Source organism: Bos mutus, chromosome 18 (genome assembly GCF_027580195.1).
Source record: "Bos mutus isolate GX-2022 chromosome 18, NWIPB_WYAK_1.1, whole genome shotgun sequence".
Classification (NCBI taxonomy): domain Eukaryota; kingdom Metazoa; phylum Chordata; class Mammalia; order Artiodactyla; family Bovidae; genus Bos; species Bos mutus.
In genome coordinates this window covers 11,506,945-11,783,016 of record NC_091634.1, presented here as the reverse complement: position 1 = coordinate 11,783,016, position 276,072 = coordinate 11,506,945, and the positions used below count along the sequence as shown (strand labels likewise).

The window sequence follows — 276,072 nt, the reverse complement described above, 5'->3', positions numbered from 1 at the left end:
TGCATACCCTTGCACTAGTCCCTGGCCTGCATGCACATTTAATCTTGCAGGTTTTTCTCATCTCAGAGATGAGATAGTGCAACCCAGGAGCCAGCTTGGGTCCTAGCTCTGTGACAAACAGCTGTGTGATGATTCGAAAATCTGTTCCCTCCCTCTGGACCTTGGCTTCCCCTCCAACAGTCCCCCCTGCCTGTGAGCCCTCAGTCAGATTCCTGAAGCACACGGAATTCGGCTTGGTCCTACCAAACGCTGGAGCAAGTATTTCTGCACTGGGCAGATTTCAGATTCATTCACGTTCTGAGGGGCTCTGGGCTTGGCTGGGCTTGGACACAGGGGGAGCTTATGCTGGGACATAAGCCAGCCAGCCAAGCCTGGCTGGGAGAGGGAAGGGGCTCAGAGAAACACCGCCCATTGTGTGTTTGCTGTGAACCTTGCCACAGTCCCGCCAATGCAGGATTCGTTAGCCCCACCTTTTGCAGTTGTAAGCGAATGTCAACTCATGTGAAGCATGTTCACTGTAAAAAAGTAGAAAATGCAGATACTCAAAGAGATGAAAGAAACCCCATCATGATCATCTAGTTACATGAAAAAAAAGTTTTTTGATGCCTATCTTTCTAGATAGCTTTTTCTCAAACGGGAGTATGTCTACGAGTTTACCCAAAGATGGCTCAGCCCTAAAGAATCTGCCTGCAATGCAGGAGACACAGGAGTCTCAGGTTCTATCCCTGGGTTAGGAAGATCCCCTGGAGAAGGGAGTGGCTACCCACTGCAGTATTCTTGCCTGGAGAATCCCCATGGACAGAGGAGCCTGGCGGGCTGCAGTCCATATGGGTCTCAAAGAGTCAGGTATGACAAGGCACGAGCACAGTTTCACCCAAAGAATAAATTAAGATTCAGAAACCTGGAACCAAATTCAGAATGTTGACTTCTGGGAATTCCCTGGCGGTCCAGTTGGTAGGACTCTGTGCCATCACTGCTGGGGCCCAGGAATAGGGCCCAGGTTCGAGCCCTGGTCAGGGAACTAAGATCCCGCAAGCTGTGTGGTACAGCCAAAAAAAAAAAAGAATTCTGACTTCTGCTCTAAACCTTTTTCTTTAGGATAAAAAAAGTGTGTGTGTGTCTTTCATAAAAAGGAAACCATCACCTACATACCAGTTTATAATCTGTCTTTTATTCCTTTCTAACAATGGATTATGAACGTCGCTCCCTTGTCAATGAATTTATTTCAAGCATATTTTCTACAACTCTGCAGCCCTCCTTTATCAGGCTGCTACACCATCACGTATTGTCCCAGTCCCCAGTCGTCAGGTATCTAGGTTGTCTCCTGGCATTTCCTGTTATAATTATCACCAGTTTGCAGAACAGGACGTTGAGATTCAGAGAAGTCCCTCCCATGTGTGAGAAGCTAAGGTACGAACCAAGAGGACCTGGGGGTGGCTTGGGCACTGGGGACAGTTCCCAGCCTCAGTCAGGACGAGCCTGAGGGGCCCTGACCAGAGGGAGAGACTTGCGTAGAAGCCCCCACATACGGGACTTCCCTGGTGGTCCAGTTGCCAGTGGTTAGGAATCCACCTTCCGATGTGGGGGACATGGGTTCAGTCCCTGGTTGGGGAACTATGATCCCACATACCACAGAGCAGCTAAGCCTGCATGCCGCAGTGAAGACCCAGCACAGCCAAGGGTAAATAAATTAATTTTTTTTTTTTTTTAAAAAGAAGCCCCCGCAGAGAAGACCCATGACTTATCAGAGGGGTGGCGGGTGGGGTTGCCTGAGGAGGAGACCGCCCTCTCTTAGGCCCCCAGACTCGGCACGCTGCCCATCCAGCTTCCCCTAGCCCTCTCCCTGCTTTCCTCCCTGAGCCCACTCACCGCCTGCTCCATCCTTGCCAGCTTATCAATAGGTTAAGTGGTCAGGTCAGCGATATTGACCATTTGATTAGGACCTTGTCAGATCAATCCCTGGCTCATCTCACGGGCCTCCTCACTGGCCCACACCCCCGCCCTGCTGCTGTGCTGGGAGCAAGTGGCTGCGGAAGGCTCCCCCTGCCCCCACGTGGCACCCCAGAACCTGGAGCCCTCAGGCATGTTCAGAGAAGCTGAGAGCCAGCCCTGGCCTCCCGGCCTCATGTCCTCGTCCTGCCAGGTCAGGAGCTCCCAGTGTGTCTCCAAGTCCCCTGCCCTGCCCGCCCCACCCCTGCCTCCTGGGCCTGTGCCGAGCCTCTCCTGGTCCCCATCCAGGCGCTGGGTTCCTGTACCCCTATTTGTACGCACCCTCTTGCTTGTAGTCATTGGATCTTGCTTGCCCTGTGTCCTTCTCCCCTCAGAGACTGGTCAGACTGAGCTACCCACCCCCACTCTTGACTGTGTGACCCCGGGCAAGTGGCTTCACCTTTCTGAGTCTCCATTTCCTCATCTGTATCGTGAGAATGGTACTCACCAAACAGTTGAGACTGCAAGATCACACCCGCAGAGCAGCTAACCACACCTGACACGTAGCTAGCACCCAGGAAATCCCGGCTGCTCTCACTCAGGGCCACTCTGCTGGACTAATCCGAGCTGATGTGTTTGTGGGGGACAGTGGTTCCACCGCATGTTCCTCAGCGAAAACGTATGTGGGCAGTCTTCTGTGCAGCCAGTGGACACTGTCATCCTCACTTGTCTAAGCTCAGGGTCATACTGTGGCCTGGGCAGTGCTGGGGACCCCCAGAGAAGCCAGACCCCAACCTGCCTGCAGGAGAGTCATCCTGGCTTCAAGGAATGCTGAGGGGACTTCCTTTCCTTCTCCTGTGAACATCAGACAGTTCCTTCCCTTGTCTGTGTTGCAGCTATAAGGAACAGAAACTCTGGAGTCAGAGAAGTCAGGGTTCTAGTCCTGGCTCCTTAAATTCCTCTGCCAGGTCACTACAGGCCACTTGCTTTCCCTCTCTGTTCCTCAGAGTTCCCGTCTGTGAAATGGGGAGAAGGCATCTTCTACACAGCTACCATTCCTATCTTCCAGGCTCAGGGCCCTGCTGGGAATATGGCTGCAGTTGCACAGGGTTGCCTGCCTCTCCCGAGGGGAGAGGCTGTTTACTTGGGAGAGGGGTGTGTCAGGCAGGGGAATGGGGGGTGCAGGGCCCAGAGAAATGCCACGAGGAGGAGAATTGGAGGCAGACAGGCCGGGGCGGTCCTGCCTGTGGGCATCGCCGTTGAGGGTGGCAGAGGGCAGAGACCGGGTGGGGAGAGGGGCACTGCTGGAGGGAAGTCCCAACTAGGGGCGCTGCCTTGAGGGAAGACCCCAGCCCGAAGGCGCCGTCTGACTCTGGGCCCCTGAGAGACCCGGGGAATCCCCCTCCCGCCCCGCCATCACTTACACCAATATTGACGGTTAATGCCGTGTCGCCGCCGTGTTCAACACTCAGCGCGGCTAATTGTTTTGACTGGGAATCGGCAAGGCGATTAAACGCCATCGATTTTGCCCTGCGCGCTGCATCGATTTTTAAATTTCCTATTGATCCTGGCCCTAAATCTCCTTAACCAAGACCTCACGGTGGAGATGACAGCCTCTGATTAGCTCTGGGGGCGGGGGCGGGGGTGGGGAGCAGACCCTGAGTCGGGGGAGAAACCCCAGCCCCTCCCTCCCCACAGGGACGGAGGGTCCTGGTCCCCTCTGCCCCGGAAAATGGGGGCCCAGACAGAGAGGGGGGAGGAGTTGGTTAGACCCCTTGTTCCTTTGACCCCCCCTTTATTCATTCCTATTTGGGCTTTCTGGTCTCTCTGCTTGTGTCTCCCTCCACTCCTCACCTCTGAATGTCTGGGTCTCCCCAACTCTTTCTCTTCTAACCAGCCATCTATCCATCTATCTCAGTTCATCTTTTTCTCTTTCTCTTTTCTCCGTCTGATCTCCAGTCCTGCCTTCACCAATCCCTTGTGTCCTTGGCTGGTCCTGGGCCTCAGTTTCCCCATCTGTACTGGCAGACTTGCCATGAGATAGCCAAGCACCTGCCAGACATCCAGGCCCGTGGCCATCCTTCCCATTCCCCTGAAGTTCCCCCTCTGGAGACACGCAGGTGTCAGGTGGATGTGAGCCTTCTGGCTCTGTGACCCCCCCCCCTACCCAGAGCTCTCCCTCTCTGAGCCCCAGCTTCTGAAATTGCCCACTGTCCACTCATGGGGACCCGCCTGGGAGGAAGGTCTCCCTGAAACCCTGTCTCCTTCCCCCGTCCTACAGTCCCTGCCCCTTCTCTGACTGCCCGCGACAAGAGTGGTCTTTGTACACATTCAGGCAGCTTTTTCAAGACCACGTTCCCAGAAGGCAGGAAACGTGGGTTTCAGTAGGAGGCACGTAGGCCTGACCTTGATAACCAGCTCCGCCCCTTGCCAAGCTATACAGGACACTGGGAAAGTCATCTGCTCACAGCCTCGCCTGCCCATCTGTAAAGTGGGGATGACACCAGCCGTCGCTTTGCCTTCCTGTGGGTCTGCGGAGAGGCTCAGCCAACACTCCGTGGAGAGGGTCTCCCCATTTCTCGTCGACCTCTCTATTCTCCTGTCTCTTACACAGCAAGCAGCGGGACTTTACCTGAAGACAGACTGCATTGTCTCCTGGCTGTTTGGACTGGGTCCTGCCGGCTACAGCCCCAGTCATCTTTCCCAGCCCTCTCACTGAAGCCTGGGGGATCGAAGGCTTGACATTGTCTTTCCTCCCACCCGGTCCCTCCACCTGGCTAAAGTGGGTTTGTTTGCCAGGCTTGGCTCGGAGGCCACATCCCCCCTGAGTCTTCCCTGACCTCTTCTAGGATTCCCCCTGCATCCTCTGCTTACACCGGTGTGTGGGCATTGGCTTTTTTTTTTCAAATTAGGGTATAATTGCTTTGGCTTCCCTGATGGCTCAGTGGTAAAGAACTTGCCTGCCAATGCAGGAGACGCAGGAGTTGTGAGTTCCATCCCTGGGTCGGGAAGATCCCCTGGAGGAGGAAATGGCAACCACCTCCAGTATTCTTGCCTGAGAAATCCCAGGGACAGAGGAGCCTGGTGGGCTACAGTCCAAAGGTTCGCAAGGAATTGGACACTAAAGTTGGACACTGAGCTACTAAACAACAGTTGTTGCTTTACAATTGTGTTAGTTTCTGCTGCACAGCAAAGTGAATCGGCTATATACATACATATATCCCCTCCCTCTTGGACGTCCCCCCGCATCCCACCCATCTAGGTCATCACAGAGCCCTGAGCTGAGCTCCCCGCGCTACACAGCAGCTTCCCACTAGCTGCTTTTGCATAGCAGCGTACACACGTCAGTCCGGGTCTCCCGGTTCATCCCACCCTTCTCCGTGTCCCTATGTCTGCATTCATTCCCTATGTCTACGTCTCTGTTCCTACCCTGAAGATAGGTTCATCTGTACCGTTTTTCTAGATTCCACGTACGTGTGTTAATATACGATATTTATTTTTCTCTTTCTGACTTCCATCTCTGGCATCAGCTGTTCATTTGGTCTCCCTAGCTCACCTTCAGGCCCCCAGTAGACAGGGCAACGACCTGGTTTGGTCCATCTCTGCATCTCCCACACTTGATCCAGAGCCCAGCTCAGACGAGCCTCAGTATCTGCTGCTTGTTGTTTGTTGTTTAGTTGCTCAGTCATGTCCGACTCTTTGCAACCCCATGGACTGTAGCCCGCCAGGCTCCTCTGTCCATGGGATTTTTTTTTCCCAGGCAAGAATACCGGTGTGGGTTGCCATTTCCTTCTCTAGGGGATCTTCCCAACCCAGGGATTGTATCCGGGTCTCCTGCCTGACAGGTGGATTCTTTACCACTTAGCTACCTGGGAAGCCCATCTGCTGATTAACCACATGAATAAATGAGTGAACAAATATACCAGTCAGAAGCATCATTGTGGCTTTTATTTTCATCTCCCCACAGCACATAGGCATCTGATAATGAGTAACCCTTTCACATTCCTCATTTGTCTCTCCCTGCAGTTGTTGGGCTTTTTTATATATATATTTATTTACTATTTATTTTTGGCTGTGCTGGTCTTCGTTGCTGCTCGGGCTTTTCTTCAGTTGCAGTGAGCAAGGACTATTCTCTAGTTGGGTGCGTGGACTTCTCATTTCAGTGGCTCTCCTGTTGTAGAGCACGGGCTCTGGGGCGCAAGGGCTTCAGTAGCTGCAGACTTAATATTTGTGGCACATGGGCTTAGTTGCCCCACAGCAAGTGCGATCTTCCCGGACCAGGAAAAGAACCCATACCTCCTACACTAGGGGGTGGATTCTGTACCACGGAGCCACCAGGGAAGCTGCCCAGAGTCCTTTGAGACACATAGTTGGTCAATTAGTTACTCCCTCTCGCCATCCATCCATTCACTCAAATCATCCATCATGTCCTTCCTGAGTATCCCACGTTTGCCAGGCCCTCTGTCAAGGGCTGAAGGTGTAAGACAGAGTCCTTGCCCGTTAAGGAAGCTCCAGTCTGATGGAAAATACAGATGTTCAACAAGGGAAGGCATCAGAATGCCCATTCATGAGCTGGGGTCTCTGAGGCTCAGAACCCGGAAATGCAGGTAGCCAGTGGCTGTCAGGACCTGAGTCTACCGTCACCGACTTGTGACTCCCGATGGTGTGACAAGAGCAGGGTCCCTCTGCCTCAGGAGGGCCCCCTCCTGCTCGAGGCGGTGATGCCTCTCAAATTCCCCAGCATGCTGACTTCCTTCTCCTCTCTCTCTAGGTTCTCTACTGGACCGGGTTGGTGGCCTGAATGTATTAGCTTCGCTGCTTCTGCCCAAGAGGTAAGGGCTGCGGCTCCCCAAGCTCTGCTAATCGTGGAGTCTTGTCTCCTCTTGGAAGCCCTGGCTTTCCCATCCTTGTCCCCGGCCCATCCCCAGGGTGCTACCCTTCCTCTTCCTGCCTCCGTGCTCCACGTGGTCAGTCTGAGTGATGTGCGTTTTCATCCTCTGTGCATCCTGTGGCTTCCTGGCCAAACCTGTGGTTCTGGACATTGGTGACGGTGGGAATTTCAGCTGATGAGAGTAGGGGCTCAGGAGGAGAGGTGGGGGTAGCTTGGTGGCTCAGATCACAGCTTGGGGTCAGGCCCTCCTGTGTTGGAATCTCTTTTCTGCTCCTTCTTAACTGCAAGTGGCTTGGGACAGTCAGAGCCTCATCTGTAAAGGGGTGTAGTAACAGAATCCATCGGACATGCTGTCCTGAGGACGGAAGCCTAGGAAGGCCATTCAGGTTCCAGTTCTGGAGCCAGGGAGCACTTGCCCTGCCGGCGGCCAGCTGTGCGAGCCTCAGTTTCCCTGTCTTTCAAAAGAGGGTGATAACAGCACCCCCCTCCCCCACCCCACACACACATGAGGAAGTGAAGACAAAAGAAGTTAACTCGATGAAAGGAGGTTTCAGGAAGCAGGGACTTGAGATATGGCTGGAAGCTTCCCTGGACAAGTTGGGGTTTGTGAGGCACCTCCTTGGATACCACTGAGACCCTGAGCTGGAAGCAGGGGTTCTCCAGCCACTCAGCTTGCAGGAAGCAGAGGCTCTGGGCATCAGCTCTGGGGTTTGTTCCACCAGCTTGGTGAGGCCTCAGCAGTGTGCGTCTGGGGAGGGGTAGGGACAGGGCCTCTGAATTGGAACCCGCCCAGTGCTGCACCAACCAGAGCAGTTTAACTTACGCATCTCGGGACCCCAGGGAGGCCTCTGCTTGCTCTCATTGGCTTCTTGCTCTTGGGGGGTGGGGCGGGGTCACAGCCTGACTTTAAGAAACAGAGAAAGTTGTAGCCTAGGGTTGGTGATCTGGTGTGGTAGGACTGTACCAGACTGGAAAATGCATTGGCAGAAGTTGGGGTGCTGTTTTTCAGCCTCACTGACTGTCCCTCCGTAGAAACATGCCCCCCATTTGTCAGCTTTTTGGATTTCTCAAGAGAAGCCAGAAGTCCAGACTGTTATGTGAAATCTCTCAATTTTTAAATATTGGTAACTCTCCACAATTTCAAAAATCTCCTTGTGGTTCGAACCACATGTTTCAGGCAACCTTTGGTCCATGGATTTCCAGTTTCGCAACATTTAGTATAGACTTTCTCCCAGGAAAACGCATCCGTACATCTACTCAATTGTGCTCTAACCTCAGGATGCTCACAGACCCCCCAAAGCGCATCTATGGGCCCCATTCTAGCTGGTAAGGGATGTAGGAGTCTAAACTACTTTCTCCAAGAATCAGAAGTGTAGCTTTCCCAGGAACTGCTGTGTCTTCTGCTGCTCTTGATGTTGAAAAGAAGGTCAAGGAGCTTCCAGGCTGCAGAATTCATCTGGGGGCTAGAGGCTGGCTTTGAGGAATGCCCGGAAGTTGGGCTAAAGTAACAGAGATGTTTAAAAAGAATTATGTGTCAGAGTTGGTGGAGGTTATAGTCAGGGCTATGATTCTAGGTCTTTGTGTTCAAATAGATGTTTGTTAAATAGTCAAGGTTTTACGGACAGACACATGACAGATTGGATAACACATGCCAGAGAGCTGTTATAGTCTAATGGGGAAACTGATATTTATCTGGGGCCACCTCTATGCCAGAGCCTGTTCTGGGCACTGACTGCCACCCTGTGAAGTGGATGTGAGTCACCTGTTGTAAAAGAAGGAAACTGAGCCAAAGACAAGAGATGCCTCTGGCCTCAGGTCACCTAAGGTTACCATGGTAACCGTGATAGAGTCTGAATGTCTACCTGAGCTTGACGCTCTCATTCTTCCATTTCACCAACACCCACCCCAGGTTTGGAATCTCCTCGAGGCGGCCAGTCTTTGTGCTTTGGGGATGAATTTGATTTGTGGGATGGGGTGCAGAGGCGGATACCTGAAGTCTTACTTGGAACCAACTCTGATCAATTTGGGGCTTCCCTGGTGGCTCAGATGGTAAAAAATCTGCCTTCAATGCCTGGGTTCAGTCCCTGGATCAGGAAGATTCCCTGGAGAAGGGAATGGCTACTCACTCCAGTATTCTTGCCTGGAGAATCCCATAGACAGAGGAGTCTGGCAGGCTACAGTCCATGTGGTCCCAGAGTCAGACACGACTGAGTGACTAATACTTTCACTTTTCACTTTTCTGATCAATTTAGCAGTGCTGATACTAGTAACGGATGATACTGTGACTGCTTGTCGGTGTTTTGACAGAAACTAGACACAATTATACAGTAGAGATGTTTTTGCTGATGGAGTCTGTAAACTAAAGCAGACTTAAAGGCTGTTGCCAAATTACCTGAGTGGTTTGAAGATAAGTTCAACCCCCCAGAAAGATGTTTGAAGGGAGCCACACCCTTTTAAGTCTATAATTTTGTTATAAAACAATTACAGCAAATGGCGTTCCCATCCCCCATTGTTTCTTGGGAGGTGACTAGTTCCCCAAAGGTGTCCAGAGGCCTCCTCAACGCCCCAGAAGGAACTGGAGTGCCGGGTCAGCCTCTGGCGCCCACGTAGCTCCCCCTCCTTCACTCCCTCTGGCCCTTCCTCTGGCTTGCCTCCTGTCCCAGCCCAGGGCCTTGGCTCCACTCTTGGTTGGGCTCACCTTTCCACCGTTCCATCTAGGGCTCCCCGAACCCCCTGGCCTGGCCAGGCCCCCCACCTTGTTCTTCCTTCTTGCCCATTGTCCCTGCATCTGATCATATATTCTGTGTAGTGTTTCCCCCCCTTAAACTTCACGGAGGGGACAAGAGAGATGTCTCTACTTATCCAACACGTCCACACCCAGCCCTTAGCATAGTGTAAGTGTTCAGTTAAGTATTCATTGAGGGGACTTCCCTGGTGGTCCAGCAGTTACATTCCATGCTTCCACTGCAGGGGGCATGAGTGCAATCCTTGGTCCGTAACTAAGATCCTGCATGCCTCATGGTGTGGCCAAAAAAAAAGGTATTTTTTGAATGAATAAATGAGTGAGCACATAGACATTTAAACCCACATCCATCCATTTATTCCTTCAGCCACCATCTCCTGGGGGTTCTTGTGTGCTGAGCCTTGTGCTGTGATCAGGTGACGATGCAGAGGGGAAGCAGCCCCGTGTGGCCTCTGGGGGGCTTCCTGGCTGGTGTGCAGAGGGGTGGAGATAGGCCCAAATGCTACTAACCTGAACCTGGGGCTCAGGGAGGGGCTGGACCCCGAAAGAAGGAGGAGTCTTTGGCAGGAGGAGGTGGGAAGGCGTCTTCTGAGGGTCTTGGAAGACAAAGGGGATGTTACAGCCCAGGTTGGAGGTGGTCACTCATGGAGACCGTGATTGCTGGCTTGACTTGAGTCCCTGTGGACGTCTGAGGCAGGAGCAGGGCTGTGGCCCTGCCTTGTCTCCCTCTCTCCTGTCCTTCCATCCTTCCACAAAAAGACACGATGGCCTTCGGTGTGGACCCAGGCCCTGGGGGCCCAGAGATGACTGTGGCCCAAGCGCCAGGGCCCACCTGGAGTGCCCGTACATCCCACAGGAGCCCAGAGTGCCCTGGAAGCTGGAGCTTAGCAGTGGGTGAAAGGCTTCTGGTGCTGGTCTGGTGGGGTGATGGGACGGAACCCAGGACTGCATCAGGAGGAAGACGTTGAGCTGCTTGGTGGGCAGGTCCTCTCTGGAGGGGGCGGGTGTGGCCTGGGACACTCCGGGATCAGAAATGCCAGCCTGTGTGGCCGCGCAGGTGTTCTGAGAGCCGAGGAACCAAAAAGTGGGGCCAGGAACTTGCTCTGATCCCTCAGGCCCGGCTAGCACCCAGGGAGGGGGCTCTGGCTCCAGGAATGGGGTGTGTGCTGTTGCAGATGTGGCCTGGGGGTTGGGGGCTGGGCCGGGCTGGAGCTTCTCGGCCCTGGCTGCCTGGATGCTACTACTTGGTCAGCCCCCGGCTGGTGTACAGGGCGCAGCTGGTCTGTGCTGGTGCAGGCAGGCAGGCCGGGCCATGGGTGATGGCACTCCTTGTCAAGTGTAGAGTTGGGTTCCCTGGGGGGCTGCTGTTTGTCACTGTGGGGTGCTGTGAAGCAGCAAGAGGTCCCTTTGGTGCCTCTGCCGTCCCTGGGTGGGTGGAGACGGCCGTCACCCACCCAGGACTGGGAGTATCTCAGGTGGGGCCTTACAGATGTGGAGGAGGTGAGAGTGGCTGGCCCTCTTAGCAGTTTCAGGGACCAATGAGTGCCTGGCATCCCTGACAGTCCCAGGGCAAACAGAAGCTGGAGTGCCTGCCATCCAGCAAGCGTGGAGCCCCTGGGGCTGAGGGCACACACCTGACCCTGATTGCACACCGAGGGAACCAGTGAGGGCGCGGTGGCAGCAGACGGGCCACAGCGTCTGAGCCCAGATGCTGCCGTGAGCGCCTGCCCCCACCGGGGCACCGTCCTGCTCCCGCTGCTCCATGGCCTCTGCTTGTCTCCGAGTTCCCTTCTCTCCTCTTCCTTGCCCTGGGGCTCCACCTCCGTCTTCCTCTTCTTTTTTCCTTGTCTTGGTCACCTTCAATGTCTGGTCTCTCCATCCCACCCTGGTGGTCTCCTTTTCCTTTGAGCCTGGATTGGCTTCCAGTCTTGAGTGCAGGGTGCGTGTGGGTCCCTGTATAGCTTTCTGTCTGCAGCGAGAACCACGGCGGGGATGTGGACCTGCTGCAGGTGGGGAGAGGGGCCAAGAAGAGAGAAGGAGAAAAGGTACATGAAGGAGAAGCAAGACAGGAGGGGCACCCCCAACTCCAGGACAGCTTCTGAGGCCCCTGAAGGGCCAGCAGCCCTCCTCCTCCTCCCCTTGGGGCACGTGTGGACAGGAGGGCAGGCAGGGGGGTCTTCTGAGAAAGGGGGGTCCAGGCATATGCCAGAGAAGAGTGGGAGAGAGAGACTCGGGGAGACTCAGAGTATACCCCACGACAGAGAAAGGCCTGGAGAGAAGGGGCAGTGAAGAGCAGGTAAAGAGCCACGGAAACAGCAGGAAAGTCAGCTGGACAGAAAGAAAGCTGAGCGTGCGCTGCTGAGGCTGCCAGGCTCGAGGGGAGGGGGCAGCAAGAAAGATGGGGCCTCGGGCCGCGGGAGAAGGTAGCAGAGCCGTGGGGCAGGAGGGACACGCTTCATGCCCACCCCCTGCTAGCCTGCTGAGCCCCAGGTGAAAGGTACCCACCTGAGGACCCTGTGTGCGTGAGGGCATAGTGGCCAGGAGCGGGCAGGCGGGATGTGCCGCCGCTACCGGCTCTGTGGTGCTGAGCCCAGTCCGCCCCATGCCCTCCCTGTCCATTCAGCCTGTCCCCTCCCCAGCTCCTCCATCCCTGGGGTTTTGGTTCTGTTGTGTTCTGGCCCACATGGAGCCCAGAGGGCCGTGACCACGGAGAGTGCTGGGGCACCGAGAACTTCTGACCTGGGGGAGGGGGAGAGGCGTGTGTGTGTGTGTGTGTGAGAGAGAGAGAGAGAGAGAGAGAGAGAGACAGAGAGCTGGAGTCACTCTGGGCTTGGCCCCCCTGGGCTCAGCTCCAGCTGTCTGTCGGTCGGTCTGTCTCTCCTGCGCGTCACCTGCCCCCACCTCTAGCTGCGTGTGTCTCTGGAGCCCCTCTCACCAGCCGTCTCTCACTCGCTGTCTCCCCTGCCTGTCCCTCTCTGTCTTCTCTCTCTGTCCCGGCCTCGTCTCGGGCTCTCACTGGCGTTCCGGTCACCTCTGGTTGGCTCCCGTTCCCCCGTCTCTGTCTCCCTGCTCTCTGGCTCTCTGCGTCCTCCTTGTGCCTCCGTCCCTGGCTCTTCAGTTCTGCTGTGCTCTGGCCCTCTTGTCTCTCTCTCCTGTCTCCCCACTCTCTGTTTCGGTGTGTCCCTCCATTGGGCCCTCCCGTCTGCCCTTCTCCTGCTCTTTCTCCCTGCTTTTGCCTCCCGTGTCTGCGTCTGTCTCTCCTGGTCCCTTTCATGTCCTGTCTCTCCCCGTCTGTCTCTCATGCGCTGTGGATCTCTCTCGTCCCTCATCTCTGCGGGCCTCTGGCCGTCCATCCCTGCCTCTGTGTGTCTCTCACTCCCCCTCCCTTCCCCCTTTTTTTTCTGTCTCTAACACCCACACTCACATCTACCTCAGGAGTAATTGCTTTTGTCTGGGTTGGACTGGACTTGTGGTGGGGGGAGGGTGGGGGGAGCGGTGGTGCTGGGGGGGTTGGGAGGGACGGAGGTCGCTTGGTGGAGTTGAGGTGGCCTCCGCCAGAGCAGGGGGTGCTGAGGGGCAGAGGTCCAGTCACCCAAGGGGGCTGGGGGAGGGGGCCCTGGGCCCATGCTGGCAGGGGTCTGGGGCTTCTGACAGGGAGGGGAAGAAGGCAGACAGGTCCTCACGTTCAGATTTGGAGACAATGTAGTGGCAAAACAGGCTAGCCAGCGTCACAGTGGCAGTCTCGGCCTCGAGCCCTCCCCCGTTCAGATACCCACACTTCCCCCACCCCGAAACGCCATCGTGTGCCTCGAGTCACCGTGATACACATGAAGACACACCCAGAGCCTCCAGCCCACTCGTGGAAACACACGCGGCCATTGGCACGCAGGGACACGCCAAGTCACGTAGACACACAGGAAGCACACTGGGTCTCTGACACTCACTTTTAAGCCGCCAACACGCCAGAGACAAACACATCTACAGCCACCCCCGACACAGGCACAGAATCCACACACACATGGACACATGGGGACTCAGGTTCTGGTTCCCAGACGCTCACAGAACCATCCACGCCCAGACATACTCAGCAGGGGCTGGAGCACACACACCAACTCCCACGGGTTTCCTAGAACCCAGGAACATGAAGGCACCACGTTACTGGGCCCCAGGGGTCACTGAGATGCCCCTGGGCACACACCCACACTTCCGGTGGGGACAGGCAGATCCGCATACACACACTTACATATTCGGGGACACCCAGGTGGAGGGGACTCTGGCGGAAGCACACGCGCACAGAGCCACCGCGTCCCCTGGGACACACCCACTGCCTCGTGGTCGCACGGGGTGACTCAGTGGCTGAGACACGCGGGGACACACAGTCCTGGAGCCCCAGCACCGAGCCATAGGACTCACAGACTCGCCTCTCCAGGCGTGCCGGGGATGCACGCACGCCCTACACACATGGCCGCTCGGCCGCTGCAGCCTCCCCTGGAATCCCCTGTCAGATGCCTCACAAGCCCTCCCCCGCACCCCACGGTGCAGGCCAGGTCTTGGGGAGAAGCCAAAGTGGAGCTGCCCACAGAGGCCCCAGGAGGGAGCAGCCAGGACTCTGTGGGTGGGCACCAGGCTGCCCGGGGGCAGCCCCACTGTTCTTGGCATCCACTCACCCAAGCTTACCCCAGCACCCCCCACCCCATGGGCTCCGGACAGTGCCTCCCCAGCCTCCGGTGCCCGCTGCCCACCTCCCAGAGGTCCATCCCTCTTGTACTTTCAGAGGGTTCCATCTCCCTGAACCACTCCCAATTGAGCAGGGACCTGCTTTATCCCAGGAGCTCTGTCCCTCCATCTCTTCCAGCCCCCTGACCTGCCAGTGGGACCCCCATCCCCACCTGCTGCCCTGCCCACCCCCATACTCACCCCCTCTCCTGGCTGTCCAGGCTCTCCCCCTCCCGCTGTAGGGGGCTGGCACCAGGTGGGGGGCCTGGCCCCTCAGAGGCGTGGGTAAGGGGTCCATGGGGGTGGGGGGTCTGGGCGCGGCTCTGGGAAAGGGAAGCAAGGCAAGCGGGGGAGAGAGAGAGAGGCAGAGGCAGGCAGGCAGCCAGCCGGCTTTATATCCCTGCCGTATTGATCTACCATGTCACAGACCCGGTCGATAGCCAGCCGAGAAGGAGAGGGAGAGAAGGGAGGGGAGGTTTGGGGGAGGGCAGTGGGACCCCTATAGTCCTCGGCCCATCTTGGCCCTTCCTGGCAGGCTGCAGGGGGTCTGTTCCAGCTGCCCCCTCCCCAAAAGGGGCCGGTTGTGTCCTCCCCGTCTCCCTCTTGAGTGCGGCCCTCTTTCCCTGAAAGCCGCCTTGGTAGAAGACTTTCAGCACAGGAGATGGGCACATTTCTTTCTGTCTCTGGCGGCTCTCAGTCTCTCTCATGGGCACAGGGAATGGGGGTTTGGGAATGGGGAGCTCTGTGTTGTTCACTGTCTCAGCTCCCCTTGGCCCTGGGTCGGGCTGGGCAGGTGGGAGGCCCAGTGACAGGGTGGGCTTAGGACAAGGATGGGCGGGACTACAGATCTTCCTTCTTTGCTGTGTGACCTTGGGCACGCCAGAGAACCTCTCTGAACACCCTTTTCTGAAGCCATCTTTAGCACAGGAGGGTGCTAAAACCCTCCCACCTTTAGTACAGGGGGCTCCATCCTCATTGGTTTTCTGCCCTTTTTGACTTGAAGGTCCACCTCGAAGCTGTACTAGGCCAGCGCTAGAGACAGACGGTGTTTAGAATGTCTTTCTCCTGGTCCCCCCACCCCAGCGGCCTGAGAGGAGAAAACAGCCTCTTGCTCACCTCAGCCTCCTCTTCCCTCTGAAGAAACTGCTTCCACCTGCCCCCCACCCCATCTAGGTTTCCCCTGACAGGGCGGGAAGGGAGGGGTGTCTCCCTAGACAGGAAGCGGAGAAGAGTGGGGGCTCCATCTAACGGGACAGCGCTGAGAACCCTGGGCTGTGCCTCCCTTCCGGATCCAGCCCTGCCTCTGTCTCCTTTCCCGGCCTCAGTTTCCCCCCCAGCCCCAAGCTGGCTCTGGGATCCACAGGGGTTGGTGCTGCGGGGAGGCAGGGCCACCCGGAGAGTGAGACCAAGGCCGGAGGGGCGCCTGCCGCCCCGCCCTCCGCCAGGAGGGCCTGGGTCCCAGGTGCGGCCCCCTAGCCTCCAGCTCCCCGGGGCTCTGGCTCTTTGTCTGTCCAGACCCTCCTCCCCTCCCAGCCCAGCCTCCCGGAGAGGTTGAGGAATCACCTTAGCCTTGACCCGAGGGGGAGGGCAGTGGAGGGGCAGGCAGGCCCCACCCCGCCTCCTGCCCACGGCCATCCCCACAGCCTCCTTCCTGCTTCCCCGAGTTCCAGGCTGCCGCCCCCCCAAGCGACAGGCCGCTGCTCCCTTTGTTAGGGAGGGGGAGGGGAGAGAGCTGAGCTGAGGGGACGTGGCTTGACCCTCGACCTCTCCCCTTCCCTCCTCCCATCAGGGTCCCCAGGGGCTCAGAGCCCCCTTGACGGACAGTTCTGACCATCAGCCAAATGGCTCTGGGAGTGAGCAGGGAGCCAGGTAGGGGGGAGGGGAGGAAGGCCTGGCTTGGGCCCTGAGCCCCCCAGAGGGGGGTGTCATGTCATGGGTTGGGGGGAGGCCCTTAGGACGAGGGGCAGGGGACGACGGGCACCCATATCTTGAGGGGAGCCTGATTTGACTAAGGGCTGTGGAAGCAAAGCGAGGCTCAGCCCAGAGACAGCAGCTCTGGACACCCTATGGGTAGGGGCCTAGCCGGGCAGATGCCCCCACCCCACCCCCACCTGGCCTGGGGCTTTGGGAGTGCAGCAAGGTTTTTTTTAAAAAAAAAATTAAAAGAAAAAAAAATAACAGGAGCAAGAGAAGCTGGGGGAAAAAATATATAAGAAAAAATATAATAAGAACTAAGCGGTGGCTGCAGGAGAGAGAAAGGGCAGGAGGCGGGGAGGGGGGCGCAGGGGGGAGGGCGGCTCGGGCCCTGGTCGCTGCGGAGGCCCGGCCGCCGGCCTCCGCGCCGAGCCCTCCGCGTCCCCCTGCCGGCCCCCTCCAGCCCCGATCGATCCAGTTTCTTGGCAATAAAGCATTTTTATTGTCAGCTGCCCTGAATGCCAAATGTGAGCCTGGTCCTGCTCCCCCCTCAACCCGCTTCCTCGCCACCCCTCCCCCAGCCCTCCTCCACCCCCTCTCCTGCCGGCCCCCACCGCAGAATCCGCCTAGTCCATCACCGCGACCCCCTCCTCTTCCTCCTGGTCCATGTCAGCCGCAGTTCTGTACATGCTCAATAATCCACCAAGCCCCCCCCCAGCTTGGCTGCTGGGCACCCCTCCCTGACCCCAAACCCAAAGGGGAGCGGAAAGGTGGGCTCCGGTGGAGTGGCCTGGGGGGCACAGAACGGACAGGAGGCTGTCGGGGCAGGCAGGCGGGAGCTTGTGGCCACAGGTTGAGGGAGCCGCAGGCAGAGGGAACAGGTGGGGGGCGCAGGCCCAGCCCCTCTGGCTCCTGCCCCTGTCTCATGGTCCCCCCAGGGTCAGCTCTGCTCCCTCCACACTGAACCCGGGCGGCCTGGTCCATCCGGCCCCTGCCGCTGTGGGCAGGGAGACAGGCTGGAGTTGGACACCCCTCGCACACACGGCCGCCTCAGCCCCTTCAGGTTCTGGGGACAACGGCACACACCCCACAGGACCACAGTGTGAGGGCCAGAGGAGCAGGTGTCGGTGAAGCAGTTTGCAGAAGGCCCCGGCGGCCCCACCGCAGCCGCCCTTCCTCCTGCTCTCCGTTCTTTGTCCCTCTCTCCACTTCCCCCATCTCTGTCTCTGTCTCTGCATCTCTCTGTCTCTGACTCTCTTTTCTGCCGCCTCTCGCCCCGGGGATATAAGCACACACACCTTCTCTGTTCTCCCCATCCACTCCGGCGGCTCCTCTCCGCATCCCTCTTATTCTGCCCGGCTCCCTGCTTTTGCCTTTCTCGTCCCACCCGACCCCTGCATCCCCCTCTCATTTCAGTCTCTCTTGGGCTACCTCCCCTCCCACGGCTGAGAAAATAAACAGAGGCCCAGGTCCTGGAGAGCCAGCAGAAGACGAGGGCAACAGGGCTCAGCCCTCTCTCTTTCTCTTTGCGTGGAGGCTGGCCCTGTCTACACAGGCTGGCCCTGTCTACACCTGCAGAGATGGAACTGGAGAACCCGGTTCTCCAGAGATGGGCTGCAGAGACGGCCTGTGTTCCAGCCACTTGCCTGCTCTGAACCTCGGTTTGCCCCTGAAAAACGCTGCTCAGAGGGCACTTATGGCCCCTCCCGTGGAAAACCCGTGCTGCAAAGGCCTGGAGTTCTCTGGGGAGGGCGCAGGGTGGGGGACCGAATCCTTCAACTCGGGGACATGGTCACCCCTCCACACAGGTGCCCCCAGACGGCATCTCAAGGCTGCAGGCCTGCTCTCTCCTTTCTCCTGGCAGCCGGGGATGGCGAGCTGAAGAGAACCCGGGTGCCAGGCTTTCCACTCTTGGTCTGGGCAGGGGGGTCGACTGCACCAGGGTGGCGCTTTAGGGAGCAGTGCAGGGCGTGACCTCAGCCCACCTCCCCTGTCAACTCTGGTGGTCAGGGGCTGCCTCACTTGTCCCCAGATCCGGGTCTTCCCACGGAAGGGTTCCGGAGATCTGTGTGGAGCCAGTGAGGAGGTGAGGAAGGACCTGCCCCATGTATAGACCAGAGGAGAGAGGGAGGGAGGGAGGGGAGATGGCCGGGAGGCGGAGCAGAGCGGGGGCCAGGGCTGCGGGTGGGGGGAAGGAGCAAAGGGGTTCAGACACCTGCAGGTTGAATCCAGGGGAAGGCGGGGGACTCTGGGGAGGAGGAAGACTCCAAGACAACACCCAGTCTCCTTGCCAAGCCGCCACCCTCCACTGAGCACTCGGTGCCCCGTCCTTCATCACATCCCTACGTTAGGGCATTCCCCCTCGCCCCCGACCCCGGGGTCTCGCAGCGACCCCGTTTGCCAAGGGGAGGAAGGAGCTCGCTGTCAGTCCCTCTGGCACGTGGCACCAGGCAGTGTGGTGTAAAGGGTGAAGTATGCGCACGTGCACCTCCTCACACGTCATGTGCTTACTTATGCCTGAAACACTTCTTACTTTTCACTGTGATGAGTTATTTGGTATTATCTTCAGATGCTAGTTTTCCGACTAGTAAAGAACCTCCCTAACAGGAGAGAGGAAGATCCCTGTGAGGGAGGCTGGGCCCCCCTGGCCTGGACCCTGAGATGGAAATGAGGCTTACAGGTGACTGCGGTGTGAAGGCCTGGAAAACCTGGAAGGAGTTGGGGGAGGTCTAGGGGGTGGAGGGTGGAGAGGGGCAGATCGAAAGGCTCTCTCCACCATTTCCTGGTTCCCGCCTCCACAGCCAGCGCAGACTTGGGAGTCCGGTTCCAGATGCCCCTCCTTTGAGAGGACCTTTCTGGTGATCTTGTCCCCACCGGCCTCTCATCATTTCCCAAATCTGCCCCCAGACTTTGCTCACGCGGTCCCCTCACGTGGAAGGCAACCAGGTAACAGCTGCTCATGGACCACGTACTGTGTGCTACACACCTGGGCTTCAGGCTCTTGCCGGATCCCCATCAGATGGTGGGGCATGACCATTATTCCCATTTTGCAGATGGGGACACCGAGGCTCAGGGAAGGGAAGTGGCTCCATCCAAGATCACCAGCCAGTGAGTGGCAGAGCCAGGACTGCCATTCAGACCCTCTGCATTGGTCCAATCCCACAAATGTTGGTTAAGAACTCACTGCAAGGACCTCCCTGCCCCAGTGGTTAGGATTTCATGCTTCCACGGCAGGGGCCATTGGTTCAATCCCTGGTCAGGGAACTAAGGTTCCACGTTCCCACATGCCCTGCAGTCCAGGCAAAAGAAGAAAAAAAAAACAAACACTGTGAGGGGGTCAGGTTTTGTTGGACATGCGTGGTAAACGTAACGACCTTGATGTGAGGGGCTCAAGTCCCAGCTCTGCCATGGACTTGCTGTGACACCGTGGGAAGGTGGTTTCTCCTCTCTGAACTTGGATTTCCTCCTCTGGGTTGGAGCCACCATCTCGTAGGAGCCAGAGAACGAGGAGCTGTAAAATGCCTGGCAGATAAGGTTACTTGACAAATGGCCATGCCCTCCTCTCTTGTTCTTCTCCGATCGTGGCCCATCCTCTAGGTTCCAGCTCTTTCAAGCTTTTATATTTGAAGGGTATTTTCCCAGGTGGCTCAGTGATAAAGAATCCGCCTGCCAAGCAGGAGACGTGGGTTTGATCCCTGGTTTGGGAAGATTCCCTGGAGAAGGAAATGGCAACCTACTCCAGTATTCTTGCCTGGGAAATCCCACAGACAGAGGAGTCTGGCGGGCCATAGTCCATGGGGTTGCAAAAGAGCCGGACACGACTTAGAGACTAAATAGCAACCACATCTCATGCCCAGTCTTGTCTCTTTTTTTTCCCCGAAACACTGTCAATATTTTTTGTCTCTTGGAATCCTCACCACTACCGTCTAAGGGAGGCATTATATATATTTGTATACACACATATATATATACACACAAAAGGTATATATAACTTTTCTTTTTGGCTACACTGCACAGCATGTGGGGGTCTTAGTTTCCTGACCAGGGACTGAGCCCTTGCGTCCTGTAGTAGAAGGACGGAGTCTTAACCGCTAAACTGCCAGGGAAGTCCTGAGAGGCATTATTGCATTGATTTGACAGAAGGAGAAACTGAGGCTCAGAAGACTCAAGTCTTCTGCCTCAGGTCCTCGTCCCCATAAAAGACTCATTTGTCTGAGCACTTGCTCTGTGCCAGGCCCTTGGAGATAAAGAAGTGAACAAAACTGGCACAGCTGACGTCCATAGAGTCGACAAACCAAGAGAGGAGGCAGATCTTTAACTGTAAATATTGGTTAAGTGCAAAATCAGAAATTGTGATGAAGTCCCCCTAAAGGAGAGACAGAATAGGGAGCCCACATGGAGAGGGCAGGACGTTTAAGCTGAGCCTTGAAAGATGAATAGGATTTAACCAGGCAGAGCGCATTCGAGGAAGAGAGACCAGCACATGCAAAGGGCCTGGGGTCGGAAAGAGCTTGGTTTGAGGAGCACAGAGGAGGTGGTGAGGCTTAGAGCAGGACAGGAGAAGGGGAGAGTGGTGGGGGGAGAGGGGAGAGTGGTCGGCAGAGGTCAGATCACACAGGACTCCAGGCTGAACGAAGGGGCTTGTTTTCTGGTTTAGGTTTTCGTTTTTGTTTTGGCCGCCACGCATGGCTTGCAGGATCATAGTTCTCTGACCAGGGACTGAACTCGTGTCCTTGACAGTGAAAGCGCAGAGGCCTAACCCCTGGACCACCAGAGGATTCCTGGATTAAGGTGTTCGGGGTTTATTTCCCAAAGGAGAGAGGTTTCTGAAAAGCCTGACGCAAGGGGGCAACCCGGCCTGATTAAATTTCAGAAAGACCCTTTCTGGGTACAAGGGGGCAGATGAGACTATCAGGGTCCGGCGTGGACGCCCAGAGACCAGCAAGAAGGAGGCTGCTGACGTCACCAGGGCCAGAGATGGTGGCAGCCCAGGCAAGTGTAGCAATGGGGAGAACCTTTGAAACTGTGCCGATGGCAAGGCTCAGAGAAGTGGGGTTGCTGACCCAAGGTTACACAGCTGGTTGGGCAGAGCGAGGGTCTGACCCAGCACACACCTGAGATTTCCTCTCACCAGACAGGCGAGAGGCTGCTTTCCTCTGGGGAAGCCTCTCAGAGGCAGAGTGTATCCATTTGATGTTCTCCACACACACCTCAAAGTGCCTGGTGTCTTGGGCACTGATGGGGAGTCCAAGGTTAGAAAGAGGTCATCCATGGAAGTGAGTGAGAGGGCTTCCCTGGGGAGACTCCAGGAAGGAGGTGAGCAGGGAGTGAGCAGGTCTGAAGAAGTGTGAGCCTGGAGAATGGACCAGGGCCCAGAGACATGGTTCATTGTGCAGCCCAGACTTGCTGTGGCTCAAGGTGGGTCACCAGCGTGACAACTTTTAGGAAATGGTTCATATTGGCAAGAGCCCCCCCGGGCCAGGGATGGGAGGCATGTAGCTGTCTCAGGCGGCCAACCCAGGCCAAACCCAGTGTTTCCTGCCACACTAAAGGGAAGAGCCAGCAAGGGTCTGGGGAAGAAGGGGAATCCACCTGCCTGGATGCTGTTCCTGGTTCCATGTGGGGGACCCCAGGCACATGATTCAACCTGGCAGAGCATCAGTTCTTTCATCTGTAAAATGGGCATGGTGACAATGGTTTCTCCTTGGAGAGCATGGAGGAGATTCAATGAGAAGATGCATGGAAAGTGTTTCTAACGTAGTTCAGGGTTTCACCTTGAATCGTCTAAAACAGAACTCTTGATTCCCTGTCCCTGAGCTCTTCTAGGAGCTGTCCTCCACCTCAGTAAATGGTTGTTTTGTGTGTGTGTGTGCTCAGTCACTTCAGTTATGTCCAGCTCTTTGCGACCCCAAGGACTGTAGCCTGCCAGGCTTTTCTATCCATTGGGATTCTCCAGGCAAGAATACTGGAGTGGATTGCCATGCCCTTCTGCAGGGGATCTTCCCAACCAAGGGATCAAACTTGTGTCTCTCCGTCTTCTTATTGGCAGGCGAATTCTTTACCACTAGCACCACCTGGGAAGCCAGTAAACCGGTAAATGATTATCACAAAAAAAACCCTTCTCCCAAAAAAATAAAAAATTAAAAAAAAATAAAAATAAAAACCCTTCTCCCAAGATCCTTCGCTTCCTTTCAAGTGTCCAGAGCTCGAAGTTTGCTTCCGTGATGGCAGGGAGTATGTCTCATAGGGTCTGAGTCAACCTGATTCCATCGAGTTAAAATGTTTGTGGAGCAGGGCCCTCTGCAGATGCTGCCCAGAGACCACAGTTCTGGAAGAGGCACAGAGAGGTTGAGTGGTTTGCATGGAGTCACACAGCAAGGACTCAGCAGGCTCCACAGTCTGAGAGGGGCCAGGCCACTTCTCATTTTTGAGCCTCCTAGGATGCTGAGAATGAAAGAAAGCCAAAAAGGAGTTACAGGCTGGGCTCCAAGCAACAACAACAACGAAGTGCCACACTAACTGATATTTACAAGGTCAGTACAGGATTTATTAGAACAAAATTCAGCGCGTCCTACGGCTCATGTGGTTTGGCAGTGGCATCCAACTATAAAATCAAAAATGCACATCTCGGTTAATGAGGCCCTTCGTGAATATAATACCTCGGCCAGGTGACACCCCCGCCCCCGCCCCCAATGCCTCCCTGAACTCTGCAGCTGGGACCTGACCACTTGTTACATGACTTCAAAGTTGACACCTTTTCCATCATCCTCAGTTGCTTTTGCAGAGATACAGGAGGCCTAGGACCTCCCGGATTTTCGAGGGGAGAAGTATGCACACAGGCAGCGTGCCTGGTGGTAAGGAGAGCCAGGCTGTGGGATTGACCTGCAGGCTACGGTCCACCTCAGGGTGTGCCTCTGAAAATCGGGGGGTAATAACAGCACCTGCTTTATTGGATCGCTGGGAAGATGCCAAGACAGGATGTACAGAGCCCGGGGCCTCCTGGAGCAGGCGCCTCGGGTAGCTGCTCTTATAACTTACGATAATCGTGGGACCCTGAAGGGGTGGGATGGGTGGGGGGAGACAAGGGCACCGGGAGGTTTGAGAATACTCAGGGGTGTGGCCAAGGCTGATTACCCCAGTGTCCTCAGCTCTTTCGAGCTTCCCTGGTGGCTTAGTAAAGAATCTGCGAATCTGCCCACAATGCGGGAGACCCAGGTTCGATCCCTGGGTCGAGAAGATCCCCTAGAGAAGGAAATGACAATCCACTTTGGTATCCTTGCCTGGTAAATCCCATGGACGGAGGAGCCTGGCAGGCTACAGTCCGTGGGATCACAAAGAGTCGGACACGACTGAGCAACTAAACCACCAACCAACTCTCTCTCTATCTTTTTAAAATATTTTTTTATTTGGCTGCACCAGGTCTTCGTTGTGGCATGCGGGATCTTTGATCTTTGTTGTAGCATGCAGAACTTTTAGTTGTGACATGCAGACTTCTTAGTTGTGGCATGTGGGATCTAGTTCCCTGACCAGGGATCGAACTTGGGTCCCCTGCATTGGGAACTGAGTCATAGTCACTGGACGACTAGGGAAGTCCCTCTGTGTCCCCAGTTCTTGGCACAGGGTCTGGCACAGTGGGCCGGCCATCCATGACGGTGTAGGATTGAATTGTCTTGAAGAAACTTTGGCTAGGTTGAACTAGGGGGTGGGAGCGCCAGGGAGGAGGGGGGAGCTTATGGGAGGGCATGGCCTTTGGTTTCTTCTCCCCCTCCTTGTGAGGCCATGCGGGCGCTCCTGTGAGCTTCCTGTTGCGTGGTGCCCCTTAATTCCTGCAGCAAACAGATCCTCCTCGCTGGCAGGTACAAGGGACACAGCAGTGCACACGTCAGACACGAGTCAGTGTGACTTGTCACAGTTCTAATCTGTATGGTGAGTGGTGGCTTTACGTGAACACATAATAATGTGTCCACATAATTTATTAAATATAAATTAAATAAACAAGCAAATAAAGAATAGAAGAGGGCTCTGCCCATCCCAGTGATGGGAGAAAGCCATGAACCATGGGTTGTGATTAATGCCATTTTGTGCACCTGAGGCCCTTTTATATAGGAGGGTGAAACTGAACAGAGCAGACCTGCTCCCTGTCCTCCCAGCGTGAACATTCAAGTGGGCGGAGATGGATGATGAACAAGCACGTGAACACACAGAAACTCGAATGTCAGTGACAAGTGCTGGAAGAAAACGGTAGCCAGTGAAAGATGGAGAGTGATGAGGAGGGGAAAGGCTGTGTGGGTTGGGATGATCCCAAAGACTTCTCTGTGGAGAGGATGTGTCAGTGGACTCCTGGAACAAGTGAGGGCGTGCTCCACCGCCATACCTGGGCAAAGACGGCACCAGCCGGCAGGGAGAGAGAGCAAAGGTCCTGAGGCACATGGGAGCTTCAGCCTGGAGGACGTGAGCGAATGGCGAGGGGCAACAGGTGTGTGCACGAGCGTGCTCAGTCTCTTTGGTTGTATCTGACTCCTTGCAACCCCATGGACTGTAGCCCACCAGGCTCTGTTCCATGGGATTCTCCAGGCAAGAATACTGGAGTGGTTTGCCATGCCCTCCTTCAGGGGATCTTCGAAACCCAAGAATTGAACCCACGTCTCTTAAGTCCTTTGCATTGGCAGGCAGGTTTTTTACCACTAGCGCCACCCGGGAAGGCCTGGGGAGCAATGGAAGGTGATGTGTTAGAGGCGAGCAGGAGCCGGGTCGCAGAGTGGCCAATTAGGATATCGGGTCTGGAAGCTGTCTTCGTTGGCCAGCCTCCCTGAGGCTTCCCAGGCTTTGGACTTTAGTACCCTGGACAGCAGCCTTGGCCCCTTGGAGCTCTAGCAGCCTAGGGTGCACGCTACCCAATCTGGCCTTTTATTAACATCTGCTTCTGGGCAGTGAACTGGGGGTGCAGAGCAGATGATACCAAAATGAGTGGGAATTGGCCCTGCCTGCAGGAAGCACGCGTATGTGAGAGAGTTATCCATGCACAGTTGAGTCCATCTTTATCAAGTGGACGTCTGTGGGGTCGCCACCAAGGTTTGTATACAGGAGGCAGCCAGAGCCCAGGATCCGCCCCCGCCCTGTCCCTCCCTCCCTGCTGAAGGTGACCACTTTCCTCATTGTGGGGGATATCAGCCCTTTGTTTCACTTTGTAGTTTGCTACCTATAGCTCATAGTCTAATGTTAATTCAAAAATGAATGCAATCTCATTATAAAAACCAAAACCATAACAGAAAAGGTTAAAACCTCATTTGAGGGACTTACCTGGTGGTCCAGTGGTTAAGACTTCACCTTCCAATGCAGGGGACGGGGGTTCCATCCCTGGTTGGGGATCTAAAATCCCACATGCCTTGTGGCCAAAAAAAAAAACCCCAAAACATAAAACAGAAGCAATATTGTAACAAATTCAGTAAAAACTTTGAAAATGTTCTATATAAAAAAAAAATCTTTAAAAAATCCCATTTGAGTCCATTCTGCTTTCCCAGGGGGCTTCCCAGGTTGCTCAGTGGTAAAGAACCCATCTTCCAACACAGGAGACACAAAAGATGTGGGTTCAGTCCCTGGGTCAGGAAGATCCCCTGGAAGAGGAAATGGCAACCCACTCCAGTATTCTTGCCTGGAGAATCCCATGGACACAAGCACCTGGGGGCTGCGGTTCACAGGGCTGTAAAGAGTCAGACACGACTGAGCCTGCACACACACGGGGACACACTCGTGTGCTTTCCCACTGCTGGTCCACTCACCAGAGGTAGTTGTAATTAGCTGATTAGTTACCCTTTGGGCCTTTTCTCTGCATTTGTCAATACCTGCACACCCAAAGAAAATACATAGAGGTTTTGGTATGTGATTTATATCAGTAATGTTAAGTTGTGTCAATCATTCTGCACCTTGCCTTTGCATTCATTCATTGCCTTTGCATTTGAGTCTTGGAGAACTTTCTGTGTCCTATTCATAGATCAGTTCCATCATCTCTCATGATTACATACTGTTCCTGAGTATGAATATGCCACGCTTTATTTAGCCACTGTCCTATGGTGGCATTCTATGTTATTTCTGATTTTCTCTATTTCAAACTTTGGTGTGATAAACACTGAACTTTCTGAACTCCTTGTGCATGGTAATCAGTATTATATTTAAGATTAACGATAACAAGTCCTACTATATAGCACAAGGAACCGTTAAAAACAAAAGAAAAAAGATGAATGAAGTTCCTGTCAGCCCACGTTTCATGTGTGCTCAGTCTTGTCTGACTCTGCTGTCCCACGGACTGTAACCTGCCACGCTCCTCTGTCCATGGGATTTCCCAGGTAAGAATACTGGAGTGGTTTACCATTTCCTTCTCCAGGGGATCTTCCTGACCCAGGGATCCGAACTTGGGTCTCGTGCATCTCCTGCTTTGACAGGTGAATTCTTTACCACTGATCAGCCCATGTTACTGCCCCCTTTTCAAAGATGAGAACCCTCAGAGGCTCAGAGAGGTGAAATCACATGCCCAGGGTCATACAGCAAGTGAATGGAAAGACCAGTTTCCAGGCTCTCAAATGTTTGACTCCCAGATCAGTGCTTGCATGCTAAGTTGCTTCAGTCGTGTCCAACTCTTTGCGACCCCATGGACTGTAACCCGCCAGGCTCCTCTGTCCCTGAGATTCTCCAGGCAAGAATGCTGGAGTGGGTTGCCATTTCCTAATCTACATCTCTGTGTCTCCTGCACTGGCAGCTGGGTTCTTTACCACTAGCGCCACCTGGGAAGCGCTAGTGCTCACATCCAGCTCTACAAAGTGTCACAGTCTACGGGGCAGGTGTCCTCATTCAACGGGGCTTATCTGCAGACCAGTGCTGGACTCCATTCTACAAAAATGAATGAAACCCCACCCTGCCCTCCAGCCCTGCCTGTGAGGGCAGCCTCATTGGGAAGTAATTTCAATGCAGTACGATTAGTGCCAAGCCCAGGATGCCTGAACTGTGGGAAGACTGAGGCCATCACTATTAAGCAGGCCTCCCGTGGAGTCAGAGACAGCTTCCAGAGAGGAGAGATTTGAGCTGAGGCTGTAGAGGCCAGTAGAATTTGCCCAGCGAACACAGGAAGTTCAGAGGATGGGTACATAGGGAACCCCAAGTTGCTGAACCCAGAGGAAGAAGGTGAGCTCTGAAGGCAATTTGCCCATGGAGATTGGCAGAGGCCCATGTCCACTTGAGCTTGGAAAGCCAGCCCTGGATTTCATTCTGTGGGCTCTGGGAGCCTGGAAGAATCCATTCATTCAACAAATAGCATCTAAGCCCATGGTGTGTCCCTTTCAGAAGGGAATACCGCAGAAAACAAGACAAAAAAAACCACCTGCTTTCAGAGAGCTTACATTTCATAGGGGGAAACAGTAAGGCAAGGTGACAGCGCCTGAGCTGCAGACAGCACTACAAAGAGAACACTGGCCACTGGCTCAAGGGGCATGAGCCCGAGCAGACGCCGGCCGACAGTGACGGACAGGGAAGCCTGGCGTGCTGCAGTCCATGGGGTCGCAGAGTCGGACACGACTTAGCAACTGAGCAATAGCTGGAGTGGAGAGTGGCTGAGGGAGGGCTTCTGGGAGGAGGCGGCCTTTGAGCTAAGTCCTGAAGGGTCAGAGGAAAGGGAAGAGATGGGGAACAGCATTCTAGGGGAGGGGTCGGCAAGGTCAGAGGCCCCAGGTGGGGACAGACTTGGCTTTCTCTGGTGTGGCAGGCACACAGTGCTCTCGTTAGGAGAAGTGAAGTCCCGCGGGTGCCTGGAGGCCATCCATGGTGAGCAGGCTGGGCTTTCCTGGAGACAGCAGCAGGGTTACTGGAGGGCTTCTGGACTACTACGAGGGCCCTTGCATTTCAGCCTTTGGACAGCTCCCTGGGCTGGGAGGAAGGAAAGCGCCATCAGCCTGCAGAGTCAGTGCTGGTGCTGGTGCTGGTGAGCGGGAAGTCTGGGCTGGAGCAGAGTCTGCAGCCTAGGGGTAGGCAGGGGCTCCTGTGCCCAGGGCAGAGCCTCCTCAGGGGAGGCCCAGGGCCCGGCACCTGCCTGTTTCGATGTCCTGGTGGGTCTGTTCTGGGACAGCCTACAGCCTGGGACATGTACAAGCCCAAGTAAGGAGCCGCAAGCCCAGGACAGCAGTCTTGGCGTGGGCTTTGGGGTCAGAGAGACTCAGGGTCCACCCAGGCCAGCTGTGTGAACGTGGCTGCTAATGGAGCCATCAGTCCATCTTGCCTCTTCCTGTCCCTTTCAAGCCACAGAATGTTAACAGCTTGAAGAAGTCTTAGAATGCTCCTCCAGCCCACCTCCCACTTTTAGGTGGGGAAATGGAGGCCCGGAGATTGTGGGGGGCTGGCCCTGTGCCACCAGATGGCCAAGTTCAGAATGGGGAGCTGTTGGTCTTCTGACTTTTATCTTCTTTGGGCCATGATGCTTCCTAATTTCTTTTTGTGTGTGGTGAATTCCTGGGATTTCTGGTGGGTCTGGGAAACTGGTGGTAGGCAGGAGCTGCATGAGGAGTGTTTGTGACAATGTGAATTTATTCAGCATCTGCTGCCTTCCTGGTCCATAGACCTTGCTGACCTCCCCCCAACCCCCAATCCCCGGCACTGACGTAAGCATCTTCCCCAAATCTGCTCCCCTTTCCAGTGTCCATCAGTGATGGCCTGAGCACCCACCCATCCACCCTGCTCAGCTGCCTGCTTGCAAATCCACCAAAGTCCTCAAGACTCTCACTCAAACTCATACTCTCATCTGCATCCTCATGGCCACATTCTCTGCTGTTGTCTAGACCACTGTCCCAGCCTCTCCTCTGGTCATCTCCAGCTTCTACCCACCAGCCTGCTCTCACACCAGTCCCCAGTGGACCTCTCTTATACAGACTCTTCCTGCTCAGAATCTTTCCACCTACAACATCAAATCCAACCTCAAGTCTATGTCTTGGGATTCATCTTTGACTAGCATTTATTGGATACTTTCTGAGTCACTTGTGGAATATCAGAAAACTCCCATCAAATCCAGTCTCCCCCTTGGACTGTGAGCTCCCTGAGGGCAGATTTCAGATCCAGTTCTCTTCTAAGTCCTCAGCACCCAGCTCACAGCTTGGCTGTAAGGGACACGCAGGAAAAGCTTGGGGGCTTCCCAGGTGGCACAGCGGTAAAGAATCTACCTGCCAATGCTTGAGACATGGGTTCCATTCCTGGGTCAGGAAGATCCCCTGGAGAAGGAAATGGCAACCCACTCCAGTAATCTTGCCTGGAAAATTTCATGGACAGAGGAACCTGGAGGGTTATAGTCCATGGGGTCGCAAAAAGACTTGGACATGACTTAGCAATTAAATACATTAAACAAATATCACTGATTATACTGCAGGTAAATGGTCTCAGCCTGGGGTTGGTAAACTATGGCCCACAGGCCAGATCTGACTTACTGTCTGTTTTTGTGCAGCTCTGAATGCAAGGCTGAGAATGAAGGAGGTGTGTAAACAGGAAACGAAGGCTTGAGCCCAGAAGTCAGGAAGAGGTGGACAGGCAGTGCCCGGGGTGAGGGGGCAGGCGGGGTTTGATTCCAGAGTATCGGGGGCCTTACTGGGAGGATTGCATGACCCTGCAGCAGGACCAGCCAGACATACTTCAGTCTATGTGTCTGTCTGCCACCCCTCATTCTGCTTTCCTCTGTGTCTGGGTCCCTAAGTCAGCTTTCCCTGACCGTCCCCCCCACCGACCCGCCTCACCATGCAGAGGCGGACCTCCTTGGGCTCTGCTGAAGGCAGAACGCTGAGATGCAAAGGAAGGTTAATATCGATGAATCTCAGACCCGAGCTCACCTTCTGGCTCGGCTGTCAACTCATAGGCAACCCGGTCTCCTTGTCTCCTGCCAGCCTGGGTCCCTCTCTGAGCTCCTACATGCTACAGCCCCAGAGATGAGGCAGCACTTAAAGGAAACCCTGCTCGGGTCCCCATGCAGAGCAGGGACATGACTGGGGGTCCCCATGCGGAGCAGGGACATGGGCGGGGGCTGAGCGAAGAGGTCGCCAGACACAGCGGGATGCAGAAAGAGGCTGGGGAGCCAAGCCACAGAGAGGGTCCCCCGGGGCAGCTGAGAAGAAGAGGCCATGGTTGGGGCCCCTGAGGGGTGAAGAATCTCGCTCTGCTGTCCCCGGTGGGCTGGCTGCTCCCCCCACCACTCCCCGCCGGGCCCCCAGGGGACCTCGCTCTAATAATGTATTTGATCGACTCGCCGGCCGCGTACAAGCGATTATTGTCTTGTCGGGAGTCAAACGTATCGATCCAGTGAGAAATATGAGCGGAGCAATGGGGCCCGCGTGTCAGTTACCAGCCCCGCTGGCCCTGGGGAGCCCCCTACGTCTCCTTTAATTACCGCTCAGCCCTGAGCCCAGCCTGGTCTCCCCTGCGCCGCCTCCCTCCCAGGATCCCTGCACCCCCAGTGGCCCCCGCTGCTCCCCAGCTCCCAGGCCCTACCTGCCTGGCTCAACTTGGCCTGAGGCCTCGTCTCCAGCTAAACGGCCACCATCTCCCGTGCCTGGGCGTCCCCGTTCCTGGCTGCCAGGCCCTGCCCACCCAGTGTGCCCCTAACTCAGCCCCTCTGTCCTCTCCTGGGCAGGTGGAAGTCTCAGGCCCATCCTTCTTCAAGATGCCTCGACTCCAGCTCAGGGACTCAATTCTGGTCTGCCAGAGGTGATAATAGTGGAGTCAGCTTGAGAGGCAAGACGGGTGGGGTGATTTCACCCACCACAGGTAGGGGGGCCACGAAAGGCTGTCCCCAGCTCCACCTCTCAGCCGCAGGCCTGGGAGGGCAGCACCGGAAACAGAGGGTGCATCTCTCCCTTCTCTAAGTTACCACCGGGAGCTCCCTCCTGACAAGGATGCTGTTGACTGTGGAGCATGGGGCGGGGGGGTTTTGGTGGGGTTTTGCTCCCTCTATAAAGTCCTTATTATCCTTATTTCCAAGTCTTCCAAAACATAAATCCTAAATAAAAGAGTTTAGTGGGCAAATGCAGCTTCAAGACAAGGCTCCAGTGCCATCATCCACCAGATACCTGACCCTCCCATATAGAAATCCTGCCATCTGAGAGAGAGAGAGGCAAAGAGGTGGGCCCCGGAGGCAGGAGGTCTGAGGTGAAGCCAGCGGATGCTGCAGGGTCTCCGAATCTGCTCAGAGGAATGGCTTTCACAATACGGAATGTTATGAGTGTAGTTGGTGGGGCCACTGTCCCCTCTGTGCAGATGTAAGGACCACCATCATTCTCATGGTGTGGGCCTGCCTGCCTGGGCGTGCCTGGGCTGCACAGGGCCTGTGTACAGGCAGAAAGGCACTCTTGAAGGCACTCACACTAACCTGCGTGAGTGTGCATGGGTGTGAACGTGGGCACACATGGCCGGGAAGTATGCCTGGGTATACTTGTACAGCCGTGCCCGTGTGCCCGCATGACAGAGCAGAGGGTTCTGGGCACACGCGAGTAGTGTTAGTTGTTGTCAGGGCCTGGGCACCAAGGAGTGTTTCCATGTGTCTGGATGTGCACACGTGTGTGTGAAGTTCTGGGGTCCCTGTGTAAAAACACTTGAGCGTGTGTATAGGAGTCCAGCCGTCGTGTGCGCGCGCGTGCTCTGGGGGTCAGCCAGCGTAGGGTAGGGGCGCAGCGAGTCCTGCAGGGCCCGGAGCGAGCAGGTGGGCTGTTTGGAGGCACCAGGCGGCCCAGCAGCCTCGGACCGCGCGCGGGGAGACGGAAGAGGGCAGCGGGCTCGGCCGCGCCTTTGTCTGCGCCGCCGCGCGCGGGGAGTCCTGCGCCTTTGTGTGACCCTCGCAGGTGTGCGCGCGGGGGCGGGCGGGGGAAGGGGAGGGGCGGAGGGCGGGGCGCCTCCTCCGCAGCCGGCCCCGCCCTCTGGCCCCATTGGCTGAGCGCTGCCGCCCTCTGGCGGCCACGGAGGGAAGCGTTGGGCCGCGAGCGCCGCAGCGCGAAGGGCTAGCCCGTGGCCCTGGGACCCGGTACTTCCCTCCACCCCAGCCACCTCCGGCGCCGGCTTTGCCCTCTGGCGGACCTCCTGCCGCTCCAGGGCAAGGCCCGGCCCTACCACTGCCCATGGGTGCCTCTTCTCCCAGTGGTGGCCGCGGACGCCTCACCTGTGGGAAGAGGCGCGGCTGGGTTCCCCGTTGGCCACAGTCTGCGGAAGCCTCCTCCTGCCCTGCTTCTTGGCTTCAACGCTTCTTGCCTCTGAGCCCTTAGACAGGCCACCTCACTTCTCTGGTCCTCAGTCTTTGTCTGTAAAATGGGGGCAGATAGCACCTTCAGAGATGATGCCTGTCAGGTGTGACAGGCAGGGCCTAGCCTTGGGAAAGGCCCGCCCCAAACTCCTAGCCAGTGTTTTAGTGTCGTGTTCTGGGTCCACCTTCTCTCCCAGACCCACAAGCCCTGCTCCAGATGTGCCGGCCGGGTGGAGGCGGCGGAGGGCAGGGCGCACCTCCTGGGGGTACAGCTGCAGAGTCAGCTCTTCCAGCCTCCCTGCGCGCTACCTCCCCCCACCCCCACTTCCCCAACACACACACACACACAACATGATTTGGGGTCCGCTGCCGGCTGGGGTGGGCCTTCGGGCACGGGTATTTTCCCTTCCGAAGGGGGCGGACCCTGTGGTTTCCTCCCTGGGTGACTTCCGGCAGCGAGAGCTTGGCCCCCAGAGAGGGCGGGGAGATGACACAGTTGTTCCCCCAGCCCTGCGGGGCGGGCAGCATGGTTCACTCCAGCATGGGGGCTCCAGGTAAGGGGCCGGGGCGCACAGGCAGCACCCTGGGGTTCGTTCTGGCTCGGCCTGCCCTTTCTCTCTGGCTGCTCCTCTGCTCTCTGACTCTGTGCCTCAGCAGCTGCCCCTCTCCCCATCCTGCGTCCCCACCCCCAGCTCCTCTTTCCCCTCCCCTTTCGCATCAGCCCTGGGGGGCTTCAGCCCTCTTCTCTTCCCCTGCCGCTCCCTGTCCTGAGGGGTCCGGGGGAGGAGGATGGAGCCAGGTGTTAGTCTCCTGCTCTCATACATAGGACCGGCGGGTGGGCGACGTGCGTGATCCTGGGAGAGGACTGCCTGGGGGCTGGACCTCTGTGAACGTGCGTGTGAACAGTGGTTCTGCGTTTTCTATATATGACTGTCAGGTGTGCGTGTGCGAGGGGCTGTGTGTGCGGCACTGTGGGATAGCCTTGGCAAGGCTCTCTTGATTCACTTCCTCACTTCGTTCACCTCCGATGTCCCCTTCTTGGGTGGCCTCCCCTGCTTTCCCCATCTAAACGGGCAGCCAGTCCCGTCACTCTGGGGCCCCTCACCCTGTTCTGTCTTTTCTTCATGGTACTCATCACCCCTGAAAATTTATGATACGTTTGTGTGTTTATGAACCACCTCGCTCACCAAGTGTCAGCGGACTGAGCGAACATTGTCCGCCAAGGGCTGTACAAAGTGACTTGTACATGTTGACTCACTTGGCATAACGTGTCCATCTCTGCATAATGATGCTCTAGGCGGTGCGGATGGAAGAGTTAAGTGAGGTAATACAGTAATAGTGGGGCCTGGACCATGGCCAGTGTCCATACTTCAAGGGTGTTTTGTTTGTGGCCCTATAGTTCTGACCGTGGGGATGTGTCCCATTTGTGGGTGTCTGTGGGACTGAATCTTGGTTTGGCCTGCGTCTGTGTGCATCAGCTTTTGCGGGTGTCCTGTGATCCATCATCAACACGTATTTACGGAGCAGTTCTGTGCTGGATGTTGGAAATACTACTGAAGAAGGCAGTTCTGGGTCTGTCTTCCTGGAGTGCCTGGTTCAGGAACGGAGACAAACCTGTCACCAGATAAGGGAGGAAGCACAGGCAGACGGGTGAGAGCTGGGATGCAGGAGGCACAGGGCACTGGGCAAGCCCAGAAGACTTGCCCAATTCGGCTAATGGGGCATCAGAAAGGACTTCCTGGAGGAGGGCATGTCTGGTCTGAGATGAAGGATGAGTGGGTATGAGTAGGCAAGGGAGGCAAGGGGGGGCTGAGGTAGAAGGAAGGTTACTTGCAGGATGCTGTGTGATGTGATGATTTACTGAAGTGACTGTATGTGCAACTATGGATGTGTGTGCGTGTGCGCACATGTTCACATGTGTGCACAGCGCAGACACAGCGACCCAGGGTATCCGCACAGGATAACGTGTGCATACTGTCTCTTCCCTGTCTGGGGCAGTGGTGGCTTTATCAGGTGCTGGGTTAGCCCCTTTATTTGGCATTTCTCAGAGAATCGCCCAGCCTGCAAGGCCTGCCTGGGCGCCCCAGCCTGGACGTGAATTAACACATGTGTGGTCTTGAGCAGGTCATGCCTCCTGCTCGGTCTCGGGCTCCACATCTCTGGACTGGATTCTGGGTTGCACCCTGGCCATCTCCCAGGAGGAGGGGACTCTGGGAGTGTGAGTAGGTGCACGTGTGTTTGTGTGTCTGAGTGACCTGTGTGTGTGTACACATCTCTGTATGTCTGTCTAGTGACTGTGTGTATGTATACATTTGAGTCTGCCTTTATGTCTGAGTGACTCTGGGTGTATGTGTGTGTGCATATCTTGTGTGAGTACATCTTTGTCTATATGAGTGACTCGGATGTGTGTGTATATGCACATCTGCATCTATCTGTGCACAGCTTGTGTATGTACATCTTGGTGTGTCTATCTCAATGACCTGGGTGTGAGTGTGTACCTGTCTCTGTCACGCTGTGTGTGTGTACATCTGGTGTGTGTCTGAGTGACCTGGGTGTGTATGTGTGTATGCACGTCTGTGTCTATCTGTGCCTCTGTCTGTGAATGACTCTGGGATGTGCGTGTGTGTGTGTGTACTTCTCTGTGTGTCTGAGTGACTCTGGGTGTGTGAGTGTGTAGCTGTTTGTATGTGTGAGTGACTGTGTGTGTGAGTGTGTAGCTGTTTGTATGTGTGAGTGACTCTGTGTGTGTGTGTGTGTGTGTGTGTAGCTGTCTGTGAGTGACTCTGGGTGTGTGTATGTGTGTGTGTACTTCTCTGTGTGTCTGAATGACTCTGGGTGTGTGAGTGTGTAGCTGTCTGTGTGTCTGAATGAGTCTGAGTGAGTGTGCACAGCTTGTGTATGTACATCTTGGTGTGTCTATCTCAATGACCTGGGTGTGAGTGTGTACCTGTCTCTGTCACGCTATGTGTGTGTGTACATCTGGTGTGTGTCTATCTGAGTGACCTGGGTGTGTATGTTTGTATGCACGTCTGTGTCTATCTGTGCCTCTGTCTGTGAGTGACTCTGGGATGTGCGTGTGTACGTGTCTGGGGGTGACTCGGTGTGCAAGTGTGTGTACAGGCAGGTGTGCCCACACGCGTCTGGGCGTGCGTTTTGCATATCTGCTGGTGTCGTTGTGTCTGGGCTTGCGTCTTCATCTGCACACATTCCCGTCTGGGATCCGCGCACCTGTCCCCTGTGCGTTTGCATGGGGCTCGGTCCGTGTCGGGGCCCCGCCTGGCTGAGGCTGTGGTGTGTACGCTCCGTGGCAGCTCCTGTCAGCACAGCTGCGGGGCCACCGCTCTTGTTGTGTCTGCATCCTCCTCCCTAACACCCAGGAGTGTTCGCTCCCTGGAGGCCGCCCCAGGGACAGCTGTGGGGTGTGGGTGTGAAACGCTGCTCCTGGGGAGGCCGGGCTGGGCCAGTGGGCGCGCAGAGGTTCCCGGCAGCGCCCACCCGGCCCACAGGGGCTCCCAGGCCCCAGCCTTGCTTGTGGGCTTTGGAGGCCGGGGACCCAAGGGACAGGCCAAGCGGGGCTGGGAGGGGTGAGGGGCAGCCCTTGGGCCCTCTATATTTAGCCCCGTTTTCGGTAAGTGCTAACGAGAAGCTGGCCCAAGTCTGCTAAAACCGGCTGGGGGAACTGCAGAGGAGAAGTGAAAGTCCGGGGAGGGAGGGGGGGCGGAGGGGACCCAGGGCCCCAGGCCTGGGGCAGTCGGGCAGAGCCCAGGGGCGGGGCAGCCCTGGGCGGGTCTGACCCGCGGCGGTGAGACCCAGGGGCCCCGCTGGGTCCTACAGGGCTTTTTCCTGCCCATTCCTCTGAAAAGTCGCATGCTGCCTGTGATGGGAGGAGGGAGGGGTGACCCTAAGCAGCCACCCAGACTTTCTGTGCAGATGAATGAGGCTTTGAGGGGGCACTTCTGAAGGTGGGGGGGGGGACGTTAGAGCCAATTAGAGTCACCTGGAAGGAGGCTTGAAAAAATTAGGACACTTAGGTTTCACCTTGTGCCATAACACTATGCCAGAGTGTTATGGGGTGGCATTGGGCATGAGTCTTTGTCTAGAGTTGAGAGAGAGAGGGAACGAGAGAGCCTGCAGGATGGGGTCTCAGCGAGCCTCTTGCCAGGGTCACCATACCCTGAGTCCCCATGAAGACATCACTGAAGCTTTGGGTTCATGGTGGAAATGGAGTCCCCCAGTTCATCCCTGGTGGGGATGGTTTGATGAGACCCTCCTCTTGGGTTGGGCTCGATGAAGGAAGAGGAGAGGGGAGGGCAGAGGCCTGGGAATGGGCCGCTCTGGCCATTCTGCTGTCGCCCAGCCGATGCTGCAGGGGTGTGTGGGCTGTGTGGGAGCTGGAGGCGGGGGCAGGATTGGGGAAACAGTGGTAGAGAGTTCCCCTCAGACCATGTTTGCCTCTACAGCCACCGTTCCTCCAGAGGGGAGGTGACCTTAAAGGGTTAAGGTCAGGTGGGAGCCCCTGGGGGCCTGGGGCTGAGGGTCGAAGGTCAGGTAACCACAGAGAGAGGATCCTTTCCTGCATTCGTTCATTCCAAAGACAGAGTCCCAGACTGTGCAGTGGTGACTCCAGTCTGGGCCCTAAGGAGCCCACGGTCTAGAGTAGGGGTCACTGCCCAGGCAGTCAGGGTGTGTTGGGGCAAAGGGAGCCCAGACGAGAGAGGCACTGACCACCTGGGCAGTCCAGGAAGACCTCACAGAGGAGGTGATGTGGAGCTGGAGCCTTAAAGAGGAGCAGGAGTTTGCTAGTCAAGAAGGAAGGGGTCATCCCAGGTGGGAGGGGAGCAGAGGCAAAGGCCTGGAGGGGAGGGAGCAGGGCGGCCCTGCTCATCCCACCCACGCAGCCTGTTGAGGACCCCAGATGAGTCAGCCCTGCCCCGAGGGCTTCCTAGCCTGATGGGGGAGACATTCTGGGGCCCAGATGGCTGCAGCCCTTAGGACAGTGATGGGTAGGTGGTGCCAGGGTGGAGGGAAGAGGGCAGAGACCCCCCACCTGAAGTCATCACGGTGGTGACTTCAAGGAGGACGGAGCCTGTGCTGGGTCCTGAAGGATAAGTAGGAGGTTGCCAGGCAGACAGAGTGGGAAACAGCGTTCCAGGCCGAGGGACCAGCCCATGCCAAGGCTCTTTACGTGACAGAGAGAGAGCAGGACAGAGGCAGGAACAAGTAAGAGACAGAGGGAGCCGCAGAGAGGCACAGATGTTTATAACCTGGGCTTCCAAGCTGGGTGACGCCGGGGACCCAGCAGTGAGTCAGCCCAGGCCTGTCCTCTGATCAGTGGGGAAGGACAAGGGCACAGGTGACCACAGCCCTGCAGGCTCGGGGCTGGATTGGTGAGGAGAGGCTACCTTAGTTGGCTAGGGCTGCCACAGCAAAGTACCCCCAGACAGGATGGCTTACACGATAGAAATTATTTTTCTTAAAATTCTGGAGGCTGGAAGTCCAAGGTCAAGCTGTCAGCGGGGTTAGTTTCTTCCGAGGCCTCCCCGCTTGGCTTGGGGTGGCCGTCGGCTCCCTGGGTCCTCACCTGGTCTTCCCTCTGTGCCTGTCCGTGTCCCAGTCTTCTCGTCTTTTTAGGGACACCAGTCGACCTGGATCAGGGCCTAGCCTGAGGCCCTGATCTGTACGTGGGGCCTGATCTCATTTTGGCTTCATTACCTCTGTAAAGATCCTGTTTCCAAAGACGGTCACAGTCTGAGTTACTGGGGGTTAGGAATCCAAGAGAGGAATGTCGAGGGGTACAGCTCAGCACACAGCAGAGGCTGAGGATGAGCACGGGCCCTCTGGGGTGGAGGTGGGGCCCGAGGCCGCCCCGGTCCGTGAGCAGGAGGGGCATTCACTGGCGAGGTGGGGAGGAAAGAACCTGTACAGCCTGGAACCCTGCCCCCTGCCCCTCGTCAAGCAGAGGGCGATGCCAGCATGACTGAAGAGAAAGGTGCATGAGTGCTAAGAGATGGGCAGCGGAGGGTGACGAGGGTCACACCCTGATGGCCAAGATGGGAGCCTGGGCTTTTCTTAGGAGACGAGGAACCGTGGAAGGGGTCCCGGCTGGGGAAGGGGCTCCTGGTGGCAGCATGGTCACTGGCTGGAAGGAGGGGCTGCGGAGGTGGCCGGGGCATGGCTTTCCAGAATGCTGGCAGGGATGTAGGGCCACTCTCGGGTTTGTGGTTGCCTGAAGCAGAGCCAAGGGCTAAGAGATTTATGTGCTTGGCTTTAAAATGTCATTTATTCTTTATCTGGCTGTGCTGGGGCTTCGTCCCTGCACAGGTTTTCCCTAGTTTCGGTGAGCAGGGGCCGCTCTCCAGTTGCCATGTGCGGCTTCCCGTTGCCGTGGCCTCCCTTGTGGTGGAGTGCGGGCCCTAGGGGCCTCGGGCCTCGGTAGTTAGGGCTCCCAGGATCTAGAGCACAGGCTCCGTAGTTGTGGCACACGGGCTCAGCTGCCCCGCGGCATGTGGAATCTTCCCGGACCAGGGACTGAACTTGTGTCTCCTGCAGGTGACAAGAGGATTATTGGCAGGTGGATTCTTTACCACTGAGCCACCAAGGAAGCCGAGTCTGGGAATTTTAGAGCCAGGATCAGGCAGGACTCCTGCTTCTTGATGCCCCAGGGTCAGGAGGCGGGGGTACTCCTTCCTCGGCTCCCTTTGTGACCTCCTGGGTCTCGGGGTCCTTAACCACTCAATGCTCCTTCCCCAGTGGCTGGCAACAGGGCCTGAACTCCGGGAGCATCTGGGCACCTGCTCCCCACCCCCACCTCATAAGCTTATGCCTTAGTAGGACTATGTGCTGGCTTATTCTTAGCTTGTTCTATTTCTTTTTTGTGTATGAAAACATACATATAGTAAAATGCTCAGGTTTTAACTGTACAGTTTGATGAATTTTACATATGTACAGAACCGCCCCCCCCACCGCCAAACCACCAAACAGATCGCCTCCCAGGACATTTCTAACCCTCTGAAGGCTTCTTCACACCCTTTCCAGGTCAGCACCCCTCAAAAGGTGTCCACTAATCTGACCTTAATCACCTGAGGTCGTCCTGCCTGTTTCTGAGTTTCCCTTAATTGGGGTCCTGCTGTCTGTCCACTTCTGTTGTCTCATGTCTTTCCCTTGGCAGCAGGTTTGCGAGATTCAGTGTGTGTGATGCAGGAGCTGATTCTTTTCTGGGCTGTGGAGCATTTCGCTGTCCAGACATACCAGTGTGTTAACTCATCCCCGGTTAACGGGCCCCGGAGCCGTTTCCAGTGGCGGGGGAGGGGGGCGGTTAGAAAAGGGCTGCTTCCCGGAACACATGTGCCCGGGGCGGTGGTGGGCTGGACGCTGCGTCCTCTGGGGTGGATGCCAGGAGAGGATGTGCTGGGAAGCGGCACCTCTAACTTTCCTGGACTGTGCTTGGATGGGTTTACAGCCCCGTCAGCAGTGTGCGCCCTGGCTTTTTCCCCTTTTTCCCCTCTGTTGGCGCCCGGCCTTCGTTGCTGCGCGGGCTGCTCCCTAGTTGCGGTGCACAGGCTTCTCTGCTTGCGGAGCGCGGGCTCGAGAGCCCAGGCGTCAGTAGTTGTGGTGCCTGGGCTTAGTTGCTCCGAGGCATGTGGGATCTTCCTGGATCAGGGATCAAACCCGTGTCCCCTGCACTGGCAGGCGGATTCTTTACCACTGAGCCACAAGGGAAGCCCTGAGCTGGTTTTTTAATCAGGAGTTTCAAATCAGAGTGGCATTCCTTGTCAAGTGACCCTCAGTTGCAAAATATCTGGACTTCTTTTTCAGTTGCAGAGGCTCTTTCAGGTCTCTTTTCTAGCTGGCCTGCTTTAACTGTCTTGGACACGGAGCATGTTAGCGTTGGATGGCTCCTTTGATAGAACCGGGTCTTGGTGGGGATTTGGAGTGAGTTGTGAAATGTTAGGATCAGAGTCAGGGTCGGGAGTAAGGTCTGAGGCCGAGCTGGGAGTCGAGGTCAGATGAAGGACTCGGGCCGTCTGGACAAGGGCTGGGGATCAGCGCGGGTAAGAAAATTGCAAATGCGTCGGTCAGAAACCCAGACTAGGAGTCTAGGACCAGGAAGGGCTGGGTTTGAATGGCTCTCAGGGTGATCCTGGGTTGGAGTCACTGTGGAAATGAGGTGGAGGGGATTAGAACGGGTTCATCAGACCGTAGCGATACTGATTAGAAGCAGGAGCCCCGGAGTCACGAGGACCCCAGTCCAACCTGGGTGCCTCTGCTGTCTCATGGGGCTCTTGGGGAGGTGCCATCTGCCTGGAACCTCAGTTTTCTCCCCTGTAAAATGGGGGTAATATTGGCACCAGCTGCCAACGTGAGCTCTGAGTCATATCTCGCACTGTGCTGGTAGCACTCACCTTCCCGTGACCAGAATCGGAGCGTTGTGAGCATGGGGTTGTTTCCCTTGCTCCGGGTCCCCTGTTTGCCACCTCCTTCCATTTCCTGGGCCTGCGGGACTGTAGGGTGGGATGGGGTTGGTAGGGTGGGGGCTCCAGGTTGGATTAAGGGCTGCAGTCCCAGGTAAGGCTGTAGTCTAGCGTTAGGTCTGAGGACAAGGTCAGGGCAGAAGCGGATGGGGTTGGAGTTGGAGTCACAGAGATGAGAACGGGGCCGCCCAGCCTGAAAGGGAGGCGGAGGGGGGAGTGGACGGGAAAGTGGTGGGCCGGGGAGGGGGCCTGGGGCGCTGAATCACACCCAGAGATCTGAGGACTCGCTCCTGGGGGATGCTGCCGTCCCTCACACCTCCCAGGCCCTACTCAGAGTGGAAAACACGCCTCACCGAAACCTGGTGGGGCAGGACGGGCGCCTGGGCGGCCGCTGTGAGGAGGCCCAAGGCTGACTCGCTCCTTCAGAGCATCACCAGCCTCCCCCAAACCTGGGCGGCCAGAGCCGCGCCAGGACCAAGGGCCAACCTCACCTCCCGCCCTGCCCCAGGTCTCTCGGGGGGTTGGAGGTGACCCTCCCTGTGCCACCTTCCGAGGGACCAAGAGGCTTCTCTCCTGTCCTACCGGTGGAGGGCAGGGGCCTGGAGCAGAGGGCATGTCTCCAGGAAAGAGACACTTGCAAGGTGGCAGGGGGCGTGGGGGTATGGGGGAAAGGCTGGGTGGTGCTGGGGGAGCGGCCCCAGAGCCCTACTGGCTTCCGCACCCTCACCTCACTGGCATCCCTCCTTTGTCCTCAGAAATAAGAATGTCTAAGCCCCTGGAGGCCGAGAAGCAAGGTCTGGACTCCCCGTCAGAGCACCCAGGTAAGTGGGGAACGGGGCAGGGAGGGCAGAGGTCACCACGGGCATAGGGCAGGGGTGCTCGGGGGTTTTAGGGTCAGGGGCTAGTGACAGCTCACCCCTCGTCCCTCTCTTTGCAGACACTGAAAGAAATGGACCAGACACTAACCATCAGGTCAGGAGGCAGGGGATGGGTATCGGGGAGAGGGGCAGAAGAGAGCAGAGCAGAGCTCTGTGGGACAGGGCCAGGGCATCAGAAGTTGCTTCATCTCACTGTTCCCATCGCCCACCCCCACTTGCTCTTTGCAGAACCCCCAGAATAAGACCTCCCCGTTCTCGGTGTCCCCGACTGGCCCCAGCACCAAGGTAAGCCCCGGTCAGAGCAGCCAGGGTGACCGCTCAGGTATGACATTTGATGGAGGGTCCCGGATGCCTGCTGTGGGCCCAGGGCCTGGCACCTTGGTGACAGGACTCCTCCCGCCCCTTCTCACCCTCAGGCTCCCGCCCCAGGCCTGTGACTCACCAGGGCTCCTTCCCCTTCCCTGGGGGGGTGGGGGTGGCCAGGGAAATCCCCCCCAGAGCCCCAGTGCGATGAACAACAGGAAGCTGAGGGCCCCGCCCCCATCCCAACTTCCCTGACTGAACAGGGGCCCGCCCCACCCCCACCCCCCCAAAGCACACACTCGGGGCCAGGCCAGGAGTGGGAGCAGGTGGGGGCGGGCAGGTCCAGTGAGGATGCTGCAGGAGAGGACAGCGGGCAGGCCGGAAGGGGCCAGATGGAGCGCATCCAGACGGGCCCTGCTGCAGGGCACAGCTGGGCTTCAGCGGGTATCTGGTGCCCGGGTCTCCACCCTCCAGTCTGGTGGGGGTGGCTGGCCAATCCAGAGGCCTGAAGATGGCGCAGGGGCAGAGGGGGCCCGGGCAGGACTCCTGACCCTGACCCGTGGTGGCCGGAGGCCGGGGTAGGGGGCCAGGAGGTGCTCTGAGACCATGGGAAAGTCACCCTCCCACTCTGGGCTCCTCAGTCTTCTCCAGCCTGGGAGTGGGGGCGGGCAGATTAGATGACCCCTTGACAGGTGTCCCGTTCAGAGTGCGTGGACATGACCCCGAGGAGAAGGCCCCTGACTCTGACCAGCTTCACTCTGATCTCAAGCTGGGCTCTGGCCTCTGCCCTCAGAGCCAAGAGCATCCATTGCCCCCCTCCCCGCCCCCAGCCCCACCCCCGCCCCCAAATCTTTGCCGCCCGTCCTGCCCCCCAGCAGCCCTGCTTCTCCCCTAGGACACCAGTGGGGCCCAGGGCAGCAAAGGTCCCGCTCCCTTCCCCACCAGGCCTCTGTCCACGTCTGGTCTGCGCTCCCTGCCCTTGCTGCCCCATCCCACCGCCTCTCTTCTGGGTCAGTCTTTCCCTCAGGGCAGTCCTTCATGGGCTTCCATCAGGATGTCAGACAGATGCACACACCACCCTGTATAATTATTTACATCACAATTTTGTTAAATTGGTTCAATTTAAAAAATTTTATTATGGAAAATGTGAAACAGATACAAAAGTAGAAGGAAGACCATAGCGAAAACAAACCTCCAGGTACCTGTCACTCAGCTTCAACAATAATCAGTTCATGAACTGGCTTGCTTTCTCAACAGCTAAAATAAAACTTTTTTTTTTAATGGAAATTTTATGAATGGAAAACCAGAATCACTTGCCATGGAAATAAAGACAATGATTATTAAAATTACCCAGAGACTCTTGCCTGTTGTAGGGTCTAAGCCTGAGACCAGTTCTCTATTTGTTAGAAGGGAAGGGGAGCCAGGGTTGGAAGGTATTAGAGACATCCTTGCACCTAATGAAGACTTTTCTTAAAAGACCCAGAGAGAAGGAAAGAGCCCCGAGAAGCCTCAGACTCTCACCATGACACACAGTGTTAGTTTTTTAAAAACCTTTCATTAAAATATGACACACACTTAGATCCTTGGCATACAACTCTGGATTTTCACAAATTGAACACCTGTGTCGTCAGCATCAGATCGAAAAACAGAACACGACCAGACTTCCAGAAGGCCCATGATTTCCCCAGGAGGGCGGCCATGGCCCTGACCTCTAGTTCCACTGTTTCACACTGCATCCCCACACCCCTCAGACTTTCTGACCCTTGGATCCCACCCCCTGGGGCGTGCCACTCACTCTCTGTTATTTGCCCTTTCCCGGGCCTCTGTCTGTGAGTCTCAGTCTGTGTTGCAAACGCCATGCTCGCTCCTGCCAAGTTGCTGTGTTGCCTTGCACAAGTCGTTTTCCCTCTATGGACCTCCTTTTGCAAGATGTTGGGATAGTGGGCTGAAGGATGATGCTTAACATTCCCCTCTGGGCCCGAGAGTGGGACCCATCAAGCCGCACACCACACCCCCACCCCATGTGTCTTTTACCAACAGACCTCTCAGGCCAGCCCACCATTGTCTGGCTTTTTGTTCAGGAGGGGAAGAAGGCAGGGACCTAGGGACCACTGTAAGCTGGTCTGTCGTACGTGGTGGATGCAGATGCACCTGTATACTCCACGGAGAGATGAGGAGGGGCTCAGCAGACTTGGGTGGAAGCTGACAAAAGACCTGAGCCACATCTGGCCTGCGGACACCTTATGCTGACCTTGCTGCGTTTCTGCCTTAGATTTTTACTGGCAGGGAGCAGAGTGGGGGCTGGTCAGGCCCCCTTCAGGCAGGCGGGCACGCTCTTTCCAGCCCACTCCGTCCACACCTGCCCAAATCACCCATTTGCGCCATCAGCCTGTTTCCTTCGGCTTTGACTTCATGACCCATATTCTAAGGCGGTGATTTTTCTTTAATACCTTAAGACCCTTTGTTCCAACAAAATGTTGTTCCACTGGACAGACAAGAGATGTACTTTGGGCTGAAGCGGATGAGGGATGTGGTACCCAGAATCCTCGGGTCCCCCAGGCATCATTTCCCATTTGGCACATGGGGAACTGACCCCCAAGAGGGTAAAAGCACTCTCCGAAGGCGACCCTCTTGTGTCGGGAGTTTGGGTGCAGAGGGTGTGTTAACCTTTCTGACCAATGTGGAAACTGAGGCTAAACTGAGCGGCTAGCCGGCCCCTGCAGACCTTGCCTTCGCCCCCCAGTCTGCTCCTTCGCGTGCGAGCGCGGGGCTGGCGTAGCCACACACGTGCCCTCTCTTTGGTTCGCAGGTGGGCATTCTCTCTGGCCTCCACTTAACATTCTGGGGTCCCGGACCCTGCCTCTCTCCCCCCCAGATCAAGGCTGAAGACCCCAGCGGCGACTCAGCCCCAGCAGCACCCCCGCCCCCGCAGCCGGCTCAGCCACACCTGCCCCAGGCCCAACTCATGTTGACTGGCAGCCAGCTAGCCGGGGTAAGTACCGGGGCACAGGGACGGGGACGGTGCGGGGGCGGGGGGGAACACGCCAGCCGCCTTCCGTCTGTTACAGGACCCACGGTGGCCTGGGGTACCCCTCCAGTCCCACGGCCACTCTGTCCGCGCCTGCCTCTTCTGCCCGGTAACCCGCTTGGCTCGAGGCGCTAACTAACCCATCTCTGCCTTCTCCGCTCCTCCCACGCTCCTCCTGCGGCCCCGCTCCGGCCCCGCCCCCACCCCCCGCAGCTCACGGCGCTGATGCCGGCTCAGCAGCAGCTCCTCCTGCAGCAAGCGCAGGCCCAGCTCCTGGCCGCCGCCGTGCAGCAGTCCAGCGCCGTCGCCGCCGCCGCCGCCTCCACCTCCTCTTCTTCTTCCTCCTCCTCCTCCTCCGCCTCCTCCTCGACCTCGCAGGCCCCAGCCTCCTCCTCCTCCGGGGGAGGCGACCTGCCACCACCACAGTCTGCCAGCCAGCCCCCGGGGACCCCACAGCTTACCCTGTCCCAGCCCATCCAGCTCACAGCACAGGTAAGGGCGGCCCCCGGGGGAGCACACTCCCCCAGCCGAGGACCCGAGACAGTGCAGGAGGCTGGCTGGTCCCGGGGTACCATTTACCATTCTGACCACCAGCCACCAGCCACCGGCCGGGCAGTCCCCTGGCAACCCTAGGAAGCCTTGGGACACGCCGCCACCCATCACTGGGGGACTAGAGCGAGGCTCGGAGGGAGCACATCCTCCAGGTGAAGGGAGCACCTGACTCCCCAATTTCTGTGCACCTCGCTGCGGGGGCCCAGCCACCTGGGAGGCTGACATGTCATCCTCAGTTTAGAGCAGAGGAAACCGGGGGTCACCTCAGTGGGCAGGACCTGTGTGTGGGCCCCGAATGAAAGAGTGAGAATTAGAATCAGTGTCCCCACATCATGTCCCCTGGCTCATCCAGTGAGACCCTCTTTCAGAAAGAGGCCCATGACCTATGGGTCAGGAAATGCCACGTTCTCTCTCTCCCCATTCTACAGACTTCCGGTCTACTTGGAATCATGCATATGAGGGGCCATATTAGCTTCTAGGCCTGCCACAACAAAGTATCACAAATGGGGTGGCTTAAAACAACCAAAATGCATCATGTTAGACCAGAAGTCCAAAATCAAGGTGTCAGCAGAGCTGGGCTCTCTGTGAAGGCTCTCGGGGGAATCCCTCTTTGCTTCTTCCAGCTTCTGGTAGTGTGGGAAATCACTGGCTTTCTCATAGATGGATGAATCCAATCTCTGCCCCTCTCATCTCATGGCCATCTTCTCTGTGCATATCGGTCTCTGTCTCCACATTTCCCCTCCTTGTAAAAGGACAGCAGTCATTGAATTAGGGCCCACCCTAATGACCTCGTTTTAACTTGATCATATCTGCAAAGACCTCGTTTCCAGACCAGGTCATAGTTACAGGCACCAGGGGTTAGAATTCCCACCATATCTTTTTAGGGAACACAATCCAACCATGGCAGTGGCCAATTCAACTATTGGCAGTGGCCCACAGACTTCCCATAAGGATCCCTGACAGGAGCTGAGCAGAAGCTGGGCAGGCCTCCTCTTCTGACAGGCTGCTCTCTCCGGCGCACCCCTTCCTTCCACACCTGCCCATGTCACCCATCTGTGCTGTTCACCTGGTTTCCATATAGCATTTGAGTCTGTGACCGGTGTTGCAGGACAGCGAAGGGCCTAGGAAGCCTTAGGACAAGGGACCCTGTTGAACTCCACACAGCCCTGAGTTTCTCACAGAGACTGTTCCTAGGACCCTCCTCTTTCCCCGCCCCTTCCCTAGGAATCCCCTGGCGGCCTGTGCTGTCTGCACCAGGGAGCTGTCCAGCGCCTGCGAGGCTGTTCCCTTGGCAGCCATTAGCCTCTGATGGACCGGCTCCACTGCTGGCCAGCACTCTCATTTGGGGCTTAACACTGAGCGCATCTCTGCCTTCTTAGCGCTTCCTGCCACGAGGTCTGGTTCCTCAGCAACACAGAGCAATCTGGCCTCGTTGCTCTATAGTGACTTTCCCAAACAGAGCCTCCCGATGCCTGGCTCGCCACTGTTGCCCCATGTAGTCTGTTGGACGCGGCCTTGGTACCAGGCACTATGCTAACGTGACCACCTGAATCCAGAGACCCTCATCATGCCTGAGGCTCCAGGAGAGTGAAGTGACTTCGCCTGCCTCAGGTCATACCGTGAGCTCAAGGGGCATTGCCAGCCCAGGAGGAGTCCAGAGCTGTAACCACATGATCTGGGGCTTCTGCCCCTCTCTGGCACCCCTCCCTCCCTGGCCACCAGAGACCCCTGCGATTTGCCTCGCAGCACACACCTCTCTTCACTAGGCAGTGCTGAGGCTCAGGGCTCCTCACTAGGCTCCTCCAATCTCTGTCCTCTTTTCTACCTGGAGGTCAGCCCCCTGTTTTTATCTGGTCAGCTCCTCCTCTTCCTTTAAGTCCCAGCCCAGGAGTCTGTGCCTCCAGGAAGTCTTCCATGACTTCTCTTTCTCTCGCTGGTTTGATTTTCTGCTTTCTGATCACCAGAGGCTGTGTGAAAATAGGCCCTCGAAAATCTCTGTTGAAGGAACACAGACTACAGGGAGGGTGGAGGGACAGGGCAGCCCAGTGCAGACCCAACCAGGCCATCAGCCCCAGGAGCAGCAGACGCTCCTGTTCAGCCAGCGCCTCCAGGCTCCCCACAGACCCCGGGAACAGCAGGCTGACCCTCTGCCGCCCACTGTCCTGCCCGCACCCTGACTCTCCAGGCCGCCTCCTGCCCAGCCCTCTCCTCTCGCTCTGCCTGCCCCAGCTTCCCCCAGCTCTGATCTTCATCTGTCCCCTGTGAGTGCCAAGCTAGGCTGAGGTGGTTTCCTGGGAGTTCCGTCACCCCATGATCTCACTTCCCCAGCAGATAAATGTTTATCCCGGGCAGCCCAGGACCAGGGAAACGAGCTGCCTGTGCTCAGGCCACGGTGGGCACCACGTCCTCCAGTGCTCACTGCTCTGCTGCAGTCACTGCCGGCCTGGCCCTGGCTTGACTCTCTTCCCAGCCTGTGTCTTGTATATGCCGGGTCTATTTAACTTCTCGCGCCTGCTCAGCTCCGTCCCTCCCTCACTTCACAGATATGTCCCTCTGTTGAGCCCTGGCAAGAAGCGGGCATGACTCACACAGAGCCTTGTCCCTGGAGGGGCTCCCAGTCTCATAGGGAAACAGACACACCAATAAGCCACCAAGAAATGTTTGAGAAGTTCTAAGAAAGTTAGAGGGCTTCCCAGGTGGCACTAGTGGTAAAGAACCCGCCTGCCAGTGCAGGAGACCTAAGAGACGCGGGTTCAATCCCTGGGTCGTCAAGACCCCATAGAGGAGGGCATGGCAACCCACTTCAGTATTCTTGCCTGGAGAATCCCATGGACAGAGGAGCCTTGTGGGCTACGGTCCATAGGGTCGCACAGAGTTGGACACAACTGAAGTGACTTAGCACACATGCAGGCAAGAAAGTCAAAAGCATTCATAGTCCTATCACTTTGAAATTGTACATAAAGTACAAAGAGAAAGTCCAACTTCTGTCCCTGTAATGCCAGCTTCCAAAGAGTAACGTCGGTCAGCTTGGCAGGAACCTTCCTTGCATTTTCCTATCTTGAACAGATGAAGAGGTGATTATAATACCATTTTATCACTGACTCTTTTTTTTGCTGCACCGCATGTGTTGTGGAATCTCAGTTCCCTGACCAGGCATTGAACCCGAGTGCTTGGCGGTGAAAGCAGAGTCCTAACCACAGGGCCACCACAGAACTCCCTCTAATTTTTACACTCTGTGCGGCCAGCACTGGGCACGGTGCCTTCTACCAAGGTGGCTTCACAGATATTTACTGAATCAATGAGAGATGTTTTGCTGCAGCTTTTCAATCAAGGGTAGGGAAGACATCTCTCCAGGGGAGTCATTCAGAATGTCTGGGGTAGGAGAGGCATTGATTGAACATTTATATTCACTGCTCAAACATCATTTTGTCTCTGGAGAGCCCGGGGAGTTGGGGGGATGTCCCCATTCCATCTTACAGCCTCAGCAAATAGAGCTCGAGAAGATCTTTAGGCAGGCAGGACCTAGTGAAGAAAGGTGACTGGGAGAAACCTGCTGGGAGTGGTGGCGACAGAGGAAAAGGAGAGCGGCGTGTCTGAGGGAGTCAGGGCAGGCTTCCCGGAGAGAGTGACATCCACACCGAGGAGGGACAGGCGGGAGTTTGCCAGGTGGATGAGTGGAGAAGGCGTTCCAGGCATGGGAATGGCAAATGCAAAGAGAGAGAGCAGGGCAGGCTTAGGGAGGCAGTGGGTGGGCACGAAGAAAGGATGAGGTGGGAGGAAGTGTCAGTGCGGCCACAGCCCCTGCTCTAGGCAGTTAAAGAGTAAGAGGGAGTATTTGGCTCAGGCCACTGAAAAGGCCCAGCCTAGAACATCAGACCTGGCCCCAGGGATCTGTCTTCCTTTTCATTCTGGGACGGGCACAGTGGATACCAGCACTTCTAGCCTTGCAGCCACCGTGCCCAGCGACATAAAACACACCCACTGCCAAGAGTCATTGTCTCCTGACCCCTGAGAAGGTGGGCTCCTGGAGAAGGGAATGGCAACCCACTCCAGTATTGTTGCCTGGAGAATCTCATGGACAGAGAAGCCTGGCGGGCTACAGGATCACAAAGAGTCCAACGCAACTTGGTGACTAACAGCAGCACGGGATATTATATGCAACTGGCATGTAGGTGTTTTTCCTCCCTGTTGACTGGTGCTCTGTCCACGGTGTTCTGCCCCAGTTGCTGCTCCACGTGGCAGGGTCAGCCTCTGGGGGATGGGGGTATACATAGAAGATCTTGTGCTAGAGACAGCCACCTCTGTCCACCTGCAACCCCAACCTTTAGAGCTTCCCCCAGTGGAGGGGACTGGAAGAATCATAGTCATTTATTCATTCAACTAACACTTACTGAGCACCTCGTGTGTGTCAGGCTGTCATTCGTGGCCCCGAGGGGACAGCTGGGAACAAGGCAGAGGGGGCTGCCCTTGAGGGCGTTATTATGTACTAGTGGAGAGACAGATGGTAAACGAGTCAACAAACCAGCCAAACGACGGTTTTAGCATAAGTGTGATGAAGAGAATGAAACAGGGTGCTGCCCTAGAGGGAGAAAGCCACTTTTTTTTTTTAAGGCAGCGCTGCACAACATGCTGGGTTGGGGATCGAACCCTTATTTATTTATTTTAACACCAAAAGCATTTTGTATCGGGGTATGGCCGGTTAACAATGTTGTGATGGTTTCAGGTGGACAGCGAAGGGACTCAGCCGCACACACACATGCATCCATTCTTCCCCACACTGCGGGAGGAAGTCACTTTCAATGGGTAGTCAGGAAAAGTTTCACTGACAAGGTGGCCTTTGTTCTCTCACCAGTCAAGGCCTGACTGAGTCAGGCATGAAGGCAGTGGGAGAGCTTGGGAAAGGGCAACAGCAGGTTCAAGGGTCCTGAGGCAGAAACCACCCTGACTTGTTCAGGGCACAGAGGACGGTGCAGTGTGTGAAACAGAGTGAGTGGGGGGCAGGTGGGAGGTGAGGAGCCGTGGCAGAGGCCGGAAGGACTGGCTTTTGCAGCGTCTCGTAGGCAAGATCAAGGAGTTGGGAAGCTGTGCTGGGTATGATGGGAGGCAGTGGGGGGTGCTAACCAGGTTAGGAGTGTGCCCCAACTGACCCTTTACAAAGCTCCTTCCAACTGCTGTGGGTAGAATGGACTAGAAGCAAGGAGCCGAGTGGGAAGCCCTCGTGGGCATCCCTGAAGGCGATGAGGGTGGAGGTGGGGTCCAGCATGCTATTTTGTATGGATCCTGTAGGTCAAGGGTGACTCCTGGGACTCTGGCTTCAGCGACTGGGTGGTGGCGAGGTGGTTTCCTGAGCTGGGGAAGGCAGGGGAGGAACAGGGTGTTTTGGAGGGCGGGGCTGAGGAACCAGGAGTTTCACTTTGGACATGGTAGGGTTCAGAGAGTCTGTTAATCACCCAAAAGTAGAGACAGCAAATAGGCAGATGGATATTGGAGGCTGAAGCTCGGTGGAAGGTCTGGGCAGGAGCTGAAAGTTGTCAGTTTGCAGGAAGAGGAGGGACCCATGGGGCTCCTGCCCTCGAGAGCTCATGGGGTGACATGAGGCGGGTGATGGGAGGGTGCAGTGCCAGCGAATGCTTGTGTTGGGGCAGTATGTTCTGGTTTTCGAGATGCTTTGAGAATAATAATATTACTCAGGCCTCAAAACAACCCAGTGAAGAGTTAGACATTATTACTCTTGTTTTATAGATGAAAGAGCAATCCAGGTGGTGCTAGTGGTAAAGAACCGACCTGCCAGTGCAGGAGACGTAAGAGACACGAGTTCGATCCCTGAGTCAGAAAGATTCCCTGGAGAAGGAAATGGCAACCCACTCCAGTATTCTTACCTGAAGAATCCCGTGGACAGAGGAGCCTGGTGGGCTACAGTCCATAGGGTCTCAAAGAGTCAGATACGACTGAAGTGACTTAGCATGTATGTACACACAGGTGAAAACCTGAGGCTCCAAGAGAAATGACTCAGTAAAAATGACTGCTGTTTAAGGAGAACCCCTTGAGTGAATCAGGGATCAGGTTAAATGTTCTACATGCATTGTCTCATTTAATTCTTTAACAGCCCCATGAGATAAGAATTACTGAGGTGTCATTTGAAGAAATTGAGGCTTAAAGAGGGTAAAGAACTGCCCGTGGTCTCAGGTGTGTAAAGGACAGTCAGGTGTCTGGCTAGCTCCAGAGCCCAGGTATTCCAGGACACCATGTATTGTTACCCTAGTCAGTACAGCCCAGAGATAGAGCTGGCTTACCCCCAAGTCACTCAGAAATTCGCTGGTGGTGCAGTGGTTAAGGGGCTTTCCTGGTTGCTCAGTGGTAAAAGAATCTTCCTGCCAATGTAGGAGATACAGGTTCGATCCCTGGGTTGGGAAGATCCCCTGGAGAAGGAAATGGCAACCCACTCTAGTATTCTTGCCAGGAAAATTCCATGGACAGAGGAACCTTGGGGTCTCAGAGTTGGACATGACTGAGCCGCTGTGCATGGACACACACCAGTGATTAGGACTATGTGCTCTCACTGCCAAGGGCCCCGAGTTTGAACCCTGGCTGGAGAACTAACATCCCACAAGCTGTGAAGTGTGCCCCCACCCTAAAAAAGGGGGAAGCAGGCACAACATCCAAGACTCAAATCGCCACGGTTCTCAGATGAAAGGGCCCTTGCACGCCCAGGTGACCTTCCCACCCGTTGTGGGAACTCCCTCCATACTGTTCTGAGCAGGTGGGGGTGCATTGTCACCCAGGTGGCCCCAGGATGGATGCTTCCTGCCCCCCAAGTGGTCCCTTCCACTGCTGGGCTTTCGCACAGTCACTGCAGTGTACTCCACACGGTTCCCAGCCCCCGTCCCTTCCTGTCCTCTGCACTCTGGACCTCACTTCAGGCTCTTCATGCCCTGGCAGCACAGTGTCCAGAACAGGTCTTAATTTGCCCTATCAGGGAGGGCAAGCCAGTGTAGACGTGCGCACTGACACCTTCCCCTTGGGGTGGCTGTCGGTGTGTGTGGAGGCCAGTCTTGGGGGGCAGGGAAGTCGGCCTGTGCGGTGGAGTGAGGCGCTGCACCTGCTGGGCTCGGCCTGGTGCCTCTAGTTCCTTCTCAAGGCTGCCTCCTCCCCACCAGGTGGAACCGGCCCAGTGGGCGATTACATTGCAGTTCACCCATAGGTCATATAACCGCCCTGTCTCAGTCTTCTTGCCCCCAGTCTGCTGCCAAGATCCTACCAGTGGCAAAACCTAGCTGGTTGGCACCCAGACACCATCAGTCCTAAGATTTATCCTATGCATTCTCTGAAAATTCGTGTATCACCTGTACCGCCCTGCTCTGGGGCAGGGGAGTGATCAGATAACAGCGATGAGCAAGAATGTGACCCTTTCCTTCTCAGCTTTGATAGGCTGTACTAGCCCTCTGGTTTTTCTCGAAGGTTAGGGACAGAGCAGATGATCCACTAATATCCCAGCGAGGGTCCAGCAGACATGCCTCCGCTTACTCTAACTTTTCCACGGCCTGTTTCGGTTCTAACACGTCCTTAAGTGGCTTCAGATGGCGAGCCGGTTCAGATGGCGCTAGGTTGTGGAGAAATGGCGCCCCCTACTGGCTAACCCTTGGTCTTGCGGCAGCTCACTGCTCTTCCCAGAATCTCCTCTCTCGTTCTTTTTTCCCATATATTGATGTATGTATGTATGTATTTCTTTGGCTGTGCCAGGTCTTAATTGCAGCGGGCAGGATCTTTAGTTGCCTCATGTGAACTCCCTGGTCAGGGAACGAAGATCCCAAAAGCTGTGTGACAGCTAAAATAAATAAATCCGATGGAAAGTTGTGGAGGCTTTATTTTTTTGTTTGTTTTGGCTGCCACGCAGCTTGCAAGTTCTTCGGTCCTGACCAGGGATCGAACCCAGGCCCCAGCAGTGAAAGCGCAGAAATCTGACCACCAGATTGCCAGGGAATTCCCTCTATTAATATTTAAGAACAAGAACCTGGGTTCCACAGACCATCCCAACAGGGGTCTGTGGATGGAATTCAAGGGTGAGAGTCCATGAACTTGGATTGGGAAAAAATTTATGTCTCGGTTTTCACTATCCTCTCACTGAAAATGCTTCCGGTGTGCATAAAGGCAGCGGAGCACAGTAGTATTGGGAGGGCTTGGACTTTGTCACCTATAGAATGCACAGATATTTCTATATTCTATTACAGTTGTTGCAGATCTTTTAAAATATAATTTTCAATCCTTGTTTTGAAATTACAGTAGTCATTCAACTTGTTGCTTGCTCCTATTTAATGGGTTAACAAAGAAGCCCATTGATTACTGTTTATCACAGTCAAAAATATATTTGATGATTGTATTTTAATATAAGTGATTTGCTTTGAAGTTCTATATATTTTACGTTGCACATTTTTTTTATTCTGAGAAGGGGGGTAGGTTTTGGCAGATGTTGAAGCTTCAAAGCACAAAAGTGTGTAGAAAAGAAGTTGGTAGGGGCTTCGCTGGCAGCCTAGTGGGTAGGACTCTGCGCTTCCATTGCAGGGGTCATCAGTTCCATCCCTGGTCGGGGAATTAAGAACCTGCAAGCTGTGACACTCGGCCAAAAAAAAGATACGACAAAATTTTTGGTAGGACTTATGGATAGACTGGATGGATAAAGGAGGGAGAAATCAGAGCTGATCCCCCAGTTTGTGGTCTGAGTAATGGTGGGTGGGGGACTGGTTAAGGTTCTCATACAAGTCCTCACTGTGAGACCCACGCAAATTGCGATGCATTTCCCCATCTTTTCCCTCTCCCTGCTGATTCAGAAAGAAATCTGCAGACCTCTTTTTCAGCCTTCTGGAGATAAAGGGGGATTTCTCCTGAGAGTCACACTCCCAGAGAGATAGGAGTTAGCAAATATTTTTATTCTTATTCTTATTTATTTATTTTAATCAATAAGCTGAGAGTTATACGAAATCAGAACAGTACTACTAACAAGATTATTTCTGGCCTTACTTTGTGGATTCAATTCCGTGGGCACTTAACGGGGGCTTTCCAGGCTCTCCTAAGGGTGAGGTGTTGCTTAGTTGCTCAGTCATGTCCAACTCTTTGGGAGCCCATGGACTGTAGTCCGCCAGGTTCCTCTGTCCCAGGGATTTCCCAGGCAAGAATACTGGAGTAGGTTGCCATTTCCTTCTCCAGCAGATCTTCCTGAACCAGGGATCGAATCCAGGTCTCCTACATTCCAGGCGGATTCTTTACTGCTGAGCCACCGGGCCTTTTAAGGAAAAGAGGACAGGGAGTTCTCTGGTGTCCCAGTGTCTAGGATTCCAGGCTTTCACTTCCTTGAGCCTGGGTTTGTTCCCTGGTTGGGGAACTGAGATCCCATGAGCCACATAGCGTGTCCAAAACAATAATAAATAAATATAAAATGAAAACTACTGAAAAGTACACGGATCGTAAGTATACAGCTCAGTGAGACTCACAAACCGAGTACACCCATTTAACAGGCACCCAGATCAAGAAACTGAATATGGCCAGGCCTCTAGAAGCCCTTAAGGATCGCTTTTGGTCTGTGAAAGTGTTAGTGGCTCAGTTGTGTTCAACTCTTTGCGATCCCATGGACTGTAGCCTGTCAGGCTCCTCTGTCCATCAGATTCTCCAGGCAAGAATACTGGAGTTGGGTGCTATTCCCTTCTCCAGGGGATCTGCCTGACCCAGGGATCGAACCTGGGTCTCCTGCACTGCAGGCAGATTCTATATGCTCTGAGCCACGCATGCAATTAGAACTTAAAAATCCAGGTATAGCCAAGGTTGGTTCCTCCTGAGGGCTGGAGAAAAGGATCTGTTCCAGGCCTCTCTGCTTGGCTTGCAGATGACCGCCTTCTCCCTGCATCTCTTCATGTCATCTTCCCTCTATCCATGTTTGTCTCTGTCTGCAAATTTCCCCAGATTATATGGATACTGTCATATTGGATCAGTACCCACCCTAATGACCTCACATTAACGTGATCATCTGCAAAGACTCTATTTCCAAATAACATCACCCTCTGGGGTTCTGGGGAGGTTAGGATTCCAACCTATCTTTTTTTCAGGGGGTAAGGGGGGAATGACACAGTTCAACTCATAACAATGCCAAAGGGTTTTCCTAAGTGATTATGCCAATTTAATCAGCCACTTGTTCAGTCGCTAGGTTGTGTCCAGCTCTTTGCAACTCCATGGACTACATGCAGCACGCCAGGCTTCCCTGTCCTTCTCTATCTCCTGGAGCTTGCTCAAACTCCTGTCTACTGAGTTGGTGATGCCATCCAACCAATCCAACTATCTCATCCTCTGTTGACCCCCCTTCTCCTCGTGCCTTCACACTTTCCCAGCATCAGGGTCTTTTCTAATGAGTCAACTCTTCACATCAGGTGGCCAAAGCTTCAGCTTCAGCACCAGTCCTTCCAATGAATATTCAGGGTTGATTTCCTTTAGAATTGATTGGTTTGATCTCCTTGGAGTCCAAGGGACTCTCAAGAGTCTGGTCACTAAGGGCTGGAGTATTTTAAAGCTAATTCCAGACATGATATCATATGCTCTGGGAGTGTTTTAAAAGGAAGGAAGACTCGGTCTGATTTACATTTTTAAGCAATTCTATCTGTTCTGTGGGAATATAAGACAAGGCAAATATCCTATCAAGAAAGAAAAGGTAAATAGTGAGCTCTCCTGTGATGACACATGTAGGATGCTCAGGCATCCCGGGTGCCCTCAGCTCAGGGATGTGTCCAGCGACCCGCGCTCTGTCCTTGATGAATGGTGCCAGCCTGCCCTGTGGAGCACCACTTGGGGTTTGGGGGATGCTGAGGGAGGAACTGGGCCAGGACTCAGGCTGTCTTTCTGTCCGCCCTCCTCCCTGCCAGGACATCCAGCAGCTCCTCCAGCTCCAGCAGCTGGTGCTTGTGCCAGGCCACCACCTCCAGCCACCTGCTCAGTTCCTGCTGCCGCAGGCCCAGCAGAGTCAGCCAGGTAAGACCCCCTACCCTGGATGGCCTCCCCCGATGCCTCCACATGACTCCCGCTGCCCCCCTCACCCCGTGTGGTCCCTCTTGTGTCCTCAGGCCTGCTACCGACGCCAAATCTATTCCAGCTACCTCAGCAAACCCAGGGAGCTCTTCTGACCTCCCAGCCCCGGGCAGGGCTGCCCACACAGGTAAGCGGTCTACTGAGTACTTCAGGGTGTGGGTGAAAGGTGTGAAGTTGGAGGAGTGAGGGTCTGCTTCCCATTTGGCCCACTCGAAGCCACAGGGGCCAAGATGGGGGTCAGGAGCCGCAGGGCCCAGCACTGTTCTGCCACTGATTTGCTGTGGGACCCTAGGCGAGCTGCTGTCTCTGCCTGAGTTGGTTTGCTCCTCCACAGAATGAGGGAAGTCAGCCAGACCAGTGGCTCTTAACCCTTGCAGGCACATGGGTTCCTTGGAGAATCTGATGGAAGATTTGAGTCTGACCTCCCACTGCCCCCAAAAGGCACAAGTGCACAAAACAAAATTTCAGGGGTTCACAAGCCTTTAGATCACAAATGCTTCAGATCTCCTCCAGCACTCCAAATAGGGTAGGTGGGGGATTCCCTGAGGAAGGTGTCTGTTGGTTCATGTCCCCTTTCCAGACGAGAGACTGCAAACGGTGGCCCACACTCACTGAAAAATTGAGTTAGTTGTCAACAAGATTCCCAGATTCCCAGCTTCTTTTGACAAAGCAGAAGCTGTGAGCTCTCCAGGCTGTCTTGTCCCCATGGCCTTTCTTTTTGCTGCCTGCGTTCTAAACTTTGATCATGCGTGCGTGCTTAGTTGCTCCCGCCATGTCTGACTCTGTGCGACGCTATGAACTATAGCCTGCCAGGCTCCTCCATCCATGGGTTCTCCAGGCAAGAATACTGGAGTAGACTGCCATGCCCTCCTCCAGGGGATCTTCCCCACCCAGGGATAGAACTCTCTTCGTCTCCTGTGTCTTCTGCATCACAGGCAGATTCTTTGATGCTGAGCCACCCGGGAAGCCCCCAGCTTTGATAATACTTTCATAATTACAATTTCAAAGTTTCTTCCTACCTATTTTTCATAACAGCCCTTTCAAAAAATATATAAACTATTTCAGAAAATCTGAAAAGTTTAAATGCTAATACAGGGCTTGGCTACAATACTAGAATGCAAAATGCTCAGAAAATCAAGTTGGTTTTGTAATGTGGGGACCGGAAGTCATTTGGCTGCAAAACCTGTCTTAACCTGAATTGAGGCAGTGTGTGACTTCTTTATCCCTCTTGTGTGATGTTCACCCTTAACTGACAGCTGTTGATATGCCTGAATATAGGATAATGCCTTGACCCTAATTAGAGGAGAGTTTACATTATCTGTGATATATGCCCCATGCAGGCTTTCTAAAACCTGAAAAATTTCTGAATTCTAAAACACATCTGGCCCTGAGGTTTTTGGATAATGCATCAAGGGCTTGTGTATCCAACATCCCTGCACCCATCACCTGTTTAGATGTTTCATTTTCAGGGAAATGAAGCATTCCAGAGAGAACTGCTGCTTCCCTGTAAATTTCCCTAGTATCCCTCCCTATTTTGTTTTTTTAAAATTTTACTTTATTTTCAGCCTAGTCATTTTTAACCTGATTCTCCCAACAACCCCGTGAGGTAGGTAGAGTAGCCATGATTGTTCCCATTCCGCGGAGGGAGAAACTGAGGCCCAGGGAGATTAAGAAATTTCCCTGAATCCCCAGCAACTGGATAGCAGAGCCAGTCCTTGATTTCCTGCCTGAAAGGAGGCTAAAACCGTGAACCCCCGTGGAAAGAGCCTTTGGTGGAAGGAGGTGGCTGCTCCTTATGGGAGTCTGCAGGCCAGGAGGGAATGTGCAGAGAATTTTGGGCAGTGAGAGCGCCCTTGTGGGGCAGCAGAGGTCAGCTTGATTAGCCATGAGTGGGGAGGAGCCACCTGGGGGCGGGTGGAGGGGAGTCTGCAGGGAGAGTCTGGATGGCAGGGAGGGAGGGAGGGGGACCGAGCAGCCAAGGTTGAGCCCCATCCTGGTCCTCGGGCCTGCATCCCACCCACCTGCCCACCCCACCAGGCCGTGACCCGCCCCACGCTGCCCGATCCGCACCTCTCACACCCGCAGCCCCCCAAATGCTTGGAGCCACCATCCCATCCCGAGGAGCCCAGTGATCTGGAGGAGCTGGAGCAGTTCGCTCGCACCTTCAAGCAACGCCGCATCAAGCTGGGTTTCACACAGGTCTGAGGCCGCCCGCCAGGACAGGCGGTGGGCGTGGGGTGACAGGGCGGCGGGACCCTCTGGTGGCGGGAGGGGTGGGGCCTCGTTATCTGGTGGGCGGGGTAGAGGGTGTGGCCAGATGGTGGGCAGGGTGAGGGGCGGGGAGCATAGGCGTCTAGTAGGCGGGGTGAAGGGGGTAGAATCATCTAATGGGCGGGGTTGGGGCGGGGTTAGATGCTGGGCGGGGCTGAGCCTTCTGCCCAGCCCTGACCACGGTCCCTTCTCCGCCCCACCGGCCCAGGGTGACGTGGGCCTGGCCATGGGCAAGCTCTATGGCAACGACTTCAGCCAGACGACCATTTCCCGCTTCGAGGCCCTCAACCTGAGCTTCAAGAACATGTGCAAACTCAAGCCCCTCCTGGAGAAGTGGCTCAATGACGCAGGTGGGACTTGGGCTGGGGTTCCCGCACGGGCGGCGGGCCGGGGGAGGCGCCCTCTCACGCCCCCATCTCCTCCCGGACACAGAGACTATGTCTGTGGACTCAAGCCTGCCCAGCCCCAACCAGCTGAGCAGCCCCAGCCTGGGTTTCGATGGGCTCCCCGGCCGGAGACGCAAGAAGAGGACCAGCATCGAGACAAACGTCCGCTTCGCCTTAGAGAAGAGTTTTCTAGCGGTGAGGTCCCACCCCGGGGCGGCCCCGAGGGCTGGCGGGAGGGTGCGCCCGGGGCTGACGAGCCCTCTGTCCGCAGAACCAGAAGCCTACCTCAGAGGAGATCCTGCTGATCGCAGAGCAGCTGCACATGGAGAAGGAAGTAATCCGCGTCTGGTTCTGCAACCGGCGCCAGAAGGAGAAACGCATCAACCCCTGCAGCGCGGCCCCCATGCTGCCCAGCCCGGGCAAGCCGGCCAGCTACAGCCCCCACCTGGTACCAAGAGCCCCGCGCGGGGAGGAGGGGTCTCCAAGCTCAGGCACACCCTCACCCCTTGGCTGGCACCTCGTGTGAAGCACAACCTACCTGGTTGTCCACAGTGTTCCTAGAATGGGTGGAGGCAGGGAGAGCCACCCTTGGGGACAGGCTGTCACATGGGTGGAGCAGAGTCACACAGCACACACTGTTCTGACGGAGATCCAGGCACCACCGGCGCACACTGGCGTGGCCACACACACAACTGCCCCAAGGTGCAGCCACACGGGGATGACCCAAGGGGAGCTGCTGGAAGACAGCACCTTCTCTCCTCTCTCCCCAGGTCACACCACAAGGGGGCGCCGGGACCCTGCCGTTGTCCCAAGCTTCCAGCAGTCTGAGCACAACAGGTCAGAGCGGGCAGTGGGCAGTGACAGGGTGCTGGGAGAACGCAGGCCAGGCTCGAGCCTGAGGTCCTCAAGGCCACGGTGTCTCAGGGCATTTATGGGCCTCGAGACTGATCCTGGAGGTGGGGGATGGGGAAGAGGACAGACTCACCCCTACCTGCCAGAGCAGCTCAGGCTTCATCTGCTCCATAATTTCATATGAGAAAAGCAGGAGGCTGATAAAGGTGATGTGTCTGGATTCTGTTTCTGGCATTTATAAACTGTGAACTCCAGAAGTAACTTTACCTCTCTGAGTCTCAGGTATAAAATGATTGTGAATGTATCATATATACCGAAGCTACATCCATGAATATAGACATACAAAAGTGTGTATGCACATATGCACATACACACTTTTGTACCCAAAGCCCTCCTTTGTTCCTTCCTGGGGCGCGTGCGTACTAAGTTGCTTCAGTCGTGTCCAACTCTGTGTGACCTCATGGACTGTAGCCCGCCAGGTTCCTCTGTCCATGGGATTTCCCAGGCAAGAATACTGGAGTGGGTTGCCCTGCCCTCCTCCAAGGGATCTTCCCGACCCAGAGAACGAACCGGCATCTCTTAGGTCTCCTGCATTGGCAGGTGGGTTCCTCACCGCTAGCGCCACCTGGGAAGCCCCCTTCCTGGGGGTAGGGCATGTTTAACACCATATATAAAAATAATATAAAAACAAACACCAAATTGCCCCCCCTCAGGTTAAGAAATAGTAAGTGGAAGTTTGTAAAGTAGTAAGGGTGTGCCTGGTTCTAGGTCTAAACTCTTTATAATGAGTGTTGACTTCACACCCATTTTATTAGACTCTGTTATCTTCCCCATTTTCCAGATGAGGGAACTGAAGGCCAGAGAGGTGAAGGTACTCACCCAAGGGCACAGCTGCGATGTTACAAAGCTGGGAATTGTTGTCCCGGGTGTCTGACCTGAGTCTGCGCTCTGCGCTCTCAGCCTCAGCTGCAACCCCCTTCCTGGCCCCTAGAGGGAGCCATAGGGGTCTGTCCTCTGGGCACCCCTGGTTCTTTGTACAAAGGGGCCCAGAGGTGAGATTCAGGGCTGGATAAGCAGGGTGTGAGCGCACTCTGGGCTCAGGGCAGAGGCCCAGTGGGTGGCTGCCGCTTGTGATGGGATTACTGTCATTGCGGCAGAGGCTGTGGGACAAAAGGGCAGGAGGCCTAAATGTGTTCTGACTGAGGAGAGGTTGAGGACTGGGCAGGCATCGACCTCGGTGGAGGACGAGTGAAAGCTGAAGTCTCCATCTCTTTGTCTCTCTCTGGCAGTTACTACCTTATCCTCAGCTGTGGGGACACTCCACCCCAGCCGGACAGCTGGAGGGGGTGGGGCCGGGGGCGGGGCCGCGCCCCCCCTCAATTCCATCCCCTCTGTCACCCCCCCACCCCCGGCCACCACCAACAGCACAAATCCCAGCCCTCAAGGCAGCCACTCGGCCATCGGTTTGTCGGGCCTGAGCCCCAGCACGGGGTAAGTGGGCAGCAGCAGGTAGGAGGCTGTGGGGGAGAAGCAGGGTCGCTGCTGCTTCCAGGGTGGGGAGCTGCGCCCCTGGTCCTGCGGGAGGGTCTCTGCCCCGCTAACGCCTCTGCTTTGCCTCTTGCAGAAGCACAATGGTGGGGTTGAGCTCCGGGCTGAGTCCAGCCCTCATGAGCAACAACCCTTTGGCCACTATCCAAGGTGCGTGCTGCCTTAGGTCACTCCCACTGTCACCAGCCCTGTCCCCCGGGGCCTGGAGCCCCCCTTTGCTGCTCCAGCCATGCCATCCTGCCCTCGCTCACTGCATCGCTCATCTCTTCATACCCATCTCACCTCTGGGGAAGGTGTGAGGGGTGCTGACGGGGTCCGTGGGTCAGATGGGAGGACAGAGGGCACCGCGGGCCGGATGCTGGAAGGCCAGCTCAGCCTCTCTCTCTCCCTCCCAGCCCTGGCCTCTGGTGGAACCCTGCCCCTTACCAGCCTTGACAGCAGCGGGAACCTGGTGCTGGGGGCGGCTGGCGCAGCCCCAGGGAGCCCGGGCCTGGTGACCTCACCACTCTTCTTGAACCACGCTGGGCTGCCCCTGCTCAGCGCCCCGCCTGGCGTGGGCCTGGTCTCAGCAGCCGCTGCAGCCGTGGCGGCCTCCATCTCCAGCAAGTCTCCTGGCCTCTCCTCGTCCTCCTCCTCGTCCTCCTCCTCGTCCTCCTCTACCTGCAGTGAGACGGCAGCACAGACCCCTGGAGGCCCAGGGGGACCCGAGGTAGGGTCCAAGCCCGAGTGAGGGCCCGCCATGCCTCCCCTCCGACTCCTCAGACCCCCCGCCCCCGGCTCCACCCCCCGCCTGGGAAGCAGGTGAGGAGGCCGGCGGTGGGGGCACCGAGGGTCCTCGGAGCAGGAGTGACAAGGGAGGAAAGACCAAAAAATAAAAAACAAAAGACCAACCAACAAACCAAAAAGAAAAAAAAAAAGAAATCAACCAACAGAAAAAAGAAAACCAAAAATAATCACAAAGAAACCAGCTGCCCCAAAGGAACCAGAGGTGAAAAACAAACATTCAAACAAAAAACAAACAAAAAATTCCTCACCAAACCGAACAAACCAAATACCAGTCTGGAGCCAGACCTCAACGTGCTCACCCTCACTGCTATGACACCAAATAAGCACCCAGCCAGGGGCAGAGCGGCCTCAGTAGGGCGGACCTTACACGACCCCTGGCTGTAGGGCCAGGGCTCCCCCCTGGGGGGGGCGGTGGCCAGAAAAGGAAGAAGAGAATGTGCCAGCCTCCCAGCCTGTACCCCCGGCCCTGGGCCAGCCAAGACAGGGCACGGCCTGCGGTGGGGGGTGGGGGGGTGGGCTCAGAACCACCCACCAAATACTCTTTTCCAGAAGGTGAAAGAGAAAGGGCGTGAACAAACTTACACCAAATATTCAGTAGCTTCATCCAAAGGATGTACAGAATTTTTAGCGTTGTGCTTGACAGAATGTGTCCCTGTCATGTGTCCCCCCTTCCCCGGGACTCCCACTTTAACCTCCTCCCTCCCCCACCCAGGGGAGAGTTCCAGGCAAGGCCTGGGATGACTTTTCAGCCCTTTTACCTCCCCCGCCCTTTCCCTTTGAAGGGTGGGCTGGGCCATTTTGCCAAGCTCTAGCTCTCACATGTTCCCCCTACCCCACCCCACCCTGCCCACCCGTCACCCTCCTCAGTTCTGGAACCTCCCACTATCCCTGGTCCAAGGGAAGGAGGAAGTTTCAGGCAAGAGAGGAGAAGGTGAGGGCGTAGAAGTTGTCTTTTTTTCCATCCTCGTCTGTCAGTTTCCCTTAAAGAAAAAAAAAAATTCATATTCCAGTGCCTATCCGTGGGATCCTTCACGTTCTTTGACATTTTTGACCAGAAACCAAAAAGAGAACTCACCTCGCTCTTCCCCGCCCTGTGCCCCTCTGATCCTGGCAGATGCCTCTCCCTCCCCTCTCCACCCCACACGCACACACGCACGCACACACCCCAGTGGTGGGGTTCCTCCAGATGGCGTCCCCATCAGGGTCGGTGTGGCAGGGACAGTGCCATGGCCCGTGGTCCCCATCCGAGTGGGCGCTGTGGTGACCACCACTCCCATGAGACCTCCCTCGAGTCTTGGCTGGACCCCATGTTTGCCCAGCCCCGGACGCATCTCTACGGAAGAGGAGAGACGCTGCTGGGAGCCACGTTGCCCTCCTGCTACTGGGGAGGCCAACAAAGTTTTGAACCAAAAAAAAAAAACAAACCAAACAATAAATTAAAACTAGGAAAAAAGAAAGAATTTATAGATATATATATATTTAAGGGAAAGAAGACGAGGACTCTTCAACGAATAAGAAGGAGCCGCGAGGTGGAGCCAGGCCCCTGCACCACTGGTCCAGGCCTTTGGTCCCCGAGGCGGATGGAAGGATGGATGCTTCTTTCTCTTCACAAATACCTCATGGACGTCGTCTTCGGGAAAGCTGGAGGGGCGGCTGGGGCCGGGCCTGTCCCTCAGCCAGGGCGGATGGAAGCGGGTGGGCAGGGCTGAGAGAGGGTGTCAGGGACGGGGGTGAAGAGCCCCAAGCTCCCCGCCCCCCCCCAATCAACTGAAGAAGCTTTAAAAAAACAAAACAGGAAAAAAGAAATGAGAAAGCAAAAAAGAATGGACGAAGGAAAACTAACAAACTTTCAGGTGGTTTGATTCCTCCTCTTGAGTTCTTCTGTTCTCTTCGGTCTGTCGTCTCCCCCCTCTCCTCCTTTCTCTCGGCTGTCCCTCCCTCTTCCTCTCCTCCTCTCTCACCTCTCTCCATCTCCTTGTTTCTCTGTGTCACTCCTCAAACCAAAGTGTTGCTGTGAAGGACGCGAGCCATTGAAATCAGAGTGGCCCCCGCCCCTGGCTGGGCAGGCGCAGAGGGAGGGGAGAGCCCCAGGAGACTGGCGGGGCTGCCGGACACTCCCAGGAGAGGCAGACGGAGCCTCGGATGCCACCCTGGGCCCCGAGGCCTCAGCATTCTCACTTTCTTTGTTGTCTCCCTTCTCCCACCTGGGAAATGAAACTTTCAGGCTGGGCCACGGAGGCAGCAGAGACTCGGCTGTTTCAGGGGTCTCGGGGTGCCTTGTCTGGGAAGTGGTGGAGCGGTTGCCCCTCCCACCCTGGCACCGATGGGGCCTGGCATGCCGTCGACCCATCCTCGCCAGAATGTAAGCATCTCCGCTGAACCGACTCCCCGCCCTTACCCTACTTCTGATTTTGTCCGTTTTTATTTCCTGAAGAGAAAGGACTGGCTAGCGGGCCTGGGCCCTAGCCCAAGGGTTGAGACGGGGCCAAGGGCTCCTGAACGGATAGGAAGGACGTTTGAGCAGAGCCAAGTGAAAGGAATTGCAACCAAAAACCCCTCCGAGAAGACAGGCAGCATGGAAGGCATGGTGGAGATGACTCAATAAACTATGATTCTAGACCAAAAAATAGAAAAAAAAAAAAAAAAAGAAAAAGGAAAAAAAAAGGGGAAAAAAAAAAAAAGGAAAGAAAATCCAGGACTCACCACCACCCACTTCATCCTGCTTCCTCCCCATCAAGTCCTGCCTCCCAGACTGCTCCTTCACCCCAGTAGGAAGCAGGCAGAGAGGAGAGGAGGAAGCAGGGGGCAGGGATGGGCCGATGCCCTGACACTGGTGGAGGGACCCCCATGCAGCCAGGGTGGTGGGGACCCTCCCCATCCAACCCCCATTATCTGGGAAAAAAAAAAAAAACAAGAGAAAAAGAAAATTCCTGGGAGGGGGAAAAAATAACCAAATCCCAAGCTTTAACTACAGCTGTGAAACCAAATATTGGGAAGGGGGTGGGAGGGAGGGAGGGGCAAGTGTGCCCCAGGTCTCCCCCCTGGGCCCCCTCCCCCCGAGGACTCGAGATAAGGCACCAAATACCTCATAGAACTTTAATGTTAAAAAATGGAAACCAAATATCGTTGGCTGGGGGCCAGCCAGGGCAAGGGGCTGGGGGGGCTGAGGGAGCCAGGGTTAGGAAGGTGATGGGGGAATTCATGCCCCCCACCTCCCTCTGCCCCTTCCACTCCAGCCACCCCCGTCTCGACTCCGGGAAACAAAACTATCTCATCGTTTTTATTTTGTGGTCTGTACAGAGCCTGTGTCCGTGTGTCTGTGTGTGAGTGAGAGAGTTGGGGGGCTGGGGAACTTTATGTGGGGTTGGGGAAGGAGAGCCCAGGCCAGGTTCTGGGCTAGGGGAGATGTCTGAGATGGGGGGCCAGGGGCCTGGGCTAGGAAGAAGGATGAGTGGACTGGAGAAAGTGGGAGCCCTCTGAATTTCTCCTCCCCAACCTGACCTCCTTACTCAAGGGAGGGACAGAGACTGGGTCTACCTAACAGTGGGCCTTTTAATTGTGCCAAAAAAAAAAGAAAAAAAAACTTGCCAGTAACTAAAACACCTCTCTCTGGCCTCTCCTGGGAGGGCGGGGGCTGGGAGTGGGAGGAAAGACTGGGGGAGGAGGGGAGGCAGGGTCAGTGGCGCTGAAGAACCAAGGCTCTGTATGACCTGGGGCTACGACCAGGAGGAGGGTTAAGGCTCTGAGTTTCCTGCAGGTCTCCTCCCTGGGAAGGCCAAGAGAGGCTCTCCAAGCCCTGCACCCTGGGAAGATGGGGTAAGGGACTAGCCATGTGGTGAGGGCACCTCTTGACCTGGCTAGATCTCGCCCCCCCCACCCCCACCCAAACCCCAGGGTGCCTCTCTCCCTTTAGCCCAGGGTAGGGAGAACTGAGTGAGAGAGAGAGTGAAACAGACTGAGCAAGACTGAGACACGCGGGCCCCCACTGGCCTCTGAGTGGGAAAGGCAAGTGCGAGAGACAAAGGCCTCCAAGAGAAAAAAGAAACAAACCAAAGATTTAACCATTAAAAAAAAAAAAACCCACAGACAACTCCGCTACCTTTTTATACGTTGGAAAAAAAAGTGAAAAAAATTAAAAAATAAAAATAAAAAAAAAATACACAAAAACTCCAAGCCGCAGTTCCTTCATGCGGTTTGAACTTTGACCTCAGCAGTCTCCAAAGCAAGATGACGATGAGAAAGGGGAACAAAACAAAGAAAAAATAATGTATATTTTTAAGTATTTGTCCTTGAGATGTTAGCTCCTTGTTAAACAAACACAAAAAGGAGAGAAAAATCCAGAGAGAAGCGTTGCTGGGACGGAGACAACTATTTACTATGTCTGTGACCCCTCCCCTCTGCCTCCCCTTCCTCTCCTTTCCTCTGTCCCCGCTGTCCCTCCCCCGACCTGTCCCCCCAAGCCCAGGGGCTCAGTATTTATTTATTTATATGATTGCAGGGTGACTGGGGGCCTCTCTCAGCAACTTGTGGAGAGGCCCTTTGGATCATGGTAGGGTGGGGAGCGGGCGAGGAGCCTGGAGAAAAGCAGGAGCCTGCTCTGTGGTCAGTCCCTGTCTGCCGGCTCCCTTCTGGCTTCTCGTGTCACTGCTGCCACCCTCACCTCCCAAATCCAAGGCTATTTCACGAGGGCAAGGTGACCACCCACCTTGTGAAGATGAAACTGGTTCAGCCCTTTCTGGGGTGGGTGTCTCTCCCCTTTGAAAGACCAGGTTCGAATGGAGAGGGGAAGAGTGGCTAGTAGTGGGCAAGGGAGACCGAGGAGTCTCACCCAGGCAGACACGGAGCAGGCCCTGGAGGAGGTCTGCCTCTCCTCCGTCCTCACCAAGTTAGCCCCCCTTTCAGTTCTGTTGGTCCCACGTAGCCCCTCCCCTTCCACCCTGGACCCCCCTCCCTGTCTCTTCTCGTGGTAGCGGGTTAGCGTTTCAGTGTTCTTAACTCCAATCTGCTTGTTCATTGTACAATGTGCTTCTTTTAAGGCCCCATTTTTGTAACTTGAGTGTGTCATTCATCTGAACAACATCAAAAAATAAAAAATGAAAAACTGTACAGAGAGAAACACTGCCTGCTCTCCTTGGTCTCCTATCTTGGGAAAGGTGGTGGGGAAGTCAGGGTGTGGGGTGGGCGTGTGTGTGCCTGGGAGGGGAAGGCTTTACTTCTGTTGAATGTTCAGAAGTAAGGCCTGAGCAACTTTTTTTTCACCAATTAAAAAAACAAGTCTAGAATCTTAGAATGAATTCAAATTCCTGAATTTAAATCTCATTTCTTGGAGAAGGAAATGGCAACCCACTCCAGTATTCTTGCCTGGAAAATCCCATGGATGGAGGAGCCTGGTAGGCTACAGTCCATGGGGTCGCGAAGAATCGGACACGACTGAGTGAATTCACTCACTCAATTATCTTTCAATAAACTAAGCTTTTAAAAAAAAAAAATCTCATTTCTGGGGACCTCCCTTGCAATCCAGTGGTTAAGACTCCGTGTTTCGACTGCAGGATGCTTGGGTTCGATCCCTCATTGGGGAACTAAGATCCCATATGCCCGTGTGACACAAAAAGAAATAAATCTCTTATGCCATTTTATAGATATGTGACCTTCAGTGTGTGAGCTTCAATGTCGGCGTCTATTACACGGGGACAATATGTAGCCTGTGGTGGTGGTAAGGATTCAAGATGATCTCCAGCAGACAGATGTCGATAAATGAGTACTATGAGCAAATCAGGAAGCCAGAGAGCAGTTCCCTACTTCCATCCACAGAGGACTTAAGAGACCATTTAAAAAGAGTTGACTTTGAAGTTGTCTGGTGATACAAGATACACATCTGACTTCTTTTTCAGAATGACATCAGTGCGCTCAAATTTCCGTGCTTGTCATTCGGCAGGAACGACTTGTTTCACACACCAGACCATGGGCTGATCCCTAAGATCTCACCGCTGAAAATCATCAGTGGGTCATCTCACTGTCGTCAGGTCTTCCTGTCATCACTCTACCCTCTGATGTATGCCTGACACAGAGGTGCTGGGATTCTGCAAAATTCAATAGCGAGGGATAGGGGAACAGGAGAAAGGAAAAGAGTAGGAGAGGGTTTGATCATTTTGAAAGAGAGAAAGTATTAACACTTTGGGAATTCCCTGATGGTCCAGTGGTTAGGACTCTGTGCTCCCACTGCAGGGAGGCACAGGTCCCATCCCTGGTAAGGGAACTAGAATCCCACAGATAACATGGTGCAGCCAAAAAATTAAGAATTACCAGCACTGCATTGTTTTGGCAAGACAGAAAAGTGCTTCTCCAACTCTCAAGCCAAGTCAGTAGGGATGGGAGAGTGGCATGTTGGGCTGGAAAACAGGTCTTTTGTTCCAGTCCTCTGCCTGTAGGGGGATGCAGTCAGAGCCATATAGACCCGAACGGACTCAGTCTCCCAGGCCAGTCTGTGACAGTCAGAGATGGCACATGCAAGAGCACTCCAGAGCTGAACTTGGTGGCATCCACTTGCAGCCCCGTAAATGTGCTCAACTGTTCCAAGCAGCGCCCTGCACAGCCACACTTGGCCTCACACACCCTGAAGAACGTGTTGTCACTGGAGGACCACCATTCCATTCCCTTGAGTGCTCCGCTGAAGCAGCTTCTCTATCTGAAAAATCGCTTGGCAACGCAAGGTTCTTTGTGGGGTCAAGTCACCACCACCAAAATTGCTGTGTTCAAAATGCAGATTCCTCGGTCTCAAGACAAGCTGCTGGATCCAAATCTCTGGGGAAATTCCCAAACATAAAGTTCAAGAGCCTTTGCCTGTCCAACTCAAACTCCAGCATCCAACAAGGGTTTGATTAGTGCATCTTCTTTAGGACCATGGTCCAACTGAAGACTCTGGAAGTTTCAGTGGGGTGGACAATGATTCTTGTTCATAAACACGTTTGTGCACATAAACTTTTCTCAAGGGAGTCTTGAAAAGTTCTCACTAGGAGGCTCTAGAAAGGAACCACAATAGAGGTGACCCCTGCCCCTGGCACTGTCATAGAGCTTGCTTCTCTGCTGAAAGCATCTTTATTGTGGAGTCAACCAGAACCCTCAGGGTTTTTCCCTCCATTCCTGTCCCTTGATTCAGCCTGATTTTTATCTGGTTTTGCAAAGAGAAATCCTCTAACTGTTCTATTTATTTGACATGACTTTCTCGATGTTACAGCTCTTCTTAAAAGCAAGCAGTTTGAGAATGAATCTTTACTTGTGGATTAAGGGGCTCTGGAATGCTCAGCTAAGATGGTTCTAGCCCTTTCTGTAGGGTATGAGGTTACTAAAAGATGGAACCCACGATCAACACGCTCTGGTCAAAAACCACGGCTTAACAGATAAGTGCTGTTCTTCATTAGGAGCTTTCAAGATATCAAAGGGTTGAGAGCTTTACCTTTTTAAACAATGAAGCCTAAGCCTAAGCCCCAGTGCCCACAGAGGGCTACAGGATTGCTAACGGGAGTCAATCAAGAGCAATGGAGAGGCTGAGGGGGCAACTCTTAGGCCTCCCTTTCCACTGGTCTCAATGCAAAGAGCTCCCTTTACCTCTCATTCCCTAGGGTTCCAGTAAGAATCCTAACAAAAAGACTGGGGTAACCCTGTGGCGGGGTGTGGGGGGGGGGCAGGGGGCTGTTAGAGACAAAGACTAGCATAGAAGCCAGGCACTTCCAGTCACACAGTCACCATCTCTTCTCCACCGCCCTCCCCCTCAAGGATGTAGAAGACAGCAGAATGTAGAGGGAAGCACACAGGGGATTAAGTCAAATGAAACTACGCTGAAATTCAAGCTCTGCCCTGTGCGGGTTGAATGACCTTGGGTAAGTCTCCTCACTACTTTTGACTTCAGATTCCTTTCCTACAAAATGTTCTTGTCACAGGACCAGGGTGAAGATTCCAAAAATGTAGGCAAACACTTGAGACAAATTAGGCATTCAAATATCAGCCAGCCACCCCAACCACCTCTCCCGCCACAACAAGCAACTGTTGGCTAACTCCAGGTGGGTGTCAGAGCACCTTCCTACCCCCAGAAACTGTTCATCTTCTGCAGCCCCACAGCTGGATCTTGTCCCAGAAGCCACCTCCTCCACTGCCCCGGAGATCATACCTTTCCGAGACGTGCATTTGCCCTCAGGGGTCCATGATGAGAACACCAGATGGCCTTGGAGGAGACCGCTCACATCAGGCCAGAGCAGGGGCAACACGGTAGTAAGAACAACCTGAAGACTTTCCTAAAGGTTCCTGCCCCCAAGCAGAAACAGCTTCAAGTTTTTCCATGGGGCTTTGGGGACCTCTAGTGGTCAGAGAACCACACTGCCCCGACCTATGACCAGAGGGAAGTCACTGCTCAGAGAGCCCACGGACTCCAAATCCTCCTCTTAGGTTCTGGGTTCCCGTTTACTGAGCTCCACCGCTTGCCAGGCTCTGCTCTAGGCACTGGGGATGCAGCCATGACAAGTCAGACCCAAGAACCTGGGGGCTCACAGTTAGTTAACAAGTTCCACCATCCCACACAGTCAGGCCAGACAAAAGCACGTCCATGTCCAAGTCAGTCTTTATTGACTGTTTTACCTTGGGGCCACCAGTGCTAACAGGTGTGGGGGGGCCCAGCTTTATTCATGTCATGTCAAGGACCCTACAGCACCCCCCTCAGAAGACAATAAATCCAGTTACAGAACTTACATGGCAGTTGGGAGCAGTGGAAAGGGGCACAGTATGTACAGAGACCTAAGGGGGCGGTGGAGGTTCTTCAGCAACCGGGCCTGGTAGTGCTGAAGAGGGAAACGAGCTGCAGTCAGCCACTGATCTGGACCCCCTCGGCCTCAGCCAGAGGGTAGATCTCAATGGCCTCCACCAGGGGCAGAGCCTCCACTGCAGTCTCCATCACAGCCAGGCCCACGGCGGCTTCGGCCTCTGCCAGCTGCTGCCGCACAGCTGCCTGGTGCTGCTGCTGGTGGGTCTTGCGGTGCTTCCACAGGTTGGAGAAGGAGCGGTAGCTCTTGCCACAGTCGGGGCACGAGTAGGGCCGTTCGCCCGTGTGGATGCGGCGATGTTCTGCCAAGCGCATGGAGATGGCAAAGGCCTTACCACACACTTCACAGGCAAACGGCCGCTCACCGGTGTGCAGGCGGCGGTGGTCCTTCAGGTGGGTACTCTGACGAAAGGCCTTGCCACAGTCAGGGCACGGGTACGGCCGCTCGCCGGTGTGGATGCGCCGGTGCACCTGCAGCGACGTCTCCGTGCTGAACAGCTTCTTACACTCGCTGCACTCCAGGCCGCGACGTCGGGCGGGGGCCGCAGGGGCAGCGGGGGCCGCGCTCCCGAGGGTTGTCGGGGAGGCGATGGGTGTGCGCGCAGCCCGCGGGGCCCGAGGGGCCGGGGGCTCCTTAGCCAGGACCTCCCCTGGCCCAGCCGCCGCGTGAGCGGCCTCGTGCGCCTGCAGCCGAGCGGCTGAGCCCACTTTCTTGCCACACGTGCCGCACTCGAAGCGCCGCGGGGCCTGGGCGGCTGCAGCTGCACAACGGTGCTCCCGCAGCCGCAGCGAGGAGGGGAAGGCAGCGCCACAGGACGAGCAGCGGTGGGGCTGGCGCCCGGCGTGGGCCACCAGCTGGTGCACCTCCAGCAGCCGGCGCAGCAGGAAGGAGCGGGGGCACTCGCGACACTTGTAGGGGTACTCGCCCGTGTGGTGGTAGCGGTGCATGAGCAGGCGGTAGGGCCGGTGAAAGCGCACCCCGCACTCCTGGCAGCGGTACGGGAAGTGCTGGGCATGCACCAGACGGTGCTGCCTCAGCGTGGAGCTCTGGGTGAAGGCCTTGCCGCAGTCCCCGCAGCGGTAGGGCCGCTCTCCTGTGTGTGTGAGGCGGTGGCGGGCCAGGTTGGCGGGCGAGTTGAAGGGCTTGGAGCAGTCCGGGCAGGGGAAGGGCCGCTCGCCCGTGTGCGTGCGCAGGTGGTTACGCACGTGCGACTTCTTCTTGAACATCTTGCCACAGATGCTGCACTTATGGCGCCGTTCCAGCCGGTGCACAAAACGCTGGTGCCGGGTCAGCTGCAGCGCCTTGCCAAACTCGCGACTGCAGAGGAGGCAGCGGTAGGTGCCTGGGGCGGCAGGCTCGGCAGAGCTCTCCTCGGCCACGGGGGGCTCCGGGGCCTCTGGCTCTCCAGTCTCTGCTGGGGCTGGCTCAGGAAAGCCAAGGACGGGCTCCTCCGGGGGGACTGGTGTTGTGGGCAGAGGGACACCCCCAACCCCGTGGGTACGCCGGTGATAAAGGAATTTGGTGAGGTTGACAAAGGTCTTTCCACACGGACACGAATGCAGAGGATTGGGGGTGTGGGCTCGCCGGTGGGCCAGGAGGAGGGCCTCCGTGCCAAAGGCCAGGCCACAGTCCACGCATAGGAAATGAGACTCACTGCTGTGATCTCCAAGGTGCTGGTCCAGACTGGATGGGCTGGGGAAGACACGACTGCACAGGGGGCACTTGAAGACACCCTCCCGGTGACTCCGCAGGTGCTGCTGTAGCTGGTGAGGTGAGAGAAAGAGCTGGTCACAGGCTGAGCAAAAGAGCTCCTGGGTGGCTGCCCCGCCTGGCTCTCCGCTGTTGTTCCTCCGTGCCCTGCGCCCCCGGCGATCGCGCCCGAGGGCTTCCCCGTTGCGCAGCTCATAACTGTGGTCAGAGGAGGGCACGGGCTCAGGCTGAGACACAGGCACCTCCACCGGCGCTGGGGTCAGAGTCTCCTGCTGCAAGACGGGCTCCTCAGACTCTGGGGCGGGAGCAGGGAAGTGGGTGGCCTGATGCTCCAGGAAGTCGGCTGGCAGCTGGAAGAGCTGAGAGCACTCCGAACACTTGTAGAGGAGCAGCTCCACCTCGGTCACCACCTCAGTGGTGGTGGCAGCGGCAGACGGGACAGCTGCCCCTTCCCCGCCCTCTTCTGCTTTGCGGTACGAGTGCTCCACAGCCACGCGGGTCTGGCCCACGGGGGACCCCACGACAACTGGGGACCCCAGGACAACTGGAGTCGGAGGCTTGGTGGGAGTGGCCCGGAGGTGCGTCTGCCGGTGGTTCAGCCAGAGCTCCTGGCTGGCAAAGAGAGCCTTGCAATCCACACACTCATAGTGGATGGTACTGGAGCTCAGGGCAGGCGCCTTGGGTGGTGGCTCAGCTGGCACTGCCTCCTGGGGTGCCATCATCTTCAGGTGCAGCTCCTGGTGCTCCAGGAGCTGGCTGGGTGACATGAGCAGCTGCCCACACTCCAAGCACTGGTACTGGCTCTCCTGGACGAGGGTCTGATAGAGGCCGGTGCCAGAAGCTGCCTCTGCAGCCACAGTGACTCCGGGGTCAGCCACACCCACCAGCTCAAAGTGCTGCTGGGGCACATGGGAGTTCTGATGCATGAGCACCTCCTCCAGGGATCCATAGAGCTGGTTGCACTCAGAGCAGACATAGCGGTGCTCAATGTACAGGACCGTTTCCTCTGACTCTTCAGTCATGACGGTGGCAACACCCTGGGCTGGGAGATGTGGGGACAAATCATATCTAAGTCACTGATTCTTCAGGCCTTCCCAGAGACAGTTCTTTCCCTTTATCATTGCTCTACCAAAACCCTAGATCAATTTCCCCCTCTAACTTTTTGCTTCCATATTTCTACCTGCACCCCACTCCCTTCCTCTCCTGAACACACAAGAACACCAAGCACAAAACCTTTCCCCCAGTCCCTTCCCAGTCAATCTACCCAAATCTCATCTCTGAATCTTAAATTCCCACCACCAGATCCTTGCAACCTGTTGACTCTCTCATCCTCCTGCCCCACAGCTGGCCCAAGGCGCCAACCTACCACACAGGAACCTCTTCAGTCAATACTTCCTCTACTGACTCCTTACCAACACACTACCCATCCCTACCCCAGATGCCCAGGAGAGTCCTCACAGGCTTGGACCACCCATTTCTCACAGCTCGCTCCTCCTCTGCTTCCACCCCCAGGGTCTCTCTCTCTCTTCACACCCCAACCACTCAAACTGTCCCAATGCCCGACCGCTTTCAGCACCTTTTCATGGTTCAACCTCCCTCCTCTGCACATAGCCCATCACCCACTAACCTTCTCCCTTTGGTGCCCAGGTTCCTCACATCAATAAACTTTTCTCACATTGGCCTAACCCATCTCCACACCCAGACTTTGCCCACCTTAACCACTTTCCCACGATTCCCAGGTCCCTCTGTTCAAATTACTTAACTCCCTCTACACACTAAGGCCCTTTCCCACAATCCTAATAGCCTACGCAGAACTTCTAGACTCATCGTCACAAAAGACAGCCAGAACTTTCTTCACACTTAGACCCCTCCCACCACCCTAACGCATGTCTCCAGAGCACCCAGACACTCTTCCCATTAATCCTCTACCTCTTCTGTGCACTGAGACCTCATCCACAATTCTAAGTCCCTCTGGGGTACCCAGCCCCCTCTTCGTACTGACTTAAGCCCCACTTCTTCATAGACAACCACCCTGGACAATTGAGGGATTCCCAGAACCTCTCTCCACATATTCTTCTTCGCAAAAAAGACCATTCCCATCCTAACTTATTCTTGGGATACCCAGATCCTTCTTTAAAAAAGACCCACCCTCACCCTAATCCATTCCAGGGACAGACCTCGGCACCACCCCCCCCTCCGCCCGGCCCACACACACACACACATTACTAATCTAACCTTTTCTTCCTTGCAGAAAGACCCAACCCCACCCTAACCCACTCCAGGGATGCTCAGATCCCCTCTTGATACCCAAATTCCTCTTTTCTGCAAAAAGATCCCACACATAATCTATCCAATCCAAGAATATCCAGACTACCCCTCATAATGGCTTAGATTCCTTTCCCACATACTCCTCCCACTGTCCAAACCTCATTAAGAATACCTAAACCCTGCATCAGCACCCTAACCCTGACAGCCAGCCAGATCCTCCTTCCTAACAACCCAAGCCCGTCTCATCAGCCTATTATCCCTGGGGCTACCCAGACCCCCTGTCCCACCCTAGACACACAGATCGCTCTCATCACCCTAAAATCCTCAAGGGACCCCCAATTCCTACTCTTCACCTTGACCTAATTCCTGGTACTTTCCAAAAAGACTACTTCTCAAGTTATTCGATAAACACGAAGACCACAGTTTCATATAACATAAAACTTCTTTACACAGAGACCCATTCTCAGGTCTCTCAACCCATTCCAAGAGTGCCCAACGCTCCCTGCTCGCTCTCCCTCCCCACATACTTTGGTTTAACTCTTCACATTAATGTAACTCATCCTCATCCTTCACACTGGGACCTCCACCTCGCCCTAAGATACCAGGCATATCCATTTCCTGGTATCTTTTCACACTGAAGACCTAACTCATGAGCTTAACTCTCCAGGCATAACTAGATTTTCGCTTTACGTCAACTTAACCACCTCCGTTCTCACGGCCGGAACCCCTCCCCGGGTACCCAGCTGTCCTCTAACCGTCCAGCCTTCGTCCTGGGTTGTCCCACAGCCAAGCCCCTAGCCGCGTACTCCCTGGAGCCTTAGAGACCCTCCCGGGGACACTCGAACGCCTCCCTTCCCACCCAAGTACCCGATAGCGCCCAGCCCGAGCCCCGTCCCTCCTCAATCAGCCCTTCCCACGACTCTCGCCCCCTTCCGACCCGCCGCCCCGGCCCGGTCTCCCGCGCACCCCGCGGGCCGTTGGTACCGCTCCGCCCCACCTCCCGGCGCGCGCCCCCCCCTCCGGTCCTCAGTGCGCAGGCGAGGTGGCGAGAGAAGGCCGCACCGGCAGGGTGGGGAGCCCGGCCGGCCCTTCACACGCCAGCTCGCACGTACCCGCCTCCGCCGTCTCGCACGCCCCGGGGCCAGACTCGGACCCGGGCCGCAGCTCCCCTTGCGCGGCAACCCTAGCGCTGTGCCCTCTCTAGCTCCCGCCGTCACCTCTCGCCTGCTCCGCAGCCTCGCTCTCGCCCCCGATCGCCCGCAGCAACGCCCCTCCCACCTTCCTCCTTGGCCGCCGCGCGGATGGCCGAGTGCGCCCAATCATCGTCCGTCTGGCCTCTGCCGTTGGGCCAATCGACGCTCACGTCTCCGAGCCCTGGACCAATAGTATCGGGCGTTGGGCTCCCTCCGCAGCACCCAACCAATCCTCCAGCGACGTTTTCTCACTGGCCCGCCTCCGACTGATAGGGCCCGCCTCCTTACGCCCTCTGAAGGATGTTCCTCCTCCACCTCCTCCTCGACCCCTCTTGACGGCTCGAGAAGGGAGGACGGCGCGATGACGTCAGGCGGCGGAGCGACGTTTCTGGCGCCATCTTGGGGCCGCTGGGCGGGAGGTGGGTCGTTCTCCAAGGGGAAAGTAGGGGAAATTGAGGCACAAACACCAGGAGGGCGGCGGAGGTGGGGGTGCTGAAGCTTAGGAATCCCTGAAGAGCGAAGGGAGAGAGCGAAGCTCTGGTCAGCGGGAAGGGAAGGAGAAAAAGGGGAAATCAGGGCTCTAGACTTTGTTAGAGAAGAATAAAGGCAGAAAGAAAGAAGGGAAGAAAAACCGAGGGACCCTTGAGGGAAGGGGGAGGAAGAAATGTTGGAGGAAAAGCACGGATAGGGAATCTGAGCGAGCAAGGAAGATCTGAAGGGTAAGGGAGGAAATGGAAGTTGGAAGGAGAAACAGTAAAATCCAGGAGGGGCATTTGTTTGGTTTCCTATCGTGAATATTTAATAAGCGGCTGCAATATGCCAAGTCAAGGTTAATCTTTGTAGGGATAGAGAAGGAACAGGAAAAGTCTGTGCCCTCCTGGATTTTAATTTCTGAGAATATAAAAGTATCAGGTTCAGGGCTTCCCTGGTGGCTCAACCAGTGGTTAAGAATCGCCTACCAGTGCAGGAGGCACCCGTTGCATTCCTGATCTGAGAATGTCCCACATGCATCGGGTCAGGTAGGCCAGAGGACAACTACAGAGCCTGTGTTCTGCCCCAAGGGAAGCTAACACAAAGAGACACCTGTGTACTGCAAATAGAGAGTAGCCCCTGCTCCCTACAACTAGAGAAAGCCCACATATAGTAAAGCCAAGTGCAGCCAAAAATAAATACTGTAAGAAAATAAAAGATCAGGGTACACAAGTAGCTGTAGACAGCCAGTGACAGTAGTTGTAAAGAAAATAAAGCAGGGGGACGGAGGACATGGACTGATCTTGGGTGGCAGGGGGGCCTCTTTCTGAGGTCACTGAGGGATGACAGGAAGGAGCCAGGAAGGAAACTGCTGTCGGGGTGGGGAAGGTACCCAGATGGATCCTCATTTTTCCCCAGACTCCTTTCAACTCAGGCTCTGGTCCAGGAGAATTTCAAAGTAAACCAAGTCCAGGACAGTGATGTTCCTGCCTTCATTATCAAGGCTTTCAGAGCCAGGAGAGAGGAGATGGCAGTGGGAATCTCCTGGGCCCCCTTCTCTCCCTGCCATGATACCCCTAGGCTTCCTCTAGCCCAGGCCAGAGGTCTGAATTCCTACCTTTTGGGAAATCTGGCCCCTACTCCACCTCCCATACTGAAGAGTCACTAAGGTCTCAGGCCAGGCCAGCTAGCTCTGGCAATTCCATTTGAAGAAACAAGATGTGTAGGGGGTTGCTGCTGCTGCTGCTGCTGCTAAGTCACTTCAGTCGTGTCGGACTCTGTGTGACTCCAGAGACGGCAGCCCACCAGGCTTCCCCGTCCCTGGGATTCTCCAGGCAAGAACACTGGAGTGGGTTGCCATTTCCTTCTCCAATGCATGAAAGTGAAAAGTGAAAGTCAAGTCGCTCAGTCGTGTCCGACTCTCAGCAGACTCTCAGGTGCCATTGCCTTCTCCGTGTGTAGAGGGTAGATGACCTGAAAGACAACCAGGGTGAGAACCTGAAGGTGGTGACCCTGTAGTGTCTGGACTGTATTCCACTTTCTTCTAGGGTGCTCTTTTTCCAGGCTGATGGCTCAGAAGCTCAGGAAGGCTGGAATCCCCATATGTTTGAGGAGCTCTGGACTACTCACATCCCCTTATGGATGGCCCTCAGGGCCTTGGAAGCAAGTTGCCTCCCACCCAGCACTGCAGTTGCCAGAGCTGCTCTACTCCCCAAGGACAGGAGGGGACCTGCAAGAGATTCTATTGTTCTAATTGCTTCCCCTCCCTCCATTGCTAAATGTCCACCAACAGATGAACGGATAAAGAAGATGGGGTATATATACATAATGGAATACTACTCAGCCATAAAAAAATGAAATAATGTCAGTTTGCAGCAATATGTATGGAATTAGAGTTTATCATAGTAAGTCAACTAAGAGGAAGACAAATTCCATATGATATAACTTATACATAGAATCTAAAACATGACACAACAGAAGATATCCATGAAGCAAACAGGCTCACAGATACGGAGAACAGACCTGTGGTTGCCAAGAATGTGGGGTGGGAGAATGAAATATTGGGAGCCTGGAATTAGCAGATAAAAACCATTAATATAGGATGGATAAGCAACAAGGACCTACTGTATAGCACAGGGAATTCCATTCAATATCCTGTGATAAACCATAATGGAAAAGAATATGAGGGGACTTCTCTGGTGGTCCAGTAGTTAAGAATCTGCCTTCCAATGCAGGGCATGCAGGTTCAATCCCTGGTCAGGGAGTTAAGATCCCACACACCTTGGGGCATCTAAGCCCATGCACCACAACTATAGAGTCCATACGCTGCAAACGAAAGATCCTGCATGCTGCAACTAAAACCCAACATAGCCAGATATATAATAATAAATACTAAGAATGTTAAAGCATATATATGTGTATCTGAATCACTTTGCTGTACAGCAAAAATTAACAACATTGTAAATCAACTATAATAAAAATTTTAAAAAATTTTAAAAAAGTTGTGTAAGAGTTATTTTTATTAGGATCTCAAGTGCTTCCTTTTTAAAACAATTTATTTTGGCTGTGCAGCATGCAGGACCTTAGTTTCCAACCTAGGGATAGAACTCATACCCCATGCATTGGAAGCGTTGAGTCTTAACCACTAGACCACCAGGGAAGTCCCTATGTCTCATCATTAGGAAGAGACACAACCAGGATACTAACACAGGAGTGCACTCCAAGATCTACACTCTTAGGTCCCACTCAGGTGGGACATCCAGAGCCTCATACCAAATGGATGCATGCAGTGCATGCGTGCTAAGTCACTTCAGTTGTGTCTGACTCTGCCACCCTATGGAGACGGCTCTCAATGGCCTAGTTTGAGCGCGTCCCCATCTCTGAACTGATCCCTGTGGCCAGGACGATGTGGTTCTTTGATCCTGAGTCAGGAATCAATCAGTTCTGGGAACCATGTGGTTCCCTGAGGGAAAGTTCAAGTTCTGCCATGGGGATGGGCACTGGGCAGGTAAAAACAAGACTCTGCCCGCCTCCCAGCCTGGAGATACATGCATGTATAAGGAGAAAGAAAAGGGAAGAAAGAGAGCCAGTAAATGCAACAGAGGAACAGTATTTGGGGTGTAGAACATAGAGGGAACTTTCGCTGTGGATTCAGGGTAGAAGGGATGTTGGATGAACCCTAGATGGTTATTGTTTAGTCATTAAGTCATATCGGACTCTTTTGTGATCCTATGGACTGTAGCCCACCAGGCTCCTCTGTCCATGTGATTTCCCAGGCAAGATACTGGAGTGGGTTGCCATGCACCTCCTCCAGGGGATCTTCCCGAACCAGGAATCGAACCAATGTCTCTTACATCTCCTGAATTGGCAGGAGAGTTCTTTACCACTAGCACCATCTGGGAAGTCCGGATGAATGCATTATTGCTTTCAGGGTGAAAGCACCAGGGGCAGGAACCAGATAACCTAGAAGCTAGACTCAGCCTTTGGGGTTCCATGCTCTTGGGCAGATTCTCACTCTTCAGCGGCCTCCTTTCCCCACTTGAAAACGGAAGGGTCCAGCTTGACTTATCTTTTTGCTTATACCTTCAGCTTGGAATTCCCAGTTTATCTGGATTGACTAGGTCGCTTCACTTCAGATGATGCAGGAGTAAGCTGAGGCCTGCATCAGTTTTTCTGGAGGTGGTGGCACGGGACTAGGGCATCTGGGACAGGATCAGCTTAGAGAGAATATCATTCTATGCTGGGGTCCCTGCATAAGCAATGGCCTGGAGGCCACTGTAAATCTGGGCTTTCAGACCTAGCTGGAGCTGAGAGTGGGTGTTGGGGGTTCCTTAAATCACGTGAGGAGGGGTATGCAAAGTCAGAGGTCCTTCAGGGTCAAATATATGTGGCAGATGTATGTTGGGGCCACCCCACATGCCAGCTGCAGAGGGACTTCTGTGCCAGGCCGATGTGAGAGTTGCCACGTGCCGACTGTGTGCCTTCTCGCGAGGCATGCAGTCACGTGTGCTGGGGGCTGCACGTGAGTGAGTGCATTAGTGTCTCCTCCCCATCACGAGCATTGGGGGTGGTGGTGAGTCACGGACTCAGCCTTCAGCACCAACTGTCATGTTCCTTCCCCCCAAATTTCACCCCCCACCCAGCCGTGCACCACCCACCCCCACTCCTGCTTCTCTCTGCCATACCCCTGCCCTGCTCAGCTCTCTCCCAGAGGGAGGGGGTCTCCCACTTCTGTGGGCTCTGCCCTCCAGCTCCCTGACCTTTCCCACTGCCTCTATGCTCTGGTGGGTGACTCTCCTCCCCACCCACTCAGGTCCCCAGGATTTCTCTGCTTCATGGAGAATTCCCCTACTCACCACCCATCCCTGCCTCTCCTTGGGGGCTATTCCTGTTTCTAGGGGCTACTCCCTCTTTCCCCCAGGCCCGCTGTGCCTGCCTCAGCGGGTCTTTTGGGTCCTCATTCTGCCTTTCTGGATTTTCTGGCCCCTGTGGGCCTCCCTCCAGGTCCATGACCCGCTCCCCCTTTCCCTGGCCCTCCTCCCAGTCTCCGTGATGTGCGCCCTTGTTCCAGTTTCTGTGGGCCTCTTCTCCCGTCACCCCAGACCACTCCCCATGTCTTCTGTGCCCGAGGGCCTCAGTCCACCAGCTTCCCTCTGTCCCCCTCTTCACGAGGGGCTCTCTGGGTCCACCAGCTGTCCTTGCCTCCGAGGTCCTTAGTTTGTCTCTGTGGTCTGCTCCCTTGTCTCGATGGCCCTTTCTTTGCGCTGGGCTTCTTCCTGTCCTTGTCCTTGTGGGCTTTGTGGACCCTGGTCCACCTCTGTGGCTCTTGATGGCTGTCTTGCCGTTTCTCTGCATTTTTCTTCATCTCCGTAGCCCTCTCCCCCAGCTGCATGGCCTTCTCCCCAGGTCTCCCTGTCTCTCAGTCTCTGTCTCCTGTGGGCGCCTGTGCCCAAGGGCTGCCCGGGCAGGGCGGTGGCATGGTGTGGTGGAGGAGGTGGCCCGAGGGGTGGGCCCTCTGTCCAATGCAGCGCCTTGCCCTCATCAGCATTCTCCTCGCGGGGGCCCCCCAGCCGGACCAACGGGCTCCCCCTCCCCCGACTCCCCTCCCTCCGATCTCTCCCTCTCTCTCCGTCTTCCTCTCTCTCTATCTCCGCCTGCCTCCCTCCCTTCCTCCTGCCCGCTCTCCTCCCTGTCTCCCTCCCTCTCTCCCTCCTCTCTCCCCCCGCCCCCCTGCGCTCCAGGACCCAGCGCGGGCGGCAGGCGGGCAGGCAGGCGGCGGCCTCGGAGGGGAGAAGAAGTGGCGGCGGCGGCGGCGGCGGCGGCGGGGAGGGAGGCCCAGCTGGGAGCCCGGAGCCGGCGGCTGCTCCTCGCAAGGGACCAGGAGTCCGTGGCCAGGCCCTCCCGCCGAGGCCCTGCGCTGGGCGCCCCGGGACACCCCACCCTCCTCCGCCTTCCTCTTCCACCTGCTCCTCTCCATCCTCCCCTCCCTCCTCTTCTCCATCTCTCCACCTCTCCGGCCCGGCTCGTCGGCGGCGGCTCTTCTCGGGGTCTCCCAACACCCCCTCCACCCCGGCCCCGCCACTCGTCCGCCTCTCCCCGCCCCCAGCATGCCTTCCCGGCGCGGGCTGAGGGCTTGAGGACTCCAGGCCCCAGCCTCCTCATCCAGGGCCGGCCCGGGCTCCAGGGGGGAGGGGGGAAGGGGTGGCCCCCTCCCCCCCCAGCCAGCCCTCCCCTCCCCCACCTCTCCTGATGGCCGGCTTCCCTGTCGCCACCCAGGCCTCGCCCCCCGTGGCCCCCCCAGGCCGGCCCGGCTAGGGGAGGGGGCGGGGGCCCTTGCCTGGGCCGGCTTCCCCCTCCCCCGGCTCTGCCTGTGCCCCCTCCCTTGCGTTTTCACCTTCCTGCCTCCTTCCCCTCTCCTCTCTCCCCTTCCCTCCTCCATTTTCTCCTTTCCCCTTCCTCCCCTCCCTGCCCGCCCTCTTCTCTTCCACCTGTCCTTCCTCCTTGCCCCCCCGGGGAGCCCCCTGTTTGGGATTAGTTGGGGGCCACCGCAAGAGGCGGGGGAGGGGGCCCTGTGGACTGCCCTCTCCCCCCGCCCCAGCCACGCCGCCCAGCGCCGGAGCATCTCCCCCTTGTCGATCCGATCCTCGGGCCTCGAGGGAGCCCAGCCCTCCGTCCCACCAGGATCCGTGAGTGTCTGCAGGGTGCGGGTTGGGCCTGGGCCTGGAAGGCTGGGCTCACTGCCGGCGGCTGGTGGGGGGCCCACATCCCCTTGATCCCCCCGACCGGCAGACACCCTCCCCCACCAAGGGCCTGCCCTGCACTCTCCATCTCCCCACCTCCTTTCCCCTAGCCTCTCCTTACCCCTTCTTCTCATTGCCCAGCTCAGCCGTGCCCCTCAGCCCCCCAGCTGCTGGGCTCCTGAGGGGCTGATTTGGCTTTGACTCGCGGCCTCACTCCGCCTCCGGGACTCCTGGCTGGTCTCCGCCCCTGCTAGCTCCAGCCTCTGTCCGCGGTGGCCGGCTGTGCTCTCTCACTCTGCTCCCGTCTCTCTCTCCTTTCCCCTGAACCTCATCCTCTCCACCTACCGTGGGCCCCATCCCAGCTGGTCTCTGTCTCCTGGAAGTGTCTTTTCTCCGTTTTTGAATCTCCCATTTCATGTGTCTGTTGGACCTCTCTCTGACTCTGTCCAACTTCTTTCTCTTTGCGGTGAGCCCAGCCTTTTCTTGGTGTGTCTCTATGGACCTCCCGGTCTCCCTCCCCTCCCTCCCGTCTCTCAAAACTCTCCTGTCTCCTCTCTGTCTGGGAGGATCCTCTGCCTGGTCTCACCCTCTCTCCACTGCCCTCTGTCCACTGTTCACTTTGCCGGGGCCTCTGCTCACCTGTCTGCCTCTGTCTCCACCTCTGGGCTTGGAGGCCATCTTCCTTCTCTTACTTTCTGCTTTCTTCCCCCAGATCCACTCCTCATCCTGTCTCCTCCATCCCTCACTCCTTAGCCCCTGCCCTGCTTTGCGGTCCACTTTGTCTCTTCCGTGATGATCTCCCAGGCCCCCTATTCTCTCTTCCCCTTCTGAGTCCTCCCCTTGCCTTGGGGCTTGCAGTCTCTAGGGTTGACCTGCTTCCAGGATGCTCCTCTGTGCAGATGGATGGATGTGTCGGTGCTTGTCCCCTGCCTGTGCCCCTCCAGGTCACTCACTCTTCTTCCCTCCCTCCGTTTCCCTCCTTGACTCTCCTTTCTCCTCTCTCCATGTTGGGGAGTCTGTCTCTCAATCTTGTGTCTGTCTCTCCCGCTTGGTCTTTCCTCTTCTCTAGAGAAGCTGTGTGGCTCATAGACCTTTTCTCTCCATCTCTCTCTTTCCGACTAGCCCTCCTTGTCAGAGTTTGGTGATTTCTCTCCTCCCCTCTGTTCCTGTACCTGTTCATCTTTTTTCTCTATCCCTCACCCCATTTGCCCTCTCTCCTTTGCTATATTTCTCACTTGCCCACTTGTCTGTCTTCCTCTCCTGGCAGGGCCCATTCCGCTCACTCAGCTGCTGTGTTTCCATCTTTATCTGGCTCTGCTTAAGTCTCTGGGCCTGATTCCCTGCCCTCCTCTCTCTCTGCGCTCTCCCTCTTGTCTCTGTCCCCTTTGGTGTCTCACTTCTAGGTGATGTCTGTGTGTCCTTCTCCCTCATTGAGCCCCACTCACTTCCCTTTGGTTTGTCTGTCTTTCTGTCTGTGCCTCTTTGTCCATCTGCTGCCCCAGCCAAGTCCCTTGACTGTCTCTTTCAGCTCCCACCGGTGTCTGCCACCTGCGGGTCCCTGCCCTTCTGGCCCCTGTCTCTTTCTTGGTCTTTATGTTTCTAGTCTCCTCCCTGATTTGTCCCCAGAAGCCCCTGGAGCTCAGGATGACCCCTCACTCGCACCACTCTCCTAGCCCCGCCCTGCACACCCCTGTCCCTGTGAGTTCTTCTGGGTTCGCCCTGCCTCTTTCGGTTCTGCACCCTTGACAGGCCTTCACCTTCGATGCAGATTACAGTCCAGAGGCCCCAGGTGGTCCAGCAGGCCCTCCTACCCCCAGCCTGTCTTTCCCAGAGGTCCTGAGAGAGAGGGACCTGTTCAAGGTCACCTGGGAGGTGGCGGCAGAGCAGGGACCCAGGGAGTCTCTGGCGGCCCTGGCCTAGGTTTTTCTGGCTACAAGGGATGATGTGAAGTGTTGCCGTGTGCTTCTGCCTCCTCCATCGGTGGGTCTCATTCTGCCATCTCCCCAGCCTAAAATCCAAGTGTCCCTTCCCATGGGGCCCGGCCCTTGACCAGGGGAGCCATGCAATTGGCCAGACTCATCCCTGCCCAGTGGTCCCCCTACAGAAGGCAAGGGCACTGGAGCAATTGTGGGAAGCAGAGACTCACTGGCTCCCACTAGTCTTCAGCTCCCTAGAGCAGGGGGGTGCCATAGTTTGGCACGCGATTCAGCAGATAGTGCCCACCGCCCCCCCTGCTTTATTCACTCCTTCCATCCAGCTTACTGGTGGCATCTCGAGTAGATTTGTGTCTTCTCTCCATTCTGTGTCCCTCCTGTGTCTTTTTTGTGTGTGTCACACTGCTTGGCATGTGGAATCTTAGTTCCCCTACCAGGGAGTGAACCTGCGCCCCTTACACTGGGAGCCTGGAGTCCTAACCACTGGACCACCAGGGAAGTCCCCTCCTGTGTCTTGATTTCCCTCTCTTCTACCTGCCCACTCTCTTCCTCTCCCTGCCCTGCCTGTTCTCACTCTGTCTCCATGTCTCCCTGTTTTCTGTCTTCTCCTTCTTTTTCCTAGTCCTGTCCTCTTCTTCCTACAACTCTCCTTCTCTGTTTCTCCCCATTACGAGAGAAATGTTTCTCTCCATTGTTTCTCCCAATTCTCTTGTCTTCGCATCATCTTTCTGTTCCCTTATATCTTGGCCTATTTTCCCTTTTTCCTTTCTTGAGTTTCTTCATATCTCTGCCACCCCCAGCCTCTCTTCTTTCTCTCTGTCTGTTTTTGTCTTTCTCCCTCATTACTCTTTTTTTTTCCCCTTTTTTCTTTTTTAGCCCCTTAGGTGCCTTGGATCTTCCCATCTGTCTCCATCTGTGTGTCTCCATGTGTCTTTCTCTTCCCAAGTTTCTTAACTCCCGGATACTTTCCCCTCCAGACCCCGGATGTCCAGGCTCCTCTCCCCGTGGGATTGTGGGAACCAGGGACGTCAGGAAGGTGGCAAGTGAGGCCTGGGATGGGGTTGCCTAGCAACCACTGCATCCTCTCCAGCCGGTTTCTGTTGCCTAGTAACGGCTGCCTGCCCAGAGACAGGGGCGGAACTGGGTGGGGGGTGGCACTTCCTGGTTTCCTATTGGGGTGGAGATAGTCCCTGGAATCTGCTCTTACCTGAGATCCTCTTCATATCTCCCTCCCATTTGGGTAGCTGTGAACATCCTCCATCAGTGCTTCTCCCCCTTGGTGCTGGGGTGCTGTGAGCCTCGGCCCCCACCACTGCTAGTCTCCGGAGTCTTGGCGCCCCCAGCGATGGCTTCAGTACTGTCAGCTCTAATGAGGGCAGGGCCCTTCGGAGCTCAGCAACTGCGTCCCAGGCTCTGTGGTCACCACCCCATCCGGCAGTCCACAGAGGGGCTCAGAAGCCCCTGTTTTGGCAATCTCCCCGTGGGCGGGGGGGTCTCCCTGCAGGTGGCGAGTGGGGGCCGCGGCAGCTGCGTCCCCATGAGGAGGGGAGGAAGATGCCGGCTGAGCTGCTGCTGCTGCTGATTGTCGCCTTCGCCAGCCCCAGCCGCCAGGTGCTCTCATCACTGCGCATGGGTGAGGCCCTGAAGCCCCCCTCCATCCTGCCTCCCCACAGACCCTCCCACTGGGCACTGGGGCTCTTCTCTGATCATGCCGGTCCCTCAGGAACCCAGGGATCCGGGCCGCAGTCTGGCAGCCCCTGCCCAGCTTCTTCCTCCCCCTGAGCCTAGGAGTCAGCATCCCAGGTCTCTCCAGGCTCAGATGCAGGCGTCTGGACCCCTTCACCCCACCTCCAGCCCTACCTCAGAGCCAAGGAGTCCAGGAGCCCAGCCCCTCCTCCCTCAGGACCCAAGAGTATGGTCCCCAACTCTTGTGTTGCCTCAGCTGCCATCCTGGACGACCAGACCGTGTGTGGCCGCGGCGAACGTCTGGCCCTGGCCCTGGCCCGGGAGCAGATCAACGGGATCATCGAGGTCCCAGCCAAGGCCCGCGTGGAAGTGGACATCTTTGAGCTGCAGCGGGACAGCCAGTACGAGACCACGGACACCAGTGAGCAGGGCCACGGGGGGGCGGGGGTGAGGCAGGCCGGGCTGCTGCCTCCATCCCTCCCTCAGCCTGCCCTATTCTGGGTGCTGCCCTGGAGGACCCGAGGGCCTCATTTGAAAGACAAGCTTCATGACTGGCTGGGGATGCTTAGCCCCCAGAGCTAAGTAACGAGGGGCCCAGGCAGTGGGGCTGGAGGCCTCAGGGGCAGGGACAGCAAAGGTGTTCTGGAGAAGACTAACCTGAAGCTGAGCTCTGAAACATGAGCAGGATCTAGAAAGAGAGGCATTGCTCAAGATCCAGCCTGTGAAACACAACCAGCCCTCTAATAGGGGTTCATGAGTCTATTGAGTTCTCACAGAGTGAGTGAATATCCCTTGAACAGACGTGCTGGGACACAGACTAGTGGACCTTCAAACGAGTTTTAGATTTCTTCCCTGCAGACCTTATCAGAACCTTTATTTTGTTGACGTTTGTTTCAGATCTTTGAAGGGCCAAATGGGCTCCAGTGACTCCTGGACTTTTTTGGCTGGAGTAGCACAGAACACAAATTGAGAGACTGGGTTGGAGGGTGTGGAGGCAGATGGTGTTCCAGGCATGTGCCTGTAGTCTGGAGCTGGGGCAGAGGGGAGGACTGAGTGTTTGGAGGCAAGGAACATGATGTGGGGTTGCACTCAGCCTGACCACCTGGGCTCAGTACCTGTTTGCAGGGATCGTGAGAGACTAGAGTATAGCTGGGTGATGGGAGGTGAGGCTGGGCAGGTTGACAGGTCAGCTCGAGGAGGCTGAAAGATGCCATCTTCACCTGCAGGCAGCGGGGAGTCATTGATGGGTTTGGAGCAGGGAGCTGGTGAAAGTAGAACTTGGAGGCTAGACTTGGGTGGCTGATGAGGAGGCTGGTGACTGCCTGAGTTGACAGCCCTGAGATAGGACAGGGGAGGAGGAGTTGAAGAGAGGGAGAAAGATGTGAGAAAATCTGAGGACAAAAAAGAGACAGGACTTGGTGACTTGACCATTAGGAGAAAGATCAAAGCTGAGGATCATTTCCAGGGATGTGGTGTGTGTGAATGATCACCCCGGCCCCCTCACCAACACGGAAGGCGTACAGGGAGTACATTTGGAGGAAAATGAGATGTTTAGTTACGATGCTCTTTGTTGGGTGGCAGAAACCCAACTCAGGCTGACTTAAGAAAAACAACTTATCAGGCCATGTCACTAGAGGCCCTGATGCTGGGAAAGATTTTAGGCAAAAGGAGAATGGGGCAGCAGAGGATGAGATGGTCGGATAGCATCACCAACTCAATGGGCATGAATCTGAGCAAACCTCCTGGAGATAGTGGAGGACAAGGGAGCCTGGCATGGTGCAGTCCATGGGGTTGCAAAGAGTCAGACATGACTTGGTGACTGAACAACAGCAAAATAACCTAAAGATTAATTTGGGGCTTGCTTGGATCCAGGTACTCGAATGATATCCCTGGATTGTTTCTGGCATGGCTTAATACAGATACTCAAGTGGTGTTCCAGGGAGCTCTGTGTCTTCATCTCTGGGCCCTACTTTCCTCTCAGTTGGTTTTGTTTTCAGGAGTGCCCTCCCCAGCTGGTGTCAGGATGGCCACAACAGGTCAAAACTTTACATCTCTCCAGTTTAGCAAAGCCAGGGATAATTTTAGCAGGGGACCTGGGGAAGGCTCTCAATGGCCTAGTTTGAGCCCGTCCCCATCTCTGAACCGATCCCTGTGGCCAGGACGATGTGGTTCTTTGATCCTGGGTCAGGAATCAATCAGTTCTGGGAACCATGTGGTTCCCTGAGGGAAAGTTCAAGTTCTGCCATGAGGATGGGCACTGGGCAGGTGAAAACAAGACTCTGCCCGCCTCCCAGCCTAGAGACGCACACGTGTATAAGAAGAAAGAAAAGGGGAGAAAGAGCCAGTAAATGCAACAGAGGAACGGTGTTTGGGGTGTAGAACATAGAGGGAACCCTGGCTGTTGCCACCATGTGCTGCAGCCCACCAGCGTCCTCTCCATGGGATTCTCCAGGCAAGAATACTAGAGCAGGTTACCATTTCCTCCTCCAGGGGATCTTCCTGACCCGGGGCTGCAACGTGCCTCTCCTGTGTCTCCTGCATTGGCAGGTGGATTCTTTTACCACTGAGTCACCTGGGAAGCCCCATACCCTAGGTTTTATGTGGTTAAAAAGGTTGAGAAAGACAAAGGCTGAGAAACCAGACACTGGATTTGCAGCCAGAAGGAGGTCTTTGGTGTCTCCTCTTCCCCTCTTTGTTTCTCTCTTGCTCTGACCTGGCTCTCTGTTGCCGTGTCTCCCTGTCCACCTCTGTCTCGTGGCCCCTCTGTTTTTCCCCCAGCGATGGCCAGGTCAGGGATCGGGCCTCCGGGTGCCTGGCACGGGGAGGAGGATCAGGCAGCCCTGTGTGGAGTGTGGGGTTCTCTCCTGGGCCAGGGAAGGGTCCCCAAGGGTGGGGACAGAGAGGAGGAAGCAGGCGCCTGAATCTGCGATCTCCTCCTGCCCCTCACAGTGTGTCAGATCCTGCCCAAGGGGGTTGTGTCTGTCCTGGGACCCTCCTCCAGCCCCGCGTCTGCCTCCACGGTGAGCCATATCTGTGGAGAGAAGGAGGTGAGAGGCGAGCCTGGGGGGTGGGAGGGCGGGTCCCTGGAGGCTGAGGGCCGGGGAAGGGGAGCAGGATGGGAGCACAAGCTCTTCTCTCTTTAGATCCCCCACATCAAGGTGGGTCCCGAGGAGACGCCCCGCCTTCAGTACCTCCGCTTCGCGTCCGTCAGCTTGTACCCCAGTAACGAGGACGTCAGCCTGGCCGTCTCCCGGATCCTCAAGTCCTTCAACTACCCCTCGGCCAGCCTCATCTGCGCCAAGGCCGAGTGTGAGGGAGAACGGGTTTTTTTTTTATCTCATTTTCACTTATTTGATTTTGTTGGCCACACCTTGCAGCTTGAGGGATCTTAGTTCCCCGACCAGGGGTCAAACCTAGGCCCTTGGCGGTGAGAATGCAGAGCCCTAGCCACTGGACTGCCAGGGAATTCCGAGGGAGGAGGATGGGAGGCTTTGTTTTCTGTTTCCCCAAACTCCTCTTCCCAAGAGATCTAGTCTCTCACAGTCATTGGTGCCCCTGGTTGTAAGGTCTGGGGGAGTCAGACACAGTCTCTCCTTCTCCCCGCATCCCTTTCCCTTTAGGAACCCAGATCTCTGGTTCTGTAGAGCTTCTCATTCCCCCACCCCCAAGGAGACCATTTAATGTGCAGATCATCACTAGGCATGGCTCAGAGCAGGGCCCTGTAGGTCCCAGCGTGTCTTCAGTGAGTAGTGCTAGGCTGGGTCCCTGACTTCCAGGAGCTCCGGGGCCACTGGGTCGCACAGTGGTCGAGCGGTTGTGATTCAGTGATGCGAGCTCTCAGGAGTTGAGCGGGTGGTGATCCTACCCTGGTCTGAGAGCCTCAGAGGCCGCCTCCCAGAGAAAGTGACCTCTGTGCTGGACCTGAAGGGTGGGGATGAGTTGAGGTGGGAGAGGAGGGAAGGCGTGGGTACTGAGTAGAAAGCAAGGCAGAGGCAAGACCCAGAGAGGCTCAAAGATGCCCCCTGTGTGGAAGTAATGAAGCAGGACCCAGAGATGGGGCTCTGTTGCTCCGGGCCTGTGTTTTATCCTGAAGGTGATGTGCTAAATCACTCAGTCGTGTCTGACTCTTGTGACCCCGTGGACTGTAGCCCGCCAGACTCCTCTGTCCATGGGATTTCCCAGGCAAAAATACTGGAGTGGGTTGCCATTTCCTCCTCCAGGAGATCTTCCCCACCCAGGGATGGAACACAGATGTGTCTCCTGTGTCTTCTGCATTGCAGGTGGATTCTTTACCCGTTGAGACATCAGGGAAGCCCAGTGATGGAGGGTGGGGAAAGGACCTGCGCTAGGCAGGGGAGTGTGTCACAAGAAGAGCTCTCTGGGCCCTTTGGCTGCAGTGTAGAGAGCAGACTTGGAGAGTGACAGGAGACGTGGCAGGGAGAGCCCCCAGAGGTGGGGAGGGATGGTCTTGGTTAGAGCTCAGGTGGTGGCTCCTCAGGTGGATCTGAGGAGCATCGTGAGGAAGGCCAGAGGGGTCATGGACGGTGACCAGGTCCTGCCCGAGGAGGAAGGGATGGTCAGTTCTGGGGTACGCAGTGGGTTTGAGGTGTCCTTGAGACAGTCAAGTGGGGACGTCTATGGGGCTGGTGGGCCTGTGGGTGTGCAGCTGGAGAGAGAGAGGACCACGCTCAGTCACCTCCAGGAAGAAGTCCCCTTTCGTAAGGTATTTCCTGCACTTGGCGTGGTCCAGACATTCTTCTTGGTCTTAGGTATCAGGCTGTGCGTGAGCCAGGCCAGGGGTCCCTGCCCTTGTTAGAGCTAATGAGAGGAGCCAGGTGGTAAACATAGAGAAGATGTGGTCCAGTCAGCAGTGTTGAGTCCTGTGGACAGGAACTTCCCTGGCAGTCCAGTGGTTAAGACTCGACTTTCCAATACAGGGGCTGTGGGTTTGATCCCTGGTTGGGGAACTGGGATCCCATGTTGCACAACACAGCCAAAAAAAAAAAGTATATATATATGTGTATGTTTGTGTGTGTGTGTGTATGTATATCTATATCTATATCTATCTATCTATATATATATATAAAGTTCTGTGGATAAATAGAGGAAGATGACAGGAACTTGGAGAGCTGGGGCAGTGGATGGTATTTGAAATGGGCTGGTGGGCTTGGGCCTTGTTGAGGAGGTGACATTTGAGTAGAGATCTGAAGGTGGTGAGGGAGGGAGCTGAGTGGGGATCTGGAGAAGAGTGTTCCAGGCAGAAGGGACAGCAAACGCCGAGGCCACTGGGGGTGTGTGTGTGTGTGTGAACGAGGAGGCTAGCATGGCTGAGAGTGAGTGAGAGGAGCTGAGGTCAGGGAGATGAGGCGCGTGGGCAGATGGAGTGGGGCCTTGGGGGCGGTGAGGACTTTGGCCTTCACTCTGAACAAATGAGAAGGCGTCGGAGGGTTTGGAACAGACAGGGACATGCCTGCTTACAGCAGTTCTGGCTGCTGCCCGGGGAACAGGCTCTCCTGGGGGTGCGGGGCGGGTGCGGCAGTTGTAACAGGCAGGAGATGGCAGCGGCCTGGGCCAGGGCGGTGATGGTGGCTCAGTGCCACGGGGTATGCTTTGAAACTCGAGCCTGGGTGGATTGGGCGCTGATGTGAGACGGAGAGGAAGCCAGGCTGCCATCAAAGGTTTTGGCCTGAGCGCCTGGCCGGCTGGAGTTTGTGCACTGACCCCGAGAGACTGCCGGTTTGGCGAGAAGAGAAGATTGTGGCTCCACACGTGCAAAGTGTGCGTGCCTGTGACGCAGCCCATTGGGGGCAGAAAGGTGGCAGAAGACGGGTGTGTGGAGGTCAGGGGAGGTCCTGGCCCAGCGCCCCAAGAGAGCCAGCTGCGCTCTGGACAGCTGCCCCGCGTCCTCTCCCCAGCTACCCTGTGTTAGGGAGGAGGGAGCAGCCGCTCCCATCCGGGCACACGGAGGGGCTCTAACTCAGGGCCTCTTCCCTCCCTCAGGCCTGCTGCGATTGGAGGAGCTGGTGCGTGGCTTCCTCATCTCCAAGGAGACGCTGTCTGTGAGGATGCTGGATGACAGCCGGGACCCCACGCCCCTGCTCAAGGAGATCCGTGACGACAAAGTGTCCACCATCATCATCGACGCCAACGCATCCATCTCCCACCTCATTCTCCGTAAGGTGGGTCCCTCCCTGCCCCGTCTCTGATGCCCTGCAGGGTCAGGAGCAGAAACGTGGGGTGACAGAGCAAGTCAGCCGAGGCCCTCAGTGGTCGCGGGGCGGTCCGGAGCCCCGCTCCCCACGTGCAAGCACTAACCAGGAAGTTCTGTCTCTTCCCGCTTGCACCCCTGGTTGGATCCTGGACAGTTGCCTCCCCTTTTTGAGAATACGTCCTACCTCAGTGGGTTGCCCGAGGGTTAATGAGGGAATGGTGGGGAAGCACCCGGATGGCCCCTGGCCCAGGGTGGATGTTGGCATACTGGGAGTGCCCTGTGGTCTTTACTGAGTGCTCGTCCTGGTCTGTGTTGGGGTGTTTGCGTGTCTTCTTTAATTTGGCTCTTGGGAATTAGCTGGTGGTCCAGTGGTTAAGGTTCCACACTCTCACCGTAGGGAACATGGGTTCGATCCCTGGTCGGAGAATTAGTATTCCACAAGCTGCACGGCTCAGCCAAAAAAAAAAATTATATAGGCTTCCCAGGTGGCACTAGTGGTAAAGAACCCCCCTGGCAATGCAGGAGATGTAAGAAATGCGGGTTTAATCCCTGGGTCAGGAAGATCCCCTGGAGGAGGGCATGGCAACCCAGTCTAGGATTCTTGCCTGGAGAATCCCATGAACAGAGGAGCCTGATGGGCTACAGTCCATGGGGTCACAAGGAGATGAACATGACTGAAGGGACTTAGCGTAGCACAGCATATATATGTATTTGGCTCTCATCCCACCCTGCAGGGCAAGTATGACAGCATTTTGTGAATGAAGAAGCAGGCGTTCGGGGGCAGAGGTAGACTGGCTCAAGGCCACCCAGGACGGGCCGGCCCCAGGACCTTCCCCTCCCACCCCAGGGCCCTCCAAGTTCCACCCACCAGTGACCCACGTTCATTAATCATTCATTGTTCCCTGCTCTTAATTTTCCTGATAATCTAATCTGTATTATTTATTTTTCTCCAGCTTTTAAAAAATTAAAACCATATGTCATTGCTGAGTGTAGCTTCTAGGAAAGAAGTGTGACAGCATCCATGGGGCTCTTGAGGCAGGCGTCTGAGAGAAAAGATTTTGGGTTCTCAAGGCAGGCAGGGCAGGCCTGGGCCGGGGTCCCAGCCCCTCCTGTGTGAGCCGGGTGACCAGTGATCACCTTCCTCTCTGGCCCGCACGTTCCTGTCCTGGAAGGGGCTGTAACCACGCGCTAACAGCTCCGGCCACGCAGGAAATGCGGGCTGATGCCATTTCCTGTTCTAATGATCAGAGCGGGACAGAACTGGGCACTGCTGGCCTGAGATGTCTTCCAACTTTGTTGTCCTTGAGGACTGTGAGAAAGGGGGCTCACAACGTGAATCTTGAAAGTTATTTATTTATTTTCTAAAATTTTTTCTTTTTTGGCCATGCTGCGAGGCAGGTGGGCTCCTAGATTCCCTATTGAACCTGTGCCCCCTGCAGTGGAAGCGCAGAGTCCTGACCACGGGACCTCCAGGGAATTCCCCCAAATCTTGAGATTTAAATGGGCATCTTTTCATGGCAAAGTGCTTTTAAAGATGGCAAGGCGTAGTCTTTCCGACCTGTGACCAGGCTGAGCCCTACACGTTAGCAGCCCCACACTTGGCTTTGGGGCAACCTGGGGGTTAAAGTTAAGGTTACCTATCCTGCCTCCACCCTTTTTCCCTGTCTCTCTCTGTGCCTGGGTGTCTCTTACTGTTTCCCACGGGGTGTCTCTCAGCTTCTTCCCATTTCTGCCTCCTCTGTTCTCCAGGCCTCAGAGCTGGGAATGACCTCAGCATTTTACAAGTACATCCTCACCACCATGGTGCGTACCACCTGCAGCCCCTACCCGCCTCTGCCCCAGGCGGGCCCGCCCCAGCCTCACGCCCTCTTCTCGGTCCCAGGACTTCCCTATCCTGCACTTGGACGGGGTCGTGGAGGACTCCTCCAACATCCTGGGCTTCTCCATGTTCAACACCTCGCACCCCTTCTATCCTGAGTTCGTGCGCAGCCTCAACATGTCCTGGAGGGAGAACTGTGAAGCCAGCACCTACCCCGGCCCTGCGGTGAGCTCGCGCCCTCCTCCCAGCACACAGACACTCATGGGGCCCCTTCAGGCTTTGGCCGATCGTGCTCAGAACCCCCAGTAGCCCTCTTGCTTTCTGAGTTCATCCAGGAGGCCTCACGGTGCAGCCCCGGGGTTAAGTCTGGCCCATTTCTTCCTCTCCACTGGCTCCAGCCACACCTCCAGGTGCCCCAGCACACGCACACCCCAGGGCCTTTGCACTTGCTCTTCCTGCTGCTCTGCATGCACATCCCCAGGGAGCTAGCAATTCGCTCCCTCATCACCAAGTTACTGCTTAAATGCCCCCCTATTTTAAAAATGGCCAACTACCCGCTATTTGCAATGTGAGAGACCCGGGTTCCATCTCTGGGTCGGGAAGATCCCCTGGAGAAGGAAATGGCAACCCACTCCAGTATTCTTGCCTGGAGAATCCCATGGACAGAAGAGCCTGGAGGGCTACAGTCCATGGGGTCACAGAGAGTCGGACACGACTGAGTGACTAACACACACCCACTGTTTAGCCCCCTTCCCTGCTGGGTTCTTCTCCATAGCACCTGTCTTTGCTTGTCTAATCACCCCGTGGCTTGCTGTATGTTGTGCTTAGATGTATTTATAGGGATTTAGGTTGTAAGTTCCATGAGGGCAGGGGTTTCTGTCTGTTTTGTTCATTATTGTATCCCCACACCTAAAACCAGCTGGCTCAGGGTAGATGTCCGAAAACGTGTGTTGAATAAATGCAGACATACAAAAGATGCATACTTAACGTGTATTTGTTCACAGACATCTAGTCAGACACCAGGGTACCGAGAAGACACACCTTTGTGCCCAGAAACTTAAACAGACACCGAGCCACGCGTTCAGATGTGTGCGTGCAGAGCCCTCACGCACATACATGGACAGACACGCATCCGTCCGCACCCTGCACCTACCAACACCACACGGCTACTCAGGCTGTCACACCCAGCTCGCTGAGACACGTTCTCCCAGGACACGCCCCGAATTCACGGACACAGCCCAGCGGCCTGTGTGTGTCGAGCCCTCACTGGGTGCCAGGCGCTGTTTTGAGTTCTTTGCATGTGTTCTCCCCCTGGAACCCCACATAAGCACTCAGAGGCAGAGTTAACTGTTACCTTTACTTTTACCAGGGAGGAAGTGGAGATTTGGGGAGGGGTGTGGACTCAGCTCTCTGCAGGAAATATTAGTAGCAGAGCCAGGCCTCTAGCTCAGAGTCGCCTGCCACCCAGCGCCGGGCTCATAACCCTCATGATGCTCTCCTGTTTCCTGCACATGGCGCCCCTCCCCCAATGGATAGACAAATATGCATGTTTGTCCAGCCCCGCCCACATAAGTGTGTCCCTGGGCACACTCAGACAGGGGCTCTGGCTGTCTCCCTTCGCCTCCTCCATGACCCCATGTCAGCCACACAGACGCATGGATTCCTGTGCCCACGAACCTCCCCGCTATGGGGGTGACAGCTGGCCGTCCAAGCAAACCCTCTTGGATGTGCTCTTCCCAAGACTCATGCCACACAGGACAAGCCGCCCTGATGACGGGAGAAACCCTTCCTCGCTCCTGACCTCATGATTTTACATTCCTGGAGAGAGCAATGTCTGAGGGCTTGGGGGTAAACACCACGGAGCTTCGGGCCTCCCTTGGCTGAACTCCGTCTTTCCCACCCGTTCCCCGTCTCTGCCCCCCACCCCACCGTCCACCCCCCAGCTGTCGGCTGCCCTGATGTTTGACGCCGTGCATGTGGTGGTGAGTGCCGTCCGGGAGCTGAACCGCAGCCAGGAGATCGGTGTGAAGCCGCTGGCCTGTACGTCGGCCAACATTTGGCCCCACGGGACCAGCCTCATGAACTACCTGCGCATGGTGAGCCGGGAGCGGGGCGGGCCGAGGGGGCGCGGCAGCCTGCCTCGGGCGCGGGGGCACTCACTGTGTCCCCCCGCGCCCCGCTCCCTGTGCCTCCGACCCCGCGCCCCGCCTCCGTGCTCCCTCTGGCCCCGCCTTCCTCCGTCTGTGCTGTTCTCTCCCCGTTTCTCTGTCCCGCCTCCTCTCCGTTCCCCTGTGGTCCTTCCTGGTCCCTCTCCCTCTCTCTCTCATTGTCGTCTCCTCCCTCTGGGCCCCTGCCACCCCTCCCTCTGCCCTCCTCCCGCCCTGCTAGGTAGAGTATGACGGGCTGACCGGGCGGGTTGAGTTCAACAGCAAAGGGCAGAGGACCAACTACACGCTGCGCATCTTGGAGAAGTCTCGGCAGGGCCACCGGGAGGTGAGCTTCCCCAGGGTGAGGCCGGGGGGCCTTGATGGGGTTGGGGGGCAAGGGTAGGGCAGGGCCCGAGGGCTGAGGCATCTTCTGGTGGGGTGGTGCCCGTGCTGACAGCACCCTCTCTGCCTCAGATTGGGGTGTGGTACTCTAACCGGACGCTGGCCATGAACGCCACCACCCTGGACATCAACCTGTCGCAGACGCTGGCCAACAAGACGCTGGTGGTTACGACCATCCTGGTGAGTGGCCCTCGTGGGGGTGGGCCGTGGATGCAGCGGCCTCTGCTGAGCGGTGCCCCTGCCTGGTCCTAGTGAGGAGGCGGGATGCATTGCCAGGGCTGGCCCAGCACCCGGAACAGGGGAGATGTCACCCGGGCACCCAACGACCCCTGATTGTGGACAAGATGTCACAGACTCTGACGTTAGAGCACAGACTCTGACGTTAGAGCCAGGTCCAGCCCCGGGAGCTGCCAGCCTGCCAATGCCTGGCAGAGACGGGAACCGCTGTCAGCATGAGCATTCCACTGGCACCGCAGGCAGGGGCCTCGCACAGTGCCCGGCCCAGGGTGGGCCCCCGTGAATCACCATCGCGGGAAAGGTCATTTTGTCACATTTGCCCTCCAAGCCTATTGACACACACCAGCTTACTTAATATCCATCTTGAAGAGGCTCAGAGAGGTGAAGCGACTGGGCCAGGTCACACAGCAAGTGTAAGGCATGGCCGAGATGGATGCCACGTCTCTGCATCTCCGCAGCTTGGGTCTTAAGCACTGTGCTCTAAAGGCCAGTCCTCCCCTTCCTGAGCCCTGGCACGATCATGGTCCTGTGGCCCCTGGGGTGCCAGTCCTACGTTTCGCCAGGTCGGAGACCAAGGAGCCGTTGTGTGTCAGCGAGGATTTATGAACCTGCTTTTACATCAGGCAGCGTGCTAGGCCCTGGCAGGCATCACTCTTTAAACCTCTCAGCTGCTCGGTGAGGTCTGTCCTGTCTTTCTCCTTTTGATGGTCAGGTAGCAGTTTACAAGCTGGGTCCTGGCTGGAGCTGAGGGACATACTTGCAACCCCTGCCCTGTCCCCTGAACCCTCTGCCTCCTGCCAGGAGGTCGGGGAGGGGAGATGCTCAGGACCTGGGGAGCAGGAAGGTGCCCCGAGCCGCTGGGCTTCGGAGCAGCCGGGTCCCTGGCCGGGTGGTATCTGTTGTCTGGGGGAACCCCCTGGTCACTGTGAGCTGGGCTGGCCGATAGCTGTGGACGCTGAGCTTGGGAGGATTACACAGGTTCCGCAGGATGGCAGAGGCCCCTAAAGCAGTGTGTTGCACGCTGAGCCATTCCCTTGGTCCCTGGGGAACTCCTGACCTAGTGTGGGCCTCGCCTCCCTCTGGAGAAGGGCCAGCGAGCCTGCTGGGGAGGGACAGATGGCCTGTAGACGGGAAACCAGACGCTTCCTAACAGCCTCACCGAGGGGCCCTGAGGGCCAGGCCAGGCTGACTGGGAGAAGGAGCACCTCCTTGCACACATGGAGGTGGAGTGCACCCCAGAGGCTTCCTGGGGTTCTGGGTAGGGAGCAGGGGCAGACCTCAGGGCGGGGATGTCAGGAGAGCACAGCCATGACCTGGGGGACTTCCAGCCTCTTCCCGCACTTGTCTCCCCTTTTCCCCAGGGCCCCTGAGCCCGTGTTGCCCTCCTCCTAACCTTCATTTTTCTTGTGATGGAGTCATTTATTTGCTCATTCATTCTACAAATATTTACTGAAGCTGCACCAGATCTGATACAAATCCCAGAGTATCACCGGGATGAGTCACAGGTGGTCTCGTGGTCTCTCTGTCCTCCAGTGGCCCCGGGGAGGGGATCCCAGTCTGATGAAGGAGGCGGACCTGGACACAATCATTCCAAGCCAGGGTTATAAGGGGGCCCCACAGAAAGGAGGGGCTGCCTGAACTTTTAAAAGCCTGAGGAAGGAAGGCTTCACAGAGGAGGTGGCATTAGATGGGGCTTTAGAAGCTGTGTAGGAGTTGGGTGCACAGAGGAGGGGGCCTGGCCTCCCAGGCAGGAGGAACTCCCAGGAGGAGGGGCCTCAGGAAGTGTTTGCCAGGTTGAATGTGGAAGCAGCAGCCTCAGTGTGCCTCTCTGTTCATGAACTTTCTCAGACTCATGTTTCTGGGCAGGGCCTGTGCCAGGCACTTGGCAACACAGATGTGAGTCAGCCTGGGCACCGGCGGGAGGGGCACGAAGTTGTTAGGACCTGTCTTATTTCCCGCTCTGGTCCCCAGGGCTTGGGATGGTGCCTGGCACCCAGCGAACATGGAGGAGCAGTGAACACTGTGACAGGTGGGGAGGGGCCTCTGAAGAGCTTAGTCATGCTCATTCTGTACCTTGGAGGGGTTGCCCTGGTGGCTCAGCAGTCAAGAATCCGCCTGTAATGCAGGAGATGCAGGTTTGATCCCTGGGTTGGGAAGATCCCCTTGAGGAGGGCACAGCAACCCACTCCAGGATTCTTGCTTGGAGAATCCCATGGACAGAGGAGCCTGGCAGTCTACAAAGAGTCCAGCGTGACTGAAGTGGCTGGCATGTACCTTGGAGACTGTTAAACCGGAAGGGATGGGGCCAGATCTGGATGTTTGGAAAAGCTGGGCCCTGAGGGAGACTGCAGGAGAGAGATGCTCCAGGTCAGATGGGAGGATGAGGCTTGAGCTGGGCTGGGGGTGTGGGGAGGGAGGGACCTGATGTGGGGTGCTGATGGGCTGGCCTGAGGGAAGGAGCAGGAGGAGGTCCTCGATGGCGTGGAGGCTGGGGTTATCCCCAGGGTGGGGTCCACATGTCTGGAGCTGAGAGATCAGGCTGGTGCCAAGATTGAAGGAGGTCCCACAGGGAAGCTGTGGGTGTGGGACAGGTCCCAGGGGATGATGCCATGCTGGGCCATCCCAGAGAGTTTACTCCTTTCCTGGCATTCCTTTTCATTAAGGCATGACATCTTATCTTGCTCTTTGGTTTTCTGGGATCAGACAGACCTCACTTGCATTCCTGACTTCACCTGGACCTTAGTGTCCGACTCTCTAGGTTCCATACTTTATCTGTAAATGGGTCTAATAGTCCCACCTTGAAAGGCTGTGGGAGGATTGCATGAGATCAGAGGACCCCCTGGCAATGTCCTGCTGGCAAAACATGCTGAGCACATGGGAATCCCTTTTTTCTCTTTTTTCTGACCTGGTATCCTCAATAAGAATAGCAACTGAGACTTCCCTGGCAGTTCCGTGGTTACGACTCCAGACTTCCATTGCAGGAGGCATGGGTTCAATCCCTAGTGAGGGAACTAAGATCCCAGCACAAACAAGCCACATGGCATGGCTCCCCCACAAAAGAGTAGCAATCATCATGCCCAGCGTCTTTGAGCTGTGTGCCGAGTCCTTTGCTGGTGTTACTCAGTGTTCATGGCAGTCCTGAGGCTGGTACCATGGTGACTCCCAATTTTCAAACAAAAATAAGGCACAGGAGGGTTAGGGGACATGAGTGGCCCAACTGGAAGATGGCAGGGCCCACGTGTCTCTACCTTGAACCACAACACGTCAATTTCTGCTTCTTTCCAAGCCTTCACTTCCATTCTAGACCTGGCCCAGCTGTCTGTACACTTGGTCACCAGGTGGGTCTCTTCTCTCTGTTCTCAGCTTCCTCCTGTAAAATGAGGGAATTAAAATATTCATGACAGAGTGAAGGGTGGTGGACTAGATCAAGGTTCTTTAAACTGAGCTCCAGGAAGTCATGGATATGGAGTTGGGTCCTGGCTTCATGAAAGGGTCGAGGCAAGCAGCTTGTGAAGAATTTTCCAGAACCCATCCTACTTTAACATTTTTGGTTTTAGTTTCAAGGGATTTTTTTTTTTTCCCTAGCAGTGTAACATGCATACAGAAACTTTCACGAATCATGAGTGTACTGATCACTGAATTTTCGGTAACTGAGCACACTTGTGGGACCAGCCGTCCACATGCCCCTTCAGGTCTCTTAACTCCTGCCACGGTCTCAACTTTTATCACCACAGAGTAGATTTGCCTGCTTTGAACTTCACGTAAATGGCATCATATTCTGTATTCTCTCTTGTGCATACATTTGTGAGATTCACCAACTTTGTTGCAAATGGTTTAGTCTCATTGTGGTCCAGTCGCAAAGTCACGTCCGACTCATTGCGACCCCATCAACTGTAGCCCGCCAGGCTCCTCTGTCCATGGGATTCTCCAGGCAAGAATACTGGAGTGGGTTGCCATTTCCTTCTCCAGGGGATCTTCCTGGACCAGGGATTGAGCAATGTCTCCCGCTTGGCAGGCAGATTCTTTACCGCTGAACCACCAGGGAAGCCTTTAGTGTTGTTACCTGTTGTGTTACATGAACGAACCTCGATTTATTTACCCACCAAATTGACGGGTGTTGGAGCTGTTTCTAGTTCTTTTGCTGTCGTGAATAGTCTTGCTGTGGATACTCTGCCACATGCCCTTTGGTGAACGGATACACAATTCTGTCAAGTGTATAGGCAAGAGAAGAATCGCTGGGGTTTTCAGCTTCTACAGATACTAACAAAGCATCTTCCTAAGCCATGGTACCCATCTCCATTCCCACCCATGGTGTATGAAGGAGGATTCCAGTCGCTACTCACTTCTGCTGGTGCTGAGTGCAGAAAGCCGCCGACCCTATTGTGATTTTCATGTACGTTTCCTTAATGGTCAGGGAAGTTGACCACTTTTCACTTATTGCCTACCTGGAATCTCCTTTTGGGAGGTCCCTGCTCAAAGCTTTCTGTATATTCAGAAATTTGGGATATCTGACCTTTTTATTGATTTGTAATATATTTGTGTATTCTGGATATAAGTTCTTTGTCGGAATATGCATTGCAGAGATCTTCTCCCACTTTGTGACTTTCCTTTTCACTCTCGGAGGTTTGTTTTTTCTTTTTTTCCAGCCGCACTTGTGTGGCTTTTGGAATCTTAGTTCCCTGACCAGAGATCAAACCCGGGCCCTTGGCAGTGAAAGCGTGGAGTCCTAACCACTCAACCACCAGGGAATTCCCCTCAGTGGTATCTTTTGAGGAAAAGATTTTTAATTTTCCTAAAGTCCATTTTCCCCCCTTTCTGCTTAATGCTTTTAGAATTTAACAATTCTTGGGACTTCCCTGGTGGTCCAGTGGTTAAGACCCTGCATTTCCACTGTAGGGGGCATGGGTTTGATTGGTGGTTGGGGAACTAAGATCTAACATGTGGTAAGGCATGGACAAAAAAAAAAAAAAAGAATTCTCTGCCTACCCCAAAATCATAAACATACTATTTTCCTGTATGTTTCTTTGTAATAATTTTGTCTTTTACATTTAGATCTACAGTCCACCTAGAATTGCTTTTTATGTATCATGTGAGGAGGAGTGGTCAGAATACTTTCTTCCCATATGGATGTTTTATTGAAAGGCATCATTTATCAAAATGTTCATTCTTTCTCTTTTCGCTACAGTCTTACTCTTGTCATAAATCATGCATGCTTGCATGCTAAGTTGCTTCAGTTGTGTCTGACTCTGTGTGACCCTATGGATTGTAACCCGCCAGGCTCCTCTGTCCATGAGATTCTCCAGGCAAGAATAGGGGAGTGGGTTGCCATGCCCTCCTCCAGGGCATCTTCCCAACCCGGGGATTGAACCCACGACTCTTATGTCTCCTGCATTGGCAGGCAGGTTACCACTAGCGCCACCTAAATCAAGTATACATTTACCTGTGGATGTACAGATTCTTCATTCTACTGTCTGTCTGTCTGTCTTTGCTCTACTACCACATTGTCTTAAAACACCACGGCTTTAAGTTGTGTTAAAGCTATGGTAAACCCTTCAGTTCTCATATTCTACTTTAGGATTGCTTTGGTTCTTTTGATCTTTTGCATTTTCATATACATTTACATATCATCTTTAAGATGTTTTAAATATTTTAAAATTAAAAATGTTAAACTGGGGGCGGGACAGAAGTAATTAAATAGAATTAAATAGCATTCAATTTAATTCTCCATTAAATTGAATTCAAGGCTTGCAGGGTGGGTAAGGAGTGAAAAAGATCTGTCTCTTTCCCTCTCCAGTCCCCCATTTTTTCCCCATCCTCCCAGAAATATCTGAGCATATACAAGCACATCCCCACTCTTGCCTTCACAAAGAAGAGCATATTGTACACGTTGTTCTGTAGCTTGTTTTTTTCCTCAATATATCTTATAGAACTTGTTATTTCAGTAGTTGCCTGGGATTCTTTGATGACATCAATAATCTTTTTAACCTGTTCCAAATTAGGCTGTTTCAGTCTTTGTTCCCGCTACGAGTGGCGCTGCCGTGACTCCCCTCAACCTGCATTCTTGTGCGCAGGTGCATAGCCACTCGGATGAATTCTTAGAATCAGACTTAGCAACATCCCACTGTCTGCAATGCTGGGTTTTCTGCAGAAGATTCTTTTTTGAAGGAGTCTGAAAACCTTGGATTAGAGGCTCCTTCAGGCCCCCAGCTCTGATGGTCTGGGACTGCAGGTTGAACGCTAGATCACTGTTTTCCGACCTTGAGTTCTGTTCCCAGGCCTCAGCCCTTATTTTTGGCTCTGTCAGTTCCCACCCTGATCCTGAGGCTTTGAACCCAAATCTACAGCCCAGATGCCTCAGTCTTGAATTGGGAGAGCGGCCTGATGGAAGGAATGAGGGCTCTGGCGAGTACAGCAATGGGTTTCAAATCCAGCCTCTGCTCCATCTCCCCTTCCCACTGCCCTGCTTCGGCTGTGTGACCTTGGGCAAGGCACTTGACTTCCTCCTCTGTATGTCAAGAGGTCTGTACCAGAGCCTTCCAGCTCCAACACTGGCTTGTCTAGAGAATTCCTAATTTCTGATTCTCTGGCTTTGATACCTGGCCTTCCCTTCCCTCACCCCCATCTCTGTATCTGGCTACTCACAGATATGCCCTCTGATTCTGTCCACTTGAGTTCAGTCTGGCGCAGAGCTTAAGAGCAGAGCTGTGGACTCAGCCTGACTTGTCCATCTCAACCACTTACTACTTCACTTCTAGGGACCTGTGTCCTCATCTCTCAAATAGAGGTAATAATACCGACCTCCTACGCTGACAGGATAGCTGTCATACAGCAAGCCCACAAGAAATGCTAGCTGCCGCTGCTATTATTAGCATCATCTCATCCCTACTCTCAGTTCCACAAGTTTGGATTTAGAAATGTGGCTTTGGAGAGAGAGAAAAGTACTGACTTCCCTCTGCCCCATCTCCCCTCAGCTCAGGGGCTTTGCTGGGGTCCAGGAATCCAGTCTGCAGTATCTTATAGGTACCTTCTAGTACCTATCAGGCTTCCCTGGTGGTTCAGATGGTAAAGAGTCCACCTGCAATGCAGAAGACCCAGGTTCGATCCCTGGGTAGGGAAGATTCCCTGGAAAAGGGAATGGCTACCCACTCCAGTATTCTTGCCTGGAGAATCCCATGGAGAGAGGAGCCTGGTGGGCTACAGGCCTTGGGGTCAAGAAGAGTCAGACATGACTGAGCGACTAACACCATAGTACCTACCACTGTATAACAAACTGCCCCCAAACCTGGAGGCTTCCAACAATAATGATTATTTCTCATGATGCTATGGGTCAACTGAACAGTTTTGTTTTGTTTTTCTAATGTGGCCGCAGCATGCAGCTTGTGGGATATTAGTTCCCCGACCAGGAATTGAGCCAACACCCTCGGTGGTGAAAACACAGAATCCTAAGCACTTGACCCCCAGGGGAGTCCCTAAAACTGATGTATTGATTTACTTAATTATTTTTGACTGCATCTTGACGCTTGTGGCATTTTTGTTCCCCAACCAGGGATCGAACCCAGACCCTTGGCAGGGAGAGTGCAGAGCCCTAACCACTGGACCACCAGGGAATTCCCTGAGCAGTTCTGCTGCGTTCACTGCGGTTGTGTGCAGCTGGTGTCTAGGCTGGGCTGTTGGCCAGCATACCTCGGTCCATTCAACCTTACTCATCCTTCAGCAGGCTGGCCCAGGCTTCCTTACGCTGAGGTCCCAAGAGGTCTGCCTGAGGACCCAGGCGCTGAAAGTCACACAGCGCTACTTCCACCACACTCCGTTGGCCAAAGCAAGTCTTGAGGCCAGCTCAGACCCAAGAAGTGAGGAAATCCACTCTACCTCTTGATGGGAGGAGCTGCAAAATACTGTGCGTCTACCCCAGAGCTCAGTAATTCTGTATTGAATGAGAGGCAGCAGGATGACCTCTGTGAACCTCAGTTTTTTTTTTTTAATTAATTCATTCATTCATTTTTGGCTGTGCTGTGCCTTCATTGCTGCACACACATGGGCTTTCTCTAGCTGCAGCAAGCCGGGGCTGCTCTCTGGTTGCAGTGCACAGGCTTCTCATTGTGGCGGCTTTTCTTGTTACAGAGCATGGCTCTAGAGTGCGGGCTCAGCAGTTGCAGAGCACAGGCTTAGTTGCCCCAGGGCATGTGGGATCTTCCTGGACCAGGGATCGAACCCTACACCACTGCATTGGCAGGTGGATTCCTGACCATTACACCACCAGGGAAGTCCAAGCCCTAGTTTCCACATATGTAAAGTGAGTCTAAGAATACCACCCATGTGAGGTCGCTGTGAGGAAATAAAGTGATAAGATCCAAAGAACACACTCAGTGCAGGAGCTGGTACTCAGCAGGTGTTCAGTCCATATGGTAACCATTGTGGATATTATTGGCCCAGGTTCTTCTGGCTGCTTCCTAAGTCATAACACCTTTTATTCCTAAGTCCAAGGGGACACTGTACAACCATTTAGACAATAACTGCACAGATAAATTTCCCTTTTGTTACCATCATCTTCCTATACCTCATCTTAGTAACACTTGGAATATTCTCTCTGCTTTTGTCTCATTTGGCACAATAAAAGTCAGTAAAGTCTGCTCAAACCCCTCAGAAATAAGCATCAGCGTAGCAAAACGGCTGTAGGCCAGAGGCTGCAAAGTGTTAGGTGTTTGTTTAGCCTGCAAAGCACTAAAAAAAAGATGGTATTAGAATTTGAGTTCTTGCTAACCTTTATAATCAGGAGATTTTACGAAACAACCTGGGTTTCCAGATTCTCTTAACATTGGACCATCTGGCATCTCAGGCCTGCTACTCTCATGACAGCGTTGGGCTGGAGCTAAATCCTGGTGGGGCAGATCCTCTTGGATCCCTTGGTGGCTCATGAAGTCAGTTGAGTGGGTTGCTATCGATTGTGTAGGAAAATGAGACAGAGCAGGACAGAAAATACCAGGATATTCTGCCACAGTTGTAAGAAGGACTGCTTTGTGGAACTAAGTGTAGTGACGCACACGCAGCTGCAGTCACACAGGCATATGTGTGTGACTTGGATTACAAGTAATACATCTCAAGGGGCTTACCATGTGGTACTAGTGGCAAAGAACCTAGGGGACGCAAGAAACATGGGTTCCATCCCTGGGTCGGGACGATACCCAGAGGAGGGCATGGCAACCCACTCCAGTATTCTTGCCTGGAGAATCCCATGAACAGAGGAGCCTGGTGGGCTACAATCCATGAGGTCGCAATGACTGAGCACCCATGCATGCCGTGCAGACTGATTCACTCGGGTTACCTACCTTGCTCATAGCCATTTGAGCTTTTTTTTTTTTTTATTTGGCTGCGCTGCTTGGCTCGTGGAATCTTATTTTCCTGACCAGAGATTGAACCCAGGGCTATAGCAGTGAAGGTGCGGAGTCCTAACCACCAGACTGCAAGGGAAGTTCCCATTTGAACTTGAGATAAGTGAATGTTAACTTGGCTGGTGGAGATCAAACCAGCTCCCTGGGATCTGCTAGGGGCTGGCAGGTTCCCTGTGCTTTTTCCTTGGCTCTGAGTATTTATGTTTTTTAGTAGTTATTGATATTTTTTTGAGGTATAGTTGATCTACAGTGTTGTTAGTTTCAGGTCTATAATATGGTGATCACCTCTTACACACACACACATATATATTCTTTTTTTCAGCTTCTTCTCCCTTACAGGTTATTACAAAATATGAGTATAGTTCCCTGGGCTGCACAGTAGGTCCTTGTTGATTATCGATTTGTGGTGCTGGAGAAGACTCTTCAGAGTCCCTTGGACTGCAAGGAAATCAAATCAGTCAATCCTAAAGGAAATCAACCCTGAATATTTATTGGACGGACTGATGCTGAAGCTGAAACTCCAATACTTGGGTCACCTGATGGGAAGGGCTGACTCACTGGAAAAGACCCTGCCTGCCCTGATGCTGGGAAAGACTGAAGGCCAAAGGAGAAGGGGGCGACAGAGGATGAGACGGTTGGATGGCATTACCGACTCAGTAACACTGAGTTTGAGCAAACTCCAGGAGACGGTGAAGGACATAGGAGCCTGGAGTACTACAGTCCATGGGGTGGCAAAGAGTTGGACACCACTTAGCGACTAAACAACAATATGTTAATCCCAACCTCCTAATTTATCCCTCCTCTCCCAACCCTGCCCTGGCTCTGAGCATTAGTAAACAGGGGCTGTAGGTAGGCCAGGACTCCGTCACCCCTGCTCTGCGAGCAGGTTCCGGAGCTAGCTGCTGGCGTGGACTCTGGGCCCCAGACTCCCCTCGATGCTCCGTCTCTGACCCCACCCCCTCTTCTCGCCTGCTTCCCCAGGAGAACCCGTACGTCATGCGCCGGCCCAACTTCCAGGCTCTGTCCGGGAACGAGCGCTTCGAGGGCTTCTGCGTGGACATGCTGCGGGAGCTGGCCGAGCTGCTGCGCTTCCGGTACCGCCTGCGCCTGGTGGAGGACGGGCTGTACGGGGCGCCCGAGCCCAATGGCTCCTGGACAGGCATGGTGGGCGAGCTCATCAACCGGGTACGGCGGGGCTGGGGCTGCGGAAGGGGCGAGGGCCGGGTGAGGAGGGAGGGAGGGCAGCCAGTGGGGCCTCAGGGCCAGCCTGGCATGTACACTAGGCACCAGCCCATGGTGTGCTGTGCCCCTGTGGCTGGTGAGCACCACGGAGCCAGCACAGACGGGAAGAGGACAGTGCATCACTTCCGGTGTCAAAGGCCATGCACATCACTTCTTGTGTCTGGCTTCCAGATGCTTCCTTCTTGCCGCCTCGGCTTTGTCTTTGCTCAAAGCTCAGAAGGCAAAGAATCTACCCGCGATGTGGGAGTTCCCCTGGAGAAGGGAATGGCTATCCACTCCAATATTCTTGCCTGGAAAATCCCATGGACAGAGGCTACAGTCCATGGGGTTGCAAAGAGTCGGACATGATTGAGCGACTAACAAAGACTTGAGTGAATGAAGGAGACGAGGAGTCGGAACTGGAGGGACTGGACAACTGGAGGAGGTGGAGAAAGCTTCCTGTGGGAGGCGAAGCTAGGAGGGGCAGCCAGGGAGTGCACCTCAGGTGTGCTGTGCCCCGGCACTTGCCAGCAGGTGGACTTCGAGGTTGCCCACTGCTCTCGCAAGTCCACTCTTCCCGTAGATGTGTATTGAATGTCTAGTGTGTGCCTGGAGAAGGCAATGGCACCCCACTCCAGTACTCTTGCCTGGAAAATCCCATGGACGGAGGAGCCTGGTAGGCTGCAGTCCATAGGAGTCAGACACGAGAGCGACTTCCCTTTCACTTTTCACTTTCATGCACTGGAGAAGAAAATGGCAACCCAATCCAGTATTCTTGTCTGGAGAATCCCAGGGGAGGGGGCAGCCTGATGGGCTGCCCTCTATGGGGTCGCACAGACTCGGACATGACTGAAGCGACTTAGCAGCAGCAGCAGCAGTGTGTGCCTTGCACCTTGCTAGGCCTAGGGTATAGTGATGAGCCTAGGGGACCTGGACCCTGCTTCCAAGAGCTCAGGGCCCCATTGAGATGTAGAAAAACAAATGACCACAAGACAGAACCTTCCGGACTTCGAGGGGGGAAACTCAGAGGAGGGACCTAGAGGCTCCTGACCCAGCCGGGGATCCAGGGAGGGCTTCCTGGAAGAGGTGACACCCCAGCAGATTCCCAAAGAGTGTGAAATAGTCAGCTGGGTGAAGTGGGGTTTGGGAGGAGGAGAACTTATGTGAAGGAGAAGAAATGGCATTTACAAACAGCTGGGTGGGGTGTGTGTAAGAGAGAGGGGGATGTATCAGGGGAGCAGCTGGGCCCTGAGTGTGGGCAGGATGTGAGGGTAGGTGAGGAGGGGAGAGGAAAGGCAGGTGGGAGGTGGTAGGCGAGGGTGCAGTGCAAAGAGTATTTTGGAGTCAGGCCCACCCTGGTATGAGTGCTGTGGTGAGTCATTTCTCTCCTCCCAGCCTCAGTTTCCCCTTCCTAGATGGGGGCTAATGATAGCTGACAGGTCTGTAATGAGGGTTACAGACACACCACACGTGTTGCTGGTCATATGTAGTGCCTGAGTTCCTCTTTGTTTCTGGTTGCCCTGCAAGGCTTGAAAGATCTTGGTTCCTCAACCAGGGATTGAACCCAGGGCCCCAGCAGTGAAGGTGTGGATTCCTAATCACTGAACCACCAGGGAACTACTGGAACCACCCTGTAGTTCCTTTTCCTTCCAGACACTAGAAGCTGCATGGGCAAATGCCCAGAAAAGACAAACAGGCCCCTGGCTTAGGGCATGCCCGGGGCAGGTGTGTGGAGCAGGGACCTTTGGCCATAAACAGTCAAGGTGGCCTTGACATTGGACTTGGCAGAGGGCATTGGAGACTGTCACTTTCCTGTCTCTCTCATCCAGAATTCACTGCATGTGAGCCCCTGAATATCACCAGGGTAAACTCAAAAAGGCCACTTCGCTTGACAAGGACGTTGATCCCTTAGGGCACTGATTTTCAAAAGTTGTTTTGACTGCAGAACCTTTTTTCCAGTTGAAAGGGCCCTCAGAACCCTGGACAAAACAGCTGCTCTGGTGGAGAAGGAGGTGGGAGTGTCCCCAGGGGTCCTGGTGACTCAGTCTTCCCCCCGACCCCGGCCAATTCCAACTGGCAGGCCTGAGGCACTGTTCTGCAGGCACCAGCTGGTTGAAAGCTTCAGCCCTGGGTGGGTTTAAGAGTCTGAAGCCAGGACCTGAGGAGCCCAGAGGCAGAAGCTGGTGCCTTAATGCCCACCTCACTGGCAGCCTTACCTGCGACCTCATCGCCATAGCCTGGTCCCCAGTCATGTAAAGTCAGAACTTTGTGTTCATCGGGGCCCCCAGAAATAAGATTCCAGGAGAGTAACAACCACCTCCTCCCCAACCAAAGTCACCGTCAACTGGACCCCTGTCCATTCATCAAGGAAGAAGTCCTATTTATAAATGTATGACCTTGGGCAAGAGTTTAACTCCCTGTGCCTTAGAACTTGGTGTGAAGGTGCCTGGGGTGAGGATTGGGAACTTTGCTGGTTGGTGGCTGCTAATTAGAAAAGTTTATGCTCCTGGGTCCTGGGTCTTGTCTGAATCTCTGCAGAGCATTTGTTGTGTGACATTGGGCAAGTTATTTAACCTCCCTGTAAAACTGAAGAAATAACAGATGCTGACACATAGGGTCGTTGAGAGTGTAAAATGAGTTAATCTGTGTAGGGGCTTGGAACAGGGCCCTGCAAGTAGTGGGTGCTGTGTGCCTGAACTCTCTTTCTGTCGTTGTTAATGTTATTCCTGCCAGCATGGACATCCATTCATGCATTCATCTGCCCTCCAGCCAGCTAGCATTTACTGAGTGCCTGCTGTATACCAGTAGGAAAAATCCCCTGATGCTGGCAAAGATTGAAGGCAAAAGGAAAAGAGGGCGGCAGAGGATGAGATGCTTAGATAGCATCATTGACTCTATGGACGTGAACTTGAGTGGGAGATAGTGGGGGACAGGGAAGCCTGGTGGGCTGGAGTCCATGGGGTCGCAAAGAGTCGGACACGACTTAGCAACTGTATACCAGATGCTGTGGTACACCCTGGGGATTCAGTGGCCTGGGTTTGCTCTTAGGGTTAAAGACTTTGGTCCTCAGCTGGCGGCCCATGGGATGCACCCCCTGCACACAAAGGGTTGAGCTGGCTCAAATGAGGAGACAGTCGTGGGGTGGGGAGTGGCAGGGGCTGCCAGAGGGTCTGTAGGGATGGAAGGGGAGGCTGGAGAGGGCCTGGACTTGGTGACTGCCTGGGGTGAGGGACGGAGGAGAGAGGACGTGAGCGCGCCTCCTGTTTCTGATTTGGGCAACTGGGCACCAGCGATGACATTTAGGGGAAGAACACTGGAGGAGGAGCAGGCTGACTGCAAAGGATGGGCATGGTTTGGCCTCGCCGAGGCTCATCTGCCTGCTGTGGAAGGCCAGGCACACTGAGCTTCACACAGACACTCCCCACTGTTTTCCCGACGGTGGCAGCTGACGTTAGTGAACTTCACGCCACGTGCCAGAACTTTGCAAGTGTCACTTACTTCTGACAATCCTTCCTGGACCAGACGATCACTGCTTTCCTGCCAAAGTGAGATCAGGGGCTCAGCAGTGAAGGGACCAGCCCCCAGCACGCAAGGCTGCAGATGGGTGTGTCTGACCCGAGGCCTTTGCAGACACTCGGCAGGTCCTTAGGAAGCCTGGAGTGGTCAGGGTGATGCTCACGCCGTGCCAGGCCCTTGTCCGAACTTTATGAACTTAACACAACTCCTTGACTCCTCACGGCCATCCCTTTGAGGATGGCCTGGTGTTAGCTCAGATTTCTGTAATGGACAGAGTGAGGCACTCAGATACCATGTCCAGGGCACATGGCTGGTAACAGGCAGAGCCAGGGCTGGCATCCCGGCAGGCTGGCCCAGACCTGATGACTGACTTCCAGAGGGAAAACAGCCCGGGGCACCAGCAGCCCCCCAACCACCCCAGGGCCAGGTGCAGGGCTCAGACGCCAGGCTCCAATTATGGTCCATTTATTTCACCCAGTGGCCACTGCTGGAATTGGCTTTATCCCTGCTGTCACTGCCGCGCTGTGAACTCAGCCCCGCCCCTCTCACCCGCCTCCTCTGGGCCTCCCATCTCTCTCCATTCCAGTTTGTCCTCTAGATTCGGACACGACTGAGTGAGTAACACACTTTAGTTGTCACCTCCCCAGGCCTGCAGGCTAAACTCTGTGCACTTTGGTCTGGCACTTAAGAGATCAGGAAGCGAATTTCCAGGTGAAAATCAGCAGGCAGGAGGTGTGTGGGGGCGCCCTTAGAAACCTGCCTTGTGAGGTGGTGTGCAGGAAAGAACCCATCTGCCAATGCAGGAGATGCAGGAGACCCAGGTTCCATCCCTGGGTGGGGAAGATCCCTTGAAGGAAGGCATGGCAACCCACTCCAGTATTCTTGCCTGGAGAGTCGCATGGACAGAGGAGCCTGGTGGGCTACAGTCCATGGGGTCGCAAAGAGTCAGACGTGACTGAAGTGACTTAGCATGAGGGAGGGGAGGAGCAGGCTTGGGCAGAGAGGGAGGAGTTGAGCTGTGAGGCAGTCGTGACCATCCTGCGGGCAGCTCTGGAGCTGGGGTGGCCATTAAAGATGTCCCCCTGAGGGAAGGGGCCAGGCTTTTATGCCCCCCACCAACAAATCATTGGAGAGGGGCTGTCCTCAGGGGACGTCAAGGGGCTTCTTCCACCTACAGAGCAAACAGCCACCAAAACCTGGGCCCGTGAGTGTCCCGTCCTGAAGAAGGGTCCAGGCGGCCACCGCGGTGTCCACAGCTGTGAGCTGGTCAGACGCCAGATGGAGCCGGCCTCAGGTTGGAAGTGTTCCCACGTGATCTCTGACAAGCCACTTCACCTCTCTGATCTCAGTTTCCCCTCTTGAAATGGGAATGATGTTCCCTCTGTCACAGATTTGCAGGGAGTGGGCAAGAGGGGATTCAAGGCCCCAGGACAGAGCCTGGGTCACTGGGGTCTTGCAGGTACGGAATTTGGGTGTGTTTGTTTTTTGTTTTCCTTTTTGACCTCGCTACGTGGCTTGAGGATCCTAGTTCCTCAGACAGGGATGGAACCCGGGCCTCGTGAGTGAAAACACTTGATTCCCAACCACTGGACCACCGGGAATTCCTTCTTTTTTTCTCTCTTTTTGGATTGTATTTTTATTGTGTTGTGCAGCCACGGGAAGGTTTTAAGCAGGGAAGGTGCCATGATCTAATTTCTTTATTCTTTTTTTATTGAGGTGAAGTTCATATAAAAGTAACCATTTTAAAGCATACAATTCAGTGGCATTTAGTATATTCACAATATTGTATAACCATTGCCTCTCTCTAGTTTTAAGACATTTTCATGAGCCCCAAAGAAAACCCAAACCCAACAGCAGTCACTGCCATTTGCCCCTTTCCCCAACACCTGGCAATTACCACTCTGCTCTCTGTCTCCATGATTTACTTATTCTAGACATTTTGTATAAATGGAACCAGCCAATATGTGGCCTTTTGAGTCTGGCTTCTTTCACACAGCACAGTGTGCTTGAGGTTCATCCACATTATAGCGTGATGAGTACTGCCTTCCTTTTTAAAAAAGTATTATTATTATTCTGGAGGAGGGCATGGCAACCCACTCCAGTATTCTTGCCTGGAAAATCCCATGGACGGAGGAGCCTGGCTGGCTACAGTCCATGGGGTCACAAAGAGTCTGACACCACTGAGCTACTGAGCGCACGTGCGCACGCGCACACACACACACACACACACACGTTATTACTATTATTATTATTATTAGGCTACCCCGTGCAGCACGTGGGATCTTAGTTCCCTGACCAGGGATGCAACCTGCACCCCCTGCATTGCAAGTGTGGAGTCTTAACTGCTGCACCACCAGGGAAGTCCCCTGCCTTCCTTTTTGAGGCTGAATAATATTCCATTACATGGATATAGGGCCTTGATTTAATTTCAAAAACATGTAAAAATGATTACTCTGGGCAGGGCTTCCCTGCTGTCACTAGTGGTAAAGAACCCACCTGCTGATGCAGGAGACAAAAAAGATGCAGGTTCAATCCCTGGATCAGGAATATCCCCTGGAGGAGGGCATGGCAACCCATTTCAGTATTCCTGCCTGGAGAATCCCCTGGACAGAGGAACCTGGCAGGCTACAGTCCACAGGGTGGCAAAGAATCGGACGTGACTGAATGACTGAGCGTGCATGCAGTGGTGGCTGAGAAATAACCGTAGTGGTCCAAGAGTAGAGACAGGATGGTCCATTTCAGAGGTTGTTGGAAGGTGTGGAAGAGGGAAGATGCTGCCTGGTGCTGGGGTGGTAGCTATGTCAGGTGTACCACCAGGTAGGGTGTGTGCCAGAGGCCAAGAGGAGTCAAGTAACTGCAGGGTTTGGCTAAACAGCTGGGCAAAACCGGTAAAGCCAGTTTCCATGGTGGGGAGGATACAGGGAGTGGGGAGGATGAGAGTTATCTCTGGGCGTGGATCATTGGAGATACCTACTTGAAATTCGAGTGGAGACAAAAGGATTTCCTTGTGCGACTGGGCATGAATTATTTAACTCATCCCCTATTGATGGATATTTGGATGGTTTCCAGTTTTTGCAGGCATAGACAATGCTACCACCAACTGGGCCTGTGGATTGGTGGGGGTGTTCCTGAGGGATAAATTCCAAGCAGTGGAAGCATTGGGTCAAAGGGTATGAATATTTTTTAAGTACATACTGCCAAATGGCCCTTCAAAAAGGTTCCACCAATTTATATTCCCACTCAAAGTGCACGAGAATGTCAAATTTCCCACACTCTTGCCAACAATGGGTATTATCAATCTTTTAAAAAAATCTTTGCCAACCCGAAAGGCTAAAAATAATCTTAGCGTTTTAACCTAAACACAATGTCACGCGGCTGCACATTAACCCCCATGTGGATGTACTGTAATTTATTGAAACGCTTTTTAGTTGTTTCCAGGTATTTTTATCCGTCTGTTTGTGCTGTTATAAACAACCACAAGCAAACATCTTCATGCAGAAAAGCTTAACCTGCATTGTAGCTGACTAGAATTGACTCTCAGTAGAATTACCAGGTGAAAGAGGAAAACCCTTTGTATGGCTTTTGTTATATATTGTGGAACTGCTTTCTGGAAAGACTGTACCAGGTTCTTCTTTCTTTTCTTTTTTTTTTCCACCTGTGCCACATGGCATAAAATGTCTTAGTTCCCTGCGTGCACGCATGGTCAGTCACTAAGTTGTGTCTGACTCTTTGCGACTCCATGGACTGTAGCCCACCAGGCTCCTTTGTCCCTAGGATTTCCCTGGCAAGAATACTGGAGTGGGTTGCCATTTCCTTCTCCAGTGGACCAGGGATGGAACCCGAATCTCCTGCATTGGCAGGCAGGTTCTTTACCACTGAGCCACTTGGAAAGCCCCTTAATACCCTGACCAGGGATCAAACCCATGACTCTTGCGGTGCAAGCTCGAAGTCTGAAACACTGGACCACCAAGGAAATCCCTTCTTTTCTCTTTTTTCAAGCCCAGTTTCTTTTAACACCAGCTTTGTCTCAGCACTGAGGAATTGATGGGTTTTTAGATTTTCAGACAACCTCCTATCATTTTCATAGATGGCAAGGCATTTTGGGTTTTCCTGCTTTTACTGGTGGACCACCATAAGGGTTCTGTGGCTGTGTGATCGATGCAGTCTGAGCCCAGGTTCCACTCAGGAGGGGCCCGATGGATCTGTGGACTCCCTCTGTGTTTCCCCAGGTCTGGGTTGTATAATTGGGACATCCGTATATGGCAGCTGGCAGAATCCCACGTTGGTTTTCTGACCCGTGGAGTCAGGATCATTGTTGTAGAAAGTGCCAGTGGAAGCCCCCAGAACGCCCCACATTTCCCAGGATGGAAATCCAAAAGCAATTCTACTGCCTTTGGAGGAACTGCAGATTAGTGCCGCCATTAATGGCTCAAAAGAAGCTGGGGTGGTGATCTCATCTTTGTTCCACTGACCTGTGTGGGGATTCCCCTAGCAGTCCAGTGGCTAAGACTGTGCTTCCAATGCAGGGGGCTTGGGTTTGATCCCTGGTCAGGGAACTAAGATCCTGCATGCCACAAGGCACAGCCAAAAAAACAAATAGACAAAAAACGACTGACCTGTTTGGCTTGTGTGGAAGGCAGATGGATCTTGGAGAATGACTGTGGATTACTGTAAATGCAATCAGGTGGTGATTGCAATTGCAGTTGCTGGCCCAAATGAAGTGTCTTTACTGGAGCACGTCAGCACAGCCCTTGGCAGCTGTTGTGAGCTACTGACTGACCTGGCAAATGCTTTTGTCTCCATACCACTTTCCAAGGACCACCAGAAGCCAGGAGTACAAACCTTGAGTCTTGCTGAAGGCTGACATCAACTCTCTTGCTTCTCGCCATCACCTAGACCACTGAGATACAGTGTTGCCCTTGTCCATCACACTGGAAACATTCTGCTGATCCGATCTTAAGAGGAGGAAACAGCATTTAGTAAGGAGGTTGGCAGTAAACCCACTGCTGATATCAGTCAGTTATGGTCCAATCTGGAGACAAAACACCAGTTACTTGAACAGAATCATGTTACTCAGTTGTGTCTGACTCTTTGCAACCCTACGGACTGCAGCACGCCAGGCTCCTCTGTCCTCCACTATCTCCCACAGTTTATTCAAAGTCATGTCCATTGAGTCGGTGATGCTATCTAACCATCTCATCCTCTCCCGCCCTCTTCTCCTTTTGCCTTCAGTCTTTCCCAGCATCAGGGTCTTCTCTAATGAGTTGTCTCTTCGCATCAGGTGGCCAAAGGTATTGGCGCTTCAGCTTCAGTCCTTCCAATAAATACTCGGAGTTGGTTTCCTTTAAGATTGACTAGTTTGATCTCCTTGCAGAATCATATCAGCTATTTTTGTATGTTTGTTTTTATTTTATTTTTGGTCGCAGTGTGCATGCAGGATCTTAGTTCCCTGACCAGGGTTGGACCTGTGCCCCCTGCAGTGGAAGCTCTGAGTGCTGAAACTGTGCACCTCTGATGAACCCATGTGTGAGGATTCAAAGCCAACCAAAACACAGATTGGGACTTGAACCCACGGTCCTTTTTATTTTATTTTTTAATATTTATGTATTTGGCTGCGTCGGGTCTTAGCTGTGGCTTGAAGCATCTTCACTGCATCATATGGGATCTTTTGGTGCAGCACGCGGACTCTCTAGTTGCGGTGCACTGGCTCCAGAGCTGGCAGGCAGGCTCAGTGTTGCAGCACATGGGCATCGTTGCTCTGCAGCTTGTAGAATCTCAGCTCCCCGACCAGGGATCGAACCTGAGTTCTCTGCACTGCAAGGTGGATTCGTAACCACTGGACCACCAGGAAATTTCTGAATCAACTGTCTCTTAATTAGAATCACTCACCTGGTGTCCAAACTTGGGTTCTTTGAGTCTCAGCACAGAAGGAATTCAGGGAGAGGCAAAGTGATAGGCAAGAAGTAGAATTACTAATATTCCACTTGCTTGTGTGGGATGCAAGTGGGCAGGTGCGGGGGCTGTGTCCCAAAAACTACATTTTGGGCTTAACTGGTAGCTCAGAAGGGAAAGAATCTGCCTGCAATGCAGGAGACCTAGGTTTGATCCCTGGGTTGGGAAGATTCCCTGGAAGGGGAAATGGCTACCCACTCCAGTATTTTTGGCTGGGAAATCCCATGGACAGAGGAACCTGGTGGGCTACAGTCTATGGGGTTACAAAGGGGACACAACTGAGCAACTTATACCCTTATAAGTTGACTGAACACTAACACTTATAATCAACGGAAAGTGGAGAAGGGGGGAAAGGACCGCCTTCTTCCTCTTTCTTCCAGTTGATGTCAGGCTTACATCACTAGCTTCTTTAGAGTGTTTGACCCTATGAGGTCAAACTAGGACTGTCACAGAGCTTATTGAAATCAGCAGAATGGTGGTAACATGTCCTAAAATATGTTGAATCATCTCAGTTTCCATGTAACGACAGTCTCTTGCTTTGAAATGTTAACCTTTCCCTTAAATCTGTCCTTAATCCTAAGGATCATTATTTTGCTGATCTCGACCAGCACAATGCAAGCTTCATTTTTTTTTTTTCTTTCACTTAATGACCTGGGGCATATCGCATGCTTTTACTCATGGCTTTGTAGTTAAGCAAACCTGCTGCATCCCAGGATGTTGTAATAGCTTTCTTGAGTGACCCTTACCTTAGAGTAGAGCTTCCCTGGTGGCTCAGATGGTAAAGAGGCTGCCTGCAGTGCAGGAGACCTGGGTTTGATCCCTGGGATGGGAAGATCACCTGGAGAAGGAAATGGCAACCCACTCCAGTGTTCTTGCCTGGAAAACACCATGGACAGAGGAGCCTTGTGGGCTACAGTCCATGGGATCACAAAGAGTTGGGCATGACTAAGCGATTTCACTTTCGCTTTACCTTAGAATGGTCTCTTGAAGTTCCCTAGGTTTTCCTGTCTGTCTACAATCCCCTACTGGGACTTCTACAGCCATCTATGTAACTATCTATTTTTATCCCTATCAGTTTTTAAAATTTTATTTTAAAATATTTCTTTATTTGGCCGTATCCGGTCCTAGTTAGAACGTGTGATATCTTCACTGAATCTTGTGGGATCCTTCCTTGTGGTGCCTGGACTTTCTCATTGTTAGGTGCGGGCTTAGTTGCCCCAAGGTATGTGGGATCTTAGTTCCTCGACAAGGGATCGAACCCACGTCCCCTGCATTGCAGGGTGGATTTTTAACCCCTGGGGCCATCAGGGAAGTCCCATCCATATCAGTCTTAACCACTGGACCACCAGGGATTTTTCCTCCTATCAGCTATTGGAATAGAGAGAATTTAATATAGCTATTTGTTGCGCTTCCCTGGTAGTCCAGTGGTTAAGAATCCGCCTGCCAAAGCAGGGGACATGGATTCGATCCCTGTTCTGGGAAGATCCTATGTGCTGTGAAGCAACCGAGCTTGTGCCACAACTACTGAGCCCCTGCTCTGGAGCCTGTGAGCCACAACTAGAGAGGTGCCCTGGCTTGCCACAACTACAGAAAGTCCTTGTGCAGCAACAAAGACCCAGCATAACCAAAAATAGACAAATCTCTTCTAAAAAGAATTGTTAGCTTGGGAAATCCCTGGCAGTCCAGCGGTTAAGACTCTGCTTTCTCTGCTCAGTGTCCGGGCAGATCCTGCAGGCTTCACAGTGTAGCCAAAAAAAAAAAAAGAATTGTTAACTAGATGTAAAGTTGTTAGAGGGCTTTCCTGTTGTCTCAGTGGGAAAGAATCCACCTGCCAATGCAGAGACGGGGATTCTATCCCTGGGTTGGGAAGATCCCCTGGAGAAGGGAATGGCAACCCACTCCGGTATTCCTGCCTGGAGAATCCCACGAACAAAGGAGCCTGGCAGGCTACAGTCCATGGGGCTGCAAAAAAGTTGGGACACAATTTAGCAACAAAATGAAAATTGTGAACTTGCTAACCAAAAGAGTAAAAAGGAAACTAAGGGATCCTGAGGGTAGCAGCTGCAGGAAGCACCCACCACCCTGAGGGCTAAGGGGAAAGGAGAAGAAGTTAGAAAGACTGAAACTTAGAAACTCGAGAGAGGCCCAGTAGAGCTGAGACTCAGACCTTTGAGGCAGAGATGCTGTTGGTCTGGTTTTGCGGATGTTTGGTGGGACTTTGGATTTGAGCAGCAACTTACCCCTGGGTCTCACTGCGTGTGCTGCTTCCGTCCTTTTACCAAACAATTTGTAAGACTTTTCATTTTGAGGGAGGCTCAGAGTACAAAGACTGCAGCAGGTGCTGGCTTCATGTAATCTGACCTGACTGACGCCCGGACCTGATGACCCGGCAGATCCAGGGATGTGCAGAGTGCTGGTGGCAAATAGGGATCAGGCAGCAGGAGGTCACTCACTGCAGACCGCGAGGGCTTTGAAGCAAATCAGGCTCTTTTCTGTAGATACTATTTTTTTCAGTTTGAGAAACTGCTCATTACTGGGCCCCCATAGAGATCGAACACCTCCCCATGGATAGTGACCATGTGACCTGAGGACTCGTGTGATCTGAGTATTGTCATCGGTGCTCCAGTCAGGGTCCTACCGGGAAACAGGTCACTCCAAATATCTGAATGAAGAGAAGTATTCACTAGGAATGAAGTTGCTAACTAGGTGACTGGGAGGGTAAAAGTTGAAGTCCGAGGCCAACTTTTTCTGCAAGGGGCCGGATGTAAATAGTCCCGGCTTCCAGGTCATCCTGTCGCTACTCAACTCTTTTGTCTGGAAAGCAGTTGCAGACGATAGCTAAACGAGTGAGGCTGGCTGGGTTCCAGTAAGACTTCATTTACAAAATTGGGCAGATGCACTAGACCTGGCCGTGGTTCACACACCCTTGCTCTCAGGCACGGAGGTAGCAAGTCAGGAAGCCCCTCTGTCTCAAGTTCCGAAGGAACAGAGAGGAGCTGACGCTGTTGGAAACTGAGGAAGGGCTCTTTGAGGCTCGTTCTGCAAGCGCTTGTTGTCCTTCTTAGTCGCGAAGTCATGTCAGACTTTTTTGTGACCCCATGGACTGTAGCCTGCCAGGCTCCTCTGTCCATGGGATTTTCCAGGCAAGAATGCTGGAGTGGGTTGCCATTTCCTTACAGGGGATCTTCCCGACCCAGGGATCGAATCCCTGTCTCCTGCATTGGCAGGCGGATTCTTTACCACTGAGCTATCAGGGAAGCCCACTGCAAGTGCTAGGAGGCTGCAGACTGGATTTGTCTGCTGTCCTGGGAAGAACCGCAGCTACCTTTGGTGCAGAAAGGAAGGCTGGGGACCCGAGAGCCCACTGGAAAGTGCAGGTCACTCTCATTTCCTCCAGCCCTGCAGCCTTCCTCTGGCGCCCCCTACAGGGAGCCGATGGCACAGCCCAGGTGGTTTGCACAGAGCTGGTGCACAGGGCAGGCTGGGGGCAGCAGGACAGTCACAAGTGGTTGGTTTTTGGACATTTAGACAACCCCTCACCCCCCATCATTTCTACAGGTGGCTAGTCATTTGGCTTCTTCCCAATTTCATCCCAGAGATGAAACTGTCAGGGTCCCCTTGGGGAAGGGAAGTCTTCTCAAAGGAATGGGTGTCTCTTTTGGGAAATGAAGAGGCGGGGAGGAGGAGGTGGAAAGGGAGGGGGAGTTTTAAGTCTCTGAGAGGAGTCTAGAAGGAACTTTCAGCCTTTAAGGATCTGTCTGTCCTCTGTTCAGAATGAAATCTGAATCTGACCACCACCACTTTGCCCGCCCCCAGCATCTCCATGGACACCTTTAGTCAGCTTTCTCCCTGCCCATCTCACCCCTATGCCCGCTTCCACTCTTGCCCCTGTGGTCTGTTCTCAAGGCAACCAGATCAGTCACCTCCTGCTCACACCCTCTGATGTGATGTCTTCCACTGTCCTTGGAGCAGAATTGGCCAGCTCACCCTGGCCTGCAGGGCCCTGAAGGGCCCTGGTCCCCACTCCACTGAATTTCCCACCCCTTACTTTCTTTTTCTTTTTTTAATATTTATTTATTTGGCTGCACCAGCTCTCAGTTGAAGCACACAGGATCTTCAATCTCAGTTGTGGCAAGACCAGGGGTCGAACCCGGGTCCCTGCTTTGGGAACACAGAGTCTTAGCCACTGGACCACCAGGGAAGTCCTCTACCCCTCCCTTTCTGCTCCAGCCACCCTGGACACTGTCTTGGGTGCAGTGGGGAAGCCACCCCTGGGTTTTAAACAGGTGATTATCACTTTGGATTGGGGGTGTTATTAGCGGAGGTGGGGTTGTGTGGCAGTGAGGAGGCTGACGGGTTATCATGGAGGACCTTTGTCAAGACAGACCTCCTGGGGTGCATAAAATATAATAAGATTCCTGTATTTGCTGGCATTGTTCCTGACAGTTCACATATTAGTCATAAGAGGGGCAAGTGCACAACAAAGGAGAAAACCGGAATTCCCTGGTGGTCCAGTGGTTAGGACTTGGTGCTTTCACTGCTGGGGGCACAGGTTCGATTCCTGGTCACAGAACCCAGAATCTGCAAGTTGTGGGCCAAAAACAAAAACAAAAAACAAAAAAAACAGAGGGAACCACTCCTTACTCTCAACATGCAGAAATCCCCAAGGGTGGGCTGTGAACCCAGTGTGTTCTGGGCCCTTGCCACACGTCGAAGCCTCTGGCTTCACCATCGCTGCTCCCAAGTCTCACTGGGGCCATGTCGTCTGACCCCCACCTAGCAGGAATCGTTTCACCTGCATATCTCCCTCTGCTCTTGGTTTGTCTTTCGGGTCTGTCCTCTTTCCCTGACATCGAGTTATCTTTCAGATGGGTCTCTTCTCCCCCGGTCGCGGATTTCATTTGGGCCCCACGTGATCTCTCTGTGACCCTGGTTCTGATGCAGCCTGTGGCACCCCTCTCTCCTTCGAGGCCTGAGCCCTCTCTCCCTTCCCCCAGTTCTGCCCCAGCCTCTGTTACCTCCCATGCTGCCAGTCTCAGTGCCTTGGGGAGGTGAGCACGTCCCTCCTCCCAGACCAGTGATCCAGGACCTTGACTCTTCTGTTTCAGCCCCAGGGTTTAAGGTCTGTGCTTGAATTGGGAGTCAGTGCTGGGCCCAGTTGAGGCCGTGGGGGCGGAGCCGGTGTTCATGGAAGAGGCACCCTGGGAGCCGGGTCCCAACCCAGGAGACGTCTTGCCTACATGTATTGCCCCCATTTTACAGAGAAACAAACTGAGGCTCAGAGACACGGAAGCCCCTGTCCCAGGTCACCCAGCGAGCTTGGGTCAGAGCCAGGGCTCCCTCCTCCCACACCCGGCCTGTACCAGCTCCCTGCCTCCTCTGTCATGTATGTGTGCGTGTGAGGCCACGTGTTCACATGTGTGCACTGTGCCTCCAGGGGATGACCCCCCCACACCACATCACCTGCTCTCGTGTACTGGGCACGTGTCTGTCTGCCTGAGTCCACGTGGGTAGCCTGTGTCTGGACACTCATGTGTGGATTTGGCGTGGTGCGCATATGTTGCTAGTGTAGACTTGACCGTGTACAGTGCTCACATGTGCAGTGTGTGTGTGTGTCTCCAGGGTATGTATATGTGTGTGTGAAGTGCCATGTTTTTTCCCAGCCTGGGTCCTGCCCACAGCTAATGACTGACTGATGTCCACTTGAGCAAGATGGCCTCTTTGGGTCAGGCATCCCGGTGCGCCAGCCAGACCTCCCCAACACACCCTTTTCTCCCTCCCTTCACCACGTCAGACGTGGACCCCAGCCACCCACCCTTCCCTGACTCAAGACTATGTGCAGCTCCTCTCGAGGTCATTCTCTCAAAGGAGCTGGGCGTAGTCCTGGGTCTCAGGATGCCTGGGTGCACACACCTGGGTCCCTAGCACCTGTCAGGGGCAGGAGCGTGGAGGTCACACGTCTGTGTTATGATCCCCAGCTGTTGTGCCTTTGTTCCTCAGTGCCTTGGCCTCTCTGAGACTCAGTCTCCCCAGCTGTAAAATGGGGCTAGTACTGGCCCCCAGGGAGCTGTTGAGAAGATTATACAAGATAAACCCTATAAAGTGGCATCTAGCTCGGAGCCTGGCACGAAGTAAGCTTGATAAATGTTACCTGTTGTTAACTGTTCATACCGAAGAGAAACCAAGGCTCCCGGAGGGTCCTGAGTGGGTCAGCATCCGGGCATCTTGACTCCAATCTCAGGACCCTGGCGTGGTGGGAGTGGCGGGGGGTCTGTGGTAGATTTTATAAAGCAGGGCCTTAAATGATGAGCTTGACGTCGGGGGAGGGGAGCGGGAGAGATTGGATGAGGCGGGGCAGCTGGGAGGAAGGAGGACGTGAGATGACGGGTCCAATACGGGCCCAGGGTGCCAGGACCCCTGGCTCCACCTGCCGTTCTGCTCTCTGGGTGTCTCTCTCTTGGCTTCTGATACTCCAAATCGTTCCCTCGGTACAGCTCTCTCTAACTGCGCGTCTGTCTCCCTGGCCCACCCCTCTGCCCCCGCCCCGCCTCCCCTCCAGCAGAAGGCAGACCTGGCTGTGGCTGCGTTCACCATCACAGCTGAGCGGGAGAAGGTCATCGACTTCTCCAAGCCCTTCATGACCCTGGGGATCAGCATCCTCTATCGGGTGCATATGGTATGGTTCCCCTGGAGACGTGGCCGGGGGTGGGGCGGGGGTGGCATTGAGGCCCGAGGGAGACAGAGGCTGCAGGCTGGACCTTGCCTGCCGTAGTGGGGCCTGTGGACCCCGGGGCTTTGGGAGGGCCTGGGGGGGACTCTGTTCACACTCCCTCCCCCACCAGGGCCGCAAGCCCGGCTACTTTTCCTTCCTGGACCCCTTCTCTCCGGCCGTTTGGCTCTTCATGCTTCTTGCCTATCTGGCCGTCAGTTGCGTCCTGTTCCTGGCCGCCAGGTGAGCCCACTACCTGCTGCCTGGGAGGGAGGGGGCAGGGCGGACGCAGGAGCTGGGCTCTCTGCAGCTGACCTTCCTGTCTGTCCTGATTGTCTCGGCTCCACTTGGAGTCTTGGGTTCCCTGCACCCGCCCTCCCTTCTCCCTTTCCGGCCCGTCTCTGTGTTTCCTCCCTGTGTCTCTGGCTTCTGCTCCGTGGTCCTCTCCAGGCCTCTCCCCTTCTCGTTCTTCTGTCCTCTTCCTCTTTTGCCCCCACTGTCTGTGTGTGTGTGCCTCTCCCTGCTCGTCTGTGTCTCTCTTCCTCTCCACGTGTCTTCCCGTCTCTTCTCATCATGGTGGCTCTCTCTCTCTCCTGTTCTCTTTCTTCCCACCCGCTGTGTCTCTCCACAGGCTGAGCCCCTACGAGTGGTATAACCCGCACCCGTGCCTGCGGGCGCGCCCCCACATCCTGGAGAACCAGTACACGCTGGGCAACAGCCTCTGGTTCCCCGTGGGGGGCTTCATGCAGCAGGGCTCGGAGATCATGCCCCGGGCGCTGTCCACGCGCTGCGTCAGCGGAGTCTGGTGAGAGGCTGTCTGCCCGCCCCAACTGGGGTGGGTGGGGTGTTTTGGGGGTCCCTCCTGAGACCTGGGCCCATTCCTGTTCCCCATGCCAGCCAGGTGATGGGACACGGGGTAGGGCGAGCTAAGCCCCAGCTCTGCAGCTCACTGGCTGTACAACCCTCTCCATGCCTCAGTCTCCTCATCCGAGAAATGGGAGTAAAAATGCCCACGTCTCATGTAATCAGGACAGCATGAGTGTGGTAGTCACTGTCTGGGACATTGCCCCAGGCAATCACAGAGACTAGAATCCTTGAGCCACGACAGGCTTCACTATCCAGAGGCCAAGGCTGAGGCCCAGTCAGACACCTGCTCCCTCAGAGCCCCACAGGGACCCAGTACCTTGAACAGAGCTTATTTTGACTCTGAGACAAGCTCTGAGAAGCTTCATACCAGAGAGCAGACACTGACAACCGGTGGTGTCTGGTTCATAGCTTTACATTTTTTGGATTAGTTGTCATTTAAAAATTGGGCAAATTTACTTACAAATTCAGACTTCTTTCTTCTTAAAAGAAAAATAATTAAATTAGTTTATCTGTTGGCCACGTGGCATGTAGAAGCTTAGTTCCCCAGATCCTATAGGGATCGAAGCCACGCCCCCTGCACTGGGAGCTCGGCTGTTCTTAACCACTGGACTACCAGGGAAGCCCCAGGCTTCTTTCTTTTTCTGTTTTGTTTTGGCTACGCCACACGGCTTGCAGAAATCTGTTTCCCAGCCAGGGATTGAACCCCGGGCCTCGGCAGTGAGAGCCTGCTGCCCTAACCATGAGGCCACCAGGGAACTCCCCACATTCAGATTTCTCACTTCTGAAAGCTTTGGGAGCTCTGGTGTTGCACAGCTGGCACTCCCACCTGGTGTCGATGCTGCTCCATTGGCCCCAGGCCCTCTGCCTCCCCCCGTCACTTTCTGGCCTCGCTTCCGTAAGCGCTCATGTCTGCCACCCTGTCTTTGATTTATTTAGCCCCATGATATGTGGGTGGAGAAGGCAATGGCACCCCACTCCAGTACTCTTGCCTGGAAAATCCCATGGACGGAGGAGCCTGGTAGGCTGCAGTCCATGGGGTCACGAAGAGTTGGACACGACTGAGCAACTTCCCTTTCACTTTTCACTTTCATGCATTGGAGAAGGAGATGGCAACCCACTCAGGTGTTCTTGCCTGGAAAATCCCATGGACAGGGGAGCCTGGTGGGCTGCCATCTCTGGGGTCGCACAGAGTCGGACAGGACTGAAGTGAGAGCAGGGGGATGGTATGTGGGATCTTAGTTCTCCAACCAGGGATGGCACCTGTGCCCCCTGCATCAGGAGTGCAGAGTCTTAACCACTGGACCACCAGGGAAGTCCCCATCCTGTCTTTTAAATAGCAGGTGGGCTTGGTTGCAGCTCATGTGACTCTTCTCAGCTCCTTTTCCTCCTTCAGTTCAGTTCAGTTCAGTCGCTCAGTCATGTCCGACTCTTTGCGACCCCATGAATCGCAGCACGCCAGGCCTCCCTGTCCATCACCAACACTCAGAGTTCACTCAGACTCATGTCCATCGAGTCGGTGATGCCATCCAGCCATCTCATCCTCTGTTGTCCCCTTCTCCTCCTGCCCCCAATCCCTCCCAGCATCAGAGTCTTTTCCAATGAGTCAACTCTTCGCATGAGGTGGCCAAAGTACTGGAGTTTCAGCTTTAGCATCATTCCTTCCAAAGAAATCCCAGGGCTGATCTCCTTCAGAATGGACTGGTTGGATCTCCTTGCAGTCCAAGGGACTCTCGAGAGTCTTCTCCAACACCACAGTTCAAAAGCATCAATTCTTCGGCGCTCAGCCTTCTTCACAGTTCAACTCTCACATCCATACATGACCACAGGAAAAACCATAGCCTTGACTAGACGGACCTTTGTTGGCAAAGTAATGTCTCTGCTTTTGAATATGCTATCTAGGTTGGTCATGACTTTTCCTCCTTAGAACCACAGAAAGCCGAGGAGCACGCCTAGAACAAGGAACATTCTCCAAGTTTTATGGATTAGAAGGCCGAGACCTAGAGAGAGGAAGTGGTTCCCTAGAGAGCGCGTTAGGCTAGAGGCAGGGTGAGGCTGAGCCAGCTTCCCGCCCCGGTGCCGCCCACCCCCCAGTCCCTGGGTGCTGCCTGAGCCTGGCTCTGCTCCCTAGGCCCTTGGTGACCTCTCCAGGGGCACCCAGGACGTTGGGCCTGGTCCGCGTCTGTTACAGTCAGTGTGTCAATAGTCGTTCAGCACAAAGTGCTTCTGAGCCCTTTCTATGTGCCACTTACTCAGGTGGAAAATTAAGAGGCAAAGGAGCTGAGAATAAATAAGTAAAGAGATAAATAAACACAAGGACGTCATATTTTATGCCAGGATTGTATCCCAATGATACTGTCTGATTCAAAACTTGTTCATTCAAGACCAGCCATAACGGTGGCAGGTCTTTCTCTCAACTAAGTGGGACTATCTACTACCGTCTGGCAGTTGTTTGCAATTTGCTTGGCCCACTAGCTTTGAAACTTTTGAATCTCAATGATTTCTTTTAAATGTCTTGGAATTGGCATCACTTCAGGAGTTACACCCTGCCTTCAGTTTTCTGTTGCTGTTGCAACAAATTACCACAAACTTAGTGGTTTTAAAAACAATGTAAATTTATTCTCTTACAGCTCTGGAGGTCAGAAGTGCAAGATAGATATCACTGGGCTAAAGTCAAGGTGTTGGGAGGGCCAATTCTGAAGGCTCTAGGGGAGAATCCATTTCCTTGCCTTTTCCAGCTTTTAGAAGCTGCCTGCATTCCTGGGCTTGTGGCCTCTTCCTCTAGCTTCAAAGCCAGCAGCACAGCATCCTCAAATCTCTCTCTGACTCTGACCTCCTTCTTCCCCTTATAAGGACCCCTGTGATTCCATGGGCCCACCTGGATACTCCAGGTCAATCTCCCAAACTCAGGATGCTTAACTTAATTCTATCTTCAAAGACCCTTTTTAACAAAAAAATTATTTATTTGGATGCACTGGGTCTCAGTTCTGGCACTCAGAATCTTTGATCTTCATTATGACATGCCGGGTCTTCAGTTGCAGCATGCTAACTCCTAGTTACGGCATATGGAATCGAGCTTCCTGACCAAGGATCGAATCTGGGCCCCCTGCACTGGAAGTACAGAGTCTTAGCCACTGGACCACCAGGGAAGTCCCCTGTAAAGAGCCTCTTACTCTGTGAAGGAACATACAAGTTCCAGGGATGTGCATATAGACGTCTTAGGGGCAAGGATTTCTTCTGCCTACCACACATCCTAAGTGAATTTTATTAGCATTTTAAATGTAACGATGTATCAGATGCACATAAGCTGAGCTACTGAAGAAGCCAACAGGGTGCAGTGAAGAAGAATGAAGATGCTTAGGAAGGGCACCTCTGAGGGAGGTGACATCTAGGCTGAGTCCTAACGGTGCAAACAGAGGCAGACCTGCCAAGGAGAGGGAGGCACATTCACCCAGGCGGGAGAGGGCTGCCTGTGTGAGGAGGTGGCTGCAAGGGCAGGGAGGGACCTGCCGTGACAAATCTGGCTGAGTCCCCAGGTCAGATGGGGGACCAGTGACCACCTCTCTATAGCCCATCCCTTCTGCTCCTCAGTCAGGGACCCTCTTCCCCAGCTGGGTGTTCTATGCCCCAGGGATGTGGTTGCCACAGGAACAGTAGCAGCCCCCCAGAGCCCGCTTCTTGGGCCCCTCATCTCGTGTCCATCCAGGCCACAGCCTCCTGCAGCCACACCCAAGGGCGCATCATCATTTGGGACAGTTCTGCCTTGATTCTTGATTATTTTTGGCCATGCCCCATGGCCTGTGGGATCTTAGTTCCCCAAACAGGGGTTGAACTCGCACCCCCTGCACTGGAAGCCCCGAGTCTTAACCACTGGACTGCCAGGGAGGCCCCAGTTCTGCCTTGAAAATCAGTATTTCCGAGTTCACGCTCTGACCCCAGCCCTGTCCCTCCTGGGCTCCCCCATCACTCCCTTGAAGTTGGTCCTTACACCTCCTTTGCCCTTGTCAACTTCTCAGGCCAGGTCACCCTCTCCTCACGCCCTCCTGGTAAAGAAAGCCCCCAAACCTCAGGTCTCACTCTGTTCCCTTCCCCACGTCCACCAGGGTCACATGTGCCCCCTTTATTGATATGGCCAGCACACCCTGTTAGCCATCCTCTTTCTAGAAACTCTTTGCTCCTAGGCTGCTGTGTCTTCCTGGTTCCCTGCGACCTCTGGATCCTCTGTTCCATTTCACCATGGGCTCCTTTGGCCCTTGCTCTCTCTCACTCCACACCAGTGATTCTTCAGTGCTCACAGACTCAATGCCCTCTTTAAAAAACAAACAAAACACTATTTACTTGTTTATTTTGACCACTCCACACTGCGTGTGGGATCTCAATCCCTGACCAGGGCTTGAATGCAGGCCACAGCAGTGAAAATGCAGACTCCTAACCACTAGCCTGTGCACATGCTAAGTTACTTCAGTTGTGTCTGAGTCTCTGTGACCCCTGGACTGTAGCCCACCAGGCTCCTCTGTCCATGGGATTCTCCAGGCAAGAATACTGGAGTGGGTTGCCATGCCCTCCTCCAGGGGATCTTCCCAACCCAGGGATCGAACCCATGTCTCTTAAGTCTCCTGCATTGGCAGGTGGGTTCTTTACCACTAGCGCCACCTGGGAAGCCCCCCTTAACCACTAGACCACTAGGGAACTCCTTCAATGCCTTCTTTTTTAAAAAAATAAATTTATTTGTTTGTGGCTGTGCTGGGTCTTCGTTGCTGCATGGCCTTTCCTCTAGTGGCGAGTGGAGGCTACCCTCTAGCTGAAGTGCACAGGCTTCGCAGTGCCGTGGCCTCTCTTGTGGCGGAGCACGGGCCCTAGGGCGCTTGGGCTCCAGTAGTTGCAGTTCATAGGCTCTGGAGCACAGGATCAATAGTTCTGGTACATGGGCTCAATTACTCTGTAGCATGTGGGATCTTCCTGGATCAGGGATCAAACATGTGTCTTCTGCATTGGCAGGCAGATTCTTTACCACTTAGCCACCAAGGAACCCAATGCCCTGTTTTTATAACAAATATTTGGTAACATCTCTTTTCCACCCTAATGAAATTCAAAGGTAATACATCAACCTACACACATGATTCAGAACAAGTCAATATAATGCCCTGATTTCAATACAAAGGAGAAAAGGGGAAGTGATTGATGATAAAACAGTAGGAAAGCAATACCTAAATGCTTGGGCGGGACTGTGCTCCAAGACAGATTGCAGTGGTCAGGTGGCCGAACCTACAGGTAGTGGATACCTTTGCAATTATGAGAAGACAGACTGTTTAATAGAATGATGTCAATACCTGAGGCGTTAAGCTTTGAAATCATTGGCAGATAAGTGTATCTGTACAAATACAAATCACCATGAATGTGAGACTCATCAACGCAGCTGGTCCAAGTGTCCACACCGTGACTCAAATACCACAGACAGGGCTGCTGTCAGAGACACGATTTCCCCAAATTGTGAACAGTTCTTGGCAAGGTTTCAAATAAAACAACATCCAGCTTTGTTCCTCAATCTAAACAATAGGTAAACATTTCTAAACATTTCTAGAAATGTTGGTTTCTATTCTAGCCATGCCAAAAATATTTTTGTTTTTATGTCCGTGCATGCTCAGTCATGTCCGACTCTTTGCAACCCCATGGACGGTCTCCCACCAGGCTCCTCTGTCCATAGGATTCTCCAGGTGGGAACACTGGGGTGGATTGCCATTTCCTTCTCCAGGGGATCTTCCTGACCCAGAGATCGAACCTGAGTCTCCTGTGTTGGCAAGCAGATTCTTTACCAATAGTGCCACCTGGGAAGCCCTGGTTTTTATGTACCAGGGAGTTAAGAGTCAGATAATCATGTACAGGATTTTCCATGTTTAGACTAGGCTGTCTGGTCGACACCTGTCCCCACCCACTGACATCAGGACGCCACACAATCACTGGTCACCAGAGTGCCCCGCACCTCACCAAGCACTTTCTGCAAACAACCCTGGGGCCACTCCCTGCCCGGGAACCACCACTCTATACCCCCAGCTTCCCTTCCCAAGTCCTCAACTGCAGATCCCTCCATGAGGCACCCTCAAACTCAGCTTGCCCAAAATGGAGCTCACGTCCTTACTCCAAAATTGGTCCCCAGGTTCTGTCTTGGTGAACGGCCCCATCACCCCCACCACCGCCACCACCCGTCTGCAGTGCTGTCCCTGGGGTTTCAGGGTGCCTGGGTTGTATCAGGCACTGAATCGTTTTGTCTTGAGTGAATGACAGCATTGACCCGTGGGGTAGATTTGAAGAGACTTGGCTTCCAGAGAGATTATGGTGGACCCTGGATCTTTGTGTGAGTCGAGTTTGGGTTGCTTTTGGAAAAGGCGTATTATTCATCCGTTTATCCTACACTCCACCCGCATCCCAGCACCTAGCACAGGAGTGAGCATGCGTGCTCAGCAGAGGACAGCTGCTCTTCTCATCATTATCCGCTGGAGGAGGGGGTGGTCTGGAAGGACCTCTCAGCATCTTTCCTGTCTTCAGGCCCCACAGATCTGTATCTGTACTTTGGCAGGGAGCCTAGCCCCTCTCATCTGCCTGGTGGGAGGATAGAGGGCCAGGCCAAGGCAGGTGATTGCCTTTGGGTCTAGAGCCAGGCCAGTGGGTACTTCTTTTCCCAAGTCCGTCCTGAGTCACAGGACCACGAAAGCACACACATGCATGGCACTTGGTCTGTGTCGTAACTCACTCTTAGAACAGCCCTGTGAGGAGCGACCTACAATTATTATCATTATTAATATTATTATAAATACTGTTATTTGGGCCACACTCTGAGGCTTATGGGATCTTAGTCCCTCCACCAGGGATTGAACCCACCCACTTAACACTGAAAGCATGGAGTCCTAACCACTGGCCTGTGAGGGAATTCCTGTGGGGGCCTATGATTATACTTAACCTCATGGGTGAATCCATGGTTTCACAGCTCATCAGTGATGGAGCCAGGATTTGGGGATTTTCCAGGGACCTTGATTTCTACTTTATTTCCACTGTGGTCAGTGAATATTCTCTGTAGGATTTTAATCCTTTGTCATTTGTTGAGACTTGTTTTATGACTCAGCATAGAGTCTATCCTGGTAAATGTTCTACATGCACATGCATAGAATGTGTGTTTTGCTGTTGGTGGGTGCAATGTTTTGTAAATGGGAATTAGGACCAGTAGGTTACTCTTGTCTTCATGTCTTCTATATGCTTACTGACTTTCTGTTTACTGATTCTGTCAATTACTGAGAGAAGAGTGTTGAGATCACTACTTGTGGAGAAATTTTATGTTTCTCTTTTCAGTTCTATCAGGTTTTGCTTTATGAATTTTGAAGCTGTGTAATTAGGTGCATCCATGTTTGGGACTGTTGTGTCTTTTTGATAAATTGACCCTTTTGCTATTATGTAGCTCAGTTGGTAAAGAATCCGCCTGCAACGCAGGAGACCCTGGTTCGATTCCTGGGTCGGGAAGATCCCCTGGAGAAGGGAAAGGCTACCCACTCGAGTATTCTTGGGCTTCCCTTGTGGCTCAGCTGGTAAAGAACCCACCCAATGCAGGAGACCTGGGTTCAATTTCTGGGTTGGGAAGATCCCCTGGAGAAAGGAAAGGCTACCCACTACAGTATTCTGGCCTAGAGAATTGGCCAGAATTGACTATATAGTCCATGGGGTCTCAGAGTCAGACACGACTAAGTGACTTTCACTTTCACTTCCTCTTTATTCCTGATAAATTCCTTGTTTTGGGGTTACCTTTTTTGATATTCATATAGCCATCCCAGCTTTTTTTAAGAAGTATTTATTTGGCTGCACTGCATCTTAGTTGCAGCATGTGGGATCTAGTTCCCTGACCAGAGATCGAACCAGGGCCCCCTGTTCAATCACTGTAGCCTTAGTGATTGGAGTCTTAGCCACTGGACCAACCAGGGCCATCCCCAACATTTTTAGTGCAGTGTTCCATATTATATCTTTCCCCCGTCCTTTCGTTGTCAGCTTACCTACACTGTTATATTTAAAGTGGTTTTCTTATAGACAGCACGTACTTAGGCCTAGGACCAGGGATTGGCAAACTTTTTTTGAGTATTGGGCCAAATTATAAATATTTCAGGCTTTGCTGGTCATATGGTATCTGTTGCATCTATCTAACCCTGATTATGGTACAAAAGCAGCCTTGATTGAATGAGTGTGGTTGTGTTCCAATTAAACTTTTTTTTTTTTGGCTGCACAGCAGGGCATGTGGGATCTTAGTTCCCCAACCAGGGATCCAACGCATGCCCCATGCCCCCTACATTGGAAGCTCAGAGTCCTAACCGCTGGATCGCCAGGGAATTCCCCCAATAAAACTTTATGAACACTGACAGTGAAATTTGAATTTTATGTGTCACATGTCATGAGCTGTTACTCTTCCTTCAGTTTGTTCTTAAGCATTTTAAAATGTGAAAGCCATTCTTAGCCTATGGGCTGCACAGAAACATTAAGTCAGATCTTGCCTGTGGGCCGTAGTTTGCCAACCCCAGGCCGAGACCATTTACCTGCAGTATAATTATTGGTATTTGTTTGATGTTGTTTAATTGTTAGGTCGTGTATTTTTTCAATCCCATGGACTGTAGCCCGCCAGGCTTCTCTGTCCGTGGGATTTCCCAGGCAGGAATACTAGAGTGGGTTGCCATTTCCTTCTCTAGGAGATCTTCCTGACCCAGGGATCAAACCTGGGTCTCCATGTCTCCTGCATTGCAGGTGGATTCTTCACCACTGAGTCACCTGGAAAGCTCATAAAACCCAGCATTTACTTATAAAAATTAGTTGCATTCATTCAGAAAAAATTCAGACTTTATAAACTTGGTGTAAAATGTTACTAGCTGTTTCTAAAACAAGAAATAACTAATAATGTGTGTATGTGTGTTGTCTTACTTGGGGCTTATTGAGATTCTTGGATCTGCAAGTTTATAATTTTCACTAAATTTGAGAAATTTTGGACATTACTTTTTCCAATATTTTTTTCTGTTACCCCCTTACTCTCTTCTGTCTCTGGGACTCCCGTCATGGATGTGAGACCACTTGGTGTTATTCCTCAGGCCACTAAGGCTCTGTGTTCATTGTCGGTCATTTTTTTCCCTCTTTGTGTTTCATTTTTTGTGTATGTGTTTCTTTTGAATAGATTCTTTTGCTGTCTTCAAAATCTGTTTTCTGTGCAGTGTCTAATCTGTGTAGATCCTTCCAGTAAAAATTTCCTTTTAGATGTTGTATATTTCATATAGAGATCTCTGTTCTTTTCTTCCATTTCCCTCTGCAACACGTTCATGTTTTTCTTTACATCCTCGATCATTCTGAATGTCTTTGTAATAGCTGTTTAATGTCCTTGCTGCTAATTCCATCTTCTCTGCCAATTCTAGTTCGGCTTCCGTTGAGCAACTTTTTCCTAGTTGTGAGTCAGTTTCCTGCACTTTTGTTTATCTGGTATTTTTTTTTTATTGGATGACAGACATTGTGGATTTTATATTGTTTACATTGTTGCATGTATTAAAGAATCTTTGGGTTTGTTGGGTTTTTTTTTTTTTTTCCCTGCAAGACAGTTACTTGTGGATTCTTTTGAGTCTTTCCAGGCCTGTTTTTAAGCTCTTTTAGGGTAGGTCTAGCTGTCTATGGGCGCATAGAGTCGGACACGACTGAAGCGACTTAGCAGTAGCAGTAGCAGCATAACAACTAATTCTAATGTGTTATCCTTTATCTCTATTGAATGTCTTATGCATTCAAAGAAATCTCTCTACTCTGGTTAGGAGCTCAAAAGATTCCCATCCCTGTATGAGCCCTGGAAATTGTTCTCCCTTTGAACGTTCTTATCTGACCCCTTGGAGTTTTATCCAGTGCATACACAACTGACATTCAGCCAAAGATTCAAAAGAGAAGCTTTGCAGATTACTAGAACGCTGAGCATTCTGCTGCTTCCTCTTGGGCATTCTGTCTCATGCATGCCAGCCATCTCTCGGCCTTCTTGATCTCTGATCTCCATCTCTGCAGCTCAGTGAGTTTGCCAGACTCGGGGTTTTCCTTCCTGGCACGGCCGTCTATAAATTAAGTCCAGCTGGGTAATGGCAAGCAAGTCTTACTTCATTGTTTCTCTTCCCTCAGGGATCCTGGTCCTGTAATGCCTGTTGTCCTTTGTCTAAGGTCATTTCCTATACCCTGTCCAGTTTTCTATTAATAGTTCACAGTAAGAGGGTATTTCCAGACCATCTCATTCTCTTGTGTTTCTGACAGTGGAAGTCTCTGGAAAGAAAGTGTTAGTTGCTCAGTTGTGTCCAACTCTTTGTGACACCATGGACTGTAGCCCGCCAGGCTCCTCTGTCCATGGGATTCTCCAGGAAAGAATACTGGAGTGGGTTGCCATGCCCTCCTCCAGGGGATCTTCCCAACCCTGGGGTCAGATCCTGGTCTTCTGCATTGCAGAAGTCTTTACTGTCTGAGCTACCAGGAAGTCTCTGGAAGTAATACTTAAACCCAGGGAAGGGACTTCCCTGGTGGTCCAATGGCTTCAACTCTGCGCTCCCAATGGAGGGGGACCTTTGTTCAATCCCTGCTCAGGGAACTATATCCCACATGCTCAGCTAAGACCTGGTGCAGCCAAATAAATAAATAAAAATCTTTTTAAAAATGTAAACCCAGGGATCTGGCTCCAGATTCTATGATCCCAGCCCCTCCCAACTCTTTGTGATGCCATGTACTGTAGCCCACCAGGCTGCTCTGTCCATGGGATTCTGTGATCCCAGTCAGCAATCAGCCTTCTAGCCTTCTAGATGCTGGGGTCACTGAGTCGGGCACCACCAAGGGGTGCATGGCCACAGGGGCAAAGTGGCAGGGGGGCTCCAGCCCGTGGCTCACCCCTCCCACCCCTCAGGTGGGCCTTCACCTTGATCATCATCTCCTCCTACACGGCCAACCTGGCCGCCTTCCTCACCGTGCAGCGCATGGAGGTGCCCGTGGAGTCGGCCGACGACCTGGCAGACCAGACCAACATCGAGTACGGCACCATCCACGCCGGCTCCACCATGACCTTCTTTCAGGTGGGGCCCCCGGGGCCGCCCTGGCTTGGTGTTGGGGTCACCGCCACGCACAGCAGCTTAGGGTAGGGCAGGGCATTCCTCATAAGGTCCCCACAGGGCCTGGAGGAGGAAAGCTGTCCTGTTTGGCCTGGATGGAGGTCTCCCTGAAGCAGGCTGGGCCCTGGAGAGAGAATGGGGTGGAGCTTCTGCTTCTCTGGATATACCCTGGGAACACTGGGAAGACAGGGCTGGGTGTTAAGCTGCGCCAAGACCCAAGGGTGGGAGAGAGAAAAAGGGTTGGAAAACAGGTCACGCCCCCTCCTTCCCAAGCCTTCAGTCCTCGGGTTCCTCGCTGGGCTGGTGGGTGTGGGGATGGTTTGGACCTGGCCTTGAGTAGTCTGTCTGTCTGTCTTGTCTCTCTCTGTCCTTGGCTCTGTCTTCCTCTGGTCTCCTCACTCTCTCCGCTTGAGGGAGACCTCCTGGAGGGCAGAGGGCTCGGGGAAAGGCAGGAGTGGAAAGACCCTCACCTGTGCTCCCCTCCCCGTGCTCCCCTTGCCCAGAATTCACGATACCAGACGTACCAGCGGATGTGGAACTACATGCAGTCGAAGCAGCCCAGCGTGTTTGTCAAGAGCACAGAGGAGGGCATCGCCCGCGTCCTCAACTCCCGCTACGCCTTCCTGCTCGAGTCCACCATGAACGAGTACCACCGGCGCCTCAACTGCAACCTCACCCAGATCGGGGGCCTCCTCGACACCAAGGGCTACGGCATCGGCATGCCGCTGGGTATGGCAGCCCTGGGTCCCCGGGCGGCTGGAGCCAAGCCGCAAGTGTGAGCAGGCCACAGGGAGGGCCAGACCCTCCCTGAGTGGCAGCCCTGGGGCCCTGGGCGGCTGGAGCCAAGCCACAAGTATGAGCAGGCCACAGGGTGGGCCAGACCCTCCCTGAGCAGGCTGGGTGTGCTCTGTGTAGCCTCCTGCCTGTGTGGCCTTGGGCAGGTGTCGCCACCTTCCTGAGCCTCTGTGCCCTCCACCAGGATAAACAGGCCTAGGAGCCATCCACTCCAGCCCTGCAGAGCAGCTGGGAGAACCCTGTGAGGCTCGCCACCTTCTCCCATTGCCCCAGGGCCCCTCCAGGGGGGAGGGTATGGTTTTGCTGACTTCACATTCTCTGCACCAAACCCACAGCCTGGCCCAGCGCAGGTGCTCAGGAAATGACAATGGATGTTGTTGGATGGGTGGAAGGGAGGGAGGAAGAATGATGGATGGATCTGCCAGGGAGACCTGGACGAGTTTTTCCAGGGCTGGTGTTGGAAACTCACCACTGATTCTGTCACCCAATTTTGGCTTTTAAACCTACCTATATTCTGATGATTGCTGCATTACTCACCTGTGACTACATAACAAATGAGCCCAAATTTTAGCAGCTTTGCAGTAGCGTCAGTGCTGTTATCGGGGAAACTGTGGTGCCTGGTGCTCTGAGAGACAGGATCCGGAGTCACACCAACCTGGATTACAATCCCAGCTTCCTCCCTGACTCAGGCGACAATGTCATCTGCCTCCTTCAGATAACGAGGGTGGTAATACCTACCTCGGGCTTCCCTGGTGGCTCAGCGGTAAAGAATCCACCTGCCAATGCAGGAGATGTGGGTTCAGTCCCTGAGTGGGGAAGATGCCCTGGAGAAGGAAATGGCAACCCACTCCAGTATTCTTGCCGGGAAAATCCCTTGGACAGGGGAGCCTGGGGGGTTACAGTCCATGGGGTCGCAAAGGGTCAGACACAACTTAGGGACTGAACAGCAACAGTACGTGCCTCACAGGATCACTGTGAGACCTGAATACATTTCTGTAGACCAAGGGTCTAGCACATAGTAGGTGTCTGCTAAATACCCATCACCACACTTGCCCTAGTTTCTGGCACCTGGAATCATCACAGTGGGGACTCCCCTGGTGGTCCAGTGGTTAAGACTTCACCTTCCAATGCAGGGGGCGCAGGTTTGATCCCTGGTCGGGAAGCTAAGATGCCTTACAGTCCAAAAACCAAAACATAAAACAGAAGCAATATTGTAACAAATTCAATAGAGACCTTAAAAGTGGTCCACAGAAAAAAAATATTTTTTTTAAAAAGAATTACCATAATTAGTTCAGGGTAGGATGTGGGTGGGACCCAAGGATAGTTTAAGGGAAGGATCTGAGGGCAGGGAGGAGAGAGGTGGTTCAGGTCTGGGGCCATGCAGAGGAGAGGTGTGACTGGGCATGTGGCAGGTCTGATGCCCTACTGTGTGCCAGGACTGTGCTGGGTACTCAGAGGCCACAGCAGGGAGCTAGCTGCTGAGCCCCCACCTCAGCTGTCTACTGGGGCGAAGATGGCAGACAGACAGTTAACACATAGCCTTATAAGGTGACATCATGTGGTCACTACTGCTCTGAAGTAAATTAGCGGAAGAGATGGACAGGGAGTGGGGTGCTTGTTGTCATCTTTTTTTAATCTGGCTGCACCACATAGCTTGCCGTATCTTAGTTCACCAACCAGGGATTGAACCCAGGCCCCCCATAGTGAAAGCACAGAGCCCTAACCACCGGACTGCTGGGGAAGTCCCTGGCATTTTAAACAGAGTTAGAGAAGACCTTTCTGAGGCACCATGTGAGCTGCACCTTGAGTGAAGTAAGGAAACGAACATTCCAGGCAGAAGCAAAAGTCCTAAGGGAGCCCCAGGTGGCAGGACCGGTGAATGCAGGATCTTGTTGAACCTGTGAACATCTTTTTTTTTCTAGCTGCAAACAGAAGTCATTGGAGAGTTTTAAGCACCAGAGAGGTGTGATCTATGACTGTGTTTCTGAAATTGTCTCTCTGGCTGCTGTGTTGAGAAGAGCTTCAGTGAGGAGTGAGGGAGGGGGCCACAAGGAAGGGAGTGGTGTTGTTCAGTCGCTCAGTTGTGTCTGACTCTTTGTAATCCCACGGACTGCAGCATGCCAGGCTTCACTGTCCTTCACTATCTCCCAGAGTCTACTCAAACTTATGTCCATTGAGTTGATGATGCCATCCAACCATCTCATCCTCTGTCCCCCGCTTCTCCTCCTCCCTTCAGTCTTTCTCAGCATCAGGGTCTTTTCCAATGAGTCAGCTCTTTGCATCAGGTGGCCAAAGTATTGGAGCTGCAGCTTCAGCATCAGTTTTTCCAATTCAGGGTTGATTTCCTTTAGGATTGACTGGTTTGATCTCCTTGCTGTCCTGGGAGGGGGAAATGGTGACAAATGTGACAGGTCGGGGGCTTGGCCCAGAGGTGGTTAAGGGGAGATGGTGAGCAGTAGTCAGATAGAGGGTGGACAGGGAAGATGCTGGGCACATGGCAGAGCCGGGAGGAGAGGAGCTGGGCCTTGGGGGGCAGGGCTCCAGTGTCCCAATGACCTGCCCCTGCCATGTGCCTGGTCCAGGCTCCCCGTTCCGGGATGAGATCACGCTGGCCATCCTTCAGCTTCAGGAGAACAACCGGCTGGAGATCCTGAAGCGCAAGTGGTGGGAGGGGGGCCGCTGCCCCAAGGAGGAGGACCACCGAGCCAAAGGTCAGCTGCCCCCGCGCACCCTGCCCTTCCTGGAGGCCCCTCACTGGCCCCTTCCTCCCCCGCCCACAAGGCCCGACCCCTGGCTCTCCCCTTCCACCCCCAGGCTTGGGCATGGAGAACATCGGGGGCATTTTTGTCGTGCTCATCTGTGGCCTCATCATCGCTGTCTTCGTGGCGGTCATGGAGTTCATATGGTCCACACGGAGGTCGGCAGAGTCAGAAGAGGTAAGGAGGCTAATGAAGGGTATGCGGGGAAAAGCGGGACCTCGGGGGTGGTGGGGGGTCGTGAAGACTGTGGCATTGGGAGCCATTCCTGGAAGAATGCGGGGGAAGGGGTGGGAGCCAGGGAGGGGAGAGATGATCCTCCAGGGGTCCCAGAGCTCCAGAAAGAGGTGAGAGCAGGGACTTCGCTGGTGGTCCAGTGGTTAGGACTTGGTGGTCTCAAGGCAGAGGGTCCCGGTTCAATCCCTGGTCGGGGAACTAAGATCCCACAAGCTGCAGGGCAGCGAAACTTTAAAAAAAAGAGGAGAGGGCAGAAGGAAGACGAGAGAGAGGGTCCACGGACATGAGGAAAGGTAGAGCGGGAAGAGGGCGCCGGCAGCCGTGAGGATGCGGGGGAAGGAGTGAGAAGGGGCACCGAGAGAAGGCTGGGGAGAGAACGAGGTGGTGGATAAGGAAGAAATAGCAGGAGAGACAACGGGGCAAGGAGAATGCAGCTGTATGCGGCAGCAAGGAAGCCGGCGTGCTGGCCGCTCTCACGCCCTGTGCCGGCGCGGGCTGCCCACCCACACTCCACCGCTGACCCGGCGGCCCGCCCCCTCGCTCCTCCTCCGCGATTCCCGCCTTGCGCGCCCTCTGCCAGCCTCCAGCCCCGCCTCCCCCTCCCGCTGTGAGCCCTTGACCTTGCTTCTGCTCGCCTGAGAAAAGCAGAGGAGTCCGAGAGCCTGCCAGCCCTCACCTCCACATCCCGCCACCCGTCTGCCCTCTCCACTCGCCCCATTAGTTATTCCAAATGAGCATCCACCTCCTCGCTAACACTCCCTCCACCTGTGCCCGGTACCCTCTCGCCTTCCCAAGGACATGCCTCAGCTTTCCTTCCCTCCAGCATCATCAGTTTTCCTCTCTCTATCGGATCAAGCCAGGTGTCAGACAGATACACTATCGTTTCTCCCATCTTCAAGGAATCCTCTCTCTCGACTCAGATTCCCCTCCTGGTCACCAGCCCATTCCTCCCCTTCTGTGGTAGCCTTGACAGGGTGTTTCCAGTTTCTGTCCTTCCATTCATTCTTGGACACACTCCCATCCACCTTCTGTCCCCGCCCCTCTGCTGAAGCCAGTCTTGCCATCCACAACCTTCACATCTGAAATCCGGTGCCTGAGTCTCCGGCCTCATCACTGTGAGGTAGCCCAGGGCTCCCACACAGCTGGTCACCACCTCCTCAGCCCTCTCTGGTCCTGCTCCTGTCTCATCTTCCTCCTACCTCTCTGACATTCTCGTTGGGGGGCCCTAGGGCTCGGGCCTTGGACTTCTCTTCCTCACCTCCCTCGGTGATCTCTTCCAGCCAAATGGTTTGCAAGACCGAATGCTGATGACTCCTGCATTATTCATCCGTTGCCACGTAACAAGCTATCCCCCGTTTTAGCAACTTCCAACAACAAACTGATACCAGTTCATAGTTTCCATAGGTCAGGAATCTGGAGCAGCTTAGCTGGGTGGTCCTGGCAGCTCAGTGTCTCTGCTAAGGTCACGTGCATGATTTCATGGGGAGTTGCTGTTGTCTGGGGGCTTCCCAGGTGCTGCTAGTGGTAAAGAACCTGCCTGCCAATCCAGGATATGTAAGAGATGCAGGTTCGCTTCCTGGGTCAGGAAGATCCCCTGGAGGAGGGGGCATGGCAATCCACTCCAGTATTCTTGCCTGGAGAATCCCATGAACAGAGGAGCCTGGCGGCTACAGTCCATAGGGTCGCACAGAGTCGGACACAACTGAAGTGACTTAGCACGCACGCACAGAGGCCCCAATGGGGCTAGAGGATCTGTTTCTAGGATGGCTCCCTGTCTCACAGTGTACTTGGGGTTTTAATTTATGGGAGTGACTGGGTGATGATTTGGAGACGCCAGTGCCAGGGAAAGAATAATTTAGTACTTATATCACCTAACAGAAGCCCGTGCTCCCCCCACCACCAACGCCACTGGGGCCACAAGGAAAGCGCCACCTTTAGTCAGGAAGCAGAAGAAGGGAAAGAGAAGCCTAGGGCAGAGGCTTTATTGGGAAAGGCAAGGCAAGTGGGGAAATGGCTTAGTACTCGGCCATGTGAACGCTGTTAGCAGGCTCTGGGCTAGAGGGGTGGTCTCTACTTGTCTGGTACCTGCCCTGGGTTGTTTTAGGGTTTGGTGTGTGAGTCAAATAAAGGGGGAGTATAGATTCAGAACTGGTTGGGTTTTCGTATGAAAGGCAGGTTCCCAACTCTTTGCTGTCCCTAAGAATTGGCTAGCTCTGGGAGGGTGGTCTCTCCCTGGCTAGCAAGATGTTTAAGATGTCAAAACATCCTGAGATAGAATAAAAATACACTCATTCACATGGCAGTGGGCAGGAGGCCTCAGTTCCTCACTCAGAGACTTCTCCATAGGGCTGTTTGAGTGTCCTCAGGCTGTGGCAGCCGACTTGTCCCAGAGCGAGGGATCCAAGAGAGAGCCAAAATGTCAGCCGACCTAGCCTTATTCTGTGGATCACACAGTGGCCTTCCTACAAAGGCAAAGGGGATTACACAAAGGTGTGAACACCCCAGGGGCAGGATCTTGGAGGCTGACTGCCATAACCTCCAGGTGTGTATCCCTTCCAGGGACCTCTCCCTGAACCCACAGTTTGTAAATTCAGCTCCCTGTACTCTGCACCTCCACGAGGATGTCCACCCGGCGGTGCGTGATGTCATGTGGCCAGCACGGAGCTCCTGCCCACCCACCAGGCAACACTGTCATTGCTGGGACCAAAACATGTAGAGTCACCCTTCACCCCTCCCTCTTCCTCACACCCTCTACCTGATCTCAGCAAAAACTGTGGGCTCTACCTTTGAAACACACCCAGAATTCAAACTCTTCTCACCTCCTTGGCCACCACCACACTGGTCCAGTCACTGCCATCTTTTGCCTGGTGATCAGAGTGGTTTCTTAGGGGCCTCCCTGCTCTTGCCCTTGGTGTCCCTACAGTCTTCTCAGCACAGCTTCAGAGTGATCTGCTGAAAGCACAGCAGTCCTGTATCTAAAACTCTTCTGACTCAGTTGTTCAGTCACTCAGTTGTGTCTGACTCTTTGGGACCCCATGGACTGCACCACGCCAGGGTTGCCTGTCCTTCACCATCTCCTGGAGCTTGCTCAAACTCATTCCGTTGAGTCAATGATGCCATCCAACCATCTCGTCCTCTGTCATCCCCTTCTCCTATCTTCAATCTTTCCCAGCATCAGGGTCTTTTCCAGTGAGTCAGCTCATCTGACTCAGAGTAAAAGCCAAATGCTTACTGTGGACTCTGGGCCTTAAACGAGCCAGCCCCCATTGCTCCTCTGACCTCATCTCCTGCCATGCCCCCTTGCCCACCCCACCCCAACCACCCTGACCTGCTCCAGGTTCTTCCAGCACCTCCTCACCTGTATCCAGCTGAACTGTCTGCCCTCCCTCCTACCGGGTCCCATGCAGCTCATCCCCGCCCTGCCTTTGTCTACTTGCAAGTCCTCTTCTCAACGAGTCTCCCCTAAAGTCTCATCTCAACGTTCCACCTTGCTCCCCACCCACGCCCCTATCTCTCTTCCGAATTTAATTTTTCTCCAAAACACTCATCACCGTCGAACATACTGTGTCTTTAGGTTTTGTCTCTGCATGCTGGAATATAACCTCCAGGAGGGCAGGGGCTTCCACCTGTTCTCTGCTGTGGCCCTAATGCTCCCAGACGGTGCCTGGGACACTGTAGGTGGTCTGCCTGTACGTTGTGAAAGTGTTAGTCACTCAGTTGTGTCTGACTCTTTGCGACCCCATGGGCTGCAGCTCTCCAGGTTCCTCTGTCTGTGGGATTTTCTAGGCAAGAGTACTGGAGTAAATAGCCATTGCCTTCTCCAGGGGATCTTCCCCACCCAGGGATCAAACCTGGGTCTCCTGCTATGCAGGCAGATTCTTTACCATCTGAGCCACCAGTAGGTGGTCAGTACCGAGCACAGGAATCAGTGACAGAGGATGGAGAACAAGTAGGAGGGAAGGACTAGAAGCAGTTAGAAACTTTCGAGTGAAAAGACAAGAGGCGAGATAGTAGGAGGAGAGGAGCATGGCTCAGAGGTGAAGGGCCGATTTAAGAACAAATCCAGAGAATAAGGGAGACGGGAGAGAGAAGTGGAGGACAGACAGGAGTTGAGAGGCGAGAAGGAAGAGCACGGGGAGAGAAGGGACCTGCGAGGGAAGAGCCTAGGAAGAGAGGAGAGGATGGAAGGAAGGGAGAGGACGAGAGCGCAGGTGGGAAAGAGGAAGAGAGGTGAACACAGCGGTGGGTGGGGCGGGGAGAGCAGGAGGATGTGAAGAGCGTGGCCTGGAGGACCAGAGGCGTGGAGAGGGAGGAGGCGCGGCGGCAGGGAGGGCGCAGACCATGACCGCCGCCCCGCGCCGCCCCCAGGTGTCGGTGTGCCAGGAGATGCTGCAGGAGCTGCGGCACGCCGTGTCCTGCCGCAAGACGTCGCGTTCCCGCCGGCGCCGGCGGCCCGGCGGCCCCAGCCGGGCCCTGCTGTCGCTGCGCGCCGTCCGCGAGATGCGCCTTAGCAACGGCAAGCTCTACTCTGCTGGCGCGGATGCGGGCAGCGCGCACGGGGGCCCCCAGCGCCTCCTGGACGATCCGGGGCCGCCAGGCGGGGCTCGGCCCCCCGCCCCCACGCCCTGCACCCACGTGCGCGTCTGCCAGGAGTGCCGGCGCATCCAGGCACTGCGGGCGTCCGGGGCCGGCGCGCCCCCGCGTGGCCTGGGCGCCCCCGCCGAAGCCACCAGCCCGCCCCGGCCCCGCCCCGCCGGCCCCCGCGAGCTGGCCGAGCACGAGTGACCACGGGAGGGCGCCCGGACTGATGCAGGGGCCGGGCTCGCCCCAGGCCCCGGTCGCCCTCGCTTCCCCAGTGGGCGAGGGACGAGACTTGCGCCCGCCGCGCGCCGGACGCCGCGATTTTGCCTTCGGTTCCCGGTGAAGTCCGAGGCTCGGTTCCAGAGCCTGCCTGCGCCCCCTAGTGGACTCGCCGGAGGGAGCCGCGGACGCCCGCACTCCGCCCCCGACTGCGGACAAAGACGAGCACAGGGACCGAGAACTCCGGGGGCCGGGACTGCAGGGGTCGTTCCCGGAAGCAGAAAGCAGTCCGCGGGGAGAACCCCATCCTGGGACTTCTCAGGCTCCCCAAGACTTGACGCAGCCCTCCCCACTTCTGGAGAAGTGGGAAGCCTCTGGGCAGATGGGTGTCCCCTGGCGCCCCTCGACTCTTCTCTTTCTCTCTTTTTTTTGGGGAGAAACCTCCGAATTTCTATGAGACCCCCACAGGGAGGGGGTCAGTTGGGCCTCCATCCCTCCCCCTGCCACAGCCCAGTCCCTGTTGGAATAAAAAAAAGAACAAAACCCCAAAGCTGGGGATACGCAGGTCTCATTTCCTGGGGGTGTGAGGGCACCGAAGGCTTGGGCTTCCTCTCCCCACCCCCAGGGAGTCTGCTTAGAACCGCAGACTGGATGGTCACCCCTTCACTCTCTCGATTCTCCGCCCTGCCCGCAGACAGCAGGTCAGCGCAGGTCTGGGCAGCTGGCCCTTCTCCACTGACCTTCTCCCAGGACAGAAGGAGGCAGCTCTCCCTGAGACAGATGGAGAGATGGAGGGATCTGGAGAGGCGGAGATACCAGGAAAAGGAGACATAGAATGACAGAAACCAGATGGGGCTGGGGGAGGGGAGGGCGAGTGAACAGTTCAGTGTGGTGGTGCCCCGGCTAGCCCGGACGGTGACAGGTGTGTGCCTGGGCCAGGGTGATCTGTTGGCTTTGTAATCGTGTGCATGTGTGAACCTCCCTGAGACCACCTTCAGTTGTCTGTGCCCCCGATCCTGTGTTTCTGCTGAAAACGTAACTCCCCAGCCCCCAAGAGAGGAAGTGAGAAATCCCAGTGGAGGGGGAGGTGGCGGGGCGGGAGGCCGAAGGGCCGGTGGAGCAGGGAAAAGGGTAGGTCTGCTTTCTGTCCCCGCCCTCCCCCGCCCCGCTGGAGGTTTCTGTGGAAACTGCCGCTGAGAAAGGACGAGTGAAGGTCACACAGCCAGAGCCAAAACGAGGCCGAGTGGAAGGGGGAGATATGGAGAGGTGGAGAGAAAGAGATGGGACAGGAATGAGCAAGAGACAGAAAGGGAAGAGACAGAAATGGAGTAGCGATGGGGAGAGACCACGGAGGTGGGGGAGAGACCACGGAGGTAGGGGAGAGACCACGGAGGGGAGCAGAGAGGGATGGGGAAATAAGCCAAAGAGGAAACAGGGGGACAAGCCATAATGAGGTGGGAAAACGGTGAGACAGAATGGGAGAGAGGAGGGGTAGACAGAGAAAACAGGTTAAGAGACCGGGGGTTGTTGGGGCTGAGAGAAGCAGAGACTGAAGTGGAGCAGAGATAGGTGAGAAACAAGAAGCCTTGGAAAACTAGATGTAGACGTTAGGGGGCCCCGAGTCGTGGAAATGCTAGAGATCAAGCGAGGGAAAGGAGAGAGGCTGGGCCCCGCCCCTCGGGCAGGCGGCCCAGAGCTCGGGAGCTGTCCGTTCAGCACCGGCCTGGCGCGCAGCATCGCCCTGTCTCCCCGACAGGACCTGCCAGCCTTCGCACGGCTTGGGCACGCCACATCCGGGGGACCCCGCCTGTCACACAGCACCCCATCTCAACCTGGCCTCTTCCGTGTCTCAGACACTTGCCAGATGTGTGCCCTTCAGAGGCAGGTGTGGGGGCGAGCTTGTGTCTCAGGATGTTTCTTGTTTCCACATCTCTTAGAGACTAATCAATGTCTCTGCCCTTGAGCGGGAATGTCAGTCCGTCAAGGTGATAGAATATGGCTGCAGACATTTGTGGTCTCTTCCATTCTCTGTCCCAATACCAAGCATCAGGTCTCCCATTTCTGAGTCTCCCCCACCCCCATTTCTGCTCTATCTCTTCAGTCTTTATCTCTGTCTCCCCAGTTTGCCAAACATGTCTGCCTGGCTCTCTATGTCCCGTGTCTCTCTGTCATCTTCACTAAGTAATGCAGTTGATCTGTCTCCTCCATCTGTTTCCTCATTTCTGTCTTTGCCAGTCTGTCTGTCTTTGTCGGTCTTTCTGTTTTTCCTTTCCTATTTGCATCTCTCTGGTTTTGAACTCTGTGTCCATTCCTCCCCTTAGTCTCTCCTTCCATCTCTCTTGCCGAGTTCCCTTGTCCCCATCCATCCCTGTGACCTTCGTAAATCTTCCTCCTCCCCCACCCAACTTCCGCAAAGCCTCACATTGGGAACACTGTGCACAGTCATCAATCTCCCCAAACTGAGGAGGGAGTGCATGAGGGGGGACAGGAGCCTGTCTGGGGTGCAGTCTCCCCCAGCCCAGCTGGTGAGCAGAAGGAGAGAAGGCCAAGAATCTCCTGGGATCCTGAAACCCCCCAGGCTTCTCCATCCCCCCAATCTCTCTGCCATGGTCCAAGCTCATCCCTGTAGGATAAGGTAGAGAGGAAAAAGATAAAGGTGGGACAGAGCCTCCCCCCTTCCCTCCCATCCCCCTCTTGGAAGGGGACAGAGTTCCGCAGAGGGGCCAACTACCAGGGCTAGAAGATGTGGCTCCCCCCCCTCCCCAGTCTCCATGGAGACAGGCCAGATCTGTAAGCCCAGCCTCCTTTGCTGCATACGCTGCCTCCCTGTTACTATGGCAACAAAGGACAGCAGGGAAGGATGGGGACGGGTCAGAGTACAGGATTGGGCTGAGGCTCTGGGTGCTGGAGGAAGGAAGGAACCCACCTGCCTGCCCCCTTTTGCTCTCTGGCCCAGTCTCCCTGTCCTTGTGGTTCTGTGGTTTTGAATCTCCCATTTTTTGTGTCTCACTCCAGCCTTCAGCCTTTCACACAAATCAGTGACCTGGTCCTTAACCTTCACGCCCCTTGCCTGTCCCCCACATCTCGACTTCCATAGGTGGGAGGATACCCACATTCTGAAAAAGCTACAGAGACAGGCTCTTGCCTGCCCTTTCTGCCATCCCCACAGAGTCTGGGAGTGTTCCTCATAGAGCAGAGAGGTGTGGGTGGGAGGCTGTAACTCCTCAGGCTCCAGTGGGTGGCCGATGGGATGTCGTGTGTATTGTGGCAGGCCTGGGGTGTGGGTGCCAGCTGTGCATCTGTGTGTGTGTATCAATATATGCCGAGCTGGGATGTGCACAGCGTGGGGGTGTGGGCATTGGGGGTGTTTGAAGCTACAATGCAAGTGTATAAGACAGCATTGCAATACATGATGAGTGTAGAGTGTGAGGTGTGTAGGATGGTGTTGCATGATCTGTGTCTGTGAATTATTGTGCCGTGCATAAGTCCGAGTGCACCCTTTGTCTGTCATTCACAATTAGCAATACTTTGGCAGTTTGGCATGGAAGGTCTTTGCGTGTGCCCAGATATATTGAGAAGGAGTGTGTGTGATGTTGTGTGACCACACAGCAGAGCCCACAAAGGTTCAAATGGTGTCTGGGGCAGTGTGAGGCCTGTGTCTGTGTGACGGTGCTGAGTGTGGATGTGTACTGGTTCATGGGCCCATGGGTGAAATGTTTACTGGTCTCTGTGTGAGATGGTTTAAGGCCAGCTATGATGGAGCATGTGACATGTGTGTCTGTGAGGTGGTGTTTTAAGGGTGTGTGTTCCTCTGCATGGCATTTTATGCCTGTGTGATTCTGTTGTGGTGTGCTGGGGTGTGCAGTGTGCTGTGTGTTCGTGAGTCTCTGGGCTTGTTTTGATGGGGTACTGTGAGATGTGTGGGAAGTGATAAGCTGGTATGTGACAGAATGTGACTGTGAAACTGGTGGTGTTGGTGGGTGTCCCCAGCGTCTATGCTCTCTGGGTGATGGTTGGGTGTGAGTCCCATGCTTGGTGGGATTCTCTGGCTGTGATGTGTCTCCTGTGTACCTGTGCAGTTGTGTCTCGTTGGATAACTGCAGTGCCATAGTGTGTGGGGGGAGGTCACACACTGAGGGGGCCTCAGGGCTCCGCCCCCCTCTGCAGCGTCCCTGCTCATCGCGGGGTATCTTTCTCGCCTCTTGGGTTCCCTCCATCTCCGCCTCCTGAACAGCACCCCACAGTCTCCAGGGCTCCCCCTGCCTCACTGCAGAGAAGGGTGCTCTGGCCCTCCTGCCTTATTGCAGTGGCTTACGGGGCTTACCCCCACCCGGTGTGCACCTTCCACAGCGCACCCCTCCCTCTGGTGGCACACAATGAGGGGGGATTCCGGGGCTCTCCCACCCTCAGCGCCCCCTCCTAGGAGGCGACACCCCACACTGCAGGGGCTTCCAGGTCCCTCATTGGCGGGGGGTGGGGGTGGGCTCCGGGTTCTCCGCTTCCCGCAGCGCTCCCCCTTCGCCACCGAGCCGCCACTTTGCGGAGGCTGGGGGGCGGGGAGAACAGCTGCAGTACCGGGGGCGGGGCCGCGGGCCATCCATCAGGGCGGCGGCGCCCCTGATTGGCCGGCGCCGGCCCCCCCGCGGGCACGGGCATATGAGGAGGCGGAGGCGGCGGCGGGCGCCGCAGACTCTGTGCGGTAGGGCTGACCGCCGGACCCACGCGCCGACAGAGGCGCGGGCGCTGCAGAGGCCCCCAGCCCGAGCCCGCGCCTAAGCCCACCCTGAGGCCCCCTGCCTCGGCCCCTGCCCCGCCTGCGTGCCCCTGTCCCCCGGAGCCGCCAAGATGGGGGTAGGTGCTCGGGCCAGCCAGGAGATGCCTGTATGCGAGTGTGTGTGTGTGTGTATGTGTGTGCATGCCTGTGTGTGTGACATTGTGGGTCCAGTGACATTGGGTGTCTGCGGAGAGCGGGGGACGAGGACTCTGGGACCTCTGCTCTCTGGGACCCGGGTGCAGGCCCCTGGGAGCCAGCTGACCCTGCCCATCCGTGTGGTTGTGTCGCTGGCTGAGTGTGTGCCCGGGGCCGCCTGGGTCGGTGGGAGTCTGTGGCGCATGTTGGCGTGTCCTTTGTGTGCGGGGTCCGCGGGGCGCGGACCAGCCTTCGGCCTCTCTGTCTGACCCGGTGTGGTTCTCTGCTCAGCCGAAGATGTGCGTGTGCGTGTGCGCGTTCCTGGTTCTGTCAGGCCTGGCAGCACCGTTCGCCTGCGATTGTGTGGCTCGGGTCGTGTCTGAATGCCTGCACCCGTGTCTGGGTGTGTCTGAACGCCGGTGTTTGTGTCTGGGGGTGTTGAAGCCCGTCTGCTTCCGTGGCCAGGCAGGGATAGGTCCAGACTATGAGATGCACACCCGATGACCTCCCTTTCTCCTTCCAGGCCCTCATGGGGTTGCTCCGCAGTGCGGAGCAGCCTGGGTCTGCAGCGTGTGTCTACCTCCTAATCTGGGGGAGCAGACCTGGGGGCTGCGGGGAGCAGGAGAGCCACGGCAGGGAGACTGAGTGCCTTGCTGAGGGCTATGTGTGCAAATGCGTGTTGTGGGGGTATTGTGCATGCCCGGCTATGCCCTTTCCTCTGTGTCCGTGTGTCCTTGTCTGTGAGTTTCTCCAGCAGATGCCGCCTCTTTCCCTGGCTGACCACCTGACCCCCCAGCTGCAGCCCTGGATCCCTCCCTGAGTGTCTGGGGCGGGGCCAGAGGGAGGGGGTGGGGGGAAGGAGGCTGGTAGGCTGGGCTGGGTGGGATGAAGAGAGAGGGGGTTGGGATGGGAGAGCGAATATGAGGGATGGGGAGAAAGATGGCGGAGGAAGGCTGTTGGGTCCAGGAACGGAGGTGGGGGATGGGGCTGCAGGTCGGTGGATGGGGGTGGGCGAGGCTGAAGGGGAAGAAGAATTGGATGGGGAGAGGACTGGGAGAGAGAAGGTGCAGGTGGAAGTCAGTGATGGCTTCCAGGTAAGTGGAAATGGAAGGGAAGCCATGGGCAGATTGGAAGACAGGGCTGAGGCTAAATGCCTTAGATAAGAAATTGGGGGCGGGTCTTAGGAAAAGACGTGGGACAGGAGAAGTGAGCGCTTTAGACATGGGAGACAGAGACATGGGAAGACAGAGAGAAATGGGCAGACACAGAGAGAGATGCTCTGAAAGAGACAAAGAGATAGAGAAACAAAGAGAGAAAAAGAGACATAGAGACAAAGAAAGAGACAGACACGGGCAGGAGGATATGGAAAGACAGAGAGATATAGACAAAGAGAGACATGGAGAGACAAAGAGAGAAACTGAGGCTGAGATGAGGAGACCCGAGGACAGACATATCCCATCCAGAGACAGCCAGAGGCAGCCTGGATGACAGGAAAAGGGGACAAAGGGCACAAGGGGAGGTCGACTGAGATGCCGGGATGAGGCCTCAGACACCTTGAAAGGGGGAGGGACGGGCGGGCCAAGGGGCAGAGCCTGCCTGAGCTCGGCTGGCGTGGAAAATGGCGAGGAACTGCAGAGGCGGCTGCAGCGGCCAGACACGCGTGTCCCCCACCCTCTGAGGTGCTCCCGCCCCGCAGTGCGCCCATCTGGGCCTCCTGCCTTGACTGGGAAAGCCTCGGCTCCCCCTCCAACAGATGGAAGCCCGCCCCCAAGGGAGTCTGGTCATGACAAGGGCAACCAGCAACCAAGGCTCACCTGCCAGGGACTGGGGTACCCCAGTCCCTCCTCCCTCAGACCCAGGAGTCCAGGCCCCCAGCCCCTCCTCCCCCAGCCCCAGGATCCAGACCTCCAGCCCCTCCTCCCCCAGACCCAGGAGTCCAGACCCCCAGCCTCTCCTCTCTCAGATGGAGGAGTCTGGGACTCCACCCCTGGGTCTCACAGGGACCCAAGCATCAGCTCCTGGCCTTCCCTAAGTCTTCAGGGGTGGGCAGCTAGTTTTCTTCCCACCTCCCTCCAGGCCCCTCTCTCTCCTCTCTTGCCTGCCCCTGATTTCTCTAACTTGTGCCCACGACCTTGTATCTCCACTCTCTCCGTCTGTGGGTCTGCCCCTTGTGGAGGCTGAGACACCTCCTGAAGCGGAGGTGGAGGAGGGTCCTCCCTGCCTGCCTGAATCTCCATGCTCAGTGTCAGACACAGCACTGCTGCAGGGCTGGCCCAGCGCCAAGCCACCCTCGTGCCCCCTGAAACCCAGGCTCCCAGGCCTTTAGGATGCAGTAGCCCCCCGGGCTCAGCCTCCGGGTCTGGGGGCAGACAGCAGGCAGCTCAACCCTCTACAAGGTCACGAGGGGATTAGCGCTGAGCCGTGCTGAGCCTGGGATCCCAGCTTGGCTCTGGGCCTGTAAGATCTGTCAGCGGGCCTCTATCAGCACCCAGCCTCACCCCACCCCTCCTGCCAGCCTTCAAGGACGCTGGCTTCCCCATGAGCCCAAGCCCCCAAACTAGAACTTCCACCGCTCCCCCTACACTACATCCAGTTCACGCCAGGCCTGGAGGACTTGTGCCTCTTGCTCTTCTGTACCCTGAATCCCAGCCAGCAGCTAGTCTGTCCTTCAGAGACCTAAACATGCCCACCCCCACCCAAACGTATTCATGGCTCCCGCCATCCCCCAGAAGAGAGGCTAGGCCACAGCTTGTCAGTCAAGCCCCTCGGGACCGACTGCACGTCCAGCCAGGCCACCATCCCTGGGCCCAACGGGCGACCTCCTGGGCATTTGTCCCAACTGGTCCTCTGAAAGAGACATCCATGGAGTTGGGAGAAGAGACCCAAGAAAAGAGCCAGGAAGAAAAGACAGGGAGAGACCTGGGGGAGTTATATGGGGGAGGCCTGGAGCTGGAAGCACAGAGATGCCAAGATGGATGAGAGAGAGAGAGTGAAAGATACGGGGGTAGAGAGGAAGACAGCAGAACAAGACCGTGAGACACAGACAGACAAGATGGTTGAAACAGTAGAAACAGGGAGAGACACACCGAGCATTACAGAAAAGCAGGTACCTTGAGAGATGAAGACAGAAAGAAGTAGAGATAAGGATGGACAGAAAATACTGACACTCAGGGATAATCTAAGATCCCCACACACCAACTTGGAAAGAGATAGAAACCCAGGGAGAACACAGAGAGACTGACTCAGCCACACTCAGGGAGAGAGTTCAAGAGATGGTGACAGATATTATATGAGATGGAAAACATAAAGAGCCGGAGATCAGAGAGACAAAAGTCTCAGAGAGACACGCGTAAAGATGCAGAGACAGAGAATGTGAGTGATGAGAGAGTGAGATTAGAGAAAGAACTGCAGAGAGATGGAGATAGCCACAGATGGAGAGGTAAAGCGGCAGAAGGAGACAGAGAGACAAAAGGGAATAAGACAGGCACAAGCAGAGACCTGGAGAGGCAGATCAAGAGAGACAGACCAACAGACATAGCAAGAGACAGACACTTGGGGGGGTGGGGGGGCTTGGGCAAGCCCAGGGAGAGGAAGTAAGAGACAGAAAGAGACACACAGAGCAAAAAAGGACATATGGAGACTGAAGGGGAGAGACCTAGAGACAGAGAGAGAGAGACAGAGGCATAGACAGACCCAGATGGAGACTCGCTGGCGCAGAGATCCAAGGAGCCAGAGATGGGGGGTGGGGGTGGGAAGCAATAGGAGGAGACAAGCTTCGGGACTTCTGCGAGACACCCAGGCCGAAGGGCAGGGACAGAGCCCCCAGAGCAGGCCCTGCCCGGAGACGCAGCTGCACAGCCGCAGGGCCGGTGCCCCCCTGTAACCCCTTCTCGCCCGCAGTCTGGTGGTTCTGACAGCTATCGTGTCGCCACCTCGCAGGACAAGAAAGATGACAAGGGCTCGCCCAAGAAGAGCAAGGGCACCAAAGACCGCCGGGACCTGGATGACCTCAAGAAGGAAGTGGCTATGGTGAGTCCCACCCTCTGCGCCCACCCGCAGCAGACCCCTCCCCAAACGACCCCCCCTACCGCCAGGCCTCCACGCTCACCCAATGTCTCCCCAAACTCCTGTTCCTCAGACAGAGCACAAGATGTCCGTGGAAGAGGTCTGCCGGAAATATAACACCGACTGTGTACAGGTGCGGCCGGGCTGGAGGGACAGGGGTCCCAGGGGTGGGAGTGGGGGAGGCATGATCCCCACAATGCCTGAGGGTGCTCTGTAATGTTGGGGTGCCAGGTTTCTCCGAGAGGGTCCTATGTGGGTCCTGTGTCCCCCAGGGTCTGACCCACAGCAAAGCCCAGGAGATCCTGGCCCGAGATGGGCCCAACGCGCTCACACCGCCGCCGACCACCCCGGAGTGGGTCAAGTTCTGCCGCCAGCTCTTCGGGGGCTTCTCGATCCTGCTGTGGATTGGGGCCATCCTCTGCTTCCTGGCCTACGGCATCCAGGCGGGCACAGAGGACGACCCTTCTGGCGACAACGTGAGTGCCCTCCACCCGCCCCGCCCCACCCAGGAGGTCCTCCGCATAGAGACATGCGTGTCTCACTTCTCCCCTTGGACTTTTCAAAGCCCCGCCTCCGACTTCTTCTCATCTAACTTTCACAACCACTCAGTGAGAAAACCAGAGATGCAAGGAGGAAAACGGGCTCAGAAAGGACAAGTATGGGATCCTGGCGATCCAGTGGTTAGGGCTTGGCGCTTCCACTGCAGGGGGCCTGGGTTCGATTCCTGGTTGGGAACTAAGATCCTGCAAGCCACATGGTACAGTCAAAATAAATAAATAAATAAATAAGACCAAGTTGCTTGTTCAAGGTCACACAGTAGAAAGTATGAGCTGGGGCTCCATCCCAAAGCTGTGTTGTAACATCACTGGCCTTGAGGGTAGACACGAGCAGGTGGTCATGGCCTAAAAGATGCTCAGTGAATGGGCTCACGTAGAGACCCAGACACACCCACATGCTGATTTATCAGGGCCTGTTCACTCAGCACAGGGGACACACACACACACAGTCTCAACACAACACTCTTAAACATAGACCTGTATTCTGACTACACGGAGATCCTTGCACGCACACACCCACGCATGCGCATGTACACACTAGTGCAGAGTCAGTGCAGGCAGTCACACTAACACGTAGATTCAAGCACGGCCACCTAGTTTAGACACAGGCACAGACACAGACATGGACTGAGAGACAGACAGACGGACACAAGCACCCAAACACACAGAGTCGCAGGCATAACCTGGTGGCGGACAGAGCGGTGTGAGAGTCAAGCGCAGACAGGATTCTCAGAAATGAAAACCTGAACAGGTGAACAGACCCAGAGTCTCAGACCTAGGCAGACCAACAGAGAGAGACAGACAGAGACCCACCTAGAGAGAGTCAAACACAAACAGTCTCCTGCATTTAAAGTCAGGCTTTCAGTCAGACAGGCACGTTGATCTTAACACAGACAGACACATGGACAACAGCATACACACCGATTCTCTGACATAGGCTGAGAGACCCACAAAATAGAGAGATGGACAGACCAGAGGCTCAGGCACACTTTTGTTCAGGAAGAGAGATTCAAGGGAATTCCCTGGTGGTCCAGTGGTTAGGACTCCATGCTTTCACTGCTGAGGGCCTGGGTTTGATCCCTGGTCAGGGAACTAAGATCCCATAAGCTGTATGGCAAGCCAATAAACAAACAAAACAAACATTTTTTAAAAAAGAGAAAGAGAGACTCAAACATGGACAGCCAGAGAGACACAGACCCTCAAATAGATACAACCTGAGGTCAGACATACAATTGCAGAAGCCCACTTACTCAAAGCTCTCTCCCCAGACTGCACACATCTCAGGGTAGGGCTGGTGGGGAGTTGCTGTGGGGCGGGCTGTGACCTTGAGTCTGCCCACAGCTGTACCTGGGCATCGTGCTGGCGGCTGTGGTCATCATTACCGGCTGCTTCTCCTACTACCAGGAAGCCAAGAGCTCCAAGATCATGGAATCCTTCAAGAACATGGTTCCCCAGGTGAGGGGTGCCCAGGAAGGGGCCAGGTGGGGTGTGGACAGCTGCCGAGGCTGTGCCCAGAGACCTCAGGCAGAGAGCATCAGGGAGGTGACGCCTCTCTATCCCACCCGCAGCAAGCCCTGGTCATCCGGGAAGGTGAGAAGATGCAGGTGAATGCTGAGGAGGTGGTGGTCGGGGACCTGGTGGAGATCAAGGGTGGAGACCGAGTTCCAGCCGACCTGCGCATCATCTCAGCCCACGGCTGCAAGGTGGGCGTGGGGCCTAGCTCTGCCCTTCCTGGAGCGGCCCAGGAGTCCAGACCCCCAGCCCCTCCTCCTCAGACCCAGGAGTCCAGGCCCCCCCTCCTTCCCTAGACCTGCAAGTGCCTTTGACCTTGCCTAGAAGTTGCACCCTCTCCACCTTCAAGAGCCCAACTCTGACACCCAGACTTCTAGGTCTCTAGCTGTGACCTCCACAGACACAGGTTTCCTTAATTAATGAGATTTCCGCCTCATTAACAAAACAAAGGAACAAACAAAAATCTTGAAATCTCCTCTGAGCAAATGCCAGTTGACCCCAGGCCTGGGGTTGAGCCCTGTCCCCTGTGCCCTCACCCCAGGTGGACAACTCTTCCTTGACCGGCGAATCAGAGCCCCAGACCCGCTCCCCCGACTGCACGCACGACAACCCCCTGGAGACCCGAAACATCACCTTCTTTTCCACCAACTGCGTGGAAGGTGAGACAGTTGGGGTGGGGCGGGCACCTGGGTGGGGCCAAGCTGGTCCAGACAGACAGACGCACCTCAGGGGCTTGGGGTCTCTCTGCACCTCGCTGAGCCTCAGCCCTGTCCCCTCTGGCCACATAGGCACGGCTCGGGGCGTGGTGGTGGCCACGGGTGACCGCACCGTGATGGGCCGCATCGCCACTCTGGCTTCGGGGCTGGAGGTGGGCAAGACACCCATCGCCATCGAGATCGAACACTTCATCCAGCTCATCACTGGTGTGGCCGTCTTCCTGGGCGTCTCCTTCTTCATCCTGTCCCTCATTCTTGGATACACCTGGCTTGAGGCTGTCATCTTCCTCATCGGCATCATTGTGGCCAATGTCCCAGAGGGCCTGCTGGCCACTGTCACCGTAAGGCCCAGACCCCTGGGTCTGAGGGAGGAGGGGGCTGGGGGCCTGATGGCAAAGATCTTTTCTTTTAAAAAGTTTTTTTTATTTGGCTTCACTGGGTCTTAGTTGCCACATGCAGAACCCTTAGGCAATGATATTATTTTATTTACTTATTTATTTTTTTTGGCTGCAGCACACAGCATGTGGGATCTTAGTGCTCTGACCAGGAGTCGAAACTGTGCCCCCTGCATTAGAAGGAGAATTCTTAACCACTGAAGTCCAGTGGCAATGATCTTGATTGCAACTTGGGGGGCCGAATTGCAATCAAGACATCGAGGGCCAAATCCTCCCAGACATTGAAGAAGGAGGGTCCTGGGACTCAGTGGGCCTCATGAACAAAACAAACCAACAGGGATTTCCTGGCTGTCCAGTGGTTAGGACTCCGTGCTCTCACTGCCGAGGGCCTGGGTTTGATCCCTGGTTGGGGAACTAAGATCCCGCAAGCTAACCACCCTATCATTTTTGAAGTTAACTTACAAAATTAAGAAGCACACACCCTCATGGTAAAAATCAAAAGAATACATTAAAATAGTTAAAGAGTAAAATAACAGTCTGGACCCACTGCCTAGCCTAGCCATCACCCCCACTTCAGAAGCAGGCTCACTGTACTGTTCCCAGCAGAGGTGGGCACATTCCCACATATGTAGTAACTGTTTTCAGTGTACACAGAAGGGACCATCCTAGGAATACTGTTCTGCTCCTTGATTCTTTTAGAATCAATAGATCCTGCAAACTTTTCCATATTAGCAAATTCAAAGCTACTCTAGGTCAAGGTCTTTTATTGACCTACACTGTACACACAAGAGTTGCACATATGAACATACAACCTGATGAGCTGGAGTCAGTTGAACACACCCTAGGTCAGCGGCACCCAGACGGAGTTCCCTAGAAGCCCTCTCAAGACCTTGTTCAGCCCTTCTCCTGCAACCCCAGGATTACCCCTAGGATAGCCTGGTTTCAAACAGTAGTTTTTTTACTTCAAATCAGTGGAATCATTCAGCAGCAACTCTTGTTTCTGGCTCTTCTTTGCTGAACATTGTTTTTGAGCTTCACCCACAAGGTTGTAGGCACTGATCTCTTATCCTTTTTCATCTCTGTATAGTATTCCCATCTTTTATTTCTCCAATTTTCTCTTCTGCTGTTAGAGAACATTTTGGTTGTTTCAGTTTGGGACTATTATGTTGCTGCTGTGAACATTCTAGTATATTTTGGGGGGTGCATCTGAGCCCATTTCTATGAGTCTGTGCCTTGGGTGGAGTCTCTGGGTGATTCTTTGCCCAGGATTCTCTTTGGGCTAAGCAGTCAGGTTGTTGGACAGTCGTGTTGCCGGCCCAGCCCCGCCACCTGACTCTACCTGTAACTCACCTGTCCTTGCACGTGCCCCAGGTCTGTCTGACACTGACTGCCAAGCGCATGGCTCGGAAGAACTGCCTTGTGAAGAACCTAGAGGCTGTAGAGACCCTGGGCTCCACGTCCACCATCTGCTCAGACAAGACAGGGACCCTCACCCAGAACCGCATGACAGTCGCCCACATGTGGTTTGACAACCAGATCCACGAGGCCGACACCACTGAGGACCAGTCAGGTGAGGGTAGAGCCCAGACAGGAGGGTGCTTGGCCCCCCGCCCCGGCTGCCCCTTGCCCTGATTGGTGGCTTTTTCAGGGACTTCATTCGACAAGAGCTCGCACACCTGGGTGGCCCTGTCCCACATCGCTGGACTCTGCAACCGTGCTGTCTTCAAGGGGGGTCAGGACAATGTCCCCGTGCTCAAGGTGGGTCCCCCCTCTCACTGGCCTCAGCCTGGCTCTTGCCCACCCCGTGCTTCTCTGCTCTGCCAGCCCTCTCTCCCGCCCTACAGAGGGATGTGGCCGGGGATGCCTCCGAATCTGCTCTGCTCAAGTGCATCGAATTGTCCTCTGGCTCCGTGAAGCTGATGCGTGAACGCAATAAGAAAGTGGCTGAGATCCCCTTCAACTCCACTAACAAATACCAGGTACCCTGGGGCTCTCCACTTTCTCTGTGATGCCCCCAAAAGCAGTGCTCTGCCCCACTGCCCTCCTGCTTTGGGCAAGCTATTAACTTTCCTGGAGCCTCAGTTTCCCCATCTGTAAAATGGGACTGATAGTGGAGAGAGGAACAGAGATGGGACTGAGAGCGAGGTCTCTGTGGGAGTAGGAGGCAGAGGAGTAAAGATTTCTTGCAGCAGAGTGGGAACCAGCCAGAGATCTCATTCATTCATTCAGCAGATATATTTTTAAGCAGCCACCATATGTCTGGGATGCTTCTGTTAGGTGCTGGGGAGACATAACAGCAGTGAGTGAAACAGTGAAGTTCCTCCTCTTGTGGAACTTATGCTCCTGTGCCAGGAGACAGATGATAACAGAGGCATGAGGACTTGAGGAAATTTGGAATATGTCAGGAAGTCACCGTGCTGAGGGAGGAAGCCCTGCAGGTATTTTGGGGCAGTGGGCATAGTATGTGCAAAGGTCCTGTGGCAGGAATGTGTTGAGGTGTCTGAACAAGGGGTTGTGGAGCCAGGAAGCATGGTGGGAGATGAGGGCTGTGTGTGCTGGGCCAGGTCCCGTCAGGCCTCATGGGCTGTGGACACAACTTAGGTGTGATTCCATGAGCCAAGGAGTAGGGTAGAGATGGGACCTGACTCACATTTTTAAAAACTACTTGAGGTCTAGTTCTTACACCATCGTAGATCACCCACGTAGTACATAATTCAAGAGTCTTAGTATAGTCACACATAGTATATAGTATAGTATATACAATGTAGCATAGCTAGCGTCTACTCAGTCAGCTTTAGAGAATTTCCGTCGTCTCAAAAAACACCCTCACACTCTCTGGCTTTGTTCCCCTACCTCCTCCGTCTCCCCAAGCCCTAAGCAACTACTAATCCACGTCCTGTCTCTATGCCCTTGCTTATTCTCTACACTTCATGTCAACAGAATCCTACAATATGTGTTTTTGAGCGTCTGAGTCCTCTCACTCAGCATCGTGTTTTCCAGGCTCCTCAGGGCTCCCCTGGTAGCTCAGACAGTAAAGAATCTGCCTGCAATGTGGGAGACCTGGTGTCGATCCCTGGGTTGGGAAGATCCCCGGGAGAAGGGAACGGCTACCCACTCCAGTATTCTGGCCTGGAGAATCCCATGGCCTGTAGAGTCCATGGGGCCACAGAGTCGGACACGGCTGAGCGACTCTCACTTCCCTTCCCTTCCGTGTTGTAGCACGCGTCAGTACTCCATTCCTTTTTATGGCTGAATGACTTCGCATTGTATAGCGAGATCACATTTTGTTGATCCATTCATCTATCAATGGACATTTGGGTTATTTGCACCCTTTGGCTACTATGAATAATCCTGCTGTGAACATCCGCCTACAAGTTTCTGTGCGGACATCGTCTGCACACCTCTTGGGTGTATACCCGGGGATGGCCGCCTTACGTCGTAACCCTATGTTTAAGCTTTGTGGGGATAGCTAGGCTGTTTTCCAAAGTGGCTGCACCAGTTTTCACTGACTCTCATATTTTAAAGTCTCCTTCTGCCTACCGTGGGGAGAAAATAAAATACAATGGGGAGGGGAGGACAGACACAGAGACTCGATGTGGGGTGCTGCTGTGACATTTCATGTGAGAGATGCTGGTGGGTGAATGGGAAGGCAGGGGAGGTGAGAGAGGTCAGAATCTGGGTACTTCAGAGGTGAGCTGAACAGATTTGGTGATGGGGTCTAATGTGAGATGAGAGATCGTCGGGCGAGGCAGAGAGAAATGCCCGTATCCTCAGGACCCTTGAGATTTCTGTGAGAGAGACACAGAGGAGAAGAAATATTTGTCAGACAAAGAGACAGAAATGGGCAGGGATGAGCAGAGATCTCTGTGAGAGGGTCCGAGAAACAGATGACAATCTATCAGGTAGAGAGATTCAGGCAGTGCCCTCTGGGGAGCCCGGCTGTGGTCCGTCCTGGCATCCGTGGCATCCTGGCACCCGAGGGGGTGGCGGGGAGTCCTCTTCCCCCCGGCTGGGCTCAGGGAGCCTCCAGGTCCCTGGGAGGCTCAGGCACGGCCACCCTCTGCTCTGTTTGCAGCTCTCCATTCACGAAACTGAAGACCCCAATGACAACCGGTACCTGCTGGTGATGAAGGGCGCCCCCGAGCGCATCCTGGACCGCTGCTCCACCATTCTGCTACACGGCAAGGAGCAGCCGCTGGATGAAGAGATGAAGGAGGCCTTCCAGAATGCCTACCTCGAGCTCGGTGGCCTGGGCGAGCGTGTGCTTGGTGGGCACCAGGGGTGGGGCCAAGTTGGGGCAGGGGCCGGAGGGTAAAGAGGGATGTGGTGCTGCCCAGAGCCTGGCTCAGAATAGGATCTCTCAGAATGCACCGTGATTGACTGAATGAATGACGGGTGAAGCCATCTTTCGGAAATGAGTGTGGACTGACTCTGGCCAGCTGGGGAGTTTGATTGCTGCCACGGGAGCTGTGGGCAGGAGGCAGGGGGGACTGAGGCTGGAGCCCCTTTTCCTTTCTCCCCACACCAGGTTTCTGCCACTACTACCTGCCCGAGGAGCAGTTCCCCAAGGGCTTTGCCTTCGACTGTGACGACGTGAACTTCACCACCGACAACCTCTGCTTCGTGGGCCTCATGTCCATGATCGACCCTCCCCGAGCGGCTGTCCCCGACGCGGTGGGCAAGTGCCGCAGTGCAGGCATCAAGGTGTGGCCCGGGGGGCATCGGGGGAGGCAGGACCAGGGCTCCAGGGGCCAGCAGTGAGGCTGGACCATTTGCACACAATGCCCGCAGGTCATCATGGTCACCGGCGATCACCCCATCACGGCCAAGGCCATTGCCAAGGGCGTGGGCATCATCTCCGAGGGCAACGAGACTGTGGAGGACATCGCTGCCCGGCTCAACATTCCCGTCAGCCAGGTCAACCCCCGGTGAGCCCCGCCCAGCCCGACTCAGGTCCCTCTGGGACAGTGGGTCCCATTCCTCCAGGGTCTCCTCTGTTGACTCAGCATCTGGGCCCCATTCCTCTTCTGTCTTAATGATGGGGAGCCTGGTGTTCCAGCTTCATGAGGCTGGCAAGGGGTGGGCTCACATCCCAGCTTGGCCACACGTGAGCTGTGTGACCTTGGGTGAGTCATTTAGCCTCTCTGAGCCCCGGTTTCCTCCTCTCTAAAATGGGCTGCTAGTAATTCCCATCTGGGAGGATTCTATGATGTCTCTCATTGCTGTGTCCATCAGTTTCTTCCTGCCTGTCTTTTATGTCGTTGTCTCTCTCATCTCTGTTCTGACTCCCTCAGCTTTCCCATCCTCATGTCTCTCTCTGTGTCTGTTTCCATTTCCTGCTTGTCTGCATATCTCTGTTCCTCTGAGTCCAGGGTCCCAAAGTTCTTCCTGAGGTCTGCCCTCCATCCCTCCTGCAGCCCCTCTGCCCCCATTTCCCTTCATCTCTGATCCCCCCACCCCACCCCCGCAAAGCCCTTTGTCCCTCTCTCAGAGCCTGGTCCGTCCCCCCCTGTCTGTGGGTCTGTCTGCCTGTCCTGACCACTCTCTGCTCTCCCCAGGGACGCCAAGGCCTGCGTGATCCACGGCACTGACCTCAAGGACTTCACCTCCGAACAAATCGATGAGATCCTGCAGAACCACACCGAGATTGTCTTCGCCCGCACCTCCCCCCAGCAGAAGCTCATTATTGTGGAGGGTTGTCAGAGACAGGTGGGCTGGGGCTGGGGTCCCTCGGGGGAAAGGGGCTGGGGGCCAGGACTCCGGGGTCCATGATGAGAAGACGGTTAGTGCCAGGCCTCCAGGCACTGTGCTCACCCTCTCTCCCTCCAGGGAGCCATCGTGGCTGTGACCGGGGATGGCGTGAACGACTCCCCCGCCCTGAAGAAGGCCGACATCGGGGTGGCCATGGGCATCGCCGGCTCTGATGTCTCCAAACAGGCAGCTGACATGATTCTTCTGGACGACAACTTTGCCTCCATTGTCACGGGTGTGGAGGAGGGTGAGTGAGTCGGCCCAGGTGGCCCTGGAGACTGGGGTCCCTGCGTGAAGCCCAGGAAGGGCGAGGGGAACAGGCCAGGGCTGCAGCGGGTGCACGATGGGGAGATGGCGGAATCCTACCAGGCCCCCAGTACAGCCTGAGCTTGTCCTTTTCAATTTTCTTCCCCCCACAGTGTCGGGGGCTCCCTGGGGTCAGGACCGAGCTGATACACTTCAGGGTCCCTGTGTTGCCCAGCGAGGACCCAGTCTGTTGGGCAAGGCAGAGGTGGAAGTATTTAAAAGATACTCAGAAGTACAACCTCAGGGAGGCAGAGGGTCAAGCAGAGGGGCCCTGAGGAGGCCTCTCCCCCAGCCTGCATTCGGGAGCCAAGGAAGCTTCCCCGAATGGGCAGGAGTCACTGTGCCAAGTCCCCAGGGCCATTGGGAATTTTCACAGAGAAATGCCAGCGAAGGGAGTTGCAGGCAGAGGCACGGCCATGTGGGGGCGCTGGCGGGTGAGGCTGGGCCGCCAAGAGCCCAGACCTCAGGGTCCCCTGGGCACCACTTCCTGACGGGCCTGGATGCGGCCGCAGATGGGGCTTGTTCATGTTCTATTTTATTCTGATCATCCAAGTAATTCATGATAATTACAGAAAATGCAAAAAAGCATTAAGAAGCACATTGGCATCGCCCACAACCTCACCATCCAGAAATATTCACGGTTCACACTGTGGTTGCATTTTCTCCCAGTCTCTCTCTTACATTTCAAATGACCCAGTGTGAAAAATAACTCGTGATGAGGGAGAATTCAAACAGTAGAGCTGAGCCTACAGCCTCAGGTTAAATGCCCTGAGCCCTTGTCTCCTATGGCCCAGAGGACACATGGTTAACCCTTTCTCACCGCCCCCCAAAACATGTTACACGCATGTGCAGAGCACACACTTACGGATGCTCTAGTTCACACCCCCCAGACATTTCTTGGGCTCCTACCTTGTGCATCACACCAGGGGCTGGGGAATCAGCTATGAGCAAAGCAGACATGGTCCCTGCCCTCCAGGAACTGGGGGACCTTCCCCAAGTTAACAAATTATAACATAACAAATGAAATTACAGGGACTTGCCTGGAAGTCCAGTAGTTAAGACTGTGCTTCCAATGCAGGAGGCACGGGTTCTATTCCTGGTCAGAGAGCTACCATCCCACATTTCATGCAGCACAGCCAAAACAAAAATAAAACAAAAAACTAATTACTTATGGTGACAAGTGCTAAGAAGAAAACCAGCAGGGTGCTATGATAGATGATAACAGGAGTCCTACCTTAAAAAAATTTTTTTTTGGCTGCACTGCATGGAGTTGGGGATCCTAGTTCCCCAACCAGGGATTGAACTCGAGCCTCCTGCGTTGGAACCATAGAGTCCTAACCACTGGACCTCCAAGGAAGCCCCAGCAGGGGTCCTACCTAGATAAGGAGGGGCAAGGAAGGCCTCTCTGAAGTAAAAGAAGCAGCACAGTTTAACCTTCAGTAGGGGGAAGTCCGGACACACCCACAAGCAGAGCAAGTGGCACAGCAAACCCCGTCACATCGCCCGGCTCAGTACACACAAATCATCACCCATAAGTACTTAGGGTGAGACCCCGGTAGTTTGTGGAGCGCCACACCTTGAGGGGACAGGCAACAGCAGGTGTGAGCAACTAGGTGCCTTATTTTTTACACAAAAGGGATCATACCATCTATGCCACCCCCCGCAGAACAGGCTGCCTGTCTGTCCCTTTTTAAAAATAAGTATGGCAATTCCCTTTTTTTTTTTTTTTTTTTTGCTGTGCCATTTGGCTTGTGGAATCTTAGTTCTCTGACCAGGGATCAAACTTACGCCCCTGCAGTGGAAGCAGGGAGTCTTAACCAACAGGCCACCAGGGAAGTCCCTCTTTTTTGGCTATTATAATGCTATGGTGGGGCTTTCCTGATAAAGATAAAGTTGGTAAAGAATCCACCTGCAATGCAGGAGACCCTGGTTTGAGTCCTGGGTTGGGAGGATCCGCTGGAGAAGGGATAGGCTACCCACTCCAGTATTCTTGTGCTTCCCTTGTGGCTCAGCTAGTAAAGAATCCTCCTGCAATGCAGGAGACTTGGGTTCGATCTCTGGGTTGGGAAGATCTCCTGGAAAAGGGAGAGGCTACCCACTCCAGTATTCTGCCTGGAAAATTCCAGGAACTATGTAGTCCATGAGGTCACAAAGAGTCGGACACAACTGAGCGACTTTGACTTTCAATGCTATGATGAACATTCTTGTACTTGCTTTTTGGTGGACATAAACACTCATCCTATAAACCTATGATGAGGATTGCTGGGTCAATAAGGCAGGGATGCTTAACTTTAACAAAAAATTCTGGGCACTCCCTGGCAGTCTAGTGGTTAAGATTGCACTTTCACTGCTGGGGGCACAGGTTCAATCGCTGGTCGGAGCAACTAAGATCCCACAAGCCATGCTGCATGGCCAAAAAAGGGGAAAAGAAAAAAGAAAAACTGCTACGCAGTCTTCCTAAGTGGTTGTATTTTGAGAATGTTTGAACAGAGGCAACCTGATTGGATGTCTGAATGGAAAGGCGGGTGGTGAGGGGATGGATTAGGAAGGACGCCTGGACTGGGTAGGGAAGGGACAGCGGGACTAGGGTGCCCTGGCATGGGTGCTGAGGTCTGAGCCCACCCTGCCAACAGGCCGCCTGATCTTCGACAACCTGAAGAAGTCCATTGCCTACACCCTGACCAGCAACATCCCGGAGATCACACCCTTCCTGCTGTTCATCATGGCCAACATCCCACTGCCTCTGGGCACCATCACCATCCTCTGCATCGACCTGGGCACCGACATGGTGAGCCCCGGCCACCCCCAGGTTCTGGGAGGGCAGGGTCCCCCAACACCACCCCGATTCACCGGCTTCTCCTGCCCAGGTCCCTGCCATCTCATTGGCGTACGAGGCTGCCGAGAGTGACATCATGAAGAGACAGCCCAGGAACCCACGCACTGACAAGCTGGTCAATGAGAGACTCATCAGCATGGCCTACGGACAGATCGGTGAGGACCTGGGGCCCCCGCCTGGCTTACGGCTGAATGCCCAGCACCTGGCCCACCCTGGGCACTCGGGAACCTCGTGTTGAATGAGTGGAGTGAAAAGCAGGACATGCTGCCATAGGTCTAGTCGTGGCAGTCCAAACGTGGGCTGGAGAAGAATTTCCAGACACAGAGCATTTCAGAAAGGAGTGACTGTCTTAAGAGCAAGGAGCAGAGATAATGAAGATCCTGCAAATGTAGTGGGTGGGGGAGAGTCAATGCTTTTTATGGGTTAGCAGCCAGTTTTTTAGCCTCATGATGAAGAAAACTCCTGCTAGAAGGGTGGCATTAAGTGACCGGTTAGGGTGCTAGAGGGTGAGTACCGGGGTGAGCATTTTTACCTAATATGGGGTCAGGAAGCTGGCCAGGAAGGATCGCAGTGTGGGCGGGGTTGGCAACAGTTACAATGGGGTTCAGTCAGTTCCAGAGGTGACCTTGATTCTGGGCTCCCTTTCTGTGGCCTGGATGCCAGGTCTCATGCCTGTGACCTTGGTGTGGGACTCCACAAGTTTGGAAGGAGTGACTTAGAGATGAGGGGTGGAGGAAAGGCCTCCCCGGGGTGCGTGTGGGATACTGAGTGGCCCAGGAGGGCCACGCTACTGCTCCACCACCCACCATGCTGGGAAGGACTAGTCAGCCTGTGAGCTCTCTGAGGGCAGGGGCGAGCCCCCCCGTTCCTGCCTCCTCCTCCGTCTGCTGCTGGAGGGGAGAGTGCAGAGCTTTACAGGTGTCCCAGCAGAGGCCTGGTGGTGGTGGTCAGAGGCCTGGGAAAGTCATTCCTGCACGGTGGCCCTCAGGGACTTCCTGATGTCCATGTGGCCCGGGTCAAGTGGGAGGGACTCTAGGTTCTCCATCTCTGGGGAGCCCCCTCCCCAAGTCTGCTGCTCCAGAGAGCCCATTCCAGATGCTCACCACCAGGTGGCGCCCTCAGGTCGTCCTCTGGGAGCCCAGCCAGGAGGATGGTAAGGCAGAGGACTGAGTCTCAAGGGGCCCCAGAGGTGCCCTGGGCTGGCTGCCCGCCCCACCTCAGCCTCTCCTCATCTCCCTACTCTCCTCCCCCAGGAATGATCCAGGCTCTTGGTGGCTTCTTCTCCTACTTTGTGATCCTGGCAGAAAATGGCTTCTTACCTGGCAACCTGGTGGGCATCCGGCTGAACTGGGATGACCGCACGGTTAACGACCTGGAGGACAGTTATGGACAGCAGTGGGTGCGTAGGGGTGGGTTCCACAGTGTGGCCGTGGGCCTCCCAGGAGGGGTCTCTGCCCACAGCATCCTGGGCCACGGTGAGCTGTCCTATCCATGCGGGTGGCTTGCTGTGATGGCCCCTCTGCCTTGGGGGTCATCAAGACCCTCCTTCGGACACAAGGGGTCTCTTGGCGCTCTTGCCCCAACCCATCGTGGTCCTGTCCACTGGCCAGGCTCTCTGCCCTGCCAGGCAGGAAGCCTTTGTGACCCCCTTCCCAGTCTGTCTTCCCTTCACAGCACAGCCCGTGTCCCCCGAGGAGGCCCCCAGGTTCTCCGGTCCACAACTAAGGTCACCAGCATGCTCTATCCTTCCTTGTCCATTTCCTGACTATTCCTGAGGGGCTCTGAGCTACAGAGGGCAGACATGTCCTCCCAGGGGACCCCATCTGGACAGAGTCCCCGCTTTGCCCTGGGGACCTACGCAGGAGTGCACACAAGGAGCACGTGGGCAAGGAGAGGGGGCCGGGGCTGCGGCCACACTGACCACTGGCTGACACGTGCATCGTCACCCTCGCAGACCTACGAGCAGAGGAAGGTGGTGGAGTTCACATGCCACACGGCTTTCTTCGTGAGCATAGTGGTCGTGCAGTGGGCTGACCTGATCATCTGCAAGACCCGGAGGAACTCTGTCTTCCAGCAGGGCATGAAGTGAGGGTCGTGGTCGCTGTGGCTGCTTTCCGTCCCGCCCCACGTCTGTCTGTTCTGGTTTTGCCTCTGAGTTGATTTTCTCTCCAGTGGTCACATCTATCTTGGATTCCCTGTCTGCCTGTGTGTGTGTGTGTACGCGCGCGTGTGTGTGTGTGTGCACGCGCGTGTGTGCGTGCGCGCGCGCTGCTGGGATGTTCCTGCGTCCCTCTCCAGATCTGTCTTATCTTTTTATACCCCGGCCTGTCTGTGTGTCTCTGTCTTCATATTTCACCGTCGCCATCTCCCTGGACCCATCTGTGCCTCGCTGCCTCTTTCTGTTTCCATCCCTCTGTGTCTCCTTGTCTGTCTCTCTCCGTTTGCCCCGGGGGAGTGCCTCTGTGTCTATGGGGTGGGGATGCCGGGTGGGCTTCTCTGGGTCCAGCCCTGACTGTGCCTGCAGGAACAAGATCCTGATCTTTGGCTTGTTTGAGGAGACGGCCCTGGCGGCCTTCCTGTCCTACTGCCCAGGCATGGATGTGGCCCTTCGCATGTACCCTCTCAAGTGAGTGCCTTTCCCCCTTCCAGGTACCACCTGCTCCAGGGCCCTCCCAGGAGCCTTTGCAGTGGAACACCGTCATGGGCGGGGGGTGGGGTGGGGCTCTGTAGACCCCGGCCCAAAGCCATGTCCAGGGCACCCGTCACCTTGGGCACGAAGGATCAGGGGGCAGTGCGCTGGGCGTGGCCCTTCCTTTCCTCCGTGTTGCCCGGTGGCGCTGACTCGCTCCTCCTCTCGCTTCTCCGCAGGCCCAGCTGGTGGTTCTGTGCCTTCCCCTACAGTTTCCTCATCTTCGTCTACGACGAAATCCGCAAACTCATCCTGCGCAGGAACCCCGGGGGTGAGGGGCTAACGGGGGTAAAGGTGGGAGGCTGGGGGGAATGGGACGGGGCAGCTGGAGGGGGAGGCTGGAGAGCGCCGCCTGGTGACGATGCTAACCTCACTGTCTTCCCCCTCCTCCCGCCCCTCCCATACCCCCTCCTCCCTTCCGCGCTGTCTCTCCATCCCCTTGGCACCTCTTCCCTCTCCCCTTCTCTCCGGTCCTCCTCCTCTCTGTGTCGGTCCCCGTGTCTCTGCCCCTTTGGACTTCTTTCTGTGTCGCTGCCTCTCTGTCTCTGCTTGTGCGTCTCTCCGTGCCCGTCTCTCCCGTCTCTGTCTCTTTCCTCCTTTGTCTCTCCAGGTTGGGTGGAGAAGGAAACCTACTACTGACCTCAGCCCCACCACGTCTCACGTCTCTTTCCTGCCCCCGCGAGCCCAGGACCGCCCACTCCAGTGCCCCTCATTTTGTATTCTGGGGGGAGGGGCCCTCTCTCCCCGTGGCCCCGCCCCCTCAAGTGATCTCCCGCCTCCCTCCCCACGCCCCGCCCCCTGGCTGGCTTCTCTCCCCGCCCCCACCCCCGCCCCCTGCCTCTCTCCCCTCCCTCTCTTTTGTGTGTGTCTGTTCCTCTCCTCCTCACCCCTGCCTCCCAGACCCCTCCCTGGACTCTTTTTTACTCCTCGTCGCCCCCTGGCTGATGCCGTCTCTGGTTCTGGACAATTATCAAATATATCAGTGGGGAGAAGAGAAGCCGTGTGTGTCGTGCTTTGCTTTGTTGAGCGGGTTCAGTGCAGGGGGGATGTGGGCGGGACAGCGTTCCCCGTGCTGGCACCCATGACTGGGTGATTCACAGAAGCCCAGAAATTTAGCCTGGCATGAACGTGGGAGTCATGGAATTTCAAAGTCATCAAATCACAGGGTTTTAGACCCAACAAGGATTAGTATGAGAACACTGTGAATTTGCCAGGTGATGGGATCCTAGGATCAGAACACGGGAGAGGGGGTCAGACTCTGGATCCTCTCATATTGGAGAAGACCCTGGGGGGCCATGATGATACAATGGTTCACTGAGCTCCCACTCTGTGCTCTGCCCTCTTCTAAACATTCTACCTGTATTAGTTCACTTAATCCTCACAAGGCACAGAGAGGGAAAGTAACCTGCTCGAGGTCACACAGCTGCGAGGGGACAAATCTGGATAACAAACCTAGGATGTCCAAGCTCTAAGTCATCATGTTCTTCTCTTGTTGAGATAAGCTTCCATCTGTAACTTGCACAGATCTCAAAGGCATAGCTCAATGGTTTAAATAATTATATCCACATAGCCACCATCCATATTGAGCTGTAGAACATTTACATCTACCCAGAAAGTCCCTTCATTGCCCCTTCCCAGTCAGCAGCCCCTCCACAGGCAACCATTGATCTGCTTTCTGTTACCACCTTTTGGTTGTGCCTGTTCTTGGACTCTGTAGAATGAAATCTTCTGGTGTGCTGCTGTCGCAGGTCCTTCTTATCCTCAGCATCAGGTCTATGAGGGTCATCCATCGTGTCTAAGGTATTGGTAGCCAACACTTTTTCATCGCAGGGTTTCCCACTATGTGACTGTTATGCTATTTGTCAACCCACTCTCCTGTTGATGGAGTTGTTGTTTCCCTTTTGGGAGCCTCTAGGAACATTCTAGTAACATCCTCTGATGACACATGTGGGCATCTCTGTTGAGCACATGCCTAGAAATGGAATTGCTGATTGGGGATAGACTGTGTTTACCTTTCATAGAAATAGCCAGGCCCTTTCCAAAGCTCTTGTGTCATTGGCATTGCCACAATGTATCACATTTCCAGTTGCTCCACATCCTTGTCAACACTTGCTATTGTCAGTCTTTTGAATTTTAGCCCTTCTGGTTGGGCAGCCCTACCACTTCCCTTGAGGCAGCCTTTCTAACAGAGATGGCAGTGAGAGGAAGGCCTGGGGCTGGTCCTTGGCCTACCTGCCTCCCAGCTCAAATGTCTGGGATGCTGAGAGTCCACATGAGTGTGAGTGTGTGCGCGTGCCCACCACACAAGACAGTGCTGAGGAAGAGTGCCTTAATCTGCAGGGGAAGACAGTCAGAGGGCAGGGGTCATGATGCCAGACACTGCCTGTGGTGCCCAGGGCAGAGCCTGGTCCTGGTAAGTGTTGTGAGCCTGGACCTCCCCTAGGGAGGCCAGAGAACCTACTTTATTCACCGGATACAGGGAAAGGAATACTCCCATAGACAGGTGGGCAATCTGAAGTCCAGAGAGGGCAGGGACTTCCTTGAGGTCACACAGCAGATACATAACCCAGGTTTCCAATTGTCTATCTTCCTATCCTCCCAGCTCTATTTCTTCCAGGGATCCAAGAGGCAGGAAGGTGGCCTCAGGCTGGAGGGACCCCCTTATCTCCAGCCATCCCCCTAATTCATGGCTCGCTTGCCATAGGCCCCTTTTCCCTGGTCTCCCCTCACCCCCCTGTCTCAGGAATCTTCCCATCTCTCACAGTATCTCCGCCTTAGGGCTTCCTCCCACAATCCCTGTTTCAAGGGGCTCCTCCCTCCCATTGCCCTTATGTCAAGTCCCCCCCTGCCACACTCAGAGGGTCCCTCCCCATAATGTCCTTGCCTCTCGACCCCACCGTCCACAGCCCATGCTTTTTGACACCTCCAGGCCTTTGCTTATTATGTCCTCTGCTCAGAGCAAGTACTCACAGAACACAAACATGAGTTATGAGTGAAATGACTTTTATTTGTGTTGTATGAGGAAGCCCCAGAGCTCTCATAACAAAAGTCAAATCCCATTTCCCCAAAGTTGGCCCTGGAAGAAGGCAGCTGGGTCTCTGCCTCCTACCCTCTGCTCTTCAAGACTCATGTTTCGCTTGGGGGCTCTTCCAGTTACCTCCACTGCTCCCATTACTTTGAAATTAGGTGGCTGCTCCCCTATTAATGCTTTGGACTAACTGTGGACTCACAGGAAACCTCCTACCCCAATTTCCTGAAGCCCAGCTCGGCCCAAGTGGGAAACCTGAACAAGCTTCTACTAAAAGCCTGGGGCTGTCAAAGAGGAAAAGTGAAAATGTCATTTGCTCACTCGACCCCATGGACTGTAGCCTGTAAGGATCCTCTGTCCATGGAATTCTCCAGGCAAGAAAACTAGAGTGGGTAGCCATTCCCATCTCCAGGAGATCTTCCCGACCCAGGGATCAAACCTGGGTCTCCCGCATTGCAGGCAGATTCTTTACCGTCTGAGCCACCAAATATTTCATTGGGTGTTCTCCTTTAGCCGCACCCAGCCTCGGAAAATGAGGTTCTCAGTCTGTGTAAGAAGAAGTTTTGGCTTCCCGAAACTTCTATACACTTCTTGAGGCCATTCTGGTGCACCTGCTTAGAATGCCGGCTGGTTTTCTACAACTCACCCTGCGGCAGGGGAGAAGACTGAGAGAGCTAAGATTCTGGGAACCAGGGGAAAGAAAGGCCCATGTCTCAGACACCAGCCACTCTTTGGGACATCCAAGGGGCCAGTGAGAAGGCTGGGACTTCCCTGGTGATATAGTGCTTAAGAATCCACCTTGCAATGCAGGGGACCTGGGTTCGATCCCTGGTCTGGGAACCAAGATCCCACATGCCACAAACCAACTAAGCACCATGTGTTGTAACTAAGACTTGATGTAGCCAAAAATAAACAAAAAAAATTTTTTTTTAATTTTTTGAGAAGGCTGAACTCTAGAAATAATTATAACAGCCATGATAATGTAGTGGCAATGGACTACTGTTTATCAAAGTTATGGAATATCAAGACTCTTTCAAGCACTTTACATGGATCATTCAACCCAATCTCAATCCCATGAGTGTGGTACTCCCAGGATCTTCACTGTCCAGATGAAGACACTGAGGTTCAGGGAGGTGATGAGCTCAACACAGCTTGAAGTTTGACCTCTGACCCCAGAATCCCAGCTCTTAGTTATGACATCTACATCTTTAAAAAATTCTCACCCCTTCGATAAAACTGGACAAAAAAATGATAAATGAAAAAATAAAATCTCAACCTTTCCCTCCACTTCCCTTCACCCTAACCAAGGTCCCTAATCCTAACCCATTCATCCTTGGGTGCCCAAGGGTGGGGCTGGAGCTTTGCTCCCCACCTTAGACACCCCCTCCAGCAACCATGGCCCCATCACTAGCCTGTTAAGGAAGGAAGGAATAGACTCCCACGAATTCTTTACAGTCTCGCTTTTCAAAATGTGGGCCATGGACCAGAAGCATCAACATCACCTAGAAAATTGTTAGAAACGCAGATGAAGGGTCTCGCCCTAGATCTGCTGAATCAGAACATCTGAGTGTTTTATCAAGTATTTTTTTTATACCTCCTAGAGACAGAACGACAGCTCTACACGGTCCCAATTGTAGCCTGCACGGGGGAGTACACAGCGTCTTCTTGCCTTTAGAGCTTGCCTAACGCCCTGACTCCTGACAACTCACCTTCCCCGACTCCACGCGTCCTAATTCGGAAACTACAATTCCCACAATGCCCAGAGGGGCTCTGGGTTATTTTACACGACTACAACTCCCAAAGTGCTTCGCGAGTCATGCCACCATCATGGTGCCCATTCACCCGGCACCATCAGGACTACAACTCCCACAATGCTCGGCAGCAGAACTACAGTTCCCCAGCGGCTCCAGAACGGCTACACGTCCGCTATAGCTCTGCTGGGTGAGGCCGGGCTCGGGCGGGGCCCGCGGGGTCTGCAGAGCCCTGGGCTCCTCAGTTCTTTCCCAGACAACATAGACATGGCGGTCGAGAAGGACCAGCAGAAGGATGCCGAGGCGGAAGGACTGAGCGCCGCGTGAGCAACCGAGACCCGGGAGTCCTGGTCCCCCGACCCCTTCCCCCTGGGGGTCCTAGGAATCCTGGCCTCTAGACCTAAGAGCTTGGGCCTCTGTTGTCGTCTTCGAGGAGTCTGGGCCCTCAGCCCCTTTCTCCCCTGAGATCCAGGAGCCTGGGACCATTATCCACCCCAGAACCCCGGAGTCCGGCCCCCCTCGGTCCTCTTCTTGCTGGAGGGTCCGGACTCCATCCCGGTCGGTCGATCGCTGACGTGACCCCTCACCCATCAGGACCCTGCTGCCGAAACTGATTCCATCTGGCGCGGGCCGCGAGTGGCTGGAGCGGCGCCGTGCGACCATCCGGTCCTGGGGCTCCTTCGTGGACCAGCGGCGCTTCTCGCGGCCCCGCAACCTGGGCGAGCTGTGCCAGCGCCTCGTACGCAACGTGGAGTACTACCAGAGCAACTATGTGTTCGTGTTTCTGGGCCTCATCCTGTACTGTGTGTGAGTGCCTCTTCGGCCAGTCCGCGCCCCGTCCCCACCCCCACCAGGCTGCGTGGCCCGCGCTGGCCTACCCCACCCTCAGCATCCGGCCGCACCTCTCACTGCCCGGGCCCCATTCCCATGGGATAGTTCTGCCGGAAGTTTTCACCGAAGGGCCAGGTCCCTAGTCCCCCCATCAACCTGGCCAGGATTCAGTGTGACCAAATGTGACTTACTCGGCCCCAAGCAGATCGCTTGCCATCCGCCGATGGGAAGGTCAGGGCCTCCTTGTCTGGCCTAGCCCCAGCTCCCTGACGCATGGCTCCCTGCCCCTTCCAGGGCGACGTCTCCCATGCTGCTGGTGGCTCTGGCTGTCTTCTTTGGCGCCTGCTACATCCTCTATCTGCGCACGTTGCAGTCCAAGTTTGTGCTGTTTGGTGAGAAATCCCTTGCCCAGACTGTTCACATCCTGGTCTCTTGGAACGCAAACCTTTTGACATCAAACCCAAGTCCTTTTGAACCCACGTCTGCCCAAGCCTCTATCTACACTAGATTTCCCCAAACTCGGTCCCTTAAAGTCTCAGACACACGTGATGCTCCCACCCACTCACAGCCCCGCAAGTTGCTATCCCCCAAGTCCAGAAGATACCCCAGAACCCATCTCCTCCTGACTCCTTAAACCTATTCTTTCCCTCTCCCTCCTGCCTGACCTCCTGCCAAAAACGTCAGCTGCACGTACCCACATCGGCCACCAGGTGGCGACTTCTCACTGGCCTATATCCGTGCTCCCCCTTTCCTGCTTCCTGGGGTGGAAGTGGAAATCTTGGGATTTCTCAGAGAGGGAAGCTGAGCCCTGTGGCTCACGTGGTCCCAGACTGACACCGGGAACACCACTGAGAAGAAAGACAGGCCTGAGGACTTCCCTGGTGGTTCAGTGGTTAAGACCATGCTTCCAACGCAGGGGGCATGGGTTCCATCCCCCATCAGGGAACTAAGTCACACATTATGTAAGGTGCTGGCAGAAGATTTAAAAATAAAACAGAGGGCCCTGAGTTCCCAGCTAGGGGATGCTCAAGGGCTTTGGACTGGGGATAAGGGGGAATTGGGCTCAGATGAACAGGTAGACCTAAGACAGAATGCTTCAGAAGCCTACCGGTCCTATACATGACAAAGGTGGGCTGGGTGGAGGGCGCATCGGGCTAGCCCAGGGTATGGAGGGAGCGCTTGGAGTATAGACACGACTTGGCTTCAGCCACTGCTGCCACCAGTACCTGCAGATCCGACCTTCCAATCCACCACGAGAAGCCAGACATCTGTACAGCTGCCCCTTGGTGTCCATAGGGGATTGTTCCAGGAGCCCCCATGGATGGCAAAGTCCACCGATGCTCAAGTCCTTTATGAAAAATGATGTAGTACAATGATCCACGGGTTTCCATCCGTGGATGCAGAGGGCCGGCCTATTGTTACATGAAATTATCCAGTTTTTCCAGCAGCCACAAACCAAATTCTGATGGAATAATGTGCAGACTCAAAAGACACATCCCCACGTCAGATTTGGCTCTTAGGCTGCCAGTTGGAGGTTCCAGATCTGCGCGAGTGCAGGTTGGAGCAGGAGAACTAGTCAGGAGAGGGAGGCTGGGAGCTTCCTAGCAGAAGTGGGGTTGAAGGGCAGAGGGCAGGGGGCTGAGGAAGGCACTCTGTGTTCCCACGGTCAGTGGGTGGGGCCAAGGGCTGGAGGGCCTTGGCACAAGTTTAGATTAGACCCTGAGGCTCCCAGAGCTTGTGAGTTTTGGGGGAGCATCAGGGGTTACTCTGGGAGGAGGCACAATGCCCTCTGCCCCACAGGCCGTGAGGTGAGCCCTGCCCATCAGTATGCTCTGGCTGGGGGCGTCTCCTTTCCCTTCTTCTGGCTGGCTGGCGCAGGCTCCGCTGTCTTCTGGGTCCTGGGTGAGTACAGGGTCTGGGCAGCGCTGTGGGCAGTGGGGGCCAGGTGAGGCCACCAGGCCCTGAACTGCCCATTTTCCTGCAGGAGCCACTCTCGTAGTCATCGGCTCCCACGCCGCCTTCCACCAGATAGAGGCTGTGGACGGGGAGGAGCTGCAGATGGAACCCGTGTGATGTGGCTTCGTGGGCCCACCAGCCTCCCGAGCTAGCTGCCCCTGTTCACCTGGTCCCACTCAGCTCTGCAGCTCTGGCCAAAGGCCCCCTTCCCACATCAAGACCAGGGAGGGACCCCACCTTTGGAAATAAAACTGTTATAGTTGTTCAGCAAATATTCTCCCTCTTCTGTGGGTCTGTGTCAGTGATGCTGGGCTCCTGCAGAGACCAAGAAGGTGGGGGTGGGCCGTGGGTGGAGGTGGGGGTGGGGAGTGGACAATAAGCAAGATAAATAGCAAATATGATAGGATGGTCAGTGGCAACAAGTTCTAAGGAGGAGAAAAGAGTATGTCAGGGCCCCTGAGATCATCCCCATGTTTCAGGATTTGCTAGGAGGACTCAGGACTCAGGCACCAGCCGTATTCATCTGGCACCAGCTGCAATTTATTATCATGAAAGGTTATGAAGCAAAATGTCGCATAGTCGTGTCCGACACTTTGTGACCCCATGGACTGTAGCCCACCAGGCTCCTCTGTCCATGGAATTCTCCAGACAAGATCACTGCAGTGGGTTGCCATGCCCTTCTCCAGGGAATCTTCCCGATAAAGGGATTGAACCCAGTTCTCCCGCATTGCAGGCACTGTCACCTATGAAGCAAAATCAACAAAGGAAAAAGGCATGTGGGGCTAAGTCCAGAAGAAACCAGACACAAGCTTCCCAGAGCCCTCTCCCAGTGGGGCCACCAGGCTGGGTGCAGTCACGCAACAGTGAAATGCTGTCTGCAGAGTTCACCACAGACTCAGTACCCAGAAAGAAAGCAGGTCTTCAGCATAAACAATGTGGTTTCCACAGTGCAGACGCAAGAGCCATTCTTTCGGGGAGCAGCAAGAACCCTGCTGAAATCCAGGTTCCCAGAGGCAGACAAGGGCCACTGCACAAGCACGCCTCTCGAAGGGTGGCCAGCGCCATGTCAACTCCTCACAGAGAAAGTTCTGGAAATGAGTGATAGGTGAAAGAAGCTTCCCTGAGGTGATGTTCAGTGAAGACTTAAATTGAGTGAGGCAGACTTCCCTGGTGGTTCCAGTGATTAAGAATCTGCCTGCCAATCCAGGGAGCACAGGTTTGATCCCTACACCAGGAAGATTCCACATTGCGGGCCAGCTAAGCCCATGCGCCACAACTACTGAGCCCACGTACCTAGAGCCCCCACCCTGAAACAAGAGAAGCCCCCCGCCCCTGCCCCTGCACAGCAAGGAAGACCCAGTACAGCCAAACAATTTTAAAAAATTGAGTGAGGGAGGGAATTCCCCGGGTGGCCCGGTGGTTAGGACTCCATGCTCTCACTGCCAGGGACCAAGGGTCAATCCCTGGTCAGGGAATTAAGATCGCATAAGCCATGTGGTATGGAAAATAAATTTTTTTTTGAACAAAGACCTACTAGCTTTCACACTTAGATATTAATTGGTAGCTAATCACCTTTAGTTTGTGAAGCGAGTGAAAGTCGCTCAGTCGTGTCCGACTCTTTGCGACCCCATGGACTATATAGGCCATGGAATTCTCCAGGCCAGAATACTGGAGTGGGTAGCCTTTCCCTTCTCCAGGAGGTCTTCCCAACCCAGGGATCCACCCCAGGTCTCCTGCATTGCAGGTGGGTTCTTTACCAACTGAGCTATCAGAGAAGCCCCGAAATAATCATAAAGTGAGAGCAGGAGCAGCCACAGACCCCTCCCTCCCAGAGGGAGAACGTTCTTGTGAGAGGAAAGAGTAGGTGAAATGCCGGGAGACAGCAGCGGGCCTGGTGGCAGGAACAGTGAGGAGGCCTGTATGGCTGGAGCAGACAGGGAGGGCAGGTGGGTGAACTGACCCCCCTTTGGCGGGGAAGGGGCGTTGGTTCTCCTGAGTGAGGTGAGAGAGGCACCCTCGGCTCTTCGCTGTGGCGTGAAGGCCACTGTGTGGTACAACCACCGACTAAACAGAAAGCCAGGCGGTAGGGAAAGCAGGTGGCAGGTGTGACGACAAGTGAGGTGGCAGATAGGGCCCGAAGAGCCACTTCAGAGGGGGCTCGCTGAGGAGGCGACGTTGCCGTGAGCTCGGAGGGACACAGAGCGGCCACAGGAAGAGCCGTGGGCGAAGTGGCCTAGCAGGGGCACGGTGCCCCACACAGCCAGTTGAGGCTGGCCTCCCCACCCTCCGGTCTCATCAAAATCCACTAGTTCACTGTTCTTTTCAGTAGGTGTTTATTGAGGGCTCACTGAGCGTCCAGTATTGTTCTGGAATTCTGTCACATATGGTGGCCATCAGCCACGTACGGCGGGTTTCCCCGGTGGCTCAGACGGTAAGGAGTCTGCCCACAATGCGGGAGACCTGGGTTCCATTCCTGGGTCGGGAAGATCCCCTGGAGAAGGAAATGGCAACCACTCCAGTATCCTTGCCTGGGAAATCCCATGGACGGAGGAGCCTGGCGGACTATAGTCCATGGGGCTGCAAGAGAGTCGGACACGACTGAGCGACTTCATAGCCATATATGGCTACTAGCTACTTGAAACATGGCTGATCCGGATTGAGACGCGCTGTAAGTATAAAATACACACCAGATTTCAAAGACTTAGTAGGAAAAGAGTGTAAAATATCTCATTAATAATTTTTATATTGGTTATGTGCTGGAAGGATAATCTATCAGATGTTGTTGTTTAGTCACTAAATCATGTCCAACTCTTTCGATCCCTATGGACTGTGGCCCACCAGGCTCTTCTACCTATGGGATTCTCCAGGTAAGAATACTAGAGTGAGTTGCCATTTCCTTCTCCAGGGGATCTTCCCAACCCAGGATTCGAACTGGAGTCTCCTGCACTACAGGCGGATTCTTTACCACTAAGCCACCTGGGAAGCTGATGGATATGTTGGCTATCTGTTGGATATGCTAGGGTTGGATATGTTAGGGTAAATTAGTATTTTCACTTTTTTCTTTACTTTTTAAAATGTGAGGGAATTCCCTGGTGGTCCAGTGGTTAGGACTTGGCACTCTCACTGCGGAGGCTGGGGTTTGATCCCTGATCAAGGAACTAAGATCCCCCATACCACACAGACAGCACGGCCAAAAAATATATATATATATGATTAGGTAAATAATGCAACATTACATCTGTAGCTCCTATCCTGTTTCTACTAGACATGCTGGCTTAAATGCTGAAGAAACAACAGCATCACAGTTGAGGCCCTGCCTTCTTGGGACTCATATTCATGAACCAAACAACCAACCATTAGGAAGCTCTCAGACAGCCAAGACTATGAAACAGGAGATTGGATGTGACTAGAGGGTAATTGTGGAAGGCAGGGCTCGATTAGAGTGGAGGGGCAGGGACTTGCTGGGCAATGAGGAGGAGCTTGCCCTTCAGAGGTCTGGGGAAAAGAGTATTCTGGCCAGAGGGAATTACAAGTGCAAAGGCCCTGAGGTAGGACTTGCTCAATGACGAGGCACAGCTGTGGCTGGGGAGAGGGGAGAGACAAAGGAGATGACGGTGGGGAGGATGGCAGGGGCCGGATCAGGCAGGACCTGGGAGCCAAGCGGAGGTTTTGAACTATAGCTTAAGGCAGTGTGAAACTATGGAAGGCTCTTGAGCAAGGGAGGGAGAAGGTCAGGTATGAATGTCAGGAATATCCCCAAGCGACTTCCCTTGGAGGTCTAGTGGTTAAGACTCTATGCTTCCTCTGCAGGGGGCACAGGTTCGATCCCTAGTTGGGAACTAAGATCCCACAAGCCACACTGTGTGGCAAAACAAAACAAAACAAAACAAAACTATCATTTGGGGTCCTGAGGTTGAGCTAAGCTGGGGAAGATGAGGCAGGGACTGTGAAATGGAAAGGACAGACAGGAAAAGCAGATTCAGGAAGATGAAGGTGGGGACTTGGTGACTGGCCTGTGTGGGAGGGAGCAGGCAAGGGGAACCCCCAGGCTTTCGGCAAAATGGGGAGACCAGGGGGCTTGTGTGTCCGGGTTCACGGTGTTCCCGGTCACCGGGGGCGCAGTTCCAGTGGTTGCCGCTAGAGGGCGGAAAAGTGCTTCGTCCAGCCCTTCTACCCGGAGGGCGCCAGGGACGGGCTTGTTCTGGCAGAGGAGACCTGGAGTGTCTTCGGCTGCGGGTTAGGCTCCTGGGTCTAATCAGAGGCCAAGTTCCCAATTTGAGGATGGCTGCAGGTGTTCAGTTTTTTTAATCCAGATGCCAGTATTCGCAGGGGAGACTGCCATCAGGGTGGGTGATCACTCTGCCCAGTTTCCGTTGCTGGGCCTGGAGTGAATGTGGTCAGACTGCCTCGCTTGAAGGTGACTGAGGCCCGAGACTGCCTCACTTGAAGGTGACTGAGGCCCGAGGCCCGAAGACTGGGGACTGAGCTCACTGGGGCAAGGGATTAAAGCCCAGGTCTGGGAGTGGGAGGCTGGGACTCGGGCCAGAGGCCTAATGTGGAGGTGACTGACTCCAGGTCCCTAACTCTGATATTGAGACCAGAAGCTTCCACGGGGTTGTTCATGAGTAGGGGGTCACTTCCCCATCTATCCCTTCCTGACTTGGCATTGAAAAGTTTGTTTTGGGGTAACAGAAACTGGGGGACTTGGTGTCTCACCAAGAACCACAAGTCTGGTTGTCTATTTTGGTGATGGAGGTTGGGGGTCCAGCTGGCTGGTCGGGGTGACAGACTGAGGATCTGACTGTCAGTTTCATGACTGAAGAGCCCGTGGGCTCAGGTTTGGGGTGACAGGCACAGTGGACCTGCTTGTCCAGTCAGAGTGACAGAACCAGGGAGTGCTTGCCCTTCCCCTGGGGTGTCAGACTGAGCATCTGATTGTCTTGTTTGGGGTGACAGCTTGGAGTCCAGTCCCTGATTTGGGGTAATAGAAATTGGGGTGCTCAGTCCCTCAGTCGTGTCTGACTCTTTGTGACCCCATGGACTGTAGCCCACCAGGCTCCTCTGTCCATGGGATTCTCCAGGCAAGAACACTGGAGTGGGTAGTGAGTTGCCCCCTCCTTCTCCAGGGGATCTTCCTGACCCAGGGATCAAACCCAGGTCTCTTGCATTACCAGGAGGATTCTTTAGCACTAGCACTACCTGAAAAGCCCCAGAAACTGAGGATCTGTTGTCAACTTTTAGGTGATTTATCTGGCTTGGGGTGACAGACCGTCCTGAGGACACTGGGAGTCCAGGGCCCTAGTTTGGGATGACAAGGTAGGGGGCCCCGTGCACTGGGGGCATCCTGATGGGGGCTGGTTGTTTCCTTGAGGTGGCAGAGACAGGCAATACTGTCTGGCTGGTGGTGACAGAGCCTGGGGGTGCCATTTAGGACACCAGGGGTTGGGGGCTCTCTGCCCAGTGTGAAGTGGACAGCAAATGAGAGATTTTTTTTTTTTAACATTTGCCCTTTTTTTTTTTGGCTCTGCTGCATGGCTTGCAGAATATCAGTTCCCCAATCAGGCATTGAACCCCCAGGCCATGGCAGTGAACACGCTGAATCCTAACCACTAGATTACCAGGGAACTCCCCAGGATTTTTTTTTTTTTTTTTAGTTTGAAGAATGTCTGCTTGTCTAGTTTGAGATTAAAACACTGGATCTAGTTCTCAAATTTTTCTCTTTTTTCACACGCTGCTAGCTGCATGCAGGATCTTAGTTCCCCAACCAGGGATCCAACCTGCGCCCATTGCAGTGGAGGCATGGAGTCTTAACCACTGGACTTCCAGAGAAGTCCCTAGTTCTCAAAGTTTAAGTGACAGATAAGGGACTCTTCTATCTGGTTGGGAGTGATAGAGACCAGAGTTGTGGGAGGTGTTAGGCACTGGGGTTCTTATCAAAGTTGGGGTGATGGGGACTAGTCTAGTCTGGGGTGACAGACTGAGGGTCTTATTGTCTACTTTTTGGTGACCAAGACTGGACTCTGGAGTTTCTTTAGGGGTGTCAGAGTTGGGGTCTGGTCTTTTTGAGGGTGACAGAATGGTAGTCTAGTTTTTAGGCTGAGATGCCAAAATTCTAAGGTTTGGGATGCCAGATTGAAGATTCAGCTTCTAGTTTGGAGCTCTAGAAACTGGGGGTCTGGTGGGCCCCATTGGGGTGTCTGAGACTCGTAGTCTGATCATTCCTTTTGGGGTTCAGAGACACAAGGCTGGTTGTCTGACTCGGGATTATAGAGGCCAAAGGTCTGGTTATTTAGTTTAGGTTGATGACACTGGGCATAGGGTGTTAGTTTGGGTGAAAGACATTGGGGTGACCACCTGGATGGTATGAAGAGGCAGACACTGCAGGTCTGGTTGCCTCACTGGGGTGACAGGCCAACTGGACTCCTCCTGTCTGTCTTGAGAGGCAGAGACCTGGATGACCGTCATCATGAGATTTCAGAGGGCTGTGGGGTTTCTTTGTCTAGTGTGAAGTGCCAGAGCCTGGGGGTCCAGATGTCTGGCTTGGGAACTCAGAAGTGGGGGTTTGGGGACTTCCCTGGTGGTCCAGTGGCTAAGATGCCATGGTTCCATTGCAGGGGGCCTGGGTCCAGTTGCTGGTCAGGAAATTACATCCTTCGCAATTAAAAAAAAACAAACAAACAAAGATCCTGCATGCTAGAACTAAGACCTGACACAGCCAGATAAATTTTTAAAATATATTAAAAAAAAAGAAGAAGAAGTGGCAATTCAGGACTTCCCTGGTGGCCCAGTGGCTGAGAATCCGCCTGCCAATGCAGGGGAGGTGGGTCGGATCCCTGGTCTGGGAAAATCCCACAGGTTGCAGGGCAACTAAGCCAGTGCGCCACAGTTATTGAGCCTGTGCGCTCAGGAGCCTGTGCGCTCAGGAGCCTGTGCGCTCAGGAACCTGTGCTCCACAACAAGAGAAACCACTGCAGTGGGAAGCCTGTGCATCGCAACTAGAGAAAGCCCCTGCTCACCAAAACTAGAGAAAGCCCGCGCGGTGCGAGCAATGAAGACCCAGGGTAGCCAAAAAAGAAAAAAAAAGAAACAAGGATCCATGTGTCTAGACTGAGGTGTCAGAGACCAAAGGTTCTGGGATTCAGAACCAGATTTAGGGCGATGGAGACTAGGAGGTTGGTTGCCTAGTTTGGAGATTAGGGATCAGTTGTTCATTTGGGGATGAAATTATTGTGACTTAAGAGTTGCATTTAAGGTGATGTAGAATGGAAGTGTGCTTGTCTAGTTTGGCAGAAGGGAGACCAGGGTTCTGGTTGTCCAGTTTAGGACGCCAGACTGGAGTTTGACTGATATGATGAAGGCTGCAGGGGCTGGGGGCCAGGTCTCTAGTTGGAGATGACATTTATGTATCCAGATGCCCAGTGTGGAGTGACAGAGCCTGGAGGTACCATTGTCTTGTTTAGAGGGGACAGAGACTGAGTCCTGGGGCATATTTGGGGTGTCAGAGACTGAGGGTTAAACTGGATTCCAGGGACATTCAGTTGTCAGAATCTGGAGGTCTGCTTGCCTACTTTTGTGGGACAGAGCTTAGGGTCCTGGTTGTGTATGGAGTGACCGATGGAATCTGGCTGTTAAGGGTCAAATTGGGGGTGCCAAGGAATATTTGGGGGTTTGGCTGTGGGTCTGTTATCTAGTTTGGGGGATCATAATGTTGAGTTCCAAGGTATATTTGGGGTGAGAGACCAAGGGCATGGCTGTGTGGCTTTGGGGAGACAGAGTCCATAGTCCCAGGGTATACTGGGGGTGATAGGTTGTCTCGTTTGGGGGATCAGAGACTGGGGTCCCAGGGTATATTTGAGGAGACAGAGAATGGGGTCTGGCTGTCTCGTTTGTTAGGACAGTGACTGGGATCTCAGAGTGTATTTGGGGTGGCAGAGGTTGAAGTCTGTCCAGTCCTGTGGAATAAACACTCAAGCCCCAGAGCATATTTGGGGTGACAGAGGTTGGGGTATGGGTTTAATTTCACATGACAGAGACTGAGCATCTGGGGTAACAAAGCCTGGGATGTGGTTGTCTGTGTTGTGGGACTGAGAGACTGGCATCCAGGGTATTTGGGGGGTACCTGTCTTGTTTTCTAATCTGGGATGATGACTGGCATCTTTTGCCTCGTTTTGTTGACAGTGATCAGAGTTCAGTTGTCCGTTTGGGGGCGACAGGTACTGGGATCAACTGTCTAGTTTGAGGTGATGAGACCAGGTGTCTAAGGTAGCACACGTGGGGGACAGCGTCTCTCCCTTCCAGGTGACAGACCGCTTGTCCCTGGATCTGGAGCCAATTCATGTGAACAATGGCGCTAGCAGTAAAGAACCCACCTGCCAACGCAGCAGACATAAGAGACGCAAGGTCGATCCCTGGGTCAGGAAGATCCCCTGGAGGAAGGTATGGCAACCCACTCCAGTATCCTTGCCTGGAGAATCCTATGGACAGAGGAGCCTGGTGGGCTGCAGTCCATAGGGTTGCAAAGAGTCAGACACGACTGAAGCAACTTAGCATGCATGTACGTTGTGAACAATGGTTCAGTTGAGGGTGAAATTGTGAAGTCAATCATTTACTTTGGAACGCTAGAACTGGGGTTCTCAAAATATATTTGGGGTGATGGATGGGGTGACTGAGAGTGGGGTGCCAGTGGAGAGTTGGGGGGAACTGAGATGGGGGGCTAGCTTGCTTCCTGTGGGTTACAGAGACCAAGTACCCTGTTGGGGTGTCAGAGACTGGGGTTCTGCTGATCGACTTTGGAGTGACAGATGAGCACTCAATTGCCTGGCTTGGGGAGACGCAACCTGGGGATCCAATGACCCTATTCAAGATGACACATGGCATTGTGGAGACAGGTTATGTTTCCTTACCAAGGGTCTGGCGCTCCATTTAGAGTGGCGTGACAGTCGGTGGGGGGACCTAGTTTCTTATGACAGAGATTAAAGTTCAGGGTCTAGTTTGGAACATTAGACCAGGAGTCCGGACTGTGTACTGGGTGTTAGGGGGAGGCCAGCTGCCTAGCTTGGGGCACAGAGACTGGGGGTGTGGTTGTGCAGTTGGTCAGACTGAGGACCATCAGTTTTAGTCCGAGGAGGCAGAAACTGCCACTTGAGTCCTCTGGTTTGGGGTGCAGAGCTGGGGACCCGGTGCCTTCCAAATGCTGAATCTGAGAATGCTGGTGCCTGAATATCCCTGGGGTGGACTGAGTCAGGGGTCTCCTGCACCCAGGGACGGGGTCCCTGAGTAAGCGTGGCCTAGGTGCGGAGTCCTGTTTGGGGGTTACCAAAGCTGAAGAGTCTGGGCTGTTGAAACCAGAGAAGAAATTCTCTGGCAGACCAGGGAATTTTTTTGCTTCCACTGCCAAGGGCTCAGGTACAATCCCCAGTTGAGGAACTAAGATCCCGCAAGTCATGTGATGAGGCCAAAAAAAAAAAAAAAAAAAGTGGAACAGGAGAGATTGGGACCCCAGGGCCCAGGATCCACTTGAGGGGTTATTGATTGGGTCTGGGGATGTCTGCAACACGAAAGTCCAGGGGCTTTCAAGGTAGGGACACGTCCGCACATGAATGTGGAGGTGATGGGCACGGCAGAGATACCCAGCATGGGGAGGATCAAGGACAAGACCCAGACGCAGGCCTTGAGGGAGGAGATGGCCTCTGAGGCGGGGGCACTGTGGGCTGTGGAGATTTCTGGCTCAGGAATCAGGCTGGTTCAACTGCCTTCATCAAACACAACGGCGTCCTGAAGGTCAAAGTCAAGTCTGGGGGCACGTGGCTGTGGTGGTTGCAGTGCATTGTCGCAGGTGATGAAAACCGGGGACTCAGATCCCTACTTTGGGAAGATGCTGAATTTGGGGTGACTGGAGTCCCTCCTGCCAAGTTTTGCTGCTCATGAGCCCACGTTCCTGGTTTGGGTACCTAGGTTCTAAATCTGTGCAGACTTACATGAGGACTGGAGGGGGCCGCTGAGCCTTGCGTTAGTGCTGGAGACAGCCTGGATGGTAAGACTGGAGGGGCCTCCTGGGCTGCTTCCCCTGTCAAGACTGGGTGAGCCTGGGGACTCCACTGTCCAGTTGAGACTGACTGGCTTGGGGCTTAGTGATGACCACATTTGGCAGCCCCTTTGCTCATCTGGGGGCTTCCCAGATGGCCCAGTGGCAAAGAACCCACCTGCCAATGCAGGAGACACGAGTTCGATCCCTGGGTCGGGAAGATCCCTGGGAAAAGAAAATGGCAACCCACTCCAGTATTCTTGCCTGGGAAATCCCATGGACAGAGGAGCCTGATGGGCTACAGTCCACAGGTCACAAAAGAGTCGGACACGACCTAGCGACTAAACAAAAACATGTTCATTTGGGGGTCCTATTGATTACTTTAGGACTGACTGAAGTTAGGGGCTCGCTAAGCCTGGGTGTCTTGCACCCTGGTTTAGGGGTTATCTGACCGTGGGAGCCCAGATGCCAAGCTGTGGGTGACCTGCTATATGGGTTTCAGTTACGTATTCTGAGAGGGGCTTGCTGTGACTTTACTTGACTGTGGGGCCCTGAAGTCAGGTAAATTTAGGGGTGAGTGAGACTGTGGTCTGCATTCTAACTTTATTTTATTTTTAATTGGAAGATAAGTACAATATTGTGATGGTGTCTGCCATACACCAACATGAATCAGCCATAAGTATACATATGTCCCCTCCCTCTTGAACCTCATTCCCACCTCCCTCCCCACCCCACCCCACCCCTCTACGTTGTCACATAGCACCGGTTTGGGGTTCCCAGTGTCATATAGCAAATCCCCACTAGCGATCTATCTTACAACTGCCCTGGTGGCTCAGATGGTAAAGCATCTGCCTGCAACGTGGGAGACCCAGGTTCGATCCCTGGGTTGAGAAGACCCCCTAGAGAAGGAAATGGCAACCCACTCCAGTACTCTTGCCTGGAAAATCCCATGGACGGAGGGACCTGGTAGGCTACAGTCTTACCATATGTTACCTGTCTTACATGGTAATGTGTAATGTTGCCTGTCTTAGATGAGTGATGTGTATGTGCCCTGTGTTACATGGGTAATGTGTAATGTTGCCTCTCTTACATGGGTGATGTGTGTGTTGCCTGTCTTACATGGTGATGTCTAAGGTTGCCTGTCTTACATGGGTGATGTGTATGTTGCCTGTGTTACATGCGTGATGTGTAGTTGCCTGTCTTACACGGGTGATGTGTAGTTGCCTGTCTTACACGGGTGATGTGTAGTTGCCTGTCTTACATGGTGATGTCTAAGGTTGCCTGTCTTACATGGGTGATGTGTATGTTGCCTGTCTTACATGGTGATGTGTAGTTGACTGTCTTACATGGGTGATGTGTGTGTTGCCTGTCTTACATGGTGATGTGTGTGTTGCCTGTCTTACATGGTGATGTGTAGTTGCCTGTCTTACATGGTGATGTGTAGTTGCCTGTCTTACATGGGTGATGTGTAGTTGACTGTCTTACATGGGTGATGTGTGTGTTGCCTGTCTTACATGGTGATGTGTGTGTTGCCTGTCTTACATGGTGATGTGTAGTTGCCTGTCTTACATGGTGATGTGTAGTTGCCTGTCTTACATGGGTGATGTGTAGTTGCCTGTCTTACATGGGTGATGTGTGTGTTGCCTGTCTTACATGGTGACGTGTAGTTGCCTGTCTTACATGGTGACGTGTAGTTGCCTGTCTTACATGGGTGATGTGTAGTTGCCTGTCTTACCTGTCTTACATGGGTGATGTCTTACATGTGATTGCCTGTCTTACATGGTGACGTGTAGTTGCCTGTCTTACATGGGTGATGTGTAGTTCCCTGTCTTACATGGATGATGCGTATGTTGCCTGCCTTACATGGTGATGTGTATGTTGCCTGTCTTACCTGGGTGATGTGTGTGTTGCCTGTCTTACATGGTGATGTTTAAGGTTGTCTGTCTTACATGGGTGATGTGTATGTTGCCTGTCTTACGTGGTGATGTCTAATGTTGCCTGTGTTACATGGGTGATGTGTATGTTGCCTGTGTTACATGTGTGATGTGTAGTTGCCTGTCTTACACGGGTGATGTGTAGTTGCCTGTCTTACATGGTGATGTGTAGTTGCCTGTCTTACATGGTGATGTGTGTGTTGCCTGTCTTACATGGGTGATGTGTATGTTGCCTATCTTACATGGGTTATGTGTAGCTGCCTGTCTTACATGGTCATGTGTAGTTGCCTGTCACATGGGTGATGTGTAATGTTGCCTGTCTCACATGGGTGATGTGTAGTTGCCTGTCTTACATGGGTGATGTGTAGTTGCCTGTCTTACATGGGTTATGTGTAGCTGCCTGTCTTACATGGTCATGTGTAGTTGCCTGTCACATGGGTGATGTGTAATGTTGCCTGTCTTACATGGGTGATGTGTATGTTCCCTTACATGGGTGATACGTATGTTGCCTGTCTTACATGGGTGATGTGTATGTTGCCTGTCTTACATGGTGATGTGTAATGTTGCCTGTCTTACATGGGTGATGTGTATGTTGCCTGTCTTTCATGGGTCATGTGTATGTTGCCTGTCTTTCATGGGTGATGTGTAGTTGCCTGTCTTACATGGTGATGTGTAGTTGCCTGTCTTACATGGGTGATGTGTAGTTGCCTGTCACATGGGTGATGTGTATATTGCCTGTCACATGGGTGATGCGTATATTGCCTGTCACATGGGTGATGCGTATGTTGCCTGTCTTACATGGGTGATACGTGTGTTGCCTGTCTTTCATGGGTGATGCGTATGTTGCCTGTCTTACATGGTGATGTGTATGTTGCCTGTCTTTCATGGGTGATGCGTATGTTGCCTGTCTTACATGGTGATGCGTATGTTGCCTGTCTTTCATGGGTGATGCGTATGTTGCCTGTCTTACATGGTGATGTGTATGTTGCCTGTCTCACATGGGTCATGTGTATGTTGCCTGTCTTTCATGGGTCATGTGTAGTTGCCTGTCTTCCACGGTGATGTGTAGTTGCCTGTCTTACATGGTGATGCGTGTGTTGCCTATCTTACATGGGTGATGCGTATATTTTGATGCTACTCCCAGATCACCCTAACTTCTCTCTCCCTCACTGTGTCCACAAGTCTCTTCTCTGTGGCTGTGTCTACATCGCTGCCCTGCAAACAGATTCATCAGTCCCATCTTTTCATTCTAATTTGTGGACTAACGCTGGGGCCCTAAATGCTGAAACAGAGGTTACTTACCCTGGCATCCAGATGGGAGGTTTTGGGACCCCAGAGCCCCAGTTCGGGGATAGCTGAGGCAAACTGCTCAGATGTCTAGTTTTGCTGTGCAACTAAGCACAGTTGTGTGTCCAACTCTTTGCAACCCCATGGACTGTAGCCTGCCAGGCTCCTCTGTCCATGGAATTGTCCAGGCAAAAATATTTGAGTGGGTTTCTGTGCCCTCCTCCAGGGTATCTTCCCAACCCAGGGATCATACCGGAGTCTCTTGCATTGCAGGCAGATTCTTTACCAGCTGAGCTACCAGGGAAGCCCCAGTGTCTAGTTTTGGGAGGCCGAATATGGGCTTTCCAGATGCTGAGGTTGAGATGACCAACAGAGTGTCCAAGTGCCAGTCCAGGATGACAGCTGGGGCCTAGATGTCAAGTTTGGCAGTGACCCCATTTGTTACCTGCAGTTGACTCTGTCTTCAAATGCCTCCTTGGGGGGTGTCATTCTTGTGTATCAGAAGACTAGTTTCGGAGGGCATTTGAGAAGGGGAATGCTTGACTAGCTGGGGATTACCAATTAATACATACAATTTGGGGCTCACTGAGCCTTGAGGCCTAGTAGCCAAAGTTTGAAGTGACTCTCACTGGGCTTCCTTATATCCGGTTTAGGGGTGATGGAGTTTGGAGTTGCCTATTGTGGGGGTTGGAGGACATAGCAACCCACTCCAGTATTCTTGCCTGGAGAATCCCCATGGACAGAGGAGCCTGGTGGGCTACAGTTCATGGGGTTGCAAAGAGTTGGACAGGCCTGAGCGACTGAGCACAGCCCACGGTGGTGTCTGAAGTTAAGCACCCAGGTACCTAGTTAAGGGGTGACTCACATGGAGGCTTAGACCTTGGAGGGCCTAGATGCCTGGTTTAGGAGTGGCTTAATGTGGGGGTCTTAATACCTAGTTTGGGGTGAGCCAACCTCGGAGCCCAGATGCTGAGTCTAAGTTTGCCGACTAGTGGGTTTCTAATGCTCATTTTGCTTTGCAGGTACTGAGACTAAGGGCCCAGTGGTCTGTTTTTGAGGTGTCTCAGCGTCAGGTGTTGTTTAGACTGTGGTGATGAAGAGGTTGGAGATTACTGCCTGTGGGGGTCCCACTGCTTCTTTTATTTTTAAAATTATTTTTAAATTATTTTATTTTTTGGCCATGACACTTGGCATGTGGGATCCCAGTTCCCTGACCAGGGAGGGATTGAACCCACAACCCCCGCAATGGAAACAAGGAGCCCCAACCAATGGACCACCGGGGAAGTCCCCACCGTTTATTTCAATGGTGACAGTGGCTCTGAATCCATGTACACACTTGGGGGCTGGGTGAGCCTCGGGACTTAGTTAACAAATTTGGGGGTGACTGTGGATCCCCAATGTCATGATGGTGGGTAATTGGGCTGAGATCCAGAAGTTTGAGCTGGGGAATTGAGGCTAGTTAGAGGCATCTGACTGTGGAGGTTCACATTTCTAGTCTGGGGGAATCACTGAGCTTAGGGATACAGAGGCTTGACTTTGGGGAGGGCTTGAATTAGCCTCCTGTGGCCAGTAACAAACCAAGTGGCTTAAAACAGGAGAAATTTATTCTCTCCCAGTTCTGGAGGCCAGAAGCCCCAAATGAAGATGTCAGCAGGGCTGTGATCCCTGCAAAGTCTCCAGGGGAGGATACTTCCTGGTCTCTTCCTACCTCGGTCCTCACATGGCCTTCTCTGCATCTGCGGCTTGCTTCTCTTCCGTCTCTTATAAGGATATCATCATCGTCATTGGATTTAGGACCTTTCCCTAGCTAATGCAGGATGGTCTCATCTGGAGATCCATCACTTAATGATATCCTTTTTTTTTTAACTTAAATATTTTTAAAAATTTATTTATTACTTATTTAATTTTTTTCGCTGTGCTGGGTCTTCGTCGCTCCATGGGCTTTTCTCTAGTTTGCAGCGAGCAGGCGCTACTCTCTAATTGCAGCATGCAGGCTTCTCATTGCAGTGGCTTCTCTTGTTGCGGATCATGGGTTCTGGGGCATAGGGGTTTCAGTAGCTGCTGATCCCCAACTCTGGAGTGCAGGCTCAACAGTTGTGGTGCATGGCCTTAGTTGCCCCAAGCATATGGAATCTTCCTGGACCAGGGATCAAACCCATGTCTCCTGCATTGGTAGGTGGATTCTTTACCGTGGAGCCACCAGGAAAGCCCCAACTTAATGATATCTTCAAAGACTCTTTATCCAATAATGTCACATTAGCAGGTTAGGACATGGGCATCTTTTGGGGGACCACCGCAACCCACCACAGGGGTGTTTGAGGAAGGCACCTTACATTCTGAGTTTGAGTCTCTCTGATTAGGAGGTTCCCAGAATTTATTTTAGGATGACTGACCTGGAGGGTCAGCTGCACATGCCTGATTTGGAGGTTCCTGGCTTGATGTGCCTACTTTTAGGATAACAGCCTGTGAGATACTAATAGTGCAGGAGTAACCGAAGGTTGGGGGCCAGAGGTATAGTTTGGGGACTGTAGTTTGTAGTCGCTCAGTCGTGTCCAGCTCTTTGCAACCTCATGGAGTTCTCCAAACCAGAATACTGGAGTGGGAAGCCGTTCCCTTCTCCAAGGGATCGTCCCAACCCAGGGATCAAACCTAGGTCTTCTGCATTGCAGGTGGATTCTTTAACAGCTGAGCCACCAGGGAAGCCCAAGAATATTGGAGTGGGTAGCCTATCCCCTTCTCCAGGGGGATCTTCCCAACCCAGGAATCGAACCAGGGTCTCCTGAACTGCAGGCAGATTCTTTACCAGCTGAGCTACCAGGGGAGCCAATTTGGGGATCACTAAGCTTCAGTGTCAGAGTCCTGTCTTTGGGGATGCCTGAGGTTGGGAGGCTAGCTGCCTAGTTTGTGGGTTAACTTATTAAGTTCCCAAGTCTTAGGGGAGGTAATGGGGGAGGGAGCTCAGATGTGCATTTTAAGGACAATTGATGATAGAGTTCCAGATGGCAAGTTGGGGAGTTAGTCAAGCTGGTTGTTGAAATGCCTTGGTTAGAGTTACCAGTGACTGGGTCCAGATGCGAGGCTGGGCTGTGGGGAGAGTGGGTGTCTGAGTCTATCGGGGCAACTAGATGACTAACGTCAAGTTGCTACAGGGTTTCTGACCTTGTCTTAGTGGAAACTGAGTCTGAGGAGCCAGCCAACTGTCTAGTTTGGGGAAATCTTAAGCGGGGTGGGGCCCCGAACCCAAGTTTGGACTGATTGAGTCTGGGGCCCCAGTTGTCAAGACTGGAGTTGCTCAGTTCTGGGGTGACTGAGTCTCAGCCCCATTTCCTAGTTTGTGTTGACAATAGCAGTCATGCCCTGAGCAGGGTGACAGCAGCTGGGGGGCTCGTTTGTCTAGCTCCTGGTGACTTATCTCAAGGTCCTGATGTTTGCTTAGGGTTCAGTGAGAAAAGTCTAGTTTAGGTGTGCCAACTTTAGGGCCTCTGATGCCTAACTCTGGGGTGACTGAGTCTGAGGGAGTAAGTGTCTACTTTAGGGGTGACATGTGGAGTTATTGACTTATTTGGGGGTGAATGATCTGAGGCCCAGCTCCCTTATCTTCTCAGTGTCTTGGGATGGAGGTTTGGAGTGAATGGGGCTGGGGTCCAGAACCCTCGTCTAGGGGTGTCTGGGGCTGGGCTGTGGGTAGAGTGGCTGTCTGAGTCTGAGTAACTTTACATGGCCTGGGGTGACTCAGTTCAAGGTATGGGTATGATCATAGGGGTCTCTAGTTTGCTTGGGGGTTTCTGAGAGATGATGGGGACTCACGTGCCTGGTTTGTGGGTTTGCAGCCTCCTCCTTTGGGGGAATTGGAGACTGGGGCCCAGAAGCGCTAAAGATCCCAGCCATCCCCAGGTCTGGGGAACCCCAGCTTCAGTGCTGCCCCCAAGACTGGGCCCCTCCTGTAGATCTTGCGGGTTGATCCATTTCTGGGGTGACTGATTTGGGGGTCCCACGCCCGGCATACGTGGGTCTGGAGGGGACAGAGGCGGCCCGGGCGGGCGGGCGTGGGGGCGCTGAGGCGCAGAGCCGGGCTGCGGCCCCGGGGGCTGGCTGCGGCGGGGGTTCCCGCGGGAAGCAGAGCGCGGCGGGGCAGCCGGCGGCGGGAGGGCGAGCGCCGGAGTGACAGGAGAGGAAGAAAAATGGGCCGAGAAATCAGAGTGGACGCGCGGGGGGCGCGAGTCCGGGAGCGGGCGATGGCGGCGGCGGGCGGGGGCCGCGCCTCTGCCTCGGGGGACGCCGCCCGCGCGCCTTCCCGGGGACACCCGCCCTGGAGGCTGGAGCCGGTGATCCGACCCCTCCCCTAATTCCAACCCCGCGCCCCTCCGGGTTCCCGGGATCCAGGTCCCCTCTCGGGTCCCCAGTGCCCCTCCCGAGCTCTTCCTCCCTCCAGGGAGTTCTGTTTACTTTCTCCACCTCCTGACCCCTGGGCGCGGCACCTTCTCCCCGCGTCCTCCGCCTGCTTTCTATCCGTGTCGCCCACTTTCTAAACTCTGCCTCTGCGGCCTAACCCCCTTCCCCTCCGCCTCCGACGCCCCCTCCTCCTTTCCTAACTCTTCCCCTGCAGTCCAACTCCCTCCTTCAACCCCACCCTCCCCCCATATTTTCTGCACCCCCTCTCTCCACCCATCCCTTCCAAAGGTTGGAAGCGGAAATGGGGCGCGCGGCGGGGGAGGGGCGGCGGCGGCGGCGGCGGCGGCGGCGGCGGGGGAGGGGCGGGGCGGGGGCGGCGGCCAATGGAGCGGGAAGCAGGACAAATGAGGCCCGGCCCGCGCGGCCGACAGGCCCCTCCATCTTCCCATTAGCGCCTAATGGCCCCCCCGCCGCCGCCTGATGAAGATTTATCGGCCCCGGAACCCCCGCCCCCTCCGCCCCGGGCCTCCCCCTCGCCCGGCCCGGCCTCCCCCTCGCCCGGCCCCCGCCGCCCGGACACCTGATGAAGCCGTCAGCGGGGCGGCCTCGCAGAGACCCGACGAGACAGCCAGACAGAGATGCCGAGACGACGAAGAGAAAGTTCTGGGGACGCGGAGTCAGGGACCGTGGGAGGGAGTTGAGGGAAGGGTCTGATCGGCAGCACGTGGAGACCCCCAACCCCAGCCGCCCCCGCGACTGCGAATCGGTCCTTGATTCTCGGCCCAAGAGCCCGGGGAAGGAGTCGAGGCGGGGGTCCTGCCAAGGCTGAGGGTCTGGAAACCTGGACCTGGGAGAGAGGTGGACTCGGGGACCCGGGAGTCCCAGGGGCCTGGGATAGGCCGGGAGCTTGGCCTGGGGTGGGGGGTGGGGGCTGGGTTGGGAGGCCCCTGATTGATTTCTGTTTACCGGCTGTCCCCGGCGGGCGGAAGAGCGAATCGCGCCCCATCCATCAACAGGCTCGCAGCCTCCCTAATAAAAACATTTTACTCCTAAATGATCTCGAACTAATTAACTCAAAGTGTTAATTAAAGTTTGCGCAGACAGCATTGTCATCAGGGAGGGCGGTGGATCCATCTTCCTGAGAGAGAGCGTTTGGGGGGGCATCTAGAGAACAAGGGAGAGTCCCCCCCCAACTGATTCCTGTCCGCTGCTCCCCCACCTCTCCCCACAGCCTCCCCTGGTTTTCTCTGCATCTCTTGAGTGTTTTTCTAATGCTCCTCGTCTCGTCCATCTCTGTTGCCATGTCAGACTCTTGTCTCAGAGTTTCTGGGTCTCTCTGTCTCTTTACGATCTCTTGCCAGAAGGCTGTCTCCCTACGTTGCTCCCACCTCCCATTAATGGGGAGCCTTTACCCATGTGTCCGTGTGTGAATTGGGGTTATGTGTGCAGACACATGTGTTTGCTGGGTCATGTATGTGGGCATGTGTGTATGTCAGAGGTTACACATGTGTCAGAGTTGGTGTGTGTGAGTGTGTACTTGAGTCCAGGAGCCAGTGTGCGGACACCTGAATGTTGGGGATTATGTATGGACACGTGTCAGGGCTCATATGCACACAGGTATGCATGAGCCCAGCAGCATGTGTGCTTAGCTGTGTGTGACCCGTGCTGACAGGAGGGCTGTGGGACTCTGGCACGTGTCCCTGAGACAGTGTTTGAGGACCTCTGGGGGTTCCTAGGGACACAGCCAGGGTCTCCTTCCTGTTTCCATCCGGCACAGGCAGGCAGGACCAGGCCTGCAGGTCCGCTGGATAAGTGAGTGACCAGGCATGAACTCAACTGTAAACTTAGGTGAACTTGTGCACAGGTGCGTGTGTGGCCCCTTCCCTCTGCCCCTGGACAGGGCCTCCTCCTTCCCAGCCGCACTCTCCCCTTCCCCCTCGTCCACAGCCAGCAGCCAGCCCGGGCAAGGGAGCTGGGGCCAGGACAGGCCACCAGGCCATGGGCATCTGTGGGGTGGCTGGCTGGGCGGCCCCGGTGTGAGCTCATACATCAGGGCTGACAGGCTCCGAAAGCCCCGGAATTAAAACCTAAATCGAATATTGATCACCCGCTCCGGCCGTGGCGCCCACTACAGCCCCCCCAGCTCCCTCGCGCTTGCTCCCTGCTCCCCTGCTCTCAGGCGTCACCGTCACCGCTGTCCTGTCTTTCTCGGTCTTTCTTGCCTCCTCTCTCCTCCGCTTCTCCCCACCCTGGCCCCACTTGTTCTGGTGAGTAGCTGAGCCCCAGATGCCCTCTCAGCCAGAGACAGAGAAAGGCACACCCAGAGACTGAGAGAGATCAAGACACACAGTCACAGAGATAGAGGGGTGCACAAAACAGACCCCGACCTGAAACAGTTAAATGCAGACCCTCACACAGACCCAGAGCAAGCAACGTGGAGAAACCAACCCAGGCAGACAGACAGACAAACAGGCGCACAAGCACCCACCGATGAACACGCAGGAAGTCACAGATAGTCACACCCTGAAAGTCACATAGACACAGACACACAAAAATGCTGCACACGGGGTGCAGAGGGAGAGGCAGTTATACTCAGACACCCACAGGCAGACAGACAGACATGAGCAGGCCCACGGAGTTACAGCTACACACACAGATCCCATGGGCATGGGGGTAGGGACACCCAGAGACAGGCACAGTCACCCAGCAAGCCACCACCACAGAGGCAGAATGAGATAGAGGGACAGAAAGTAGGAGGTTATCCCTGCGAGGCAGACAGACTGACAGACTCAACTCCAGTGTGACAAAATACACCCGCATTCCCTGTCCCCCATCTCCATTCATTCTGACAGAACACCACTCTCCTCGGACTCAACCCCCCCAGGTGCCAACCCCACGAATGCATCTAGAAGCCAGAAAGGCCCTTCACAAGGACAAGGCTCTCAGATCTCACCCCCTGCTCCAAACCAACTGAGCGGCCCCCTCTACGCCCCAGGGTCCTAGGCTGGGTCAAGAAGGGAGCTAGAGAGGTAGACTCCCATCAGGGCAAGAAAAATGGGCGTCTCCTCCAGAGGGGCGGGGCCGAGATCACGTTGTCCAAGCTGATCCAGGGATGGGGGTCTCAGTGTCTGTGACCACCTGTGGGATGGAGGCTAGACAGTGGGAAGAACTTCCCTGAGCCAGGAAGGCAGGGAGGGCCCCACACGGCGGGCAGGGGCGCTGCCCCGGCCCCCGCCCCCCACCCCATGGTTTCCCGACTGGGGCGGGCGGCGGTGGAGGCGGGCGGGCGGGCGGTGGCGGCTGCCTGGGAGAAGATGAATCTTTCATGAGTGATTTGCGGCCGCCTCTTCTCGTCCCGTGTTGTTTAATGTTTCAATTTGGGCGAAAGCAAAACATTCAATCAGGCGGATTAAGTGCGTAATGCGTCTCATCGCTCAATCTGTCGCCTCCGCCGGGCAGCCCGCCGGGTGGGGGGGTGGATTAGGAGGGGTGGCGGGCAAAGACCCCGAGCAGGGTAGCCTCGGCTCCACTCCAAAGATGTGCCTCGGGTAGCTCCTTAGCCTGGACCCCCTGCCAGGGCACAGCGGCACCCAGTCCTAGGTCCACTCTCGCCTCCATGGACCACTGTCTGCTCCATCCAGGGGTGTCCACTTGGTTTTGGGGGCTCTGGCTTTTCCATACCTGCTCTGTCCACCTGTCTTTCTCTGTCCACCTCTTTCTTGTCTTTCTGGGTGTGTCTACTTGTTTCTGTCTGTCCATCTGTCTGTCTCTGAGTGTCTGCCCTTCTCTTTCCTTTTCTCTCCGTCTGCCTGTATTTTCTTTATCTCTCTCTGTCCATCTGCTCTCTCTCTCTCTGCCTGCTCCCTGGTTTTTTCTTCTTTACATCTCCCGCCTCCTGCCTTCTTTAGATCTGCCTCCCACCTGTCTGTCACACTGTCCTTCTGTCCACATGGCTCTTGTCTGTCTCTCGGTGCTATCTGTACCTGACTCTTTCCACCAGCCCAGCCTCCCTCTGTCCAACAGCAGTCTTCCTTTCTCTCTCACTCTGTTCCCACTGTCTATGAGCATATCCCCTCTGTCCCCCATCTTCCCCTGTCCCTCTCTAATTCAGCCCCTGTCATTTCCTCTCTCTCTCAACCAGGATCTCAGTCCTCAATCCTGTCTGCCTGACCCTTGCTCCTTTATCTCCCTATCTCTCTTCATCTCTCTTCCTGTGTCCACCTGTTTCTCTGTCCAGATCTCTCCATCTCTGTCTCTCTGTCTCTGAGGCCATCTCGGGCAGTCCCTCTGCGTTCCCTTCCTGGGCTTCCTTGACCTCTCCGCTCCATATCCCTCCGCTGGACCAATCTCCGTGTCCACTAGGGGGCAGCAGGTACAGGCTTTCCTGGTGAGGAGGCTGACAGGATGGCTGAGCTTCCCAGCCCCAATGGGCTGCGTGTCCGCAGACCATCCCCTTCAGGAGTGTCCAGGCGAACCAGCCCCCTCCACCCTCAGACCCAGGAGCCCAGTCCCCCAGCCTCCTCCTCCCTCAGACCCAGGCATTGGGGTCCCCAGTCACCTTCTGTCTCAGAACCCAGGGCTCCTATCTTCCAACGCCCTCTCTCCTCCCCTCCCCTCCAGGCAGCCTGTGACCTGCTCCAGGATAAACGGAGATTTCAGCTGGGGGACTGACAGGCACTAACCAGAAATGTCACCACTGCCCAGTGCTGAGGCCCATGGGGCTGCAAGGCCAGGGCCCCACGGCGTGTGTGGGCACAGAAGGAGGGACACACGCAGATGGATTCCAGGAAAGTCACGAGTAACAGGATTCCGTCATGACACACAAGGGCACACCACAGCCCTACCCCAGCCACACCCTGGGGACTCGGGATCAGAGCCCCCGGCCCCCCAGAGCAGCTCACAGACACACAACACACACACTCATACTTTGCCTCAACCAGCCCTGCAGTTCAGACTGCGACACACACACACACACACATTCACACTCACACACTCTCCTCCCCTCCATTCAGAGTGACTTTGGGGGACAGCACAGGGCAGGAGGCTTTCCCCAGACCCCCCATCTCGGTGTGCACCCTTGGCTCCAGGGACCCCTCAGCCTCTGCCCGCCTTGGGTGCCCTTGCCCGGCCCCTCCTTTCCTTTGGGGCAGCCTCGCTCCCCTCTCCTCCCCTCTGCCCTCACCCCGTCTCTCTCCTTTCGTTTTCCCCTCTTCTCTGTGCTCCCTCAGTCTCTCTCTCCTCAGATCCTTAAGTTTCTCCTCCTCATCTCTCACTTTCAGTGTCTCTTCCGTCTGTCAGTTTCTCCTGCCTCCTTCTCCATCTTTCTTTCTCTGAATTTGTCTTTGTCCTATTCTCTGCACCTCTGTGGCGAGCCTCTCACGCCCAGGGTTTCTCTCTTAGATGTGCTCACTTTGTCTATGCTTTGATTTCTTGGTACCCCCCCCCCGCCCCGCCCCTTTCTGTCTCTCTCTCTCTGAGTCTCTCTCGGAATGTCTCTCCCGGTCTCTGCCTCTCTCTGTAACTCCAGGCTTTGCTGTCTATATTTCTCTCTGTGTGTCTCCATGTCTCTGCGTGTCTCTGTCTCCCCCGCCCATCTCTCTGGGCTTCTCTCTCCCTCACTGTCTGTCCCTCTCTCTGTCTCTCCATCTCTGTCTCTCTGTCCATCCATCTCTCTCTCTTCCCAGCCCCTCCTTTCCTCCCCCTCTCTCCCTCTCTGTCTCACTCTTCGCCTCTCTCTTTTCTCTCTCAAGTGTTTTCAATTTTATTCTGAGTGGAATTAACTACCCCTGATGTCAAATTGCCGCCGAAATCGATAATAATATCTTTACAAAAGAGGATATTCTTCTCTCGGAGAACGGCCTCTGAAAAATGGAAAATTTAGTCGAAATTGATTCATTACTTGACACTTTATAGAACGGCTGCGTATTGATCGCACCTGTCATGTCCCATCTCCCCTAATCGAAGCTGAAGGCCGGCTCCGATGCCTGCTATTTTTCATAATTCCACCGCAGCCGACAGCTCCACAAACACCGCCGCTCGCCTGGCCTCCGCCTCCCCGCTCCGGCCGCCACCGCGCGCGCCCTCGGCCTGGCCCCGGCCTCGCGGGCCGCGCCTGCCCCGCCGTCCCTCCGGCGTCCATCTGTCCCCCGATTCCCTGCATGTCCTCTGTCTGTCCTCCCCTCGCACGGGGCCACTCTCCCCTGCTGTCTGTCTATCCTTTCCGCCCCAAGCCCTAAGTCTGTCCGTTCTTTTCCTGGGACCCCCTCCCCCATCTGTCCGCCAGTCTTCTCAACACCCCGTCTTTGTCCGTCTGTCTGACTCCCGCCCCTCCCCCACCCCTGCACTTTCCCTGGCTGGCGGTCTCTCCGTGTGTCTGTCTGTCTGTCCTCCCAGTCATCCCCTGCCTGCAACCTTCCAGGAGGTGGGGGTGGGGAGGGGTGGGGGAGGGGTGTGGATGCCGTCTGCTTCCCCTCCCCTCGCAGACGTGACTCCCCCAGCTCTGGATTCCCCAGCGCTCCCCAACACCCTGGGCCTTGCCTGGCCTAGTTGAAGCCCGGCTGCCCGGGCTCTTCTCAGCCACCTCCCCAGGAACCCAGGGCCGCCTGCCCTCCTCCCGGGACCCCTCTGCGCCGCTCCTTCTCCCGGCCCTGCGCTCTTTAACGTCCTCCCCTCCCCCCTCTCCCAGACTCTGCCTTCATTGGGGACCCAGAGATGAATCAGACACAAGCCCTGCCCTGGGGAGCCTGGAGCCAGGCGTGGACCCCGGGGGTGAGGGTGGGGGTATCACTATGCCAGAGGAAGTGCAGAGAGCCTCGGGGGGAGTAGGGTGGACTCTGTTTGGGGGGGGGTGTCAGTCAGAGCTGATGATCAGAGTCGAATATGTGGGGGTGTACGCAGCAGGGTAGTATAGCCTAATGGTTAGGAACACAGACTCAGCCCATTCCCACCCCTGCCAGGCTCAGGTTCCACTTCCAACACTAACTAGCTGTGTGAAGTGAAGTTACTCAGTAGTGTCCGCCTCTTTGCAACCCCATGGACTATAGCCTACCAGGCTCCTCTGTCTATGGAATTTTCCTGGCAAGAGTACTGGAGTAGGTTGCCATTTCCTTCACCAGGGGATCTTCCCGACCCAGGGATCGAACCCCGGTCTTCCGGATTGCAGGCAGACGCTTTACCATCTGAGCCACCAGGGAAGCCCAACTAGCTGTGTAACAGAGTGTAAGGCACTTCTGAGCCTCAGTTTCCTCATCTGTAAAATGGGGATGATGCTAATAACAGCGCCTATCTCATAGGGTTGTTGAATTAGTTGAGTTAATCTATAAGTAGAGTTTGGGCCAGTGCCTGCCCAGAGCAAACACATTAGAGTGACACTTGTCCTGGCTACTATAATTGGGCACAGACTCTGTTCAGCCCAGCCTTGCTTCCCGTGCTCCTGTGGTTCAGGGCGGTGGTCAGCTTATGCCCTTCCTGGTTTCACCCTCAGTTACCTTTAGTGGTATTCAGGCACCTGAAGACCTCTTTCAGGGGTGTTACCCTCAATCTAAATGGATACGTTAGCCCTCATAGAGGAGTCCTCGCACTCCTTGGGGCATTGAAAAGAGTCTAATGGATGTTACAGACCTAGAGGTGTTCTCTCTCCTTCAAGGGTAATAAATTCAGTCCACTGGGTGCTTTAGGCTGGCGAGGGTGTCCTGTCTCTCTTTTCTCTCTCCCTCTCTCATTTCCAGGGGGCATTAAACACCCTGAGGGTGTTCTCTCTCAGCAGGGGTGTTAACTACAGCCATCTGCTATTGCAGCCTCCCTGGGGATGTTAACTGCAGCTTAATGGTCCCCCTCCTGTGAGATGCTTCCTTCAAGTCAGGTAGGTGCCGGTGATGCTGTGAGTGAATACACACCCTGCTGAGTGTCACATCCCTCCTTGGAGATGTGGAAATGTCATACAGGAGCCCTGGTTTTTATTGAGCAGCTACTGTGTGCTCACAGAACAGGACACACCCTGATATCCGTCTTCTCCAGAATCCTCCCAACCACCCGGGCCTCACGTAGATTGCCCAAAAATGCACAGGTCAGTAATCTGGAAGACATCGTCTTTGGAGGGAGGTCCTGAGCAATCAGATAGGTGATGTCTGTCTATCTGGTCCTGGCTACTAAGGGCATCACAGCTCTCCCGGGGGTCCCTCCTATGCTCTGATTGGGCACTGTAAGCCCCTCACGGGCATTACTTACATTCTAAGTTTCTGACGCCCTGAGATGCCTTCATCTCTCCTGGAGGCAGGGCTTAGAGGCAGAAGGTGTGAAAACTATCTTGGCTGATCATCTTTGCTGTCTTATGGGTGCCACTCACATTTCAAGGGTGGGGGCTGTGTAAGCTGTGATACACGCCGTCTTCTCAGAAGGTGTGTAACATACCATCAGCTGAGTTCTTTCCTCCCAGAAGGTGTTCTTTCTTTTTTCCCAGGTGTTCCTTTGCTCACTTCATAGTCATCAAATGCATTCCAGTTGGTGTTCTTGATGCTTTGATGGTGTTCTAGCTTTCTCAAAGGGTGTTGTATGCACCTGAAGGGTGTTGTCTCTCTCTCTCAAAGGGCTTCCCATACAGATGAGAAATCCTACCCCCAGAGGGTGTTTCAGAACCTCCTCTGCAGCACTCAGAGCCACCTGCTGTGAAGTTGCCCCAGAAGACGCTCTCTACGGTCTGGTGAGGGTCACATACACCCCAAAGATACAAGTCCAGCTGGTGAGCAATCTTCAAGGATGCTGTGTACAGTCTGGGTTGTTCTAGACACCCAAGGAGGTTGGTTTTCCGGAAAGAGGGGGTCTCAAGTTCAGTTAATGATGGGGTAGAGACACTGGAGGCAGGGGCTTCCTGCTGTCTTCTTGAGAGTGTTGTGCTATGTACAGACAAGGGAAGGATTTCTCATTTTCTGGCCAAATGTTTAGTATTTTCAGGATGATTATTTTGAAGCGGTAATGTCCAGAGCCAGGGTGTTTATTTGGAGATTGGCATGGTGCCCATGTCCCTGTTTAACTCTAGCATGTAGTTGACATCATTGTCCCATTTTGCAGATGAAAAAACTGAGACCACGGGATGTTTAGTGACTTGTCCAAGTGAGGAGTGGTGAAGAGGGGTTGGGGTGGAGCTGGAGCCTGTCTGGAGCCTTCTTAGTCCCTTCAGCACATCGGCATTGGCACCTGAGGGTCAGTGGGGCAGGGGAGAGCCTCACAGAGTTGTCCTGGCCTCTTCTGTCTTGTCCCACCCACCTTCCCTTCTGCAGGCAAGTGACTCCAGGGACGATCCCCTGAAGGGGCAGAGCATGGCCTTGGGGCGGGAGAGAAAAGTAGGGGAGAGAAGTGGCAAGGGGGAGAGGGGAAGGAGATGGGGTGAGAAGTGGGGAAGAGAGGGAAAAGGAGAGTGGATGGTGGAGAGTAATGTCAGGCTAGGCCAGGGCACCTGAGTGGGGGCTGAATTCTGGGGTGGGGCGGGGTGGGAAGGGGCTCCTCTCAAGGCCCAGAGGCCAGTGGCTATTTCCTTATTATTTCAATGAGAGCAGACTCCTTGTCTGTCACTGCGGGGGTGTGTGTATGTGTGTGTACATGGCCTTCAGTGACCCTGTGACCACGTGTCCATGTGAAGGGGAGTGTCAGTGTGCCTGACCTGGGTTCTGTCTGTCCACACGCCCTGGGCTCGTGTGTCAGAGGGTGTGTGTCAGGACTGGAGTGTAGCTGTATGTCACCATGGATCTGTGTGTGTCCATGTGTCCAGTTTGCAGGTCAGTGGGTGAGGGAGTGGCTGTGGGACAGGGCAGGTCTGTGTGCGCAGCTGTGTGTCCATCTGTGTGTGTGTGTCTGCTATGGCCGTGTGTCCATGTGCCCACAGGCCGGGTCCCTATGTGTCTTCGCACTGTGTTAGTGTATCGGTGTGTCCCTATGTCTGTATGTCTGCTACCCAGACTGTGTGTGTTCCAGCCGCGTTCGAGTCCAGTTCTGCGTGTCCAGCAGGGGTCCCGGCCACCGCAGTTGCTACCTCCATCTCACGCCCGTCCGTTTGTCCACCTGTCCTCCTCGGGAGGGCGGGGCAGGGAGGGGAGGGAAAAGGAGAGGAGAGGGGGGTCTCCACCTCTCTACCCACCCCCGCCCCCAGCCCCCACTCCCTCGGTCCCGGGATCGAACCTTATTTAGAGTCGCGATTCGACATCTGTTTTCAAATTTGATCAGCTCTGAACTTTATTTTCCGAGTTTGAGGAAAATTATATTCCATCGATCGCACTCCCGCCCCCTCCCCCGCACCGCCCGCCGCCGCCGCCGCCTCCATATATCTGCGCGCGGAGCCGGGCCGGGCGGCCGCGAGGGCGGGAGGCGCGCGGCGCGCGCGGAAGAGCAGCGGGAGGAGGAGCGGGAGGAGGCGCCGGAGGCCGGCCGCCCCGGCGCCCCGCCCCGGCCCTGCTGCCCCGCGCCTCGCTCGCGGAGCCGCTGTCCGCCCGGAGCTCCGTCCCCAGCTTCCCGCGTCTCCATCTCTCTTAGCGCGTCTCCGTGTCGGGGTCTCTCTCTGCATCTCCCTGTCTCTGCTTCGCTCCCGTCTCTCTGTCTCCGGACATCTCTCGGTGTCCCGGTCTCTCAGTGACTCTCGCTCCCTGCTCCCGCCCTCTCTGGCTCCGTCCCTCCCCGGGGGCTCGGGCATCTCCCCCGACCCCCGTCCCCCGCCCCGGTGCCCCCTCCCCAGAACGCCGCGGTGGCCATGGCTGCGGGATCCGAACTTTAAACACTTCTCCCCGGACCTGTGCGGATGCGCAAACCCCGGAAAGTGAGTGAGCGCCGCGGACGGCACAGGGGCGGGGATGGGGGGCGGGGATTCCTGCCCCGGGCGGGGGCCTGGCCGCGGGAGGCGCTCCCGAGAGACTCTCGGAGCTGGGCTCCCCAAGCCGGGGGCGGGGAGGCGGGTGGGGTCTCCCCCCGGGCGGTGGGGGCGGGTGGGGCTGCGTCGGACTCCCGGGAGGAGGGAGGGGCCGAGGGCTGGAGGTGCGCCCTCGGGGTAAGGGTCCAAGGACAGGGTCGCGGGGAGTGTGGGGAGCGCGGCAGACCGCGCAGTGAGAGCGCACGCCGGCGGCCAGAGCTGAGGCGGGTCTGGATTTTTGGGGCGAGAGTCTTGGGTGTAGAGAGCAAGGCTGAGGGCTTGAAATTTGGGACCTAGCGGCTCAGAGCCAAGAGATTGGATATTGGGGATGAAGAGCTGTTTGGGGTTGGGGATCAGGACTAGGGGTGTGGATATTTGGAGCTGGGGTCCGCATGGTGGGTTGGGTTTGGGGGACTGGGAGGTCTGGATTTGGAGCTAGAGTTCAGAGCTGAGAATCTGCAAATTTGGCCCTGGATATTTGGGTTCTGGATATTTGGTGTGAGAGGTCCCAGGGGCTGTGGGGATATTTGAGCCAATTTTGGGGTCTGCACACTTCCCGGCTGGGAGTGCTGGCCTGGCCTTGACCTTTGGGGGTCCATGTCCTGGGGACAGGTGGCCTAGTGCCACATGCCTTTCCTGTCCCAGTCATTCCACATCTGTCCCAGGACAATGCTGGGCCACCTCTGACATCTCTTTTTCTGGCGGGGTCTCTCCTCACTGACTCTCTGTCCCTATCTCTTCCAGGGTCTCTGTGTCCATCTCTAATTCTCCCAGAATTTGTCTCTTTGTCTCTTTTTGTCTCTCTGTCTCTGTCTCTCGCAGCATCTGTCTCTACCTCTTTGGGTCCAACTCTTAGACCATCTCTCAGAATCTCTGTGCCTATCTCTGCCCTTCCCCTATCTTTCTCAGCATCTCTCTGTCTCGGTCTCTCACTATCTCTCTGTCTCTGTCTCTCCCAGTGTCTCTGTCTCTGTCTCCCCCTCGCTGGTTTCCGCTCAGATTAAGCCGGGGACCTAATTCCAGGCCCAGGATCGAATTTTCTGGCAACAAAGGGAAATAGCGAATCGATCGGTCGCTCCGGAGATTAAGAGACAAGCGGCGCGCGGATCTATCACGGCTAAACGGCCCCCCCTCCCGCTCCCCCCGCCCGGCCGGCCCGCCGAGGCCCAGACGCGCTCCGCATCGCCAAGCAGCCTCTGGAGCCCCGGCTGCCGGCAGGCTGAGCCCAGAGCTAACTGCGTGCCCTGCCTCGGGCCAGAGCCTGGGGAGGGGTCCGAGAGCTCAGCCGGCCCCTGGGGAGGGGGAGAGGGGGTAGTGAGTGAAACGGAAGCCACAAACCACCCCAAAGAGTCATGCTGCACACACCTGTGGCCCCAGGTAACATCTTTCACCCACACCTATCAACACACCTGTCACATCGGTGTCCCACATCTGGACCTCCAGGTAACATTCGACTCTTTACACCTGTGCCCTGTAGGTAATCCCTGTCCTCCGCACCTGTTCCCTTCATCTACACCCCCCTCCAGATGTCACCTGTTTCCTCTCACCTGTCCCACCCCCCAAGTAACACTTGTCCCTTGAAGAAACCTATCCCAAAGATGCCCATGATCAAGCTTACCTGCACCTCCAGGTAACATGTTCTCCGAACTTTGCCCCTTCCACCTGAATCCCGGCATGTCTCATTTCATACCACTTTATTCCCTATCTACCTGCAGCTGCACCACCCCACCTCCCCCGGAAAGCCCTAGACGCACTTGTTTCTCATACATCTGTATTTCTTCATCTCTGTCTCCTTCAGGCAGTACCTGTCCACCATGTCTTACCTCACTCTCTCTCATGCAGTCCCTTCCTTTACACATACACACTCACGCTCAACAGAGGAGCATCCTTCTCTGACCTCAGGTCGCACCTGCCCCCTCTCACCCCCACTCCCAGCTCTCACCCATACCTCTCCCTTATAATGCTGACCTTGTCCACCCTCACGCTGGTCCTTCCAGAAGAACCTCCCATGCCCTTGTCACTTGAGAAATGCATCTTCTTCATGGCCCTCTCTCTGCCTGCACCTAACTCCCTCACATGCTCCCTTGTGTCTCCTGTCTCCCATCGTTTAACGTAAGTACACCGACTTCCAAGGCTTCCTCCATACCTGTCATTTCAGGTAACCCATCCCAGACAAGAGCACATGCGCCAACCTCAGGTCTCTCCTAACCATCCCCCCATGGCTCTCACGTGCAGTGGCCCCCAGGTATCAGGTGTAGCCATCTTTCTTGGGTCCCTCCCCTGCCATGTCTCCTTCAAGCCCGTGCTGCTGGCCTCCGTCCTCGCTGTCTCTCTCTGGGTCTCCCAAGGTGCAGCTCCATGCTGGCATGCCTTCGGGCCAGGAATCTGTCCTGGTCCACAGGTACCTGCCTCACCTGCATACCTGTCCCTGCAGGTACTACTTATCTGCCTCTTTTCTTTCCCCACATACCTAACGTTCCATGTCCCTCACTTCTTTTGCCTCGCCTCACAAGATCATACCAATATCTCCACACACCTGCTGATTGCTCACCTGTCCATCTCAGGCATCAGCTGCTCTGGTACCACGCCCACTCATTTCTTCAAGCAAACAGGTACTGAGCCCTCCATGCACCCTCTCCTTAGTCTCTCTCTGCTTTACATCTCTTCATCCAGGTCTCTGCCAGACCGCCGGACTCCCCAGCCTGTCCCCAAGGGGATTCCTGCTCCAGCCCCACAGACGCGCACCTGACTCCCAACACTCTAGCCTTCTCCCCAACTCACCACATCCACTGTGGCCCTCGTTCCTTCATAGCTTCTTCAAACACTGTGTACTCACCCCATCCCTCTCAGCCACCTGCTCATACAATCTGTCGCCCCTGCCCCTCTAGAGCCTAACCTTCAGATCCCTCACACCTGTCTCCAGCCCACTTCCCTCTGGCATGACCTGTCCCTTTTCTGCAGAACTTGTCACCAGCTATCTGTCTCCTCAGGGAATACCCTTCTCGGTGAGCATAAGCAACACCTGTAGCATTTGTTAAACACGTATAACACCTGTTCGCGGCTGTCCACGCACCTGCCCGCTGCGGCGTGCAGAAGGTCTTGAGTCAGGGGTTCTTAGACTACAGCGGGCAGAGGAGACATCTGGAGGGCTTGTGGGACCCCAGAGACCTGGATCTCACCACAGAGACTCTGGTGCAGCAAGTCTGGGGAGGAGCCTGACACTCTGCGTTTCTAATAAGCTCCAGGTCATGCCGCTGCTGCTGCTGGTCCACGGACCGCTCTCTGAGTAGCACCTGCTCATAACCTGTCCCTGGCCACTGCTTATTAAACACCCATCTCTGTGACAGTCGGTGTCTTCTGTTCTTCATATCCATTGTCTCATTTCATCTTCATGAGACCCTTAGGAGGGAGGCACTTATCTTATCCCTTATTCCCATTTTGCAGAGAAGGAAACTGAGTCCAGAGAAATGGAGTCATTTCTGGGCTCGGAAGCTGGTAGATACTGGAGATTTGCATCAATCTGAGGCCATCTGACTGCAGGCATGCAAGTGTCCCTGTCCCCCACACCTGCCCATCAGGTGACCACCTTCCCCCACAGACACATCTGTCCACCTCATCACTGTTGCATCATTTGCTTGCCCATCACCTGCTAGCTCTCCGACACCCCACATTCTACCTCCACTCCTGTCCTTGGATACCCTACCTACCTGCTGGCACACCTCTCTCTCTCTGACAGTGACTTCCCCCCACCCCGGCCAAGCTTGTCATCCGCCTCCTGGTTCCCACCTGCCCCCCTGCCAAGCGAGCGCAGTCTGCTGACACACACCTGTCTCCCCACGTACACCTGGGTCTCTGGAACTACCCGTCTCTACACCACGCACCTCTTTCCTGGCTCCTGTTTCCTATCCCCCCACCTGTCTTTTATCCCCTCTCTCTGTCTCCATCTCTGTTCCATCTGCCCATCCCCCTTTGCTTATCCCTGGATCTCTTTTCCTCCCTCCCTTTGTTCTGTTTTTCTCCATTTCTGTCTCTCTCAATGTCTCTGTATCCCTCCCTATCTCTCTATAGCGCTCTGACTCTCTGTTTGTCTGTGTCCTGCACTCTCTGTCTCATTCTCTGTCACCTCTCTCCTCTCCTGTCTCTGTTCCTTGCCCTCTCCACTGACAGTGGAAATCTTAGGGAGACTTCAAGTCATACTGATCTGCATTTGAGTCCAGATATCACCACTCACCCCTGTGGGACTTTGGCCAAGTTACTTTCCTGATTGGAGCCTCAGTTTATGCATCTGTGAAATGGGTATCATGGCAGCTGCTACCTCCCAGGTCATAGTGTGGATGAGAGACTGAAGGAAGCCAGAGGATGCGAGCTGTTGGTGGGGAGGGGGAAAAAAGGGGGCTGACCTTCCCTCCGTGGGTCCCTCTCTGCTCTTGTCTTTTTCCCAGGGCTGCAGCCCCGCCTGGCTGTCAGTGGAAGCATGTGTGTGGTGGGGGGAATGGAGAGAGAGGTGGGCAGAAGTGTCCCGGCTGGCCGAAGCCTGGGCATGGGACCCGGTGTGGGGCTGGGGACAGGGATCGATCTGCCTCGGCGGCAGTGTGCGGGCCAGGATTGCATCTTGTCACAATAATTTATTGCTCTCATCCCGTCTGATCGATGGCGCTGAATTAGCACCGTGCGATGCCCCTGGAGCCCCGAGCCTCCCCCAGTCCAGCCGGACCCTGGCCCTTCTCTGGCCCTTGTGGGCTCCCCGAAGCCCAGGCACCTGGTTCCAGCCAGCCCAGCCCCACGCCTGGCTCCGGACACGGGGGTCCTGCCCTCGTGCCCCACCTCTCTGCCCCCTTGCCCTGGGTCTCACCTCCCCACCTCCACTGCTGTCCATGGATCTCTGCCTTTCTGTTCCTTGACTCACACCATCCCTCTGTCTCCCTGCCTTGTTCCCTGTAGCCTGAGTTCCCATCCAACAGTATTTGCTGAGCACATACTTGGTGCCAAGCCCTGTGAGCAGGACGCACAACCTCCCTGCCCTTCGGCCAGTGCAGTCCAGAGGGGCTCCCGTGGTCTCGTGGCTCCTGGGACTAGCTGGTCACCCTTGCCTTCGGTGTCCTGTCCCTCCTCCCCCCTCCCCAGCACCCCCACCATGCCACAGTCATTGCCACTGTTTCTGACACAGAGCCTGGGGCCAGAGGATCCAGCAGTGAGGGGGCAGGGGGGCAGGTGGTGCAGGGCCTGGGGCTGTAAGGATGAGACTGGGATTCACCCGGAGGAGTTGAGGACCAGCTTGGGAAAAGAACCCCAACTCCATTGGGGTTCAGGTGGACGCAGGGGCTGGAGTTGGGGTTGGGGTTGGAGCGGGGTGGTGGTGAGGAGGAGGAGGGGGCAGGCTTTGGAGTTGGGGTGGCAGCCAGGAACTAGATCAGGACCCCCGACACTGGTCCCCTCCCTCAAGACTGCAGAAGAGCCCAGGTGAGCGTTGAGGAGGCCGTGAGCCCGCACCTGGGGTCTGCCTGTGCCAGCGGGACTCTGACTTTCCCCACCGTTGCTCCGGCCTCGGCCTCGGGCCCTGCAGCCCCCCTCATCCACTCCTGTACCTCTGCCCTAATCCCTCAATTTTCCGCATCTCTGCCCCCTCCTCTCCTTCCTCCCTGACCCGGGGACTCTCCTCCCAGCAGCTCTCTCCCCGTGACCTCCAGCTCTAATTCACTTTGTGAAGCTTCTCTCAGACCCACTCCTCTTTCCCGGGTTTCCCTAACTCGGGTCTCCCGCCCTGGCTGTGGTCTCTGTGTCTCTCTGTCTCGCTCCTGTTGGTCTTTGTGAGACTCTCTCTGGCCTCCTGTCTTCTCTCTGCGTCTCTCCTGTCTCTGTTCCAGTCTTTTTCACCACTCTGGGCTGCTCCCCCCTGCGCTTCTCTCCCATATCTCCCTTTCCCCATCGCTCTGTCTCTCTATCTCTCTCCCTCTGCGGGTGTCTCTCAGTCTCCCCCAGCCCTGTGCTCGCTCCATCTCTCTGGGTCTTAGAGGGGAGGGAGGGGGTGGGGGAGCAGAGCCCAGGCTCTGGGTCCATCTGCGGTTGCGCCTCCCTCCCTCTCCCTTCCCCCAGCGCTGTTTGGTAGGCGGGGTGCGTGGCACTGCGGCTCCCACCTCCCAGGGGACGCTCCCTCACCACCCCCCCTTCCTGACACCATTCGGAGCGCTGGCCGCAGCCCCAGAGACATCCATGCAGAGACTGGAGCTCAGGGAGAGAGACTGAGACCTCGAGAGACACACACCACCTCAGAGATGCCAGCTAGAGGGACAGGCAGTGTGCGGGTGGGTCTGAGGTCTCTGTTCCTGCCCTGGCTTCGTGCCTCCCAAGCACCCCACACCCACCTTCTCCAGGCTGGAAGCCGGTGCCCCGTCTGTCTGCCAAACTGTCCCTCCGTCTTGCACAGTCAGCCTGGGCAGAGGTTCCTGGGGGTGTGTGCACGCCTGTGTGTGCAAGCTGTCTGGACTGTGTGTGTCTGTGGTGTGTGTGATGCTTTGGGGGGGCTTGGCTGCCTTTTTGTGGGACCGTGGGGCCTGTGTTACAGCACATGTAAACGTGGCTTGTGGAGAGGTGTGTGCTCCTGGGCACAGTGACTAAGTGTGGGTGCGTGAGGCCTTGGGGTTGAACTGAACCACGCGTGTCGTGTTTATGCCCACGTGTGTGACTGGGGTGTGATGCTCAGCTGTCTGCCCCCGAAGCCCTGGAGATGTGCTGTGTTCCGAGGGAGGCGGGGTGGAAGGACCGAGAGCGCCGCCCTGGTGGGACCCCAGGAGCCAGGCTGGTGAATGTGGGTATGAGGAACATGGCACAGGGACAGCTCTGGACACGGTCGCAAAAGTTCCCCCCGAACTGCTGCATCAGAGGCTGGCTGTGTGTGGCGGTGTCTTTGTGTGCAGGGGGTGCTGTTGTGTGTGGGCTTGTGTCTGAGTCTGGGGTCAGGCGTGGGCTGGGTGTGTGTACATGTGTGTGTGGTCATTTGGGGAGCTGGATAAGGGGAATCAGTTCATGACCGATACATGAACGAGACTGTGTGTGGCCAGCCCTGAAGGGTGTGGAAGGCTGTGTGTGTCTGTGGTTGTGTATTCATGTGAGCTGTTTGGTGGTGTACGTGTGCACCACTTGTGTAAACCGATGCTCAGCGATGTGTGGGGCTGCATCTCCAATGCCGTGTGAGTATCAGCCTGGGTATGGTATCACTGTGTGTGTTTTGAGTCTGTGTGTCACAGCTGCCTGTGTTTCCGTCCCTGTGTTTCCTGTGGGGATGAGCCAGGTCTCAAACGAGCTGGGCGGTTGTGGGGATGACAGTGTGTGGCCTTGACAGAAGCAGAGACAAGGGTGTGTGTGTGTATGCGTATACACACACAAGAACACCCCTGCCTGTGGTCAGTTCAGACCATTTGGTGGATGTGGGCGGGGGTAGAGTGGGTGACCTTGGGAGTGGAGGCAAGGCCAGGCAGGAGAGCCCCTATCACCTTCCTGACCCCTTCCTCCCTGGGACAGCCACGGGGCTCTCCTTGGTACCTATCATGGGAGATCCTGGGGCCTAGGTTTGTGTACCCATGGATGTGGAATAGTCTGTACAGACAGGTGTGCAGGGAGTGTGTGCTAACATAGTGTATGACAACAGGCGGCCAGCTGTGTGCACCCAGGTGGGACAGTGTGTGTATGTATGTGCGGTGTGTGTGAAGGGTGCCTAGTCATGTGTGTCCAGAGAGAGTGTGTGTGCATGCACAGGGGGTCTACTGTGTGTCTGCTGTGTGCACAGGTCTGTCCTACATGGGTGTGTGGTATATGGAGGCGTGTGTACCAGGCTGGGTGCAGATGGAGCACCAAGGGGGGTGTGTGTGGGTGTATCTCTGTGTCAGGGTGTGATGTGTGTGTCTGTCAGTGTGTGTGTGCATGTGTGTGGGGGCTGCGGGAGAAGGGTCTTGGGCCGCGTCTCTCTCCTCTTTAGACAGAGCCCTGGAGAAGATATGAAATTTAAAAAAAAAATCAATTTTCATTCCACTTGTGCAGATTGTGTTAAGGGGAGGTGGGGGGGCTGGGTGAGGGATGAAGGGGCTGGGGTGGGGGGTGCAAGGCCTGAGGCGGCTCCCGAGGCAGCCAGAGCAGCTTAGAGAAATCAAAACAACTGGTTAAACCCCAGCCCAGGGGGCTGGGGTGAAGGGGGTGGGCAATGAGGAGACAGAAGCAAAGAGAGACCAGGAGACAGAGATGCTTAGGACAGAGACGAGAAACAGAGACATTAAGAGATGGAGATATTTGGAGATAGAGGCCGACAGACAGATGGGGCAACAAAGACAGAGAGAGAGAGACCCACTGGAGAGAGACAACTGCATAAGCAGGCCTGGTTCAGTGCCCACCTCACACACATCCGGGCTTGGGGGTGTCCACAAATGAGTGGATGGACAGACAGCTGGACAGACGGTGGCAGGAGCGTTGGGACCCCAGAGTGGGCTTATCTCTGAGTGCCCACGCCACCCCCACCCAGCCTCATCCCGCTGGGCTGTGGGTCTGAGTGTGGTGCTGTGCGTACGTGTGCAGCCGTGTGTGTTGCCGGCTGTGCTGGCGTCGTGCGTGCACCTCTGTCTCCTTGCATGATGGAGAGTGTGCACACACACGGTCTCTGGTGCTTGTCTGTGTGAATGTGTCCTTTCACGTCACGTGTGTGTGACTGGCTTGGCTGTGCTGCTGGGTGTGCCCGGGTGTGCGTGTGTGTCCACGCTGGCACTGTGTCCGTGTGTGCTTTGCAGCTTTGTGTGGCTGTATTCGTGACCCTTGGGGTATGACGGTGCGTCTATGTCAGTGTGTACCTGTCTATGATTTATGATTGTGTGTCTTTGTTTCTGTAGGGGACTGAATCTGTGTGTGTGTATGTTGCATACATCTGTGTACACTTGTGTGTCTTTCTCTGTGTCGATGTCTATGGCCGTGATGGTATATGTGTGTTCCGACATGGATGTCTCTGTGTGGTGTGTAACCTGGTGGTGTGTGTGCCTGGGTTGCTGTATGACAGGGGCTGCGTGATGGTGTTGGTTGTGGCAGTCTTGGTGTACATGAGTTGGTTAACCTGTGCGTCACACACTGTTGTGATGTGTGTTGTGTGTGCCGGTGTGGCGTGTGTCACTTTGTTGAGCTGTGTTGGTGTCATGTGTTGTGTGGCACTGTGGCGTGTGTGTGTCTGGGTTGCTGTGTGGGTCTGTGTAGCTCCTTGGCAGGAAAGAGAGGGAGGCAGCCTTTGCCGGCCCAGCCCTTCTCCACACTGCTGCGCGCACACGCACACACATTCGGTGCCATGGCTGCTGGCGGTGGAGATGGGGGGGCGGGGGTGTGTGTGGAGGAAGCAAAATAAAATTAAAAATTAAAGCTTGCCCGGAGTCCCCATCCGCCCCGTGCGGACTGGTGGGGAGGGGCGGGGTTGCAGCCGCTCCTCCTCTGCAGCCACGGCGGGGGCTGGGTGTTTGTCCGTCTGTCCAGCCGTCCAGCCAGGCCCCTGCCAGGCCCACTGCCCTGGCCGGCCCCTCAGGCCCTGCGCCCTCCGTCGGTCGATCAGCGATCAATGGGGCCAGGGGGGCGCCAGGGGCAGGGCAAGATCAAAGGGGTCCCTAGAGACAAATGCGGGCTACTAGGACAGAAACAGAGACGCAGAGATGGGGAGACAGAGACACTGAGACTGGGGTGGAGACCCCCAGACATAAAAACAGGGTGGTGTGGAGCCCCAGAGACGTGGGGACACAGAGAGAGAGAGACATGGGGAAGCGGAGATGGGGCACCCTGGTGCCCGGACAGTCAGGGGCAGACATGCAGGGAAGGGGGCAGAACAGGAGGGGGTGGGGGCCCAACAGGACCCGGGCAGGGGGACAGAGAGGGGAGAAGTGGCAGGCAGAGACCTCGAGATGGCAGAGACGCGTGCCTGCATGCAAGAGACGCGGGGGGGAGCGTGGGAGCAGGGCCCGGAGCGCCGATCCCACGGCTCCTCGTTATAACGTGTCCGGAGGAGGCGGCGGGGAGTTGAAAGCGTCGGGAAGAGAAATCAAAACCAACACGGAAATGAGAGGGGCCAACAGGGGGTGGGAGCAGGGTGGGGGGGTGTGAAGCAGGAGGGAGGGAGGGGGGCCCGGAGAGGCAGAGAGAGCCGGGGAGGTGGGGGAGAGAGAGGTGGATGGAGCGAGGTGGGGAGATGGGAGAGAAGAGAGACTGAGATGGGCCAGGCGGGCGGACAGGGGCAGAGAGACCGAGAGATGGGAGTTAGATGAGAGAAGGGAGGAAAAGAGACAGATGGCGCAGAGAGTTCGAGAGACAAAAGACCTGGGGAGACACAGGGGAGAGACAGAGAAGGGCCGGGGGACAGAGAGGGACAGACCCCAGAGGACATGGGGGGGCGTGGTCCTGGAGGACAGAGATACAGAGACTGAGTGATGGAGGGAGAGAGGCAGAGTGGGGGAGACTGCTGGGTGGGGAAAGATGGGGCGAGACACCTGGGTGGACAGGAGATGAGAAAACAGACCAGAGAGAGACAGCAAAGTGGACCAGAGCTGGTGGGAGGAGACAGAGAAGGGAAAAGAGAGACGATGGAGAAAGGATGGAGAGGAAGAGATAGGGAGGGAGAGAAACAGAGAAAGTTGGGGAGCTGGGGGGAGATGAGGGCATAGGAGCAGAGGAGGGGCTGCCCCCAGCAGGGGCCTGAGTGCTGGGGCGGGGGAGCCATCTGAGGGACCTCAGTAGACACGGGGGCGGGCGGGGCGGGGGGAGGCTGGAGGCTGGCCTGAGGGTGGCTGTGGCTGGGTGGACTGGGCAAGCCTGGGGGTGGGGGGAGTGGGCTGCCAAGGCTCCTCTGGTGTCCAAGTGGTGGGGTTTATGGGGGGAACGCTACGGGTTTCTGGGGTGTGTGGGATCCTTGAGAGGCAGGGCGTGTGAGAGGGGTGGTGTGTTTAAGAGTCTGTAGAGGGGAAGGGTGGGTGGGTACCCCAGGGAGGGAGCATGAAGATAGCACAGCCTCTGAGAGGTGGGGTCTGGAGGGGAGGAAGGATCTGGGGCTTGGGGTGTCTGGGATGGTGGGCGTCTGAGACGAGCGGATGTCTGAGGGAGTGGGTGTCTGAGGGCGGTGGTGGTGTCGGGGTTGGTGGGGTATCTGAGGGGGAAGGGCTGGCAGAAAACAAACGGTGGAAGGGTCTGAGAGGCTGGGATGAGCAGGGGATGAGACAGTATCTGAGAATTGAGGAACCCAAGGAGAGGGGTGTCCCAGGAAGTGGGGGTCTGAGAGGGGGGACCTGTTGCAAGGCGGAGGGGGGGAGGGAAGGGGGAGAGGCAGATCCAAGGGGTGGGGGTGTCTGAGGGGGGAGGCAGATCCAAGGGGGAGGGGTATATGGGGGGAGGCAGACCTAAGGGGAGGAGGTGTTTGAGGGGAGAGGCAGACCTAAGGGGAAGGGGCTGTCTGAGGGGGGCCGTCTGCAGAGGAGGCAGGCCCAAGCGGCGGGGGTCTGAGGGGGACAGCGGGTTTAAGGAGGGCATCTGAGGGAGCACTCCTGTGGGCGCTGGGGGCCGCTCTGTGGGGTGGGTGGGGCGGAGGGCAGGGCGGGCAGGGGCTGGGCCGGCGCCTTCCCAGCCCGTCGGAAGGCCGCCCCCCGCCCGGTGCTGGCTGGCTCTGGGCGGACAGATGAGAGTGCGGGGCGGTGCGCGAGCTGGACCAGCCAGCCCCGGGGCCAGCGGGGCGGAGTGGAGGTGGGGGCGCAGAGGTGGGGAGCGGGACAGACCGGGGACAGCCACAGAGGGAGACCGAGGGAGAGCCCGAGACGCAGAGACGGACCCCGAGAGGTCAGGCGCGAGGCGAGGGATGGAGAGACAGCGGCAGAGACGGTGCGGGGTGGTGCAGGGCGCGAGTGTGAGCCCGGAGTGTGAGTGAGTGAGTGGCGAGGAGCGCGGAGGGAGGCTGGGAGCCCGCGGTTAGTGGTGAGGCACAGAGGAAGGGGAGGCTGCCGGGAGGACTGGCCGGGAGGGAAGGACCGGGCGCAGGGCCGGGAGAGGGACTGGGAATGATGGGACCAGCGGGCAGAGAGGTGCCTGCAGGGGGAGGAGGGGGTCAGGATGCAAGGGGTGAGGGCGGCTGGGGCCTGGGTGGGTGGAGGGGGATGTCCCCCTGCAGTGCCAGCCCCCCAACTGACTTGGGTCTGTCTCTCTTGCTTGCTCCATCCTGTCCTCATCCATCTGTCTGTCTGGCCTCTCTACAGGGCTGGCTCCAACATGGACTGTAGCTGCGTCTCCGACCTTCTCTTCGCCCCACCCGCCCTGCCGGCTCTCTGGACCCCTGGTAACTGGCCCAGACCTGCCCCACCGTTTCCTCAGCCCTGGGGCCTTCCCAGTCCTCTGGCCCCTCCTTTCTGCATCTCTCACTGTCTTTCCTCCATCTGCCCGGGGTCTGGGGTCTCGGTCAGAGTCGCCTGAATCCAACCCCTTAATGAAAAACTTGACTAAAAACTTCACGGCCAGATGTCCCTGCCACCTGCCTGCTGGGACATGAGGGTCTTTTGGAGGACAGGTGAGGTGTGGAGGTCTGAGTGGGACAAGGATGCTGGGGCCTGAAGACCTGGGGTCTCGGCCGGCCGCAGTCTGCTTCCACCCAGGACCTGCGGGCAGAGAAGCAGGGAGACTTGAGACAGACGCGCGCTGATGGCGCAGGGCCGGGGACAAGAGGGGGCACTAGACCAGGCGCTGGTGGGCAAGTGCGCAGACCCAGGCAGGGGAACACGGAGGTGCGGCCCAACCAGCTGGAACAGGAAAGAGGACGGTTTGCTTGGAAGTGGACACCCAGACCAGGGATGTGGACGACAGTAAGACCTGGACATGCATCTAAGTCCAAGTCACACGCTCCACAGATGGGCAGTGAGAGAGAGAGGGAGAGGTGTGTGTGTGTGTGTGTGTACACCACGAGACAGAGTGAGAGGTGAGAAGACTCCGTGCTGGTTATTTAGGATCCTGGTGTGTCTCTGTGTCACCCTCCAAGAAGAACGGGTCGCACTGGGGAAGTGTGCGTCCATCTCTTTGTTGAACTGGTTCTGCCTGCTTGTCCGTGCACGTCCGAGGTCACCTGAGCGTGTCTCCAGACTGAGTGTGTTGTGTGTCTTTGGGACTCGGAGTGTCCACAATTCCGGGTTGGGGGGGGCGGGTTGTCTGCCAGCTCGCCTCAGTAGGCAAAAAGCCTTTGATTGCTCCTTCCGTGGCGTGTGGCATTCTGAACCAAACGGAGGTCTAATCTCGCTGCATTTTGGGTTGCGTGGGTGGATGGGTGGTCCCCCAGGCCTCTGTGTCAGGGGCTGTGTCTGTGTTTGGGGCGTGGGGCTGGTTCCGTGTCACTGAGAGTGGCTGCGCACTGGGGGCTGTGTTGTCTTGATGTGCGTGTGTGTCTGTGTGCCGAGATTGTGGGTCCTCCTGCCTCTCATTGTGTCGGCACGTATAGCACACCCGAGAACACGCGTGGAGGACAGGCCGGGGTGTGTGTCTGCATGTTGTCATCTTCGGGGTCATTGGGCGTGTCTGTGTGATACAGCCACTGGGACATGTTCCGGGTGTGAAATGGGCCAGAGCTAATGTGTTGTTGATTCATTCGGCTGTCTTCTTAGATGAGAAAGACCCCAGACGGAGTTGAGAGAGAAATTCTCTTTAGGGAGGAAACTGCCTGGCCTTCCCCAGCCTCGGGCAGACCCTGGGCAGCCTGGCTGGGACCCTGCTTCTCCTTGCCTCATCCCTGAAATTCTAACAAGCCAGAGAGGGCAAGGAACTGCCTGGGACCACACCAGCAAGTGGATACCAACAGTCTCCCAGCTCAGAGACCCTGACCCTGCCACCCCAACCACCCTCCTTTCCTGCAGATTGTAGGCTAATTCTGCCTTCTGTTTTCATGCCTGGGTCTGGGGTCTCTGAGGAGGGGGACAGGGACAGAGGCTGTGGCACGGAAGTGGGACCCAGGGCCTGGAGCCTTGTGGGTGGGCGGTGAGATACAGGGGTGGGAGAGCCCCTCGGTCTCCACCTAGCATCTGTATGTCTGGACACTGGGGTGCAGGGTGCTCATTGGAGCTGTGGATGCTAAGAGTTGGTTGTGGGACTTCCCTGGAGGTCCAGTGGTTAAGAATCTGAGCTTCCACTGCAGGGGGCGTGGGTTCAGTCCCTCGTTGGGAACTAGGGATCTCAGGAGGCAACCAAAAAAAAAAAAAGAGCTGGATGTCTGTGGCAGGGGTGGGATGAGGGGGTGCTCTACTGTTAGGGTGTCACGAGGGTGTGACTGTAAGGGTGACACATGCGTCTTGGCGTAGCACTCACGGTCTCCACCACAGGGTGCTTCATGTGGGCCTTTGGGGTTCTGTGTCTTCTCATCACAGTTGCGTTGTTCGCGGGTCCCAGCGCTCAGGGGCCTGAGATGTTTGCAATTGTGTGTGCCTGGTGTGAATGCCTTGGTGGCACGTTTGTAGTGTCATGCTCCGGCGGGAGTGTGGCTCTCTGATACAGCCGGGGGGGTCCCTCGAGGGTGAGCGGATGTCTGTGTGACAGGCTGTGTGCTGTGGGCATCTGCACACACACATACTCTCAGACGGACATGGCACAGAGGCAGGGCAGGGACACAGGGAAGTGACAGGTATAAATATACGGACGGGTACGGAGGCGCATGTGTACGCAGGCCCAGCCTGGATGTTCCAGGGTGAGGTCAGCCGGGGCGGCGGAGGGGTGCAGGGTGGTGAACTTCGGGGAGAGATGGACAAGGGACAGGGAGAAGAGATAGCAGGAATCAGGGGCCATTCAGAGTACACAAGAGATCAGACCTCAGGGCTGGCAGGACCAGGCTGGGGCAGTGCAGGGAGAACGCAGTGGAGGGCGTGCCCTTTCCTGCAAGCCCCTCCCAGACCCTCCCCAACATCAAGGACAGGGGAATCTGGTCCCTGCCACCCTCCAGCCCAGCTGTGCCAAGGCAGGAGTTGGGCTGCAAGTGCCAACCCAGGGCCCCCAGACAATGAGGTCTCTCCCTCTGTTTGGACAGTCTGGGGACTGGACACCAAGTGGGGTGCGGAGAGTGGGAGATGTGGAGATGCTCCCCAAAGATGCCTGAGGCTGCTCACTAGAGACCAGGGGTCAGGGGAGAGGGGGATGCCTCCTGGTCCCCCGAGCCCCCGACTCGGCGCACTGACCTGGGGCCACTTCCCTGCCTCCCATCCCCAGGCTTTGCCTTCCCGGATTGGGCCTACAAGCCGGAGTCGTCCCCCGGCTCCAGGCAGATCCAGCTGTGGCACTTTATTCTGGAGCTGCTGCAGAAAGAGGAGTACCAGGGTGTCATCGCCTGGCAAGGGGACTATGGGGAGTTCGTCATCAAGGACCCCGACGAGGTGGCTCGGCTCTGGGGCATCCGGAAGTGCAAGCCTCACATGAATTATGACAAGCTGAGCCGGGCTCTGCGGTGAGGAGGGGCTGGGGACCTTGTCCTGCTCCCCTCACTGTCCCTCTGGGGCCCTGTCCCCTGGGGGCTTTCCCTCAATTTCCTGGGGGCAGAATCGTATGGGATCCCAGCGCACAGGGCTCTGTGCCTGTAGCTACCATAAGTATCCACTTGTGAGTGAAGGACCAAAGCCCTGGACTTCAGAGCCACACAGGGCAGGATCCTAGCCCCTGCCTGGCCCTGTGACTCTGGCCTCAGTTTCCCCAAGCTGTTGTGTTCTGTGCTGGGCGCCAAGCAAGTGTTGGGGGCTCTGCCTTCATCTCTGCATCAGTGTCCTCCCTCTGCTCACAGCTACTACTACAACAAGCGGATTCTCCACAAGACCAAAGGGAAGAGGTTCACCTACAAGTTCAATTTCAGCAAAGTTGTGCTCGTCAATTACCCGTTGTTGGACGTGGCGGCTGCCACCACGGGCTCCCCGCTTCTGCTGACCCCTGGTCCCTTTGGGGGAGCCCCTGGCCCAGATGCTCCTCCCCTCACCCCTGAGGTGAGTTTGGATCTTGGGGTCCCCAAGCCCTGAACCTCCTGGGGAGGGGGCAGCCTGTCTGAGCGGTACCTATTCCCTCACCTCCCTCTCTAGACCCTGCAGACCCTGTTTTCTGCTCCACGCCTGGGAGAGCCGGGGGCCCGGGCACCCCTTTTCACCCCCGAGACAGACAAACTGCGTCTAGACAGCCCTTTCCCATTCCTGGGCTCTGGTAAGGGCCTGGGAGTCCAGGGGTGCCCCCGGGGTGGGCAGGCATGCTGTACGTGTGTGAGGGAAGAAGATGGGCAAAGATAGAAGGGGGAGAAGCCAGGACGCTGGAGGGAGGCCCTGGGTGAGGCTGTGTGTGCGCATGTGTGCACATGCGCGTCTAGAAGTCAGAGGACGTGAGCGAGGTGGAGCAGAGAGGAGGGCAGCTGGAGAAGGGGTCAGGCTGACAGCAGAGCTTTTGGGGGGCACTAAATGAATGGGAGGCAGGCAGGGACGTGGAAATGAGGGGAGCCATGTGAGGGTGGGAGATGCTGTGTGGGAGGACGATGGGAGAAATCAGGTGGAACACGGCAGGAAGGAATGACCCAGTCTACCTGACCCCCTGTGCCCATCACCTTCTCCCCAGGTGCCACTGGCTATTCCAAGCCCCCTGGCCTGCTGGGGCACTTCAGCCGCGCCTTCCCTGAGCACCCCTGGAACTTCAGCCCATACCTCACTGGCCCCTTCCCCAAGCTGCCCCCGCCTCTCTACCCACCACACTTCTACCCCAACCCCCTGGCCAGTTCTCTGGGCCACCTGCCCTCGGCAGGGGCAGGGGGCGGCCCCACCGCCACGCCCCTGCTAGCCGCCACTGGGGAGGGCCTAGGCCCGGAGCGCCCCGCGGGCCTGGCTGTGGCCCAGCGCCTGGCGCTACCGGGGGCCGGGGGTCCAGAGGCTGCGCTGGGCGGGAAGGAGGACAGCGACTCAGAGCTGGAGATCACCGACGTCAGTGGCTGCAGCTCTGACAGTGACGGCGACGAGGGCCTCCCCGTGCCCCCCAAGGCCAAGGTGGGCAAAGGCGGGGTCGGCAGCTGAGCCGCTGCGGGGAGATGGATTCTGCCGGGGCAGAGACCAGGGCAGCCGCCCGCGGGGCCTCTTCCATGGTCTGGTCTGCCCTTGATGTCCTGCCGGAGGCTGGGCCTGGGCGCATGGCTGCCCCAGGCTTCTTCCCCAGCCCCAGACTGGGGGGTGTCACCTCCCCTCTCCAGCGAGGGGAGGGGACACGATGACCTCCAGCCTCCTCCCCAGGCTCCAGTGTGAGCGGGGGGGTCCCCGCCTGACCCCCCTCTCCTGAAGTGCAATATGGCGCCCAGCCTCCCCCCTGCCCACCTGCCCCTGTGCTGTGACCTGAGTGTTTGTGCGGCCTTGTCTCCCCCGTGCCGGCCCCAGTGCTGACGCCCGCCCCCCACCCCTGCCCACAGGCCCCCTGGGGACAGGGAGCTCAGAGCAATAACCCCGCCCCCAGCCCCCACCCAGGAGGGCCCCCTCTCCCCCCAACCCCCATCAGCCAACCCCAGAGATTTACTACAAAAATAAACGAACAGAAAGAAGTGTGAGATGCTGGATGCCCAGCATCGTCGTGGGTGACCAAGGGGGCTTGGGAGTGGGGGCCACGAGGGGTGTGTGTGTCGGGGGGCTGGCCCTGGGGAGTCAACATTAAGACACGGAATCTGATGAACGCAGAGGCGACGCAGTGGGACAGATGGAGGAAGCAATGCCAGACAGTCTTGGGGGGGAGCGGTTTCCAGACGCCATTCTGGGGCCCTTCCCCGCCCTCACACACTCAGACCTCTCCTTAGATAATATATATTAAAAAATAAACCTCCAATTCAGGATATAAAAACAGAGCAAAGGCACTTGAGGGGTGGGGGTTGGAGGGCCTGGCCACCCCCCCACCCAGGCAATACTGAGATGGCCCAGGAATGGGGGCCAGGTGGTGCCCCCCCGGAATGAAGCCCTGAGTCCCCCAAGCAGGAGGGAGAGAAGACCGAAGCCAGTGGGAGGTGGCGGGGGGGCAGTGATCCCATCTGGGCACCCCCAACTCCCCCAAGGCGTGGCCTGGGGCAGCCTGGCTCCCTCTCCTCAGGCCCCTGGGGTTGGAGACGCTGGGTAGTCAGGTCCTGCAGTGGTGGGTGGCCCGCTCCTTCTTGCGAAACGCCTGGGGGCAGGGGAGAGGCAGGAGCAGAAGGGAGATGGGGGGAGAGATGGAGAGAGACGGACAGGGTGGAAGGGAGGGTGGGGAAGCAGCACAGAAGAGCCAGAGAAACAGAGATGAAGACAGGAGATGGAGTGGGGAGATGCAGAAAATCAAAGATGGAGGGAGAGAAATGGACGGGACTGTGCAGCTGTTAGCATCTGATGGGGCCACTCGGGCGCTTCCTCTTTGGCCTGTGCCCGGCTCCCCTGGTCCCTCACTCACCTGCCTGGGGCAGGGGGCCTCAGGTACAGCCAGACTGGGGGACGGTGTTCTCCCCAAGCTGAGACAGGAGGAGTCTCAGGCGGCAAAATTCCTCCTCCACCTCCTGGTTTTGGGGGATCATCAGTGAGAAGGGCTCCTCCACTTAGCCCCTTCCTCCCTGCTCCCACCCCCAGGCCACACCACCTCTAGCTGTTTAATGGTCTCCTCCAGGCTGAGCAGCTCCTCCCGAATTTCCTGGGGCTGCGTTGGGCTCAAGGGGCTGCCCCCTGGGACCCCATCCCCTTCGAGGGGAGGCCCTGCCCCGCTGTCTTCCTCCGAAGGCAATAGGAGCTGTTTCAGGGTCAGCACTGGACAGGGGTGAGGGGACAGAGTCAGAGGTGCGGGGGGCGAGGGCTGGGAGATGTAGCTGGGGATGGGTGTGGGCCTATGGTGGGAAGGAGCTTCTGGTTAGTCAGACCTGAGGAAGGGGCTGGGGTATGTGAGGAGGGGTGCAGGGGTGTGAAGCTGGGGCTGAGGGGGAGGGCACCCGGGGAGAGGCTGAACTGAAGGTCAGGAAGGGACAGGGGCTGCAGGAGGCGAAGGAACTTGGGGCCACCAAGGACGGTGGTGCAGCATGGGCTGTGCATGTGGTGGACTGGGTGGGCTTGCTTCCGGCACCTGAGCATAGGCAGGTGGGAAAGCAGTGTCGGGGCAGGCGGTGGCCGCCCTGCGCGGGTGGGGCTGAGCTACCTTTCTGAAGGGCCTTGGCGGCGAGCTGGCCCTCGAGGCCTTGTCTGCAGAAGGGCAGGAGGGAGTTGAAGAGTCTCTCCATCCGGCCTGGGTCGGGGAGCGGAGAGGGGGCTCAGATCCTGCCAGGCTTCCTGTGGAGCCCCCCACCCCCATTCACTGCCGCTCTATCAAGGCTCACCATCTGCCGGGGGCATCTCTCGGCTGCCATTGCCGTTTTCGGAGCTGCTAAGCAGGGGTTCACGAGTGCTGGGGGGAGCAAGTGCCGGGTGACCCCACTGCCCTGGCCCTGGTGGGCAGCAGGGGCAGGGAGACAGGGAGCTGGAGGTGGGGAAGGCAGGGAGGTCCGGAGATAGAGACAGAGGTCGAATTTGGGAGACAGGGAGACAGAGAGGCTTGGCCAGTGGAAGACAGAGAGGCCTGGATTGGAGACAGATGGGCCGTGGTGGGGTGGGTGTACACGTGCACACACCTTCACATGCATGCACACAGACACACACGTGCACATGCACGCACATGGAGACTGGGCTGGAGCTCGGGTTCTGGGGACACACGGGGAGGCTGCCCCTTGACCTCTAGTTCCCTCTCCTGGCCCCCTCACCTGCTGGGGCCGGGCCGGTGTTTGGGTCGGGAGGTGCGGGAGGGGACCTTCAGGCATCCAGCGGTCTCGGTGATCAGGGTACACCAGCTGAGGAGACAGGCCAGACCCCTGGGCTGTCAGAGCCCCCAAACCCTGGGCCAGGACATTCCTCCCCTCCCTGTCCCCAGAGGCCCTGGGGCCCCGGCCTCCTCCTCATCCTCCTCCACCCGCTCCAGGAACCCAGACCCCGCTCACATCCTCCGCTCAGACACCGTCTGCGCCACCAGCTCGTATATCTGGGCCTCCTGGTCCCAGGTAAAAATGACATAGAAGGCTTTGTGATCTGCAGGGGGAGGGAAAAGCGAGACTCAAAGCCAGGGTCACCCCAATGTGCCCCTGGGGAAGTCCCCCATGACCTTAGGGCTCCCAGGATTCAACTCACTCACTCTGTCACCCCTCCGGAGCCCTCCCTCATCTAATCAGGAAATAAGTCCCCTGTCTGCTCTACCTACAAGACTTGCAGGACCACTCCCACCATCATGGCCCCACCAGGTTTCAATTCCTGCTCCCTATAGCTCCCAAGAGGCAATCAGGGCATTTTTTCAAAATACTGCTTAAAACTGGCAGCTCTTCTGTGCAAACACCTGGGGGCAGTTTCCCATTTAACTTAATAAAATCCACAAGCCAGCCTGGCACCCCGGCCGTGTCCTGTCCAGGGTCCCCCCTCCCAGCCTCAGCCTCAGGGCTGCCAGCCACCCACCTCCATCCCTCCCCCGCCCCCACCGCCCCTGGGCGCAGAGCATGCGCGCCCAGCTCTTCGGAGGGTTCCTCCGCCATCCTGGGAACGGCCGTGCCCGGGGCCTCACCGGTGGCCACCTCGCGGGTCATGGCGGAGGTGAGCCGCAGCACTGGCCGCAGCATGGTCTTGCCATCGGGCGTGGGCGTCAGCGTCCGGCTGTGCGACTTAAGCAAGAACCGCTCGTCCTGGCGCTGAAGCAGCAGCAGCAGGTCATCCAGCAGCAGCACGTGGACCTCTGCGGGTTGGGGGGCAGGGCTCAGCACCCCCACCTGACACCCTGGCCCTGAGGCGCCCCCCCCCCATCCCCGCCCTGCTCGCTGCCTGCCCTGGCGCTCACCCACAGCCTTGTCCTTCGTCACCCGCCACGTCAGTGGGCCCTCGTAGATCAACCTCTTCTTGGTGATGTCTAGGTTCTGGAGGCAGGAAGGAAGGGGTGATGGCCGGTGAAGACGATGGTGGGGTGGGAGAAGGTGGGGATGACCACGGGGGGTTGGTCAGGTCAGCTCATTCCCCGCTGGGAGATAAGGGGGGTGGGGTCAGAGCTGAGGGGCCCCTCTTGCTTCCTGGGTGAGCTATCAGGGAATGCTGAGCGTGGGCAGAGAGGAGGGGAGGGGAGCAGAGAGGAGGGGAGGGGAGCGGGGAGGGCACCTTGAACTCGCTCAGCATGGGGTCGTTGCTCTGCCGCAGGTGGGTCAAATCCAGACGCCTCTGATAATCTTTGAGCCGCTAGGGGCAGGGAAGGGAGGGTCACTGGCTTCCACGGACCCCTGCATACGCACACCCCACCGCCCTGGCCCAGGGCCCTGTCTGGCTCACCAGCAGGTCCTCCATGTCCCGCACGGCAAGGTTGACGTGTTGCAGAATTTCCCGGCAGCACTCGGCTGCCCGCTCCACTTTCACCCGTTCCACCGGCTCTTCTGTGGGCAAAGGGGGAGACCGGGCCAGGGGTGAACCCCAACCCTGGAAGCTCCAGGTCCCAAGGCTAAGGCTGGAGGCCAGAAAGCCAGGGTCCGCCAGGACGGAGCGGGGCTGCTCTCTCTACCTGTGTTCTGCTCGATGCTCTGCAGAAGCAGTGGGTACTTGGTCAGACGCTGCATCTCGGTGGGGATCATGTCCTTCAGCTGCAGCCGGCGGCACCGGGGCCGGCTCTCGGCCTCCTGCAGGAACAGCAGCGCTGAGACACCAGGACGCCGGCCCCCCTCTCCGGGGACCCTGGGGCCCAGACCACCTCCCACCCCACCGCACCTGCACGAAGGTACAGAACCGGGGCTCCTTGCGCTGTTTGGCTTTGAGCTGCTCTAAGGCGAACGACTGGCGGCTACAGAAGCGGGAGGAGATTTTCTGGAACCACGAGCCCTCGGCACCATCGAACTACAGCGAGAGGCAGGCCAAGGAGGGTGTCTCAGGTGGGATGGAGGACATGGCTAGAGGCCCAGACCCCTGGGGCTTGGATGCGGGTAAGGTTGAGACCCTGGGCCTGGGTTCCAGGTCCCCAGCCAGGAGGAGGGGGCGGGGTGGGGCGGGGCGATGGAGTGGAGGGGCGGGGCAGTGGAGGGGGCGGGGCAGTGGAGAGGAGGGGAGGGGCAAGTAGGCAGTGCCTGGGCTGGGCTCTCTCACCCGGGCCAGCAGCACATCTCCGATCTCCTTGATGAGGTAGCCACTGTCCTGCCTCCGCTTCATCAGGGAATCAAGGAATAGGGCTGTAGGGAGCAGAGACGAAAGGCGGTGCTCCGTCAGGGTCCTCGAGATTGGATGCAGAGCTGGTCTGGTACTGGGGGGTGGGGGGTTGGACTGCAGGTGGATGTGTCGGATCCTTGGGGCCGGTGACCGCCCCCCGCCCCCGACTCCCTGCCCCATGCCTGTTGATGATGTGTCCCTAGGAGGTGAACTCTGGGCATCTGGGGTGTGGCCCTCCCCAGTGCTAGACCAGAGGCTGCCCGGGGTCAACAGCAAGGCAACGGAACAGAGAGCTGGCAGGTGGGACAATGGGAGGGCCACAGCCCCGCACTCACAATGCACCTCGATGAGCTCGTCCAGGCTGGGGAAGATGTTCTGGAGCTCCTCCTGGGAGTAGAAGCCCCCGTCCGCTATGGGCTGGTAGAAGACGTCGTGGAGCACGCGGAGCATGCGCACATGGGCAGCCTCCGTCACCAGGAGCTCTGCGGGGACAGTGGACAGAAGGAACAGTTGGGGTTGGCGAGCATGCAGACTCCGGGGGTGTAGGGGGGCCGTCTCAGAGGCAGGCTGGGGAGGGGATGGCACAAGGATGACTCTGGGTGGAGCATTCGCCCCTGAAGTAGCCTCTGAGAAGTCCTCCATGCCACTGCCTTTCTCCTACGGCGGCTGCAGCCAAGGGGACCAGTAGTCCCGGTTTGCCCCATACCATGGGTTTCCCAGGACATGAGGTTTTCAACGCTAACTAGGTCGTGTGGGCATGCACGCTCAGTCACGTCTGACTCTCTGTGACCCCATGGACTGTAGCCCACAAGGCTCCTCCACCCATGGGATTTCCCAGGCAAGAATATTGGAGTAGGTTGCCATTTCCTCCTCCACGGGATTTTCCCAACCCAAGAATCGAACCCGTGTCTCCGGCATCTCCTGCACTGGCAGGCAGACTATTTACCAACTGCACCACCTGGGAAGTCCCCAAACCAGGACAGTCCCAGGCAAATTGGGGACAAGTTGGTCGCCTTACTGCATGCAGCTGCGTTTCAAGTCTAACCATCCAGCAAGTTTCTCAGGCTGTTTCTGGTACAATGACTCTGACAGGTTGATGGCCTGGGATCCAGGGGCCTCCGGGGGGTGCATGCCCGAGTTCCAGGGATCCCCAAAATCCCCAGAGACTAAATGCATGATTTTGTATGTTAAGTATGCATGTATTTCTGGTGAAAGAAACTGCCATGCTGTCCAACATGGTAGCCACTAGCCATGCCAATAACTCTAAACTTTGCTTAATTAAAATGAAATATAATGCACAATTCAGCTCTCAGTTGGGCTTTAGATGCTCAACAGCTGTTATGTGGCTGGTGGTTACCATGTTGGAAAGTACAGATATTTATTGCATGTTACCATCATTCCAGAAGGTTCTATCAGATGGCACTGGGAATGTTTTGATTATTACTCTCAGAAGGATCTGTGACCCAAAGGGCATCTATCCACTGCCTTAAAACTTCTGAATGAGAATCCTTCTCAACCATTAAATAATCTGTCAGTTAACTTCCAAATGAGCTTCCCAAAACACTCTACATCTGGCAAACCTCCCTCAACACAGACACAATTTGAAATCACAGGGAAGAATTAAGACAAAAATGGTATCTCTCAGCTCAGAAGCAAGCATTGCTAATAATATATTATCTTCCCAAACTTTTCTGGGTGGGAATCTTTTTCTCCCGAGTGCTTAAGATCATAGTCGTAACAGCAGTCACAGCTAAATGCTCTGACCCTGGACCCATCACTGTGCTGAATGCACGAATCATCTCATCTTCATCTCTGTGGGGCTTTTAAGAGAGGAGTTATCACTGCCCACGTTTCACAAACAAGGAGACAAAGGCTTATGCCTGAAATGCAACTTTTATAGACCGTTTCTGGCTGTTCACGTCAACACTGTCCCGCACTATAAAAAATTATTTAGAGAGGATTTCCCTGGCGGCCCAGTGGTTAGGACTCTGTGCTTCCACTGCAGGGAGAGAGTGTGGGTTCAATCCCTGGTCAGGGAACGAAGATCCCAATGCCGTGCAGCATGGTCAAAACAAAATCATTCCTTGGAAATGTCACTTCCAGCAGCTGCCTTCCCATTCGTTCCCTGAGATGTTCCAATTTAGCTAACAAACGGCCCTCTGAGGGAACTGGGCGGCCTTCAAGCTCCGGTGTAAGCAACACCTAGATGGCCATCCCCCTGCATCTGTCTTTGCCAGAGGTGGGCTGTGTCCTCGGCCACAGTGGGCTGAAGGGGGTGGCACTCACCGCTGATGACCTCCTGCCGCTTCACCTGGCTCTTGGGCAGGCTGTGCAGAATGTCCTGGGGGACAAGCTCTCGCCAGCCAGGCGGCTCCTCTGGTTCCAGCTCCAGTCCTGAGCGGCCCGGCTCTCCCTCATCTCCAGGCTCCGGGCTGTGGGACAGAGGCCTCGTCAGGTCCCCGGCTCAGGGCATCCCAGGAAAGAGCCTTTGACTCCTTCCACGCCCATCCCCTAGGGTGGCCCAAGCTGCGGACCAGCCCCCAGATCTCTGGAAAGCAGCCACTCACCCCTCTCCTGTGACCACTGGAGGCCCACAGTGACCTCAGTATCTGATATCCCCCACCCCAGCCTCCCTGACTCTCCAGGCTGCCTTGGTGGATGGAAGGGGGGGGCAGTGACGTACGTGGCTCGTCGGGTAGGGCCAAGCACGGCCGTGGCGGAGCTGGGGTCCATGTCCACGTCGCTCCGGGAGCGGCCCCCACCCCGGCCCTTAGCCCCGAGGCTACCCCGGGAAGGCCGGCGGCGGTCACTCACCCGCAGGCTCTCTGAGCGCCCCAGACGCCCTGACAGCCTGGACCCCGAGGCCAAGGACAGAGTCAGGCCCGGACAGATACAGGGAGAGACCAGGACAGGGAGAGACAGGGAGAGACCAGCACAGGGAGAGACCAGCACGGGGAGAGACAGGGAGAGACCAGGACAGGGAGAGACAGGGGGAGACCAGCACAGGGAGAGATGGGGGAGACCAGGACAGGGGGAGACGGGGGGAGACCAGCACAGGGAGAGATGGGGGAGACCAGGACAGGGGGAGACGGGGGGAGACCAGTACAGGGGGAGACGGGGGGAGACCAGCACAGGGGGAGATGGGGGGAGACCAGCACAGGGGGAGATGGGGAGACACCAGCACAGGGAGAGACGGGGAGAGACCAGGACAGGGGGAGACGGAGGGGAGACCAGCACAGGGGGAGACGGGGGGAGACCAGCACAGGGATCAAACATGCAACAGAAGAGAGGAGAGAGTCAGAAGGACCAGTGTAACTTTGGGGTGCAGGGGCAGTGGGGGGTGGTCAGAAGGGATACTGAAACTGGCCGGGGAGGGTCAGGGACAGGGAACCCAGTAGGGAGCGAAGGACTGCCCCCTCCCTTCCCTGAGGCAGGGGGATGGGGGGCAGAGCCAGGAGGCGAGGCGGGGAGGGGGGTTTCAATACTTAGCTCTTCGGCTGGGAGGGTGGTGTCCCCACCCACCCCTCACAGGGGTGTAGGGGAAGGGGTGGCCCCTGGGGGGAGGGGAGGGGCTGGGAGAAATGGGGGAGGGGCTAGCCCTCCCCCTACCCAGGGCCCAGGCACCCACCTCTTCCACTTTCTGGGGAGAGAGGGGGACAGGGTCAGAGGTGGACCCAGAGGGAACCCGACTCACCTCCCCCACCCACCACAGGGTCCCCAAAGCAGCGGCACGAGGACTGGCAGGGGGCAGAGCCTGCCCCCCAACTGTGAGGGGGACAGGGCCCCCGGGCATGGAGCACAGAGGGCTGGGGGGAGGGAGGGAGGGGGCGCTGGGAGGCAGGAGCAAGGAGGCTGGGCTGGAGGCTTCAGAATGGGTGGGGGGGATGGATGGAAGATGGGGTGGTGGTAGGGGCAGAGGGAGAGGGGCCAGGAAGAGCTGAGAGGGGGTAAAGTGGAAGACGAGGAAGGAGGAGGAAAGGAGAGAAAGAGGGAGCAAGGGGAGAGGAGAAAAAAAAGTCAGTGAAAAAGGAAGGAGAAGAAGAAGGGAAGGAGAAAGGGAGGAAGAAGGAATGGAGGGAGAGATGAGGAAAGACAGAGAGGAAGAAGGGAGGGGAGGCAAAGAGGCAGGAGCAGGGCATAGTGGAGTCGGCTCGCTGGGGACGGGCAGGCCAAGTGGCAGCACAACCCCCAACACGCGCCCCCCGCCCATAACACGCCCAGCTCCGGGCACCTTTCTGTGTCGGCAGCCTCCTCCGTGCTCTCCAGCGGCGCTGGGGCGTCCAGGCTGGCTGGGCCCTGTGGGGGTGGGTCCCCCACCTCCAGGAGGGCGTCAACACCTGTGGGGACAATGTTGAGGGGGGAAGCAAGGCTGTCTGGAAGGCCCCTCTGGTGGTGAGACCCACACCCCCCTACACGCTGGGGGCCTCCACTCCTTGAGCCATCCACTGCCTGGCCGGCACCACGTGGCTGCTCTGTATTTTAGTGGGGGACAGACGGATGGAAGCTGGTAAAGAATCTGCCCGCAGTGCGGGAGACCTGGAATCGATCCCTGGGCTGGGAAGACCCCCTGGAGAAGGGAAAGGCTATCCATTCCAGTATTCTGGCCTGGAGAATTCCCTGGACCGTATAGTCCATGGGGTCGCAAAGAGTCGGACACGACTGAGTGACTAAGCACATACACAGACAGATGGAAAGAGCTCTGAAAACATGGGCGGCCAGGGCCCAGTGGGTGAAGATGTCGCAAAACTGGGGTGCTAGTCTCCCACTTGGAGAGGAGACTGGATGCCTCCACATTCATTCATTCTCCCAACACTCCACTGGGACTTGTGGGAAGAGAATGTATCCCATTTAGAGGGGAGGAGGCTGAGGTTCAGAGAGAGGAAGGCTTCTAAAATCTGACACAAGTAAATTGCAGAACCAGGATTTGAACCCAGGCCCTGGCCAAGTGGCTGTCTGGGGGGAGGTCACACAAGGAGTGGGAGACATTTCCAAGGAGCAGCCAGGTTCACCATCTAAGGGGGCTGGTTGGCCATGGACTTAGAAAGGGTTCTGGGAAATGAAACCATGGGGGTTGGTGGGAAATGTAGTCCAAGGAGGTGGGGAAATCCATCACCAGGACAGAGGTCAGAGCTTAGGAGGAAAGCCGTGGAAAGGGTAAACCAGGGGAAGGAAGTGGTTATCAGTAACACTGGTGACAAGGAGCAGGGAGGGCGGAGGACCAAGGGGCTGTTTTGCTGTGGGGTCCAGGAAACTCACCTGGCTCCCGGTCAGGGCTGTCCCCAGACAGAAGGTGCGGAGAAACTCCGGGGGTGTCCTGCCCAGGGCCTCCGAGATTCCGGTCCCGGGAAGGCGCCCCTTGACCTCCCTTACGTTCTGTAAGGCCCGGCTTCTCAGCTGGAGACGTATCAAGGGAGAAAATGGAGTATGAGAGTCAAGCGACTCAAATCCACAAGGGCCGGGGGATCTAAGAGGCTGCTGTGCTCGGTCCTCCCTGTTGCCCAGGAGACCCCTCCTCCACCCTCGGACTCAGGAGTCCCAGCCCCTTGCCTCTCCTCCCCTCAGACCTTGTGGGTCCCCCCACCTCCCCTCTTAGGTCACCAGGATGGATGATGCTCTAGGTTTAGGACCATTACCATCAACTTCGACCTTCGGGTGTCGAAAATCTGGGGGTGAAACGAGAGATGGGATCGTGAGGTGGGGGCAACACAGGGAAGTCAGGGCAGGGCCAAGGCCGGGCACCTCACCCTGGGGCTCTCCCCGGTTCCAGCGGGCGGCATCCAGGAAGCTGCTCAGGCCTTTCTTGGTCTTGGTCGGTTCATCTGACCGCCGGTTCCCTATCATCTGGGGAAGGAGTCAGGGGAGGGGGAGCTGGGCATTTCTGGACCAATGTTGACAGAGGGCTCAAACCTCAGGGGCGCAGAGGCTTCCGGGGGCGGGTGGTGGGGAAGGCCCTCTCTGGGGAGGAGAAGGCCAGGTTTGGGGGAAGCACTCAGGGAAGCACCTTTTTCCGAAAGAAGTTCCTCCCGGACTTCTTGTCCCCACTCTTGGTCCGCACCCCAAGGTGCCGCATGTACATGCTGATGGCGTTGACCACGGCGGCGCTGTGGGGAGGGGACGGTGAGGGGAGGGGACGGTGAGGGCGCACGGACTGACGCGCAGGCTCCCAAGGACGCAGGGACCCCACTGCCCCTACAGCTTCCCCTCCGCCAGCTTTCCACCCCGCCCCACAACATTTCCTGCTGGGCATCTGAGCAAAGGGAGAGAGAGGAGGTTCTAGGGAACAGGGCCAGGCGTGCAGCTCAACGCCCAGGCCCCCAGGTAGACCCCCCCCTTCCCTGGGGCCCATGACACCAAACTCCCCACTGCCCTCTTTGCTTCCATCACCTCTTCTCCTCATCGTTAGAGATGGTGTGCCTGTAAGAAGAAAGAAGTCTGTGACCAATGTGCTAAGCCTGGGGCGCAGCACAACAGGTCACTGTCCCCTTCAAAGAGGGGATGGCCGGGGGCACTCTGCCGAAGCATCTGGGATGGACAACTGCTGGAGGAGAGACCCTCACTCAGGGTGGTGGGAGTTGCAAGGGCAGGACCCAAAGCACAGGCCTGAATGCAAGACCACGGACGGGACCTGGGAACTGGGAGGGACCCCCAAGCTGGGAAGGGAAGATGCAAAACCAGATGGGTGAAAATTCGAAGGCTTCCCAGGTGGCACCAGTGGTAAAGAACCTGCCTGGCAATGCAGATAGATGTTAAGAGACACAGGTTTGATCCCTGGGTTAGGAAGAGCCCCTGGAGGAGGGCATGGCAACCCACTCCAGTATTTTTGCCTGGAGAATCCCATGGACAAGAGAAGCCTGACGGACTACAGTCCACGGGGTCGCAAAGAATTGGACATGACTGAAGTGTGTACACAAGGGCCCCAGAAGTCAGAAGAGGAAACCAAATGCATGGAAATGACCCCTGAAGCTGAAGAGGGAGTCCAGAAGCAGATGGGACGAGGATGGGATAGCAGAGGGTGCCCCTGGGCTAAGGAGAGACCTGCCCCACTCACTGCATCTCCTCCAGGTGGGTCAGTTGCCGCTCAGCCAGGTGCCGCTCCCGGGCCTCGTAGCTGGCACGGTCCCGCGCCACCCAGGCCCCCAGCTGGACCAGCTCCTGCTCCCAGGGTGTCATGCCCATGAGCTTCTTGGAGCGGAAGTCCTCCAGCTGCCGGACCACGGCTACCTGCTGGCTCTGCACCACCTCCTGCACGAACTGCCGCTGGAGATCCTCAGGAAAGAGGTCAGGCCGCGTGCGGTCTGCGGGGACAATAGGGCCCGGGCTGGGGGCCAGTTCCCTGGGCCGTGAGTCCACCCCTATCCCTGCCCACCCTTGGACTCTGACAGCCATGCTTCCTTGGGCTGGGGTGGCCATGAGATAGGAAGGCATCTCTGCTGTCCAAGGACCGTGGTGAGAGCGTGGCCTCCCACCCCGGGGGGCGGGGGGGGCGGTTCCTGGTCCCTGCTAGAGACCTCTCCCTCACCCCAAAGTCCCCTTTTGTCTTCTTACCAAGTTCAAAGGCCACGGCAGGAGGGACCATCACTCGTAGAATCTGCTCAGGAGAGAGAATGGAGTGAAGGGGAGGACGCAGCGGTAAAGGGGCTGCCGTGATGGGATGAAGGGATGGTAGCCCAGGCAGCAGGTGGGAATGATGCTCTGACAGGAGGAGCAGTAGATGGAGAGCCAGGCTGGCACGAGGTCTCCCACCAGGCGGGCCAGGCCTCCCTTCACGCTGCCTTCAGCAGGGTGGAGGTTGGGAGGAGTAGGGTGGCTGCCCAGGGGGTTGGGGATGGGGTCCCCTCGGTGTCTCTCACCGAGTGCTTATCCAGGAAGCTGTGGTAGAAGTCGATGAAGGCTTTCTTGAACTCCTTGGGGCCCAGGGAGCCCAGCATGTCCGCATGCAGGCAGCAGAGCTGGGGGACACAGAATGTGATCCATCCTCTTCCCGCCCCACCCAACTGCACTGCCCCTTGGAAAGCCTCGGGATGCAAACCCTCTGGGAAGTGCTCCCTGATGTCCCCCATCCCCACACCTGACTCCCTCTCAGCTGCCTGGGGCCACTGCACCATTCCCTTAATTTTCTCTCCTGTGAAATAGTTCTTTGGTCTGTCTTCTCTCTGCTGCTGCTGTTAACAACAGCTGCTGTTACACCGCCCCCAGCTATACTAAGAGGGCTCAGTGCATCCCGACACTGTCCAAACCCTCTACCTGCATTAATCTGTTCAACCATGGGGAGGACCATCATTATCCCGTGTTGCAAATGAGAAAACAGTTAGTAACTGACAAAGTTGGGATTGGATTTCTGGCAGTCTGTCTCTGCAACTCTCCATTGCAAAGCAATACTGTTACTCAAGGGCGTGTGTGTGTGTGTGTGTGTGTGTGTGGCAGCCAGGAGGTTCTGATTCATCGGTGTCTCCAGGCCTAGCGCACAGCGGGGCTAATCACATAAACAGAAGGACGAGTGACGCTCGCTCACTCATTCATTCGTCAAGCATTCCCTGAAGTTGCCTGTGGAGGAGCCCTCTGCTGGGTGACACTGGCAATGCTGTGGGGCCTCCAACCTGTCCTGGCTCCTGGCAGACTCTCATCAGGTAAGGGACATGGTCTCAGTCGGCTAAGAACTCGCCCCAGTAATCTATGCCTGCCCCCTCCCCAACCCCCCAAAAAATAAAAACTCCATCTGAGGCTGACAGGAAGCAGCCCATGTGACCACAACCATCTCCCGGCCGCTCCACCAGTCAATGAGGTGAGAGAACAACATGAGGACAAATCTCAAAATGCCAAAGGCCATCTGGGTCACGTTAGTCACACCCCTGGCCCTGGCGAGGCCTCAGTTTCCACATCTGGAAAGGGACACAGCAACCAGCACAATCCCTGGGCTAAGTTCCAGGAGCTCAAGTTCCAGAAACACTCAGGCTCAGCAGGGGGACTCCTCTGCCCAGAGGGCCAGTGCCTCAGGCATTAGGGGAGGCTGGGTGGGGGGAGCACTTTTCTGGCAATTTCCTGATTTCCTGTTTCTGAAACTTTGGTGTCAGTCAATACAGCCTTCTCCCTGCCACCCCCAGGCATCCCTTTCTGCTACTTCCATCAGTCTCCTTGTTTTCTGGAGGGGGCTTCCCTGGTGGTTCCAGATGGTGAAGAATCTGCCTGTTTTGTGAGAGACCTGTGTTTGATCCCTGGGTTGGGAAGATCCCCTGGAGAAGGGAATGGCTATCCATGCCAGTATTCTTGCCTAGAGAATTCCACAGATAGAGGAGCCTAGCGGGCTATAGTCTATGGGGTCGCAGAGTCAGACACGACTGAGCAACCAACACTATGACCCACGTCCAGTACAGAGCAGTGCTCTGGTCTAAGCCCAACTCCCGGCTTATGCTGGACTGTGTGGGGTCCTCATGGGACAGGACCCCAATCCACAGAGCCTTCTCCAGCCAGCACTGGGCCTTCTTCCTCCCTAAGCCACCTGCTGGGTTCTCTAGACTCTGCAGGCATCTCCCAGAGAGTACGCTCTGCATCCACAGCTCCCCGGTATTTTCTGCCTGATACAGGTTTTCTGTCGCGTCCATTATGTCCTCTGTGCCTCGTGGGCTGCTTGTAGTAGTCGCCTAGTTTCTGGACCACGGCCTGCTGTGCTGCCTAGGCCCGAAAAGGCTACTGGCTTTCTCCCAACCACCAGCCCTGAAGCACTGACTGGAGGCATCTGCAGAGCACTTAAGATTCTGGGGCTAAGGGCGCTGTCACTGACGGGTGATGCTGCCATGGGCATGGGACAGCAGCCGGGGCATGGGACAGCAGCCGGGGCATGGTTTTTCTCCAGGTTGCTGGATTCTGTGTTGCTCTGCGAAACTGCACCCTGCTCTGCTCAGAAATTTACACTGGCAGCTGCAACCTTGTCTGGGCCCCATGGCTGGCTTCCTGGCTCTCAAGCTATGTGCTCTGGGTCTCTTTCCCAGACCCTCCTGACATCCTCACGGGCCTAAAGCACTGAACACTGCGGCAGGTCCCAGCCCCGCCCCGTGCCTCCCCGGCCCCGCCCCCGTGCCTCCCCGGCCCCGCCCTCACCAGGGGTCCCGGCTCAAACTGCATGGCCACGTGCTGCAGGAGGGCCATGAGGTGGGCCGGGCGCCGCTTCACCTGATCCAGGTTCTGGAACTGGTTGTTTTGTTCCTCGGGGTTCTGAGGGAGCAGGGATGGGAGTGAGACAGAGGGGGGCAGAGGAGGGGCTTGGGGCTTGATCCCCGCCCCTCTTCCCCAGCAATTCCTCCAAAGGATCCAAGCTGGGAGGTGGGAGTGCTGATGATGCCACTGCTGGGATGGTGGCCAGTCAGGGGGTGGGGAGGATGGATGAGACTTCATGTTCTAACGGTGGGTGGTGAGGAGAGAAATCAGGAGAGATGGAACGAGGATCTGAGCTGTCATTACGGGGAGTGGGCAGCGATAAAAACTGCGATCAGAGTAAACCGGCTGACAGCTTGTGCTGTAATATCAAAAGGAGGCTGAGGATGGGGTGAGGGGATGAGGAAGGAGGTATTAGGAAGATGAAAGAGATATGGGGGCTTCCCTGGTGGTCCAGTGGTTAAGAATCTGCCTTGCAGTGCAAGGGATGCCAGTTCGATCCCTGGTCTGGGAGGACCCCACATGCTGCAGAGCAATTAAGCCCGGGCGCCTCAACTACTGAGCCCACGTGCAGCAACTACTGAAGCCCTCAAGCGCCTAGAGCCTGTGCTCTGCAACAGGAGAGAAGCCACCGCAGTTGAGAAGCCCATGCACCACAACAAAGAGAAGACCCCCCCATCCCCGCCCTGCGTCCCCGCTCGCCACAACTAGAGAAGGCCCGAGCTCAGCAATGAAGACCCAGCACAACCAAAAAATCAACTAAATACATCTTTAAAAAAGAGAGAGAGATGGGTAGAGACAGAAGGCCGAATGACAGCATCAGAGGATGGAGAACAGGGTGTAAGCCGGTGCGGACGCTGGGCATGGGGCTTGAGGGCTGGGGCCCCGGGGAGCCTGAGACAGAGGCTTTTCCAGCCCGCCTCTCTCTCACCGTCTTCAACTCAATCTCAAAATCCTCGTCCTCTGCCCCAATGATGCTGACGGGCGCCAGGCTGGGTCGGGGGGGCCCCGGGGCCTGTGGAAGGGGAGGGATGGCTTCAGCCCGCATTGCTCCCCGCCGCACAGCGCCCCCCACCCAACTCCCTCACCCCTCGGCCCTCTCCACTCACCGCCCCTCGGGCGACGTCTTCTGCCTCCATGGGCACTGCCGGGCTGGGGGAAGAGGAGGGGCCGCGGTTAGAGGGGAGGGAGGCGGGGAGAGCAGGGCGGTTACTCACAGATTCCTGGCCCAGGTGCGAAGGTGAGTAAACAGCCTCCTCTCCCCCCCATCCCGGCCTCCACAGCTCAATGGGGCCTCTGTGTGGCGACAAAGAGCCCTTCAGAGGCCAGCCAGGGCGGGGAGCCCGAGGACAGGGAGCCGCGTGTTGGGGGCAGCTGGAGGCCAGGAGCCTGGGTCCATGAGAGAGCTGTGGCCCAAGAGCCTGCGATTTGGAGTCCCCTGATGAAGGAAGGGCCTGGGGGCTCTTGGATCTAAGTAAGGGAGGAGGGGTTGGGGAGTTGGGTCCTAGGCGGGCAGGGCTTGCAGGCCAACAGAGTTGGAAAAGTTAGAGGGGAGCTGGGAGGGAGATAACTGGGGTGTGGGGGCTTGCCTCTGACCTGCGACAGGCCTGGGGCAGGATGTTGCCTCTGAACCCACTAGCCCCACTTCCTGTGACAGGAAATCACAATAGCAAATCCCCCAACCCCCAGCTCTCTCCACAGAAGAAAACAAAACTGCGAACCCTCCTCCTTCAGGGACCAAGAGGCCTTGAAGCCACTTCTCTCCCTCGGGGCCCTGGCATCTTTCCGGCTCCCATCCCAGAAAGTAAGGGACGGCCGTCAGATAGCTCATCCCCCCAGGTGCCTCTGTCTCCCTCACCCCACACCCACCTGTCCCGTCTGTCTGTCTGCCAGCTTGCCTCTCCCCAGCTGCCGCTCCCTGGCTGTCTCTCCCTTGAGTCTGCCTCCTGTCTTTTGCCTCTTTCCTCCCTGATTCTTCATTTTTGCTCTCCCTTCCTTCAGACCCGGCTCATTTTTTCCCACCGGCTCTGCCTCCCCTCCCCCCACATCCGCCGAGGCCCCACCCTATCTTCTCTTGCTCCCCGTCTCCCCTCCTCGCTCTTCGCAGCCTCTGTCTCCCCATGTCTGGTTCCTGCAGCCACTGTCCCCGCACCTGTCCGTGTCGCTCGCTGTCTCGCCTCTCTCTCCCATCTCTCGCTGTCTCTCCCATCTTGTCTCCCTTAGAATCTCCACTTCTCCCTGTGTCTTCCCACCGACATTGTCGGTGTTCTTAATTAGTCTGACTAATGCCACTTGAGCCCGTGTGTCAGGCAGGAAGGAGCTGTGGAAACGGGTGGGGTGTACCACGGTGGGGGGGGGGGTTCTCCCCACAGCCCAAAGCTATTTATAACCCTCGTCGCCTGGTCGCCTGTGTCCCATCCTTCTCCTCTTCCACTGGCCTCCTCCCTAGCACTCAATAAACGGCAGCCGGCCTTTTGACTCTGATCATTAAACAATAATGCCTTCTGGAGTGTCCAAGTGCCATCCTATGGGTTCACCCAAGCTGGCCTCATTTTGATTCTTTTCCATAAAGTGTGTTTGTCCAACATCCAAGCTTGGGTGACTTCAGATCTGAGCATTGTTAAATGTTCACATAAATAAAGTTGCAAACCAAGGCAGAAGAATAGTAGTAATTATTTATTATGAGAGCTGAACTTACACTGCACTTACAGTGTGCTAGGCGCTGCTCTAAGTGCTTCTCACAGAGTAACTCACTGAAGCCTCATAACCACAAGCAGCCCCATGCTATTATTACTCCCATCCGAGACAGAAAACCTTCACCAGGCCACCAGCTGCAGCTTCTGGGCTGGAAGGCATGACCATGGACACGGAGGGTCCACGCTCATCCCACTCCGGGGTGGGTGGAAAAAGTTCGACAGAGGCAGGGGTGATTCCAAAAGGGCCAAGGCAAGGACAAAGGTTTATCTGAGCAAATGCTTAGGTGCCAGGCAGGCCTCGGAACATGCACTTGATAAGTATTACTGCCTTCATTCCTCATCACCACAATAGGAAATAATAGCTAACGCATAATGTGCACTAAGTGCCATGAAGTACAGTATTAGTGCTTGACAGGTATAAACTCAATCCTTCCAGTGACCCTGAGCAGTTGTCTTATTACTGCTATTCCCATTTTACAGAGGAGGAAACTGAGGCACAGCTTATAAGAGGCAGTGCCAGGATTCTGACCCAGGCAGGCTGGCTCCAGAGTTTATGCATTTAACTCCCAGAATGTGCTGCTTTGAGAGCATGGGGAATCCACATGCCTACCTTAGGAAACTGCAATCTCAATCAAAGCTGAGACACAGCAGTTCTCCCTATGGTGTCCGGGTACATGGACACTGTGGCCTGGGCAGGAGTTTAGACTGGACTCAGCTACTCCACAGAGGCCTGGGCTCAGAGAGGATTGGGGAGGAGGGTGGCTCCTTAAAAGATGGGTCATGAAGGAGTCCTGCAAAGTTAGAGAGTGATAGGTGGAAGCGGTCAGATGGATCTAAAGGCAAATGACAAGGCCTGCGGTGCAGCAGGAGGGTGCTGTGTTTATGGGGCTGTAGAGATGAGGGCAGGGTGACAAGGTCCTTAACGATGGGGGTCCGAGAACAAAGTGGGCATGCGCAAGGACTACATGGGCACCTGGGTATTATGCAGTGCTCGGTGTCTACAACAGGCTTTCCTGGTGGCTTAGATCACAAAGAATCTGCCGGCAATGCGGGAGACCGGGTTCAATCCCTGGGTCAGGAAGATCCCCTGGAGAAGGGAATAGCTACCCACTCCAGTATTCTTGCCTGGAGAATTCCATGGACAGAGAAGTCTGGCGGGCTGTACAGTCCACGGGGTCGAAAAGAGTCGAACACGACTGAGTGACTCACAGTTCAGGGACTCTAAGATATTGAGTGGATGACCCTGGTCTCCAAGAACCTCTGGGAGCCTTAAAGAAACTAAAACACAGAGTAGTCAAGGTTAGTCCTTGGAATGCCTAAGGCCCCGGATTCTGTTTGACACATGGTGGTCTACAAGGATCCCTGGCCACAGGATCGTAAGTCACACAGGATCGTTAAGTCCATAAGGGAAAGAAGCCAGTGTGTGGGACCTCTGGAGATTTAAAAGGGGTACAGAATTCTATGGGGAGGTTGGTGGTCCCCGAGACCCACGGTCCATAGGGCCCCGGATTCTAGCAGATGCTATTGATGTATCGAAACCCCCCTTCTGTAAGGAGCTGCACATCCACGCGGGGTCATCAGGACCCCTTAGAGGGTCTGTAGGACCTAGTGATCTACATGGAACGTGGCAGGTCTACACAAGCCCCAAATCGTATGTAGGACGTGGCGGGTGTACACGGGCCCTAAATCCTACACGGGACTTGGCAGCGTGCATGGTCAGGGTTGCTGGGGAGGACGTGAGGAGTCAGGGTCTGACGCCCGCCGGGGGCCGCGTCCCTCACCTGCTCCAGGTCGGAGGCGAAGCACCGCAGCAGCCAGAACCGAAGCCTCCGCGCGCCGGCTCGGGCTCCCCCACCCCCGACTCGGAGTCGCTCTAGCCAGCCCGGAGTAGGCCTTTGCGTCCAGCTCCACTCCTCCTGCCAGCCGTTCTAGCCCGCTCCTGCCGGGCTCCAGCCCAGAAAACTCTACTCCTCTTTGCCGGCCGCTCTAGCTCTCCGCTGAGCCACGCAGGCCAGATAGGGCCGCTCTGGCCTATCTAGGAGGGCTGGCGTTTCCGTATATCGACTGCCCCCGTCAGTCTCCTGGACCCCGCCCCCTGCCCCCCGCCCCCCGGCTGGAGGCGGGGATAGTTCCAGCCCCCAGATCAGTGTTGGTTCAATCCGAGATCACGTAGTCGCCCCGACCCCTAGCCGACCCCCCCCCCCAGACTGGGGTCCCCGTCCTATCTCGCCGCCCCAACGTGGGACCGTTTGAATTCCCAACGCCTATACATTAATTCTCCCTGCAGTGCCCCCGCCCCAGACACCCCCGCACACTTTCTGCTGGGGCTGCAAAACAAAATCCTGGATTTTGCAAACAAAATCCTGCAAAACAAAATCCTTTCATCTAACATGCGGAAAAAGTAAATACCTCTCTCCGGGCCTCAGTCTTCCCATCTGTACAATGGGGAACGATCTCCAGTTTTTGTCCCCTACAACCTATTTCCCAGGGTATAATTCCTGACCCAACCCAGAAAAAGACCTTTCCAAAAAATGCTTTCAAACGCGTTCTGCAACTTTCAGCTTCAAGACAGCCTATGGCCTATTGCCACTTTTCCTTTTGAGTGGCTCTAAAGTATGCAGGCTTGGAGGACGGCGCTTGGCTGAAAGCACCTGCGAGTTCAAATCCCAACTCCACTCAGTCTCACGATGTGCGTGCCCTGGGACGAGTTGGTTTTACTCCCTGGGTCTCAGTTTCCCCACCCGTGCAATGGGAGTGATCATCCATCCTCCGCCGGACGGTTGGGAAGCTTTGACCCCGGGCTTGCAGCCCTCATCTCACCTCCCGGGCCCTCAGCAAGTATTACTTCTCCTCTCTTTGTCCCCTTTGACAGATGGAAAAACTGAGGCCCAGGGATGGGCGGCTGCTGGCTCAGCCGGGCCGGTAGGAGGCCCCTCCAAGGCCAGCAGCGCCCAGCCCCCTCCCTCCTCCTCCCCACTTCCCCTAGCAGCCGAGGGGAGGGAGGCCGGGCGGGGCCAGGGACGGTGTACCTGGTGTCCGCGCGGGGTGGTGACCGGCGGGGCGCCCGAGGTCGGGCTCGGCGATCCCGGGCCCGGTGTCCCGGCTCCCGCTTCCTGGCTCTGGCGGGGCAGGAAGTTGGGGCGTTTTTCCGGAGGCCCCAGCCCCGCCGCCCCTCCTTGCTTCCTGCCCGCGCCCCGCGCCCGCCCGGCACCTCCGCTTCCTTCCCCTTCTCGCCGCCGGCCCCGCCCTCCTTTCCCCGCTCCGCCCTGGACCTGCGGGCATCGGCCCCACCCGGACCCCGCCCAGCTTCTCCCGGCTTTGTCAGTCTGTCCCTCCGCAGGGCGCGGGCACCACTTTTCTCAGATCTGCCTGACGTCGGCCATCACCTCCCTGGCGAGGCTGGGGGCCCTGCGTCCGTCTCCACCTGCGTGTCGCCTCCCCTGCTCTGAGTCTCTGTGTGTCTCTTGGTCTCTGTTTTTGCTTCTGTGTGTTTCTGTCCGTGTTCCTCTCTTTGCCTCTGTCGCTGACTCTCTTGCTCCGTTGAGGTCTTTCCCTCTTGCTCCCGGGCCTCTGCTTCTCCCTGCTGTCTTTTAAACTCTTTGTCATTTTCTGTCTCAGAGGCTTCTCTCCCCATCGCTGGGTCTGGATCTTTCAGCATCCCCATCAGTCATTTCCCCGTCTGTTGCTTTTCCTAGAGTCTCAGGGGTCAGCCTCTCCATGTCCATTTTCAATGGACCCTTCTTGCCTTTTTGTCTTGTCCTGGCATCTGTTTCTGATGCCCTGTCTCCCCGGTGTCTTTCAGTTCACTCACTCTGTCTCTCCATCCTTATCTCTGTCTCAATTTCCCTCCCCTCTGTAGCTCAGACACACTGTACCTCTGTCCTTCTCTGTCATCCCCTCCAGGTCTTCCCACCATCCCCAATTTACTGCCACAGGCTCTCCAAATCCCACTTTTACAAGTCCACTTGCAGCAGAGAACAGGTGTGGCTATGGTCAGGATTTGGTACCAGTCCCAGCAGAGAGTACACTGTGTTTTGGCAACTCAGATGCACATAAATGAATACAACTGGTTACCTGGGACCCTGCTGTGTCCCCCTCTGCTGAGGCACAGAGCCTGGGGTAGGACTTCCCAAGACACTTCTTGTATTTTCAGGAGATGGCCAAGACTGGCTACCTGGTCCCAGGTGTGGGGAGTGGACAGGGGCTTGGGGAGGAGGGGGCTGATGTCCTGGATTTCTCGGTTTCAGAAAAGGAAGGGGAATGGTCCCCACGAGATCCATGACTCCTGCGAAGGTCTGCCGTTGGGAAGGATTTATTATCACTAAGTGGCCATGACAGAGCAGGCAGAGGGGAGGTGACACTAAGGAGGCTGCTACGTTCAGCTCCCCTAGAGGCAGTGAGTAAGGGCTCATCACCCGCTGGGTGGGTGGGTGGGGGAAGCCAGGGAAAGGCAATAGGGGGAGGATCAGTTAGGGTGTGTGGAGGGGATGAGGACAAGGATGACCTAGAGGGAAGAAGAGTGGACAGTCCCAGGGGGAAGTTGAGTCAGGACACTCCCAGGAAAGATTGTGAAAAGAGAGCGGCTTCGGGGGAAGTAGGGTGAAACACGGGTTGGGTGCATGGCGGGTCAGCCCAGCAGGGTCACGGCTTCTCCAGCTGAGCATCTCCGATGTGGAGGCTGCCCACGTCCTGGTAGGTACCCTGGAGGCCCCGGGAGATGTCCTCATACATGGAGCAGTCATCAAGGTTCAGGCCCTGGGGAGGAAACAGGGTGGTGGGCCTCAGTGCCCCGAGGCCCGGTTCCCTGCCCCCAACCAGCCTCAAGGAGGAGCCCTAGGAGACCCCCCCACCCTACTCCGCAGACCTGCCCCCGCTCTGCACCTGCCCCCACCTTCCTTCCACTCACCTCATAGAGATTTTCGTCTTCGTAGTCATCCTGGATATCAGCCCCGAATTTCATGTTCTGCCATCGTTTCTGTTGAGGGATGGGGAGCTTCAGTGAGTGGGGGCGGAGGGGGGCCGTGGATAGAGATCATGTTTTCAGACCCTCCTGGAGGCCAGGAGTTAAGGGACATGCCCAGAGTCACATATCCTGTAAGTGGCAGGCCACTCTGGGTCCAAGCCAGTATCCTTTTGATTGTACCACTGCCTATTCTTCCCCACAAATAGAGCAATAGTACTAAGTGGCTATAGTTGTCTTGTGGCCTAAAGAGAATTTGTTGTTGTTTTAGTCGCTCGGTTGTGTCCGACATTTTTTGCGATCCTGTGGCCAGTAGCCTGCCAGGCTCCTCTGTCCATGGGATTCTCCAGGCAAGAATACTGGAGTGGGTTGCCATTCCCGTCTCCAGGGGATCTTCCTGACCTAAGGATGGAACCAACGTCTCCTGCATTGCAGGTGGATTCTTTTACTGCTGAGCCAGGTATTCTTACTCAGGTATTCTTGCCTAGGAAATCCCATGGACAGAGGAGCCTGGTGGGCTACAGTCCGCGGGGTGCAAAAGAACAGGACACTGCTTAGCGACTGAGCACACATGCATGCCAAAGAGACGCTGGTGGGGGTCAGACACTCCGGGATGACACCAGTTCCCATCTCCCCCAGCCTTGGCTACATCTGAAGGGTACAGCCCTCCTGGATAGAGGGGGCCAGTGAGACATCCCTGGGGCCAGAGGTGAAGAGAACCCTGAGGGGAGACTGAGCAAGGACGCCCCTCTGGTCCCAGGACAGTTTCAAATGCGTTCATTCTATTAAATTTTCAGGCCCTCGGCGCCTGGGAGGTGGGTGCTGCCATTCTGCCAAGTTCTAGGCGGGAGGGACTCTTGGGGGTCCGCTAGTCCCCGCGGGGTGGGCCTGGGGGGCAGGCTCACCCGGAAGAGCAGCAGCGTTCCAGGCACCACGGCGCAGATGAGGAGGATGATGCCCTCGGCGGTGATGATGTTGTTCTTGGTGCCCTCCCCCATGTCCAGGAAGGGCCTAGGGAGCGGGTCTGTGAGGAGGGAATACGGCTCAGAGCCCCACCTTGCCCCATGGCCACGCCCCTAGGTCACGCCCCCTCCAGCGAGGCCCAAGACCGTGGAAGCCGCTCCCGCTTTGCAGGTGAGAAGACTGGCCACTGCGTGAAAGCCGGAGACCCAGGATGCCCGAGATGCAGGCGATGCAGGCATGGGCTCCAACCCGCCTTCCCGGCGGATGGACGGGATGGGCACTCACCTCGCACGCGGAGGTACGTCCCGCAGGAGCGCTGAATCTTCTTGCCGTCACTGACTTGGCACCTATACATGCCCCTGTGAGTCTTGTTCACTGGTTTGATGATCAGCTCGCCCCCGGCACCCAGGTTCCCCTGATACATCACAGGGGGCCATGAGGAGTTGCTTTGGAGGATGTGCCACCACGTAACGTTGGTGTTGCTGCCATTGTGCGTGCACTGGAGGCGCACCTCCTCCCCCACGCTCACCGTCACCGAGGGTGGGCCCCACTCCACCCACAGGGCCTGGCACCCGGGGCCTGCAGAGAGGAGGCAGATGGGTCAGGGACAGCCAATGGGGACACTGACCCAGCTTGACCCCTGGTAGCTGCAGGACTCCTCCTGGCTGTGTGTGTATGTGTGTGGGGGGTGGGGTGTGGAGAAGTGTGAGTGACACACCCAGAGTGGAGGGCAGGGGGCTGGGGGGTGTCCCCACTTGCCCCTTCAGAGCCACCTCCTCCCTCTTCCCCCTCCTCTGTGCTTCCATGCCCTCTGAGCTCGCTGGCACTTGAATAGGCAATTCCCTAGGACTAGCAGTGCCCCAGGCCAGGAAGCTCTTTCCAAAATCAGTTTGGGCATCACCTCCTCCTGAAGGCCCTCCTGGATTATTTTCTCACCCAGCCCCTGCCCAGCCCCACACTGGCACTTTATTTACTTTGTGTAATTATCACAGAACCCATAGAAATCGGTTCTGTCATCGACCCATTCTACCAGTGGGCCAGCTGCGACCCACGGCAGCAGGAGTCCCCTGGCCCTGGGCCTCTTCCTGCCAGTTTGTGAGCCTGCCCTGCCCTGTGACCCTGGGCCCACCCCAGGGTGTCAAGCTGAGGGCCAGGGGTGAGGTCAGGGACTGGGCTGAGCTAGCTGGTTAGGGCTGGGAGGGCCTCAGCTGGGTGGAAGGAGATGGGGCGGCCCAGAAACGGTGCGGGGCGGGGGGTAGGCCCAGTTCTGTGCCCCCTCCTCCTGGGCCAGTCCGCATGGCTGGCTCTGCCTCTTTTGGAAGGAGGAGGGCAGAGGTGAGGAAGAGAGAAGGAGGAGGAAGTGGGGCAAGAGACAGCAACCGGGGGAGTCACTCCAATCTCAGCTCCCAGTGGAAATTTGGGGTGACTGGCCGCCTCTCTCAACTCCTCGGTCAAACAGGGTGGTCACAGCCCTGCCAGCTGGCATTGTGTGGGAGGGCAAGGGGGAAGGTCACCTACTCCCCCAACATTGAGAAGGGGTTCCCTAAGTAGGGGTGAGGACTAGGATTCAAGGCAGAAAAGGAGAAAGCTTTTTCTCCCCACTGAAGCTGACCGCTACCGCTACCCACCACCGTCCCGTCCCTGCCCCCAGCTCTGGAGCTCAGTCAGTCAAGGGCAACCTTAGTTCCTTATTTTGATCTGGGGGGCGAGCGGGTGGGGAAGATGTCTCCTGCCCCTGCCTCCCTCCACCGGGCCAGGACGCGCGCCTTCAACTTCGCTGAGCCCCCTCCAGCTTCCCACCGGCCTGTTTGGGACAATCAAGCAGACAGATGCAGTTTCTACAGGGTCTTTTCTAGCCTGCCTCCTGCCAGCTCCTCTCCCTCCCCCTCTGCCTGGGGCCTCTCTCAGCAATCTCCCAGTTCCCACTACTGACTCCCCCAGCACCTGCCTGTTAACCACGTACCCAGGCCAGCAGCGGAGATCAGGAGGAGAAAGATGGTGGCAGGCGGGCTTTGCAGGGCTTGGGGACCCTCAGGCATCTTCTCCCAGTGGGTTGGTTAGTCTGGGTTGCAGCAGTCCTGGGGTACCAGATCCCACCTCGGCTGAGCCCCAAACCCCGCCCCACTTCCTGCCCAGCCCTGCGGAGATGGGCTTCGCTGGCCCCACTGCTGGGCTCTTTGGCTGGCGGGCTGGGGGAAGCCCCTGGTGGAGGAGGCTTCAGGCCGTGAGTGGAGAGGAACCGCTCCTTGCACCTGTGGCCACCACAACTCCCCTGAGAGGAGGCTGCTTGGGTGGGGGGAAGAGATTGGTTCAAGGCCTGGCTCGTCACTGGAAAGGAAACCCGCCCCGCCCGAGGGAGCTAGGGTTTGGGGGGCCTGCTGCACACAGGCAGTCAAGGGTGGTGGTGGTTCCAAGCTTGGTCGTTGCCTCTCATTGGCCTTGGGCAAAACTTGTCCCCTCTCTGAGCCTCTGTGTCCTCACTTCTTTTTTTAAAATACTTATTAATTTATTTGGTTGCATTGGGTCTCAGTCGCAGCATATGAGATCTTTGCTGTGTCATGCGGGATCCTTCGCTGGGGCACACAGATTCTCTAGTTGTGGCCCTGGGCTTATTGCCTTATGGCATGTGGGATCTTAGTTCCCTGACCAGGGTTCAAACCCACGTCCCCTGCCTTGCAGGGCGGCTTCCCTGAGCCTCTGTGTCCTCCCTTCTTGGGGCTGGAAAGGAGAATTTAGAGGTTGTACATGCACAGCGCTGAACACAAGACCCCGGCACGTGGATAGGTGCTCAGTAAAGGTTGATTATTATTAATGTTTATGAGGAATAAGGGCTTCCCTGGTGGCTCAGTGGTAAAGAATCCACCTGCCAAGGCAGGAGACAAGGGTTCAATCCCATGCGCACATACATACAAGGAGATGCAGGAAGAACCCCTGGAGAAGGGAATGGCTACTCATTCCAGTATTCTTGCCTGGAGAATTCCATGGAGTCAGACACGACTGAGCAACTAACATACACACATGAGAAATAAATGAGGCAGGCTCACCAATTCTGTGACTAGGTGATGGCTTTCCTTTCTGAGCTTCGGCATTTAAAAATGTATATATGTATCATTTTATTTATGTGGCAGCGCAGGGTCTTAATTGTGACATACGAACTCTAGTAAATTGTGGCATGTGGGTTCTAGTTCCCTGATCAGGGATTGAACCCGGGTCCCCTGCATTAGGAGCATGGAGTCTTAGCCACTGGACCACCAGGGAAGTCCCTGAGGTTCAGCATTTTTAATCCAAGAGATGAGGATGAAAATATCTCCCTGGTGCTGTGACTTAAGATGATATTCCTGACATCCAAGGGCCACAATGGGCTCTTTCCTGGTGTTCTTTCATTTCAGCCACAGGTCAGTAGGGTAGGCCACTTACCGCCCCCACCCCCCACCAATTTAAAGGGGGGAAACTCAGGCCATCACAGAGAGGGGCACCATCTGTCACTTGCCCAGTGTTACACTCTGGTGGCGGAGCAGGGATTCCAAGTCACTCACGTGTGCCCAGGTTCCTTTGAACATCATTTTAGGTCAAGTGGGAGGAAAATGAAGCCTGAGGGGTGGGGGAGTGGAATGATATGAAGTTGTTGAGATGTTTGTGAGCTGTTAGGGGCCCATGTCACACATGTGCACACACATATAAGACACACACACATAAGGGGACACCTAGGAAGAAATTCATGGCAGGGAGATTTTTGGCAGCCAAAACTGGGAAACAGATGAGAAATTCCTTTATAGGAGAATGAACGTATACATGGAGCTATGGTAAGGAGTACGTCAAGGCTGTATATTGTCACCCTGCTTATTTAACTTATGTGAAGAGTCCAAGCATCCCCCCAAAATTAAAAAAATCCCATCATAAGAAATGATGGGCTGGATGAAGAACACGCTGGAATCAAGATTGCCAGGAGAAATATCAATAACCTCAGATATACAGATGACACCACCCTTATGGCAGAAAGTGAGGAAGAACTAAAGAGCCTCTTGATGAAAGTAAAAGAGGAGAGTGAAAAAGTTGGCTTAAAACTCAACATTCAGAAAAGTAAGATCATGACATGCGGTCCCATCACTTCATGGCAAATAGATGGGGAAACAGTGGAAACAGTGGCTGACTTTATTTTGGGGGGCTCCAAAATCACTGCAGATGGTGACTGCAGCCAGGAAATTAAAAGACGCTTACTCCCTGGAAGAAAAGTTATGACCAACCTAGACAGCATATTAAAAAGCAGAGACATTACTTTGCCAACAAAGGTGTGTCTAGTCAAGGTTGTGGTTTTTCCAGTGGTCATGTATGGATGTGAGAGTTGGACCAAAAAGAATGCTGAGTGCCGAAGAATTGACTCTTTTGAACTGTGGTGTTGGAGAAGACTCTAGAGAGTCCCTTGGACTGCAAGGAGATCCAACCAGTGCATCCTAAAGGAAATCAGTCCTGAGTGTTCATTGGAAGGATTGATGTTGAAGCTGAAACTCCAGTACTTTGGCCACCTGATGTGAAGAGCTGATTCATCTGAAAAGACCCTGATACTGGGGAAGATTGAAGGCAGGAGGAGAAGGGGACGACAGAGGATGAGATGGTTGGATAGCATCACCAACTCAGTGGACATGAGTTTAGGTAAGCTCTGGGAGTTGGTGATGGACAGGGAGGCCTGGCATGCTGCAGTCCATGGGGTTGCAGAGTCGGACACGACTGAGCGACTGAACTGAACTGACGGTGGTGGTGGTTTAGTCGCTAAGTCGTGTCTGACTCTTGCAACCCCATAGACTGTAGCCCATCAGGCTCCTCTGTCCATGGGATTGTCCAGGCAAGAATACTGGAGTGGGCTGCTGGCTGTTGTTGTTTGGTCGCTCAGTCGTACCCGACTCTTGGCGACCCCATGGACTGCAGCGTGCCAGGCTTCCCTGTCCTTCACCATCTCTTGGAGTTTGCTCAAACTCATGTCCATTGAGTCGGTGATGCCATCCAACCATCTCATCCTCTGTCATCGCTTTCCTCTCCCAGCATCAGGGTCTTTTCCAATGGGTCAGCTCTTCGCATCAGGTGGCCTAAGTATTGGTTGTCAATAAAGTAGCACACAGCAGAAGAGTCCGAGCTTCACTTGTCAACAGGGCTGCGTCTCAGGACCAACAAAAAAATGAGAAGAAATGGACTGTGGCAGGATCCAGCTGACTTGTTTTCAAAAGGCAAAGCAACGTGTGCTGTTAGGGAAACGTGTGTGCAGGAAAGGGGTGAGCCCATGCAGGGGAGTGACACCCCACTCGCAAGGGGGCTTCCCTCTGGGGGAAGGGTACACAGAAGGCTTTGTCTCTCTTAGTTTTAGGTCGTTTTACTTTTTAAGCTGGGTAGTGGGTTCATGGGTCCTTGTTACACTATTATACTGTTTTGTGTATTGAAGTCTTTTGTAATTTTAAAAAAGTTCAAATGTCACCCACACAGAAGGACGTGGGCCTCAAGAGATCACACCTCCTGGGTTTGAATCTCAGCTCTGGTCATCTGAGCCTCAGTTTCTCCTCCTGTAACTTGGGCACAACCCCTCTACCTTGTGAGGCTGTAAGAATATCACAGAGCAGGGTTCCTAGGACACAATTCCTCTTCTCTGGCCCTTGGACCCTCCCCCCTTCCCTCCAGGGACCCAGGTGTTCCGTTGGGCTCCTCTCTGTATAGGGGGTTATAAGCCCCTCTGTACTAAAGTTCCTCCTTCTGACTCCCACGTAGGAAGATACCTGGGTGGTCCAGTCACTGCAACCCTGGGAATTCACCTCTTTCAGCATCACTCCTGGCCAAGCTGGTTTTCAGGACCTTGACTGCCCCCCAGTGGCCAGAGGGGTGCATCCGACGCATTGCAGGCCCTCTCAGGCAGGCTGGTTTGGGCACTTCCACGACCCACTTACCCAGCACCCCTGGTATCTGGCACTGGGCAAGCTAACCAGATGCTTGGCATTGCATTCCCAGGACAATTCTGGGAAATTTCATTCTCAATCGACCAGAGGAAACTTAGGTCCCAAACAAGGAGTGACTGGCTCAAGGCCATGCCCAGGAGTGTAACCCTTTGGGTCTCATTTTCCTCATTTCTAAGCCCTTCAGGGGCTACAGCCCAGGTAGCTGGCTGTAGCTACCAAATGCTGGCTTTGCCACCTCCTAGCTGTAGGTCATGAGGAAAATCATGCATCCTGTGACTTCTTTTTCCCATCTCCAAACAATGTTGAAGCTGAAACTCCAATACTTTGGCCACTAGATGTGAAGAGCTGACTCATTTGAAAAGACCCTGATGCTGGGTAAGATTGAGGGCAGGAGGAGAAGGGGACGACAGAGGATGAGATGGTTGGATGGCATCACTGACTCAATGGACATGGGTTTGGGTGGACACCAGGAGTTGGTGATGGACAGGGAGGCCTGGTGTGATTTCATGGGGTCGCAGTTCGACACGACTGAGCGACTGAACTGAAACAGTGGGTGTGTTTGGGCACCTACTTCACAAAAGTATTAAGTGATATGGTTATACAGCACCTCTAGTACTTCAGACTCTGTCGTGACTGACTCTGCGACCCCCATGGATTATACAGTCCATGGGGTTCTCCAGGCCAGAATACTGCAGTGGGTAGCCTTTCCCTTCTCCAGGGGACCTTCCCAACCCAGGTCTCCTGCATTGCAGGCAGATTGTTTACCAGCTGAGCCACAAGGGAAGCCCCTGAGAAATCTGTATGCAGGTCAAGAAGCAAGTTAGAACTGAACATGGAACAGACTGGTTCCAAATCGGGAAAGGAGTATGTCAAGGCTGTATATTGTCACCCTGCTTATTTAACTTAATATTTAGAGTACATCATGTGAAATGCCTGGCTGGATGAAGCACAAGCTGGAATCAAGATTGCTGGGAAAAATATCAATAACCTTAGATACACAGATGACACCACCCTTATGGCAGAAATGGAAGAAGTACTAAAGAGCCTCTTGATGAAGAGCAGAGTGAAAAAGTTGGCTTAAAACTCAACACTCAGAAAAGTAAGATTATGGCATGCGGTCCCATCACTTCATGGCAAATAGATGAGGAAACAATGGAAACAGTGACAGACTTTCTTGGGCTCCAAAATCACTGCAGATGGTGACTACAGCCAGGAAATTAAAAAACGCTTGCTCCTTGGAAGAAAAGCTATGACCAACCTAGACAGCATGTTAAAAAGCAGAGACATGACTTTACCAACAAAGGTCTGTCTGGGCAAAGCTATGGTTTTTTCCAGCAGTCATGTATGAATTTGAGAGTTGGACCAAAAAGATGCTGAGTCCCAAAAAATTGACACCTTTGAACTGTGGTGTTGGAGGAGTCTCTTCCAAGTCCCTTGGACTGCAAGGAGATCCAGCGCATCCTAAAGTAAATCAGTCCTGAATATTCATTGGAAGGACTGATGCTGAAGCTAAAACTCCAATTACTTTGGCCACCTGATGCGAAGAACTGACTCATTGGAAAAGACAGATGCTGGCAAAGATTGAAGGCAGAAGGGAAGACAGAGGATGAGATGGCTGAATGGCATCACCTACATGATGGGTAAGTTTGAGTAAGCTCCAGGAGTTGTGATGGACAGGGAAGCCTGGAGTGCTGCAGTCCGTGGGGTCACAAGGTTTCGGACACTACTGAGTGACTGGAGTACTTGGGTAGAAACACACTGGTAGGCTGTAGTCTAGTGTTCACATCAGTAACTTCCAGCCCTGACAACTTTGAGCTGGGGGGCAGTAGTACCAAAGGTCTATGACTCTGTGGTCTGGTATTTTCACTTTGAACATCTCGGTACACCAGGTATGCAGCTTTGAGCCGACAGGGACTCTCCCAGAATCCCTCAGGCAGGAATAAGTAGCTTTACAAACAAGAGCAGGCTGAGGGTAAGCTGCTCAGGATCGTAGCAATTAGGGGCAGTAGTGGAACTCAACCCCATGTCACTCAGAGTCCAGAAGTCAGGCATGGCACTAGGTCTGATCTCAGTGGTAACTTAGGGTGGAGGAACCTCAGGGGTTGTGGCCTAGACAGGTTAGCCTCAGCATTTTGGCTTTCCCCAGCTGGGAGGTGGGCCTGGTCCTTAGGGTGGTAAGGCTTCTCCCTCTAAGATTCAAAGCTGCTCAGTGTCTGACTCTGTGACCCCATGGACTGGAGCCTACCAGGTTCCTCTGTCCATGGAATTGTCCAGGCAGTAATACTGGAGTGGGCAGCCATTCCCTTCTGCAAGGGAAGCATTCTTTACCGTCTGAGCTACCAGGGAAGGTCCCATCAGTGCCAAGAGCCAATCACCACGGAGACCCAGAGGGGGCAGGGCACGGAGCGGGCCCCAGACCACAGCCTCTGTGCAGGTGTTACATCCCTCCCCTGGGGAAGGAAGTTAGCACCCTGGTCCCAACTGGGTCCATGCTCCAGCTTCCCCTGGTTGAAGGGGGTATAGCAGGGCCCAGGCTAGGGATCCCAAGTAGATCAGGGAAAGGAAGTGCACAGAGGCAGAGGTCAAAACCTTGGGCGGAAGGCACACAAGGACTGCCCGGAGTGAGGGCGGCTGCCCCTGCCCACTTCCTTCCAGGGAAGCAGCACTTGAGCCCCAGGGCCCCTCCTGCTTTGCTCCAGCAGGGCCACTGCTTGAACTTTCAGTTTCTTTTTTTGGAGACTTGCTCTGCGGACACGCAAAGGCCCTGGGTCGCGCACCAGCACCTTGCCCACTTGGGGTAGAACCCGTTTGAATCTGGAAGCCAGGCCTCAGGCTTCTGGGGCTGCTGAGTACTACAGCGATCCAGGAAGCCCCTGGCGCCTCTTTCACAAGGGAAGGGAAGCACTCCGTCCTCCTGCCCCACCCCCCAAAACAGGAGACCCAGACCGGGGTTACGAACGAGGCAATTTATTAACCCAGCATCATTTGTTCTAATGCTTCTTGTTGGCAGCTGCCACCTGTGGGAAAGATAGACAAATAGTTATGATCAGCTGTGGCCCTGTGCTGGGGCACTTCACCGAAGCTCCCCACTAACCAGGGGGCACCAGGCCTCCTGATTTGTGGTTTCCTATGTATTGATCTCATCAGAGGCTCACAGCCTCAGGCACTTCCCCCTTTTACAGAAGCAGAAATCGGGACTCACGAGAGCACTGTAGTATGATTCTGACCTCTGCCCATTAACCCAATCCACACTGCTGCTGGTGCCAGGCCCTGCACTGTCCCTACCGCCTGCCAGACCACCTCCCGCTCCCAGATGGCTGAATATGCCACTCTTGTCTGCCACTGAGAAACTAAGGGACTCCACAGTCCAAGGCTCCCAGGGGGCCTAAGTCAACAACACACAAAGAAGAAAACCAACAACAGCTTCATGCCAGGCCCCGGGGCTCCTGCTGCTGCAGCTTAGGAATCCTCGCCACTACCTTGTGAGGTGGCTGAGAGCACTACCCCAGACAGGGAGACTGGCCCAGGGTGCCTAGTCAGTCGGCCTCCACACGGAGGCCAGGTTCTGGGCACCCTGCCTGATGCCCCTTATCAGGAGTAAGGAAGAAACCCTGCAGTCAGAATTAGAAGGCTGACCTGGGGAGACAGACTGGCCTGCGAGGGAACGTGCCCTGTGAGGGAACGTGCCCTGCAGAAGAGACCCAGCTGGCTGCACCCAGGCCCGGGGCTCCCTTCACCCAGGGCCCTGCATTCCAACCTGTCTCCCAGCCCCCATGAAGGGAAGTCTGTTAGAAACGTTCTTTCTCCTGCACCCCTGCTTCCCTGGCTGTACCCTCCAGAGGAGGAAACTGTCAAAATCCAGGCTCCAGAGGCCCCTGGGTGGTGACTGAAGTCCCCACTCACCTGTCCAGCGATTCTGTCCAGATCTCTCTGTCCCTGAGGCGTCAGTTTGCGGCCCCTGTGGGAGAGAAGGGTCACACAGGCCCAGGTGAGCGCGGACTCGCACCAGCATCCCTGGCCCAGGCCAGGCCTCTCCTGGACACAAGTCAGGCTTCCCAAGGAGGCGCCTGGCCGCAGGACCTCATGACGCCAGCCAAGTCCCACTCAGGTCCCCAGTCGGCTGCATTCTAACAAGCTGGAGGCTGCAATGGGAACCCCCCCTCATCCTGAGCTGATGGGGTGTCGTTTCTGCAAGCAATAGATCAAAAGCCCCGAAAAATCAATTGGGAAAAGTTAACGAGCAGGCTAATGAAAGCAGACAGTCGCTAAATTACCTTCCTGGAGCCTGGAGTAGTCAGCCAGAGAGGTCGGAGCGAGGCCCCTCGGCTGCTCACTCTTCTGAACCCCCTGCCTGCCCGAGGGCCAGGACACACCTGACACCTCACTGACGGGCAGAGGAGGATGGTCCTCCATTAAGGCACCACTGGGGATCTGGCCCCAAGCACCCTCACGTGCCCAGCTTCCCCTCGCTGGCTTACCCGTCTTGGTCCTTTTCCACCATTTTCAGCCCCTCCAGGGCTTGGAGGACCCGCCGGGCCACGCTCTTGGAGCCTCTGCTGAAGTGGCTGGGCATGACGCCGTTCCTCTGGCGCCCCCCATAGATCTTGGTCATGGAGCCAACCCCAGCGCCACCCCGGAGGTACAGGTGCCGTGCCGTGGAAGCTGGGTGGGAGGGAAGGGAGGCTTGAGAACCTTTCTCAGGCACAGGCCGTGCTCAGAGTCACACACTGAATTCCACAGGGAGCAGAGTCTCACCATCTTACAGTCGGGGAAACGGAGAACAGGAGAACGCACACAAGGCTCCACTGCCCCTAGTTCAGGAGCCTGGGGGGACCGGCAGTGGAGGGACTGTCGCAGCCATGTGACCAGGCATTTCCTGCTGCCCTCGGGACTTTCTTAGCTGTGACTACCCTGGCCAAGTGGTGAGGCGCACCTGAGGTTTCACAGACAGAGCCCAGCAAACGTCTAAGCCATGGCCATCCACAACCAGCTGTCTGGGAACTCTGCAGGGCTGGAGAGTTGTAGAAAGGACCTACCGATTGCCCCGTCCCAGGCCTGCCCTGAAGAGCTCGGGTTCACCATGGCAGCAGTGCTGACATCCTAACGGCATGGACAATCCCAACCTGGAAGGTACGTCAACCTGCTCTGTGGACTGGGGTTTCTACCCCTAGACTGGCTCGGGCAAGTCCCCTCGCCAGTCTCCTTGGAAATCTCTCCTGTTCAACTGGAACGCCAGGCCCTGTGCCACCTGCTTTTACGCTCTCTCCTGTGAGTACTAAGATGGCCTCTGGAGCCAGCCTGATAGTGTGGCTGCTCTGGAGGGACAGACAGCCCTGCAGATGCTTCTGGTTTTCTACCTCAGGGAGCCACTGAGGTTTGAAGAGCTGGGGCCCAGATGCTGGCCACCACATGGCCCCACTTGGATGAAAGCTCAAGGGTAGAGACTCCAGATCCCCGCACGTTAAGATTCTCCCAGGTCCTGAAAATGAGTCAGAAGTTATTTTCTCAATAATGACTTGCTGCCAAGAGTCACAGGGCACTGGACCATGTCCACGACCCTCCTGTGTCAAGAGCTGGGGTGGGCTCCTCCTCCCCTCCAGCTGCCCCTCCCAGGGCAGTTCCTGCACACAGCCCATTGTCGGCCCGCCTCCAGATGCGGACACAGGCTACAGGGGCCTATCACGGGCCACTTCACCAGGACCACTGAGCAGCCTCTCCCTGGTATCACTGCCTCTGGCCCTGCTCCCTTTACATCACTCTCCTTGGTTCTCTCTGTCCCCATGATTTGCACTGTGACCACCTGCCTACAGATGCCAGTGAAGTCGTTCAGTCGTGTCCGACTCTTTGCGATCCCATCGACTGTAGCCTACCAGGCTCCTCCATCCATGGAATTTTCCAGGTAAGAATACTGGAGTGGGTTGACATTTTCTTCTCCAGGGGATCTTCCCAATCCAGGGATTGAACATAGGTCTCCCGCATTGTGGGCAGATGCTTTACTGTCTGAGCTACCAGGGAAGTCATGCCATCCTCTATACCAGGGTTCTGACCCTCTTCCAGGCATCAAGCAGCCTACCCACTGCCAGGATCAAAAGACTCACCTCTTATAAGATGCCCCCTTCCCTCAACCTTTCTGCCAGGGGAGTAACCTCATGGAAAAATGGCCTTCAAGACCAGTGCAGATGCCCAGTGGCCACCTCCCCCGCCACCGACACCTGTCTGGCCATGCCCTGGTTCCATGTGGAGACCCGCTCTCCACTTGGGCTATGGAAGGCATGAGGGTTAACCCACAGAAGGGTTAAGATGAACACCCCCAATTTCACCAACACCCAGAAGAGGCTGCACACTAGACGTGAATTTTGCCGAAGCAGGACAGCACTCAGCCCAATCTCACCACGGAAAGGGGTGAGTGCCTCATAGCTGGAGTTTGAATCCCAACATGGCTCCACATCAGCTGTGACACAGCCCACCCATGTCTAGTGGTCAGTGGCACGGTACTCATGGGGACAACGTACTCCAGTCCCAGCAGCGAAAAGGAGAGAACAAACTCCCAACAAAGCCCAACTTAACACCACTACAACTAGCAGGTGTGGGGGACATCCCTGGTGGTCCAGCGGTTAGGATCCTGCTTTCTCACTGCCAAGGGCCTGGGTTCAACCCCTGGTCGAGGAGCTAACTCCCATAAGCCAAGTGGCATGGCAATGGCCTCCTGCCCCGACCACCTGGTGTGGCAGGTACCAGGTCCCCCCCCCATCACAGCAGTTTGTGCAGGTTATTTTTCTGACCCGTTACAAGGGAGAGCAGGAGTATTAACTTCACAAATTGGAATTAACAGTCAAAATATTGAGTTCTACAGAAACGCTGACCCCTTTTACCTCCTCTCCTCAGCCCTTCAGACCTAGGCCGAGGCCCCAGCCCCTCCTCCTGAAGGAGAGCTGTAAGGGCACAAATCCAGGCCACCCCAATGGTGTTTATGATGGCCTCAGTGAACGAGGTGCTGCCACAAATGGCTTTTCCTTCAGCCCCTCCAAAGGCATCCTTCTGCTCCCTTTAGGAGACCCAGATGAGGAGTCACTCCTGCCTCAAACTGTAGGAGGAACCACGCAGCACCCCCAAACCCCAGCTAGGTGTCTTGTTGGGCCCCAAAGTGGATGAGGGGGCAGGTCATACTCCACTTGGCAAACGGCAGACCAAACAAGTCTTCACAGCCTAGCAAACCAACAGCCCGTGTTAATTTCACGTTCATGGCTCCATCCTGACCCACTGAATCCTAAGGCGGGAAAAGGAAACCGCTCAGACTGGGACTGGCCTCCACCTTACAATTCAGTGGGAATTCTCTGGCAGTCCAGGGGTTAGGACTCTGTGCTCACTGCCCAGAGCCTGGGTTCAATCCACAGGCAGGGACCGAAGATTTTGCACGCTGAATGGCACTGGGGGGGGGGGGGGTGGGGAAGAAATGGGGTGGCGGGAGAAGGGATTCAGGTGCCCCATCCAGCAGCGGCTCACTCACTGCCAGACACACACTGTATCCTTACCTCCCTCTCAAGCAGGCCCATCTGAGCACTCGTGTCTACCCAGGTTACGATGTAGTACCCCATTCAAAGCCCTTAATGTCTCCCCTGACCCTGCTCCTCCCCTCAGAGGTCCCTGCTCTCCTGAAACGGTTCATCTCCACACCTCATCCCTCACACACTGGCCCCAACACCACTGCCTGGAGGCGATTCATCCCTACAGATAACCGCAGCTCTTCCAGACCACCCTTACGAAGGCCCTGTCACCTACCCTGCCCCTGTAATCTACACCTGAGATCAGCCTGCCACACCCTCCCAGGGTCTTCATCTGTCAGTACCTCAGTCTCCTCCTGGGCAAACAAGTTATCTTGCATGACTCTCCTCTAAGGAGTATGAACTGAACAAACTCAGTGGGAGCACTCCAGATTTCAATAGAGGTTGGCAAACTTTTCCTGTTAAGGGCCAGACAGTAGTCTGTCATAGCTCCAACCCTGGCCTCTGCTGTGACTGTAAACGAGTAACCATGTCTGTGCCCTGACAAACCTCGGTCTAGAACTGCTATCTGTGCCACTAGGCCAGCTGGGAAAGTCCAGTCAAAAGGGGGCTCTGGAAATCCAGAGGGAGACCAGCAGGGCAGGCAGAGGGCACACACCCAGTGTGAGATGTTAGGGAAGGTACACAATGGACAGAAAGGGCCACAGCAACTGCAGAGATGACCAGCAGGCTCAACGAGGTGTGTATTACCCACGGCCTTTCCCCACCCCCCAACCTCCCGCTACCTAGAAACTCAAAGTACAGAATGTTGCCAAGGGAAGACAGCTGCCCACCACCAACTCCAAGTGATGACAAGGCCGAGTGGGTTGTGGTCTCAGGAGCAGACACACCTCATGTCTTGACCACTCTGACATCAACAGTGAATCAGCTACCACGAGTCCCTATACGTGAGGTTTCTGTTAGGTACAGATTATATAACACGTGCATATTCACCCACGAAATGAGAAAAACTACTCTCTCTCCAAATTTTGGGCATCACAAAAAAGCAGTCAGGACCACACAAACCTTGCTTGCCAAGATGGATGGATGGGGTGGCAGTGGCGGTCTTGTCCACGCTGTCCCACTCCCCATCTTTCTTTCTAAAAACACTGAAGTGAGTAGGTGGATAAGCTACCTACCCCACTCACCTCACAGTCATCAGGGCTCAGACTACAAACACTTCATGTTCTGAGGTACTGGGCAACTTGACCAAGGCCAGCTCTTCTCAAAGTCATGCTGGAGTTTTGTCAACTTCTAAACTCTGCTTCCCACATGGAGACAAGCTGTGGTCAGGACAGAACCCACTTCACAGAGGAGGAAGGCTTGGGAGTGGAGAGGCTGGGAGGCCATAGTGAAGGCCTGTGCAGAGGCTGCTGCCTTGGAACAATCCAGGGCTGAATCCCATCCCCCACTCCCAAGATAAGCTTCATGGGGGACACAGGAGAAACTTCAATCATTAAAAAGATAGACAAGACAGTACTAACACTGTGCAGTCAGGGGCTATACTTAAGTCAGTCCTTACTGAAGGATTAATAAAAGGCTAAGAGAAGGAGGTGGTACAGGGTGACCATAACGTTTTCTGAGCACTTGAGACTTGTCAAGATTTAGAATAACTGGGTCACATTTCCAACCCCTTTGTTATGAACATCTTGTTAAAGAGGAGACAGGCTAGTGTGATGACCTGAATGAAAACAGGAAACAAACACTGAAAGCACAACGACTCTCTAGAAAACGAACTACTTCTAGGCAAAAGATGAACACTTTATTCATTGTCCCTGGGATTCCCTTGAGGCTCCGAGGAAAGCAAGGGTCCTCACGTAAAATTGCTTACAAATGAACAAATATCACAACACAAAATTACCCTACATCACACAAAGCACGCAATGACAGTCAAATATTTCTCTCGGAATTTCTGGGGGAAAAGTAAGACCTCACAAAGGGGACACCCCGCCCTCCACGCCCCATCCAAAGGCCCCAGTTCCTCACCAGCTCGTGTGTAGAACCAGTTCTCATCGTAGGGAGCAAGTTCTTTATGCTTGGCCAGCTTGACGGTGTCCACCCATTCAGGGACTTTCAGCTTCCCGGACCTGGGACCAGGACAGCCAGAAAGGCACAATTCAGGAGCCTCCACAAACTCCATCCCAATTCCCTTCCGTCAGCACAACTATACATCACTAGGAGCCCAATGTGCCCCACAACAGGAAAAATACTGAAACTCAAACACAACCCAGGCCTCATGTACAAAGAGTGGACTCCACACTAACCTCCAACAAGCTCCCCCAGCCAGAAAAAGAAAGCCCGAGGGCCCAGAGGCGTCGGGCAAGACCAGAGCCCCCACCCACTCGACCCCCACCCAGTCCCCACACTCACTTTTTGAGGAAGGCTGCCAGAGCTCTGACGAACTCCTGCTGGTTGACATCTTTTACAGTAACTCCAGGCATCTGCGGGCAAGATCGAGCATGAGAACACAGGATGGATGGAGAAGACTGCCAACGGTCGGGGCCCAGCCCCACGGCGACGGAACCGCCGCACTCCCCTTACTTTCCGAAGGCCCTACTTGCAATTCCCCGCTTTAGAGGCCCCGGCGCCTGAGGGTCTTACAGAGCTTACCGATGACCACGGTCTCTTTGGGGCGCATTAACACTGCCTGACCCCGTTTGTGAAGACGCTGTATGTAGCAAACCCCTGATTCTGCCCTCCACGCCACCCGCGCTTTCCCGGGTGTCCACCTGGCCCAGCCGCGGTTTCCGGAGCGCGCGGGTCAGACATGTCCAGACCTGCCGCTCGCACGTGGCCGCGGCTCTAGGGGGCGGGACGGCCCCACGCGGGTGCCCCGGAGCTCCCAGGCACGTGCCTCGGGCTCGGAAACCGAGCCCCGACTCCGCGCGCCCGGGTCGTTCCGGAGCACTCTTCTTACCGTGCGGCCTCCGCGCTGCCAGCCAGGGGAAAGGGAGCAACGGGGTTTCCCGGGCGCACAAGTCGGGCGTCAGTTATCGCGAGAGTTCCTAGAGCTCGCGAGAACGGGTTTACAAAAAAGCTGGCTCCACCTCTCTCAGGGCAAAGGCGGCTTCACCTCCGCGGACATGGGCGGGTTTGGTGGGAGGGTGGAAGCTTTTTTCCTCCTCGCTCTTCTTTCTCCTGCAGCGAGATAGAGTGAGGAGCTCTAATCTCGAGCAGGAGGGAATCTAGTTTCGTTTGCATCAATCGTGGAATGGAACGAATAGCGGCGGAGGCTGTATCTCCTGGCGGAAGTTACGGGGAAACTGGCTGGGCAGGAAATAGACCGGCGCCTCCAGCGGGACGACCCCTTTTTCCGAGTGGAAGTGGCTTTTCTGGCCGAAGGTGGGGCTAGTAAGGGCGGAACTGTGACCAGGAGCCCAGAGGAAGGACACGGAAGAAAGGCAGCCAGCCCGCCCTTTCTCGACCAGCAGTACTCGCGAGAGCAGGAGACGGAAGCCCCACCCTTCTAAGGGCGGAAATTGCTTCACCGTGGCCCTGGAGAGCGGAGTGTGAATGAGGCCCTGGAGGCGGGGAGCAGAAAAGGGCAGGAACAGGGAAGCAGAGGCGGGACCTTCGAAGTTCAGCTCTGCTTCCTAAAGCCCGAGTCTCTTCGGACATGTGTGTGTGCTTAGTCACTCAGTCCTGTCAGACTCTTTGTGACCCCATGCACTGTATCCCACCAGGCTCTTCTGCCCATGGGGATTCTCCAGCCAAGAATAGGGGAGTAGGTTGCCATGCCCTCCTCCAGGGGATCTTCCCAACCCAGGGATCAAACCCAGGCCTCCTGCAATGCAGGCAGATTCTTTACCTGGGAAGCCCCTCTTCAGACAAAGTGCACACAATACTAATTCTATCGGCAAATGTTTTTTGTGTGCCTACTCTGTGCAAGAAACAGGTAAACATGTACAGTGTTACATGCATTATCTAGGTTAATCCGACTAAAGTCCAAGAACACAGAGGACACACCTGCGGTTTGATGAAGTTGCTGACTTGCTGCGAGGAGAAAATATTGAAATATGAATCCTAAATGTAAACTACAATGTGTCAGCGTAGACAGCAATTCTAACAAATGTACTACTCTGATGTGTGATGCTGATAGGAGGGGAGGCTTTGGGGAGCGAGGGGATATGGGAGCTCTTACTTTCTGCTCAATTTTGCTATGAACCTCAAAACTGCTTGAAAGAAAAAAACTCTTAAAAAATGGTTTGAGGGTGGGAAGTTGTTCATGTTGTGATGAAGCCATGTTACAGTACATGGACTTTTTAGGGGAAAAAAAAAATTCCTAAGGAATCAAAACAGCGTGTTTAGTCATTTATGCTGAGTGGCCAGAGAGGAGTTGCATGCAGGCTCTGTTAGAGGGGAGAACGTGGCTGGACAGGCCCAGGTGATCAGGCTTGTAAACTAGGGGCCAAGGGCCCCTGAGGAATGTAAGGAAGTCTATCTAAGGGGCTTATTAGAGATATTAAGTCAGATGAAAAGGATGAGGGTCTATGTAGGGCATGGGTTATAGAATTGTCTATGTGAATATACGCTGGCGGCTGCAGAGCCAGCTACACAATGTGACAGGGATGCAGGATGAGGTCTCGTGGATCAGGCAGTGAGGGTTTGAGTAGAGAACTGGATGGGGGTAGGTGGTATGATGGTGCTACATTGGTCAAGGAGCATAGTCTGGAGGGGACCAGGTTCACACAGGACTGAGTGAAAGAGAGTGTGGATTCCCAAAGGGCAGAATGTAAAAGGAGCTCCTGAAGTGGGTGTCTCTTTGGAGAGGAGCAGGATGATGCTTCAAATCTGGAAACTCATTGATTTCTGCAGAACACGAATGAGGATGATACATGAAGGAAGCTTAGAAGAGGGATGATTTACTCAGTACCCTGTTGGACCTGGGCAACACCTTTCCTCACCTGGTAATGGGTGCTAGGAAAGGGAGTGACATACGAGACAGTGCTTACAGTCTATTAGCTTTAATCTCCAAAGGCTTGTCAGAGGCCAAGAGCCCATTGGCTCCTCACAACTGCAAGTGAAGGATGCTTCAGCCATGTAGGAGCATGAACAATCTGTAAACCGGCCTTTTTCCCCACACCTGAGTTCTGCAGAGCCTCCACCTCTCTCCCTGGGGAAGTGGTTGGGGAAGCAATGGGGGCGCCCTGACAATTTGACAGACAAACTAGATCTAGCCAGGATTGTAAAAGGTCCTGCTAAGTCTGACAAGAAGGGGAGATGGGCTGCAGAGAAATGGGTCCATGAGGAGTGGCCTGCCCCCAGCTCCTTTCTCCAGTCTTCATCACTTTCTTTTTCCCCCTCCCTTTTCTCATGTCATCCTTTAACCTCAAATTATACTTTCTCTTTTACTGTTCCCAGCTGTGTGAGCTTGGTGTACTGGGGACCTTTGGTCAGCCCTGAATAGCAGGGTCTTAGCATGTTGCAATGCTTCCCTCCCCCATGATTGTAGAGCTTGGCTCTCTGTCACTGAGAGAGCATGGCACAAGGCTTAGGCAGGTCTGTTAAGGGGCAATCATACATCTAAGTTAAAACAAGGTCAGGGAAGGAAGGTGTAAACCGACTTAGGTTATCCTTTGGTTATCCTGCACTGAGTCCTAGTCCTGAGAAGTGTTAGAGATTTGTTGCTCTGTAATCTGTTAGAATTAGAAGCAACTCGTCTTCTCAAGACCCCAAACTGGAAAACAGCAAGTTGTAATTGGATGCCATCACCATCAATTATCTTGAATAAAAAGAGGTGTGTAGGTAACATTAGGAAATAGAATCAGTGCCCAGGCAGAATCATCCTCCCAGGCATGAACTTTCTGTTTGGCCCTTTTAAGAGTGGGAATGGGGATGGGGGTCTCCAAATCTTCGTATCTTTGGAATAGCTCAACAGGTCACCACGTACTTGGAACAGTTCAAGAAGAAAAACTTGACAGCAGAGGACTAAGAAACAAATGTGAGTAAGATATTACTACTTACTGCTATCTTGAATGCAAAAGCAAAGACTTTTTGAAAAACCCTTGGGATGTCTGTCTGTCTCCTGAATTTTTCACTCTCTGTATTATAAAAATTATCTATTAATTGATTTATCCACCTGCAATGCAGGAGACCCAGGTTTGATTCCTGGGTTGGGAAGTTCCCATGGAGGAGGGCATGGCAACCCACTCTAGTATTCCTGCCTGGAGAATCCCCATGGACAGAGGAGCCTAGCGGCTTACATGGGGGTCACAAAGAGTTGGACACGACTGAGCAACTAAGCACAATTGATTTGGGCCTGGCAAGGAAAAGGAACCTTTCTTCAGTATTTGCCTACAAATTTTTCCTAAAATACTTGGACAAGTCATTTTCTCTCTTTAAGCTTGTTCCTTTGTTTGTAAAATCAGAGTAATCATGCATAGCTTACAGCGTTGCTGTGAGGATATGTGGGAATTGCATACAGTGAGTACTCAATAAATGATAATTGTCACCATGCTTTTATAGGTCCTTCAAATCTTAGATACATGAACCTCCCAAGTTTAGGAAAAACCTTTTATAAAGACTAATTTGATTATTCCTGTTCTGATTGGTCTCAGTCTCCCCATTATAAAAATATTATGTTAGATTAGCATTGGGGCTTCCCTGGTGGCTCAGCAGTAAAGAATCTGCCTGCAATGCAGGAGACGTGGGTTTGATCCTGTGGTTGGGAAGATCCCCTGGAGAAAGAAATGGCAACCCACTCCAGTATTCTTGTCGGGGAAAATCCCATGGACAGAGGAGCCTGGCAAGCTAGAGTCCATGGGGTCACAAAGAGTCAGACACGATATAGCAGCTAAACAACAGATGAGCATTTAAATTGGCATTCCATTGACCAAAGCTGGCCTGAAGGTATGCTTTGTTTGACCTACATAGGATTTAAGCACAGCACAGGATTCAAAGAAAAACTGAGCCAGCATTTGAAAATTAAGAAATGTAAAACAGAAATCTAGTTTTCCAGCTTCTCTTAAAAAATCAGAAGATATGGCAGTACTGAGCCCACATTCCTGCCTGGCAACAATTCACTAGGGCTAAAAGGAAGCTGCCCCCTTAGGTGGGGCATGCATTCTCAGTTTGCCAGGGCTCCTCTGGCCTTCTTTACTCATTTATATGATCTGTTTGGCCCTGTAGGTATTTCAACCTGTGCCCCTCTGAACAGCTGGAAACTGTCTATGCTTGGCACAGAGCAGTCACTTAATTATTCAATCAGTGAATCAACTACTGTGTTTCCCTACCACTCTTTCTTACCTGGCCATACAAAGAAATCCAAGTTTGTAGTTACTTGTGGTAGTTACTGAGTAAGTGACTTTCATTTTGAGGACTGAAGTGAACAAGTCCTTTCTGTCCCTTAGGATAGACTAGGTTCAGTTCAGTTCAGTCGCTCAGTCATGTCCAACTCTTTGCAACCCCATGAATCACAGCACGCCAGGCCTCCCTGTCCATCACCAACTCCCGGAGTTTACCCAAACTCATGTCCATCAAGTTGGTGATGCCATCCAACCATCTCATCCTCTGTTGTCCCCTTCTCCTCCTGCCCCCAATCCCTCCCAGCATCAGGGTCTTTTCCAATGAGTCAACTCTTAGCATTAGGTAGCCAAAGTATTGGAGTTTCAGCTTTAGCATCAGTCCTTCCAATGAACACCCAGGACTGATCTCCTTTAGGATGGACTGGTTGGATCTCCTTGCAGTCCAGGCGACTCTCAAGAGTCTTCTCCAACACCATAGTTCAAAAGCATCAATTCTTCAGCACTCAGCTTTCTTCACAGTCCAACTCTCACATCCATACATGACCACTGGAAAACCCATGGCCTTGACTAGACGGACCACTGTTGGCAAAGTAACGTCTCTGCTTTTAATATGCTATCTAGGTTAAGCTGTGGTAAAAAAACAACTCCCACATCTCAGTGGCTTAATACAATACTGGTTTATTTCTTCCTTACTCACACAAACCAAGACACAAAACGAAAATACTCTTCTGTTTTCACATGCATGGAGGCAGACATGAGTGCATAGGTATATACAGAATCACATGTCAAATGAATACCCTGGAACATGAACTCATGCAGAAATCTATTTAGATACTGGTTAGCTTAAACTGCACTTTCTTTTTGTTGGGGATTTTAAAAGGTCCCAGGACCCAAGGAAGGTAAGAGAATATCCACCTTTGGCCAAGGAGACAGCCATGCTACAAAAGGAACCAAAAGCTAACAAAGCACCTGAGAGCTTTAGAAGGGCCTGAAGCGTGTACTACATTAAATTCCATGCAGAAATCTGTGAGTAAAATACCAAATGTGCAATGCCTACAGGCTGCTGCTGCCCCCTACCCCAGGGGTCTCCACTTCTGGGCTTCTAGCTTAGGAGGGAAATGGATCCCAGTCGCCCAATATGCAGAGCCACGGAAGGGGCTGGGCTGGGCCGGAGAGAGGGCCCAACAGGCTGGAATCCTCTTCCTCCAGCAGCAGCTACAGGAAGGAAGCAAGAGGGCAAGACCAGGTTACATCCATCTCCCCTCCCAGCAAACCCTCCCTTTTTACCCCATCTAATATCCAGGCCCATCTTTGTTCACCTGGATTATAGCAAACACTTCCTCCTCACCGATTTTACCACTTCTAGTATTGCCTCATCCAACCCCTCCATCACAGCCACCATACTTATCTTTCTAAAGCTCAGAGTCTCTGAATACATCCCTGCCTAGCTCAGAAATATTCCCTTGTTCCCCTTCATGTATGGTTGCTTGTTTACCTCCATGATCAGAAGCCCTTCCAGACTCACCTGGTTCTTTCTCAGCAGTTCCTTCAGGCCAGTTTCCTCACCTGCACTGCATGCCCAACCCATCATTTTGGACAGGATAAATCTCAGCCTTCCCTTTCCCCATAGGTGTTTCTCACGCCTCAAGATTCTTGTAGCTCTCTTCGAGTTTATCACTAACTTTGTGAAAGCATCCAGGTTTTCCAAATAGGATGCCTTTAAAGGCAAGTTGCCAAATAGGAAACTGTTTAAAAGCAATTATTAAGGGTCCAGGCCAGACTCTTGATACCTCCTCAGTCCCTCTCCAGACTTCAGCAGGCACTGTGGGTCCAGAGAAGCCCTGGGCTGGAGTGAGGAGACCAGGCTTTACCACTGACTTGCTGTATACTCTCAGGCCTCTCTCAGGGCCTCACTTTCCTTGACATCAGGGCACTGGACATTTGCTTTTGAGCACACACAAAAATAAATTCACTGAATAACTCTCAACTGTAATCTAAGGGGCTAGGTTGAAAAGCGTGGGGCCTGGGATCTTCAACTTGCTGACCTCCTGATCTCCTTGGTTAGTCCCTGCTTGTTCCAGCACCTCTGTTTCTCAGTCATGCCTTTCCCATCCTTTCCTTTTAGAGAACAGGTTACCTGGTGGGCCACAAGGATGGAGCAGGGAGATCCAAGCAGGATTGGCGGGGCCAGGAGTCAGGCGGGGAGCCTGAGATGAATCTTTCAGTCCCACAAGAGCCTCAGCTGCCTCCCGCTGCAGCTGCCACTCTGAGGACGCAGAGGTCCAGGTCAGGCGAGAGGGTCCGGGGGCCTGCAAAGGAGAGATGCAGACTGGGAATCCCTACTTCTGCCCACCCACCAGAGGCTCCCTGTCCCCGGTTACTTCATTATTCCCTACTCTTCCCTTCCCCAAGCTGAACTTCCTCCCAGGGTCCTGGATCCCACTTCTTTTTCAGGACCTGTGGCTGTAGCAGAAGAGGGTCTGGGGTGCCACAGGGCTGGAGTATCAGAGTTGAGCATCTGGAAATAAGGAAAAAAGATGCCAGGGTGATTAACTCATTGACAGACATGTATACATGAAAAGAGGAACAGGATTTTGCTGTGTTCTGATCTGGGATTCTGAGTGCCTGTGGTCTTAGGTTTTGTGGCTTTGGGCAAGTCCCTCCTTCTGTTTGCCCTGCTTTGTTTTCTGTAAAATGGAAACGTTTTACAGCTTCTTACTCCCAGAGCTACTGTAAGGATTATGGGAAACAATTGGTGTCACTTTAAAAAACAATGGACAAAACACCTAGAGGGATTTGAATGATTGTTCCTGCCCTACCAGTGTCTGATTTTCTTCCCTCCCAGTTCCTTAATCCCCATGGAACTTGAGGAGCTTAGCCAACCTTTAGGAAACTTTGTCTAATGGCCTCTGGCCTCTCTCCTAGGCCTCTGAAGTTCTTACCATCATGTCCCCCGACCCCTCACGTCAGTAGGCAGTTCAACCCTATCTGTTTAAGCAGATTTAATAGCCACTATTTGTTTAAGGCCAAGGCTTGTGCTAAGTGTATTCAATATATTATTGCTAATTCTTAGTATTACCAAAAGATAGTACTGTCTTTGATTTACTAATAGGAGACAGGCTCAGAGAAGTAAAGATACTTGTACAAAGATTCATAGCTAGCCAGTTAGGAGAGCTCTGCCTCACACAATAGTCTTAAGTCTTTTTCTTCATCATCTACTATGGTGTCCAGCACAGGGTTAGGCACATTACAAACACATGTCTTTTTCTCCCTACTCACGTGCGGGGCAGGGTAGAAGGCCCTTGGGATTCTCCAGAAAGAGGAGCTGTCAGTATTGGGTGAGATCCTGTGCAGGTTGGGAGAGGCCCATGAGTGGGCAGCCGGAGGGTGGTGCCAGGGTCAAAACCTAATGAGGAAAAGAGAATGCAAAGTATATAGTGTTCAGAGGTCACGGCTTCTGTCTTGCCTTTTCCTACCCTGTATCCTTTCGCTCTTCTCTTTCTGACACAGTGGTACACAGTCATTCAAATATCTGTTGAATTAACGTTGAATTCATCTTACCAGGGAAAGGATGCAGTGGGATAGCAGGTTCTTGGCACAGCAAGCGGCACACCACTGGGGTTGGCATGGAAAGGCCTGGAGGCAGCCAATGCCCAGAGGCCCAAGGGCCTGGAGGCATTGGAGTCCAGGGCAAAGGCAAGGCTTCTGGGGGACGACTGAGCAGCAGAGGGCCCCGAGAGTTCTCCTGCAATGGCAGGGAGCACGGGTTGAAGTCAAGTTTAAGGCTGGAGAAGGAATGTTCCAGGATAGAACTGGGGCCCCAAAACTTCAGAGCTTGAAGGGCTGCAAAATCCCACCCCATCATTTTGCCCATGGAATAGAAGTGATTTGCCCAAGATTACATAGCAAGTCAGGGCTGGACCTAGAACCCAGGTATTGTGGGCACAAAGGAAGGGATCTGGGCAGGGGCTAGGACAGGAGTCACTCCCTCAGGGCCCAAGGGGACCTTGTGCCACTGGGACTGGCACAGGCCTTCCTTACCTTTCCAGGAGGTGTCAGTGCCAGTGGAACAACATGATGGGGAATCTGAGGCTGGGGAGCTATGTTCTCCTTTCCAGCTGTGAGGGACCAGGGAGAGCTTTGGGAAGCTCTTTCTCCTGAGTGCCTCCACTCTAGCCCAAAATTGAATTTTTATCTCCCTCTGTCCCATTTCTACCCCCTGATCTCATTACATCCTTCCAACACTTAATCACATTTTACATTGGGCAGGGAGAGGCCCAGAGAACAGAAACTCCTTGCCCAAGATCATATATCAATTCAGTGGCAAGAGTGGGGCTCTTCTCCCTACTTAAGCTTTTCCTGCCTAAATTCCTCTGGCCACAGCCAGTGACACTTACAGTGGACCCCTGGTCGAGTGACTCCCTTCTTGACACGGCTGGGAGCTCTGGGAGGAGCTGCCCCTCTAATGAGTCCCTGGGTTAGGTGCCTCTTTAGCTGCGCCTCCTGCTGCCTACGCAAGGCCACCTGGGCAGCCATGACCCTTCGGCGCTCCCTAAAGAGGGGGAGTTGTGAGTCAAAAGTCAAGTCAGCCACCTTTTAGATGAGGCCCATCCTCTCCCTTCTCTGGATCTCATACTCACAAGATGAGGACACATTTGTGACACTCGCATGCCTGAAAGAGGCACAAGCGCTTGTGGCCCTTGAGGTGGGCAGTGACACCGTGGTTGCGGCAACGGGCACAGGTTGGAGAGCGACTGACAGCTCTCCTGGGGATAAGTTCCATGCCCTGGGGGGCTCTGGTTTCACCCCCTGTGGCAGAGTCTGAAGGGCAGTGGTGGACAGCAGGCATTTCACTGGGGTCCATGGATCTAGGGGCAGGAGTGGAGGGTCAGGGTGGCCACGTGGGTCCTGTCCTGACTGTCCTTCTTGCCTCTGGGAGACCACAACAGAAGGGTTTTCCCAGTTTGCCCATCCTGGGACTCAGCTGTCACCCTTGATTCTCCCCTGGCTCTCTCCCTTCTTCACCCTTCCTAGGGTATCCTCCTCTCCAAGAACCTCTCTCCTCTTTCCTTTCTTATGTATCTTTCGATCCAAACATTATTCTCTGCTCATCTGTACCTTCCCAAGCACATATACCAGTTTGGGGCACACTCAGGCACTCGCATGCCCCCTGCAACAGTTCTTACACTCCCCTTTTCATCACCACTCCATTCCCACGATTTTCCTGGCATCCTCTTCCGCAATTATCATCTTTCCCTCCTGCAGTTACCCAATTCCCACACATGCTTTCATGTTCCCCTTTCAATCCTTAACCCTCATGTGTGCCGTGCAATTCAACCTCTCCCTGCAGCCCTTTTAATCAGACCCCCTTGCACCCCAGTAAATATATCATTCTCAAGAATCCCTTGTCCCACTTTCAAGAATTATTTTCATTTCCTCAGCAAAGGCTTACTGAGCCCCTTCCACGTGCCAGGCCCTGATCTAGGCACAAAGACCACCCCCCGCCCACGGCCCAAATTCCTCTCTTGCACCCACACTCCTTCCAAACTAAGGCAAACCCGGCCATCACGCGCCTTCACCGACTCCCAACAAGTAGTCTCGAGCCTCCCGCTCCACCGCCCCACCGCCCCATTCAGCTGTTTCTCGCGCGCACCCCATTCTGGAGCTGTCCCCCCAAACGCTGGGTCCGCTGCCCCGCCCCGCTCCAGGGTCTCAGGGAGGGGGCGGGGCTCGGGGAGCGCACCCAGGGTCCGCGGGGCGGGGGAAGGGCAAAGGGGGCGCGAGGAGCGCGAGTAGGGAGGCGAGGGGATGCCTGGGGCGGGGAGTCCAGAGCAGGAGAGGGAGGGGAAGAGACATGGAGGGGGGGGATGGTGTTCGTCTCGTCAGTCCGGAGTTACCACAGCCTGGAGTAGAGTTAAGAGTCAATCTGGAGGAGGCGAAAGGAGGCTGTGAGGCAGTGGCGTGAGGAACGGCTGCGCTCGCACCACTTTTCCCGCCCCTTCTCGAAAGGACCAATGAACTTCAAGCGGCGCTGAGGAGACCGACCAATGCGGTTCAAGATCTTGCACTGACAGCCCGCCCCTTTACCTCCGGTCCGCTTCTCCTCGCGCGGGACTATCAATCCAGCCAATAGCGCGTCGAGTTGAGTCTCGCATTTATCCCTTCTCCTTGTGATTTGCCTTCCCAAATTGTTCTTCCCCTTTTGGGAGAGGTGGCCAATGGGGCGTCGAGTACCACTTCCAGTACAAAGCTGGCCCCGCCCCCAGGAACGGCCGCCTGGCCGGGCCTCCCGGGAACGTTGATCTGGACGCATCGGCGCATGCGCAGTCTCGTCCTCCGGCCTGAGCTGCACCGCCCCGCCTCTGGAGCATTTGGTGGCCAGGACTTGGCTTTTCACTACGTGGCGTGTGTTTTTTCGCTTCTCTCCCACTCCCCGAACTCAATCTACATTTCTCTTATGTTCCCCAACCTGTGATAGATATCCTTGTTTCCCTCCCGGGTCCCACCTTCTAACGTTGTGGCCCTTTCCTTGTGTCTCTTATTGGCTGTGTTCATGCTGATTTCCCTAAATTTGACGTTTTCCTTCTCTGGAGTCTCTCTCTTTGCCTGTTCATCCTGCTGATTTTCGAAACCCTTTCTCCACATGCCTCATCCCCTCATAGTCTGTCCCTCTTCCCCTCCTATCCCCGTCTTTGGTTCCCGAGATACTTCTGTGATTTTTCTTTTTAACCTTTTCCACCCTCTGTGTTCATCTTCCTCCCGGATTTCACCCCATTCGCTGGCCTCCATTCTGTAATTGTAGCCTATTAGACCCATCTCACGGTTTCCCCACCCCCATCCTCTGTGTTGTCCCCTTTTCTCTATGTATCCCGCCCTGTCCCCTTTTCTGTCTTTGAGCCTCTCAGATAGTCTCCTTCCTGCCCCAGACTTTGTGCCCAACTTCTCATTTTTCTGCCACTCCCAATTGTGCTCTCTCTGCTGCTCATCCTCTGTCTCCCTGCAAGTTTCCGTTCCATTAATTTGCTCCTCTTTCTCAGTGTGGTTTCTCTTGTAGGAATGGTGTCTCCTCTGACCACTACTTCAACCCTTTTTCCTTGAGGATTTTATTCCAGTCTTTTCTGGTTGTGTCTGTGCTTGTACTCAGATTGCTGGGGCCTGTGGTTTTGCATTCCAGGCAGGTGTGTGCCCTGTCCCCTGCTCGGTCAAACTCCTTTGATCCTTTGTCTGCCTTCATTCCCCCTTTCCATGTCCCATCTTTTCTGCTGGTCTTGGCTTCTTGGTTTGCTGCAGATTTCTGGGTTACGCATCCTTTGTGTCAGGTATTCTGGTCAGAAAAGTGTGGCAGAAGTGACCTCTATCTGGACTGCTGTGCAGGGGAGCAGTACTAGACAAAATTGGAAAGGTTGTTTGGGGCCCGTCTAAGGGATGAAGGGTGGCCTGTGTGTGGGAGGCTTGAATGCCAGCTAAAGAGATTGACCTTGATCTTTTAGATAGTGGAGAGAGAGAGATGGGGGGGCAGGGGGGCAACATTTTGGAGAGCTTAGCACTTGCCTGGCACTTTATGCTAATAATCTTAATAATGAGTCTATGAGATATATTTTTAATATGTTTTATGAGTGAGTTCAATAAGAGGCACAAGATCACACAGCTAGTCAGTGGAGAGGTAAAGATTCCAACCTTGGTCTGTCTTTGAGTTCAAAGTCTTAAGAACTTTGTACTACCTACAGCATTTTATTAATTTCCAGTAATCCCCAGTTCCCCACTTTTATTCCCTAACTGTCCCACAGGTGCTCATTTCAGATGGCACATGCATATCTCTTTTAGTCTGCGTGTGTTCTTGGCAAGATGTGCAGTGTTTTATATGCATGATGTTTTTAACTTATGCAAGTGACATTGTTTATTATTAAAAATAATCAGCACAGTGTTTTTATGATCCATCCATGTGCATGTGATGTGTACAGCTAACCAGCTGCTTCTAACTAGTGCATGATATTCCATGGTATACATCCCCTGTGTGTTATGTATTCACTTGGTCTCAGGGAGGGATGCCCATGTTGCCTTCAGCTCACTATCCCCACCATACTGCCACATCCTTTTATGTATTCTTTTGTAGTTGAAGGTGGAAATCCCTGTCTTGTGTAACTAGGATATTCCAAAAATAACTATTCATAAACCTAATTTTATACTGTTCATGGGGTTCTCAAGGCAACAATACTGAAGTGGTTTGCCATTCCCTTCTCCAGTGACCCCTGATAGCTCAATTGGTAAAGAATCCACCTGCAATGCAGGAGACCCTGGTTCGATTCCTGGGTCGGGAAGATCCCCTGGAGAAGGGAAAGGCTACCCACTCCAGTATTCTGGCCTAGAGAATTCCATGGACAGTCCATGGAGTCGCAAAGAGTTGGACATGACTGGGCCACTTTCATTTTCTCCAGTGAACCACATTCTGTCAGACCTCTTCACCATGACCCATCTGTCTTGGGTGGCCTCACAAGGCATGGCTTAGTTTCATTGAGTTAGACAATGCTGTGGTTCATGTGATCAGATTGGCTAGTTTTCTGTGATCGTGGTTTCAGTGTGTCTGCCCTCTGATGCCCTCTCTCAACACCTACCATCTTACTTGGGTTTCTCTTACCTTGGACGTGGGATATCTCTTCACGGCTGCTCCAGCAAAGTGCAGCCATTGCTCCTTAACTTGGACGAGGCGTATCTCCTCACAGTCGTCCCTCCTGACCTTGTAAATGGAATAGCTCCTCTTGGCCCTCCTGTGCCTGCACAGCTGCCGCTCAAGGCAAAATGATAGGATACTGAAAGAGGAACTCCCCAGGTCAGTAGGTGCCCAATATGCTACTGGAGATCAGTGGAGAAATAACTCCAGAAAGAATGAAGGGATGGAGCCAAAGCAAAAACAACACCCAGTTGTGGATGTGACTGGTGATGGAAGCAAGGTCCAATGCTGTAAAGAGCAATATTGCATAGGAATCTGGAATATTAGGTCCATGAATCAAGGCAAATTGGAAGTGGTCAAACAGGAGATGGCAAGAATGAATGTCAACATTCTAGGAATCAGCAAACTAAGATAGACTGGAATGGGTGAATTTAACTTAGATGATCATTATATCTACTACTGTGGGCAGGAGTCCCTTAGAAGAAATGGAGTAGCCATCATGGTCAACAAAAGAGTCCAAAATGCAGTACTTGGATGCAATCTCAAAAACGACAGAATGATCTCTGTTCATTTCCAAGGCAAACCATTCAATATCATGGTAAACCAAGCCTATGCCCCAACCAGTAACACTGAAGAAGATGAAGTTGAATGGTTCTATGAAGACCTCCAAGACCTTTTAGAACTAACACACAAAAAAGATGTCCTTTTAATTATAGGGGACAGGAATGCAAAAGTAGGAAGTCTAGAAACACCTGGAGTAACAGGCAAATTTGGCCTTGGAGTACAGAATGAAGC

General features: G+C 55.1%; 11 protein-coding genes across 25 annotated transcripts; 6 read left to right on the top strand and 5 right to left on the bottom strand.

Annotated features, from left to right (window-relative positions):
- Positions 1–32,894: 32,894 nt before the first annotated feature.
- POU2F2 (POU class 2 homeobox 2) lies at positions 32,895–64,921 on the top strand. 6 transcript variants are annotated; one of them, XM_070387621.1, is made up of 16 exons: positions 32,895–32,996; positions 41,669–41,734; positions 41,851–41,885; positions 42,020–42,076; positions 44,970–45,086; positions 45,336–45,614; positions 56,576–56,681; positions 56,774–56,865; positions 58,824–58,937; positions 59,218–59,359; positions 59,442–59,590; positions 59,667–59,843; positions 60,166–60,232; positions 61,537–61,738; positions 61,872–61,945; positions 62,191–64,921. In XM_070387621.1, exons 1-16 carry the CDS (start codon positions 32,930–32,932, stop codon positions 62,523–62,525), a joined length of 2,079 nt encoding a protein of 692 aa, XP_070243722.1. In that variant the 5' UTR covers positions 32,895–32,929; the 3' UTR covers positions 62,526–64,921. The 6 variants fall into 6 exon arrangements, with proteins under 6 accessions (XP_070243722.1, XP_070243723.1, XP_070243726.1 ...); XM_070387622.1 differs by lacking the exon at positions 45,336–45,614; XM_070387625.1 differs by lacking the exon at positions 61,872–61,945 and having other exon boundaries at positions 62,191–62,361.
- Positions 64,922–71,174: 6,253 nt separating this feature from the next.
- On the bottom strand, positions 71,175–76,647 carry ZNF574 (zinc finger protein 574). Of its 2 annotated transcripts, none has more exons than XM_014482667.2 (2): positions 76,587–76,647; positions 71,175–74,143 (listed from the first exon to the last, which is right to left on the bottom strand). In XM_014482667.2, exon 2 carries the CDS (start codon positions 74,121–74,123, stop codon positions 71,433–71,435), a length of 2,691 nt encoding a protein of 896 aa, XP_014338153.1. In that variant the 5' UTR covers positions 74,124–74,143; positions 76,587–76,647; the 3' UTR covers positions 71,175–71,432. The 2 variants fall into 2 exon arrangements, with proteins under 2 accessions (XP_014338153.1, XP_005909045.1); XM_005908983.3 differs by having other exon boundaries at positions 76,482–76,641.
- A 5,530-nt stretch (positions 76,648–82,177) lies between these two features.
- On the top strand, positions 82,178–145,622 carry GRIK5 (glutamate ionotropic receptor kainate type subunit 5). Of its 2 annotated transcripts, none has more exons than XM_070387619.1 (20): positions 82,178–83,218; positions 86,711–86,839; positions 87,149–87,313; positions 89,842–89,939; positions 90,036–90,201; positions 92,893–93,071; positions 94,853–94,906; positions 94,986–95,147; positions 96,866–97,018; positions 97,311–97,415; positions 97,544–97,651; positions 108,079–108,282; positions 124,346–124,462; positions 124,629–124,738; positions 125,127–125,300; positions 136,290–136,455; positions 136,995–137,220; positions 139,869–139,997; positions 140,101–140,222; positions 144,648–145,622. In XM_070387619.1, exons 2-20 carry the CDS (start codon positions 86,761–86,763, stop codon positions 145,062–145,064), a joined length of 2,934 nt encoding a protein of 977 aa, XP_070243720.1. In that variant the 5' UTR covers positions 82,178–83,218; positions 86,711–86,760; the 3' UTR covers positions 145,065–145,622. The 2 variants fall into 2 exon arrangements, with proteins under 2 accessions (XP_070243720.1, XP_070243721.1); XM_070387620.1 differs by having other exon boundaries at positions 82,179–83,218; positions 124,349–124,462.
- Positions 145,623–149,788: 4,166 nt separating this feature from the next.
- LOC138991643 (sodium/potassium-transporting ATPase subunit alpha-3-like) lies at positions 149,789–158,163 on the top strand. The gene is made up of 9 exons (XM_070386731.1): positions 149,789–149,930; positions 153,928–154,017; positions 154,127–154,186; positions 154,326–154,529; positions 155,952–156,065; positions 156,179–156,313; positions 156,664–156,781; positions 156,911–157,179; positions 158,152–158,163. Exons 1-9 carry the CDS (start codon positions 149,925–149,927, stop codon positions 158,161–158,163), a joined length of 1,008 nt encoding a protein of 335 aa, XP_070242832.1. The 5' UTR covers positions 149,789–149,924.
- Positions 158,164–158,610: 447 nt separating this feature from the next.
- LOC102270922 (sodium/potassium-transporting ATPase subunit alpha-3) lies at positions 158,611–169,622 on the top strand. The gene is made up of 15 exons (XM_005908984.3): positions 158,611–158,803; positions 158,882–158,991; positions 159,078–159,212; positions 161,309–161,501; positions 161,762–161,937; positions 162,025–162,161; positions 162,792–162,942; positions 163,063–163,231; positions 165,924–166,078; positions 166,158–166,281; positions 167,380–167,525; positions 168,081–168,211; positions 168,651–168,752; positions 168,995–169,086; positions 169,426–169,622. The coding sequence occupies exons 1-15, from the start codon at positions 158,632–158,634 to the stop codon at positions 169,452–169,454; spliced, it is 2,022 nt and encodes a 673-aa protein (XP_005909046.2). The 5' UTR covers positions 158,611–158,631; the 3' UTR covers positions 169,455–169,622.
- Positions 169,623–173,739: 4,117 nt separating this feature from the next.
- On the top strand, positions 173,740–176,653 carry RABAC1 (Rab acceptor 1). Its single transcript, XM_005908987.3, has 5 exons — positions 173,740–173,917; positions 174,189–174,401; positions 174,720–174,817; positions 176,226–176,327; positions 176,410–176,653. Exons 1-5 carry the CDS (start codon positions 173,862–173,864, stop codon positions 176,496–176,498), a joined length of 558 nt encoding a protein of 185 aa, XP_005909049.1. The 5' UTR covers positions 173,740–173,861; the 3' UTR covers positions 176,499–176,653.
- A 40,513-nt stretch (positions 176,654–217,166) lies between these two features.
- Positions 217,167–222,295, top strand: ERFL (ETS repressor factor like). Its single transcript, XM_070387618.1, has 5 exons — positions 217,167–217,234; positions 220,132–220,366; positions 220,697–220,892; positions 220,986–221,103; positions 221,506–222,295. Exons 1-5 carry the CDS (start codon positions 217,168–217,170, stop codon positions 221,952–221,954), a joined length of 1,065 nt encoding a protein of 354 aa, XP_070243719.1. The 5' UTR covers position 217,167; the 3' UTR covers positions 221,955–222,295.
- Positions 222,296–222,845: 550 nt separating this feature from the next.
- ARHGEF1 (Rho guanine nucleotide exchange factor 1) lies at positions 222,846–243,133 on the bottom strand. 8 transcript variants are annotated; one of them, XM_070387613.1, is made up of 32 exons: positions 242,995–243,133; positions 241,091–241,243; positions 240,576–240,756; positions 238,379–238,421; positions 238,201–238,284; positions 237,216–237,329; positions 234,971–235,069; positions 234,666–234,708; positions 234,169–234,415; positions 233,505–233,534; positions 233,122–233,221; positions 232,865–232,961; positions 232,754–232,783; positions 232,377–232,514; positions 231,352–231,457; positions 229,804–229,971; positions 229,407–229,552; positions 227,456–227,602; positions 227,061–227,143; positions 226,689–226,814; positions 226,486–226,600; positions 226,260–226,360; positions 226,092–226,169; positions 225,781–225,856; positions 225,511–225,678; positions 224,900–224,987; positions 224,666–224,752; positions 224,246–224,313; positions 224,068–224,154; positions 223,522–223,685; positions 223,339–223,441; positions 222,846–223,077 (listed from the first exon to the last, which is right to left on the bottom strand). In XM_070387613.1, the coding sequence occupies exons 4-31, from the start codon at positions 238,406–238,408 to the stop codon at positions 223,358–223,360; spliced, it is 2,904 nt and encodes a 967-aa protein (XP_070243714.1). In that variant the 5' UTR covers positions 238,409–238,421; positions 240,576–240,756; positions 241,091–241,243; positions 242,995–243,133; the 3' UTR covers positions 222,846–223,077; positions 223,339–223,357. The 8 variants fall into 8 exon arrangements, with proteins under 8 accessions (XP_070243714.1, XP_070243711.1, XP_070243715.1 ...); XM_070387610.1 differs by lacking the exon at positions 240,576–240,756; XM_070387614.1 differs by lacking the exon at positions 241,091–241,243 and having other exon boundaries at positions 242,995–243,103.
- A 1,140-nt stretch (positions 243,134–244,273) lies between these two features.
- On the bottom strand, positions 244,274–248,112 carry CD79A (CD79a molecule). Its single transcript, XM_005908989.3, has 5 exons — positions 247,852–248,112; positions 246,174–246,467; positions 245,831–245,949; positions 244,872–244,940; positions 244,274–244,720 (listed from the first exon to the last, which is right to left on the bottom strand). Exons 1-5 carry the CDS (start codon positions 247,925–247,927, stop codon positions 244,607–244,609), a joined length of 672 nt encoding a protein of 223 aa, XP_005909051.1. The 5' UTR covers positions 247,928–248,112; the 3' UTR covers positions 244,274–244,606.
- Positions 248,113–254,775: 6,663 nt separating this feature from the next.
- Positions 254,776–262,119, bottom strand: RPS19 (ribosomal protein S19). The gene is made up of 6 exons (XM_005911732.3): positions 262,095–262,119; positions 261,736–261,806; positions 261,352–261,452; positions 256,303–256,486; positions 255,728–255,782; positions 254,776–254,841 (listed from the first exon to the last, which is right to left on the bottom strand). The coding sequence occupies exons 2-6, from the start codon at positions 261,804–261,806 to the stop codon at positions 254,815–254,817; spliced, it is 438 nt and encodes a 145-aa protein (XP_005911794.2). The 5' UTR covers positions 262,095–262,119; the 3' UTR covers positions 254,776–254,814.
- Positions 262,120–267,711: 5,592 nt separating this feature from the next.
- Positions 267,712–271,473, bottom strand: DMRTC2 (DMRT like family C2). Its single transcript, XM_005908992.3, has 8 exons — positions 271,250–271,473; positions 271,007–271,161; positions 270,651–270,727; positions 270,171–270,351; positions 269,889–270,015; positions 269,067–269,127; positions 268,747–268,918; positions 267,712–267,824 (listed from the first exon to the last, which is right to left on the bottom strand). The coding sequence occupies exons 1-8, from the start codon at positions 271,471–271,473 to the stop codon at positions 267,712–267,714; spliced, it is 1,110 nt and encodes a 369-aa protein (XP_005909054.1).
- Between the last annotated feature and the right edge of the window lie 4,599 nt (positions 271,474–276,072).

Coding starts and splice junctions, on each gene's coding strand:
- GRIK5 (XM_070387619.1), top strand. CDS start 86,761: ATGCCGGCTGAGCTGCTGCTGCTGCTGATTGTCGCCTTCGCCAGCCCC. Junction 97,019..97,310: donor TCATGAACTACCTGCGCATG/GTGAGCCGGGAG, acceptor CCGCCCTGCTAG/GTAGAGTATGACGGGCTGAC. Junction 139,998..140,100: donor GGAGGACCACCGAGCCAAAG/GTCAGCTGCCCC, acceptor TTCCACCCCCAG/GCTTGGGCATGGAGAACATC.
- ZNF574 (XM_014482667.2), bottom strand. CDS start 74,123: ATGACTGAAGAGTCAGAGGAAACGGTCCTGTACATTGAGCACCGCTAT.
- LOC102270922 (XM_005908984.3), top strand. CDS start 158,632: ATGGCTCGGAAGAACTGCCTTGTGAAGAACCTAGAGGCTGTAGAGACC. Junction 158,804..158,881: donor CACCACTGAGGACCAGTCAG/GTGAGGGTAGAG, acceptor TGGCTTTTTCAG/GGACTTCATTCGACAAGAGC. Junction 161,938..162,024: donor GCCGCAGTGCAGGCATCAAG/GTGTGGCCCGGG, acceptor CAATGCCCGCAG/GTCATCATGGTCACCGGCGA.
- RPS19 (XM_005911732.3), bottom strand. CDS start 261,806: ATGCCTGGAGTTACTGTAAAAGATGTCAACCAGCAGGAGTTCGTCAGA. Junction 261,453..261,735: donor CTGGCAGCCTTCCTCAAAAA/GTGAGTGTGGGG, acceptor TCCTGGTCCCAG/GTCCGGGAAGCTGAAAGTCC. Junction 254,842..255,727: donor TGGACAGAATCGCTGGACAG/GTGAGTGGGGAC, acceptor TCTTTCCCACAG/GTGGCAGCTGCCAACAAGAA.
- ERFL (XM_070387618.1), top strand. CDS start 217,168: ATGGACTGTAGCTGCGTCTCCGACCTTCTCTTCGCCCCACCCGCCCTG. Junction 217,235..220,131: donor GCCGGCTCTCTGGACCCCTG/GTAACTGGCCCA, acceptor TCCCATCCCCAG/GCTTTGCCTTCCCGGATTGG. Junction 220,893..220,985: donor CTCCTCCCCTCACCCCTGAG/GTGAGTTTGGAT, acceptor CTCCCTCTCTAG/ACCCTGCAGACCCTGTTTTC.
- RABAC1 (XM_005908987.3), top strand. CDS start 173,862: ATGGCGGTCGAGAAGGACCAGCAGAAGGATGCCGAGGCGGAAGGACTG. Junction 174,402..174,719: donor GGCCTCATCCTGTACTGTGT/GTGAGTGCCTCT, acceptor TGCCCCTTCCAG/GGCGACGTCTCCCATGCTGC. Junction 174,818..176,225: donor GTCCAAGTTTGTGCTGTTTG/GTGAGAAATCCC, acceptor TCTGCCCCACAG/GCCGTGAGGTGAGCCCTGCC.
- POU2F2 (XM_070387621.1), top strand. CDS start 32,930: ATGACACAGTTGTTCCCCCAGCCCTGCGGGGCGGGCAGCATGGTTCAC. Junction 42,077..44,969: donor CGACTGGCCCCAGCACCAAG/GTAAGCCCCGGT, acceptor TCTCCCCCCCAG/ATCAAGGCTGAAGACCCCAG. Junction 60,233..61,536: donor CAGCAGTCTGAGCACAACAG/GTCAGAGCGGGC, acceptor TCTCTCTGGCAG/TTACTACCTTATCCTCAGCT.
- ARHGEF1 (XM_070387609.1), bottom strand. CDS start 239,459: ATGGGAGAGAGAGGCGAGACAGCGAGCGACACGGACAG. Junction 238,285..238,378: donor AAGACGTCGCCCGAGGGGCG/GTGAGTGGAGAG, acceptor CCCCTTCCACAG/GCCCCGGGGCCCCCCCGACC. Junction 227,144..227,455: donor CGAGCTCATCGAGGTGCATT/GTGAGTGCGGGG, acceptor TGCTCCCTACAG/CCCTATTCCTTGATTCCCTG.
- DMRTC2 (XM_005908992.3), bottom strand. CDS start 271,473: ATGGACCCCAGTGAAATGCCTGCTGTCCACCACTGCCCTTCAGACTCT. Junction 270,728..271,006: donor CACTCGACCAGGGGTCCACT/GTAAGTGTCACT, acceptor GGTCCCTCACAG/CTGGAAAGGAGAACATAGCT. Junction 270,352..270,650: donor CACTGACACCTCCTGGAAAG/GTAAGGAAGGCC, acceptor CCATTGCAGGAG/AACTCTCGGGGCCCTCTGCT.
- CD79A (XM_005908989.3), bottom strand. CDS start 247,927: ATGCCTGAGGGTCCCCAAGCCCTGCAAAGCCCGCCTGCCACCATCTTT. Junction 246,468..247,851: donor GATCTCCGCTGCTGGCCTGG/GTACGTGGTTAA, acceptor TCCTCTCTGCAG/GCCCCGGGTGCCAGGCCCTG. Junction 244,941..245,830: donor GAACGCTGCTGCTCTTCCGG/GTGAGCCTGCCC, acceptor ATCCCTCAACAG/AAACGATGGCAGAACATGAA.
- LOC138991643 (XM_070386731.1), top strand. Junction 154,187..154,325: donor ATAACACCGACTGTGTACAG/GTGCGGCCGGGC, acceptor TGTGTCCCCCAG/GGTCTGACCCACAGCAAAGC. Junction 156,314..156,663: donor TCTCAGCCCACGGCTGCAAG/GTGGGCGTGGGG, acceptor CCCTCACCCCAG/GTGGACAACTCTTCCTTGAC.